General features: G+C 33.2%; 8 protein-coding genes across 12 annotated transcripts; 4 read left to right on the top strand and 4 right to left on the bottom strand.

Annotated features, from left to right (window-relative positions):
- Positions 1–64,438: 64,438 nt before the first annotated feature.
- On the bottom strand, positions 64,439–88,907 carry LOC147078215 (uncharacterized). Its single transcript, XM_085960573.1, has 11 exons — positions 88,722–88,907; positions 84,840–84,882; positions 76,265–76,462; positions 74,870–75,112; positions 73,873–74,094; positions 73,150–73,455; positions 72,339–72,806; positions 70,648–71,031; positions 68,399–70,373; positions 66,952–68,192; positions 64,439–65,374 (listed from the first exon to the last, which is right to left on the bottom strand). Exons 1-11 carry the CDS (start codon positions 88,739–88,741, stop codon positions 65,117–65,119), a joined length of 5,358 nt encoding a protein of 1,785 aa, XP_085816699.1. The 5' UTR covers positions 88,742–88,907; the 3' UTR covers positions 64,439–65,116.
- A 281-nt stretch (positions 88,908–89,188) lies between these two features.
- Positions 89,189–205,207, top strand: LOC147078214 (uncharacterized). The gene is made up of 15 exons (XM_085960572.1): positions 89,189–89,305; positions 178,185–178,367; positions 179,709–179,753; positions 180,645–180,929; positions 181,721–181,969; positions 182,495–183,278; positions 188,292–188,552; positions 190,255–190,477; positions 191,406–191,524; positions 192,783–193,183; positions 196,364–198,437; positions 198,674–198,851; positions 200,464–200,578; positions 201,483–201,706; positions 204,120–205,207. The coding sequence occupies exons 1-15, from the start codon at positions 89,204–89,206 to the stop codon at positions 204,328–204,330; spliced, it is 5,454 nt and encodes a 1,817-aa protein (XP_085816698.1). The 5' UTR covers positions 89,189–89,203; the 3' UTR covers positions 204,331–205,207.
- A 4,084-nt stretch (positions 205,208–209,291) lies between these two features.
- On the bottom strand, positions 209,292–213,010 carry LOC147078213 (PITH domain-containing protein GA19395-like). The gene is made up of 4 exons (XM_085960569.1): positions 212,656–213,010; positions 212,164–212,285; positions 210,865–210,969; positions 209,292–209,712 (listed from the first exon to the last, which is right to left on the bottom strand). The coding sequence occupies exons 1-4, from the start codon at positions 212,839–212,841 to the stop codon at positions 209,502–209,504; spliced, it is 624 nt and encodes a 207-aa protein (XP_085816695.1). The 5' UTR covers positions 212,842–213,010; the 3' UTR covers positions 209,292–209,501.
- A 269-nt stretch (positions 213,011–213,279) lies between these two features.
- LOC147078212 (thioredoxin reductase-like selenoprotein T homolog CG3887) lies at positions 213,280–219,918 on the top strand. The gene is made up of 3 exons (XM_085960571.1): positions 213,280–213,510; positions 216,983–217,112; positions 218,151–219,918. The coding sequence occupies exons 1-3, from the start codon at positions 213,371–213,373 to the stop codon at positions 218,469–218,471; spliced, it is 591 nt and encodes a 196-aa protein (XP_085816697.1). The 5' UTR covers positions 213,280–213,370; the 3' UTR covers positions 218,472–219,918.
- Positions 219,919–219,952: 34 nt separating this feature from the next.
- Positions 219,953–241,016, bottom strand: LOC147078211 (WD repeat-containing protein 35-like). Its single transcript, XM_085960570.1, has 21 exons — positions 240,926–241,016; positions 240,213–240,324; positions 239,405–239,544; positions 238,267–238,369; positions 238,028–238,188; positions 237,728–237,875; positions 237,272–237,402; positions 236,397–236,600; positions 235,701–235,815; positions 235,504–235,617; positions 231,969–232,188; positions 231,619–231,841; positions 230,045–230,214; positions 229,644–229,847; positions 228,923–229,066; positions 228,683–228,818; positions 225,598–225,720; positions 225,411–225,501; positions 224,536–224,807; positions 223,973–224,085; positions 219,953–222,073 (listed from the first exon to the last, which is right to left on the bottom strand). Exons 1-21 carry the CDS (start codon positions 240,947–240,949, stop codon positions 221,893–221,895), a joined length of 3,129 nt encoding a protein of 1,042 aa, XP_085816696.1. The 5' UTR covers positions 240,950–241,016; the 3' UTR covers positions 219,953–221,892.
- A 3,074-nt stretch (positions 241,017–244,090) lies between these two features.
- LOC147078210 (uncharacterized) lies at positions 244,091–245,564 on the bottom strand. 5 transcript variants are annotated; one of them, XM_085960568.1, is made up of 4 exons: positions 245,403–245,564; positions 244,832–244,943; positions 244,594–244,737; positions 244,091–244,358 (listed from the first exon to the last, which is right to left on the bottom strand). In XM_085960568.1, the coding sequence occupies exons 1-4, from the start codon at positions 245,411–245,413 to the stop codon at positions 244,311–244,313; spliced, it is 315 nt and encodes a 104-aa protein (XP_085816694.1). In that variant the 5' UTR covers positions 245,414–245,564; the 3' UTR covers positions 244,091–244,310. The 5 variants fall into 5 exon arrangements, 1 of the variants encoding a protein (XP_085816694.1); XR_015072214.1 differs by lacking the exon at positions 244,832–244,943 and having other exon boundaries at positions 244,092–244,358; positions 245,403–245,550; XR_015072215.1 differs by lacking the exon at positions 244,832–244,943 and having other exon boundaries at positions 244,098–244,358; positions 244,483–244,737; positions 245,403–245,550.
- Positions 245,565–245,922: 358 nt separating this feature from the next.
- Positions 245,923–250,009, top strand: LOC147078209 (putative tRNA (uracil-O(2)-)-methyltransferase). The gene is made up of 4 exons (XM_085960567.1): positions 245,923–246,519; positions 248,001–248,185; positions 248,334–248,582; positions 249,078–250,009. The coding sequence occupies exons 1-4, from the start codon at positions 246,018–246,020 to the stop codon at positions 249,987–249,989; spliced, it is 1,848 nt and encodes a 615-aa protein (XP_085816693.1). The 5' UTR covers positions 245,923–246,017; the 3' UTR covers positions 249,990–250,009.
- A 1,286-nt stretch (positions 250,010–251,295) lies between these two features.
- Positions 251,296–257,421, top strand: LOC147078208 (eukaryotic translation initiation factor 3 subunit H). Its single transcript, XM_085960566.1, has 5 exons — positions 251,296–251,440; positions 251,659–251,879; positions 253,624–253,783; positions 255,171–255,375; positions 256,788–257,421. Exons 1-5 carry the CDS (start codon positions 251,360–251,362, stop codon positions 257,138–257,140), a joined length of 1,020 nt encoding a protein of 339 aa, XP_085816692.1. The 5' UTR covers positions 251,296–251,359; the 3' UTR covers positions 257,141–257,421.
- The last annotated feature ends 30,937 nt before the right edge of the window (positions 257,422–288,358 follow it).

Below are 288,358 nucleotides of genomic sequence, written 5' to 3'. Positions count from 1 at the left end.
ATCACTTTTAATGTCTAATATTATTATAAATTAATAGTAGCACATGTCAAACTATAACTTTGTTTCCAGCATAATTGTTAAATAAAATTTCATTCACACAAAAAATATAAAGAATAGTTCAATATTCAGTTATAAACCAAAACTCCTGTCAAAGTCTTGGTCTGACTGGCTTTCTCATTTCTATCTTGTAAATCTGTTTTTTGCTTCATAATATCTCCGAAATTGTTTGTGATTGGTGTGAATGATTATATTATGTAAATAGCATTATGGGCATAAACCTAACAGTAATAATCCTAAATTTATGGTTTACTTATGGCAACTGATGTGGAAGTATTTACTTTGGAAGGGGAAGTGAACGCTGACCAGGATGAGTGCGTGCATTGTTTTACGAGAGACACGTGACTGACACACTGCCGTTTATTGTTTATTATTTCGTACTTCGTTTGGCAATAATAATAACATTAATATACTGACCCGCATTGGGACCAAAATATTAACTTAGAATTATTTATTATTAAATTAGTAACTATAATACAAATATTAATAATAAATAAAACATCCGGAGCAGTGGAGCACTACAAATTTTCGGTTCTCCAGCTCCGCTCCTGTTCCAGGTAAAACCCCGTTGCTCCACTGCTCCGCGCTCTTGATCCGAGCTCCGCTCCAACGCTCTGGTATAATTACACATTGACGTCTCCATGATTGGTTTTAAAGAAACCTATTTCTAATAACAGCTATTAATTCCAGTGGCCATAAAAGTGGTTTAAACTTGCCTTGATCGTTAATTGAATTATCTGCTCAAATCAAAAATCAAGAGTTACGCACTTTATCAATAATAATGAAATAAAAAAAACTAAAATATATTATTCCTGTGATAGAATCAGGTCCAATTTTTTAAGGGCATTGATATTACCGAAATACACATAATTGATCATTAATTCAAAATACATAAAATGTCGACATTAATATAAGTACTATATTTTGTTTTATTTTTAAAGTATTTCTTCACGCGGTAAAAAGTAACTACAGTATAACCCCTATTTTACGTTTTTTAAGGGACTGAAAAAAAACCTAATTGGAGGGAAATTGTAAAAGGGGGGTATTTAAAAAAAGAACATTTAAATTTTATGTTTCTAAAAAAATAACGTTTTATTAAAAAACAACATTCAATTAAATTTTTTATTGAAAAATCGTTCGAATGTCACGACCCAATCATTGTCAAGCGCGCGTAACTAACATAGTTTGAATATTATCTGTAATGCATGAAAGATGTGTTAAAAGGGGTAAGGTAAAAGAAAAGCTACACATAGACGCAAATTTTAATCGTTTATTTTAATTGGGTCCTGAAAGACAACAAATAATTGGAAACGTTTATAATTGTTTGACAGAGGAGTTAAAAGTCTAAATGTGATTGTAAAAATGTAAATATTTAAGTTGTAGAACCAAGCCATGCTCAATAATGTTGATAGAAGGCGTTGTCACTAGAATTTTTTTAGTAGGTTTATAATATGAAGGAAATTTTATATTATATTATTTGAGTTTCAACATCATTATTTTTTTTGATAATTTATACGAGGAGACGAATTCATGGAAAGAAATAATAATTGTAGAAACTAATTAATAGAGAGTTTTACATTGATTACTAATATATGAAATAGATAATAATATTTTCATCTAGTAGTTTCACTATTTACATAAAATGATCAAGAAAAATAAATTTTGCAACGAATATCTGCACAGGTAATTTTAAATTTCAGATGTTGTAAAAAGCCGTAAAAATCACAATATTAAATTTAAACTGAGAACGTATTAATTGGTTGACGCTTGTCAACTGTTGACTTTATCGGCTTGATCAAAAACTTGGGTCTATGCCAACATTCCAAAATTTTAATTTACCAGCCGCGGAATTCGAGCCTGCGTCTGGCTTAAACGGACATTTTCCATTTGTCCAACGCTTAGATATATTATAAAATTGGGGTTTTTGAAAAAAAAATAATTAAAATTCAATTCTGCTTCAATTTTTCTTTCTGAAAATTATAATATCCGTAGAAGTTCCATTATGTATCTATTGTTTTCTATTTAAATACTAAATTACCAAAGGACAACTTCTTCAACTATCTCAGATCCTGCGCTGCTGTCATTGATGTGACAACCCTGCAAAACTGCCTAATGTCGTGCACCCATCTTGTAACCGACGCGACGGCATTTACTATGGAACATTTTATTTACTCATTGCCTTCAAATACAGCACAAGTTTGGTGCATCTATCACCTGGCGTCTTAGCAATATTTCTTGCCTATTTACATTTTAAGTTACAATTAAAATTCGAGTTTTCAACTTTTCCGATTAAGCTACCGACGTAAATACAATGCTTACATAGAGTTTCTAACTGATACGCGTTTCAGGTTTTAGTTAAAATTCCGTCAATATTGACAACTAGACGGTGTCCGAATCTTTCAAAACGTAGTCTAGAAGTTACATTTTTTAGGATTTTTCGTATGGGTATATTTTTGAGGATTTTTCAAATTATCTGATAAAAATTAAAGTTATTAGAAATATATAAATAGACGTCTTATATATAGGTATATTATATGTATTACTTTACAATATACCATTAAACCCAATGATAATACTATTGTAGTTGTATAAGTGAAAAACTCAGATAAACACCAAAGCTTTCAGAAACATAAATTACCCAAAGTTACATTCTTGTACATTATATTGATTATATGTAATAAATATTAATATACATGTTAAAATTAATATATGCCCATCTTCAATAATTATTACTGAACCAAGACAGATACTACATGCTCTAAACCAAAACATTGACTTATGAGTTTTATATTCATGACGCGTGGCAATTTTCTGCATCCCTCGCCAACCCCCCAATTGCACCGCCGAAGTGCACCCCAATTACACAGCCACAGTTACAATTACACAGTACCCCAATTGCACAGCCAAACCACTGCATGGATAACTTTCTGCATCGGCAACCGCCTCGTGCGCCAGTTTTCCCGGTTCGATTCCCACCATAACGGTTTTAACATATTGCCTTCTCCGGCATATTTCGCTTATTATCATATATTTTTTTCTTTTTCTATTGTGTGGATACAATGTATTTTCAATATTCTGGGTTGCAAAGCGTCACGAATCAATGGATTACAGAATGAGTTTCCGAGCCGTTCGAAAACTGTGAAATTATAATGGGAGCCTTTGTGTGGCTGTCAAAATACTAAGGGTAATTTTCGCATTGAATTTTTGCACAGGCTTTCGGTTTCATTTGTGTGTGTATTCGATGATCTGAGAGTTTTGGAACACGACCTATCGTGATGTGATTTTTCTGAATATAATCGGCTCTTTTCACAGAAGAATTCCCGAGTTTTAAATTTCTATTTAACATAATAATATCATGCAGGCATAAATTGTAACTGAATTGTTTAATAACATAATTACATACAATACAAATATATTCAGATTCACGCATTTTATTGAATCTTTTGTATGTTAATCACGCTGTTTAACAATACCTTATACAATCACGTTCAATCATGTTAATAAAATGATTTAATATTCAGTGAAAAAAGAATATTAACATTACTTTTTAGACATTCCATTGATTTGTTTAAAGTCGTGATCATTGTACAATCGTACCATTATAACCAAGACTTAACAATTTGTGTATATTGTGATCAAAGGTGTAATGCTAAATTAAATAGTGCTGGATTGCTAATTTTTTTTTAAATCACAACCGACCCCCACCCCAAACATACTTTTTTGAAAGAACATTCTTTAAAATTTAGATTATTAGATAATTTATTTATGATTTTTAAGACAACGGGAGGGGCGGGGTTAACAAAATCTAGTAGGTGCTACTAACTTCCGTATTTACTTTGCCTACTATGCACTGTACATTTCCCATACCCAGACACCCCGCACTTTGACTCTAGCTATGAAAACCTGGCTAGCAGATATAGCTACGGGTGCTCATCTACGAATTATTACGACCTATCACACCCACAAATGATTATCGTATGCGTGTGGCTTAACGGTCATAAGTATTAGGATTGTTAGTATCCGTTTGTGTTCTTCACTCTGTCTTGTCTTGCACGTGCTACGTCAGTATATTAAAGCAAATATTGAATGAAATGATAGTTGCACCAATTCATGAGTTCCGTTGATTAATCATCGGTATTCTATTTACTTAAATAATTAATATTTTTTTCCGTTTATGTTGGTTTATTCTATACACAAGGCGGCTATCAGCAGCTATCAACGGTAATCTATAATATGTATGTATTTAGGTGGATATTATAATTGTTATAAAAAGTTAGCTGTCTAAACTGTCTATCTTGCTCTAAAAGTTAACACAGTCAAGAAGAGAGGGGCTGCTAAAATATAGCACTTTTTGACAGTTTAGACGGTTAACTTATTGTAACAATTAACAGTCTCAATATATAAATATGATAAACTAGTACCGTCGATAGCCGCTGATAACCGCATTGTGTATAGAATAGACATACTGGGAGGAGGGGGTCGGAACCGAAACCAGAGTCAGCCCCTCCCCCCCTTTTTGTGTGGGCGCCTGATGTCGGTAAAGTTATTTTAAACGCATTTGCTGTTCATCTAATAAAACAGTTACAATTAGCAAAATGCAACTATTTGAATTCCAATATGTATGATATTATATTATAAAAAAACGTTTCTTTATTTAAGGCTATACTTCAGTTCAGGCATGGTCTAAAAAGATCGTGGCTAGGCAATGCGCGCATTGTGCAAATGACGCGTGCCGAACGAAATATAATTTGTCATAAAAATCCAACATGCGTCCATTTAATGTTCTTTTTATTGTTATATTACTAATAATAATAGTATATTCATTGACATTTTTTCTTTTTTAAGTACATACATAAAGTTTTGTTGTCATCTTTACACGATTTAAGAATATTCTCATCCGACGCCATGACAAAAGAAATCGACGTGCGGACACCTCGACTGTCGGTCTCCGATTGGCGATTAGTGAGAAATTTCGTCGCACCTACTGTTTTAAATTTTCCGTTTCACGGAAGTACGCTCTTAATCTTGTTTTTTATTAAAATTTTCAGTTTTTGGTGTTCTTATTCACCCAGTTTCGCTGGTTAATAGGAACAGACCATAATTTTGGGAAAATATCGATAACGAGTGAATAATGAGTGTTTCCATTTACCAAACCATCATCTGAATTTCAATAGCTTTTCAGTCATAAAGTATAAGCTATAAATCATGTTTAAATTTAATTTGAAATCTGAAAACCTTCCTGTTCACCTCGTTTTACTGTTTTTTTTTCTTCAAACACAAGTAAATGACAGTTAAATGACTATATCTAATGAATATACATTATATAACCTATGAATATATCTATTATGTATATATCTCTATCTATGGTTGTATAATCTACTTATTTTCTAGTTTATATAATATTAATTAATATTATTTTTTATATTTTTGTATAATACTATTAGATAATATTTATAAATTAAACAATGATATGTAATTAGTTTGTTTGGTTTGTTAGAATCCCTCTTCGGGTGAAGACCTCCTCCAAAGTGTTAATCTCCGGTGTGTTAATCTAATAAATTGTATATATTATTATTAAATTGATGCAGTATTTGTAAATTTGATTTTATCGCGGCAAATAAAAACGGTTATAATAATTCGCTAGTATCCCATCCCGATGTTTTGCGGTTAAAAAAATGGGCACCCCATATTCTGTCGCCCGCACGACGACATCCCAGTCCCATCTGTTGTAACGTATGCGCCTACTAAACTGTGACGCGTGCCCTGCGAAAGATTCTACACTGATAAATAAAATAATTATTATTGAGAATATCCGTGATATTTTTGGATTTAGTAACATTGCTGAAATGCATCGGACGATGACAAGAATGACAATCATTTTAATTCAAGATTAACATTTTCGTCAGCAGAGCATATGGGCCTTTACCATTGACATATACCAGAACATCCTCTCATATACCTACATCTCAATATTAAAATAGACAAGTCATCAAAGTAAGACGAATACATAAATGAAAATTTACAATATTCGCCCAGATTGAATTGTGGCTAAAGTTTTCAGTTATAGTACAGCATTTTTAGTAATATTTATTAATAATTTATTAATTAATTGAAAACACTTCTGAGAGATATAATATAATCACTAGAAAAAATCAGACATCTAGCAGGATTCGAATCTACGCCCCTCGGAATTCTCACCCACGTGCACTGACTACTATGCCATGCGTGTCTTATTTAATTGCGACAGATTTAACTAATGCTTTTTTACAATACTCTCTGAAGCGCTTTCTAAATTGCGTTACTTATTAATTGTATGTAGTGTTTTCAAATTGTAAATCTTCATTAAAAGAATGTTACATTCTTAAATCCTGTGAGCTATTCGTTGTATATAAAATAGTTTATTAAATATGTTTAATTAATTACTTACTGAATATATGCAAGATTTAAGAATGTAACATTTTTTTGTACTTGTTGTTTATATTTGTCAAATTTTTAAATGTTGTGTAAATACGTAAAATATATATTTCTTTGGAACCCAGCAATAAAAAATAATCACGGTATTACCATAATTTAAAATAATATTACCTATAATATTTTGTGCCGTTATAATGTTTTATCCTATATTATCATTTAGTAATGATCAGAATCGTTTGCGCCTATTTCTATATGACATTTTTAACTGTTGTAATCCTATTGAACCGGACCAGTTTTGATCGTTGTTAAATTATATAGAATAAGTAGGTGTTGGATAGTATTTTGCATTATTTTAATTAACTCCAATGTCTTTCTACGAAAAATTGTCAGTTAACACCATTAAAGTTATAAAATTACATCCCTAGCTAATAAGTACTTTTTTTTACTTAAGTTTTTGAAAATATTCAAAATCGTGTAGTTATCTGTATTTATCTGTTTACGAAAGAATGAAATTTGAATGAAAGGTATGCCTAGCGTCTATAAGCAGACTCATCACATGATGTACCTATCTATTTATAAGTCTTAACATATTTTTAATAGTAACATTTGTTAGCCATTTTCCAAACCATTGGGTCCATTCTCTTAATCAAGAACACACCGAAATAACACTATATGAATTTTCCAGACGAACAATGCAAACCCGCGGTATTCTAAGTGGGCTCTCTACTACGACTCCATCGTTTGTAAAAGACATTGTAATTCATCTCAAATGAAATAATATCCAACAATTAATCTAACGGTAATTATTCTAAAATTGATAGGGTATCAGAGTTGATCAATATTTCATTCAAAACAGTTAATTGATAATGCCCTTCATCATAGCAAAAGCATACCAAAATAGCAGATGATGAATCGACTCGGAAGGCCTTCAGTTATTTTTTCGTTTTTGCAAATAACACATTGAGGTTCTTACCATATTTAGAAGTCGTAAATTGTTTGTCATATATCCAAAAAAATATTCTCTTGTGAATAACCAAACATAGTATTGTTATTATCTATCATAATTTAATTAATTGCAATAAATTTATTTTAACATATCGAGGGCATTGCAAATAAGCATACATTCATGAGGTTCACAGCATTGGTTATAAATTATAGAATATCAAAGCTAAATTTATTGCATTCCGGGTGGTGAACTTTACTGATGAAGGTTTTGTTTCTAGTTTAATTCGAAACAAAATATGTAGGTAGGTATATTAAGAGATGTATATTATGTAGAGATATGTGTAGAGATAAAGTCGTAGTTATTTGGATGACAGGTTATTTGTCGAGATGAGTAGTGATCGAGTGATGGACTCGAGTGGAGTGACGAGTAATGGATCGTCCTTGCTATTTATGCAAATGCAGTCCTTACATTAAATAAGTCATTGTTTCTAAATGTCATGTTGTGAACGTCTTAAACTTATAATTTGTAATGTCCACAATATATAAAATAAATAAATTGAAATTGTCGCAATTTTTCTCTTCTTCTTTTCTTCCACCACCTTGACACCACGCGGCGCCTCTAAGAATCCTTGTCGCTCGCCAGTCTTCTTGCTTCGTTCCAGGTCAAACCAGAATCCCGTACCTCCACCGTATACTTTCTATATATTGTATTTAGCGGTCTTCTAGGATACTGCAATCCGGTTGACTTGAAGAACAGGCAAACCAGGTTGAGGTTCTCTTCTGGCATCCGCTATCCGGTAAATTACTAAATTTACCTACATATACCTCACAAAATACAAAATAACACAAGAACATTACACAAAATATTCAACTCTGGCCATTAAAATAATAAGAAATAAATGCAGCAATAATGGTATGGTAGGTACTCAATATAGAATTTATCTAATTAAGATGGTTCAGTTCCATAGTAGGTACGATAACTCAAAAATTTTAAGTTTTGAGTTATGTTAGCCATTATATTCGTATATCGCTCCCACTCAGTTCTACAAAAATACTACTCGAAAAAGTTACTAGTTGTCCTCGTAGGGCTGATGTTTTTGTCACTTTTCTACAAGCCAGTATAGATGAGTCAAAACTTTGATCAACCCTTACTCAAAACTACTAATTTATAGTTGTAGCACTATGTAACTGAGCCATCGAATCTATATATACTTATATATATTTCATTAATTACATTACGAATTATTTGAATATATATTTTACGAATTTTCTATATGTAGAAAGTCTATAGTTATATAAATAAGTATAATATATCATTGATTGCTTAATGTTGACGTTTCTCAGTGTGTTTTTATAACTTATCAAAGAAGAGGAGGCCTGTCATCGCCCCATTTTCCCCATCAAAGCGTGCAAACAAACAAAACAAAAAAAAAAACAATGGCTACACTTTGACCACCGATTTTCAATTTTGTTTTCAACTAATGAAATGGAAACGTTACGCCTCTCTAACAATAATCCGATACCATATGGTTGATACATTATACTTCACACAAACAGTATTCGTATCTATCAGCTAATAAATGGTTTCGTGTTATAGTGTGACTTCGGTAAAATTATAAAATTTTAGGGTAAACAATTGTTTTATGAATATGTTATAGAAATTACTAATAGGCTGAAATCTCGGAATTGTGTCAACGATCAATTGAAAAAAAATATTTCATTCTCAATTTTGGGAAAATGAAATTTAAATTTTACTTGATCAACAAAAATCTAGGCTATAGTTATTATTTAAAATAAAAATGGAAAATTGTACTTGTCTAATTGGGAACAATTATCTAATGTTCAATTGTATGAAAAAATATTGTATATTATGTAGTATTTTATTTATGTAATGCATTTGTAGTTAAGTTATCTAATATTTTCAAACAGAAAATTAATACAGTTCTCGTTAACTTTTGACTTACCTAATTTTATCATTTTATAGAAAATGAAATAGAATCATATTCAAAAACTATTTCAACAACAGTGAAAATCGAGTTATCTAGGTGTAGTATTGAGGTGTCGTTATAATATCCGAAAAAGTGTTGTAGATATTTAAAAAAAAATATATATAAATCACATGAATAGTGTCAGCTGAGAATGTAATAAAGATAATTTTTCAACCAAGCACGTGATTTAAAAAATAAGTGTTTGTCAGTTTATTTATAAAAGTAGAGTAACAAGTAGTATAAAACTAAAAAAACTACAAAAGTAGTATAAAACAATCATTATTCGTAGGATGTTTATCACATTTGAATGATCAAAGACATAGTTTATAATCAGTATCTTTAGAATTATCTTCAAATGTGTTAATCTTGCCCATTTTTTGAATAATAAAATGCCTAATTCTTGTCAAATTTGGGATCACAGAGATTATCAATATATTTTTTATCGTAAATATTTCGCTATAATAATGTCGACATAAATTATACTGATGGTTTTATAAATGCGTTTAAAAATTAATAAATGTAAAAAATCTTAACACCACTGCACATTTATGTACTGAAATATGATTATATTATAAAACATTAGAGCGAGAGGTTTAAAAGAATACTATTTTATGTAATAAAACTACTTTATGCAGTCATTAAATGCTTAAAATAAATATAAAGGATAATAAAGCTTCAAAATTATATAAATAGATTATCTACAACGTTTAAGGAATGTCCAGGATCATGCTTTGAAAATAGAATAAAAGCTCCATTTTTACCCACACTGAGCACGTCCGCCCTTAAACAAAAGATTTTTAGCACATCGAATTTATATCAAACAATTATTATATATTTATATAATAATACATAAATATTTTATATTGGAATGAACTTAAAGATAATTTTCCAAAACTGAAAACTCTAAAACTGTAATTGAAACTTTACTGAATATATTTTACTGGAATAAAAAAGAAATGAATTAACCAATGAATATCACTCATCACAATCACTCATCACTTTTATTTTGCGGTATTAATATGTTATAATATATAATATGTTGTATTGTGCTGTTCACAAGAATAGAACAATACAACACATGTGAGGCGTCTAATTCCAAAAAGCGATAAGTCCACATTTGGTCGAAATCGAGAAAAAGTACGCACGTATTCTGTGTATAATTTTACACAATATGTATTGATCTATAAATTCCAAAACGCGACATAACCCTACGAAAAAAAAAAATTTTAATTCCCGATTTATTACAAAAAGCGCCAAGTCCGTGTTTCATATTATTTAAAGCTTGGTTGATTTCGCGCGCGTTTAAGTCAACCAATAAGGGAACGTTCAATATTGAAAAGGGCATCTCCCATGCTGTAGCATCCGGTAAACCCATGACAGTGCCACTGAAATATGTGCCTTATGCGGAGTAAATTAAAAAGTGAGGTACAAATAGCGCTACGTCCAATTTTATTTTGCCTATTTTAATTAAATTTAAGAGTTTATCGGCTGAAAAAAATTGCCGTTTGGTTTTAATTTCGAAATAGAATATAACGGAAAAAATAATCTCACGTTAAAAAAAATAATTGAAGCTTGAAACATAAAAACGTTGTTTCCCGAAAATATTGAATTATGGACTTGTCGATTTTTGTAATTAGACGCTTCATGTATAAGTACATGGATTTACCGGCACCAGTGGGTCTATTCTATACTTATCGAACACTAAAGTAATAAATAGTATCAAACTTAGGGTAGGTTTGTATCAAAATATTAGCACTTATTGTAACAATTACACGAAGCTGGTTTTTATTGTTGCAATAAGTGCGATATTTTAACAGCAGCAAGATAGGTGCTGTTAAAATATAGCACTTATTGCAACAATAAAAACCAGCTTCGTGTAATTGTTACAATAAGTGCTAATATTTTGATACAAACCTACCCTAAGTTTGATAATATTTATCACTTTATCACTTTAGCGGTCGATAAGTATAGAATAGACCCACAGGAGTGTTTAAATTAAACTAACGCGATAGTAACTGCTTTCAAGTAAGCGTAGTAAGTAGTGGTGAATATCTTGCCGATCTCATTTATCAAGCGTAACCGAGACGCGTTGTTGTCATTGTATGTATTGTCCTAGTTATTAGCTATTGTAAAAATTGGTAAACCTTAAAAATCCTGTGCGCGGTGTATTTCGTATTTTTCTGGCAAGTTCGCCACTATCGTTTTACTGCGCATGGGCATACGACATGCAAGTGCCAACTACTGCGTGAAAATTCAGAATTTTTTGAACTATACAAACAATCTTATTATAACCGCGATAATACGTACTGTCAGCAGTAAATCCATGCACGTGTACACGAGGTATAATACCATATAATACGCTATCAGCGCAATGGACAGCATCATGCAATAAAACATCCGCCGTGCGATGGGGTATCAAAAATTATTAGACATATAAATTTTCATTACCCACATTACAAATAATATATGCAAAGTTTTAATGTTTATGTCTACTTTATATAATTCAAATTCAGTTGATTCAGTAAATTTAGTCAATCGCAGGGCATTGATCTTGAATTCACTCAGTCTATAACGTCATCAGAATTAGCATAAAAAATCGGTTAAATTCGGTTGACGAATTTTGCTAATCTTAATTGTTTTATTGATTTTTCTACTGGTTGACTGTTCACTGACAATGACAGTGATCCATAACCTTCTTTATTTATACTGCCATATAATCGTGATGAAATATAAAGGCACATTCACATATTCTATCAATATTTTAGCACCAATCCAATTTAATTACAGCGCCGAAATTTATTAAGAATATGCATCTGAGCTGAGAGGTATTAACTATTCAAATTCTGTTAATATTGTAAATGTCTTTTGTAATTTTTAACCAGGTTATCATGCCAACTTTACGTTTTAACTTGAATTAATATAATTAACATTTTTTTTAAATTACAGTTTCATTTTTATTCAATTAAAATTACCCTTAATTTAACAATGTAAATATTATATTTAAATTTGGAACTTTGGAAAAATTTGAATAAAACGACAATGCTAAACATAAAGGCGTTAATGAGAACTTGCGGCAAGTATTATTATTATATATAACACATTTTTGTCTAACTCGCTTGCTAAAAAAATAGTTGTACCTTTATCACAGAATAACTTTTGCTGACAAACTTTTGAGATATTGAGAATTTATAAAAAAGAGACATGATAGTATCATTTCTTAGTATACCATCATCGCAATTTCGTCACTGGGTCAATCTAAATGGTTACATGTAAATTGTACGTAAAACATTTTACCGTGACACATTTCGCCGTGAGCTTTCTTGACGGAAAGAAATGACCGTATACTATGCAGTCTCCAATTTTATTAGATTCAATATGAACATTAATTCAATTTTCATAGCTGATTTTGGCAAAATTCATGAATTCAAGAATGAAAACCTAACCTAACCTTACCAAACCTAACCTAATTTAACAAATAATCCAGTATATCAGCTATTTTAAAAATTTGTTTGCTGTTGGCTTCCTGTAAAGTGTAAACCGACAAAAACCGTGTTTTATTTAGACATGAATTTTATGTCAGTATTATACGACCCAAAGAGGTTGGACGGTCTTTAATATACGGCCATATATTTCCGATACAAAATTTCACGGTGAAGTGTGATACGGCGAACTGCATACGTACAAGTTTCCGGACACGAATCTAAACACCTCTGTTTTCACTATGATTTCTTCTTTTTCTTCTTTCGACCATGTCCGATCCTAATAGGATCATATGGGCCTCCACAGAGTAGAGGTTTGTATTGACATAATTTGTTTTTTACGAGAAATGGATGTCAGCCACTTGCTCAACCTATTAGGTCCATACCCTGACACACACAAATTGAAAAACAATATGTATACTTGCCAGACCCAGGATTCAAACCTGGGACCCACGGCGTTATAGTTCAACGCTTAAGCCGCGTCTCCTCTTAAGGTCTCATATATACGACATTTTGGACAATCGATCACTATAGATATGTAATTCAACTCTCTCTAAAATAGGTGTATTCAATAAAAATCTTTAAAATTCTAAAAGTGTACATATGATAATTAATTCAATAAAATATAGAGATTAATTAGATACCCAACTGTACGGAAATATGAGATATTTCAATTTTTAAGTTTTATTTATACTGGAACCATTCTACAGTGGCACCATGGTCGATTCACATATAAGTATTTCTGTTATTTGTTACAATAATAATAAGTATTACAATACTAACAAACACAATCAATACAACTTACTGTGAATGATTTTTGACATATTATACATTATGCCACTGTAGAATGATTTCAGTATACTTGTACTTAAAAAGCAATCCAATATTTTTTACTTTTTAGTTTTATAGATTTATTTTTTGTGTTGATAAATTTACGGAGATATTAATAAATTGCTTTTAAGCCTTCCCTGGTTAACAAACCTACATTATTCTAAAAATAATTGAACTTGTGCGACCGTGGCCTAACCACCCGCATTGCAGTCCCATATGCAAATGTCTACCCGCGCTTTTTTTCTCTCCAATTTGATTTGAAATCAGCTGGCGCTAGTGCGGTCGGTCGTCAGACTCGCGAATCACAATGGCGTAATGAAAATAATATTTAAAAAAGGAACGAATGGAGAGCGTAAAAAACCGCGAACGCCTGCTGCAGATTTCAAATGACACCGCTCTATGACTTACAACTACTACAGGGCTAAACTATGACACTTATTACCTACTATTTAAATATTCTTTATTAATTACTAGCTTAAAAAATCCACCCTAGAAAGTTCAAAAATAACAACTGAATGCCTGTTATTAATTATAATATATTTATTGTTTTACTTTTTTGATCCATAGAAAGGACTAAATGGGTTAGGAAAATGGTTACCCATTCACTATTCATCATTTAAAAAAATATGTTAATATTATTTCCTTATACTTGGAGTAGCACAACGTGGTATGGAGAGGTGCATGCTGGGCATAACGCGAAAGGACAAAAAGAGGAATGAGTGGATAAGGAAGCAGACAAGGGTTTGCGATGTAATAGAGTTTATTAAAAGCGTTAAATGGAAATGGGCTGGACACATAGCTCGAAGAAGAGACAATCGTTGGACAAATCTAGTCATCCAGTGGTATCCAGAAGTACAAAATGTCACTGGATCGATGAAATGATAAAGTTCTGCGGAAGTACGTGGCAACGCAATGCACAGGACCGAGAGAAGTGGAAGCAGCTTGAAGAGGCCTTCATCCAGCAGTGGATAGATTCAGGCTGATGATTATGATGATACTTATATGGAAGTCTCCTTACACTAATTTAAATGTAAAATTTCATTGTATACAACATTTTTAGTTAAAATCAAATCAGATTATTTCAATAGGTAATAATATTTCCCCTGACTTGGCACAGAATAAATTTTAACTTAAAAATAACGGGATAACTTACAATTGGTCATCTGCATTGTAAATTTAATCAATACTTTAAAAAATACCTTATAAAGCATTTAAAATTACGTATTTACTTAGTTAATTTTATCATCTGTCAATAATAAAAGATAGTGTATCACCAAATTTATCCTGTTTTAAAAAATCATTGCAGATATTTATTTAGGGATTTTTTCAAAAAGCTTACCCATGGACCTTGATTATTTATTTTCTCATCATATCAAGCCTTTACGAAGGTTCGATGTTACCCTATACTCAACTTAAAAAATAGCTGGTGCTTATGGTTGACAGTGTTAACACTGGGTATCCGATGGTATGACTTTAAAAGTAATGAGGAAATAAAAAGGCAGACAATGCAGCATTTTGTGACATTGAAATTCAATAAATGATGTCAAACCTGGTACGGTCGAGATACAAATGTTTCAACACTCACCCTAGTCTGCATTTCCTTCAAGCCAACCGGATTCCGATGTCCTGAAAGGTCTCTAGATACAGTTCTCATTTTATATACGGCGAATCTACAGGATGCTGACATAGCTTGGGAAGGTACCAGGCGAGTTACACGGATCCTTGGGAGCGTCGCACTATGTTGGAACTAGGAACTAGGATTTATGTTTTGTGAAACTGGTAATCCATCAATAAAAAGGAATACTTCATGCAAAGTTATGTGAAAGTTTTTACAAGTATCATTAAAAGTATCATCTAAAAGTGGTCAGAATCTCCATAAAAAATATTTGACGTATAGTCATTCTTCCATATAGATCAATATTAAAAACCAACTGGAATCCAAAAACTTTGGTAAACCAGACACGACAAAACATACTTTTATAAATCTGTGGCACCCAATTATTTTTTTTAGTAATTTAGATAAATTGAATATATTAATATTTCTATTCAATATTCTGCACTATTTCTGATCCAGCCCTGTGCAATATTCGCATGGCAACGTAATGTAATCCGTTTCATAACACGCGTTCATCAGAAACGACTTCACTGCCATGCTTGCCATCTGGTGACAAAGAGGCTCATAAAAGCTACTAGCTTTTGCTTTCTACGTCGAATACGGGCGAAGAGTCATCGTGCCATGATCAAGCACACCTTGCCACGGTTTATATTACTTATGTATATACGATGTAATGCTATCAGGTATATATTATATTATATATGCTTTAAGACAATTATTACCATTACCATTCTATTCTATTAGTTATGCTTATTTAGGCGCGTTTGGAAAATCAGATCAGATTGTATTTTTGACGTATGACATGTAACACATAATTTATTATTTCACACAAAAAAACGCACTTAATTGGATTCGAACCACCGATTGTTCGGTTATCAGCCGAATGCACTGCCTTTTCGCCACAGTATGATACTCCAATCATGACGATTATACAGTATAATAATATTATAGTTTAGAATTGTTCCGTTGCCTAGGCAGCGAATTTATTATTGTCGGCCATTTGCAATTCCTGACGTAAACAAACTAGTAAACGTCATTGTGGCAGTTGTTACTTTAAAAATAAAAACAACGATAAATAATTATATAATTTAGTAATATAAGTTAAAGTGTATAGAAATAAACCAGCGGCATTCCAATAAGCGGTCCTTTTTCTTGAGTGTATAATTTAAGAAGATAATTACAATAATAATAATGATAATCACACGTTTTGTTACGTCAAAGAAGTATAACTTCTAACGCGCGTACATAAGTACACACACCGATTATTTTTTTCATATATTTTTCACTAACGATGCTACAAAAATATATGGTTGTCATCAGTGATGTAATGGGGGTGGAAAATCTCAGGTCGGCGACAGTTTTCATGAATATTATTATGTTACACACAATAATATAAAATCACCTAAATTAATAAAATTTAATTGTGTGGTTGTTATTTTTATATTGGTTAAAAGTAAGAATTTTACCCAATAAACTGATGGTAAGAAAACGAAAGAAACGATTAGCCAGTCCAATACCGAAGTGATTATGATAAAATATAAATATTGCGTTTTTACTGAGATTTTCTCTAGGTACATTAACATTGAAATATTGAAGAAAGTGCTTCTGGGTTGGGGGAAGGGGGCTGGTAATTGGGATTTTAAATAGCCTGCGATCTGGCACTATTTTATTTAGCACTACACCTCTGGTCATGACGGAATAACCTTTTGTCGCATTTTTGGGATATTAACGATGATATTCTTAATAGTCTATCCCCATAATTATTTTTTTGTCAGAATGTTCCTTACATTCGATATATATATAATATATACCATGTCCGATCCTAATAAGATCATATGGGCCTCCACAGTATGGAGGTTTGTATTAAGAGTGTACATAAGTGAAACGGCAAATAATTTTCAACAGTATGTGGAACAAAATTTCGGCCGCGTTGCCATTCGGAGAGCGATAGTCGAACTGTTTGCACGTCAATTTGTTTTGTGATGGCGTCGGAGGAATATGTTCTTAAAAGTGTAAAGATGACTAAAAAACGTTCCGCATGTACTTGAAAAAGAAAGCATGTCAATGAATATACTATTATTATTACGAATATAATAATAAACATAACATAAAAAGGACGCATGTTGAATTTTTATGATAAATTATATTTCGTTCGGCTCGCGTCATTTGCACAATCCACGCATCGCCTAGTCACGATCTTTATAGATATAGAACATGCCGTAGCTGAATACCTATAGCCTTAACATATTTTTTGTATATTTGCCAGACCCAGGATTCGATCCCACAACGTTATAGGCCGACCGGCCATCATGGGCGACAAATAAATAACAGGTATTATGTTACAAAAGCTTCTTTTAAAATATATTTATCTGAAACCTCGAGATTATTAACCTCGTCAGGTTATCAACTAAAGCTATCGAATTCGTAACTAAACTTGTAATGTCAATATTTTTTATTTATTTTCACCATCAATCAATGTAAATAGTTTCTACCTCGATTTTAAAATAAAAAGACTGTAATAATTTATCAATGAATTAAAAATTAGTCCGTTGAGGTTATATAAGGTGTTTATATACCTGTACAAATTGGTAGGTATCTACTTATATATTATCAAGTAGAGTGTTGTGGTTATTTCAAGGAATAAAAAAACACCTGTCGATGGATGTTTTCCGTTGGAGCTTTAAGTCACTTCATCACAAGTTAATTTTAAACCGTAATTCATAGTGGATGAGTTATAACATTACATGACGGCAGCCCTTGTGGTCCACTGCATAATGCAGTCGGGTTCGACTCCCGGTGTGGTCACAATATATTATTTAACTGGTTTTCTCAAAGCTTTGGCAAATAATGTGATCGTTTCGCTTTTTCGACTGCACTACTATCATTTGGCTTCATGTCATGTTGTAGTGGTAAAAAAAATACAGGTATTATGTATATTATAACATATATATTGTTCAGAATAATAATTTAAAAAAAAACTGTTATTCCCTATTCTATTCACATCAATAACTTAACAGAGATTGAGGTTATATAGGAAACTGTAATTCAGAATTAATAGATAATAACATTAAAAATTAGTAAATATTTAATAGACTTTTTTAAGAAATCAAAGTTTCCAACGTTACATTAAATTTATTTATTTTTAAATTCGCATAATGCACTTGATCAAACATACATTGGAAAACGACATAAATTATATCTTTGTCAGATACTTAATAATTGAAAATTACCACGCCTGCTAGCTACTATCTACGCCATCGTATATGCAGATTGTCATGTTATTATTATGATGAATTTGAAGTATTCTATTATTAAAAAATAATTTTAAAATACAACTACATATCTTAAGATACTCGTAGTTAAGGAGGGACATGCTCAGCGTACGTCAAAATGGAGCTTTTATGCTATTTTCAAAGCATGATCCTGGACATTCCTTAAACGTTGTAGATAATCTCTATATATATAAAAATCTCGTGTCACGATGTTTGTGGTCGAACTCCTCCGAAATGGCTCCAACGATTTTAATGATTTTTTTTATGTATATTTTTTAGGTATGAGAATAGGTCAACAAGTATATTTCATACCGCTAGGTGATTAGGGTATCTCTATCCAGAAAAATTTTCTTTTATTTTTTTGACAATTTTTTTTTTGTATTTTTTTTATTATTTGGCATTAGAAAATACTTATAAACCCAAATTTTCATCCTCCTATCCCCCCCTCCCATTTTTTAATCGCGATTTTATTATTTTTGTATGAACAAATTTAACCGTCGTTCGTATTTCAAACAGAACGAAATTATTTATGTTGTTGAATGACAGATGGCGCTACGTCCGAGAAGAATTCAAGAAAAGCGTCGCGTCATTTTGACATTTCATTCGGCATATCACAACGCAGTGCGTGCAAAATTGTGTACGATTTATTTTAATTTATATATTTTTATGTGCGTGTATTACAGTGCACAATGCCAGTAAGACGCAAGGGGGGGCATTTGGGCCGTCGAACGAATAAAGCAACAAACATGCGAAATAGTAGAGCAGAAAGAACAGACGAACAAATCCAACAAGATAACAAAAACGTGCGTGTAAGCATGTCGCAATTGCGTGCATTTCAATCACAAGAGGCACGAGCTGAACGAAATCAACAACGACAATTGGAACGGAGCCAAGCGCGCCGCTTCGTAGTTAACACACGCAGAGCAAATGACCGACAACGCCAACATGTACATCGAACATTTACATCCGCTTCGTTCCTTCGTCTCGCATTCAAGTACGAGCCAGATATTGAATATTCCGCTCATCCGAAAGTGCTGATTGGTGCTATGGACAAAGAATGTCCCCATTGTCATGCGCTCAAATTCAAACATGAGTCAGCCGGGATTTGTTGCGCATCAGGAAAAGTGCAACTACCAGAAATTGAGATACCACCTGAACCATTGAACGGCTTGCTCATCGGCACGGTTCCAGATTCAAACCTGTTCCTGAAGTCCATTCGCACATTCAATTCATGCTTCCAAATGACTTCATCCGGAGCAACAGAAATAGTTCACAATACTGCGGCAAATGGTCAACAATTCCATTCTACGTTCAAAATCAAAGGCCAAGTATACCACAAAGTAGGCTCATTGCTGCCAATGCCAAACGAACCACATACATTTTTACAAATCTACTTCATGGGCCGGTGAGGACATCAATCATGTGGATGCACGTTGCGGCTACAATAGCCTCAATTCGCCTAATGCCAGGCGCATCGCCGGCGAACTGGACGCCCTGTTGAATGAGCACAATGAATTATTACGAATTGCAAAGCGACAATCACGCTATTGTCATCAATCCTGATAAAACACCAGCTGGAGAGCACATACGTCGATCCAATGCGACTGTTGTTGACGACATTGCTGGAATCATGGTTGGCGACCGCACATCGACGCAAGAAATCGTGATTCGAAGAAGAAACAATAATCTGGAGTTCATCGCTGACACACACCGTTCATAGCACGCTCTCCAATATCCGCTAATTTTCTGGAAGGGACAAGACGGATATTGCATAAACAGTAAAAAACGAGATCCTGTCACAGGTAATTCATTCATTATGAACATCATTACTCATTTTGAATTGAGAAAATGAATGGTTGATGTTTTTTTGTTTTTATCGGCGGTCATCGTCTACAGCGCTCTATTCCTCTTTCTGTCATAGATCCCATCCCCACAAACTTACGATACATTCGTTATTTTTTATTTAACAACCAAAATATTCACTAGAAATAATTTATATGGCAGAACAACGTTTGCCGGGTCAGCTAGTCTATTTATATAATTTTGAAGCCTTATTATCCTTTATATTTATTTTAAACATTTGATGACTGCATAAAGTATTTTTATTACATAAAATAGTATTCTTTTAAACCTCTCGCTCTAATGTTTTAGAATATAGTCATATTTCAGTACGTCCATGTGAAGTGGTGTTAAGATTTTTTATATTTCTTAATTTTTAAAAGCATTTATAAAACCATGCTTTATGCCATGCTTATAAAATCATGCTTTGAAAATAGCATAAAAGCTCCATTTTGACGTACGCTGAGCATGTGGGCCGATAGTGAAGTATCTTTTCATAATGATTATTTTAAGCACACCGGGTTTTGTCTTTCCCATCATCATTAAAACTGATTTTTATGAAACTTTGAAAACACATCGAATTAGAGACACTACATAAAAGAGAACTTATTAATTTTCATTCATTTTTAATCAGGTACGCTTAGATAATATTAAACTTGTTTTTACGTGTGATATTAACATAAATTATATAGATTACCTTTTATGGATTATACTTTATCCATTCATAATAGTATGTTTTTTCCTTAGTTAAATAGTGGGTGTCTTACAAACTTTAGATATGAGTGTTTCACAAGCATAGTGAACCAAGTCCATTCCGGTTATTTTAGAGTAAGCTAGGTTCAAACATAATTTTTGAGTAATTCTTATTCTATAACGGAATGATTTCCCTTACATAATAACTTAAATGTACTCAAAGTAACACTTCAGAATTGCAATCATTCTTCTTCTTTTCTTTTGCCATATCCGCTCCTTAACTGGAGCATATGGACACCACGCGGCGCCGCCAAGAATCCCTGTCGCTCGCCAGTCTTCTTGCTTCGTTCCAGGTCATACCAGCATCCCGTAGCTCCGCCGTATACACTCTGTAGATTGTATTTAGCGGCCTTCCAGGACGCCGGAATCCGGTCGGCTTGAAGAACAGGCAATGCAATCATACCCTTAGAAAATTAGAAATACTCAAATATTATGTTTGAACCTAGCTTACTCAAAAATAACCAGAATGGACTTATATTGTACTAGAACTGTTTCTTTAAGAAATATATTTTTAATGTTTTTTTTCTATTATCTTACATATTATGAATGTCGTGATTATTTTTCTACATTCACAATTAATTTTTCGGAATTCAGAAAATTTAGTCTCGTAATTGAAAAGTATTAATTCACATTTTTTTTCGTTTAGAAAATAATTGTTTATTGAGCTAAATAAATCTTAAGACAATAAATACCTCAGTACAATCTGGATACTATATAATTTTAAAATACCAGAAGATTTTTACTTGGAGGGATACATGGAAAATATAAACAATACATCAGCGTTGAAATACTTAACGTCGCTAAATACAAAACGACGATAACTGTATGAGCATAACTGAACTTCTACAAGTCCTATACTCACGCTAGAGGAAAGATGAGGAGATGATGGAAAGTTATATTAAAACGGCCAGGATCAACACCGGAGTATAGCGTTATTATTAAAAATTGCAACACATAAATAAATAATTACAAGATAAAAAGAACTTTGTATAATATACAACATTTTTAAATTTTCTGTTGAATTATTATGCTCAATATGCTCAAACTTGTACTTGATATGAAGTAAATAAAAAACAAACAAACAAACAAATATAGAAATACTAAATACTGAAATGTAATTTTGATTCTCATATTAACGCACGTATATATTAATAATTTAGTTGCTAGGACCAACCACTTAGCAACCAATAATAGTGGATTGGATTACTGATTTCTTCCGAAATAACTTTTCATACAAAATAGAATTAACTGTAAAATGTAAATGAATTCAATTCTTCTTAAAGATGGCTAAAAGTATTAAAAAAATGTATTGGCATCATGTTCTGATATATTCTAAAAGTTTCAAATGTCTAGCTAGTCGGGAAGTTAATTAAAAATCGATTGCAAGTTTTGTACCGGATAAACAACCACCAGAAAAATAAGAATATGAGCTAATAAAAACGTTGTAAAATATATTCATATATATAGGTAGGTACATATACCTAATCGTTATAATATTTAATACTAACCCCTTTTCATTTTCATAGAACAGCATTTTGTCACGCGGTTAAAACCGTTATCAAAAATCGTTCAAAAAATAAATTCTCAACGCTAAAACCTTGAGTTCGATAATATTTTTTGTACCGATACTTTTCCGACCTGACACAACTCAAATTATCTTACCCATCAATATAATATCACTATAGGGTTATGCGTAGTAGAATTTTTACCAAAGTGGGAGCGCAGTGCGGATTTTATACTCAATAATTGTAATTAATTTATCTTGTAAAATGTTATGGAAGTTACAAATTATTGATTAATGAAGACATTTTAAGACGTTTATAATAGGGTATTTATTATATAGGAGACCATTTATAAAAAAAATATTTAAATAATTCCCATTAACCAAACTATCGCCGTACTATATATATTTTTTCCTTTTCTTTCGACCATGTCCGATCCTAATAGGATCATATGGGCCTCCACAGAGTAGAGGTTTGTATTGACAGATTTTGTTTTTTTACGAGAACTGGATGTCAGCCACTTACTCAACCTATTAGGTCCATATCCTGACACACACAAATTGAAAAACAATATGTGTGCTTGCCAAACCCAGGATTCGAACCTGGGACCCACGGCGTTATAGTCCAACGCTTAAGCCGCGTGGCCACCGTAAGTGTATTATATATACCTTGTCTTAATCGAGAGAATCCTGAGGAAAGTGGGATGCGACGCTGTTCCTTTGTACTAGCTTTATCTTCTTTCCAGAAAAGCTTTCTTATTTTTAACCATTATGTGGTTGGAGGCAGTGGCAAAGGGTGGAGGTAGGCTGTGGTAATTCGACACGAATAGTGCACACTAAACTTTATCAGTTATACTAATTTGTTTTTATTGAACTAAGAATACACATTGAAAAGTATCACTTACAAAGTTTAATGTCTATTATTTATATCTGATTTTTACGAATTCCGCCAAATCGATTTCGTCTTTTACGCCAGAAAAAATCGTCGCTATAAATACAATGTGCTGTATCAATTTAATAACATATATTTATTTTTACGGAATGTAATCTGTAAATTATCATCATTATAAGTAGTACAATAACCCAGAGTAGGTCCTAGCATCCTCCAAGTACTTTCTCCGTCTCCCTTTATCCTACGCCAGCCGCTCCCGCACCTCTGATAATACTATCCAACCGCCGGAGTCTGGGTCTATCAGGCGACTTTTGATCATACGGTCTGGTATCCAGAATTCTTCTCGGTGGTTAAGCACTGTTTATTCTTGCTATATGGCTCACCAATCGAAGTTTACCAATTTTAACAAAATCGGAGATTCATTGTTCTTGGAAGAGGTTGTGGAACTTGTAGAGTTCCAGGTTATTCCGAATGCGCCAGTCTTCTCTCTCTAGTATACGCATAATCGTTCGCAGCAATTTACGTTCACATATATCATATGCATGATCATCGGCTTTGGTAAGAGTCCAACACTCCAACCCGTAGATTAGTATTGGTCGAATCAGTGTCTGGTATAATCTGAGTTTTTGTACGATGGGAGAGGGTGCGGGGCTTAAGCTTATTTTTTATATCAAAATAGCAACCCTTCACTGTTATGACTCTCCGTTTTATTTCCTCACTTATGACACTATCGACATACTTGAAGAGAAAGCCGTTGATTCGGAGATCTGAATTTGTTGTTGGTTTATCAGGATGGGAATATATTTCGTTTTTGTCTCATTGATCTTCAAGACCATGTTTTTTTGTGGATGCTTCCAGATCATATAAATCTTCCACTAGCGTATATTAGTATCTCGCAATAATGTCTATAGTTGTTTCCAAACCTTATTTCTGCCAGTTCAACGCTTCATAAATCAAAAATTTTATAGTTACCTAACTAATTCTAAATAAACTAATTGCTTCAAATAAAAAATGCACATAGGCAATACTATTTTTAATTTAATTTTCGTAAGTAAATATGTATGTATATTACATTGTACACGTACAATTCGGAAAAAAAAATAGTGCGATCCTTGTGTTATGCTTCGTCTTCAAATGATTTTCAAGATGATCTTTTTGCCCCCCAACACATTCAAATTGCCCTCCGGTGGAGCGTACGCCCCACGTTGGGAATCACTGGTCTATATCATCCGTATAGTCAAGAATTTACACTGATTTCCAAAAAAACTGTAAATACTTTAAATAATATTACGTTGAGATAACGGGGTTTTGCTTTATATGAGATCCATGTAGATAAGTATATACTTATATATACATATCACTAACTATCTCTCACATAATGAATAATGGCTACAAAAACCATAAATACCATGTCTACCTCAAATTGCAGCTTTATCTGGTGATAAAGCTCGGAAGCTATTTCTTTAATGTCGAACGTGTTCAACATGCACAATTTTGCAAACAAGTGAAAATAAATAATTGTTTTTTACACACGGTAGACCTTGTTGGGTTATTAATTTTAAGGCTTCATTCTGAAAACGTGTTCGCAACATGACGAGGCTCAATGGAGCCGGTGGCTATTACACCTTTGGACTCGAACCACTTTCTGGGTGACGGTAAATAACTGTATCATATTTTCAGTTGATTTCACTCATAATTTTCACATAATTTGTAAATTATTTAAACTAAATTAATTTCTGAATACCAAAAATGTTGAAGAAAACGTTCTTTTATGCAGATGGAGCCTAAACACAATAATAAAGTGAAGCAAACAATCTATGTACCTATATTAATGTTGTACAGTGTACATAATCTGAGAAATCTAGTGTGTTTATAATTCTTTACAATAAATTTTGTCAGTCATACCTATTTGTTTTCATTGAACTAAATCTACAATTTACAGATGGTGTTGGTTATTTTTTTTAATATTCAATGAAACACTGTGAAAACCAAGACATAATAGAAAATAGTCGAAAAATACTCGTCTATCTATAAAATATCGAACACTATGCCATTAAACCCTACTATAGAATAATATTTTTTATCTACTATGATTTGTTTTAGGCAGGGCTTAATGAATTTAAAAAAACTAAACAACACCATTGGTAATATGCATTCGTAATACAACAAAAACAAATAAGTATGAATAATAAAGTGTGTACTTACTATTTTGTCGAATCGCCCATAACATACCTAAACTGTTATGGTTTGGTTTAGGCAAGGCTTAATTGATGTTTACAAAAATAACCATCACCATCTGTAAATTGTAGTCTTAAATAAAAACAAATACAAATGACTGACAAAGTTTAATTCTCACTATTTATGTCGCATCATAACAGCCTACCTCCACCCTTCGCCACTGGTGTTTATGCATGTGATGTTTTCAATTTATGTATATTCAATATTATGTTACACATATGTTATATTATGTTACATTTGCAAACATTGTGTCTTATTCGTTGAATAAAAAAATAGTTTGTCACGTCTATCCATTAACCACAATATATACCTAATAGTGAAATTTCGTATATTAATTTGTCAAACAACAACATCCGTAATCATAATAGTATGATTTGAATGGTAATAAACTGCTTGTCACGTTTAAAATGTATGAAAAATGGGTGATATGTAAAAAAGGTCATAAATCCCCAACGCATATTAAAGGAATTTCAATTGACAGAGCAAGTGTTTGCAAAGCAAGAGAGAAAGATAGAGGAAGAGAGGGTGGGTTATTTTAAACTTATATAATCTACGATCTTTTAAAACAATATTTATCTCGTATGTCATATTTTTTTGGATAAAATGGTGTTGTAGGACGCAAATAATTAACGATTGCGACCTGTTTTATGCTGTCAGGAGAATAAGGACCTCATTATATGCCTTAGTTGAGCCTTTGGTCCTTTGTGGCCATTATTAATTATGATGATATAAAAAAAATCATTTCAATCTTCAAAGTCAATTCTAGGATACTTATTTTGGATTCAATTGTTATGATATTTTCACATTAACGTGGCGAGCCTTCACATACATCAGCTAACCCTATTTTTCTAAGATTCAATAATATATCAATCTATATCAGATATATTTAATAATTTATCATATCCACGTATAATTTTGTTTCTATGTGCGCCTCTCTCTCGTGTGCACTTTTAATTTAAAGCCATGTAAATAAAGACAAAACACACTTGAGTGCGTGGCGACCTTAGTCTTGGGTAACTACTCCTGAGACATTCCCATTATCCCATTCATAAAAAATACAGATGCTGTACAGCCAAACGTAGGATCCCGTAATACGCTTTAATTATTGAGAGCGATTATGAACGGCTGTGGTGCGGGGCAGGTGTGGTTTGGTGGGTAAATTAACTTCAATACCCATATATTACAATATTAAAAAGTTATATCATATATACCTGTCACTAAATCTGTTTTGGTAGAGCTTTTTTGGGAAGAAATAAATATCGATAGCCCCAAGCTCATTTTACAGTTACATATTTTTATTTATTTGCAAATACTTCTACTTTAAAATAAAAAAAATAGTCTCATAGCATTTTTGAATGAAAGATTCTGTTGCACTTTCTCGATTCATTAAAGATAATTATTGTTTTGTTAACTCAATGCCAAAACCTTTAAAGTCAAATGTCCACAGATTTCTTTAAAATATCATTTTCAGAATACCATCTCCATGTTTGTGTCAGATGAGAGAGCCTCTCTGCCACGTGTCATGACGTAGCGTTTCGTTTCGAGGGGTGGGGGTATATCCGGCACGCGCCTGCGCAGCGGGTGCCACCTTGCGGCGGCGCGTTCAACAAAAAAACCGGATGTGAGGTGATTTAGTTAGCCGTACAAAGCGGTGTTCGGAAAATTACACTAATTTGCGATTATATTATTATTTCGTGATTTTACGGACAATCAACTTGAATATAAGGAAGTTGATGTTATGGAACATCCCATAACTGTTGATTTTTGCAACGGAATATACATTTAATTAATATTTTACGGAATTCAATATACTGATGTTATATTAATTATGATAACTTGGTTTGTGACTAAAAATTAATGGAAAGTATTAATCACTTGTGACTACTTTAAACGTGTCTGCATTACGCGTACAGATCCAGAAGTATTTTTAAAAAGTATTGCATATTTGCGATAAATTATTTCAGGGACAATGCTTAGATAATAAGAATTAAAAGTCCCTCCTTTGTTTTCCGGAAGAATGCAGAAACCAAAAAGTAATTAAATGAATGCAAAACACGTGGACTTCATTGTTCTTCATCTGTAGCCAATTTTATTATCATCTGGGTAGTCTATTTTCCGAATATACATTTTTATTCAAATAATAAATTTATGTATATTTTTTGTTATTTAAAAAAAACTAATTTTGTCAATGATACATGATTTTAAGAATTTAAGCCTTTGCACAAAATTTTTGGTTTTTTACATTTCCGTTTAATAATAAGTAGAGGTTATATTATAAAGCATACAATTAGGTATATTTATATATATATATATTAAGTTACTTCATTTTCTCTGGTAACCACTTTAAGGCAGACATAAGATATAATAGAATGGAACTGATCCAGACTCCTGCAATTGAGAGTAGTCACAAGAAAAAACTGAAAAGTCATCAAGCATTATTAAATTTATTACAATTGAATAGCATCAATTAAAATTCAATTTTGTATAATCCATAGTTATGTACATACTGCTTTCCTTACATATTGTTTCAACTAATTCGAGTAAAGTTATAATATTTTAATCGTCAATAAATGCATATTCATAATTTAAAATTTAAATAGAAAAAGTAATTACTGGGTATTCACAATTAACTCAACCACGCTATACTTTTATAGACCAAGTGACATCTTCACAAAACTGAGGTAATCGGCTTCAACGTTTTACGCTCGAATATAAATAATAAATACATCAAATTGCTTATAATATAATATTATTATCACTTATTATTCTACATTTATTTTTGAAAACCCATGACCAGTTCCATCAGCCTAAATAATATAATTAATAATTATTATAACAATTATGAAAATAATAATAATTATGTTATATATTATAATATTTTTTTTTGTTTCGACGTTTCTAAATTCACAGGAGCCATGATAATGATATTAGAGATGATGGCTACCGTTTAAAAACGCCTCCAGCACTCTTTATGAACCATGATTGAAGTATATCCTCGGTCATCGCAACTGATACAGTACACTATCACCCTTTTTTACTATGAGCAACGTTTGCTCTCAGCCAAACAAACCACTTTCCATATTATACTAAACAGCATATTTCAATAAAAATTTCCTCTGCAACGAAACCGAAATCTTTTTCAACAACAAATAAGAGTGAAAGTATAAATATTATATTATAATATATTGAATGGCGGATAATTATAAACTCCTCGAAGGAAAATTGGTATATATTATTGATTGTTTACTTTATTTTACAAATCTCTAGACATGTTCAGTGATATGTTCCTTGATTTGTATGTATGTTACGCCAAATGTGTGAAATTGCGTATTACATGAAATTGGCAAAAGTTTGCATATTCCATGAAAAATGCAATCCCGTTGCCTTATTAATGAATTGGGCAAAATATCTGCCGAATGCGTGAATTCGGCAGTATTTTTTTTGCCTAGTTCATGCATTGGGCATATTAGATAGTAGCGCTCCGGTGGTGTTTTTTACAACTAAACCAAATGTGTCAAATACTCATGCTTTGTCAAAATAGATAGTGGCGCTCCGATGGTATTTTTTGCAACTAATCAAACTAACCAAATGTGTGAAATGTCATTGATTATATAAAAATATACATTTTTCATTAATTATGCAAAATTTTGCCGATTTCATGTAATACGCAATTTCACACATTCGGTGTAAGATGTACATGCGTAATGCGACCCAACTATGAAATAAAATAGATGAAGTCGGTTTACGTGTAGTTAGGCGGGAACCGCGCTAATTTTCATAGCCGATTTTGACAAAATTCATGAATATAAGAATGAAAACCTAACCTTAACTAACCTAACCTAGCTTGACAAATAATCCAGTGTACTGGCTATTTTAAAAAAAATGTTTGCCGCTGGCTTCCTGTAAACCGACAAGAACCAAAAATTATAATACATTTTTAATTCAACAACTAATTACATCATGAAATTTTAATCGTTATTTTTAATAACCTGGCCGCTTTGTTCCTAATAATAACAAGATATTTCTATCCTGGAGTAGCGTAGGTATATAAAAAATAATAATAAACTCCAAACAGTTTATAAAAAAACTATGCATTCGCTTTCAGGTAGTCAGTTGCTTTAAATGTCTGTTCCCGAAAATCGAAAGGGCGATTGGTTTTTTTTTTGTTGACCCGCGATGCAAAAAATCTCACCCCACCTTGAGAGTCTCGGTCGCCGTCCCTGGCGGTTTATTAACACGAAAAAAGAGGGGTTAACGTACCCTCAATCTTCAGTAATCTCAAACTGTTGTAAATTTATTTTCCCACCTAAGTTTCTTTCCTAGATGGCTTTATGGATACCTCGCATTTTCTATTAAAGTTTATTTAAGACACACAAACTACTTTATCTTAATATGCTAAATCAAAAGAAAATAATGCCCGCTTAGAAAAATGTATTATTGATAACAATCCGTCTAACTGTAATAGTATTACTGATTTGGATTCGGCAAAAACCTATCTAAACGTTTTGTAAAAACCGTGGAAAATTCTTTGTACCGCAAGGTGGCGGTAATTTTGAAAATTAGAACTGTTTTCTCTGTATATACTCGTACATCGGCATTTTTTTATAGTTTTCCCGTGAAAAAATTTGCATAGGATTACGTTTCAGTTTGTGAAATCTAAAAATTAATCTTCATTTTTACACCTTGAACATATTAATTATGATTATGTAGCTACCGTTAAAGTACTTATATTGGATGCTCGCTTATCAATATCAAAGCGATGTGGTATGCTACAGTAGTTCTACTGGAGGTATCTGGCGACATAATAATATAAAATTTGTTAAATATATTTTTTAAATAATTTATATTTAATGGCATGGATAGGTGTATGTTGGGCATCACGCGAAAGGACCGTAAGATAAACGAATGGGTTAGGAAGCAGACAGGAGTACGCGATGTAATAGACGTTGCCAATCAGCAGAAATAAAGATGGGTGGGGCACATTGCTCGCCGAAAAGACGGCCGCTGGACAAATGCCGTCATCCAATGGTACCCAAGGGGCACGAAACGGCCACAGGGTCGCCCTAAAAGCCGCTGGATTGACGAACTGATAAAGTTCGGTGGAAATACGTGGCAGTGAACGACACAGGACCGAGAAGGTTGGAAGAAGCTTGGGGAGGCCTTCATCCAGCAGTGGGTTGACCCTGGCTGACGATAATGATGATTAATTAATCAATACATAGGTTTTTAAAACAACGAAAAGAAAAATAATCATTTTTCAATACAATAAATTCGTTGAACATCATCTTCTTATCAGTGTTATTTTTTTTGTATACCTATTATTTAAAAGTTTTTTCGAAGATTATTCAGAGATTTTTGAATAATTCATAGTTTTAATGTACATATTAATTTTATATTTGATTTCTCGAAAAAAAAAAAAAGGTTTTAACTTTGAAATCTGTTTTAGTTATATCGAATCAGCGTTCTTTATTAAGACCATACCGAAATATCGATAACGTTAACATGTTTAACGGACATTTATAATGGAATTATTCTATAATGGGTACGGCAAAAGCGATTCGCAGTTATATTCGTAATGTTTGCTAGCATTGAAACAGGTAGGTACATATACCAAAACACCTGAGAATCGCATATGGTGGGCACTGTATGATTTTTTTTTACTTAGAATGATCGGCAATATTGTATTAGTTTTTGTTATTTATTACATCTATAAATAACATTTTTCTTCTATTTTTTCGTCTTTCCCATGGGCACTCTTAACTTAAAGTCAGGCCATAAACCAAAGATTGAGGACTAATAGGAGTGAAGACAGCAAAGAAAGATCTTCATCTGGGAAAATATCGAAATATACTTAAGACGGTACTTCAGTGAAACGGCAAATAATTTTCAACTATAGGTGCGACGAAATTTTGGACTCACTGGCAATCTGAGAGTGAACGTCGAGCTGTGAACACGTCAATTTATTTTGTGATGGCGACGGGGGTATTAATTATTAAATCGTGTAAACCTGACTAAAAAACGTTACCCATTTACTTGAAAAAGAAAACATGTCAATGAATATTTTATTATTGTTACTAATAGAACAATAAACAGAACATTAAATGGACGCATGTTGGATGTGTATGACAAATTATATTTCGTTCGGAACGCGCATTTGCACAATCCGCGCATCGCCTAGCCACGATCTTTTTAGACCATATCTCAACTGAGGTATAGCCTTAAGTAAAGGTGATAAAATATATAAAATATAATATAACAGAGGTTGATACCCATACGATTAATAATTTTAATTATCTATTAAAGTATATATGTAACATTTGAGAAACTTTCTAATATCTGGCATTGCAGTCTTCCCCTGATATATATCAGAACTGTAAAGGACCTGGAGAGGGGTTGAATGCATGGACGGGGGTTAATCTTAACTGAAGGTTTGACGGTAAAAAAAAACAACAACCTTTATCAAACGACAGCAGGTGAGCCAGGGACGGCGCAAATTACAAGCGATACTTTATCGCCAACTTATAGATGAAATACGTAATAAATTCTAGTTAAATGCGATATTATTTTATAGAAAACCGAATACTTCTAAACCAATACATAATAAACTAATACGTATTACATAATAAACAATAATCCACACACTCACTGATAAGGCATGAATCTTAGTTTACTTTATACCTATCCGTCATTTATGATGTTTTTTATTCACCCACATGATATGTCAACATTTTAGTTAAAATATTTTATTTTTATTTTCACATTTCATGTCCATCTACTTATCTTAAAGCTCCACTTTAATAATCAGATAAGTCATTTTTATATTAAATTATACTAAAATCAATAAAGTTAGATAAATAAAAGTTTTAATTCAAAAATATATTATAGAGTACCTTCTGAATTCTACTTTCTGTATAACTTATGTGAATTAATGATAATGTTATTTTTTTTTAAATTATTTTATTATATATTTAATATAAATACTTAATCCAATTTTTCAAACAACGACAGACAATATTTAAATGAATAAGTATGATAAAAAGATACTAAAAACGTAATATAAGCATATTATACTCATAATAATAATGGATTCAACCATATACCTTACAAGAATTGCCTACATAAAATTTTTGAATTCATGATTTCTTGACGAAATTGGCAATGAAAATTGCCGCTGTTCCCCCTGGTTTCCAGTAAACAGACTTATACCCAATTTTCATATAAAATAGCATTATAAGAAAGACTAAAATTATCTGAATGCGAAATTGTGGGAATACTGGGGTTTCACAGTTTATTAACAATTAAAAGGATTTGGGTACGAGACGCCAATGGAGTTCTTTGAAATGTCGGCTCGCGGCTGGCACGCGCCCTCTCTTCCTTCCTGATTGTGCCGGCAGATGTGACTCCCTCTCCGCAGAAGCCTCGCGCACCCTCCTACCCGCACCACATGCCTCTTATTAATACGCATTTTTTCTCATACTTCATTCGCTTCTTTTTAGTTTTTACCTGTTGCCGTAACACTGGTGAGGTGACCATAATATTTTTTGAAGTTATACCTACTTCTTTTGGCGCGTTTGGGAAATCAGATCAGAGTGTATTCTTGGCGTGTGATATGTAACACATAATTTATTTTTTCACACGAAAAAAAACGCACTCGATTGGATTCGAACTACCGATTGTTCGGTTATAAGCCGAACGCACTACCTTTTCGCCACAGTATGATACTGCAATCGTGACGATTATACAGTATAATATTATAGTGTAGAATTGCTCCGTTGCCTAGGCAGCGAATTTAGTATCGTCGGCCATTTGTAATTCCTTACATAAACAAACTATTAAACGTCAAAGTGACAGGTACACGAGACAGAGCGGTAATGTTGAAGATTTTACAAACCATGGATTTTATAAAAAAAATTGTATTCTGGTGCGCCCCGGTCATTTCGAGCGCTGCATCTCAGTTTAGGCCGCCAGAGCCTTTTTATTTCTAGTGTTTCGACGAAGAGGTTCTTGAATGGTTGGGTGTTTTCCATTATTGAGATATATTCTGCTCCATAGCGTCGCCAAATGGCGAAGAAGATTATTTACTATTTACCTTGATTTTGAATTTTAAATCCTGATGGGGTAAATAAATAAATAATTAATTAATATTATACATGTATCAACTGTCAAGGTATTCTTGATTCGGGGGCCTACTATAATATAAGTATCATATGAGAATTCGTGGGTTAAGATGAGGTGTGGATAATTAGGTAGATATAATGTTATTTTGTCACGCATGTATCAAGATACAAAACACACTTAAAAACTCAAACATATAAAACTTATCTATTAAAAATAGCTGGTTGGGCCATTTATGTTCCCATTCCACTCCTTATCTCCTCACCCACCTCCTTATCCCCAGTCTTATTGTCACCAGACAATCAATAAGCAATAGCGGGTGATGAGAGACGGTGTTACAAAGAACATTCAGTTGCATCTCGATAGCGGACGCGTGCGGACTTCTAATAGCTTTCTGTCGCTTAAGTGATTGACTTAATAGATACAGACTTATTCATAATCTATCATCATCATTCATACACCCTCACAAAGTGCGTAAGTGTACGAACCGGGTGACCCAAAACAACTGTACCGCGCGAGCGATAGTTGAAACCAGACCACGGAGCCATCATACATCATCACAAAGATCAGTGTCTGCTACTCTGTTCCATCGCCCCCACCCCTAGATCCAACTTCCTCATCTGCCCTTAAAATAATGACAGTCCACTTAAAAAGCTCCTCCTTGAAATCCACAGGAAAAACTTTGAAATGAATGAAATTCGAACACACGTTTTTTGCTACCTAGGGGAAAGTGCCGACTACTAAGCTACCGATCAAGATATCTTTCTTGCACAAGGGATAAAGGAAGATATTTAAAATTCCGTCTGTATATTAAAGTAAGATAACAATCCTTATCTACTATTTTGGATTTATAGAGGAGTCCTGATTACACCAAATTTTGTTGTGTTGTTATATATTTTTTATATAATACTAGTTTATATTAAAATTATTGAATGGTAACCCCACAAATAACACATGTGGCGTGGATGCACTGAATGCATTTCGATTTGATCAGATTGTTGGTGCAACGCTGCACTGGTGCAATTCTACGGTGCACTTTTTTACGTGTGTGTTTTAAAGTTATCGTAAAGCAGCCTGTGGCTTGATGGATAACAATTATTATTTTATCAAGTCAATGGTTCCGGAATCAAAAGGGCAGACTATAATAACTAACTTATAAGTTCATCAACGGTCGAATGCAATTTAAGTTGGATATATTAATTTGTATTTTATGAGAAGCTACTAGGTTTACATTAAAGTAGAAAATATTATTGTTTTTGCTATGAATTGGTTTTAAAATGAGAAACAGTTATTTTTTATTGAATTAAGTAATACTTTTAATTATCATCAAGGCAAAAACTGGTGTAAAAAATAATAAGAAACATTCTAATAATCTAATGCAAGAAAAATTAATATAGTACCTAAGTATGTCGGTATATTCGTCATACTAAATAGTACTAAATATAAAGAATTTACAACTAATAGATTTTGCATTGCCTTAAAAAATATTTCCGATAAACTAAATACCTAGGTATTAATACATTATTGTGGTCATTAGAAAAACAGAGTAATTTTTAATGCAAAAATGAAACCCTGGCAAGGACCGTGCGTACAATGACACGAGAACAAATAAAAACTTATTAAAAAAAATTACGTACTTACATGATCTTAAAGAAAATAAATAATCGCTATATTCACAATTACAAAACAATAATGGTTTAAGGGCGGACGTGCTCAGCGTGGGTCAAAATGGAGCCTTTTCTATTTTCAAAGCATGATCCTGGCCATATCTTTAACGTTGTAGATAATCTATTTATATTATTTGAAGCCTTGTTATCCTTTATATTTATTTTAAACATTGGATGACTGCATAAAGTATTTTTATTACATAAAATAGTATTTTTTTATACCTCTCGCTCTAATGTTTTAGAATATAGTCATATTTCAGTACATAAATGTGCAGTGGTGTTAAGATTTTTTACATTTATTAATTTTTAAACGCATTTATAAAACCATCAGTATAATTTATATCGACATTATTATAGTGAAATATTTACGATAAAAAAATATATTGATAATCTCTGTGATCCCAAATTTGACAAGAATTAGGCATTTTATTATTCAAAAAATGGGCAAGATTAACACATTTAAATATAATTCTAAAGATACTTATTATAAGCTATGTCTTTGACTATTTAAGTGTGATAAACATCCTACGAATAATGATTGCTTTATAATAATTATTGACCTAAGAATAAGGTAGTGTTTTTTTTAAATACGCCATTTCTTTTGGCATTACCCAGTGGTTAAGCTACAACATACGGCCGTAGACATAAATTGACAAACTATAATTGAAGTAGGGAGTAAAATGATGTTAACGCGTGTGTTTGAACATGTACCTAACCGATTTTTTTTAAACGGTACATATTCAAAAAATAAAGTGTAAGTTAGCATTGTACCAATCGAAACACGTTTAAAATATATGTAAGTATTTACTATTTTATTCCGATTTACCTACTAGTGTAGAATGTGAGTCTGGAATCCATATTATGTAAAAGAATATTAGATCTCTAGGTATATAATATTGAAAAAGTTAAACAATATTACTGTTTCACATATTATATTAATAAAGATCAGGGTTTGCGAACATTTTTACGCACGCGTGCCAAAATTTCCCTAATATTATTTTTCAACTCTGATGTGCCGAGCAGTTTATGGGAAAAAATAGTTTATAAAAATTCTATTTAAAAAATGATGACGTTCTAGATACCACTCACAGAATATAGCACACATATAGCTTTATCACTTTTTATAATAAAATTACCTCATACATTTCGGTCCACCAATTTTGAAACTGTCTGCCAGAATTACTACTCCTAGCTTCACCAAGTTTTTGTTTCTTATTTGATGCAGTTATTTTTTGTGGGTAGCAATGATATTGTTTGTTAATGTGTTAATTAGTTTGGACATTTACGCACAAATTGACATCAAAATGGCTCCGATCAGACGAGGCATTCTATCGCTACAGTGGTCTCAAGTCTCAAGCATTGTAAATCGATCAAAATTAAAGGTTCGCGGTGCGGCATCCCCCGCCGCCTAATGAGGTTAGTGCGATAATATTATATGTGACGCATAAATTCTAAGGATCGACCTATGCTATTACATATTTAAATTAAGCTTAATGCTTATTGTTGAAGCGTACATATGCCTGTTATTTTTTATACAATGTGATCTGTCTTTTATTATTATTATAGGTATTTTTTCTTTTCAAACGCGTACCATAGGTTCGCCACCACTGATATAGATAAATCACGTACTTATATTAATGTATAAATTCATTTCAGTAGGTACTTATTTGTAAAGTTTTTCTTGGTAAGGATATTAATTGGAGAATGGCGAATGGCGACATCTTCCCTCGAAATACCGAAACGTCAATTAGCGGAATAAAGTCGAATTACCTTCTTGTTGGACCCATTACGTGCTCGATATTTTTTTTTCAAATAATAATTTCGCGAATTGCCCATGTAAATCAAAAATGTCAGTGTGTATACCTTACCATACACCAGCTGGAACACTGGTTTGCTCATCAGTTATAGATCTACCATCATAAATTGGCATTTCAGCGAGGGCGCTAGTATGACATTGAGAATATTACCATAACTAACAAAAAAATGGTAATTTATAATTTTTTATTGGTAGTAGATTTCTGTACAAATATTATGCAATCCATAATTCGAGAAACATGTTGTAAAACTCGATAGACAATTTTAGTTTCAAATTCGACCGGCTGCCAACTTACAATGGTAGATCTTTACATATATAACTCATTACCATTTTGTGAAACAATGGATATGTATTTCGTATCACAGGTAATAAACAACCTGCGAATTATTGATGGAAAGTTATGTATCACCATCGGCACTAAAAACCATTGCATTCAAATCGTCATCATCCCTCTCCGTTCGGCCCAAGCTCTTTCCAATGTCAGAGTTTCAAGTATACATAGGTACCTACAGCCCTGAAAGTTTTAATGAAAATAAAAATGTCAATATCTCTCTTTACATTGCTAGGTTTTGTTTTTAATTTGTACGAAAACACTTGTGTAGAAAATTTGACCAAAATCGTTAAGCCGATTCATAAATGGTAGATATTGGTCCAATTAATATTAAAGCCCAATATATATATTTTTTAATCAACTTGCCGATGTCATCATCATCATCATCATCAGCCGGGGTCAATCCACTGCTGGATGAAGGCCTCCCCAAGCTTTCTCCAACTCTCTCGGTCCTGTGTCGTTCGCTGCCACGTATTTCCGCCGAACTTTACCAGTCCGTCAATCCAGCGGCTTTTAGGGCGACCCTGTGGCCGTTTCGTACCCCTTGGGTACCACTGGATGACGGCATTTGTCCAGCGGCCGTCCTTTCGTCGAGCAATGTGCCCCGCCCATCTCCATTTCAGCTGTTTGGCAACGTCTATTACATCGCGTACTCTTGTCTGCTTCCTAACCCATTCGTTCCTCTTACGGTCCTTTCGCGTGATGCCCAACATGCACCTCTCCATGCCTCGCTGTGTGACTCTTAGCCTTTGGACATCTCTCGTGTTGAGGGTCCACGTCTCGCAGCCATACGTGAGCACGGGTAGCACACATTGGTTGAACACCCTACGCTTAAGACATAATGGTAGGTCACTCTTGAAGATAATATTCAGACGTCCGAAAGCACTCCATCCCAGCTCTGTTATTCGAGCAATTTCATCGTGCATGCTTTTGTCTATGGACATCTGCTGTCCGAGATAGACGTAGCTGCTGACTTGCTCGAGTTGGGCGCCAGAAATACAGATAATCGCAGGGTCCGAAAAACAGTTCCTCATCACTTTTGTCTTTGAGACATTTATCTTTAGACCGACCGTTTGACTGACATCCGCGAGTTCTTGCATTCTACCTTGGAGGTCTTTCGGGTATTGTGAGAGTATAAAAATATCATCTGCAAAGCGCAGGTGACTGAGGTGCTTCCCATTAATTGGAACACCTTTTTCCTCCCAATCAAGTTTCCTAAATAAGTCCTCTAGAGTAGCGGTAAATAGTTTAGGTGAAATGGTATCACCTTGCCGGACACTTTTGTTAATGGGGAATTTACACGACCGTTTGTGGAGTTTCACGCATGCTGTGGCATCACTGTATATACTGTTCAATATGTTTATATAGCGTCTGGAAATTCCTTGGTTGCTAAGGGCGTCTATAATTGAGAATTTTTTGATGGAATCAAACGCCTTTTCATAGTCTATAAAACCAAGATATAATGGCAGTTTGTATTCCTGGTAGCGCTCTATGATTTCCCTGACGACCTGTATATGATCCATAGTACTGTAGCCTCTTCTGAATCCGGCTTGCTCTCTTGGTTGGTTCTCGTCTAGAACTGTTTCGAGACGGTTTGAGAGTATTTTCGTGAAAACCTTATACAGAATTTGCAGTAGACTAATTTGTCGATAGTTTTTCAGATCTTCAGTGTCTCCTTTCTTATGGAGAATAATAATGGAGGCATTTTTCCATGACTCTGGGATGTTCTCTTCGTATGCCGATGTAGTAATTCAAAAATAAGTAGCATTCATTTTCAAATAATGGTTTCGACTTATTTTAATTAGAGAAATATAATTAAATGTAATATTCATAATTCAATAATTAAAATTACTTTTATAAAAAGAATACTTATATATTTTTAAAATCCAAGTAGATACCGAAAGGATTCAGAATGAATATAAAGAAAATATAATGTATGTTTCAAATAAATTATCGTATCTCACATAAATCTAACTTCTTTTTTAAATTTTGAATGAATTATCACCGCTTCAGCATAGTACTGACTAATATGGCTCCAATGATTTTCTGCTATGTGTTAATCGACCTGATAATTTTAGCCAAATTTCCTTCGTAAAATAGTTTCGTTCAAATTACTTTCTAGAAACTTTTAAAATTGAAAAATATTTTGTTTTTTTTAAATATCATAAATATTAGCTTGGACGGATACATTACTGAATGAAGGTTCTGTGCGTTGCGTTAACACGTATTTCTATAGGCAATTTTACAAGCCACTAATTACTTCTGAAACGGTAAACCCAGTTACAATCCGAGCCTGATTTATGTATTTACTGCCAAACAATAAACTTTAATATATTAGATACTGTCACATTATCAAAGTACATGGATTCATTGTTGGTGTGGGCATGATAGTTTACCTTCATTTATCATTTGAAGTGATGACATTTAATACCGTATAAGATTTTGAGAGGGAAGGAATACAAGAGTACTGGTCACGTTTCATACAGTTTCCGTGAAAGGTGTTCAGTGCAGGTGCTCTTTTCCTCCTTGTCAAATATTATTATCCCCGCCACTGGTTTCTTGAGGACAACTGTACTGAAAAAATGTTTTAATGCACACATTTTCAATTCAGTGACGTGGGGTTGAACTTCAATTGAATAATTTAATTTATCGTCTTTCAAAATATATATCGAGATATAAAGGAGGACACGTCATCATTAGGTATTACCATTTTGGTAATCTTTTATTTAAACATCTCCTACTAGATTTTTAAAAAAATACGACGCCTGTGAGTTAAACCTTTAACCGCTGGATTTGCGCTAATGTGCTTTACTAATTAAGTTACAGACGTCCTATCTAATTACGACAAACTTACTTTTTTATATGAAATTCTGATTAAATTGCGTTAATTTCGACTACTTTTCAGTTTTTCAGTTTTAAATAAACGCCCGGTTACTCTAAATTTAGTTATAATATACTTTCACTTGTTAATATTTTAATAAACTATTATATTATGCAACGAATAATTCACAAGATTTGGTAACTGAAGATTGTGATCCTGCTCGCATAGGTGCTTTGGACTTCTTGACCAGCTTTCTCCATCTTCCATTATCCTCTGCAAGATTTGTTGCGGATGGCTTTTACCTGAAACGCCACCCAGAATAAGATGGATATGCAAAATCTAGTGGCCAATAAGCCAATACTTTGAAGGAAATTTTGGTTTATAACTGAATGGAGCGAAAGTCATTAGTACCAAAAAATACAATGCCCCCTGAATGCCCTCAAATATCGTTGGATGTGCATTTTAAGGTGATATACGGTTATGTATCGGGCTTCTAATGACGTGGGTCTCGGGTTCGACTCCCATGTATGGAAAAAATTCGCATGTTGTTTTTCAATATGTCTTTAAAACTAGAATATGGATCTTATAGGTTTAGCAAGTGGCTAATTAGGTACAACCTCTACTCTATAGAGGTGCATAATATTATGATCTTCTTAAATCATAATATTATGCATCTGATTGTCATCTGATTTATAGAACATGGACACAAAGCACAAATATATTAGCATTATGCCTGGCTTTAGAGGACATGTCAAACTTCAAATTGCAATTACTACGTAACATGATTTTGAGACTTACCAACTTTTGTCAGTTACACCATGAATATAAAATATAAAGAATAGGTTATTTTTGAACGTGGAAAGTAAATAACTTTACAATGTTATTCATTCACCATGAGACGGCCTTTGCATGCAGCCGGTGAATGCATAATCATTAAATCAAGTCTAATTACCAATGCGCACGTGCAACTACGAGTTTTGATTCATCTGCGCATTGATAAGGTTTTCCGTTAACAATGTTGATTTTATACTCATAATTATTATGGTCATGTCTCTTTTATCACATCGAATAATATGTAAATTTGCTAAAGAACTATCCGTAATAGTAGGTACGTACTAAATTAAAATAATAATGAAAATGTGACAGAGAAAAGTTGAAATATTAAACTATTTTATTGTCATCAAAATGTATACCTAGTTAAAATTATCACATAATATATTATATATTTTATACTTATTATATTATATTCCGTCAACATAAATGTTAACTTTTGATGTTCGGTTGGGTTCGGCTGTTTTAGGCCAGTACGGGAGCGACTACACAAAAGGAACAGCCCGTATTACACGTAGCAAATCGTCAAAGTTACTTTTAATATGAATAATTATTAAACTACTGTCCACAGCAAGATCTCGACGATAACATGAAGTCGATGTAGTCGCATGTAGAATATTTTTGTGTTGTCATTTTATGAGAAAACCAATCCGGCGAAATTAGTTTTGTAATTTGTATCAATTCTATTCTCAGTAATTCACTTAGAAGTCCAATTATTATTCGGTAATTAAAATAAGAAAAATAATTTCATTTAATCAATTAATTATTATTATTATGATAGTTAGGTTAATTATAGATTATATATACTGGGTAATTATTTAAATATTCGGTCACATTAAAAATAATTTCTCGCGCTTTCCCTTGTAAAAGTTTGTTGTAATACCCCGATCGAGATGGGGTATTCATTGTATAACTATAAAGATACAATTGAATCGTGTAAAACAGACTTTTCGTGAACACGTACCAACGTTAACATACCAAATGTCAGGGATGTACTAATGACCATCCCTACTCTATGTGCACGAAAGGAAGTGTGCTTCTGCGCAGGTCCGTGCTTAAGTTATTTAGTATCAGTTAAGTTGTTAGTTTAGTATTCAGTATAATTGTAGAGTGTCTTAAATCAATGGGAGATGGGAGCACAATTTATAAAAGAATAATTAATGACATGGAAGAAAATTTCATTACAAAGTTTATTTTATATACTTAATTGAAAAATATTTTATTTTTTAATAAAATCTTGTGTTTTTTTCAGAATTTTGCCGCCCCCTGAATCTTGCCGCTCGGGTGTTTCGCACCGCTGACACCCCCGATTGGGGCGCCTCTAATCTTAATTGTACATAATTATAAATTTAACCCGTAGTACGATACATTTGCCATATTCTTCGTATCTATTCTTCTATTAAATCCTTGATCGATTTAAAATTTAAAAAAATTACCGAAATCACATAAGTATTACTCGGAACGACGATACATTGTAGGATATAGGTAAGTACGGTAGAGTAATATTAAATTATTGATTGTATACATCATAATAATCGATAATATAACAGTTCCAGTTTCTCGGTCGAGTTACTGGGCCGTGTGATTTTTGGCCTAAGGGCGTAAGGTGCATTCTATTATTATACATACCCTTTTCGAGGCGGAACGCGCACTTAATGTACTTACGGTCTTACTGCAGCATGCTTGTTGAATCGAATGATTAAATGATGTTTTATTTTTCTGCGCTGAATTGGTTTTATTACTAATTAAATAAGTATTTTTTATTCAACACTGAATACCTATACTTACTGGGATTTAAGAATGTTAGATCATTATTATTATTGTAAATACATGATGTTTAAAAACTTCTAACAAACAAAAAAAACTTGGAAATGCGTCATGTTTTTTTTTTTTTTTAGAATTATTAATAACCATGTCCTTGCTTTTTCGTACAAGGTGGTTGTTAGTAATTTTGAACAATCACAAACACCCAGGCTTTGAGAAAAATACATAAATGTTTTTTTGTCATCACCGGGAATCGAACCCAGGAACTCTCGGGTGGAAGGCGAGCGCCTTACCAAGTGCACCACGAGAGCCATGTATGTCATGTCATGGGTACATCGATATTTAAAATAATAACAGCGTTTATTTGGACAGTAAAATATATGCTCGAATCCCACTCAGATCAACTTTTTTTCTGGGACTATGTTGATATTAATTGTTATTACGACCATGTCCGATCCTAATAAGAATGGGCCTCTGGGGTTTATATTAATGGAATTTTATTTTTTCGAGAAATAATTTATATAGGTAAGCCACTAAACTAAATTTGCTCAATCTATTAGGTCCATACTCTGGTTCCAAGCAAAAATTGAAAATAATTACAAGATAAAATGAACTTTTTATATACCACGTTTTAAATTTTCTATTGAATCATATAAACTTGACAATTCTATGTTTTAATAATTTAGGACAAATAAGGCAATTGTCAACAAATCATTTTTTTGCTATTTTGCAACAAACAAAAAATATAGAATACTGAAATGTCATTTTGATTTCCATAGTAACGCACGTATATATTAATAATTTAGTTGCTAGGACCCCAGACTCCTAGCAACCAATAATAGTGGATTGGATTACGGAGTTTTTCCGAAATAACTTTTCATACAAAACAGAATTAACTGAAAATGAATTCAATTCTAAAGATGGCTAAAAGTATTAAATGAATGCATTGGCATCATGTTCTGATATATTCTAAAAGTTTCAAATGTCTAGCTAGTCGGGAAGCTAGTTAAAAATCTTCAATCGTCCAATACAAATCTTGGACAAACAAGAAAAAATTTGTACTGGACAAACAAGAATACTAATTAATAAAAACGTGGTAAAAAATATGTGTATTTTTCAGACCCAGGTTTCTAAACTTGAGATTATTAGCCGACGCGTAAGCCGCTTAGCCATCGTGAACTATGAGGGTTGATAATATGTGGCATTATTGTCATATTGTAAAATTATTTTCAAACATGTATTTTTTTCTAAATTCAACTAAGCGTCTGTCATCAGGTTTTTCATAATTCGCGTTACCTACCTACTCATAGACAGGTTTGTAGTTGAAAGGATAAAATCACGTAGGTCTGGTCGTGGAAACTATGCATTGAATAAATCCAATTTGATCCGGCCTTTTTTAATAAGTAAGCTAGTTCTGCAGGCTTATTCTAACATATCACTTACCATAAAAAAAGATCTAATTGTCATAAATGTATCACATTTTATCACTTACGTATTCTGGTGGTTAATTATGTAAAAAAGTTAACCGTCTGAACTGTCAAAAGGTGATATCTTTTAACAGCCCCACGCTTAGCCGTGCCAACTTTGAGAACGAGACAGAGTATGTCAACACATATTGGGAATTTAGATGCAAGATTCGACTATTTTGCTGTAATTAATCGCAATGGCATGACTAAGAAAATTGTAGGTTATATTAATATGTCCGACGTGTAAATACAAAATTCTTGTGTCCAACGGCGCTCGTTCGGCTTTATGTACTTGGGTTCGGCATTACGAACATATCCGAATTTGACCGACATGTCTACCAACCTGAATTTTTGCTGTATTATGAATTAGAGATAGCGACCGATAGCTGTTTTGTTTATAGAATGCCTTCCTTTTGACCAATGAAAATAACGGAAACGTGCTAAAGTGATAACCATTAAAAATAGAACTGCTGCGGCGTTTAAGAGGAAATTATATAGGTATTTTCATTAATTAGAATCTAAAATTCTTAAACGTTGTTTATATTCAGTATCGAACAAAACTAATAAGGTTCTCCGGTTTAAATCTCACTTGTGTTTTATACCGTTGCTACGCGACGGAATAATTTTCATCAAGTTTTTTTTAAATGCATCGGGAAGCGTAACTGGGTGGTATGTCATTATGTCCTTTACATAATTTGGTCGTCCGGGTTTTTATCCAATAAAATATTAATTAACTCGTGGCTGGATTGCCTGCGTTCTGTGTGCGTGATGAAAGAATTTTACATCGTCTTATGGTGAGGAGAGTTTTTATCGAAAATTTTATTAATTTTCGCTTTCACTTTTCGAACGTAAATAGGCGCAAAGGTGTACTACAGCTTTTGGACCCATTTCCGTATTATTTATGGTCACCTAGTACCAGTGATGAACAGTGGCGGTTCTAGGTAACTGGATTATAATATAAATTTAATCAATATAAAAACGTTTAAGGTACGATTGAACCGCAAAATTTACACAAAACCTCACGCCTACAAGTTGAATTTTGACAACCTTTTTTGCATGTGATACAATGTTTTATCCGCTATATATATATAATAAAATTTATATCTTTTTCATCTTCTGTAAACTATAAGGGGGGTAGTTGTTATTTATTTGACAACTACCCCCGTTATTATTTTATGTTCAGACGGTTACTTTTGTATGTGAGGTTTGATATTGTATGGGCAGTATTCAAGAAAAACACACGTTGGTACGTTGGTATTTATATCGTTTTGTCTTTTATTACGATATGCCACAAATATTGATACTAGTAGTATTTCACGACAAATAGCATGAAGGTATATTAAATCATAAAATTAAAGGTTTATCATGATCCTTTAAAGGCTGAGTGCCCTTATACTCTCTACATAACATATTGAAGGTTTCTAGACAACTGTCATTTCCGACTCGCTATTGTCTATGCTCTAAATATGAGTATAGATAATAACGTGTCAGTTGTAGAGTTGGGTAAACTACTAAACTCTCTACAAATCCCTCCTCTGCTCTGTTCTTCCATTTTTGGTATTATTTGTTTTTTTACTTTTGTGTGTCAGTAAGTCTCGGCATTGTAATCCTGTAATATACAATTTGCTGCCAAATTCTTAGGCATAGTTACAGTATTATAAAAAGTATTCGTTTGTGAATGGTTTACATGTCCGTTTTTTACCGTGTATGCATTGCACAGGGCTCTGGAAACAAAAACGACAGTCTCAATTTTCGCAATATGTTCTTCTTTGGCCATATCTGCCTCTTAACTTGAGCATATGGGCACCACGCGGCGCCTCCAAGAATCCCTGTCGCTCACCAGTCTTCTTGCTTCGTTCCAGGTCAAACCAGAATCCCGTAGGTCTGCCGTATACACTCTGTAGATTGTATTTAGCGGCCTTCCAGGACGCCGGAATCCGGTCGGCTTGAAGAACAGGGAAGCCAGGTTGAAGTTCTCTTCTGGCATCCGCAGCACGTGGCCGAGCCAGGTCCAACGTCGCCTCTTCACTTTCAGCGTGATGAGTTCTCTTATCTCCTCGTTGCTCCTAAATTCATACCACCCGCACACCCAATATTCGTCGCAAACATCAGTTTTCGAAGCTCAGTATACGGTTGCTCTGAGCCTTCGTAAGATGCCACGATTCGCTACCGAAAAGCAGTATGTTGGCGTGTCATTAAAAATGTCTTAAGTATATCTTTCTTATAGATATATTTCTGAAAAAAAGTATTTTGAAATGTTATTGTAAATGCGGAAGACTGACGATAAACTTGGATAAACCGTTGTTTGTACTGAAAAATGTAAGTAAATAGTTTTACACTAAAAAAATTTACGCAGATAGATAGGTGTCTACCTATACTGTATTACGCTAGTAATTTTCATGCATAACTATATTAGTTATGGCTATGGACCCTCAATACGAGAGATGTCCAAAGGCTTAGAGTCGCACAGCGAGGCATGGAGAGGTGTATGTTGGGCATCACGCGAAAGGACCGTAAGAGAAACGAATGGGTTAGGAAGCAGACAGGAGTACGCGATGTAATAGACGTTGCCAAACAACTGAAATGGAGATGGGCGGGGCACATTGCTCGCTGAAAGAACGGCCGCTGGACAAATGCCGTCATCCAATGGTACCCAAGGGGCACGAAACGGCCACAGGGTCGCCCTAAAAGCCGCTGGATTGACGAACTGATAAAGTTCGGCGGAAATACGTGGCAGCGAACGACACAGGACCGAGAGAGTTGGAAGAAGCTTGGGGAGGCTTTCATCCAGCAGTGGATTGACCCCGGCTGGTGATGATAGACCAATAATTTCTTTACAGTTGCATCGTAATTTAGCAAATTCTCATAACATACTAATTATTTTCAATTTAAACGCTAAATATAATAATTTAATTTCAAGACTCTGCCACTACATAGTACAGTGGTGGTGCATATATGCCACATTTGGCATGCCAAAACATTGAAAACGTGAATCACTGGCATGCACAAGGTCCGAAAAAAATGGTTAGAAAACTGAGGAATATTTTTTTATTATGCCATTTTTTCAACAACATAAAAATACACCTAACCTTTAAAAGGTTCGTAAAACCTGGCCACACATGTAAAATGGTAATTAATAAACATATCGCAGAATCCATCGGTGTAATTATTAGCAAAAATTATAAATATATTGTACCTATGCTGCTTATTATAATCGATTGAGGTGGGGTAGGTACTTGGTAGTATTGAATTACGGTTATTATTTAATTCCAATGACAATAATTCACAATACGTACCTACCCTAAATAAGCTTCACTGAATTTTGATAAACTTCCGAGAACGCAAATATTATAATATTTAAGTCATCCGTCGACCGGTAACTAAGGATACAAGAACACTCACCCGAACAGTACAAGATGTGGGGTTTGAGTCCAACATGATCCAACATTATTTCTGATTTTTTTCTATTAGCTATATTTTCTAAAGTATTGTAAGTATGATGTACATATTTTCAATAAGAATAATTTAATATTCTGAAATCTTATACATATTGAGTATTGAATAAAAAAAATAGTAAATATATTGATATCTACAAGGCGATCGTCAGGTTTCGTGTGTACTCTACCGCTCATGTCTTTATAGTGTGATACCTAACGTACAATAATATATATTATTTTAACACACAGGTTTTTAATAAACCTAGGCATGGCCCCCACAAGGGAGGGGCTGACAGGGTTCTAGCCTGGGGGCCCAGACTCAGGAGGGGCCCGACGTGGTGACTCGACCACATAAGTGAGATAAACATACATCACAAATTTGCTCTCATAGTAAAAAAAGTCATTCAATAATGTTATTATTTAAAATTGTGTGCTTTTACAATACAATTTTTAATTGTGTATCGATACTCGACAACCCACAATTCAAATGAATGTATTAAAAGATACAAAAAAAAAACACTAAATATACACATTAATTTTACCGCGTACCATTTGGAAAACGCTACTGTAGATCATCACAGTGCCTTTATCATTAGCGATAGGTAGGGGGGCCGCCTAAGATTCTAGCCTGGGGGCCCGATTCAGAATGTGGGGGCCATGTACCTATGTAACTATTTTTTAAGCTTTCTGTGATGTCGAAAACCGCTAGATTTAACGCCATACGCCAGATGTATTTTTTTTTGCAAACTAGATGTTTATTCAAAAAGTTGGACACGCTTATCCAGATATCCACATAACTAGAACCTCCATTGCTGACATAAGTAATATTGTTAAATATGTAAGTATGTACTGAATTTATTACAGAACATTTCTCTTAAACTTTTTATTGAAATCATGGTGGCCTTTTGTTTAAATTCGATGAAGTAATTAAGCACGGCTTGCTTTTAAACGCCACCTGAATAACTAATTAATATTTTGTATTCTTTCTACCGTAACTCAGTGGAAATATAAACTATCACCAGAATCTAGGTCAAAAGCTTAAATGACTACCTTATCTTCGTAATTATATGACAATAACAAACCTTTTTCTTATATAAATAATACAAATTCGAGCTAGATTTAGATTTACTATAGAAATCGATGTTTTTAAATTTCAGCTACCACTAAAATACGCGTAGTGACTTCTATATACTTATAACTGTTTCAACATTCAGTAAATGGAGCCTCATTCTCAAATGATACTATATTATACGAAAACAGTGACGTCCCGTGGGGGTAAGCAGATTGAGCGTCGCTTGGGGGCGGCAGATACTCGAAGGGCGGCAAATCGAGGAGAATGATTTGGTATTATATATAAATAGCTACCTAAACTTAGTTATATTATAACCAGAGCGTTGGAGATGTTTTGTTCCGGATGTTTTTTTTTATTATTACCCAGTAGGTACTCGCAGCGATTTTAGTATGATGTCACCACGCTCCGCTAGTGATTTTTTTATTTAATTTTTATTGCTTGGTTTCGTATACAAATGCCAATAAACTTGGCGTCTAGACACATTATGAATATTTTTATAAATGTAAAACACCACAAACGAATAATAAATCAGTCATAATAATATAATGTCATTTACTCAGATTAAAGAGTTCCTTTCATAACAGTGGTACCTAGGTATACTGCGCAAAAGCCAATTATGTCGCGCCATAGTTATTAAAAGAAAATTATATTATGTAATATATATCAACGTTGGTAACGAAACAAGGAGAATTATGGTAGAGATTTATAGGTAGGTACATACCGTATTTTTTAATTTATCCAAATATTTTTGCCAGTCACTCGCGAGATTTAAAAGTTGCCGGATGTACCTATTGCAAATAGATACCTATTCATAATGATTATTAATCCTTATTGACATTTGACATAATCAATTAGTATTCGTGCATATAATAGGTATTTACGTTAAGTACCAGCTAATTGTAATAAAAATGTACACTAGTAGATACCTACTTAGATTATAAATCATATTTTCGTGCTGTGAAAAACAATACCTTCTTTCAAGTCGTTTTTTGTACACATATTTTTTGCTGATAATAGTGTGGATTTGTAGTTTATTTCAATCATTAACGGTTGAGCGTTGAGACTATTAAATAATAGTGTATTGTGTATTTATAATGAAAAGTAGGTTTATATTAAATATATAATGAGGAAAATTATTTTGTTTACTTACATGTTTTAGGGTACAAAATAGGATAGAAAAAATTGTGTGAAAATAATACATCTGCGTAGGTATTACTAAATGCTTAGATTACCAGTACCAGAGTACAAACCAAATGTGTCAGACATAATATCAACCAAATAGCATCTCAGACTCTGGTGATTTGGGTAAGTGTCTAACTAATATTATATTTATTCGCTTATTTATTTATTAATATCTAAATTTAATTTTGTATGTTTCAGCTTAGTGGTAGTTATGTATTTTGTTAGTAATGTATCCATACCATGGCCCCCACAAGGGGGGGCTGATAGGGCTCTAGCCTGAGGCCCGGGCTCAATAAGTGAGATAAACACATATCACAAATTTACTCTAATAGCAAAAAAATTCGCCTGCGGCGCTATTTTCCTTCAATAATATTCTTATTTAAAATTATGTGGTTATACAATACGGTTTATAATTGTGTAGCGATACTCAAAAAACTCCATAATTTAAATTAATGTGTTGAAATATAGGAAAAAACACTACTTAAATATACACAAATTAATTAATTTTAATGCGTACACCATTTGGATAACATTACTGTAGAGCGTCACACTGCCTTTATTCTAAGTGATAGGTAGGGGGGGCAAAGATTCTAGCCTGGGAGCCCGCTCCAGGGTGCGGGAGCCATGCTTCATACAACACATTTCTTAGATATTGGAGTAATGAAAGGATGATAAAAAAAAATGGGTCGGCATTTTGACGCTGCCTAGGGGCGGCATTTTGTCTAGGGACGTCACTGTACGAAAATATATTGATATGTTAATAAACTATTTTTTTATTCAAAATTCACAAGACTTGAGAATGTAACATTATTTTATCGAATATACATTACATAATTAAAAATACTTCAATAAAGATTGTTACATTCTCAATTAATTATTCTTCTGCATTCATTATTTGTCGAATAAAAAAAAATATTTGCAAGTGGAAGTAGGTAGTACTCGTACTTTAGTTAAACTATATTGGGTAAATTATGAGTTCTGTTTTTGTTAATTTTGTATCATAATACTTGACATGAATGTAAAGTACAAATAACTCAGGGACGTAAAATATTTTAAATATGTTTTTATTAACGCATTAATTGGCACCTTAGAGTACTGATTAAAATAAAAGCTGCCCTTTGTATGCCCAAGAATTGCCTTCCGTTACAACGGTCCATGTTTTTTTCAGGGCGAAAAGGTTTAAGTTCAGCCAACTTGTGGATTATAAATAATAACACTTTCAGGCCACGTTGACAAAGAATATAGCTATTATGAAAAAAAAAATATCTTATTCGAAGTAGTACTACATAGATATTTTTGTTTTCTTCGTTAATCAGAATCATAAGTTTTTTCAAATATCCTAGTTTTGTCTCCCCAGTGATCCCTACATTCCGCTTTATGTATAGCTGAAATTATTGAGACTCGTAATGCCATCTACGTGGTCGGACTAACTTTATCCAAATTATTATTTTCGCTTCTGGCCATAACTGCAGAGCTTTTTGGAAACAAATCTTGATTCTTTACGGTCCGTACCAAATATAGTATATTCATCAATCCAGTTGTTTTTAAGCTACCTCTGTAGTTGTTTAGTGTCCTCTAGTACCACTGTTTGACTGCATTTATCCGACGGCTGTCCACTTACAAAGCAATATATCCAGCCGATTGCTAATTCATCAATTTAGCGACTTTTATCACATTGTGTACTCTTGTCTGTCTCTTTCTATATATTTATTCTGTGGTCTTTCCGAGTAAAGTCTATCAGGCACCTTTCAGTGGCACATTCTTTATACTATATTATGGCAGTAGCGAAGGGTGAAGGTAGGCTGTTAAGATCCACCATAAATAGTGCACATTAAACCTTGTTAGTCACACGTATGTGTTTTTATTTAACTAAGACTACAACAATTTACATATGGTATTCGTTAGTTTTTAAAAATCAATTTAGCCCTGCCTAAACCAAACCACATTAGTTTTGGTGTACGTTGGGTGATATTTTTTCATTCATAGTTATTTATTTTCGTTGGATTATGAATACATATTACACTGTTGGTTAATTTTTAAAAAAATCATTAAACCATGCCTAAACCAAGCTTATAATAGATAAAAAATATTATTCTATCTATAAAATATCCAAAGTAATGTATGATTTAATTGAGTATTTTTTCACAATTATCCACTTTTGTTCGGTTTTCACAGGATTTGATTAACTTTTAAAAACTAACCAACACCATCTGTAAAGTGTAGTCTTATTTCAATGAAACAAACATGTACTGACAAAGTTTAGTGTGCACTATTTATGGCGGATCTTAACAGCCTACCCCCACCCTTCGCCACTGCTATATGGTAAATCAATGTCTTAGGCACTGCGTTTTATAAATAGGTATGTTATATTACTTTCACGTTAAAATCACGAACTGAAAGGGTTGAAGCAAGTCATTGGTGACAGGTGGTGCACCCACCTGCCGACGCCACTGTACCTCCTTGTCCCCGCCGCCCCTCGCTAAACTCACACTGCCGTTCGACAAGGCGAATCCACCGGCACGCGTCTCAGGTGAGTCCTGGAGGAAATACTATCATCAACTACTCGCTTGCGGAAATAACTGTACTAAACGAAATTCGCGGATGTTCTCACTTACCTTATCACTAAATAACGGATTTCGGACTTACGATAAATAATAAACAGCGACCCTATTGACTTCTCCGACGGCCTTTGAAGGTTCGCTGTTACTGGTTGCGGCGGGGCTGTAGGTGTCATCATATCCTCTCAGCATTGTCTTGAAAATGTTGAATTTGCAGTTGCGTGGAACGTCGGGTTCACCACTGTGGGGGTCACTCTAGTGTGGTGTTCGATGTATAGGTAGAGGATGATGATAATGACGAAGTCTACGATGTAGCAGGGTGAGATTTATTAGCAGCGTATCGGTACAATAGTATATTATACATGCTAGTTACTAGCTAAGTACTCTGATTCGAGTGACATTGAGATAAATTGTTCTTCGTTATTTATACAATAAAAGTTAGTACATTAACATTAAATTCTGTTACATAATCATATTAAACTGAATATAGAATCAGCGTTTTAAATTGAGTAGCGAAAAGAAATATTATTTGTTAATACAGTTGTAAGAAAATACTATGAGAAATGTTTATTCAGCTCATACACCGTAATGATGTAATAATACACCGTCTCTTATTTCGCCTAATCGACTTGCTGGTCTAGCTGAGTTGTTTACTGGAAATAGATTGGGAATATTTTACTGCAAAGTAATTTTATATTTTTATAAACAATAGATATCTGATCGCTTATTATTCTGCAGCTACAGTAGTAATATATAGTGACAAAAATACCAATGTATCATTTAGGGGTGTGAACTATTAGGTATGATTGTTAATTTACTTGACTAAGTACCTATAACCTATTTTAATTTTACTGTTTCATATTAAAGGCGGAATAAAAAAAGTTTCACATAATTTTCATAGATGTCTATCTTCTTCTTTGGCCATATCCGCCCCTTAGTTGGAGCATATGGACACCACGAGGCGCCTCCAAGAATCCTTGTCGTTCGCCAGTCTTCTTGCATCGTTCCAGGTCAAACCAGCATCTCGTAGCTCCGCCCTATACACTCGGAATCCGCTTGGCTTGAAGAACAGGCAAGCCAAGTTCTCTTCTGGCATCCGCATCACGTGCGCTAGCCAGGTTCAACGTCGCCTCTTCACTCTCAACCTGATGAAAGGCTGCTCGGTGCGTTCTCTTATCTCCTCGTTACTCCTAAAGATGTAGGTATATACGTACATTTTATTACAATTATAGGAAGTATGTTTTGAAAAATCAAAAACCCCCTAGAATTTTTGATCAAAATTGATAACATGACGTGTCAGAAATATAATGAAAATACATCTTTGTATGTTTTCAGGGGTGATCCTTAATGATGATTAATCATGCCCCTTAATACTTTGGACGCGGAAGACGCACACGGTGCGTAATGACCAGGCGGCCGATCGATGTAATTAACGTGCATTTTAAAGGGGGCAATTAAAATCTCATTATCGATTCAGCAGCGAAAGCGTTAATTAAGATGTATTTTTATGTTATATATTTTTCTGTCTAAAAACGTTTTTGTTTTAATGGTAAAATCTCTTTACAAAAAAATTCTTTGCCAAGTCAGCCGACTACGTGTAAATTATTGTTTTAATTAAATAAAACTATCCTCTACATTGAAATCTTGCTTCGTGGTTCTCTGCCGCGTGGCTGGTAATGGTGTAGTGGTTGCGAAACAGAATAGTCTTTTTAAACCTTCCCAGTAGTAAGGCAATCACCGATATGGTCCAGGATTCGCCTCAATATGATATTACTGTGCGAATGGTTATTGTTTATATCATTCACTTAAAATTCCAGTGGATCTATTCTATACACAAGGCGGTTATCGGCGATTATCCACGGTAGTTTATCATATTGAGTAACGTATTATTGCGTATAGAATAGACCCACTGAACCTTAGATTAAATACTCACTTACTACATTAATTATTATTGATTCTCTATTTTAGTACCTAGGTTATAAAAATAATAAGATAAATAAGATCAGTTGGACCAATTATTTATTATTATAGAAGTTGTGCTATCACTCTATTGTACAGAGAAATTATTATTTTTACTGTAACCCGCCACTGCTTTTAAGCGTTGTACTGATCGTAGTCTTTCCCTTTATACATTGCTGCCCCTAAGCAACGCATGAGCTGCATACCCCTACGGGACGTCACTGGCCGTTATGTATACCTAATCCTCCTTTTGTACGAAAATGATGTATGGACACTAGTCTTTACGATGTGGTAACATTATTTTGATTCTTCTTCTTATTGTGCCATCCCATAGCGGAGGTCGGCCACCATCAAGGCGATCTTATCTTTTTCGTCTGCTACCCGGAACAGTTCAGTGGAGCTGCACTCGTACCAATCATGGAGATTCTTAAGCTACGAATTGCGGCACCGTCCTCTGCTACGCTTCCCATTGATCTTTCCTTGAATGACAAGTTGGGGAATGCTGTATTTTTGTCCTCTCATAATGTGGTCAAGGTGCTGTGGTTTCCTGGTTTTGATACTACGTAAAACTTGTCAGTCCTTCCCCAATCGATTGAAAACTTCACCATTTGTCACCCGGTCAGTCCAAGGAATTTTGAGGATGCGTCTATACAGCTACATCTCGAAAGCTTCAAATCTCCGTGACATCTCTTGGTTTAGCGTCCATACTTCCATAACATAGAAAAGAATTGAGAGAACATAACAACGTACCATACGCAGTCTCAGACCTAGGTTAAGATCTCGGTGGCTAAGGATTTGACGGTGTAAAAAAAAAAAAAATGACATTCTCAGATTAGAAACATGGTCTGGAAAGGACCGAGAATTATGCGCAGTATTAAAACCATAAAACTATAGTATCTTGGCCTCATTATAAGAGGACAAAAGTACAGCATTAGCCAACTGATTATCTAAGGAAATATCAACGGAAATGAACCTCTGTGATTGGTAGGAGTTGAGTTCCTCAAAAATATTCCGAGTAGCAGACGATACCCACAGTTAGCTCTGATAGTAGCCGATCTTCAATAGGGAATGGCACAAAAAGTTAAAGACGATTAATAATTATTGCGCACATTTCAGTTAAAAAATAGAATAGATACATAAAAATGGCGGTTGGATTATTTTAACTCAAGTGATTAAGTATTATTATTATGTGTTTTGAAAATCAACAGCGCTTTGAGAGCTTTTTCTTGTAAAGTTTATAAAATGATCCCCCTTTACTAATCAATAAAAAATACCCCTATGTGAAGAAAATAGACTTCCTCAATTTTAAATTAAAAAAATAATACAGGACGCATCCTGTAGGTATCTAAAACCATGGGAAATTTGTAACTTTTTAAGACGCTGAATAATTTATTTATATCAAGTAGCACACAAGCAAGCTCGATGTAGTAGGTACTGGTCGAATCCAGTTAAATTGATTACCACTATAAATTTATTGTATTTCACATTACTACATTATTATATGCAACACTGGGTGTTTTAAAAAGTGATGTTAAAAAGGATTTATTATAACTTCTTCAAGTAATACCTACTATCGACTGTGGAATTACTTGATGGCATTTGATTTTTAATTTTAATTAATGCAGGTTTTTTACCATTTAATATACCTATATAGATTATAGCTACCCGAATGTCTCCTTTTATTATATTCAGACACTGTAAATCTTTCATTATTATAAAAACCTGGATTGCTAAAACCGAATTATATGAGTAATGAAAACTGAAAATCTTTTAGGATAATATATAAATACAAAATACTTTATTATTTATTTTTGTATACTGGTGACTTAGAGACTCGTCAAACTGACTTAAAGATTTTGATATAATTTAATAATTGTATGACTGGTTTCGAAACCTATTTTTAAATCTTCTGACGAATCGATTGCATCATCTGCGTCAAACAAAATCGCCACTGTTTATTATTGTAGAAAAAATCAAAAAAAAAAATAATGCTCTTAAATTGACTAGCGGCAAAATCTGTGTTCAGTCTCCAGAGAGTTGTGTAGTTTTTTTAGGCATATTATAGCCAGAAGAGAAAAAATAAATAAAAAGCTCATTGACAACGGACACGTGTGAGGGTCGAAAGAAAGGAGGGAAGTCGCGTCTACGATGGTCCGACCAAATGAAGGGCACTGCTGGTCTTCGTGGTAAATGCAAAGATCGCTGGATAAACATAACTTAACATCCCTTAGCAATAAACTATTTTATTATTCAGCGAATAATTCACAAGATTTAAGAATGTAACATTCTTTATTGTATTATTTATATTATATTATGTATAACTGAGAAATTTAAAATAAGTCACGATCTTCAATAGCGAAGTATGTAAAAACGAGGATATGTAATATTTTTTGCCTTTGCTCATATTTTCAGAGAACTAACGAAAAATAAAATGAATTTATTTTTTCAGGCCCAGAATACGGGAAGATAGAGGATTCTCTGGATTAGGCTAGGAGGTCATCCATAGACTGAAACCGTATGTGGTTTTGTACCGTATGCCATACTTAACTCATTATGCATATAAGCATCTGACCGTATCCGTTTATATACCGTATTCAAACACGTTCAATTCATGAGGTTACTGTCAAAAAATGGTACCTTAGTCTCGAAATCATGATATGTAGTAATTGTAATTGTAATTTAAAGTTTGACATGCCCTCTAAAATCAGGCATAATGCTAATTTCTTTGTGCTTTGTGTGCATATTCTCAGGGCTCGAAATGGATCGGAACGCACCGGAGCGCCGTTCCGGTTCGTAACATCCCCATAATTATCGCTCCGTCTCGTGGAAATATTAATTTGACCGTCTAAGCGACATATGCCATATAATAAAAAATCTAACACACTTATTTTTTAAATTCATATACAATTAGATAATAATGTTAGGTAATATTTTCGTAAAATTATCGAGCGCTGCATATTCTATATTATATCGGATGACCTTGATTGTTTCCTGACACACATACATATTTATATATTATATACACATAATACGTTGTTAACTCTAAATACTTAAATGATCAACTTACCAACTTTTGGCAGCAACCCCATGAATATTCAGTTAAAATATATTTCCATTAACAAAAATCATGGTATGGTACACGGTACAAAACCACATACGGTTTCTTAGTCTTAGACTTACCCTGGGTTTTAAGCCACCAATGATGAGTTATTTATAGACTTCTTCTTCTTTCACCCTGTCACGGCAAGCACAAGTTCACGCCACTTCCCTCCATCCATCGCAACTCTTGCGCCTCCTGCCATACCAGACCTGCAGCGCGTACATCGGCTTTGTAGCACCGCTGCAGAGCGAGGGAGGGCCGGCCACGACGACGGAACCCTTGAGGCTGTGCAACAAGGGTACGAAGTGTCGCAATCTTTGGCGGCATCCGGAACACATGTCACATTATAGACTATTCTGATTATATACTTTATTAGACTTTATTATAGACATCTAGTCTGTTTAAAATAGCTATTATGTTTCCAAACTACCCTGTATTTTATTAAATGATACAACTTCTCAAAGAAAATTTCACACCCCATACGTATGGAGAGGTACTTATACATTTTCTAAGACCAAGAAAATCGTTAAAAGACACGTGGATTAATTCGTTATTTAAATACCTAGCGGAAGCCCCTATACAGGTGTATGCAATAATTCAACTGTGTTAGAAAACTTATGAAAAAAGTATAATGTTGTTTTTTTTCTATAAAGGTATACGACTATATGTATATCTGGGTACATACATCAATTTAACACCTAGTTGGAAAAATAACACTTCTTATCAATTTGAATGAGACTTTCATGGCTATTTTGTTATCGTAATAGATTTTTTGGGTTGTCACCGCGTGTTGTTCCTTCTTCTTTGCTTGATCTTTAGAACTCGTTGCATAGGCCATTCTCAAGAAATGATTACACTAAGTGTTTTAATTAATGCATACGTAGGTACCTACATAAAAAAATTAAAAGGGATAATAAATATTTTTTAAATTTTAGATTACCTCACAATTAAAAAAAACGTTATAAAATATGAATTCGTTATAAATTGTTATTAGGTACATATTATTAACTTATGGTCTATCATTATGCAAGCATTTAGATCAGTAAACATCGCATCGATATAGTTTTCACTCGTACATACAGTAAGATATTATTTTGAATCATTTTTCGTCTTTTGAGATAAACGAGCCACAAGCATTTAACAATTAATATATATGTAAATTGTATATGTATATCAGTGACGAAGAGTGGAGGTAGGCTGTTAAGATCCGCCATAAATTAATAGTGCACACTAAACTTTGTCAGGCATGTGTTTTCATTATGAGCGTACTTCAGTGAAACGGCAAACAATTTTCAACAGTAGGTGCGACGAAATTTCTCAATAGTCGCCAATCGGAGACGAAAGGTCGAGGTGTCCGTACGTCGATTTGTTTTGTTATGGCGTCGGATGAAAATATTCTTAAATCGTTATAAGATGACTAAAAAACTTTACGTATGTACTTAAAAAATAAAACAATTCAATGAATATACTATTATTATTAGTAATATAAAAATACACATAACATTAAATGGGCGCATGTTGGATTTTTATGACAAATTATATTTCGTTCGGCACGCGTCATTTGCACAATCCGCGCATCGCCTAGCTACGATCTTTTTAGATCATGCCTCAACTGATTAGACTACAATAATTTACAGATGGTAGTTTTTAAAATTCAATTAAACCCTGCGAAACCAAGCCATAATAAATAATATTCAAAAAATACTCGTCTATCTATAAAACATCTAAAAACTTTGGATATTTTATGGATAGAATAATATTTCTTATGTAGGTATTATAGTTTAGTTTAGGCAGGGCCTAATGAATTTAAAAAAAATAACAAACAATATGTCGTCACTGTTCTGGCAGAAGACACTAATTCGAAAAAATGAAATATTGAGTTAGTACCAAAAAGTTCCTTATTTCAAACATTACCGTCTGGAAACCTTCTTAATAAATAAACAGTCTTTATTTTAAAGTCATCCTTTTTACGATTACTTAATAAACTCACACGATAGACCATTATTTCAAACATTTTAACAACTTCAAAGTCAAATTACTCAAAATTAGTATTCTCCAGTTAGTGTGTTCTGCCAGAACAGAGACGATGTGTAATATATATTTTTAATCCAACGAAAACAAATACGTATTGTGCACAATTTTGTCGTATCGCACAAAATGTACCAAAACTATTATGGGTCGGTTTAGGCTGGGTTTAATTGATTTTTAAAAACTAACCAATACCATCTTTAAATTATTGTAGTCTTAGTTCAATAAAAACAAAAACTTATGACTGACACAGTTTAATGTGCACTATTTATGGCGGTTCTTAACAGCCTACCTCCACCCTTCGCTACTGATGTATATGTATAGGTACTTGTTTCATATGATCAAGCTTCAAAATTGAGAGCATAACTAAAATAAAATTTGATATAAATAAAAAGGATTTCAAGTTATACACATTTATATTTTTATAATAATCGATGTTTTTGAAAATAAATATAAAAAATATTAAACGATGAATTAGTCAAAAATGTACACGGTGAAAAATTGAAAACTTAATTTTAATAATAAATAATATGACCATAAATATAATGTAATAACGTTATTCGTGACATAAATATGTAACAAAATCACATTTTATCTTTGATTAAAAAAAAAACTTTTTAATGTTTTCAGATATTTACATATTTATTAATTAATACAGTTGAAATTATAAATTTTCAAAAAAAAAAATTCAAATTGCAAGCTTTGTATTTTTCCACTAGGTTCTCTGTTGGCATAAGGATGCCCCTAAATTGTTGGATATTGTTAGACATTAATTAAATAATATAATAATTTAATATAGCTTTCCATTTTTGCAAAGAAGCATGTAGCCGATGTAGATTAATCTTGTTTAGAATAATTTTTTTTATCAGTTTGTTCTATTGGCTATTTTATGACATCTGTTATTTAATAGTATAACCTAATATTTTACATGACTTATAAACTTTTTCTATCAGTCAACAGATGACTCAGTTTACTTAAAAATTAATATTTTTTTATTGTCTTTTACTAATAATAATAGCATACAAAATAAATATAAAACTCTACCCGTAGACATCATGGCTTCTTTCTTGACCATTTCCGATCCTAATAGGATCATATGCGTCCACAGTGTGAAGGTTTGTAATAAATCAGATTTTTGTTTTTACATGAAATGGATGTTAGCCACTTGCTCAACCTATTACGTTCATACTCTGACTCCATACACAAATTGAAAAACAATATGCGTATTTTCCAGACCCAGGATTTGAACCTGGGACCCGCAATATTATAAGCCGATGCAAAAGCCGCTGGCCATCATTCATACTTTTGTCAAAGATGAATTTGGTTGAAATAATAAAGGGTATTATTGCAATTTTGTATTTATGCCTTTACGGCATTGTCATCCCATCCTGTTAATATGTCTAATGCTGTCAGAGAATTGCAGGTTGCTGTCACATCTTCGACCTATTATGCTGACATATAGATGGCAAGGTGCTAACTGAGTTGATGCAAATCCGCGAACTCGAGGTGATTATTGATTCCACTTTAACGTTCCACTACCACTTTGATTCGACTATTTACGAAGCAAATTCAATGCTGGGTTTTCTTTTGAGGGTATTGAAGGATTTCAAAAAACCATCTATCACAATTCTTTTTTATAACTCTCTAGTACGATCGCAACTCGAATACTGTAGTACAGTATGGAACCCTCACTACACTATTCATGTCAACAGATTGGAACATAAAATAATTGTCTAACTGTCTAACATAAAATTAAATGTACCCAGAGTCAATAATCAACCTCATATTTTCTCACTTTTATAGATCCATACATATAAAACCAATCTAATTGTCCAGTGCCTCGGCTCTGCAGAGCCTTGAACGTTCACAGTGATTGAATGGATCTGTTTTGTTCTCTTACCTCTTTCAAAGTAAACTGCTTCCAAAATCTACGACTAATAATCATATCTGGACGACTGCTTTTTTTATTGTAATTTTCTTTTCATATGTTACCTGTCTTATCTGTAACCAGACAAAACATAACAGTGACAAAACAGAACATGACAAAACAGAACATGACAAAACAGAAAATGACAAAACAGAACAGTGACTAAACAGAACAGCCAGGTGAAAAATGAAACATTAATTTTTGTGAATACTCTTTAGGTTAGGTTAGGTTAGTTCATTATTTCGTTGTACCTTGTTTCCCAATCATTTTGAACATATTATATTGATAAAGATGAGATATCCTAAGCTTGCCGGCAAAGTCCCGTTTATTTGAGGATTTCTAGCGATAAGGAATGCAGAAATTAGGTATATAATTTGATTTATTATGGTGTATTGAAAATCTGTGGTATTAAAAATCTATCAACATAATAGAGATAGGACAATTTCAATATTCAATTTATATTTTTCCTGAAAGGTCATAGTTATATTTATCGTTATTCTGTTTTGTCACTGTTCTGTTTCTTGATCTAATTTAATTTGATTTTTGATGTTTTTTGTGTTGCCATCACATATTATTTTATTCTATTTCATAATTATTATTTTACTTATTCTCTTATCCTGTTGGTTGACCTGAATAAAAAAAAACATGCCAAGCTATTGCAGTATGATCCTGGTATCAAAATATACAGAAATTTAAATACCTTACCGCTACTGAAATCCATAATACGTCGTTTAGCCATATTTGAATGCCTGCCTACCTACCATAATATTATCATAATATGATAAAAATTGCATGTAGCTTTAGTAATATTATTGTTTTTATTTAAGTTAGCATGAGTATACGAATTGGTGAAAACAAAGAGATATCTAGTATCAATATGTTCCTAAACAAGAAGATGAAGAAGTACAAAGAAGATAAAAAATGGCTTATTGACATAGGTACGTTTGTCTATAGATGTAGAATGTGAATGCCACAGGCTGCAGGCCTATTCTAACAGATTACTGAACATCAAAAAAGAGCTAATTGTGATAAATATATAAAAAAATTATTAATTATGTAAAAAAGTTAATCGTCTGAACTGTCAAAAGGTGATATCTTTTAACAGCCCCTCTCTTGGCCGTGCTAACTTTGATAACGAGACAGAGTACGTATTGTACGTACATATTGAGAATTAAGATGCAAGAATCGACTATTGTACTGCAATCGCAATGACATGACTAAGAAAATTGTAGGTTATGTTGATATGTCTGGCGTATCAATACAATATTCTTGTGTTCGGCTCATTACCGACTAGATGGCACTGGTTCGGCTTTATCCACTTGTGTTTGGTCTTATCCGCTTGGGTTCAGCAGCACGAACATATCCGACTTTGACTGACATGTCTACCAACCTATTACGAATTGGAGATAGCCGCCGATAACTTTTTTGTTTATAGAATGTCTTCCGTGTTAATTTGGACCAATGAAAATAACAGGAACGTGATAAAGTGATAACCGTTAAGAATAAACCTACTCGAGTCAATAAGTAAGATGGTCCATAAATGATTTTATTAGGCAATAATACAGTGACATCTGGTTGTGACGCCTCGAAGGTAATTTGTGAATAGTGGTATGTCTCTTAATTATTTAGTCAATAGAGGACAGTATGATATAGCATGAGTAAGAGGTTTTTTTAAACAAACAAATGAGAACTTTTAAAAAATATATTTAATATCCTATAATTTATAAAAATTATATTACATGGCAGTGTTTACAATAGTTATTATCATTATAGAGAGATGAGGGGGAGGGGGTTAATTTCGATGTTTTAAAATAATTTATGACCATCCTTAGTGCAATGCCAGCTGTTAAAATAGCTTAAGAGGAATGCCTAATTTTTTTGGTGACGACAGCTAATTGAGATTCTTGACATGGTAAGTATGACTAGAGCAGATTAGAGAAGTTTTAAAAAATATTTCAGACGTATGAAATCTGCATAATATAATATTGCGTAAAAGTTTTATTTATCTGCTATTGCATTTCTTTATGGAATCAAAAAAGCATTGCTGTGATTCGCCTCTGGTTTAAATGAATAACAATATTATATCGAAGGGTCTTAATGAATATGCTTATAACTTAGAGAATCACGGTATTTGATACCTTGAAACAAAATAGCATCTTTTTTTTATCTTTTTATTTTGATTGTGGATAATCTGAACAGTATAACGAGCCACCACTGTACAAAACTTTTCAAGAACCTAATTAATCTATAGTATAAAATATGTATAACGTTAAAAAATAATGATATTTCTACGCCTACGTGTAATAACTAATTTTTTTATCAATCTTGTATATATATTAAACTTTGTTTTATAATCATGGCACTTTGAAATATACTTACAAACATGGGAGACTTTTTTCCAGGCATGTAAGTATTATAATCATATACTATTAACTCGGTATAAAACTATATATATATATATATATATTATAATAAGTAACTTGTTATTTGGCAATAATGAAAATGGTGAAAATGTTTTAAAAAATAAGCCATCTGCGGTATTGCATACATCTATTTTAAATATTATACTTTTCATCCGTGTACATATTGCAAAATGAATTACACAATCAATGAACATTCAAAACATATGATTCATAATATTCCTTTGAAATGAGGTAATGATTTATAAATGCATGTTAACCGAAATTGATTTATTAAAGTGAGAAAAACTAAATAATATTTATATATTTTGTAATAATAGACAAAGATATAATCTGGTTGATTTGAAAACACTATCATCAATTAGAGTATTATTTTTTTTTTAATAAAACCTCTTTCGTACGTTGGATTTTTTAGAGAATGTGGTATTCAGTTAATGGCAACCAATACTTATTATACACTTGCAGCCTAAATGAGAACTTATTATCAGTAGACTATTTAGCATAATTTATAATAAAGAATCAATATTTTTTTATTGGTCTGTTACAAATAAAATTATTTAAGTACAGAAAATGATATGATGATTTAATATATTATCTATGATGTTATATTTATCTTGAAAGTATAAATTTTTTAAAATTTTTAATGTAAATATTGTTAAGTAGTAATAATTTTAACTGATAGATGCCAGTGCTTGAGTGTTCCCCGATAATTTAATGTACTAAAGCGGTTCGCCTTAACTGAATGCAAAATTCCCTTAGAATTAAAAAGTTCTTTATCTACTCTGCCGTTTGGCTCACTTATGTGTTTTTGATGCAAACATTGCACCGCGAGATTCTGGTTCGTAAATTGCCTGACTTGAGAGTTTGCCGCTCAGGCAATTTGAACTGGTCTTGGTCCTCAATGGTGGCCATCCAGAAACTCAATTTGTTGGCGAAGTAATGACATGTGCCCCGGGCACCGTTGCATTCGATGAATGGCGTCGCTCTGAAGTCCTCCAGGCAGGAGCCGGGACTTGCGAGTGCTTGGCCGCCGCCCTGATCGCCACCACCCGTGTGCTGTTCAAATAATACACATAATCAATATTCTTTATATTTACAATACGATTTATAGATATAATTGTTAAGTTAAACTAAGTACGCTTGACTTATCAACACAAACACTTAAGTCCATGCAATTGTTGCTATGTCAAAGAAATTCTTCCGTTGCAACTAAATTGACTGCCATTATATACACGATATATTACATAATATATGATTTCTAAAATGCTAATTTCATATCGATATTGTTTTTCATTATTTAAATATTCATTGTAATGATTCTTTTTTCGAACGCCAGCATAGACTTTGGCAGTCATGTTTTGGTAATCATATTACTTCTGATTTTCTATACCCAATTTAAAACCATGTCCGGAAACTTGTACGTATGCAGTTCGCCGTATCACACTTCACCGTGAAATGTTGTATCGGAAATATATGGTCGTATATTAAAGACCGTCCAACCTGTTTCTGTCGTATAGTACTGACATAAAATTCATGTCTAAAACACGGTTCTTGTCGGTTTACACTTCACAGGAAGCCAGCAGCAAGCAAATTTTGAAAATAGCCTGTATACTGGATTATTTGTTAGGTTAGGTTAGGTTTTCATTCAGAAATTCATGAATTTTGCCAAAATCAGCAGAAAATTGAATTAATGTTCATATTGAATCTAATAAAATTGGAGAGCGTATAGTATACGGTCATCTCTTTTCGATAATAAAGCTCACGGCGAACTATGCCATGGTGAAATGTTTTATGTACAACTTACATGTTACCATATAAAATAGTCCCAGAATAATGCAATAATAATTGATGTAAGTATGTATTTATTTCTTCGATATTTCTATGCAAACATTTGGTATTTTGTTTGCGATGGGTTATTAATAAATAACGTCTAAAGATTGGATAAATAAACAAATATTGTATATAAATAAATACTATAACTTTCCAAATAGTCTAATCGTATATTATTTAATTCATAAGCTGTTTTTTATGAAAGTAAGTGTCTCGAAAGGTTGCGAATTTATGTGTTTCACTCATGTATCCACTTAAGACAACAACGAAAGTGCTAGCATTTATAAAATTCTTATTTACTATAACTGTATGAAATATTTTTTGGTTGACATACAATGGCGAAACTATGAAAATTATAAACTATTGCACTATCAGTGGTTTAATTGAATAAATGCACATATCGCAGATATAGTGACCATTACAATTTGTACGTTTCAATGACGCATATCAAACACCCACACGCTAGTCATTCAATATTCACATTAACAAAAATATTATTCATCAACTGAGATTTAGAAATGGAAAGAATATATTATATATTTTTTTACAGCTGTCATTTGAGTTTCTCTATTCTGACATTAAGTGTTGTGGCGCTCTCACTAAATCGCCGATTTCGACTGCCCGAGACTTAAGCATTTATGTATAACTTTGCATCTGGTCCTTAGCCATTTTCATAGTAAACCAAAGTAAATGTGGCAAATAATCGGACAAAATGTATTGAAACCTTCCAGTCTTGTCAATATAAATAAATTAGTGTCATGCAAATTAAAAATGCCATTGAAATATCTAAATTGAATACAAACCATGACAAAGCTGTATCCGATCCAGAGACTGTTCCAGTTATTGGGACAGTCTGGAATGGTCAGCGACTGACTATGTACAGCGATCACATTAGCGGGAGCTTCACAGACGGTGCACCTTGAGATGTAGTCTCTAATTCCGTTCTCCTCCACTGGCATCATCGGAATCGGCGCCGAGGTGGAAAGCCAATAAGATTTGTCGTTTCTGCTGGCGTAATTGCACACATTGTTCAAATCGCAGAAAATGAATGGCATAGTGCTGAATTTTCTGACGCAAGAACCGGCGAAACCGAGATCTTGATTATGCGCCTTCTCGTCACCTTCAATGTAGAGTAGCGAGTATCCGTCCCACAATTTAACATGTCCCGGTTGACATTGTGGTACGGTCGTGGTCTGACTATGTCTAACTAACAGGATACCTGTCAAATAATCAGGCGTGTGATCACATGGTGCTCCAGGGAATCCCCGTTCACCAATTTCTCCTGCGATACCTTCGTAGCCTTGCAGTCCTTGAAGTCCAATCAAACCTCTTTCGCCTTGAGGTCCTTCAGGACCAGGTAAGCCATCTTTACCTGGTAATCCCCTTTCGCCAGCATAACCATCTATTCCAGACAATCCGGGAGGTCCCATTGGTCCAGGTTTTCCGTCCGCTCCAGGAAAACCATCCAGACCTCGTTCCCCTTTAGGTCCTGGTGGAGGAGGTAGAGCGTCCATTCCCCTATCTCCTTTCTGTCCAGTGCTACCGGTGAGTCCGGTTCGTCCGTCGAATCCACGATCTCCTTTTTCTCCCACCCTTCCTTCTAGTCCAATCAATCCTGGAGACCCTGGCAAACCAATCTCGCCTTTGACTCCATCGTACCCGGCTCGGCCTGTTATTCCGGTGAGACCTCGTTCACCCTTTTGCCCTGGAGCTCCGAATAATCCTGGAACACCCCTCTCTCCTTTGACGCCCTCAATTCCGCGTTCCCCTGGTGCACCCGGTCTTCCCGTGAGCCCGTCAATGCCAGGTGCACCTGGGAATCCCTCAGCGCCCTGGTCTCCTTTCTGGCCTTCAAATCCTGGAGATCCTGGAGATCCCACTTGTCCTTGAAGTCCTGGTAAGCCCACCAACCCTATCTCACCCTTCTGTCCCATTGCACCAGGAAGACCGTCACGGCCATTCTTGCAAGGAAGGCCTGGAAGACCCTTTTCTCCTTTTACAGTAAAGCCTGATCTGCCTTCTGGTCCAGCGGGTCCAGTTGATCCTGAAAATTTTATTAAGGTATAATTTATTATCTCATTTCTAAATAGATAGACCAGGCCATGACACGAAACTATAAACTTTGATGGTAGTGCAAGTTATTGCTCATACTTCGAATGCAATATAGTAAACTGTTTGTAGAAAATGATGATTGTTGCATATTGAAACAAATGGTAAAAAATTTAAAGAAACATATTTTTTAAATGTTACCTTTTTGTCCTTCAAATCCGGCCAATCCTTGCATTCCTCTAGCACCCTGGAATCCTCGATCTCCCTTTTCGCCCTCCAAGCCCATAACACCAGCATAACCAGCCAATCCTTTGTCACCTTTAAAGCCATCTGCTCCAGGACGACCTGGTTCACCCTTTTCTCCTTTGGTATCGACAGTAGGACCCGGATAACCTCGCTCTCCCTGTGGTCCAGCTGGACCGGTCTCACCATCTTTTCCAATAATTCCAACTAGACCGCGATCTCCTTTAAAACCGTTCATGCCAGCAAATCCTGGATTACCCTTTTGACCTATTTCACCCTTGTACCCTGGAGCACCTTGTGGACCAGTGTCTCCTTTTTGGCCGGGTAATCCATCAATACCAGGAGCTCCAGGTATTCCAGGCGCTCCAGTGAATCCTTGGTCACCCTTTGGTCCTGCATTTCCAGGATAACCAGAACCTCCTCTATCACCCTTCTCTCCGAATAATCCATCCAATCCGCTTCTTCCGGTATCACCCTTTTGACCCTGAAGTCCTGTTCTGCCAATTCCGTCTAATCCTCGCTCCCCTTTGGCACCTTTAGCACCTTCAAGCCCCTGAAGGCCGTTAGCACCTCTTAGCCCAGAGCTTCCCGACTCTCCTTTCTGTCCTTTCATTGAGGTTGGGCCAGGTTCACCTTTCCGACCTGTGAATCCAGGTGCACCTCGGTCTCCTTTTTCTCCATTAAATCCAGCTGGCCCAGTCGGACCTGGGATGCCGGGTGGTCCATAGTTTCCTTTTTCTCCAGTTAAGCCTGCTTCTCCTGGTAACCCATCCAATCCTCTTGCACCATATGCACCTGCCAGTCCAACTTCTCCTTTATCACCTTTCAAGCCAGCAATTCCATCAGATCCAGGCATTCCCTGAGCACCAGTTCTTCCTCTGGTTCCTGGAAAACCTTTGGTTCCTTCTCGTCCAACATTACCACGTTCTCCCTTTATTCCAGGGAACCCAGTATTTCCTTGTTTACCAGATTCTCCGGGGAAGCCTTGTTCACCTTTCGTACCATCTATTCCGGGTCTTCCAGGGGCACCAGATATTCCTACTGGTCCAATAAGTCCTTGATCACCCTTTTCTCCCTGTGCACCAGTCATGCCCACCATACCAGAAATTCCTCTATCTCCCTTTTCTCCCGTGAAACCGATAGCTCCTGGGGATCCATCATTACCAAATTTACCGGCAAGTCCTCTAGCTCCTTTGTCTCCTTTTTCGCCTGATGGTCCCATGGGCCCTTGTGGTCCCACTACTTGTAAACCGGGCTCTCCTTTGATGCCTTTGGGAGCAGGTGCTCCAGGGAATCCTCTAGGTCCTTCTCGCCCAGGTTCTCCCACGAAGCCCAAAGGACCGGTTTCTCCTTTTTGGCCTCTTGGTCCAGGTAATCCACGAGGACCAACCGGCCCCGGGTTTCCAGTTTCACCATCTGCTCCAGTTTTCCCTTGAAGTCCAGGAAGTCCCTTTTCTCCAGGGTATCCAGTAGGTCCTTGAGGTCCATCATTTCCCCTTTCTCCTTGATTTCCTTTACTACCTTTATGATCGATTAAATATTCAGAATCACAAACTCCTGGTTCTCCCTTGGCTCCCCATCTACCGGATGTACCTTTATCTCCTTTCCCTCCTTTCGCTCCATCATAACCTCTCTCTCCTTTGATGCTCAATCCTTTTTCTCCTGGAGTACCCGGTATACCATTATTACCCGGAGTTCCATCAATTCCAGCATCTCCCTTAATACCCCTGTCTCCTCTGGGACCAGGCATTCCTAATGCACCTGCGGGACCTTGTGGCCCGATGAACCCTCTCTCTCCCTTAACTCCAGATAATCCTTGGAATCCTTGTGCGCCCTTCAAACCTTTTTCTCCTTTAACTAAATTAAGGGAGACAATTGCGGGTCTTCCAGCCAAACCTTCAGGACCAGGAAGTCCAGTATCACCACGTTCACCCTAAATAGAATAATATGAAATTACGGTTTGAAATAATTCTATATTAAAAAGCATTGCAATCTATTGCAATGAGGTTTACATAAAATATTACCAATATCACGTAATTAGTAATAGTAAGTTTCACATTTAGAAAACATTTTTGATTGCACAGAAATTTATATAAAGTCTCTCAAATTTGAAGTGAAAATGTTTGAATGCTGAATAACTAAATGATTTAGTAAATCACACATATAATAATGCATTTAAAAGAACTAAGAAAAAAGAAAAATCTTACGGGAGGTCCTTGGACTCCAGGTGCACCATCACTGCCATCAATTCCTCTATCACCTTGAGGCCCTCTTGCACCGGAAACACCAATTTTTCCATCTTGCCCATCGATCCCATCCAAACCTCGGTCTCCTTTTTGGCCTGTACCTCCGGGTCTGCAATCAGAGCATCGCCCACCGATGTCTCCCTTCGCGCCGTGATTTCCTGGAATACCCGGGAATCCATTTTTGCCGGGTATACCACGCTCTCCTCTTGGTCCTTGGAGACCATTTGGTCCAGGTATACCTAACAGAGAATTACCAGGCATACCGCGAACACCAGTGTACCCACGTGTTCCTTTCTGTCCTTTGTCTCCATCACGGCCTTGTGCTCCGTCCATTCCTTTGGCGCCCTGTGAAATTATTTATTTATCTATGTATAAAATATGAAGAATCCTTTTTAAATTCGGGTATGTATAAACTGGGTACCTATATATTTTTTGTGATTTCTTTTTTTAATATAACTCTATCCTAGCGATAACTTTACTCAACAAAAAAAAAAATGTTTCAATGTTATCAGCTGTTTGTTCAAATAGTCACTAAACAGCTACTATGGGGTTAGTATATTCTTTGGAGTAAAGAATTCCCACTTTCCAAAAAAACAATTATTGCTGAAGACTTTTCTTTCAAGATCTGTTATTTTCTTATATTAATTACATTTATATGAATAATAAGAAAAGGAGGGATCTAGGAAGTATGTGAACTATTCAAAGGAAAATTAAATCAATCTCTTGAAGAAACCACATAGAAAACTATAACTTTCCATATAAATAATACTTTACGCCAGTATTAATATATTCATATATTGTGACTACAATTATACTTTATGGAGTAAAGTAAACCTACCCTGTTCAATGGACTATTTTACCACAATATACACAAGTATTTTTTTAAAATTTAATGAAGGTTTTATACTTTAAAACCAATAGTTTTTATATGCTTCAATGCAGTATTTCCTAACTATGGTGTAAATACCCATTATTGTATTTTTAGCATTTGGGGGGGGGGGGGGGGCTGCTGAAACCAGGTGGAAGATTGCATCATTGCATATTGCGATGCTTGTGAGAAGAGTGCATTAATTTCGTAGCATTAGTGTATCCGAATTATTCTACATTAAAATAAGTTTAGCCCTTAATTCAAGATCAGGAAAACAGAAGAGGCACCATCAATATACTAGAGAATATTTGCAATTTGGTTTTGTTCCTTCTTCTATATCAACAATATTGCCAATGTGTTTACTCTGTCAATACGAATTTTCTGTCGAGATAAATGACCATTTTTTGAAGAAACAACCTGACAAGATTAATAAAGATATATCGTACACTCGAAAAAAATTATTGATGAAAAGGAAAATATGTCGTAATTAAACTTTCACAAGAGGTTCAGGAATCTTATTAAATATTTTTGTTTTCCTACCTATTCTAAAATTAAAAGTTTACTTCGTATCACGTAAGACAGATAAATAAATGTGCTGAAATCAATAATTTCAACGTCTTCAAGGGAAGGTAGTCAATACTGTATAAGTTTTCCTAAAACTTCATGTCAAATGTCGATAGGTGACTGTTTAAAGTTTTAAACCCTTTAACTAATATGATAATAATCAATGTTAACGGTAAAGAAATAATTGTCTATTACAACATAAATTATATAACTGACTAACCGCTATTGATAGTCCATTATCTCCAGTCATTCCTCGAGCTCCAGCGGCTCCTGGCGTTCCAGTATATCCCCTAGCTCCTGTCGCTCCTGGCAGTCCATGTTCACCTTGTTCTCCTTTGCTGCCTTTATCTGCGGGAGCTCCTTCAGGTCCGGGGGTACCAGGCGTACCTTGCCCTCCAACTTCACCAATAGGTCCTCTTGGGCCAGTAGTTCCGGGTCTGCCGTCTAATCCTTTAGGTCCCATCGGTCCAGGTGAACCGCGCGGTCCCTCACGTCCAGGTGGACCAGCGAATCCCTTTCCTCCTCCGGGCATTCCACGAGGTCCACGCAAACCAACAGCACCGGCAGTTCCATCACGGCCCGGCTCTCCCTTAGGTCCGTCGAGACCTGGAAGACCCGGTAACCCTTCAGTACCTAAATCACCCTTCTGACCGATAAAACCCATTGGACCTGCGTAGCCGTCTCTTCCCTAAAATTAAAATAAACAAACCATAGTTATGTTATGTTTAGGATAATAATTTTTGTGTTAATTTTGAAGTTTAACGTGTATGGATAGCAAGATATTTCGTTGTTTATAGAAATCAATCAGGATCTATCTGCCAACTACTATTAGCGAATACTTTGTAAAATGACAAATAAGCTAAAAATCCTATTGACGATAGTCGATAATCGGAATAGTCAATCAACATCAACAATTAATAGTCTGAAACCAATTTTTATATTAATATAATTATATTAAAAATTTGACCACAAAATGAAGCCAACAAAATTACCTTGTGTAATTTAACACATAAAACATTTTTTGCACTTACTCTAGGCCCTGGCGCTCCTGGAAGACCCTTCTCTCCCTTTCCTCCTGCCGTGCCAGTACTGCCGGTTTCGCCCATAATTCCTGGCTCACCCTTTTGTCCATAAACACCAGTTTCACCTCGATCACCCTTCATACCTCTTTCTCCAGGGATACCTATGGCGATACCTTTAGAGCCTTCAAGACTAGGCGTTGAGCTAGGCCCTCTTGGACCCCTTTCTCCTTTGTCACCTCTGTCACCTTTAGGGCCTGGATATGAGTTACCGGCATAACCCTTGAAACCTTTGTCGCCTTTTTGTCCATCTGGACCCTGGAATAACAATTTATTTTGGTTAGCTATAATATTATGAGTAATTTTGAGTTGTCAAATAAAAATATATTGATAAATAATCTATTTTGTTTTCAGTTTTAATAAGTACAGTATCTAATAATTATATTCACAGTGGAATAAAATTAAGATTAGAACATTGAGTCAGTTTTGTCCCAGTTTTGAATACTGCTACTAGGTCAATTTGACATGATGATTTTACAATAAATTTGGTTTGGAACCATCCCATGTACGAAATGTATATGTATAACAAATGAATGACTACTAATCCTCGTAAAAAAACGTTTACATGACTTCCTCATTGTGTAACATAATATTCTGCTTGAATTGGAATCAAAACCATGTCTTTACAGTGGCAGGAAAGTACAAAATAGAATGTTTGCCGTCGTTCAAACTTACTATAGGACCAATATTTCCTTTAGACCCTTGGGCTCCTAAGAGACCTTCTGGACCTGGAGATCCTGGCTGTCCTTGGGAACCATCAAGACCTGGCTCTCCCTTTTGACCTTTGTCATGCAGACCGGTATACGCTGACTCTCCCTTATTACCCTTATCTCCAAGGCCTCCCGGATAACCACGTGGTCCTTGCATTCCTGGCAGTCCATCGATACCAGATGCACCCTGAAATAATTAAAACTTCATTAACATGTATATAAGACATAGAATATAACAATAGGAGAGGTAGAAATTTCAGAATGCATGTTTCTGAAGCCGTAGGTGCGAATAAAGTCGAATCTCGCTCTTTGGTAAATAGAACTTACAATATTTATTTTTTCAATACATCATCCAATTGATTCTGTCCAATGTTTGTCTTATCTTCATCCCTTTTTTCCAACCCGTTGATCATACCTACTATTAATATGCATGATAACAATACCCTCACATTATCAAATATGCTCAATGTCCAAAGTGTAGGTAGTCAACCTTTTTATGCCTACCGCCCACTTTTGTATCTCTGTTAGTAGTACAATTTTCTAACCGCCCACCGGTTCCACAGTAAATGTAATTTATAAATTAAGGAAGTCATTTTACTTTATAAAATTAAATACTGGATATCTGGCTCAATTTTTGTGAGGAACAAACGAAGGTCTCGTCTTTCGGAAATATTCAGACAGTTTCTTTCTTTGGTCGTAATATGATTAACAGCACTAAAGCCTGATTCCACAAGATATACGGTAAGGAAAGGTATCAATAAACTGAATACTGTTTTCCACATAGTTAGTTACATTTACGTAACGTGAACTAAACTCATGCGAGGGCGATACAAATAGTATATTTTCTGAAATTTAAATTGTCACGGGTAATTTTATGAAAATATAATGAAAATGTTTTTAAAACCCCTACCCGAGGCCGAACAATAAAAAAAAGAAAATAAGTCAAAGTTGGTCTTACTCACATCTGTTCCATTGCAACCGTCAACACCGGGTATTCCTGGAGCGCCGGGTGGTCCTTCTATTCCATGAACTCCATTCATACCTGGGAAACCTGGCATACCGAGTTTACCTCTGTCACCTTTAGGTCCGCGTGGTCCTTGAAGTCCAGAGTCACCTTTCACACCCTTAGGCCCCGTGAGACCTTCGGGTCCCGGTCGCCCGGTTTCTCCCTTTACTCCAGTTTGTCCAGTAGGACCGGGATAACCCTGAAACCATAAAACGACGATTTCAACTGACAATAATGTATCTCTTTGTTTCCAGAATTCCAAGTGTTCAAGAAAACATATACCTACGATAACCATACGTCCAGCGCTCGAAATGGAAAAGTTTACGAACCGGAGCGCTCGACAAATTTTCTGAAGATATTTACATAGTCATCAAATCGTATGTGTATTTTATAAAAATGAGTGTGTCAGATTTTCTATTCTATGGCCTATCTAGCTCAGACGGTCAACATATTTTTTCCACGAGACGGAGCGATAGTTTTACAAATTTCACGTGCCGGAACGGCGCTCCGGTGCTTTCCGTTCCATTTCGAGCCCTGCATACGTCCTATATTATAGAAGAGTTTTTAATTTCTTTATTAAAGTATTGCTTAGAAATTGTGTATAAACAACTTCACGCTGGAGAAAAAACCATAAATGCGATATATTTGATTACAAATATTTACAAAAAAAATGCACATATATTTCACCTAAGTATATGTCTATTATATCTTCCATGTTATTTGTTTTTTAGTATTGATATATTTTGCTTGTGCCAGAAGGAAAATGACATTTAAATCGATTTTTCGATTTTCAAGTTGTCATTTTATATTTTTAGATGTTCAATTTTATTGTCTACTTGTGAATGAATAAACGTCACAATTAAATGGCTTTAAAAGAGTTATTATTATTAACTGTTTATTCATGAATCTTTCTTAGATTTTTTTCCCAAGCCAATTCATAAAAACACTTTTTAAAAAATAGCTTTCTCGAAATAGAAAAGTTTACGAACCGGAGCGCTCGAAAATTTTCTGAGGATATTAACATGGTTATCAAATTTTATGTGTATTTTATAAACCTAAGTATGCTAGATTTTTTGTTACATGGCATATCTAGCTCAGACGGTCAAATTATTTTATCCACGAGACGGAGCGATAACTTTACAGATTTCACGAACCAGAACGGCGCTCCGGTGCGATCCAGTCCATTTCGAGCCCTGCTTTAGATGTTATTAATTTATTGTACAAATACGTTTTCATTTTGAAAAAATCAATTACAATAAATTGTATTCGGAAATATGTACGTATGCAGTCCAGAAATCCAACATATTAAATCCACGGGATTTCTAATTAGGTAGGTACTCTAAGTACTCACCCTTTGGCCCTTTTCCGCGAAGCATTTCGGTATACAGCATCCTGGACCCGTGCAGTTTCTGGTAGGCTGGCCATATGTGGGGTTAGCATCTACAATGTCATAACTCTCTAATTTCGCGGGAATATCGGGACGTCCGTAGCGTCCTGACCGTGTGACGTTTCTTCCTCCTGCAGAAGTCGACCATGTGTCCCAAGATTGCTGCAAATAAACAATTAAAAATATATATCAATAATCAAAATTTTATTTACAATACTCAAAAGATTCTTTTATTTTTTCGGTAGTAGGTATTAATTAATATACATAATTTTGAAAACACTTCTGAGAAAATATATTATAATACAATAGAAAAAAAATCTGCATCTCTCGGGTATCGCGCCCACGCACATAGACCACTATACTAAAGGAGTCATACTTTTTTTATGATTTTACCGAGGCTTTCACTGCTACTCGCTGTCATATCGCCTCTTCTCTTCTAGAAGGTCTCCGCCGATCAGGTCCTCACTCCAATTCTGTTAAAGAACTTTACAATTTTGCCAAGTTCTTCCGTCTTACCCACCGCCAGAGCACCTTTCAACTCGTCGACATTCTCAAAGATATCCGCAATTCGTAGCTGTACTCTGTGTCGTTCATATTTAGGGCATTTTACTGCTGTATGTACAATGTCCTCCAAAACATCAAATTCATCGCAGAGCTGCGAATCGCTTCTTCCCATGAGGACATCAAATCTTTCACCCATTGTGTGCCCTGTTCTTAGCCTGAGTATCAGCGTAAGCTCATTCCTCTCCAAATGAGACTCTACAAACCAGGGCTTACTCCATTTCCCCCTATATGTTAATCGTGTCCATTTTTTGAATAATATAATGCCTAATTCTTGTCAAATTTGGGATCATAAAGATTATAAAATATATTTTTCTATCGTAAATATGTAACTATATAATGTTAACATTAATTTTACTAATGGTTTTGTAAATGCGTTTAAAAATTAATAAATCTCAACACCACTGCACATGGATGTACTGAAATATGACTTTATTCTAAAACATTAGAGCGAGAGGTTTAAAAGAATACTATTTTATGTAATAAAAATACTTTATGCAGTCATAAATTGTTTAAAATAAATATAAAGGATAATAAGGCTTCAAAATTATAGAAATAGATTATCTACAACGTTTAAGGGATGCCCAGGGTTGTGGTCTGAAAATAGCATAAAAGCTCCATTTTGACCTACGCTGAGCATGTGGGCCCTTAAGGGTGGCATTTTACCTCGGGACATCATTGACGAACAGCGCAGAACATTATCGATAATTTCTTTTATTATGTTAATTGTCTGTGTTAAGTTTTTTCCCATCAACCCCATCTGCTTTTGATGATAATGGTTAATGCATTCGAATATTGCAGTTGAATATAAGCGGAAACCAATAATTGCTATACGATCTCTTTATACAAGACCTTTTTTTAATAATGTTATATCAACGAGTATTTACAGCTTGGCAATGGAAGGGATGGGTAAAATCTCAACAGTATTTTTTATCGAAGATTTTAATATGTCCATAATAATTAAGTATTGTTGTCAGCAATCTTTAGTCTAAAATGAATAGGATTCAAAAACACGTATTTTGCTACCTGGGGGAAGGTGTTGACTATTAAGGAGAAGCCTTTACTGAGCCGTTTTTAAAGAGACACCTAGCGGAAAAATACGAAGCTTACAACTTGAGATTTTTTTTTGATAATTTGCAAATTCAACTGTATTAATTAATAAATATGTATCTGAAAACATTAAAAAGAAAAATATTTTTTATTTTAAGTCAAATATAAACTGACAATTGTAAAAAATGTGAATTTGTTGAATCGGACCGGATCTTATTATTACATATATTTTATAGTCATATTTATTATTAAAATTTAGTTTATTAAGTTTTCTAAGCATCGCCTAAGAGATTTTTGACTAATTTATATTTTTAATATTTTTTATATCTATTATAAAAAACATCGATTTTTATATAAAATATAAATGTGTTTAACTTGAAATCCTTTTTATTTATATCATATGTATGTTATTCATATATGTTTTCGGATACATATATATTAATTAATACAGTTGAAATTGTAAATTATCAAAAAAAATCTCAAATTGCAAGCTTCGTATTTTTCCGCTAGGTGCCTCTTTAAAAAAGGCTCAGTAAAGGCTTCACCTTAAGTAATTAATCCAAATATCTTTTTTATTTCTCTTACATACAACACTGGAGGATATTTAAAATTCCGTCTGTATATTGAAGTAATATGACAATCTTTATCTACTATATTTGATTCATAGAGGTGTCTGCATAACACCAAATTTTGTTGTTTATACATTTAATATATTCGTTTATATTATAATCATTGAATGGTAACCTCACAAATAACACATGTGGCTAGGATGCACTGAATGCATTTCGATTTGAGTATGTTGTTGGTGCAACACTGCACTGGTGCAATTCTACGGTGCACTTTTTTTACGTGTGTGTTTTAAAGTTCTCGTAAAGCAGCCTGTGGCTTGATGGATAACATTATTTTATCAAGTCAATGATTCCGGAATCAAAAGGGCAGACTTATAGTAACTAACTTATAAGTTCATCAATGGCCGTATGCCATTTTAAGTTGGAAATATTAATTCGTATTTTATGAGTAGCTACTAGGTTAACATTCAAATAGTATTTATTGAATAAATAAATTTAATTTACATCAAAGCAGAAATTTTTGTAACAAAATAATAAGAAACATTCTAATAATCTAATACTCAGTGATTCCCAACCGGGTTCCGCAAGAATTTGAAAAATCTTACAAACAAAAGAAATAATTCTTAAAGTCTAAGAAACAGTCTTAACACCATTTTGGTAATACCTAAAGAAAATGTTCAGTATGAATTAGATTTGATGATTTGAAATGAAATATTTGAAATTCGGAAGTAAACATTTTGGGCCGGATGAGTTAAATAAATAAAGATAATTCTCAAAATCTCGAAAAATCAATAAACCCGTTTCGAATTCTCGGGAAAAAAGATATTTCAATTTGGGAATTATTCTCGAATCTCGAAAAATGAAAAAAGTTTAGATTTCAAAAGCTATTTTGTTTAGCTATCTAGACATTAGAGAAAACATGTGTTCTTTAAAATCTCTAATTACCTTTTATTTATTGTTAAGTATTGAAAGTATCATGGGTCATCACATGGAATGTTGAGATAATGAGAAAATACTGCCATACAATTAAAAAAATATGAGCAATAGAATGCAAGAAACGATTAGCACATTTTTTTAAAAAAAAAGTAGTAATTATGATAATAACACAAATTAAGCGCTGGTTGGTCTCGTACAAGATGGAGAGATAGTTGTGATTTGAATTTAAATATCATGGGCATCCGAAACTGAGTGGAAGTAGGTGTTGGAGAAGGCTAAGAGGAGGGTTGTAATATATTATTTACGCATATTAGATTCAAATGCTACAGTATCGAGTAGATGATTTGTTGAGTTAAGCTGAGCTAAGTTGATTTGCCACCCCGCTATACTATATTTATAAAAAAAGAAGAAATTTCGGAACAGATATAACTTATAAGTAAGTATTCATGGAGCTGATGCCTAAATCAGGAAAGCTAAAGAAATTATGGATATTTTTAGGCATACATATCATACAAGACGTGACTATCGATTTGAGAAGCACTGGCTCACTGAAGCATCATCTTCTGCGGTAGCTTTTTAGCGCCTGTTCGTTAACTCTTTCACTGCATTTAGACGCCGGGGGTAAACAAACTTTAACGCGATATGCTATTGTAAACGAATAGTGATCGAGTTTACACGGTCAGTATTTCCAATATGCGGTCAATAATATCATTGAATGATCAATAATTTTATTAAATCGTCGATAATTTTATCTAATGGTCAATAATTTCAATAAATGATAGGCTCTTTTAAAAATCTATAAAAAATACGAAAGATTTTATGTACTACTTACAATAATATACTTTACCACAATAGGTAGGTATATAGAATATTGAATTTTTTACTGATTGATAAAGGAAATTATACTGAATATGAAATAAATAAGTACCTACACCAGTTTTATATATATTTTGTTAATCTCACCACTTAAATGAATTTTATACTAATAATATCAAATTAAGGTTGTAATCAACATTACATTGTGCTTTTTTACCCTGTTTGACATATTCCTCGTTCTTCTTAGATTCTCGATTAGAGGGATGGAAGGATCAATGAGTCTATTCTATATTTATCGACCGCTAAAGTGATAAATATTATCAAACTTAGGGTAGGTTTGTATCAAAGTATTTGCACTTATTGCACCTCTCTTGCTGCTGTTAAAATATAGCACTTATTGCAACAATTTACAACCAACGTATTGTAATTCGACGGTGATCTGACAATAGTATCTATCTGACATATAGTCAATTTTTCAGGGGGTACAAAAAACTGTTTTTGTCTGTATCAGTATTAATTTTATGTTCCAAGTGAAATGATTTAATATTAGTAAGTACTAAAACAGTGATTTAAAGAAGATGTATGGAAATTGTAATATCATATAATAAAAGAAATCAAGCAGGTAGATAATATTTCTATTTAGTTTATTGTCAGATAGACACTATTTTCCGCGTTAAATTTGAGTATTTTAGGATTTTTTTCGTAAAACAATAATATTTCCATTCGATCCATCACCAAATTTTGTACAAATACCTAGAATTCGCCAAAACTGCAAATAGATACTATTGTCAGATCAACGACGATATTGTTACAATAAGTTACTTTGACACAAACCTACCCTAAGTTCGATAATATTTATCACTTTATCACTTTAGCAGTAGATAAGTACAGAATAGACCCACAAGAATGGCTAACTGATGAAAATTTTTCTACCCTACACTATGCCTCAAGCGGCATAATATGAAAACTTTAAATTATTACATTTCATCGATTATTAATAATCAATTCGTAACTAAAATTATTAAAAAGATTATTCTTACACTATAAAATAAACTTTGATTAAAATAAAATAATTGTTCATCTTGTGTATTATACTTAATATATTATTTTATGGTCATTTTTATTATTAACATGTAGTTCAATAACAACTTACGAATGCTGTCGGAGCAATTTTTATAAATTTTAAATTTTTATGTATTTTTGTTAAATTTAAAAAAAATATATCGATTTTTCTAGAGACCAATAAAATATAATTTAAAATGATTTTTGTTTAATTATGTGTACTACTTTTGGAGAGTGCACATAGTGCCCGAAGATGCCGAAAGGCGAAACCCGGGTCACAAAAAATGACTCAAATAGTTACTCAAATAAAAACTAAAATCCATTAGAATTTAAATTCAAAATCCATCAAGTACCTTCGGTGGATAGTATTAATATTATTAAATAACAGTTTTCTTCTAAAGGCATTACTTTCACCCTTAAGAGCATCATTAAGATAGATCTATGTACGATCATTAAGATAGATCTATCTATGTCCACACGTGTATGAATGGTTGAAAATTAAAACCATTACTATAATATAACTTGTTGTCTATCCCTTAACGTATAGGTCTTATGAGCTTGTCATCGTGACGTGATGTATGCTGCGTTTAAAAATGCATTTTTGTATTAACGGAACGTAAAGTGTTAAGCGTTTGGTGGCAATTAGGGTACAACCAATAAGAAACAGAACCCAGTGACATAGAAGAAACACTATTTGTGGAGATAGTCTAATTTTTATTTCTTATTATAGACATATCTATATCCTAGATTCTAGAAGACACTGGTTGGGAATGGCGTGCGCCGGAGTGGCACATAATCTTATTATTACTCCAGTCAAAAAGATCTCCTAAAATTTTATTACTAAATGAGAAGAAGCTAATCAGTCATTTTGAAAGTTAATATTACACATTAAAATGTTCATAAATCATTTTTACATGTTTTATATGTCAGTTTAAAATGTCTTAACAGACAAAAACGGTATCAATATATTAAATAATATATAGGTACAATGTCATATTCCATTTGAGTTTATTTTTGTGACCCGGGTTTCGCCTTTCGGCATTTTCTGGCATTATGTGCACTCACCAATGGTAAATGCAAACCTGGTATAGAATACAGCTATTTTTTGTTTATATTATAATATACTTACATAATTTTAAAAACAGTTCTGAGAAAATATATTATAAACAAATAGAAAAGATCTCTTTTTTGAAAAAAGTAAGATAGGATTCGATCTTGCATATCTCGGGTATCGCGCCCATGCACATAGACTACTATGCTACAGGCATCATATTTAATTGCGACAAATTTTAACTAATGACTTTTTAATATTCTCTGAAGTGTTTTTCAAATTGAGCTATTATTGGCGATCGGCTTTTGTATTTTAAATCAAATGTTACATTCTTAAATATTATGAATTATTCGTTGAATAAAAAAAATAGTTTATAATTATAATAAATTAATACAATAAAGAAACGTGAAAATCTCATAACTTGGTTTGGACCCTCCCAGGAAATAAAGGAAAAAAACCTCATAACAGTTACTTTGTATTAACAGATTTTTTTGGGAAAAATGAATGTCAGCTTTTCATTCAATCAATTTAGTCCTTGATTTCTAACTCGATCAACCTCACATTAGAAAACATATATATATATATATATATATATAAGTATACCTATATATTTTTTTCCATCCGCGTGATCTTAGGCCGTGATCCACAGCTTAACAAACGGGTGCTCTAATAACTACGTCACCGTGGGTGCGTATATTAAGTATATAATTGCCCATTTACTGCTGACCTTGTTATAAGAGATGTCAGCCATGTTTATTATTTTTTTTCGTCTGTGGTCAAAAACAAACAATGCATTGGTGCACCACAAAAGTCAAAAACGTGACGCGGGAAGTGACCAATGACCATCAACGAAAACCAGTTTTGTGCTTTCGCCGCACGAGCTTTTTGCCACTAGGCCGCGAAAGCTCCGCACCTGATTTTATCTCGTCGATCAGAGATGCTGCTTCTGTTAGGAAAACGATATAAGTATAAGCGGATTTTAATATCAAAGATGTCATTTTTACTCTGACAACAAATACTGAATAAAGCAACTGAGTAAGAACGTAATTAAATATTTTTTATGAGTAGGTATATTGTTTTTAAAGCTGTTAGTTTCAAAGTCGGTAACCTCAATTTTCCACACATTTTGAGGTAATCGCAAAAAAATAATAAGCACGTTTAAGAATGCAAACAAATATAGTGCAGAAGAAGAGGCAGGCTGGATATAGAATGCTAATGGTTTCCGTATACATAGGATAGGTTGTTGTTTTATTAAACTAAAACAATAATACAATGCAGTTCCACCATGAATTAACAGTTAACAATATAAAAGAAAAAAAATAGGATAGGTTAACAACGATTGAAATGGAAAATTTCATGAATCGGAACGCTCGATAATTTTCCGTGAATATTAACATACGTATTGTTGTTTTTATTTAATAAAACGCAATTTTTATGTAATACTTATTCCACTTTTAATCAAGAGATTAGGACCGGTTTCGTCCGCCTCAGAAGGACATTTTCAACAAAGTTGAGAAACAAGTTGAAAATGTCCCTCTGAGGCGGACGAAACCGGTCCTAATCTCTTGATTAAAAGTGGAATAAGTACTACATTAAAATTGCGTTTTATTAAATAAAAACAACAATACAATGCAGTTCCACCATGAATTGACAGAATAACAAAATAAAAGAAATTAACATACGTATCTAATATTATGTATAACTATATAAAAATAAGTGTTTTATATAAAAATAATTAAATAAATTAAATAAATAACTATATAAAAATAATTATTTTGTAATACCTACCTAGTTCAGATAGAAAACAATGTCAGCGCCGCAGGCGAAAAATGAGATTTACAAAACTTCATCGATATATTTTTAACCATGAGTCCGACAAGTTTCGTATTAAACATTAAAAAAATTAACTCGAACCCGAATGTGCTCTACGTTTTTATAGATTTGTTCTAGTATGTATGTAGTTATATATCTGTCTGAGATGTTTTAAACTTATGTATGTTCAATAAAGAATATTAGATTCTCAAATCGTGTGATTTATTCGTTGAATAAAAAAAAAGTTTATTATACATTTAATGCAAAATAAAATGCATTTAACATCATTAAAATAAATAAAAATAGTAATGTTTGAAGTTAAATATAAAAATGATGGCTGATGAATATAAACTATTTGCAACCAACCTCCGGTTTATATTGCTGTTTGTATCAGACGGAGCTGGATTTGATATTTTATGAATATACATACAATAAAAAAGTAGCTACTTATAGAATTAGAATGAAGAAAAATATAAAATAATTAAAATTTGAGGTTACTGACTTTGAAACTAATAATCTCATTTTAACTGAGGGTGGCAATTTTTCGCTCAATGGCTGCCGTATGCGCCGCGGCGGCCTTGAATAAGATGTCACAATGATAATTTAAAATATTAGATTTTTAACAGATATGTAGGAAAGTACATAATATAGCTATATAAAAAAAATATAAGAAAATACTTACGGCTTGTGCTCCCACTATGAATATCAAAAATATTAACGCGAATCTGGAAAAAAGAAGAAAAAACATTGTTTAGTAGTTAGTCGTATAAGAATATTTTCATTAAAACCGGAGTATCAGAGTATGTAGGTACTTAAATACTTTTAACAAATGAAGTGAATACTTTTTAATAATACAGTAGGTACCTTCTGCATAGATTTGGATTTACCATATGGATAAAGCGGTTTCAACCCAAGGCCTCCGAATTGGTTTCAAATTTTTTTTTTTTTTTTTTTACATACTGTAAACATAACAAATTATAAATTTAAGACGTTCACGACATGAAATTTAAAAACAAAGAAATAGTATTAAACAGTGTAAAGAAAAAATAAATAGGTATATGCAGGCAGTATCACAAAAACAAAATGAAAAGTAAAGTAAAAGGTACAGAAATTATAAAAAATATAATAACATTATAAAGTATCAAATCACACCGAATGAGCTAATTGGACCCTACTTTAAGCATTTATAAAACAACGCCTACCTATACTCATCCTCACGCAGGTGGAATATATCAACACCCGAATTGATTTGGTTAATATCAGGTTAGTTCTTCTCCTTGGGAGAACAAACAACTGATGCTCCTGATTTCTAAGATGGTTGGGGCCCCGGAGGCCGAATTTTTTTTTTAATAATGCTATTAACAGTGAAACACATTTGTGGGTGACTCAAATAATATAGGTACCTACTCCTGTTAAAGATATATCGTATTGCATTTCAGTAAAGTTGATCTTTTTTGCAACTTGTGTAATAAAAATTAAGATGAAGCAAATATATTAAAATAGTTTGCAATTATCAGACCGAGAAGTAAATATATATTGAAGAATAATATACAATTTTTTAATATTATATTAGCCCTGGGCCACATAAAATGTAAATTCGGCCCTGCTTCTGTATTATCTTTATTTAAAATGTAAGGATTTATTTCAAACTGGAATTGTTGATTATTATCAAATAAAACAAAATTTGTTAATGGATTTATAAATGAAAAATAATAATTATGTCTGCCGTAAGCTCCTTCCGCTCTCACGATGGCCGCGCGGCTAAAGCGTCGGCTTATAGCGTCGTGGGTCCCAGGTTCGAATCCTGGATCTGACAAGTACACAAATTATTTTTCAATTTGTGTATGAGTCAGAGTATAGACCTAATAGGTTGAGCAAGTGGCTGACATCCATTTATTGTAAAAACAAAATCTATTAATACAAACCTCCACTCTGTGGAGGCCCATATGATCTTATTAGGATCGGACATGGTCGAAAAAAGAAAAAAAAACATAGTGTAACCATCGTCGTCTAGGTTTCCCGATCTTATTTTTGTCTTCCGGTTTATTAAGAGCAGCTACTTCGGCGATAGGGTGTCTTCCTTTCTTGAGACATCACTGTACATACATCGTGGGTAGTTCGTGTTTGTAGCTTTTTCATCACGTGCCATCTCCTAAGAAGCTTAGCAATATCTTCATTTCAAACATATTATACTCTCTCACATATTTTTTAACATGGTACAGCTTGACTATCCATAGGAAAATATGGGAGTGATGAATAATTATAATACCTACCTAACAACAATTTTACTTCCCATATATTGATTAGTTTAATCGATTTTCCATATATCGTAGATATAGTTCTCACACGTTAACATAATTAAAATAACAGTGGTTTTTATGCATTCGGCAAGATAATTAAAGAAATGACCTTGCCTTATAAAGTATAATAAGCTGTTCAATATATTGTAATAATAATATTTTGAGAAATTGGAAATCATTGATGAAAATTCCATCCCTACCATGTTAGTCTTGATGGGGAAACCGGTTAAGCCGCAGACCACGTGTAAATATTATGTATATTACAGATTTCGTAAATGTATAATTTAGCACGTTATCCCGGTGTGACATTTTGACCTGACTTCCCCTCAATGACAACAGAAAATCGTTAAAAATGTTGAATTAGGGCAAAACACGCCAATGTTTTGAAAATTTTATCGTTTTACACTCGATAAGAGTAAAAATATAAATTAAGATCATGGGTCACGGTATCTCATCTAATTAAATTTTAATGTAATCATACGCAGTCTTACAACATTAATTTTATATTATTTCATATTTAAGCAATAACCCTGATAATTTTTTTATATCATAATTATTCCAAAATTCGTACTTCTTTTATTAATAATTATTAATAACAACAACATTAATCTCTTTAAGTTATCTTGAATGAAAATAACGGATTCGTTTCGTATTTTTATTAAATAATTAATTATATAATAACATGCATACCTACTTGATAAATAAGTTAAGATTATTTTCTGAATTAAACTGTATTATATTATTTTAATTATTCGTAACAAATACTAACGAGACAATGAAAAAAGTCGAAGATAATATGATTATAATACAGAAATGCATTATTTACAAAAAATAAGAAAATTTCAATTTTCCATTAATTGTGTAATAACTAAAAACTAACCACGTAATGGAAATGTTTATAATTATAAGGTAAAATACTGTAAATCTGATTTTTTAAAAAATTATAAATCACTACTCTCACTTTATAAATTATTTATGTATACCTAAGTATCTTATTAATTAAAATGGGATAGAAAATCACAATTACGTCAACTTTCACAGAGATTAACAACATTTGGGTTTGGAATTACTTCGTGTATTCAAATATGGCAGTTTTTTTTAAATACTGGTTCAACGAAAAGAAAAAAAATGAAAATAAATACGGAAAACTTCAAAGAGTAAACAGCTGATAATTTATCAAAGCCAGACTGTCAAAAATTGAACAGGTGCCATAACACAAGGATAGATAATTTTAAGTACCTAACTGTTGAAAGCATGTGTTTTACAAGGAACCACTAAGTTAGGATTAATAATATAATATACGAAATAATTATAAATAAATATAGAATCCGCATTTATAAAAGTCATATTACTTAGCTTTTTACAGCTAAAAATAATAAATATTATTCACATTTATTATAGGTAGGTACAAATAAAGATTTTATTATAACGTTACAACTTTATTTGTTACAACGATGTTTAAAAAATAGAAAATAAAAAAGACTACGTAGCCATAACGTTAAAAAATAATAATAAATAGTTTTCTAAAACTATTACAGGTACCTACACAAAAATTCGCCACGAGGAAAAATTCTATGAATGGGGCCCAGTTGTCTACCTTCATAATCGAATGATTTTTGTATTTTAATTTAATTACAAATCTATCTATTTTGGATTTAGACAAAGATAAAGATATTTTCCTATGGGGCCCAAAATATTGGGCCCCTATTTTTGTATACAATCTTTGTCTGCAAAAATATGCCTATGCTAGTATCTAAGGTAAATTTATAAATGCAATGAAATAAGGAATGATTCGGTAAATCTTATAATTGCAATTGAATTTTTCAAAATGTGGTTTTTCGTGTTTGCAACTAAAAAAATAAATAAAGGTAATATATAGTTATTAATTGTTTTATTAATCATTTTAAAATGAGAAAATGTAATTTTAATACTTAAATAATATTTAAGATAATATTCAAAGTTTAGGGTGATACTTATTCCATGACGGATGACCATATTTTCAGCAATCAGAGGAAATCTTGCGAAAATAATACAACAGTTTTTTTGCACACACTTTTCTGCAGCACTATAATGTCATTTTAAATATAATAAAGGAAAACACTTTTTACAATTAAATATAGGTACTATTTGATACCTTGCATAAAATAGGAGAAAAATTAATTTTGCGACAAAGGGGGTTAGTTAAAATGAAAAATTGGGGTAGATGCGTGGGAGGAAAACTGAAAGCACTAATTTGGGGGTGTATTTAATATTATTTTACGTACCGCGATGCGTTAGCCGCCATGGCGGCGGTCTGTAAAGTTTTTTCTTCTCGCTAGTAACACACACTGCGGCCTGGCGCATCCAAACACGACGTGCCCGGCCTCAAATCCTCGCAATCGCGCCGTCAAAAATGTCGGCCGCAACCGACGTCAACAATCACCGAACGAAACGCGAGCCTGCGCGCCACTGAAACCTAACCAGATCCCGCAGGCGACGGCAGCTACTATCCCCCCACCCCACGCCTCTGACGCCGCCACGGAAAATAGTCCACAGAAAACTCGCAATAATCGAACAGGATCGATTCCAATTTCAAAATATAAATGATGTAAATCTAATTAGAAAATTTTCTTGAAGGGATATGTGAAAGATTTGTGAAATTTCAGAGGTTTTTCGCGGGAGGTAGGGATGAGAGAGGCGCGCGGAGAGGGATTGGATAGGCAGGCGAGGGTACACGCGCGCCGCGAGCGACAGTACGGGCTTTGGCATGGCGCGGCCACATTGGCCCGGAGGGATAATGACGCCCGTAGCCAAATACATCGTGTTTTTCATATTTGTTTTCGCGACGCACGTGCAAATCACAGAATCGGTAAGTCTTTTTATTTAATTAAAAAATAACAAACGCATCACAAAATATACCCTTCCCATTACATATATGTACATTGTCTTACATTAAAAGAAAATTCTGGAAAATCTGTCAAACCCGATGACAGATTGTAGGCGGTGCAATGTGAAAGTGACGTTTGAAGTCGTCTTTAACAGATGATCTGGGCTTATTTATTATTTCTTTCTTCAAATGCAATGGAATTTAAAAGACGTCAGCCTTGTCATAAATGGTCGAACTTTTTTCTATTACGAGCGTGTGTTAAAGATTTTTTTTATTTGAACAAAAACTTTCTCGTTAGTTAGATACTATTTTCACAATCAATTATTGTAAACAGCTTTTGAAAACAATAATAAATACCTATAGCAGCCATCATTCGCAGATTTTTTTTCATCATCAATTATATAAAATTTGTAAAAACTAAACCGCAAAAAAATATATGAAGTATGTAAGCAAATGGGCCCCTAAGTATCGACAAAAAACTTGGCCCCTATATTTTGGGCCCCTATCTTTACATCAATCAATTGACCTACTGTCATATATTATTAATAAGCATTGTTTTTTTATAATATGTTTAACAGTTTTCCTATTTTTTATATAAAATAAAATAATTGTGAATCTTTTACAAAACTAATTTTTCTTTTTAAAGCTACGTTTGTTTTGTTTCGACTTTTCTGGTTTTTTGAAAGCAGACGAGGATCGTCGAAGTATGCAATAATTTGAAATTCTAATTCAAAGTCTGCGAGCGGGTTTGCAAAAAAAGTTATCCCGTGTTACCGATCGTTGAAATACCTAGCGGTAATACCTACCCACATCGTATAGGTAAATCGCCAAAAGCTTTGGTGGATTATAATTTAGACGTATTCGATTGGGCCGGCTCGCCTTTTTTCAGCGCGTGCGCGGTATAAATAAGCTTTTGACAAAAGCTCCGAACTTCAAAATGAGATTCTTATTACAATACTTTTATCGTGTCGGTTATATTTAGATTAAGTGAAAATATTTCAGCTGATTTCAATTAATTTGGCTATATTTATTATTTATTACAAATGCCATTTAATAATTGTGCAATATATAAGTATTTTAGTGATTAAAGGGTATCTTTAGTATTTTTAATTATTTATGTATTCATATATGTGTGGTTAATTGAAATCTTAAAGAAACATAGCTATCCAATAGGTATCTAACTGAGAGTACCTAGTTCAATTCCTCGATTGATTAAAAACTTTGCTAATATTATGTATTTGCAATACAAATTTGTCGCCTTTTTCCTTCACGTCTTTTTTTCTTCATGGATTTATTACGTCGTTTTTTTAAATGTAGTAATGATAATTTAAGTTCCGTTAACCTAGTGTATTACTTCATCAAACATAGGTAGTGTGCTAATATTAGCTATTGAACATTATAGCAGAGATTCCCAACCGGTTTTTCATTCTGGGAGAACATTTATGATCAAGAAGGGAGTAATGAGCACATATTTCTGCAAAGTTGAAAAACAGTGGAAACAATATACTTCCCCACAAATATACGAATAACTCTGAACTTGTTTATTTTTTAATCGAGCAAACATATTTTTATGATGGTTAGTAAAAATTAAACAAAATTGCACCACAGGCCAATTTTTTCATAGTATGAAACATAAATGTGGAAAAAATATGTTTTTTTTATATTTATAAAATTTTGGAGATGGCATTCTGGTGAAGTTATTTTTTTGATAACGTGACCATTTGACGATAAAATTTTGTTTATTCCACTTTTACACCGACCTCCACAAATTCTGATACTTACCCAGACACCAATGATAAAGCTTAGGTACTGACCTAATATATTGTTAAATATATTTAATACACAATTATTAATATACTTGATATTTTTAATGTATTTGTAAAATATTTAATGAGAAATTAAGATTTTTATATTAAAAAAAAAATCATTCAGTTGAATCAGCGATGGCGAAAGGTGGAGGCAGGCTGTTAAGATTCGCCATAAATAGCGCACACTTAACTTTGTTAGTCATACCTACTTATTTCTTTTCATTGAACGACTACAATGTGCAGATAGTGTTTATTAGTTTTTTGAAATTCATTTAAACCCTGGCCTGGCGATCCGACGAAATAGTGCATACTTATTTGTTTTCGTTGAATTAAGAATACATCATTACGGGTGGTGTTGGTTAGTTTTAATTTAAATTCATTAAGCCCTGCCTAAGCCAAACGATAATCGATAAAAATATTCTTCTATCTATAAAATATATAAAATTATTTATGGTTTAATGACATAATTTTAGATATTTTATATACAAATGAATATTTTTTTACTATTATCTACTATGGCTTGGTTTAATTGAATTTTAAAAACGAACAAACATTATCTACACATTGTAATTTTAGTTCAATGAAAACAAATACGTTTGACTGACACAGTGACGTCCCGTGGGGGTAGGCAGATTGAGCGTCGCTTGGGGGCGGCAGTTACCCAAAAGGCGGCAAATCGAGGAGAATCACTAGGTATATATATAAATAGATACCTAAACTTAGTAATAACGGAAATATCTTTCCATTAAAAAAATCAGCTCACCGGTTGGAAACAAAATGTATTAATTAGGTACGAATAGGGATTTTTTTGTCGGGTTCGCGATGTCTAGTTTACTTCCGTTGTCCTTGGACGTCACGTTCTTGGTGAACACCAATGACACGTGCATACCTAATTCAAAATTTATTCAAATATGTTTGCCAGTCACTCGCGAGTTTTGGAAGTTGTCAAGTGTATTTTTAAATGTAGGTACCTATCTGAAACTGTAGACTCGCAATATTGTCTATTGCAGCAGAGATGGCATTTAAATTAGATTTATATTGTTAGTAATGTATCCATGCAACACATATTTCTTAGATATCGGAGACATGAAAGGATGATATTATAAAGTACTGTATAAAAAAATGTGGCGGCATTTTGGCTCTGCCTAGGGGCGGCATTTTGTCTAGGGACGTCACTGGACTGACAAAGTTTACTACGCACTATTTTTGTCAGATCTAAAATTATGTATAGTTTAATGGCATAATTTTAGATATTTTATAGGTAAACAAATATTTTTTGACTATTATCTACTAATAGCTTAGATTTCACAGTGTTTAGTTGAATTTTAAAAACTAACATACTATATCTATACCTACATTTTAGTCTTAGTTCAACGAAAACATTATAGGATAGGACGTAGCTAGTATGATATAATATGTTTTCCTTCCACTGTATTAAACTACTCACTATAACAATTATTTGTTAAAATATAAATTGCTCGCGAATCGGTTATTAAGATAGGTGTGGTACAAACAAAATATATCCTACATAATAAGCGAACCAGCAGTTATAATAAAATTATATGAATACTAACTACCGCATATCTCATATTACTGTTGTTATAAAAAAATCCGTAAATGAATTGAAAAGATATTATGCCAGGATCATCTTTCTTTCTTACTATTTATTCTTTTTGTTTTGTTTTAAATTACGTATTTCATTAATTTTTTTATCGACTGTTATGCGACTGCGGAGTTTATATATTTGAGCAAAATAATGTTACAATAATATACCTACAAGTTTTTATCGAATTACTAGTAAATTGCACATACAGTAGTCATAACAATGCATTGATTTCATAATGGGTATTTCCAAGAGGATGAGTATTTATTACTTAGCAATTCATTATATCTATCACTTCGTAATTCACTACATCCAAACATTATTGCGATACGTGTTTCGTTCATACAGTAAATCTTATCAAGTAAGAAAGTGTATCAATATTTTATTTACCTAATAAAATAATATTTTTGTCGCCCATACTATAAAAAGGGAGGGGGTGAATCTTGGTACATTAACTTGATAAAGTTTATGATGTGGACGAAACACGTAGTGTATAATTTTTTTTTAAATGTGACGAACACTAAGTGACAGATACATTTTGTGAATTGAATAATTTATTCAATTTAAAAAATGTATCTGTCACTTAATGTGTTTTGTATTCACATTTTTATATGTAAGTAATAAATAAAGTCGATAAAAGTATGAAAATATACTTTCGTAATTATTGATTTATATTTGATGAATTTAGAAACAAAAACGTCAGTTTCCATTATAATGGAAAGTCATTTCATTAAAAATGTCATATCTTTTTATATGAATAACTTCTTTAAAAAGTTATTTGTATGATAATAATATTATATAATATTGAATTATAATTGTTTTACAAGTTATATATATATTAGAGATATGAGACATTTGTATTGACTTTCCAACATTTTTCAAAATGAAAACTGCCGTCTTTGTTTCTAGTTCTCTCATATTATATTATAATACAGAGCTTTCATTTTCTATTTTCGTAGATTGTATTTACAAGCTCATATCTTCTATAACAGGTATGTAATATGTATATATGTGTCGCTACATTTCAAAGTCAGCCAAGTCCACCTTTAGGTATTTTTTAGTTTTTTGTGAATTGCTGAAGAACTACTTTACTGCTTTCTAACATTTCGGCACTATAAAATTTTGGATTTCATTAATTTTAAATATTCTTTACTCGAAATAATATAAACTTTCACCCTTGTGACTGTGTATTTGAGAACACAAAAAGCTGTTTTTCTCCAATTCATCTGTTATGGACTTGGCTGACTTTGAAATCTAACGACACAATATATATTAATTTTAAGGTCTGACCCAAGAAACAAAGCTGCCCTCTTGCAAAATATCAAAAGACCACCCCATATAATATATTTAAAAAAACGTAGATAGCGCATAGTAACCATAAGTAACCAGTGGAAGTATATTTTAAATATGTAAGGAATATAATATATTTATATATATTCAGTACTTACTTATTAATTACTTAACGTACCTATATGTTGCAACGATTGATGCATTTTATAATATTATAGTTTTATAACAGTATTTTTTTTTAAATATTCTGTAGGTAGCGATTGTCTGAAGATATTTTTTATTAACCTGCGAAACATAGTTCTTTTGGCCGCTTTCGTATAATGCACATCTTGCACATATTAATTAGGTGGACATGGTAACATTAATACGCTATTTACATTATAATTGGCCCAGTTATATGAAATATGAAAGAATGCGTACATTAATTTGTTAAATAAACTGGTCTGCCATTCGTACTGTAAATAGTATAGGGGTACTTGATATTTTTACAAATGTATTATTGTAAACTGTTAAAATTTTATTAATGAATTTCATTAACGACATCCGGAATAAATTAACAGTATCTGACAATACACTAAAGACAGTTAATATTATATAGCATTTTATCAAATAAAATAAAAATACTTATTTCACGTCATATTTTTAATTGGAACAGCGATTTGGATGTTTTCGTTAAAACCAAGTTACGACCTTATCTGCGGTGTCAAAGGCCAGGTTGACAAGTTATCTGTGTTCATCACAAAGCCCGATTGTGAAAAAGCATTCAGATATTTTATTTGGCAAAAAAATCTCTAAATTCACTTTAATATACACTTCCCATTCATTCATTATCATCAACTGGGCTCGATCCACTGCTAGATGAGGGCATCATTTTCCCCCTTCCATTTCTCTTTCCCCAGCCTATTTTGATTCGTTTGTAAATTCAGCGGCCCCAGACTCCTTTCGCTTGCAATAATTATAATCCAACGACTTTTCACTTGCAGGGCGACATGTCTTGTCTATTGCAATTTCATGAGCTTGTGTGACCTCTATTACGTCTTGTACTCTTATCTCTCACTTATACATCATCGTATTTTGTGGTATCTCTGCATTTGGAGCTCAAGGCAAGTGCATACGCGCCTTTCTCTGTAAAACGCACATATTAGAATGATAATATTAAATTTAAATGCGAACGTCAATCGCTATAAATAACCATGACATTGACAACAGTTTTGGTTTATAACTTACTGAGGGACAACCTTTTCACGCGGAACGTACACTAGTTGTACACTAATTAATAATTGGCCATTCGATATAATTAGCATGTTATTTAAATGCGGGAATTAAAAAGTAATTAAATGCTCCGCGTGCAACAAGATACAAAAAATACAGAACCACACATTTACAATATTGAAAGCGCGTTTCGTTTATGTGACAAACTTTAATGCATTATGTTTGGTACAGACGTAACTATATAAGGTGAAGAGTAACGTTTTTTGCAAAGATAAATTTGACAGGCTACAAACTCACATTAAAAACAATCTAGCATTTATTATTATAATGATAATTTTATAGTTCGAAAGAGCTGTAACAACAACTCAGATAATATTTAAGTAGGTCTTAATAAAAATAAAATTTAAACCATTGTAATGGAATTATACTTAATAAATTCTAAATTATATGAATATAAGAATATTTTTCTTCAACAAATGTACGTTAAATATGTAAATTACGTAAGTAAATTATGTTTTCCAATTGAATTTCTTATCTACTTTAAATGCAGCATTAAAAAAATGATAATACTTATTAACGGTAATTTTTACTCTACGATATTACCTAATTATAATTAATAATAATACATTATTATTATTATAAACAGTACCTATCTGTTACAACTTACTTCCAGATACATTAAGAATGACAGTTTGTGCCAATTATCTTAAAATTAAATTCACATATATTTTTATAATATCATTTTATTATCCGTTAAATTTAATGATAAAATGCATAAGTTAATTGGTAAACATTATAAATCGCAATTTAAAATATGACTGATATAATAATTTAAAAAATATAATAAATATATATTTACATTCAAATTTGGCCGTAATCACCTTGCAGTTGTTTTGAACCAAATATTAGTTTTATTTTTAAATTATTACATGTGAGTATGTTATGAATAAATAGAACACCGAAAATATCTTGTCTGAAACCATCATCAAATTTAAAAAAATGTGGATTAATTATTATTACTGATAAATAAATTGCGAAGGTCTGACACGGTTATGGTTTATCAGCACCAAAGGTTATCTTTATGCAGTGATGGAGAACCATTTATATATACGCGTGTTAAACAAACTTTAAACAACATAATTATTAACCCCCTACACATTTTAATCAACTCTATAATGTATTAACAAAATGGTAGGTAAAATCTGGATCCAAGGCCGAAGGTTATGTAAATAAAACTCGACTAAAAAATAAGCTAAGTATATTATATTCTTCATTCATTTATTTACAATGCATAATAGCAAATAAATTGTCTCAGATATTTGCATACAATAATATATACTAGAAAAAATCCTTTTCAAAAAAATAAAGAAAACAATTATATTATATAACAATTTGCAATAAAGAAAACAGGATTCGAATTTGCGCCCCTCGGGATTCACGCCCATGTGCACTGACCATTAGTTCATTATGCTATGTTTGTCGTATCTAATTGCGACGAAGTTTAACTAATGGTTTTACAATCTTCTCTGAAGCGCGTTCTTAAGCTTCAATTACATTGAGCTTCTTTACGAGCTGTTTGTTGGCGAATTTATAATCTGCCTGTAAAGTCGCCCAGTGTAATCATCGAACATGTTAGCTTGTTCGATGATTACACTGGGCGACTTTACAGGCAGATTATAAATTCGCCAACAAACAGCTCGTAAAGAAGCTCAATGTAATTGACGCTTTATTGGCAATCAGCTTTTCTATTTTAATTCAAAGTATTAAATTCCCTTATTTACTAACCGGTATCAGGAATACTCAAAATATTTATTATAACGTACTCGCACTTGCTAATAATTTAATAAACATTTTTTTAATTTAACGAATAATTAATAATATATAATAAAAAATAATAAAAAAATATAATAATAAAAGAATATTACATTCTTAAATCTTGTGAATTATAAATATTAAAAAATAGTATACTATACATATATTATTTTGCTACGCATATGAGATTACTTTCACTTAGGTACGTTAATATATTATCTATAGTCTAGAAAATATTCATTCAATTTGGGAAAAATTGGGTTAGGTTAAACTATCTTTATTTTCTTTGTCTGATAGATTAGTAGGTACTAGTAGTTTAGACGGATTATCAAAATATTTTTGTCTACCGGCCGAATCGACAATTAAAATATCCAATATTATTAAAAACTACAAAAAAATGTCAACGTATGCTATTCCTTACTTAAATGTGTTTGCAAAAACCGTCTAAGTATATTAGATTTCTATTACATATATTATATTCTATTATATATACATATTATTGCGTACTATATTTTATTATTTCTTCTCAGCGTTCAAATGCAATACAATCTTTAAAGCAAGCAAATATTACCACTAAAACTACCCTTAAATGCTATATTCATATCGACCGTATTTAGGAAAAAGGGCGTAACCCACACAGAAGAAATTTTACAGAAGAGGCAAAAAACGTTTTTTGAATGATTTTGGTTCAATATTAATTTAAACAGGTACAGACTGGGTGTATGATGATTGATGATGTGGTGTAATATCTTTTCGATATATTAATAATTAAAGAAGTTATTACAGAAAAATCATTTGAATTGAGGGTAATTAAAGTATTAAAACTTAATTAAAGCTCAATTAAAACCTGAATTTAGATAATAAATCGGCATTTGCGGCTTACTTCCTTTTTACAGAACGTGTATTTAGTTGTATGCATTGTTAATATCCAATTAAAGCACTTTTCGAAAAATCGAGGATTACGCCCTCTTTCATAAATACAGTCGATATATTTTTCCGTTTATTTGTCTCTCTTTTAAACGCCTATACAATTAGACGTTATTGAAAGTAGTTAATGATAATGACATTCAAATCCGCTCAACGAAATTATGAAATGTACCGAGCGCTTATTCGGAGCGTTATAAAAAAATGTTTACAGCCACTGTTGTAAAACATATTAAGTGACTTAATAATTTTGCAATAACCGGACAATTCGTCACGGTCCACGAACATTGTGAAGGTTTATGCTTATGGAATAATATTGAAAAATAAAATCATTTTTCTTATTAGATAAACAATTCGGCATCGTGTGGAAACAGCCATGAACGTTTTCGGGGGTTATCTCGATCAAACTTTGACTCTGATCATTCTGAATAATATCGAATATATTGCCTAGAGACAGATATTTTTGGCATTTTTAAACGTGATTGGCAATTCGTTGAGCAGTTAAAAAAATCCAAACGAATCTGAATTATTTAATGTTGTATTCATCCTCCGCGAGGATACAATCTAACAAGGAAATTGTATGTTTAGTATCGTACTTTTATCTGACAGAATGTCAACTGGAAGCTTTTATCTGTGGTATTATGAATCCTAGAGAGAATAAATTCACAAAGACAATAATTGAAAAACAGACACATTTAAATAGATTTCGCGGGTCTATACGTGAGCTTCTCTGACAATTTATATTAATTTAAGGTAAACTCAAGACTGGAATAGTAAGGTAGTGTCACTAGCGGTATCAAACGACGGAATACCATGAAAAATATATAACACAAATACAATTAAATTATTGTATTAGATATTAAATTTCAGTTGCAGAGTACTACTAAAATTCTTTTACTAGCACTGGTTACTGTGGGTTAAATTAATATTAAATGCTGTTATATGCTGTTAATTCCAATAAGGTTGGAAATAATCGGCAAGGAAAAGGGAATCAACCCTCAATTTTAATGGTTTTTCGTTAATAACTTTTAAAATTATTGTCAGATCGAAAAAATAAAACACTAATTTATTAATCACCGTACACTCAATATCTGTGTATATTTTATATTTTATTATTGAAACAAAATCATTAAAAAACGTTTTTTGTGCCTCCTGTATTTTTTTTCTGTGAGAGATATCTCCCTTTGCCTAAACACAGTCGATATTCAAATTGCACTTCATTCGTCTTAAACACAATTCTGACATTCGTGAATTGGGCCCTTATGGTTCCTGCCAATTTTCGTTCGTAGAAATTACCGGACCCAAAAGAATATTCTTTCTATTTATCTGACTGTTATTATCATTTACGCACCACAAACGTACGCAGTACATATTGAAATAGCTCTTAAATATATATCTATATGATTCCAGAAACATGCTTATCAATTATAAATAATTATGGCGCAATCCTTTATTGCATTATTGCCATAATTAATGCGTTATTCTTTGTAATTTGCGCCAATTTAATAATGTTATAATTAATTAATATGACAACAGAGGAACGGAAATAATTTATCGAAGCAGGAAGCTTGCCGGATCTCTGTGAAGCTTTAACGATTGTCCATACTAGAATATTCCTCGTTGTTGTAAATACAAAAACATACTAAATGAATCACTGCATCCAGAATTGACATGAATCCTCATGTGAGATTTATCACTCATAATTATTAGTCATACTGTATCGATATTAGCTGTTATACAATGAGTTTATTACTTGGTTATTAACCATGTATTATAAATATCATGGCCTTTGGCGCACCCAGGATTTAATATTGGGGGGGCCCAAGGAGGAGAATGTAAATTAGTCCTATAGGCTCTTTTTCTTCTTCACAGCCTAATTTCTCGTTTATCGGTCTTTTGTCTATTGCACTCGGTGTACCTACACCATGGTCCCCACATCCTCAGGCTAGGATATTTGGGGGCCCCGTACCTACCGCTAAGATTAAAGGCAGTGTGAAACACTACATTAACGTTTTTCAAATTGTGTTTTAGTTCAAATTAAGGGTACTTATACAGTGAATTATTGGTGATTTTTAATACATCTACTTTAATAATAGAGCTGTCGAGTATTGATACATAATAATCAAAAAATATATTGCACAATTATATAAGTAATTGAAAATGTTCATGGCCATGAAGTATAATAGCGCCGCAGGTGACTTTTTTTTACTATTAAATCTAATTTATGGTGTGTCTTTATCTCACTTATCTGGTCAACCTGACAAGCCGGGCCCCCCACAGCCTGGGCCCTCAGACTAGAACCCTGTCAGCCCTCCCCAGCCATGACCTACACCACTCCGGAATTCGGGTAGACACCGAGAATTTTTTGACAGTTCCATTAGGGATTGGGTTTCTAAAAAAACCCGACATTAGTGTTTCGAAATTTTTGTGTCAGAAATTTTTCTAAAAAGGTTGCTGGAAAATTATTACAAATCATTTTTTATGCCGTGTTTTTATTTGTCTAAGCCCAAAGTTATAGTTTATTGGCTTTCAATTTCAATGTTTAAAATCATTCTGATAATTTTCATTTTTGGGGGGTGCCAGGGCCCCTTGGCCTCCCCCCTGGGTGCGCCACTGATCATGGCCACCACATCCTGAAGCGTACCCCTACCTATCGCTAAGGTTAAGGACAGTGTGATTTTCTACAGCAGTGTTCCCCAAGCGATTAAGGATACTCCGTTTAGTTTAAGCGATTTTTTTTAAATAAATCCAGTTGTCAATAATTGTCGACACTTGGCATATTATGAACCACTGATCGTGACTTCCTTTTGTGGTGCGAAGTAACATGCAACCCATCGCCACATTGGATAAAAAAAAACATTTTGTAAATTAGGACACACAGTAAAATAATTATAAATAAAATTGTACACGTGAACAATCATTTAATTGTGTGAATTATCATATTATATCAAATTACAATGGACAACTACATATTACAACGTTTTTCTTAGTTCGTATTCTTATTTGTCCGGTGGTTGTTTGTCAGGTACAAATCTTGCAATCGATTTTAACTTCCCGACTAGCTAGACATTTGAAACTTTTAGAATATATCAGAACACGATGCCAATGCATTTTTTAATACGTTTAGCCATCTTTAAGTAGAATTGATTTCATTTTCAGTTAATAAATTCTGTTTTGTATGAAAAGTTATTTCGGAAGAAATCCGTAAAAAGTAAAACTATTATTGGTTGCTAAGTGGGTCCTAGCAACTAAATTATTAATATTAATATATACGTGCGTTACTATGGAAATCAATATGACATTTCAGTATTTCTATCAAGTACAATTTTTTGATCGTTTAAGCTAGTCAAGTCAAGTTTATATGATTCAACAGAAAATTTAAAAACGTTGTGTATAAAAAGTTCTTTTTATCTTGTAATTATTTTTATTTTAAATTATTATACCTAGATGTATTTCCTTAGAGTGAAACCGCACATGTTTTTGAATCTTGTGCCGTTTCTGTTCATGGAACTATAATTGAACTAATGTGGAAATAGATTATCTGTTTAAATACCGTATAATAAGTATATAAACATATAATATGAACAGAAATCAAGGTACACGGTTCAAAATCACATATATTTTCAGTATATTGCCTTATAACCTGTATCGTAGAATATGTACCTACATAACAGGAAAATTATTTTTTAAAATATTCAAGAATAAACATATTTGATAGGTACTTAATACATCAATAGAAAAATTGCTTGTAGAATTTACTTTCACTTCTCTTTGTAAATACCAATCCTTTCGGAGAAAATTAACGGATGTGGTCAGTGTTGTTTATTTAATACACGAGACATTAAATGAGATAATAAATGCTCCACTGCGGATTGTATGGAAATGTATAAATAGGATTTACTGCGATGTATTTTTTGTATAGCTAATAAGTAAGAAGACATAATATTTCAAACTTGATAATAATATTTGAACACACGGTAAGAGTAGAAAGATATATTACATTACACCGCCATGTTTGATCCTAAGAGGATCATTATTTACCTCCAAAGAGTGGAGCTAATGTGGAGGCAATAACCACATCTACTAAGGCATCGCCGACATAAAAAAACTGATAAAAAAAAAGTAAATTACCATATTCTATCCTTAACGTAGGTTATAGGTCTCTACAGAGTGGAGCAGTGACAATCTTCTTTGACTTAGATGACTCAATTTATTCGTCAGAAAATTTAAAAGGGGTCCTAAAAACAATTTAAGCCTGTCATACAATTATTATTAAAGTAAGCAAAAATCTTATAAGTTCTGTAGTTGCAGGGTTGCAGGGTTGCAAAGTTCTTAAGTCGCGTTTTTACGAAATTAGGATTTTAATACCAATGTGTGTAAAGAATTGCGCTCTTTTTTGTGTATCATAGATTTTGTCACGCGTAAGCAAAATAAATCGATATTTTAATTTGTAGACATCGCTTAAATTGAGAAAATCATATTTTATTTGCGTGAAACAATTAAACTTTTTACAAGAGTCACGAGAGACTGCATCAAGCTCGAAAAGCGTAATATTATGGGAGCTTTTATTGTTGAATTTGGTTTATGCCTGGCAAGGTCAAAAAGGTCAAACCAGTTTTTTCGTCAGTCTATCAGTTTGCGGCGACTATACTTTATGATGCTGAATAGTGTCCTATTTCCCAAATAATATAATATATTAAATCATCAACCTTAATTTAATGTCAGTTAATTAAATATATATGATAACATATAACTGCATAGCCTCTAAATATAATAGGTACCTAAACTGTGAGAGAAGAAATCTTTTCGGCAGATTTTTACTGGTATTTGTGTTTAATATTTTTACATATTTTCTTATGTAATAAAATAAATAAATCTGTGTAGTGGTTCACAAAACACTTACTACTAACACCGTATTCCTATCTATTAAATAATGTTGAATTGTTAATTTTATCCATTTACGATAGCTCAAAATAATGAATGAATCTAGATACAATTTGAAACTAAAAATTCAAAAGTCGTTGAGGTATTAATAATTCTGTTTTAAAGTGTCACTTTTCTTATGGATATTGTTACTGAGCCAAGGATAAAAATATTATGAAATTAGTATGGCATGGTTGCAATAATTATTTTTGATTAAGTAGTACCTACTTACATCTGGCGACGTCCGACGTGCACATGTGCAACGAATTCTTCCTTTTCTTTTTTTTATCATTCTCTCAATCTCTCACGAATGCACTGGTTACAAGGATGACGTCATATATGTTGTTTTTTTTATTATTATTTATGAATCAATGTCTAAAGCCAAAGGCATTTATACAAGGCTTTTTTAAATTCAGAGAACAGAAACAGTAGCTAGTCTTGTTTAGCGGGCGGCCTAATTCAAGAGCTTTTAAAAAGCTCGATTATTTTTATCTCACGAAGGGAGCGAATGAGGAAAAAAGGTTTCAGTTAAATTTAAAATATGATTCATTAGAATATGACAGGTTTGTCGAATGCAAGACACGAACAATTAATACAAATACTCTTAAAAAGTAGTAGTTTCCAACTTTTTGTAAACTTTCAAATTATTGAAATTTTACAAAAGGCCTCTCGTATGAAATAACAAAAAAAAATGTGTATTGGGATAGCGGTAGGGCAATATAATATATAGACTTAACTGCCGGTGGTTAACTTACGGCGACCGAAATCAGCCTTTTAGTGATTAACAATACCGCAAAATTGTTGTAAAATTAAGAAATTCAAATGAAAGCTGTCAAAATAAACAAGTAGGTATATCAGTGGTTTCGACTCTAGACCCTCTTCCAGAATCGAAAAAATACAAATAATTTAGGTGAATGGAAGATTTTTTCTTCTTCTTCTTCAGGACCTCATGATTGGATGATTTAGCTGTCAAACATCCGTCTCAAACGGTTAGCTCCACTCATCTTCGGTATTCTACGATACACAGGGAATATTATATCAGTGTAAGACCCGTGGAACTCATGAATTGGTACAATCAGCAAGAGCATCCAATATTTTCTTTAATATTCTCACGCGGTAAGTCCAAAAAAGACGGCGCGGATGATACAAACGGACAATTACGATCCTAATATTATTACCCATGACCGTTAGGCCATGCACATTCGTTAATCACCTGTGGATGCGACATGTCGCAATAACTCGTAAGTGAGCATCCGTAGTTAGAGTTGTAGGCTATATGACAAGTGTTCATCGCTAGACTCAAAATGCGGAATGTCTGGATATGTGGCATGTATTTGGAAAAGTGTAGGGGTCTGCGGGTATATTGCAATACAAGTCATTATCACCAGCTAGATTGGTGTGCGCGACGTTAATGATCGGTAAATTACGCTTGTTATGTATTACAGGAAATACGTTTTGTGTTTAGAGTCATGAGAAATGTCGCTGATATTATTTAATGAGTAAGATTTTTGTATTAGTCAATTTATATGTCTTATGCCGGGTCCACACTGGCAACATGTCGCGCGACAACCTCGTTAAATTTTACGATAATTATCATACTTATCGTAAAATTTAACGAGGTTGTCGCGCGACATGTTGCCAGTGTGGACCCGGCATTAGGGTGACATTTCTTTACGTATACAGGCGGCTGTATCCCTCGCAACAGCCCTGTCTGGGTCTTTCATGTAATTACATTGTAACTTAATCTGCCACTAGTGACTAAGCTATAATGCCCAATACCCACCTACAATCGGAAACAGCGCATCTATTCTATACACAAGACTGCTATCGGCAACTATCGAGGGAAGTTTTACATACTGTTGTATAGAAGTATTAGCAATTATTGTAAAAATTACAATAAATTAGTCATAATTGTTGCAATAAGTGCTATGTTTTAACAGCACCTCTCTTGACTGTGCTAAATTTTAGAGCGAGATAGACAGTTTTTACTGTTTAGACGGCTAAGTTATTGCAACAATTATAATACTTCGATACAAACATATAAAAAAACTACTCTCGATAGCTGCCGATAGCAGTCTTTTATATAATATATAGGTGGGCAGGATTAATTTAGCAGATTTTGTACAATTATGTTCCGACATGACGTACCACTCAGTGCCATCGCATCTGTTTACAATGTTTACATAATATTACGAACACAGGAATTAAACGATTTAATAACATGAGATGATAATATTATAAATGAGTTTGCTCTTATTATTTAGTATGTAAATGATAATATTTCAAAGTGGAGCAGACGAACGAGTCATGAATGATGAGATCGCCATTAAACTACATTTTCGTGACCTTAAGGATAGGTCAAGTGACCTAATAATAATTATATTTCAATATGGCCGGTTAAGCAATACGATTAATGCCACATATTTTTCATATAACATTGGTCATATTTTAATAATATAGTAGGTATATTGTTTTATTTACAACTTGTTGCTAACTACTCAAATTGTCGAATAAATTATAAGAATAGATAACAACTCTAACGTCTCATTTGTTTTTTTTTTCAAAATACTTAACAATCTTGGTTATACCTACCTGATTTCCATAGATATTGTCGTAGGCCTGGAACGGATATTTTTTCCGGGAATACCAACTCATTTATTTTTGTGTAGGTATAAAATTTCAATATTAAAAATATTAAAAACCACAGCCAAACTCTGGGGTTACGTTTTTTTTTCATATGTAACAGTTCAATTTAAAAATAATTAAAGGTTCTGACAGCTTCGATTCAGAATGAATGCAACAAATCTAATATCGTGTTCGGAAACTTGTACGTATGCAGTTTGCCGTATCACACTTCACCGTGAAATTGTGTATCGGAAATATATGGCCGCATATTAAAGACCGTCCAACCTCTTTGGGTCATATAGTAGTGACATAAAATTTATGTCTAAATAAAACACGGTCCTTGTCGGTTTACACTTTACAGGAAGCTAGCAGCAAACAAATTTTGAAAATAGCCGATATACTGGATTAATTGTTAGGTTACGTTAGGTTAGGTTAGGTTTTCATTCTTGAATTCATTTTACCAAAATCAGCTTTGAAAATTGAATTTATGTTCATATTGAATCTAATAAAATTTGAGACCGTATGATTAACGGTCATCTCTTTCCGATAAAAAAGCTCACGGCGAACTGTGCCACTCTAATATATTATGTATAATATAGTGCCATCTAATATATGTATAATATAGTGCCATCTAATATATGTGTAATATAGTGCCATCTAATATATGTATAATATAGTGCCATCTAATATATGTATAATATAGTGCCATCTAATATATGTATAATGTAGTGCCATCTAATATAATATGTATAATATAGTGCCATCTAATATAGTCCTATATCATATTACGTAATATTAGTAATATGCCCTGAGCTATTAATTATTTCCTATATTTAAATAATAAATATACTTACCAAATTAATAAGCTAATAAATACGTAAAAAAAAGAATGTTTACAAATGTAATAGGAGAAGATTGCTGCAATTAAATTTCCAATTCCGAATCGCGACCAATTTAATCGTAAACCTTAGTGTTTTTTTTCTTTTTAATTTTTATATATCCCCATCGATGAAAGTTATCTTTGAATATCTATCTATATAAATTAATATAGAATGGATTTACAATAAAATTAATCTATTATTAGTAATATGTCTTCATATTCTAAATATATTATTATTTAATGACAATTACGTTATTTTATTTTAAGACGATATGACCTTTGGGTATTTAATTGACGTAATTATTTGGATTATTAATAACATAAACTGCTCTTAATGTGAAACGATTTTTTAGCATTGACAGCTAATTTTGCGGTTTTGATAACAGTGCGATATAAATTATTTACTGATGCATTTTTAAACATTTTAATTATTAACCGCAAATCAAATACAGACGTTTCAAAGTTTTTTTGTTAAGCATGAATATAAAATTTGTGCAATCACTCTAAATCATTTTTTCCGTGGTTCCAAAAAACGCCGATATATTTATAAAACAAGTACATAATATATCACTTGGTGTTTACTACTTTTATAAACATTGTTCTACGATATGTCTTTCAATCACATCACACGCTTAATCAAAAATATGAACCTACCAAAGTTTATGTAATGTTGTCAAAACTGTGTACATACTGTAGAAAATGGGTTATATAATGTGGAAAAGCTCACATTTTATGAAATATCATGAAATACCGCCAAAGCTCTCCAAGAAAAAGTAAACATTTTTATTACTAGAAGTAAAATATGTTTACTTATTAACTAAGTTACAATAATTATTATGGGTCTCAAGTTTTAATGCAAATAATGTGGACTCTTTTCCAACATTTAACTTGATGAAGAAATTGGGTGCGATATTGAAATAGTCGAGTCATCGATTCGCAAACCCCGATCTGGAAATGTTGCAAAATCCGCTTTGGATATCTTAAAAACCACCCTTTTTATTAAAATTTGCATGACATTTCCTTGTCAATTGGATACTTGTCACCATCGTGTTATGTCAGTTAGCATGATTGACGTAGTAGGTATGAAATAAAAATCGTTTTTGTGATTATTTTTATTTTATTTTAAAAAAAGTCACCATATTGTTGTTTGGCGATTAAATTTATCTTTGTGATTTAAACGCGTCTATTATTAATTGATCAGTACAGCTGTATATCTTTGAATGAAAATAAAATGACTAGGTTCATTTTTCCGCACACAGATAGGTACGTATTAGATGAGGCTGTTTTTGAGACTTAAACTAGAATAAAACACAACTTTTATTTTAAAAGTTCCATTTTTTGTGCTACACTAAAAATATTTATTGGGATACGTTATGTTTGATGAATTATAAAACGATTTCCCGCCTAAATTTAACAGAATTTTTGGAGTAGGTAGGTACTTCACAAACAAAATTTAATAACTACTTAAGGCCATGCATTAGTTGAGGCACGGTCTAAAAAGATCGTTGCTAGGCGATGTGCGGATTGCGGGTCGCGGGTGCAAAAGACGCCTGTCAAACGAAATATTATTTCTCATATAAATCCAACATACGTCCATTTTATGTTCTGTTTATTATTCTATTAGTAACAATAATAATATATTCATTGACATGTTTTCTTTTTAAAGTAAATGGGTAACGTTTTTAGTCATCTTTACACGATTTTAGAATTAATTGGCCCGTCGCCATCACGCAGCAAAGTGACGTATGTCTGACTCGCCGTTCTCTCAATGAATGCGAAGCGAGTACAAAATTTCGTCGCGCGTACAGTTGAAAATTATTTGGCGTTTCACTGATGCGTCACCTTAATAAAAATGAATTGTTGAGCAATTGTTACTAACGTCATTATGATAATTCAATATACGGTAACAAATAAAAGGCATAATTTATATTAGGCTAAATACTTGCAAAAATAATTAATAACCTGACATGTTTGCAATATAGGAATCAGATTATTTTATATGGTTTCATAATAAATTATCTTGATGCCAAAGTCGAATGAGTATTCATTACCTAATTAAACCAATTTTGAATAATAATTCCAATTTTTTGTCTGCAATAATGAAATTATTAAATAATTAAGTATTAGGTAACACTCGCTATCAGTGGCGAGGGGTGGAGGTAACCTGTTAAGATTCAACATAAATAGTGTACACTAAACTTTGTCAGTCATGCTATTTGTTTTCATTGAACTAAGAAACAATTTGCAGATGGAGCTGGTTAGTTTTATAACTCAATTAAACCTTGCCTAAAAAGTAAACCATGAATATTGTACATACCTTTCAGTCACAATTATTTTGTTTTCATTAAATTAACAATACATAATATTATTACAGATGGTGTTGGTTAGTTGTTTTTAAATTCATTCTGCCTCTACCAAATCATAATCGATAAAAAATATTCTTTTATCTATAAAATATCTAAAATAATATATGGTCAAATGGCATAATTTTAGATATTTTTTAGATAAATGAATATTTGTAGACTACTATCTACTATGGCTTAGATTAGGCACTGTTTAATTGAATTTTAAAAACTAACAAATACTATCTAGTATCTACACATTGTAGCATTAGTTCAATAAAAACAAATAAGTGTGCACTATTTATGTCGGATCTTAAAAGCCTACCTCAACCCTTCGCCACTCCCCACTATACTATTCTAAAATGTATGCTAATAGATATAATAACATTGGATATTGTTACACTCCCGAATGGTCCCCATTTGGAGATGTCTCTGTGTATCTGGAGAGGCCCGAGTCGGTATCAAACCAACAAATAGTAAGGGTTGATCACGAAAATAAATAATAATAAAGCCGGCAATGCTGTAAATCCCGGCCATTTAAAAATATCTGCAACGTCCGGGCCACAATTCTGGTGTGTTATTTGTCCATCTCCAAGTCCTGAATCCAGACGAAAATCCATACAAAGAAACAAAGTGACAGCGTGCTTTCCACTTTCGAAAATGGAGGGAAATGACAATATGTATGTATATTTATGCTGGTTTGTTTTCAAAAAAATACCTATGCGGGTAGTGTACCTATCTCAGTGTATCAAAAATGGTACTTTACTACGAACCTAAGTTGTTTATAAATAAATAATTACAAAAAAACGCAACGACTAGGTATTCCTTTACTGTAATTACACACAGTGTAGCGGAGCTATAACAATCACAATCATTAATAATTTATTTATTAAATATGTATGTAGGTACCGTTTATTCTTATTGAAAACGTGGGCGCCGCATTACTTTTTTGTTTATTAATTAATAAACATATTATTGTTCTAATATCGATTGCAGACCACCCATTAATAATCCATGAAACAAAACACTGCCAATTCCTCGGAACTTCACGTCATATCTCAAAATATTATTATTATAGGACTGCAATAAAATTATTCACAATAAATCCTTATCTCAACAAACTGATATCACATAAAAATGCAACAGGGATGCATCTAATAAAATTTATAAATGCAACATGACTATACATACCTAATATTGTATTCTTATCGCTCCATGTGCAGAGGCGCATTTTAAGGTCCCCTACGATAAAAAAATAACAATCTGATATTAATTCTTGAAATAAATACATGCTTTCAAACAATTTATCATTTTAATTTCGTATAAATTGTTCAAACATGTTTTAACTGAAACAGTCCCTTTTCTTACAAATCACATTACATAATTAGATATAGCAGCATAACTACCAATGTAATATTTAGAAAATAGCTTTCATGAATTTATATCAAAACATGAATATAACGAATTTTAATAATATTGAGGTAATTTACTCAAAACGTTTTAAAATATTTATAAATATACTTCAATTAATGTACAATATAATGTAATCTTGAAATATCAATATTATTACTTTTTTAAATGCCGTCAGGTTTGATTAGGGGTTGCAATACCGGTATTCCAATATTTTTCGATACCGAAATACCGGTTTTAAAAATCAGACAATATCGATATATTCGGTATTGAAAGTGGAACAAAATGTACTTTATAACATGAAAAGTTTAAGAGGACTGTATTTTTTATCTGGTTATGTCGTTCGTTTGTATAATCATTAGTAATCTCGGCCCTAGTAGCGAATATTTCATGATGAAATAATTGAGTCGCTTAGAATCATAACTCACATATTCCAAAAATCAAGTTTTCAGATAATCGCTAAAAACCAACAGAGCACTATTTTTTGTAATTAAAAGAACAGTATTGAACTCCCTAGAATATTAATGAGTGAGAGAGTCGAATAACTTTTTTTTTTTTTTTTTAATATATATACCTAATACTCCTAACGTTGCAGACATACAGCATACTATGAGAAATAGAGCTCCCCGATTGGTTAGGAAGGCGTTGGTGACAAAACTCTATTCTTTGAAATATACGACATATTACACCAACAATGAACTTTGTCAACGATTTTCACATGGTTTGAATTGACATTTAATACTCAACTATTTTTCGGTATATAGATTAATTCATTTAGAATCACTTGGCATATTTAACTAAAAAACGACAAAATTGCAATATGTGAGTTATGATTCTAAGGGACTCAATTATTATACACTATAATAGTCTTGCCTCTGCCTAATTTTTTGATGTTTATCAACTAAATAGTAGTAAGTATACAATAATGAAGAAATGTCATTTTGTTGAAACAGTGAGCAACTTGTTTTACTTATTACAGGGTAAAAGTAAAGAAATAATTGCTGTGTAACAAAGTACAATAAACTATTTAGGCAGGATTACCAGTGAGGCACATACACATCTAAGAACACTTCATAATATAATTGTATTGAAAGACCTTTCGAAGAGAAAAGTACCAATAGTTCAACTATGTATTTGAAGACATCAGTACATCTACCGTTGTTAACCGTTACATATTTTAAAGGTTTACATATATCTAAATTGTACATAATTATTTAGATATTGTTGTTATAAAAATATAATATATTCTAGAGATTTTATATTTATTGGGAGATACTTCTTTTTCCATATATTTCACGAATACCGGTATTCAATCAGCTTCACTGAACTGCAGTGGCGAAGGGTGGAGGTAGGCTGTTAAGATTCGCTATAAATAATGCACACTAAACTTTGTTAGTCATATGTATTTGTTTTTGTTGAACTAAGACTACAATTTACAGATCGTGTTAGTTAGTTTTTAAAAATCAATTAAACCCTGCCTAAACGAAACCATAATAGTTTTGGTCTAATTTGGGCGATACGACAAAATTGTGCACACTTTTTCATTCATAGTTATTTGTTTTCGTTGGATTAAAAATACATATTACACATATTGTTGGTTCATTTTTTTATTTCATTAAGCCCTGCCTAAACCAAACTATAATAAATAAAAAATATTATTCTATCTATAAAATATTCAAAGTTATGTATGATTTAATTGCATAATTTTAAATATTTTATAGAGAGACATGTATTTTTTGACTATTATCTAATATGGCTTAGTTTCTCAGGGTTTAATTGAATTTTAAAAACTAACCAACATTTTCTGTAAATTGTAGTCTTATTTCAATGAAAATAAATATATATGTCTGAAAAAGTTTAATGTGCACTATTTATGGCGGATCTTAACAGCCTACCTCCACCCTTCGCCACTGCTGAACTGTTCCTGGTAGCAGCTAATGACAAAGCTATGATCGCCCTGATTGTGGCCGACCAGCGCCTAGGTAATGGTACAATAAGAAGAAAACTGGTTTTACCTCTTTGAAGACCCCCCTTTTCAATTTTCTGACGAATCTGTTGCGTTATTAGCATCAAGGAAAGGCGCCGTTTTCTATGTGTAACGTTGGGATCAACTAAATCGGTCTATACCATTTATTGAAACAACATTTCTTTTTCTTGTGTCATTTGTGGTAAATAGTACCTATACATCACACATGGGTGATATTTACAACATTCTTTCATTCTACGTAAGTCGCCCACCACATTCGTTACTTAAATTTGACAAACGTCTACGAACCTAACCTTTGTACAAAACAGTGATATTTCCGTGCTATTGCGGTCTATATGAATCTATTTATTTTTGTTATGTACATCGTTAAACCAGAATATTTTTACGTACTATTTATAGCTCAGTTAATAAGCGCCCGATTACTCATAGTACGATTAAGCGTGCCCCCCGACATAACCATAACCCACCGGCTGATTCCTAGACTTTCTACGGCCGAAGGGTAGAGAGTTGTGTGGTGGAATTGAACGCAGCGTCTGGTGGTTTATGTCGTCGGGTAGCTTAAATAAATAACACGAACTTAAACGATTCGTATAATATGCGATATAATGCAGTGGCGAAGACTAAGTCCAACGAGAGCCAAAACGATAAAGAACACGATTAGGAAACTTTATTTAATCTATGGTATGCAATAACTCCCGTGTTTTCCAAATCCATTCCGTTCAATTCGTCCAAGATTCGTGTAGTCATGTCATGGTAATGGTTGCCATTCACAATCAGCGCAATTCCAATCGCATTTTAAAAGGGTACACTTCGATGACACCCTCTGCACAGAAACCACACTAACCCAATACATTTCAGGGTGTGTTTTTTCCATAAACTAGGTACTTACTTGAAGATTTTCAAATCCTCATATCCGGTAGTTTTGCTTATTATTGTAACCATTTTGCACTGGCGGCTCGACGACTTTATAGGTGGTGGGGTTTAGGCATAAATTATTAAATATACATACCTACCTACATCCTGACATTATACATTATATACAAAGCTACTTATACTAATATGATTTATTACATAATGAGGAAATGAGTATTTTTTTTTCAGAATAAATAATATGATTATCTGAGTCGTTAAGCGCGTAGAGCGTAAAAGCGTAGTTAAAAATATTAACTTAATTATAATAATAATTATTATAGACTTAACATTATCAGTTTTGAACAACGACGTACGGCGAGCTTTTTTTACTCACCTAGGGTTTATTTGATTCGCTCCCCAGTATGCATATACTAATGCTAATGCATGCACATCCTTTGTAGAACGAGATTTGTACCGCGGTGACGAGATGGGACTAAGTGACCCCGGTCATCGAAAAATAAACTCCATAGCTTTTAGTATTTAATTTAATTAATTATTTTGGTACCACATAATCATCATTATGTAATTACATAATTTAAAATCATTGCTTTATTAAATTTATTTGTAGTATAATACATTTCTCTATAAAATTGCGGCGGGTTTAGATGGATAAAATAAGTTAAACGTGTATTTTTAACATAATAACGATGTGGGGGTGGTCCATACGAACCCTTAAGACAGAGCCGTCCCTGCTATTTTGTTTGATTGATGTCACTTTTGAATTCATCCGAAATAAATTGTAGTTCAACCATTTTTATATCTTATATTTTTTACGATGTGTACCCAATGTTGTACTGTATACATATTCTATGACTAATTTCTCCATGACTGACAACATTTAAAAATGACGGAAAATATAAACCTGACAGCTCTTGTTAATACACCCTATTTATAGGTAGCACAATATGATTCTTGGATTTAGCTTAAATTCTCCATCAAACTATTTAGTGAATAAACTTGTATTAAATAATACATTTTTAATCAACCAATTTTTTTATTTAACGAATAATTCACAAGATTTAAAATCATTCAAATCTTGTGAATTATTTTGTTGAATAAAAAAAATAGTTGATTAAAAATTATTAGCAAGTTCTAATAAGTTACAACAAAAAATCTTGGAGTGATCCATGAGGTCGATTAGTAATTAAAGTAATACCTACTTTGGTTTAAAATAGTAGCTCAATTTGTAAAGCGCTTCAGTGAGTATTAAAAGTTATCAGTTAAAATTTGTCTCAATAAAGTATGACTCTTTTAGCCTAGTGGTCTATGTGCGTGAGCGCGACACCCGAGAGATGCAGGTTCGATTCCTGCGGGGTTGGTTATAACATATTTTCTCAGAAGTGTTTTCAAAATTATGTAAGTATGTTCAATACTTCATTTGTTTATTTTACATGGTCTGGAGGTTTACATACCTCTTAAGGAAGGAATTTAGTCTTTTAAACTGTCAAAATGTCATCTCGTCATATATATATGATTATTGCAATGCGTTAAATAATGTGTCAAGCTGTATTAGTGCCATTAATGCAACATTTGAATTGAGGATTGCTCCATTTCCACGCGAAGCTAATGGATTAGTAACAAGCCTTGAAATTACTATACAACCAGACACAAACAGTGTTGCACTTTTGTAATTTTATTATCAATACTGTCCATGCACCAGTGACAAAGAGTGCCTGTTGCAGGAATGTAAGCGATGGATAATTGAAAGAAGTCCACACTTGGACAGCCACAGGTGACTAAATATTTAAAAAAAAAAACACATAATTCACAAGATTTGAAAATGGAATATACATACCTACATAATTTTAAAACACCTCAAATATATATCTACTAGAAAATATCTTTGAAATAAATACGACGCTTTTGAGCGTTTTAATATGTAAATAGTAAATACTACTGGTTAATTTCGTCGTAATTAGATAAGACGGACATTCTTCAATTGCTAAAGCACATTGGCGTCGTAGTTTTTTTTAAATTTAAGTAGGTTCTTACTGATAATATTTTTAATATTCAAAAAAAATATTGATCGTATAAAAGTGTAAATAATATTCGTAAATAGCAATATCATTATAATAAACAGTTTAGTACGAGTATTAATAGGTATACTAAATTTACCAAGCGTGTACCTATTGTTCTTTTCAATAGGTATGTTTCCCATCCTCCAACAATCTTCAACATGAGAGTGGGTCTATTGTTTGGGCACCGCATCAGTTGAAGTATGGCCTTATGGTGGAGAGGGTACAGAATAAATTCTTGAGACTCCTTTACTTGAGGTTGTATGGATACTATCCGTGGCTTTATCCAACTGACTTTCAACCAACTGGCTTACATACTGCAGTCTGCAATTTAGAAGAAATCTTTATTTAGCTACGTATTTTTTTCGACTTATACGAGGTATAAATGAGAACTCTGCCATTCTGGGCAGTGCTGACCTTTGTGTCCCTGATAATTATCTTAGAAATAGAGACCATCAGTTGTTCATTCTCCCAAGGTGCAGAACCAACCTGCCACTGGTAATACCAATTGGGAGGGCGATAACTATGTTCAACGAAATTGCTTCGGGTGTTGATATATTCCACCTACGTGAGAATGAGTTTAGGTGGACGCTGTTTTATAAATTCTTAAAATAGGGTCTGCTTAACTCATCCGGTGTACTTCCTTGTACCTATCTAATTTATCTACTGATCTATCTCTTTTCTTATGTAATACTGTTATATTTATATATCTTTGTTTCTAAATGTCGTGTTGTGAACGTCTTAAACTTATAATTTTTAATGTCCACAATATGTTAAAAAAATAAATGAATTGAATTGAATTGAACATGCAACTGTATGAACATAGTGTGTACAGTCATAATTATTTTCGGTAACACATTGTCCACCTTCATTTAACGGGACTCATTACCTACAAATATTATTATTGTCAATACAATCTTATTAATTAACCTCCTGTCCATGTAAGTAGGTACCAATATGATTTATTTAATTTATTTTATTAATCATCGTAAGTAATAATTACTGATTATTATTAAATTTAAGCTTTTTAAAGCTTTTATGTGTATTTAGATTCCTCGCATACTTATTGTGGCATTGTCTCCCAGTTTTATTTCTCACCCCGGTCCACCCTTCATTATTATAATTTTATTTAAATAATGACCAACAAGCAGCAATTTTAAATAAATCCACTAAGAACTTTCAGTAAATATATTTGATGCGTCACTAATATACTTCTTCTTCTTCGATGGCGCTACAGCTCAAGTCGAGCCCTGGCTTCCTCCACCGCCATCCACCAGCCGGAACAGTCATCCGCACGTCTTTTCCAGTTCATGATTTTTAGCAGCTGGTTGGCATCTTCAATATAAGTCTCGAATATACTCATAGGAATAAACCAGTGGCGATAGGTGGAGGTAGGCTGTTAAGATTTGATCTAAATGGCGCATTCTAAACTTTGTCATAATTTTGTTTTCATTTAAATAAGAATATGTTTAATAATATGCTGGGGTGCTGGTTAGTTTTTAAAAATCAATTAAACACTGCCTAAACTAAACCATAATAGTTTACGTATGCAATGGGCGATACAACGATATTTTTTTCCCGTCCATGTCCGATCCTAATATGATCATATGGGCCTCCACAGAGTGGAAGTTTGTATTAACAGATTTTTGTTTTTATGATAAATGGATGTCAGCCACTTGATAAACCTATTAGGTTCATACTCTGACTCATACACAATTTGTAAAACAATAATATGCACCCCTAGCTACTGGTAAATATTATAGCAAAAATTAGTAATAACTCAAACAGTCTCACTTAGGTACTCGTACCTTAGAAGCTTATGCTAATGCTTAATGTCCTGTTTACACACGGCGGTATTATTACCAGTAGTAAGTACCTACTAATGATCCACACTAAACCTGTGTCAACAAGCCTTAATAGTTGGTTAGATTATGCTAAAAATAAATCGTAAAGATTAACTAACAATAAGACACAATACGATGTAAACGTCGTCTGCTCTACATTTTTAATTGATATGCAGTTGTTTTATTGTGGAACATCGTTCGCAAGTCTGTCTCGAATTCCTAATAAAATAATCAGTAATAAAATGATTTTTCGGGTCATTGACGCCTTTTAATAGTGCACACTGGTATTTAACGCATGCGCTAGTATGCTGCCGCGCTTCTAGAAGAACTTCGAAGAGTTGTTTAATCTCAATCTGTTTTAATATTGTTTATATTATTTTTCATTGATAGACTGACGCATCTCCCGCACAGAGATGCACTTTCATCTAATTGGCTAGCTATGCATTTATCGTGAATCTAGAATGACGTGAACTGAGGGTATTTTGTAGTTGCAAATTCAGTTATCTCCACTCGTATATTATATAAGTACCTTTTACAATGTTTTTTTTTTTTTACATTTATGCCTTATATTAGAATTAGATCATTAACGGTTTTTCTTAACGTCGGTAACGTAAAATCGGTAACTCTTTTTGCAACGTTTTTATTAGGTCGTATTCATATTTGTCCGGTGGTTGTTTATCCGGTACAAATCTTGCAATCGATTTAAACTAACTTTCCGAATAACTAGCCATTTGAAACTTTTAGAATATATCAGAACACGATGCCAATGCATTTTTTTAATACGTTTAGCCATCTTTAAGTAGAATTGAATTCATTGTCAGTAAATTCTGTTTTGTATGAAAAGTTATTTCGGAAGAAATCCGTAATCCAATCCACTATTATTGGTTGCTAGGGGTCTGGGGTCCTAGCAACTAAATTATTAATATATAAGTGCGTTACTATGGTAATCAATATTATGAAATGTTAAAATGACATTTCAGTATTATTTCTAGTACAAATTTTTTTGATCGTTTAAGCTTGTTAAGCCAAGTTAATATGATTCAACAGAAAATTTAAAAACGTTGTACATAAAAAGTTCTTTTTATCTTGTAATTATTATTAGTCAAAATGGATTGAAATTGAAAATTTATCAGTATTGGAAAAATTGACACAATATTCAGCCAATAATTTCTAATAATAATTAGAATATGTGTAAATCTCGTGGATCCCAGGTTCGAATCCTGGATCTGGCAAGTAACTACATATATTATTTTTCAATTTGTGTATGAGTCAGAGTATGGACCTAATAGGTTGAGCAAGTGGCTGACATCCATTTCTTGTCAAAACAAAATCTGTTGATACAAACCTCCACTCTGTGGAGGCCCATATGATCTTATTAGGATCGAACATGGTTGAATAGGTATATAATATATTAAATCTTCAAAACAACATTTTTTCAAATTGAATTTTTAATAAATTGTATCATAGATTTATTAAAACTCATTTAGTGCTGACAACGCGACTGGTGCGTTTATATTAGTTGGCCATTAGATATAATTAACATTATATTGAAATGTGGTAATTAAATATTAATTGACAGGTCAGCAGTGAATGTGTTAAGGCGGGACATGCTCAGCATAGGTTTTTATTTTCAAAGCATGATCCTGGACATTCCTTAAACGTTGTAGATAATCTATTTATATATTTTTGAAGCCTTATTATCCTTTATATTTATTTTAAACATTTTATGACTGCATAAAGTATTTTTATTACATAAAATAGTATTCTTTTATACCTATCGCTCTAATGTTTTAGAATATAGTCATATTTCAGTACATACATGTGCAGTGGTGTTAAGATTTTTTACATTTATTAATTTTTAAACGCATTTATAAAACTATTAGTATATTTTATGTCGACATTATTATAGTGAAATATTTACGATAAAAATTATATTGATAATCTCTGTGATCCCAAATTTGACAAGAATTAGGCATTTTATTATTCAGAAAATGGGCAAGATTAACACATTTGAAGCTAATTCTAAAGATACTAATTATAAGCTATATTTTTGACCATTCAAGTGTGATAAAAGTCCTACGAATAATGATTGCTTTATAATATCTATTGACCTAAGAATAACGTAGTGTTTTTTTGAAATACGCCATTTCTTTTGGCATTCCCCAGTGGTTAAGCTACAACATACGGCCGTAGCCATAAATTGACAAACTAAAACTGAAGTAGGGAGTAAGATCATGTTAACGCGCGTGTTTGAACATGTACCTAACCGTTTTTTTTTGTAAACGCTTAGGTACCAAAAAAGAATGACAATTACATTAGTGCAATATTTGGCATTGGATTTCTTCAATAAATTTTTCATGGTTAGGAAGTTACGCAACCCGTATTTTTTGACAAAAGGTTGGAAATCCCTGGCGTCAAAGCATAATTCCAAAATTATTTCGTTTTCAATCGATCTGTACTTCGGGCTTGATTTCAATATATTTTCAGCCACATACCAATACATGTAAGTACCGTATTGATCTGTGCTTTCTATAAAATAATAACATTTGTATTAGCAAGTTTAAGTTTCAAGCCAGATCTGTAAAAACAAAGAATAGTTGACGAAGCCGAAGGCTCCTTTTTAGTCTTCAGGTGCAATGTTCACGTATTATAAACCATTTTTTTCGCATCGTCCTACAAGCATCGCGAGTACGCCATGTTACACGTAATAAATAAATGAATTGTGTAAATTTACATACGTGCAAAAGGAGTCAATTTACATAAGTTCGTGTTATAGGACAAAATGTATCAAATTTATTTCGAAATATCTTGAAGAATCATTCGAGTTATATTTTTAAATCAATGACTAATAGATGTTTAATTAGGTACCTACTTAAAGTAATATATCACTATTATAAAAATCTCAAATTAAGATATCATAAAACGTATTTAGGCAGTGACGTCCTTAGATAAAATGCCGCCCCTAGGCAGCGCCAAAATGCCGCCCCATTTTTTATACAGTATTTTTATCATCCTTTCATGAGTGCAGTATCTAAGAAATGTGTTGTATGGATCCATTACTTACAAAATATCAGACTAATTATTCGCAAATATTCCCGTGTCGTTCTTGGTCATCATCAAGGACGTCGAAGGGCAACGGCAGTAAACTAGATATCGCGAACCCGAAAAAACCAGTGAGCTGAATTTGTTAATTAAAAGATATTTTCGTCATTACTAAGTTAACACATTTACTGCTGACCAGATAATTACTAATTAATTACCACATTTAAATATCATGTTAATTATATCTAATGGCCAACTAATGCAAACACGCCAGTCGCGTTGTCAGCACTAAATGAGTTAAGGTAGTTATTTCTATGTATTCCAAATAATTCTCCTCGATTTGCCGCCCTTCGAATAACTGCCGCCCCTAAGCGACGATCAATCTGCCTACCCCCACGGGACGTCACTGTATTTAGGCTTATAAAAGAAGTCTGTGATAGTATTTATATATATTATATTATTACATTTGATAATAATACAGATAATTGTACAAAAATGAATTTTTCTCTAATCCATAGAGTGTATATTAGATTATCTGAAAAGAAACCTAAAAAAATAGCAAAAAAGTCTTCCTATTTACAATATACGTTTATTCTGTGAGAAACAACTATTTTATTGTTTATCTATATTCATTTATTTCCTTGTAACCCAAATCCCAAACTAATAATATTGTCTCGGGCTTTATTTATTTTCTGCTTGTTTACATTCTTACACCCGAATCTCCAACTCTCGGATTTATTTTATCCTCACACATAATATTAATATCTATCTATGTTGCATCTCCAGAAAACTATATAGTAGATAATGTTCTAAATAAAAAATCTGTGATTCTATATAATATTGTAAGGTTGTGGTTATTTTTTTTTTTTTTATAATATTTATTTATTTATTTATTTATTTGAAAAAGACACGTTGAGTACATAACAAATTATTAATTCAGGACGTTCACAACATGACATTTAGAATAAAAATTACAAGTAATCAGTTAGGAATATTAGAAAAAACAAAGTGGAGGAAAAAAAGAAAGCAAAAATAGTTTTATACAAAAGAAATAAAATTTAAGAAAACAACAATGATTCAAAAAGTACAAATTAAGCAATAACATAGAATTTAAAAAACAGAATATATAATGGATCGCCAAAAATATCTACATCTCTAGGGAGTGCATTGACCAACCGCACAGCCCTCGCTATTGGTGCCTGGTGAGCCTGACATGAGGAAACAGCTTTCACCCAAAATAGGTCATGGCTGCGACCACGCATGTAATTGACGGGTGTGTAAAAATTTAAATTTTCTAGAATATCGGGATTGAAAATGATACCACGTGAGAGCAGGGAAAATGCTTTAAGAGCAGAAGTGACCTACGAGCTTCAAGAGAATGAAAGGCGAGCATGCCTTGAAGAAAGTTAGTCGGAAAATACTCGTTTGAGAAGGTGTCAAAAGGAAAATAATTATAAACTTTAAAATAGAGATGACGAAGAAATTTTTTCTGAACACATATAATTATACACAATCTAAAAAATCGTTAATGTTTCTAAAACTAATACCAGGTGTTCTTATCTCGCAATACGGCAATAAAAAATCGGTGTGTATACTTATGTACGAGCGTTAGAAGTTATACTTCTTTGGCGTAACAAAACAAAAACAAAACTTGTGATAACCTAGATTCTTCGAGTAGCTCTTAATTACCTTGTTAAATTACACACTCAAGAAAAAGGCTCACTTATTGGAACGCCGTTGGTTTATTTCTATACACTTTAACTTATATTACTATATTATATATTATAATGGTTTATCGTTGTTTTTATTTTTAAAGTACCAACTGTGTGACGTTTAATCGTTTGTTTATGTAAGGAATTGCAAATGGTCGATAATAATAAATTCGCTGCCTAGGCAACGGAACAATTCTAAACTATAATATCGTACTGTATAATCGTCACGATTGCAGAATCATTCTGTGGCGTAAAGGTAGTGCGTTCGGCTGATAACCGAACAATCGGCGGTTCGAATTTAATCGAGTGCGTTTTTTTTCGTGTGAAAAAATAAATTGTCTGTTATATGTCACACGCCAAAAATATACTCTGATCCGATTTTCCAATCACACCAAAAGAAGTATTACAGTAGAATATTACAGTACAATGTGATCATGGCTACAAATTAATCGGTAATGCGAAATCACTTGCAGTGTATGTTATCATTAGCCTTTGAAACCTTTTGCCACGAATTCACTCCGACTCCATCATAATTAAAGAAGATATCCTTCAGTGTGATGATAGCCTTAATTATTTATCTGACAGAATATGATCAAAATTCTAATTATAAATCTAAAACTAATCTTTTAAGTATGGTGGTTACTTCATTATCTTTAAACCTATATTTATTATACTCGTATTACATACATTATCAACATGACAATACAAATTTTAAAACCACTGATACATGACATTTTGCTCCATGCTATGCAACTTATTACATGATGACGATTCATGGAAGCTGAGTGAAGAATACGAAATTGCTATTTTTGGATCCCGTATAATTATAAATATAGAAATAATTTTAAAGCATCCTTATCAGTTCATAAAAAGACACTTCATAGATTATACCGCTAATCCACTAATCACATATACGAAATGACTTCCATTGTCGATTTAAACTTTTTAATTAAAAAAATAGTTTTTCTTTATATTAATAACATCTATTATTAAGTGATGAACGTGTATGTAGGACCCTCCTTAAGCATAAACAGTGCTATAATTGCCATACCAATGATCCCAGCATAGTTTCAGTATTTTTTCTCTGGGCAATTTAAACAGATGATGTTAAAAAAAAAACATTTCAGCTTGTTGGTGACATTTTTTTGTTAATAAACAAAAATTAATTGCAAATTTTATAACTTTTTCCATGACATCTTACCATTTTACCAAGTCTTAAGACGGTTTATCCTTTTAGAAGAAATGAAACTATTAATTTGACTGCACAATGTTGATTATTTTAATTGGCTTCAATTTTATTTCGAACTATTTAGTAGTATATCTATATAGAAACAATTTACCAGTTTAATTAATAAAATCATCTTTTTAAGGAATTCCACACTTACTTCCTATCAATGTTTTTTTCATTGACTCTACAATCCGATTTGGCCATTTTACGAAAAAGTTTCTTAACTTTTTTTAACGAGAAATGGATGTTAGCCACTACTCGACCTATCGAGTGATATTCACCAAATATACATTACGTATATTTTTATGACACGTATTTTGTTTACAGTAAACATTATTAAGTGATGAATATCAAGACAAGTGATACATTTACTTATAAAAAGTATAATATTGTTTTAACTAAAATTAATCAAAATTACAATCAGCGAACTTATTCCTGCTACGCTATCAACCCCTCAATCAATAGTACGCAATAACACACGTATGGCGTTAACTGGATACACATTTATGTGTATCAAATTTTAGATTTCCACTGCATTCTTTGCTTAATATAGCCGTGAAAACAATGTAGTATTTCCTAATATTTTTTTGTATTATTTAATACTAACATTATAATATTATGATGGAGACAACAATTGCAGTCTACATTGGGGAGGTATTTAGCCTAGGGACGTCACTGATACTATATTATGTAATATTATTAAAACCTTTCTAACAATATTAAACCTAAACATATTATCTGTTATACTAATAATCGAATATTTTTAACAGCGAGCTTACGTGATTTGTCTCTGCAAGTGATGCGATTTTTTGTTACGGGTCTGACCCCGACACATGTTTTCCTCGAACTTCCAACATGCCGGCTGAGCTTTTTGAAGCTTTCAGGCGGAACGTCTAACTCAACGAAATTATTATCTTCTACATTTTTTCATAATGCAAAAAAATATTATTTCAATAGGGTGTGCAAATTCGAGCAATAATAAACCCAAAGTAAACCATAAAATTCCTGCTAAATTTAAACATATAAAAATATTTAAGGACTAATTTACGCCCAAGCATACAAATATCAAAGAGTAATCATTACATTACTGAATCCCTCCCAAATATTATCGTCATAGATGTTCGTTTATTCGGCAATAATTATATTGTATCAATATTGACGTATTATAATATAAGATTGTGGCAATTTTATTCAATAATTCTGATTTTATCAAAATTATAGAAAATATACAAGGTGTATGTGTATTATATAGGTGTACCTTCCTAATTTAATTGAAGATTGTATGAGTAATTATAAAAGCTATTATATCATAATATGTCAAATAAAATAGCATCGTTAAATCCTTGTTAGACTTTTGTGCTGATCTGCCATAAAATGACCATGATTCCTGTACTCGAACTGCATCCTTTGTAGATATCTAGCGTATCGATATTCTAACATTGATACCTCGTAACTGACTTTTAATATTTTTGACAGGGGAGAGTTAAAATGTTGTAAAAACACAGAAAGTGAAGTTAAATTACATCAAAAATACGCCCAATGCAAAAATAGTTCTTTGTTTTTTAAGGTAAAGTGTGATTACCAGATTTTTATTGTGAATGTCCATGTGAATAAGTCCGAATTTACGCGGTGTCAATGTTACAATATTGATAATCTATTGATACATGGTGATTTTTATGGGTTATAGAACCCTGCTAGAACTGCTTACATGACTAGCTCAACAATTCGACGTAAATCTTGGCTGAATTCCCAAGAAGAAGTGTCTTAACAGATTTTTCAACCATAAATTGATGGTAACCGCTCGTTCAACCTATTAGATCCATAGAGTCCAACGCCAAACTCGCAATTAAAAAATAACATCTGAATTTTTCCAATATGTAATTTGAATACGAAGTGGACAGACAATCTACCACCTGTCAATTGCAGGCCGTTTATAATATTATTCTACTTATTTAACCCCAAAACTAAAATTATATATGCAGGCACACTTCTAATTGTTAGTTTTAAATTTAAAACCAATTTCTCTCAAGCATTATCTCTGTATAGCATTACTACTTTAAAATATGTAAAAATATTGGATATATAATAATATATGAGTAGATACATAATCTAGCAGGATGCACATATGGAAATTAACATCTATGAGGAGACTAGCAATGTATGTATTATTTTAACTACGATAACCATTTTATTATTATCTTAATCGGATAAATTCACAACACTTTACATATTATATTAGCTTACACATCTTTATAAAAAGCAGCAGATTAAAGAATTTTCAACCCTACCCATTTACTCTCCCAATAGTTTAAATTTAAAATTCGTATTGTAAAATTGGCAAAATGCAGCGCATTACCTGCATATGCCAATAACGCAATATAAATTTCTCTTTAATATGATAATGGATAATATTATAATATATTTAAAATATGGAGCTTGTAATGATTTTTTCTTTATATTTATAATTCACAACCGATAGGCGAGACCTACATGCATTTCCCAATAATAGTATGGGCGTCAGTTTTTTTAACATGACGTCATTGCGCTCGTCTAAATTCAGCTGCATTTCACAGTAATTTAAATTAAACCTATCTTCCCTATTAAACGTGGTTGGCAGTAATGTCTGCTTATAGGAAAGCTTTTAAAGTTTTTTATGGATTATTTAGGTCAATTTAATTTACTATGATAACTACAATCTATTTAAAAACTTCTGAAAATAACATGAGTTACGTACTCACACGTATTTTAATTTTAATAATTTGTTTATTGTTTGCTGAAAATACATAACTTTTAAAGTACAAAGATTGTTGGTAGCCTTTATATTCGACAGCTTTTTTCCAGAGCTTTTTCGCAAATAAGGCCTGAGTGGCTCTGGATATATTTATTTTCAAACCACATCCTACAATACACGATAGTCTGAGAATCCATCATTATTTTATAGCTGCAAAGTGTTTTGTAATAATATGTAATTATTTCAAAGCATCTCGAAGTAATTCGGTATTATTGTAGCGTGTAATACTTTTGCTTTCATCTCTAAAATAACTGCGGAAGACGAAGTGTTTATGAATGAACGCTCGGTTGCTATTATTTTATATAACTAAGTATAATACTATTATATATAACTATTAAACACTGCTACGTCGCTATGTTGAAATATTGAAAACTAATTTTAATATATATTTTCTCAGTGTAAGTAGGTATATATTTAAACTAAATACTAAACTTTGTCAGTCATAATTTCTAACGGATTCAAGCTCTGTACTATTCCATTTAAGTCGTTTTTTGCGACCCGGGTTTTGCCTTTCGGCATCTTCAGGCGTTGTGTACACTCACCAAAGGCAAACACACAAGGACAAAAAAAGTTTGTCTTTGGTGAGTGTACACGACGCCTGAAGATGCCGAATGGCGAAATCCGGGTCGCAAAAACGAATTAAATGGAATAGTACAGAGCTTGAATCCATTAGAATTTAAATTCAAATTCCATCAAGTACCTTCGGTCGATAGTATTAATATCAGTCATAATTATTTGTTTTCATTGAAATAAGACTACAATTTGTAGATGATGTTGGTAAGTTTTTAAAATTCAATTAAACTTTGCGAGTACCAAGCCATACTTTATAGAACATAGTCAAATAAAACTATATTGGTTTCGGCAGGGCTTAATGAATTAAAAAAATTAACCAAAAATATATGTGTTCTTAATCCAACGAAAACAAATACGTATGAATGAAAAGGTGTGCACAATTTTGTCGTAAAGCCCAAAACATACCAAAACGATTATGGTTTGGTTTAGGCAGGGTTTAATTGATTTTTAAATACTGACCAATACCATCTGTAAATTGTTGTCTTGGTTCAATAAAAACAAATACCTACGTATGACTGACAAAGTTTAATGTGCACTATTTATGGCGGATCTTAAAAGCCTACTGCTATACTAGCTATACTAGCGATGACCCGCGACTTCGTCTACATAAAATGTAGATACGTATAAAAATTAAACATAATATATGGAAAATGATTTTTTTTTATTAAATCAATTTGATATAGGTACAATCCCAGAACAGATAAATAGAATTCAGACAGTCTATACCCCAATAGACTACATTTTGAAACAGGCTTTTGAATGTGTGTGTCCTACTAAAAAGATGTTCCGACCATGTCCGATCCTGATAGGATCATATGGGCCTCCACAGAGAGAGCAGTTGTCAGTATGAAGGAATGACGTAATCTTGACACGTGTTTAAGTTTATCCCACATCCTTCCACACTCGAGATCGGTGACATGTTACTCCTCAATCGTTAGGTATTTTAGTTTCCATTAATTATCTGTTCCCTGATCTCAACTCATCTGCTATCTGGGTACAGAAACTCAATTATCAGGATATCTTTTTGATCACCGTTTCGTAATCGACTATAGAAAGGAAAAAGAATTAACTCTCAGTATTTTCAAAATAGCTAAAATTATTGGACGGCTGTATCCAAAGGATGTAAGCTCAAATGTCGAATTGTTATCTAAATTTGACTTATAATTAAAAAAAAAAAGAAGGATGTGAAGTGGGAAAAAAGACTTAACCATCATTTTTAACGGTTTTTCTTCAACTACCTCAATAATTAATATCTAATTGGGGAATCAAAATTATTATTATCATGCACATAAGATTTATGTATATTGTATCATAACAAAACCGTTTTTCTCCCTCATCTGATTTGTGTTGGTTAAGTCCCTTTTCCTTTAAACAGTCGGTTTGATTATAAGAAAAAGGTACAATTTTAAATATATATTTACTAATTATAATATTATAGTACTTTTGTAAATTGTGGAATATACTAATGCAATATTTTATAAACAACAATTAAACTAACCGAAATATAACGCATATATAATTCTAATTATATTTTTAGTTTGAACAAACTTTAAGGTGACATACCTAATATTATAAAGTTTGTCGCAATATGGCGTCTGAACTTGCAATCATTTAGATAACCGATTTATAATATAGATACCTAATTGGCGCGAGAGATCTCTATGTTATTTTGGATTAAGAACATCGTGTTAACTAGTTGGAATAGCCCTGCTGTTATAGCAATGCTATCGATTCATTGACACTTTCGAATTCAGGTGCTTGCGACAAAATGCCCCTTTTGTGAAATCGAAAGCAATCTTGGCATTCGGCCAAATGATATCCGTAAGGTGATTCACTCTCGGATGTTTATTGTGCACAATACGCTGTTCCCGATAATAATTTTATGTTAGTATGGGATATTATGGATGCATTAACCTCAATATCGCCCGCAAGAATATTCGAATTTCCTCACTGGATTGTAAATCAATTTGTCCTGCTGTGTTTTCACGTGTCCGGTAATTTGTGTGAAACCATTTATACGAAAGAAATTTGGGCTTAACCAATAGGTTGAATCAAAAATAGCAGCAAAGTATTCCAGCAAAATATAATAACAATAACATTACTAATATAATTTTAGTATTTAATGATGTATCTTTCACAATATACATATTATCAGATATGTTACTATATAATCTGATATATGTACCAAAAAATATTACAATTATTTACAAATGAGTTTAAAATAACAGCCATACACATTCACATATTTATTGTCTGGTTTTTATAAGATTGTTTCTACATTTATTTATTAAAAAAATATAAATACAGATGGCAGTGCGACCTCTCAATATTCCTGGATGCGCTCTATAATACTATTTAGCTAACAATAAAATCGTAAGTAAAACAAAATAGGCTAACAATATTGAAAGCTAAATAACGCGTCGATTTGAATACAAATGTAGATTGATATCTATTTCGATAAAATCGGTGTATTTCACGTGAGTTTCAGGATTATGAAGCGTATAAGCGAAATGCATGTACGTGATCGAGCGATAAAGTGCAGAGCACAAATAAAAGAAGGATGCAATGTGGATGTATGCGATCGCGCAACAATCTCCTTCGAATGTTAATATATGTACGTCAGAGAGAGACAGCTTATGCATTACAGACAGATAGATAAATCAAGATAATGCAATGATGGACAATTTATTATAATTATATACAATTTCATTTCATACGCATATTCAAGTTTATAAAAAAATTAAATATGTAGTTAATTTAACGCCATAATATTATGTTTATTTAACGTTATAATAATATTAAATTGATGATTTCGTGGTTTCTACTTAAACTTAAAGCAATTATTATTACTCATGTCTATATAAAATTTTGCAACCTTTTAGTTTTAATCGGGTATTTCCCCGAAGTTATAGATAACATCACTATCTATGTGCAATTTATTTGGATACGGTAGTAAAATTATAATGATAATATTTATTTATCACAAGCTAATCCATAATAGCAATTTATTAATCATTTATCAGATGTCGATATATAAGATGTTTTACTAATATACGATTTTATTTCCGGTACGTTTTTGTCGATTTTGAATAACATGCATTTATTATCAGTATTATCACAATGGCAAGCGATACAGCCCCAACATGACGTATAAGTACTAGAGGTAGTCAACTTATTTGTTGCGATCAAATTTCTATATAGATTGTTAGTTGCTATCTATCTACCGACTAAAACAATATTAATTACTTCAAATTTAATATCAATTATGTAAGCGTATTAAAAAACATAAACATAATAATTTCATTATTTCCAAAATCAAACTCTTCAAAATCTCTGTCTTTTAATTGTATAAGAAAGTTTTTTTCCTTCTATACCATTTTTCTGTGTGTGCTCCTCTGTACTTACAAGCATCTGTATAGCCATATCACTAATTCTCTCATTTCTCCCATGCAGACTTTATAAGTGCATAAGCACAATGTTAACAGCTGATGTTGAATATAACCAAGATCGACCTAATATTTCATCTCGATCGATTTGTTGTGCTCTTAGATATATATAAGTTATACGATAAAAATAAACAATGTTACACACGGGCCTTATTCGCATCGGAAACATTATAGTAATTTAAGTTAAGTGCATTAACACTGCGCTTTTATAGCAACAGTTTACATGACGTAAACTTGATAGATTACATAAATTAAACACCTGCATGATGTTTCATTCTCATTCATGTTCGTGCAGATTGAAAACTAGGAAAAGACTAGAATATAATAATATTAAATTATAAATACTGAAACTAAAGACACTTCAATATAATATATTAGTTAGGTATAAGTTATACCGTATAACACACCTAATCAGTAGCGGGTTTAAGGACTGTGATTCTGATTTTAAGGATCCCAACGATACACAATAAAATAAATAACAATAAATTCCAACTACCAATGTACCTAGTAAAATGACAATATATCTCTTCTCTATGCAATTATTACTGAAGATGATACCTATCTAATAATTAGTAGTGGTTATTTTTTTGTGTAGACACTAACACGTATTTAAATTCTAATGGATTCAAGCTCTGTAAGTACTATTCCATTTAAGTCGTTTTTTGCGACCCGGGTTTCGCCTTTCGGCATCTTCAGGCGTCGTGACACTCACCAAAGGTAAACCCGGGTCGCAAAAAACGACTTAAATGGAATAGTACAGAGAAGGTACAGAGCTTGAATCCATTAGAATTTAAATTCAAGTTCCATCAAGTACCTTCGGTCGATAGTATTAATATAACACGTATTTGTTTGGGTAGCTATGTTATAATTTAATATGATGATGACCTTTTGATGTTGGTTGAAGGGAGTTTGTTATACTTTGGCTCATCCAAGGGCTTCGGGTTCGATTCTCAGTGAGGTCCCAATATATTAATGTATTTGTCTCAAAATAAGGGTGTATGTGTAATGGATAACGAGATATAGAGATAATGGAACATAAACATTGCATTAATGTGTTAGCCCCACTAGTACTAGGTATATAAAATATTATAAATTTGAAGATATATATAACGACTAAAACCCCTTCACCCTCCCTTATAAATACAATCACGAGGTGAACTATATTTTGTTCCAGTGGCGTCCACATGCATGTCTCATCCGGAATTCTACAAATAATAATATCGATGTAGTGTTTACGTGTATTTTTTACGACTTGCCGCCAGTTCCTGTGCACTCATCGACAGAAATAGAAACGGGAAAGAATGAATGCAGTTAGTAACTGCAGTTGATAAAGCAAGCTTTATAAAATCTTAGGAGCTTTAAGTCTAACAAAATCCGCAGAATACGGGCTTTGAACCCGCTAAATTTTGTGCCTCTCACTATAATGGATACTATCGGGGATCAGAACGAACCACATGCATCTGTAATGTCCAGAATAATACTATGAAAATGCACCATCCGTTTATAGAACGAATAATAAAAGGTATGCGATGACCTATTATAATCAAGTACTTATTTTAACGATTAAGAATTGTATTAGGTTTGTCCTTAATTCAACTGCCATTGAATGAGACCTAAACACAATGTTTTCATAGTGGTACCTCACTCTCTCGGGTACTCCTCGAAGACAGACACGTGAGAGACAGGACGAGTAAATATATTACTGTTTAATTGAAAACACAGATGGATAATATAAAATGACTGTGCGGTACACGTTTATTGAGAAATTAATTATTATACAATAACCAAGACAGCGACAAATTTTTATATTTAATTTATTTAAAAAAATATATATTTAAAAAAAATAAAAAAGCGTCATTTATACAGCGGCAAATAAAATATTTTTTTATGATTGTCAGATAACCTAATTATATTTGGACCGAGATAAAAATTACGTCCAAGTGACTCTTGGACAACAAAAAACCATGTAAGTGCAAGCACTATAAACTGAAAATTACACAAAATACCTCGACTGACGAGGACAGACTATGTTGGCAAAAGTGATAGCTTGACCAGGTTTCGTGGTTTCAGGTTCCACCCACTAAAATCTGTTGACAGATTAATCTATTTTTAGATAACTCGAATACAATTCAAAATATTCAGTGGTGATAAATTTTATTGTTATATTAATCTGGTGAAAATAGATAATAATTTATTATAGTTTTGTTTATAAATATTATTTTATTCAACATGAACAGATACCTATATTCGATATAAAAAAAACCATTAATAAACACTTTATTGTTGACGTGTTACATCTTAAGTTCATTCTTAATCTCCCTCAGTAACGTCCTACAGCCAGTCTTCTGCGTTGCTTCTCCAGCATTATCTGATAAAATTAATAAACACGGTGATTTAAATTCCACATAACAAACATCAAAATAAATTATTTACATGATTTAATTTATTATGTACATAGAAAAGTATCGTAATACATATAAACAAACAATCCTCAACCAATTCTGACTGCGACGTACGTACTTTATCCTAATCTGAAACTGGGACATTACAACATATCTGTATTTACTGACCTCCTTGTCAACGTGATAACTTTATTATTATAATTAAAAATAACTATTATTCTTATGTAATTCAAAGTATTTTTTTCATAATGAACAGGTATTTTTTCTTCATAATACGTAACTTTGATTTAGTTATATTCATAATATAATATTAATCGTACTTTAGAAAGTATAAGTAGCTGCATTAATATTTTATATTAATGTGATGCCTTCACTAAGCCTTTTTGGAAGAAGCACCTAGCGGAAAAATACGAAGATTGCAATTTGAGACATTTTTTTGATAATTTACAATTTCAACTGTAATAATTATTAAATATGTAACTGAAAACATTAAACCCTGCACCAAATTCACATTTTATAACATTGTACTTAAATTGTAGGTTTATCTTTGACTTAAAATAAAAAATATTTTTCTTTTTAATGTTTTCAGTTACATATTTATTAATTAATACAGTTGAAATTGCAAATTATCAAAAAAATGTCTCAAATTGCAAGCTTCTTATTTTTCCGCTAGGTGCCTCTTTAAAAAGGCTCAGTAAAGGCTTCACCTTAAAAAGGCTTACATTTCAACCATAATAATTTATAGGTATTCCGGGTGCATAATAGTGTTTTTAGCCATGCTTTTCATAATATTATTATTGTTATATATATCATTTTATCGATAGGTCATGTTTTATGAGTTTTACTACACGCATGTTACAATGCTATAACGATTCGATGCAATGCTAAAATTATGCGTTTTCCAGGAAATTCTCTCAATTTAGTTTGTTCCACATAATTTGTTGGTAGATATTTGAGGGGAATAAAATATTTTATTATCTTATCCTTGCACTTCCGTCATTGTGTGGGTACTATTGCGATTTCAGTTGGCAGAAATATGTTATATAAAAGGACAGGGACCGATTTTTTATATTTTAAATATCAATCAATCAAATATCAACAAAGTGGAGCTTTGACTAAAAATAAGAAATCTGATACCTATACAAGACCCGTTTATAGTATGGTTACTTCTGTATCTGTAATTCTGTATACCAGAGGTAAACTATTGTAACTCCAAAAATCGTGAAATGGAGATATTGTTATATTGTTACTTCATTACTTATCCTGCATACGTGGTAAACAGTTGTAACTCATATTACTCTTATTATAAAAGTTAAAAATTAAAAATGTCATTGTAACTCCATAACTATTAGAGGTAAACAACAGTAAGAAAACATACAATTCTTTTGATGAAGCTTATAATCGAACTATAGCGGTAAACAAACAAAAAGGTTTTGATAAATAGATACATTTTATATTTTTCCATTCACGAATGCCACCAGTTGAAATTTCCAAAAATCACAAATTCGTCTCTCCTGTGAAGTTGCCATTTTGGATTTACAATAGTTTACCTCTGGTATACAGAATTATTGACAGGGAACTCAGAAATAATGGGAACTGAAATATCTAACGGGTGTGAAGTAACAGGCAACCTCCTTCGTTCTGACAACTGCTCTCGGTTTATGCACTGATGCTCATTCGATGTTGGTGTATTTGATGGTTGCAACACACACTATTGCACGTCTATAACGTGTGGTTCATTTTCGTAGGACACTTACACATTCAAAACCCTGCGTTGAAATGTAGTGTATTGTGGTAGGTATAGCTTATCGGAATTCTATTTATTAATTTGTTCTGTGGTAATTGACGATTTCTTACGACTTCATAATTCAAAAGCATTTTTTTTATCTCGGTGTCCTTGCAAATGAATTTCCAAAGGACATTCTACAAAGCGTTCTATAAATAAACCTAGGATTCGGTATGACTTGCAAGTCATTTAATCATTTATTTAGTGATTTAAATCAGCTAACTGCTCATAATATAAAGGATTCATAGCTAATAGAAGAATGTGTTTTCTTCAATATTTTTAGTACAATCCCTACGTTCGACTATTACTTACTACTTGTTTTTATCAAATTACAATCATTTTGCTTTTTTAGTTTTTATGTTCAATTTTTCAGTTTTTCGGTGGTTTTTTCATATACTTACCTTTAATGTTAACGTGTTATTCAAAAATTACCTTCTGTAGTAGGTAATATTGTATTACCTACAACAGAAGTCTATAAATACATTAAGTACTTTGACTATTAAATTTAAAAAAAATCTTTGGTTTGGTGTCCGTTGACAATCGTGACTCCTTTTAATTTTCCTAGCAATGGCAATATTTTATTATAATTCGTTTATCTCCAGAGCAAGGATTCTCCTTTCAACCTTTACGCATTTAAGTTCGGTCTTTCAATGTTCAGATTTTGCAATGAGTAATAATTGAGTTGCAATTAGAGTTGCAATTAGTTGCAAATTAGAGTTGCAATTTATACTTATGAGTGTATTATAATAGTACCTGTTAGCACTTCGATCTTTCGTTTAATATTTTTTCATATCGTGTTCAATTTATGGTTGTTTTATGGTTTATATTATTAGAAACTGTTTAATTAGTAAATAATATTAAATTTCTTATTTATATTATACACCTGTCCTACTGTGATACAAAGAAACCTAGCTCTAATTATTATTATACAATGGTGTGAACCACTAGTAGTGTAGTGATGTGGCAGTGTACCACGACTACCAGGGTGGCTGGCACTCCAGCATTTCTCTTGAAAGATTTCATCAATATTATGTTACACTTAATAGTTTTGAGTGACGTGAATAAGGAAAATTATAGCACTGTTAATTTTAACTTTAAAATAATCGACAACTAGAAGTGAGGGAAGCGATTGCCATGGCCCCCACATCCTGAAGCGGGCCCCCCTACCTATCGCTAAGGGTAAAGGCAGTGTGACGCGCTACAGTAGCGTTTTCCATGGTATATGCGGTAAAATTAAGGTGTATTTTTAGAGATTTTTTGTATTTTTAATATGTGCATCCATTTGAATTATGGATTTGTCGAGTATCGGCACACAGTTAAAAATTACATCGTACAATCAAATATTTTAATTATTAATAATTATTAAAATAAAATAGCGTCGCAGGCGACTTGTTTTTACTATTAGAGCAAATTTGTGGTCTGTGTTTATCTCACTTATCGGTCGACTCGTCACTCCGGGCCCCTAGGCTAAAGCACTGTCAGCCCCCTCCTTGTGGGGACTATAGCGATTGGTCAGTTTGATTCCCAGGTGAGTATGAGAAAATATACCTATTGTTATTCAGTATTCTATAGCTTATTTTTTTTGTCTACCGATAAAGTTGGCATTGCTATTACAAAATTTTCGGTCCGTATCCAACGAAATATAAAAAGTATATAGAAAAGTGTAGGATGGGAGGGGGGAGGCTATTAAGATGTTTAAAAACTTTGACCTGGCACTACAAAAAAATTACAGTTCCTACATAGTAAACGTGGTTAAACAGAAATAGCAATGCCGTTCGTATTCAAGTCGAATTAGATTATTATTAGTATAAATGCATTGTATCTATCTAGAATGTGTGCGTGATGTCTTTTATTATTACCTTTAGCCTTGTCAATTTATTGTCAACAGAGTACAAAGCGAAATAATTTAGCCAGACATTGAAATTGGTGAGTGACCTTGACGCCTGTTGCGTTTGATCCAATTTAGTTACCTAATAGTTAAATTAAAACGTGTTAATTCAGAATTACTGCACACATTTCGTGACAGGATAACACGAATATCACATAATCCAATTGGTAATATTACATCTAAAGACCCGACTCGATTATTCCCGACCCAAAGACGATAGACCTCATAAAAATTATCCCGCTTACGCATTCGTTAATACAAATATAATATATTATAATACATACAAAATTATATAAGGAAAGTTGTAAAAAATGTGACTACATAAAATCAACAAAATATAAACTCCCTATTTTCTTGTTATAAAATAATCCGTGGAAACATTGTACATACATCAATCATTTTTGACGTAATTTAGATAATATGACGTTAAATGATTTTATTACGAAATGAGACTAAGGTTTCAAAACTATCCAAATTCGTTTGACGTCATTTAAGGCTGTTAGTTTCAAAGTATCCAAACCTCTATATTCTGCCATTTTGATATAATCGCAATAAATCGTCAACCACATTCATGGCTGCAAATAAGCGAATTATTGAATAGCGAAATAAATGTCCTTAACGCCTTTAAAATTAATATAATAATCATGTTTTAATTTAGTTGAAAAATATACACATTCATATTTTTATAAAAATCTATGTTATTTGAAATAAATATAAAAAATATTGAAACTATGAATTAGTGAAAAACATTATAGAAAACTTAATAAAATAAATTTAAATAATAAGTAAATTATCAAAAAAAAATGTCTCAAATTGCAAGCTTCGTAATTTTCCGCTGGGTGCATATGGTAGGTAGAGGATTCGCCTTAAAGGATTTGTGATCGTTTGAATAAGATAAAATAGATATACCGTAACTCTTCTATGTAATGAATTCTAAGCAATCATTCTAACTTACTTTGCTTACATGCTTGCTTTTCACTCTCTTGAATCTCGTCGGTCTCTTCTTCTCTTGTAAAACTTTTGCTTGTTAGCGCGAGGGATGGTTTCCAATCATGGTGTCCTAATAAATTTGAATTTACATGCGCCTGCCAATTACCTACGTGGTCGCAGCCATGATTTATTCTGAATTGGAACCGTTTCCTCGTGTCAAGCGTATCAGGCACCATTAGCGAACGGTGCAAGATTAGTGAATGCGCTCCCTAAAGATATAGACATTTTCAGTGGTGTACTTTGCATTTTGTTTTTGAAACTTTATTTTTCTGTGTAAAATTTACTTAAGTATGTTTTGATTTAATTTGTTTTTCTGTTATTATGATTATTATATTCTATATTGTAATATGTGTTATAATGTCAATCTCATGTTGTGTACGTCTTGAATTTAGATTTGTTATGTCCACATTTTTTTGTATTCTTAAATAAATAAATAAACTATGCTTCTTTATAATCGTCCAGAAACAGGTCTTAGGGTGCACGGTGTAATATGGTCACAGTGAACTAACTCTTCAAAAGCGTGTATCATTTTGTAGGCGTCTCAAACTTGTCTACGACCACGCTGTTATCCTAGTGAACGTGTCTTATTTTAGATTATTTCTGTACTTATAAGCGTAACAAACTCACAAAATAGCGCCGTATTAACACTTCTACAAAATACTTCTTTTAATAGATTTTAACTGTCTGATTACAGACAGCTTTATACCTACAGATATTTTACCTAGTACGTTTTTTTCATCTTCAACTTTACTATACACGATGTAGATACAGTTAGAGCTTGTGATTTCTCGAGTTGATTCATTTCTCGAGATTCGAGAATTCCCGAAATCATTAATAATTGTTTTCTCAAGAATAGTTTTTCATTTCTCGAGATTCTCGAGAAATCGTATTTTTTTTTTAACTTTTTTAAATCTTCTATTGTGCCAACAATTTTTTTATGAAATTCCATCCAGACAGAAAGTCCTGATTTTTTATAGCTATTCCGTTCAGAACGAACTCGGTAGTTTTTTTTTTACTGAGAAATTTTATTCAGTTTCTTTTAAATTCAGGTTGCGGTCGGCAGCTTAGTTAGCCTAGTGACAATTTATCGATTTCTCGTGAATCTCATATCATATTTCTCGAAAAAAGAATATTCCTAAAATTTCAAAAAAATATATTTATCGAGATTGGACTTTTCTGATTATTTGTCGAGAATTTTCGAGGCAAGGTTTGTTGATCACTGCCTCGTGGTACAATATTCTCGTGAATACGTTCATGAGAATTCATAATAGAATTATTGAGGATTAGCAATAATTTATAATTAATAATATTAAGTATGTAGGTAATAAAAATAATTTACATAATAACTTAGTATGTATGTAACAATACACAATATATAATAAATAACTTTATTCCTGACGTGCCTCTCGAGTGACTATTACCAGTGTCCATTTTTGGCACCCTTGTCGTAGGCTCGAATCACAAGCCAAACAAAAATCATAATATGCTATATTTGTATACTTATGTATTTAATCAAGAGCAAGACCCAATGGGTTGGACGAATGGTAGATTACACAGTCGGCTACTACTCCATCGTGGGTGTCATATACAACTGAACGCGTGCTTTATTTATGAAATTAATAACATGATTATATAAAACTAATGTGTGTCTTTCTTCTTATTTTTCAGGTAAGTCACACCTTGATTAATCTTCATTTATACGATTAATGGTATCTACTAAAGCAATTTCCAAAGAGAAAATTCGGTAAGCAAGTTTTTTTTTTCATTCTGTAGGTTAAATAAAAGTAGGTACTATAGCGGCGTGACTTCGAAAAGAGACACATAGATGATGCCGCCCATTGACTAGACGCCGCAAGCGCTATGTATACAGATTAGGACTTAACTCTACTTTTAACGGCGTGACTTCTAAAAAAGACCCATATATGGCTCTGTCCATTGACTGGATGCCGCAAGCACTATGTAGACGGATGAGGATTTAACTCTATGTTGACTCAGTAATAAAATTAATATCTCCCACAGATCTCTCATGGTTTTACAGAGAGTCAGTTTAGTCTGATTAGCTCTGACCCTTTTGATCATACAGATCCTCTTTTTTGAGACTAATCACCTTACACTATCGAGATTCGTTTCTTGTGTTATCTAATTTTCAAATGCGATACCTACCTGAACTGAACTAATCCTTTGGCAAGTTCATCTGGTTATTTGGTCGAGCGAGTCATCTTGTCATGTTAATCTGTTTTCGTGTACCATTTTTTGAAGTATTCTTTGTTATTGTTAATAAATCTCTGTGAACTCGGAATAAATATTACAACCGGAAGTGTTTCTATTTTATAACTAAAACATACTATAACTAGCGATCAACGTGTGCCAAAAGTGTTATAAATAAATAAAAACCATCCTATAGAACAAAATTAATAATCATAATAAAAACAATAGAAAGGGATTTAACTTTGCAGTAGGCTACAAGTTAAAATACTTGATTATGTTACTGAGAAAATAAATAAGAGTGATAGAAAGTAAAATGGGAATAATTTATCTGAAACGAAAGCAGACACATGAAATTAAAAACAAATGTCCAAAATGAAAGAACGAATTAATAAACATTGGACGCTGAGTTGTAAGCTATCAGACCAATGCACTTTGATTTCAATCACTCAGCTGAGCGAGGGATAAAATTCCGTTAAATGGTCGTTAGTGTCAAATTAGTTGCTTCCACTTTCTTCGCGTATTAAATAAAGCACGTGTTTTATATTTAGTGGTCAATAAAACGATATATTTTACGCCCTTAGAGGCAGTATATTTGATTTTATAAACTTCTCACCCTAAAACCAAAATAAAACATAAAATACCTACATAGGTACTATTAGAATTGGAGATTACTTATTTTTTACACCAGCATACTTCATAACGGCTGTTACACAAAACTTAAGGGAAAGTATTGGTGTATCATTTTTACTCATGTACTTGGTTTATATTAATTTAATTTGATCTTTAGATAACGCGGTATTTTTTTATAAAAAATATAGGTTATATAATATAATAAGTATATAATTAAATTTAACTTATGTTTTACGAAAAGGATTTCATTATAAAAAAATCACTTCGTAAAAGTTTTAAATTAAAACCAAAATAATAATTGCGGCGAACTACTGTATACCGGGTTGCATTCGAAGTTGGCAACAAAAATTTCCGCGAATTGGACGGCACTACTATCGGAATGCGTTATTCGGTACCCCGACCTGTAAATAGTATAACTGTGTATATAACCAAGTGACTCGAAATTCGGTACAAAAGTGCTAAAAAGTAGTGACAGTGCTTTCTAGTGATAATTTGAAGCAACCCTCATACAAAGTTCTTTGCCAAAAACAAACTATTTTGTTATTGATTAGAAATCATTTTAGAATTTGATAAACTCAGAATCGTATATCATGCATACATACCTTAAGTTCATATCATATTAGCTAATCAAGTGATGTAATGATCATCTACAACGATGTCGTATTTCATATTATCAAATTCACAAACGTATGTGACAAAATGAACTTTCCTTAAAATCTCAATATTAATACTGCGATTCAAAAATACGTAGTTCCTACATAAATAAATATGATCTACCCATGTATTATTATTGATTTTCTCATAATAGGCTAAGTAAACAATAACATCGATATGCATGTAAAATATTATAATATGCATCTTTCGATCAATTCATAATATGAATACGTGTATTAAATAAGGCTCTAAGTACCAAAAAGTAGTATTGCCTGTAGTTACAAAATACCGAGGCATTGCAGTAAAATTTCATGAAGCAGACCTTTTGAAAAATGTAGTTTTACAGTGTGAAGCAATCAAGGCAGCTTCTATAATTTTAGGTATTAAGAACTCGCAAGTGTCAACACACCATCGTCAGCTATTTTATATTGAATGCCGTTGACCACTGCAGTGCTACTTACACCATTATAAATAAAACACGCCAACGGACTTACAACGTCGACAGGTTTAATTATTTTGCTGTATTTTTTTGACTAGCTTGAGGCTCTTAGGCTATATTTGAAGTTATTGGCGTTGGTATGTAGAACATTTTTCTATAAAAATGTCAGTTTTTATTTTTTTGGTACTTAGCGCCTTAATTAATACACGTATACATTATGTGTAAACATTATTGTTAAAACTACCAATAGTAAGTTTTTAATATAAATATGTAGTCACCAGATAATAATACTTATAAAAATTGTAAATCGTAAATGAAAATTTAAGCCCCCCTCTGCTACCCACGCTGCTGATATTATAGTGAGTAGAGCAGCCGTATTTGTACGAAGTACGAAGCCAGAAGTCGTAAGTTCAAACCTGTGAATAGATAGTCAAAAAATGCATGTTGTTTTTTAAATGTATATTCGATCCAGTGTAAGGACACAATGAGTTGTGTGAATGGCTAACAACAATTCCTCATACAAACTGTTAATACAAACTCCATTTTATAGAAACCCATATAGTCTGATAAGGATCTACCGAGTAATTTATTTAACTATTATTTAATTTACACATTATTAATTATTATAAATAAGATTATAATATTTAAAACAAACTTACCTATATTACATCATGAAGTTCGGCTAGCAAAAATTGTTGTTAAATTTCCATAAAACTACCACCTCTAGACCTTCCTGGAATTTGGCAGCTTTCGATTGATCCCTTCATCTTATAATTCCACCTAGTTATAGTCATCGACGATTTGTCAATACAAGTACAACTCATTGATGGGTTCACTCTGAATTTCTCAATCTCAATATAACCACACCTTTTCTTCTTCATGGCATCTATGACGGGTCTAGGACGATTTGGCACCGGACAACTGGATGCCACGGAATTCGAAAATAAATAGACGTTAGGTACTTATAGGTACTTTAAAAAAAATATTCAATATTATTATTTATATTTAAATGATTATATTATGATTTAATGGAGTTGTTGAGAATGTAAATATGCAGACGTAAACAATGATTTAATCGTGCATATGTTTTAGTTCTAACGAAGAAAGAGTTTTTTATTATATATAGAGCCTTAGACATGGTAATTCTCAATCCGTAATAAAGAATACATTGTGTTAAGAGTAAAATGAATTCAAACTACTAAGAAGTAGATAGAAACTGATTAAAATACCTCGTCTACGTTCTGTATACGTGTCTACATCAGTGCGGCGTCCAATTGTCCGGAGGCCAGTCGTCCCATTCCCTCTGTGACTAGGTGTTGGTGTGTCTTCATTATTACATAATTCTTGTACTTAAATATTATTGGTAATTTTTTTATACTTTCTCCCTTTGAGAAGGAATAAAAATATATGTCTGTCATATTAGTTAAGGACCATATTGTACTAAATGTGTTGATGCTGTAAATCGCATTGGTGCTAAAGTCGGCAGATAACTTTGTGTGAAAACTAGTCCAAGTATTTGTAAATGTTGTAATTATGTCAACTATGATAATGATATGACATTTCAACACAGCTTAGTTATGATATATTTATATATATAAAATCTGCCACAGAATGTTCGTTTTTTTGATAACCCAATACTCAGATCTGGAGCATGGAGATATATTAATTAATAAATTAACAGATTTACAGCAATGATGGAAAACAGGCAATACTTAATTTTATTTCGTATTTGTGTTGTGACTTTAATGTGAAAAATTACCGATTGCTTTAACAAAGTAATCAATATTTGGTTAAATTTATTTTAGGTAATTTTTGGAACTTTGAAAAGCTTACTAGAGAAGATTTATAAATAAGGTAAATGGAAAAAATACCATGTTCTTCAATTCTTCAAACGAGAAATCGACTGAAGGTACCTACTTGATGGAATTTGAATTTAAATTATAATGGATTTAAGTTTTGTACTATTCCATTTGAGTCGTTTTTTGCGACTCGGGTTATTGATTATAGTTACTAATGATCTATTATTAGTATTTTGACGATTTATACGCTTATCGAGTTTATTATATTAGTGATAAGGTTTTATAAACACTTCAACTATTCATAATTTGTTATGTTTTATATTTTTATTGTGATCCTTGATTTAATAGGTAGGTGATAAAGTTTTTACCTACTTTATTGTATTAATTTATTATATAAGTTAGAATTAACAGTATTCGTTGTCAGTGTATATTTACCTTTTGGTGAGTGCACGTAGTGCCAGAAGATACCGAAAAGCGAAACCCGGGTCGCAAAAACGACTCAAATAGAATAGTGCAAAACTTAAATCCATTAGATAAAATATTAAGTTATAGTCCGGTATGCTATTTAATTTAAAATATGATAAGAAAACTTATATCTAGTATCAAATGGAAAAAAGCTTCATTATTCAACCACATTTTTCGCACCAAGGTGTGGGATTTATTCTAGTACAAAATAAAGAAAAATGTAGAGAGCAGCAGTTGTACATATATATTATTATATATTATTTGGCAGCACGTTAGATAAAGTGATCATAGATTTTTTTTATAAATATAGTAAAAAGCTCTGATCAAAGTTAAGTTAGATATAGTTTTATGTTATTTACTATTATTTAAACCCATGAATACATTTCTGAATTTAAATATTGTTGGACGAGCTGTAAATGTGAACAATGCAGTGGATGCCCAAAAAAAAAATCATTGAAAAAATTACAAATTATTTTGAACGACCTCAGATTGAAAACTAGGTTGTATAGCAAAGATAGTAAGCATATCAATAAAACCTGTGTACAACATTTAACACGAAATATCAGGTGTAAAGTAGCTTTGCACTAAATGGGTGCCTCATTTGCTCACTTTGGACCATAGACCTGTTCAAATTGATGTTTCAACGGAGAATTTGAATCGTTTAATGCAGTTTGGTGATAAAGTTTCCCGCTAATTTATAATTGCATTACTTCATACTATTTGCTTTTTAAAAAAATGTATAATTGTTCAGTCATTCGCTTTTCACGTGATTGATAAAATCTCTCACCATTTAGGTAAATACTTATTAAGATAATTAGCAAAGGGATGTGTCCTTTAAATAGCCAAATATCTGAAGAAAAATAAAATATACCCGCTCTTTCTCTTTACAATTGTTATTGTTGTGACATGTCAACCGAAATATAAAAATACACTTAGTTAACATTTGTACAGCTACATTAACCTTAATAATTATTATATTTCACTTTTGTCTGTCAGAGTGTGTGAACTCTGACACTTTTACAAAAAAAATAATGACTTTCTTACACCCTTCGATGACAACCACAAATCCATACCACAATTCCAGATAATTAAAATTAGATTAATTGTTTGGCTTATGCATTTATAATCACTTCTAATTCATTTAGACAACTATAAGGATAACTCCTTCAAAAATATGGAACAGGATTTATAATATTGTGTTATTTAGATTGGATCATTTCCAGAACGCCATCCTGTCTCGAACACTAATATTATCTCTATTCAAATCAGATTAGAATTGGATATCTACATATCTACTTTTGCAAATTTTATTGTTTATGTATTTTCCAATGATATCATAGTTACTTTTAGATTATTAATATCACAATAATACTGGCAACACAGATGTATTATAATCAAATAATTAATATTTTCTGAGATATTATTTTAATAATTATTAACCATCATTGAAATGGTATTATTAATTCTATTTCATGTTATTTCTTAATGGAATAACAACATAGTTAAAAAACAACAATTATAATAATTACAATTCCTATATTTTTTAATACTTTTTAACATGTTTTTACAATAAACACATGCTTACTGGTTTCATCGTATAAAAAAGTTCTGAAGGTCTCAAAATTTAATTTCCGGTTAGGACATCATCGGTTAATATATGCCTTATTGTCAAATTAGACAGATATTAGACATATAATTCACCTCACCTTAGAAAAATACCTAGGTATTTATTACAGAAAAATGCCATTTTCTGTCTTTTCAAGTGATTCAGATTGATAATTCATAACAATTTACAAAATCTGTCACTCGGTATTCACACATATAAAAATTACGGTACGACATGTGTTTCGCTTACATAATAAGTTTTATCATGTGTGTGTGCCAAAATTATACGCTTGATTTTATATAATATGTATTATATTTATATTATAATAAATATACTTAATATACATTTTATAAAACAAATTTTCTTCATCAACAGCAATATAATATAAGTGAAAATTAATGCGACCGGTTCTTAACGCCTTGGTTAGGTTAGGTTTTGTTATTTACATTTTTACGTGATTGTTTCTGTAAGTAAGAATTTTTCATCATATAAAAATATATCTTAGTCTTGTAAACACTCATCAAGGTGTTTTATCTCATTACACCTAAACTTCAGAGCACAAGTATGAATAACTTTACAAATGGATAAGAAATGCGAAAAAAACTTGCAGAAAATTTAATCAATATGCATAGATGCATTCAGCTTCACTTTTATTGTACTATTTAGTTATATAAACATATAATAATGTTTTCCATCGACATATTCGGGTTATATGGCGTTTCCGAAATCTATAAACCTGATTTTAAAATATAGTAAGTCAGTCGGCCATTATTATTTGCCATTAAATCACACAAATCAATAGATTATTAGTATGGCTTTGTTTGAAAATAGTAGCGTTTGTGTTCCAAATTCATTTTATTTGATATTTTACGCCTGTCAATGTTTATGATGGCCGTCAGTCAATTCAGAGAATTTCCAGAAAATTTAACTCACATTCGACCCAATTCAAATTTACAACAAGTCGTATATATTAAACGGGGCGCTTTGTTAGGTATTTCAAGAGATTTTCCTTTATAATCAATAGGACAATTATATGAGGTCACTGGCAATACTGTACATGACCCTCGTCGCCATCTCTATTAATTATGAATCACACTTCTCCATCATTTTTTATACTTTTAATCATTGTGGTTGATGCTCCTGATTTTTGAATGAATTCCTTCTGTTGGTCATTACATCCCACCTGCGTTCTATATAAGGGTGTTTGGAGTTCTCATCCTACCCCCATTAATATATTATATTCAGACGGTTGCGTTTGGATATTATGTGATGTGATATTATATGGGTCTCTATTAAGGAAACACGCGTGGGTAGGTATTTCTATCGTTTTGTATTTTGTATATAGCACAATTGCACGGCAGGATAACACGAATGTATAATTATCTATGATTTAGTTAAACGTAAAGGTTTATAACTTGATATTGTAGGAAAGGTTGAATGCCTTGTAACCTCTAAGTACCTATTGAAGGTCTCTAGACAACTGACATTTCCGTCTCATTATTGTCTATGCTCTAAAAATGAGTATGGACAATAACATGTCATTTGTAGAGCTGGTTAAAACCTCTACAGTTCGCCCTGTCCAAATAAATCATCCATCGAATGAAAAATTTGCCTGTGCGATAAACTGCCATAATAATATGTATTACAATACAACAAATGTCAGGATTTTTAGGTTTTGATTATTTTTTAAGCCACATAATCCGTTAATTGAAAACAGCCATTGTTATAAAAAAGAGTAATATCTGTATGTATGCATTCCTTCATTCGCCGCATATTATAATGTGCCACCCTTGTGCAACCCTTAACCCATCTTCGTCAATGCAATTATGCAACAGATACAAACTCTCAAATTGTCAACACAAATTCAATAAATCTGTGGTGCCAAGGAAAAGGGTGATGTGTTCAAACGATATTTTTAATACTTTAAATTTAATTGAAAATATCAATTAACTGATAGATCAGTGACGTTCCGTCGGGGTAGGCAGGTAATTCGTCTGTTAAGGGTGGCAAATGAACGAGGAAAAAACGATCATTACAACGTTTTAATGCACTAGCGATTTCCACGGGAATGTGGTTTATTCACTATAAATTCTTAAATCTTAGTTTAAAAATACCTCTAGACTACGCACGTAAGACTATTACTGAAAGTAGATTTCATATAAATGCTTTAATCATGTATTTTTTTAAGATTTTAGTTACACTTGCCTGTTTAATAGTTTAAATTAATAAAATAGGTAGGTATGATGTATCTATAGTCTTAGGTAGGTATGCAGTTAACAATTTTGCATATTGAGTATAAAAATTAAAGGGGATGGCATTCTTAATTTGCCTAAGGGTAGCACTTTGCCTATATACGTCACTTAGAGGGATGTTGCAGAAGTATTTCTCTCCTACCACCAAGAAAAGCAACACTCTGCGAATTAATTATATTCTTATTAAAATGCCATAAAGATACATTTAGTATCATGTTTTAGACTTATCTCACATTTCTTTTAGACCACAGAATTATTTGACAACGCTGGGTTCGCTGTCTAAGTCCGCATCCGGATATATGTACGTATGCAATTTGCCGTATCACACTTCACCGTGAAATGTTGTATCAAAAATATATGGTCATATATTAAAGACCATCCAACCCCTTTGGGTCGTATAGTACTGAGATAGAATTCATGTCTAAATAAAACACGGTTCTTGTCGGTTTACAGAAAGACAGAGGCAAACCAATTTTGAATATGGCCGGATATACTGGATTATTTGTTAGGTATGGTTAAGTTAGGTTAGGTTTTCATTCTTGAATTCATGAATTTTGCCAAAATCAGCTATGAAAATTTGGCGCGGTTCCCGCCTGGCTTTCTGTAAACAGACTTGTACCTAAAACACTTACAAAATACGTAATAGAAACTATTGAAATACAAGGGAAAGACAGTAGAAAATAGGTATATAATTAAATTATAAATACAGAACAACGTGTATTTTTTACTGGTACGGTGAAATGTTATACGTACAATTTACATGTAACCGTCTAAACTCTAAATCAATTGATTTTTCATGATCTGATGATCATGACGGATTGATTTTCTTCAACTTTATAATATACAGCCGTGCAGAATTAGTTCAATCTTTGGCCAACCCTAAAAACACTAGAAGTTGTAATTTTATTGTTTAACTGCCGTCGGTATTCCAGTTTCCTGTTTGAAAATTTTATTGTAATTTATAAAGAGGAGTGACCTGAATAAGTGGCGTTTGAATTCGCTCAACGTTCGTTATTCTGTGGGCGATAAATACCTGACATATTTCGTATTGACACAGCTATGACATTTCTAAATATATCGTCAGCTCTGGATGATAACCTAAGTCTTCTAATTCTCATCACTTCCAATTCATTCTGATGGCCACTGAATACCGAAAAAAGTAATACATTGAAGAGTATAGATAGAGCGTCTCTAGAAAAAGTGAAAACGTTTCCTTCTCTACAAAATGATAAAATCAGGTAAGTTAGGAGTTAATATGAACTGTATTAATTTTGTGTTTGAAAATATTAGATAACTTTAAAACCATAGATTCATTAAATAAATATTATAATATATCTTCAATATGTTTTCATACAATTGAACATTATTAAATTGTTCCCAATTAGAAAAGCACAATTTTTATTTTAAATAATAATTATAGCCTAGATTTATGTTAATCGAGTAAAGTTTAAATTTCATTTTCCCAGCGATGACCAAATCAGAGTTATCTAGTTGTAGTATTGAGGTGACGATTTATTATCATTAGTTTGTGAACTTTACGAACATTAATAAGACTATTATAAGTCAAAATCCTTGAAACTGACTATTAGATTTTTTATTCGATATAGAATAGTCGTAATATTATTGTTAAATTATCCTTATTAAAAACAACGTTTGAAATGGGAAAGTTTACGAACCGGAGCGCTCGAAATTTTCTGAAGATATTAACATAGATATTAACATAAATGTGTTGGATTTTTTGTTATATAGCCAATCTAGCTTAGACAGGCAAATTATTTTTTCCATGAGACGGAGCGATAATTTTACCGATTTCACGAACCGGCGCACCGGTCCATTTCGAGCCCTAATTAAAAAAATTAATAATTTTGAAATACCTACCCCAGAAAACATAGGTAAGTACTAAAATTATTTACCTAATCACCATCTATCAATTATTACGTTAGTAAATAATTAATTCAATTTATTTACGAAGACGGCCGCTCTAAATTGACGAAGATAATAATTGGTACCTCAAAGTGCGTTTATATGAAATTTAATTCGCATTGTAATTAAGTTAGTAGCTCAGGAAATAAAGCAATCACCCGGGTAGTGAAAATATCTGAAGCTGGATTCCCACTGGGTGTAACTGTTTTCTAGGATTTTTTTAACATGAATGTTTTCAAAGTTATTTCAAAATTATGTACTTTCAGTACTGAGTAGATATATTATGCAATGTGAGTGCCCGAAATGGAGTAGTGTCAAATTCTCCGATAGGTACCAAAGTCGTGGATTGTGGGTTTGAATTATGACTCAAATCCACGTTTTTTTTAGATGCAGAGTTTTTTCGTATCCCCGGAAACTTGTATGTATGTAGTTAGGTATGAACTTAACAATTTTGCATATTGAGTATAAAAATAAAAGGGGATGGCATTCTTAATTTGCCTAAGGGTAGCACTTTGCCTATATACGTCACTAAGAGGGATGTTGCAGTAGTATTTCTCTCCTACCACAAAGAAAAGTAACACTCTGCGAATTAATTATATTCTTATTAAAATGCCATAAAGATACATTTAGTATCATGTTTTAGACTTATCTCACATTTCGTTTAGACCACAGAATTATTTGACAACGCTGGGTTTGCTGTCTAAATCCGCATCCGGATATCTGTACGTATGCAATTTGCCGTATCACACTTCGCCGTGAAATGTTGTATCGGAAATATATGGCCGTATATTACAGACCGTCGAACCTCTTGGAGTCCTATAAATAGTACTGATATAAAATTTATGTCTGAATAAAACACGGTTCCGATACCGGACACGATGTGAGATAAGCTGGTTGTAAAATTAAAATGACAATACTGACTGGGTTATCAAGCAGTTTTATCCATCATCAAAAGCTCGACAGGACGAAGAAGAGATATTCTTCCTTCACAATGCGATGTTGAGCATGGTATGATGTACGGAGATCTTGTACTCAAACAACCAGCGAAGTTTCAGTCTCATAAGTAACTCTGGACGGACGTTTTGTAACTCATCTTCACCAACCTCATTACTTGTCCTGCCCTCACGAGTCTTTATATGTTTTACGACATCCGGCTCTTAAAACTCAATTATATTATCGATGTCTAAATGCACATTGATGAGCTTTGAAGTGGACCATAGATTCACCAAAGTAATTTTAGTTCAAAATTAGCCTGACATTTTTTTCTCGTCCATAGCAGGTATATCCAACGTGTTGATCGCACCATGTGGTCATAAAAAATTAGTTCGGAAAATGTAAAAAGCGCCTACAATCAGCTGTAACAATATATAATATTATAATTTCAGCGAGGTTTTGAAGGGGAAACATTAACCAGTCCTATTTTTATTTTCTTTTAAAAAAACTTATGAGAAAATCATTTTCAAATTCACCATGAGGAAACCCACGTGACCTCTTCGTATCACATGATTCGTATTGCATCATTCACGGTTTGCCGCAGGATTGAGATGAAGAGAAGATATGAATCCGTACGATTTAAACTGATACTGAAAAAATAGTTAATTAAAAATTATTAGCAAGTTCAAGTATGTTACAACAAAAAATCTTGAAGTGATCCGTGACGTTGGTTAATATTTAAAGTATTACCTATATTGAATTAAAATACAAAAGTCGATCGCCAATGTAGCTCAATTTAGAAAGCGCTTCAGTGAGTATTAAAAGCCATTAGTTAAAATTTGGGTACAGTTCGGTTATGAGGAATACAGCGGCAAACACATTTTGAAAATAGCCGATATACTGGATTATTTGTTAGGTTAACCTAACCAAACCTAACCTAACCTGAACTAACCCAAACTAACAAATAATCCAGTATATCGGGTATTTTTAAAATGTGTTTTCCGCTGTATTCCTCATAACCGAACTGTACCAAAATTTGTCGTAATTAAGTATGACTCCTTTAGCATTGTGGTCAATGTGTGTGGGCGCGATACGCGAGAGATGCAGGTTCGATTCCTGCAGGGTATCTTACTTTTTTAAAAAGATTTTTTCTATTGGTTATAATATATTTTCTCAGAAGTGCTTTCAAAATTGATGCGTTGTTTACCATTGCAGTCTCGCAGTAGGCTCTTTTCGAAGTGGGAGAATAGTTTGACGATGAGTGCCTAAAAGAAGACTAAAACATTGAGTATTTCTTAGTGATGGTGTGACAGTGAAAGATTTTTTAATTTGTAGCGCTTCGGTGTGCTCAACCAAATTTGTTCAATTTAAAGAATGGCATTGAGAAAGTTACGTAGATCACTGTTGTACTATATAATTATATACAGTAGAATACATCCTAATTGAAGTTGGACATGCCTGGTATATAGTAATCACTTAAGTAATATCAAAAGCATACGTGAAGGCAGAGCAAGTACTCTTAAGTTCGATATTAATATGGACATTGTTATGTTGACATTTGCGAAAGCTCACCATATGTGGATCCTTGTGTGTAATAATATTTCAAAATCGGTTTCTTATGACATCAGCACAAATTTCCAGTAAAATAAGTAACAAGTTATAATATCGTATAACATAACATCTGGTTAATTCAAATAAGCCTACATGAAATATTTTATTTGTAGAAATATTGTAACAAAATAAATAATCGTAAAACCTTTTTTTGTCATTCGAACGAATTCTGAATGCAAGCTAATAGAATTTCATATTCTATAGGTTTATTGGTTCGTGAACGCAAACCGATTTGCGAGTTTGAAAATTTAATTATTTTATAGATGGCACACGTAATATTTAGCAGATCACTAGGATTGTGTCTGTAATTATTACAGAAGGTCTGGGATTCGAATACTACTCCAGTCATGTCAATTCAAAATAACCCTTTGCCTGTAAATACTTCCCCTAAAGCGGACCGGTTGCAATAGCACATAGTTATAGCTAGAGGTCGGCTTTTCATCGCTATTATATCAAAATTCGGAATGTCTGGGTATGGGAAAATTTCAGGATAAAAAATCAATAATAAATAATTAGTTGGATATTGTTTTTGAAATGGGCCCCACATACTATTTTTCTGTGTGCGCGACAGTGTAGCACGGTTAATTTAATAAAAAAACGTAACTTTTATTATTTAGCCGACATTGGTGCAATGAGCAAAGTATCAATTCTTACTTATGACTGTGACGGATTCGCGATAATTAAGTTTTCGTTGTTTCAATGTGTATTTTTCAATCTCATGGTTGGGCATAATTTATGTAAAGAATGTATTTGTATATTAATTAATCTTCATGGCCTTCTTGACAAAATTAATTATATTTGTTGTATCTGGATTTTTAAATAATTCAAAATGAACCGATTTAGATTCGTAATTACATTAACATTATTGATTGCATTATCTTACTATCAAACATTTTAATTGTGTCGTTGCAATTATATAATTATTATATCAATGCATTATGCAAATCTATTATTAGATACAGTCTCTGCACACTTACTTACATTAATTTAATAATTCATATTAAATAATTGTAAAAAAATATAATTAATTCCTGGCATATCGAAATGCCAGACAAAATTCCGTCATATGTGAAACATTTTGCAAAATAGATCGCCTTAAAAATACTTGGAATGAACTTCAGCTGGATGACAATAATAATATACAATTTTATTGCTGAATTTATTTCGCGTAAATGTCATTGATAGTTACCTCATCACGGTTATGTAATTATTTTATTGCATTGCAACCTTCGCAGACATGTGGGATAAACATCAACACATCTAAATGATAATTATGACGGTCCGATGGTAAAACAGATCGCATTAATCACGATGCAATTAAAACAATTTCGGCTTTCTACAATTGGCATGAATAGTGCAATGTTAATGTGATTATGCTATTATTTGTATTTGAAAATAGAATATTATCACAATAATATGATTTCCGAATTCACTTTGTTCATGATGTTTTCCCTTTTGATTTTGTTACAATGTTATCTATCATTTATATTATGTACCAGTTAAAAATATTGCAACACATGTTCGTTTGTCTCTATTCTTTAATAAATATTATTATTTAATAATTATTTGATGTAAGTACCTAAAATTATGAGACTGTTATTGATAATAAATAGATAGGGTTATCGTTCCGGTTGGAGAAAAAAATTATAGAAAAATTTACTTGCTAGAGCTAAATTATGATATACTAGGAAAGGTTACATTAGGTCAGTTATCTCCAGCCAAAAATATATTGTTATTAAATATCTCTGCACAGGTATGCGTTAGCCCATACTAACTGTGTTTTGTATTATATTTCTCGCCATTTTGGTTTCTAGCCGTAGTATATTGTGTCCACGGCGGCGATTTTCTCCGATTCGTCAGAAAATGTAAAAGGGGCCTCGAAACAGTTCAACCCAGTCATATAATTATTAAATTTATATATCAAAATCTTAAATATTAAACATTATTTTAATGTAATCATATAATGGAACCTCTTTGCCTTAAATTTGCGTAAATTGCGATCTATCGTAGGTAGTGCGCACAGATTACATAGGGTAAATTTAATTATTGTTACCATAATATTTATTTCCAACTGCTCTAACATGGAGCCTATTGCATCGTTTTCCCTCACTCGGCGTCGCTCTACTACGTCATATTTTCTGTCAAAACTATCGTGCTTCACGCGTATGCGGTATGTTTATAGATATTCAATTTTATAGTACCATCTATCGCTTTCTTTTTATTATGTACCTATATATCTTTTATCAATCCTTTGTCATCAAGGTCGTTTAGTAATAGTCAAATTGTTTTTAATTGAAAAATTCCGGGATTATCATAAAAATTTTCCAACTACAGATTTTAATACGGTAACCTCAATATACGACATTATTGACAAATTTAAACTTAAAAATGAACTAATAGTCTTATACAGTAGAGAATATTTCTACGTTACTAATGGTGCATTATCAGTACTTCTACTTTTCACATTTTCGTATTTAGCGAAAGTGTTACCCTATTAAAAATAATTTGTACAATTCCGATGACTTCAGTGGAAAGTGAGCGTTGTTTCTCAACTTTAAAGAGGGTTAAGTCATTTTTGAGAAATACCATTACTCAAGACAGGCTAAAATGCTCTTACGATGTTAAGGGGGAGAGGCATGCCAGCAGAGAACCTAGCGAAAAAATACGAAGTTTGCAATTTGAGATTTTTTGATAATTTACAATTTCAACTGTATTAATTAATAAATATGTATCTGAAAACATTAAAAAGATTTTTTTTTTAATTCAAAGATAAACTTACAATAGTAAAAAAAATGTAATAAAATGTGAATTCGTTGCAGGGTCATATCTTATTATAACATTATATATTATGGTCATATTTATTATTAAAATTTAGTTTATCAAGTTTTCAATTTTGACCATTTAGCTTTTTGACTAATTCATCGTTTTAATATTTAACGTTGTTATTAGCTCGTATTCTTGTTTGTCCGGTGGTTGTTTGTCCAGTAGAAATCCTGCAATCGATTTTTAACTAACTTTCCGACTAGCTAGACATTTGAAACTTTTAGAATATATCAGAACACGAAGCCAACCATTCTTCTAAGTAGAATTGAATTCATTTTCATTTAACTCTGTTTTGTATGAAAAGTTATTTCGAAAGAAATCCGTAATCCAATTGTTATTGGTTGCTAAGGGGGTGGTCCTAGCAACTAAATTATGAGTATATACGTGCGTTACTATGGAAATCAAAATGACATTTCAGTACTTATTATATATTTGTTTGTTTGTTTGTTTGTTTGTTTTTTATTTACTTCATATCAAGTACAAGTTTGAGCATATTGAGCATAATAATTCAACAGAAAATTTAAAAACGTTGTATATAAAAAGCTATCTTTATCTTGTAATTGTTTATATTTATTTTAAAAAACATCGATTTTTTATAAAAATATAAATGTGTATAGGTACATTGAAATCATTTTTATTTACAAGTTTTTTTGGGTTGTTCCATTTTTGAACTACAGTACCGATCCATTGAATAATAATATTATAACATTGTATTCCTGCAGAAATTTAACCATAATATTATAATGTTGATTATTATTATATATCGGTACGGAAATGGTCGTGGTTTCGCTTGGATGGGGCGCCATCTTATTTTTTTATCTCATCGGCGGTGTTTAAAGACAAAATAATATGATAAACTCCGCAAAACCTTGACACTTGCTCATATTTCGAAAAGATAACTTCATGTCATATTTGATATATGTGTTGATAGTAATTTGAGATAGCCTTGAGAGAGAAACTTGGAAGTTTTGTGTCGAAATTCATTCATCGCTATTAATAATAAGCAAAACCTTTACAGATATAATATTATATCTTTGGCAAAGACTCTAAACTGGCGGCTCTCGTGGTGCAGTGGGTAAGGCGCTCGCCTTCCACCCGAGAGTTCCTGGGTTCGATTCCCGGTCATGACAAAAACATTTATGTGTTTTACTCAAAGCCTGGGTGTTTGTGATTGTTCAAAATTACTAACAACCACCTTGTACGAAAAAGCAAGGACATGATTATCAATAATGCTAAAAAAAAAAAAAGACTCCAAACTTAACGTATAATCGTATATTATAAACATGGCCCCCACATCTCGAAGCGGGCCCCCAAGCTAGAATCTTCGGCGCCCCCCCTACCTATCGCTAAGGTAAAGTCAGTGTGACGATCTACAGTTGTGTAATACAAATAGTGTTCAAAGTAAAATTTAGAGTATTTTATTGCGATTTTTTTTATTTTTTAATACACCCACATGAATTGTGGAGTTGTCGAATATCAGCAAACAATAATCGAAAATTGCATCGCACAAGTACATATTTTGAAATTTTAGTATGCTTGAAGTGGAATAGCGCCGCAGATGACATTTTTTACAATTACTGCAATTTTGTGATGTGTGTTTATCTCACTTGGCTGGACGATCCGCCATACCGGGCCCCCAGGCTAGAGATAAACAATCAGTGCCACATAAATGCAAATGACGGAGAACTACAAGATGCAAATCATATCCTCTGGGAATGTCCGAGAATGTGCTCCGAGAGGGAAGAGACGCTCAAGTCAGTCAAACCAGCTGTTGGGCCCATCGGGCCGTCCAACCCGGTCGCCACAAAGGCCAATTATATTGCATTTAAAAAAAATGCGGCGTCTTCTTATGTCCGTATTATTTAGCGTGGTGTTGTATTATATGTATTTATGATTAAATTAATTTTCTTTTATGTTAGTTCTCCATGCCTTTCTCTCCTATCGCATTTTTTATTAACTTAAGTTAACTCAGTAAACTCAGTCAAAGCTCACTTGTCGAGAGCGTGGTGACTTCAGTCTTGGATATCTGCTCCTGAGACATTACCATACGTAAAAAAACTCCTGATGCTTCACACCTCGTTCTATAGGATTATTCGACGTTAATCCATGTTATTAACATCTATGAAAAAGAGTGATGAAGGCTAATGTTAAAATAAAAGAAATATCCACAATTTTTACTGTTTTCTAATGCGTTTGTGAAGCGAGACAGACAAATATGGCATCACCTGCTCGCAAAATTATAATATTATTATTGTATACTTTAGTCCAGGGGTCATGAACCTGCGGCCTTTTAGGATCTGAAGTGCGGTCTTTTTACTGAAAGCAAATTTTACAAAATAAATCCTTTTCATGTTATATAACATTTTATTTATTAGGAAAATATGAAGGATTTATTGCACAGATAAAAAAGAATTAACAGATCCAAATGCCCTCATTTCTTTTCATTATAAATCTTACATCAATAAAATCTCCGTGCTAAAGCTACTATTTTAAATGACATCTTGCAACAAGTTATGAGTATTGTTAACTTACTATATTCGTGCAAATACAAAACACCATCGGCATTTTTGTAACATGCTGAAGTTTAACGATGATATTTTCAGTGTTGATTTTCCGCGTTAACCAAAATTTTGTCTCTGCGAGAACAGATAGTTGAATTTTATGAAGAACAGAATTTGCGATGTGAGTTATTGAAAGTAAATTTCTATTTAAGAATGTATTTTTCTTAAAAAAATCCTTTGGAACCTATCTACCGCGTAAATTGAGGGATGACTGTACATGTATTTTACCACGCTTTTCTTAGCTCGTAATTTTGTTTTTACGGTGGTTGTTTATCCAGTACAAATCTTGCAATCGATTTTCAACTAACTTTTCGACTAGCTTGACATTTGAAACTTTTAGAATATTTATCAGAACACGATGCCAATGCATTCTTTTAATACTTTTAGCCATCTTTACGTAAAATTGAATTCATTTTCAGTTAATACTTTGGACGCTGAAGACGCACACGCGCGTAATGACCAGGCGGCCGATCGATGTAATTAACGTGCATTTTAAAGGTGCTAATTAAAAAAATCATTATATAGTCAGCAGCGAATGAGTTAATTCTGCTTTGTATGAAAAGTTATTTCGGAAGAAATCCGTAATCCAATCCACTATTATCGGTTACTAAGGGGGTGGTCCTAGCAACTAAATTATTTATATATATATATATACATGCGTTACCATGGAAATCAAAATGACATTTCAGTATTATATATTTGTTTGTTGCAAAATAGGAAAAAAATGATTTGTTTACAATTGCCTTATTTGTCCTAAATTATTTATACGTAGAATTGTCAAGTTTATATGATTCAACAGAAAATTTAAAAACGTGGTACATAAAAAGTTCTTTTTATCTTGTAATTATTTGTATGTCACTTAAATGCCGCCTTATTTGATTTAAGATAAATGACATGAAAAGGTTTGTCACCCCTGCTTTAGTCAAAAACACCGAATATTGATTTCGTTTAGCATTTATTAATTTATAACATTTATTTTTATCTGTGAGCTTTTAAATGATAAATCACAGAGTGTAGGTAAATAAATAAGACAATTATTTTTTTATTTATGCGTTGAATTACTATTTAACCAGACCATTGAAATCGGTTCTTGATTTCTGCTTAAATTCAGCGCTCGGAATGGACAGGAACGCACCGGAGCGCCGTTGTGGTTCGTGGAATTCCAAAATATACCGTTCCGGCTCGTGAATTCATTTAAAATTGCGTTGCGGTTCGTTAGATTGAGATAATTATATATGAATGTATCTTTTAAAGTTTTTCTCAAAATTAATAATTAACGAAGTTATGTTATGCCGGGCGTGCAAGGGTTAAAAATAAAAATTATGACATCCCTAAATTTCTGTCAACCTTCTTATTTTGTGACGATATGTCCATGCCTAAATGCATTGTTTAAATAACAAGAAACAACTAGCTGCAAGCGTAAATTCCTTTATTACCCAAAAAAATGTGCCTTGCTGACACTATTTGAAAACTCTTAAAAAATAAAGTATACATTGTTTAATAATTTCTAAAGGATGAAACATTTCAAATCTCAATACAATCTTGCCTTTGACTCTAACGCATTGTTAATTTACTTACCTACTAATTTATTATATTATTTTATTCGGAGTGACAAAAATTATTACTTCGCCATTTATTTTCGGGTGAATGAATTGTTTTTTCGGTGGTTAAATAAATTAATACAAAAAAGTTTGATAATTTGACTCGTGCAATTCCGCTATAATATTTCTATTAGTTGCCTTTTAAAATATTTTGTTTTATTTAAGATATAAATACGTTTCTAAACAAATATGTTTATATTATTAGTTTTGTGTTTTTTTTTGCTACATTCTAGTAAGTTTTGTGTTTTAATTTTAACTGTGTGTTTAACTTGATTTTTTAATAAAAAATTGTAATCGTAAAAAGTTGGTCAAAAATGTCATCAGGCGAAACGTGTCAACCGAAACTATTGACAAATATTTTGTCGCAGGTAACGTAACGCTGGCCACATACCTACACAATTTGATCATTTAAAAAATGATATTGAGTGGTTATTTATAAAAATAATGAAAGTATAATAAAGTAGTAGGTAATTCGTGTAAATCTGCTAAAACCACATTACATTAGGAATTCACTCCAATAACCATTGAAGGGGCAACAGATGGTATTCATCTCAACAATTAACTTTTGTTAAAAAAAGTTTATGACGTGTCGTAAACCCCTATTTTTACGATGTTTACATTTGTCTTGTAATTTACATTATTGTTGAATTGCGACTATAGTACAATAAATCTTGTGATATAACTACTACATTCATTCATTTATTTGCCATAGGTTTTTTTTTTTTTTAGAATTATTAATAACCATGTCCTTGCTTTTTCGTACAAGGTGGTTTTGTTAGTAGTTTTGGACAATCACAAACACCCAGGCTTTGAGAAAAACACATAAATATTGTGTCCTCACCGGGAATCGAGCCCAGAACGCTCGGGCGGAAGGCTAGTGCCTTACCCACTGCACCACGAGCGCCGCTATTTGCCATAGGTTATGATGAGTATACTTTTTTTGTGTATTTATAAGTGAATTTTGTTGGTACTGGTAAGTTTTGTGTTTTAATTTTAACTTTGTGTTGAACATATTTTTTAATAACAATTTGTTCTCTTAATATTTGGCTAAAATTCTCAGCACCTTTATAATTATCGTCGGTGTATTGTAAAAAGGGCGAATTAACCAAAATACTATTTTACAGGAGGAGGATTTTTAACCTTTGACATTTATTTATTAATTACCTGTGGATGAATACTGTCCTTATAATAGGCTTTATAATATGATATTTTAAAAAGTCTATTATGTTAAATTCGCTTTTTATTCGTAACACTAGGTGGATAATCACCCTTACAATTATCGTTTTTAATAAGTACTTTCCTGTGGGATACAAATTCGCCATTTTTACATAATTATATTATTACATAATATATACCTATATACTATTGTCGCTGGTATCCAAACTGATTTAAGATAATTCTGGCCACACGCACAATTTGATAATTTTGTGGATATTTATAAAAATAATGAAGGCTTAATTACGTAGTAGGTACTTCGTGTAAATCTGCGAAAACATTAGGAATTCATTCCAGTGGACAATACAGTGGCAACATCTGTTCTGTGATTCAATAATTATTATCATCTCAACAACTTGACTCGTGTTAAAAAAATATTTATGATAAGTCGTAAACCCCAATTTTTAATAATGAATGAAGTTTTCTACAAAAATGTGTTTGGGCCATTGATGGTTTGGGCAGAAAAAAAATATTGAATAGCCTTCTGCAGAGTTTATTTATTTGGGACGTTCCTATTGTATTACAATTATTATTACATGCATTGTAGCTTGTGACTTTAAAAATAATAGAAATAATACATGGGTAGTGTGTAGAGAACTTTTACATAATTTGTGTTTGTAAATTTGTTTAAAAAAATATAGGAATATCTTTCAATAAAAATGTACGACTATCATAATATCTATATTGTATGTAGGTACCTATTATCATTTCCATGGCAGTAATATAGTGAGTAGGGAAGGACAAACCACATAGATTGAATCGTTTAGAATAAGTAGGTACTAACAAATTAGGTACCTATGTGTGCAGTGCGGACATCTAATTATTTTAGGTGGTGTTAGTCATAGATTATTAAATAAATACGGTGGTAGATGTATATTACAATAATGGTAACCAAAGCATCACCATTGTAACATAACATGCATACAATACAATATTAGTCCTTATAATGTTGAATATAGTAGGTACTAATTAATGACAATTTTATATTATTTTATAAGAATCGCGCTTAGCAACCTGAGTTTCACCTTCCGTGATGTTTTATCTTATATAAATGAAAATGACACACCATTGGTAATTTAATTACAAATAATGCTATGTTGACGTTGTTTGGATGACTTGAAACTTTTATTAGATGTAGGTACGGCCTTATGCCCCCTTATAGTGGAGAAGGTTCAAAATAAATCTTTGAGAATCCTTTAAAGCTGTGTGGATAGTGGATACTATCCATGGTTTTATCCGATTGATTTCTCAAGACGTATGCTTACATACTGCATTCTGAAAGTTAAAAGAGAACTAGGTATTTAGGCTACGTACTTTTTTCCAACTTATATCTACCCAGTACAAATGAGAAGTCTGCCATTATTGGTACTTAGTATTGATTTTATTATATATTATTTTATAACTTTCTTGATAATCTAAGTTGTTTGTTCTGCCAAGGTGCAATAATTGCTAATGATAATTGGGCAGGAAATAACTATGTTCAACCAAATCGCTTCGGATAATCGTATATTCCACCTGCGTGAGAACGAGTTTATGTGAACGTTGTTTTATAAATTCTTGGTATAGGTAGGCACTTACTGTTTTTCTAATACTATTTCTTTATTTTTTAAACACTATTTTAATACTATTTCTTGATGTTTGATATTCTGTGCTCGTATTTAAATGGAATTCGTAAAATTTTCTATAAGTACGTAAATACATTTTTAATTTGAATCTATAAGGTACTTATGTGGATATGTTGTTTGTTATGACTAATTAATTACAAACTTATCTATCCCAAATGAGACAATAATATAAGTTATAATCATTGACGAGTGGTGGTAGAGATATCATGCACTGGTTATAGTAGTAGATAAAGTAAGAATAAAGAATAATACAATTTTTGACGGTATACTTTGTTAAAACAAGATTATTTCGCCTGCGGCGCTGACAATCCTTACCAACCTGCCCAATATAGATCCACGTAATAAGTTTAAAGTTTATTGTTGCATTTTTATATCAAAAGTACGTACGTACGTAAAGAAAGTATTAGCATAAGTACTTAGTTTCGGAAAATTATACAGCGTTCCTGTTCGTGAAATTAGCCATTTCGAGCACTGCTTAAATTGTAATAATATTATTAAAATGGTGATCGATTGACCAGCGCAATTCAATCACGCATGTCATATTATAATATAATATGAGTAATATGACTTTGTGTATTGAGCATCTTGTCCAATAACTATTTATCAATTACTTATATATCTAATCACAGCAGATAGTAAAATAATTTCCGTATTGTCGTGACGTCATGTCCGTTTTGTTGGCAGTGGGACGCGCAGACTTATTATTGCCGTTCATATTCGCAGTCTAGAACCGGAAGTTGATCGTTCCTGGTCCACCTACTCGCCCTGCCCTTCTCCTACAGTGCAATGCAGATAAGCCTCTCAGCATCCCACATCACTTTCAGTTTTTACTCTCGTACAATAATTAAATGCAATTCGATGCAGTAATCTTAATGTATTGCGAAAATTTCCAATCATAATGTACATTTAAATATTCAAGTTCTACTTTTTTAAAAAACATCATAGTTGAAACAGATTTCTGTACCTCAGAGCCAGGAAACTCAGAAATAATAGGAACTGAAATACTTAACGGGTAAGGAGAAGCAGGCAACCGATCTCGAGTAAGGAAGAATTCGAGATAAATTTAAACACGTATCAAGAATACGTCGAATACTAGCAACTGCTCTCGGTTTATGCATTGACGCTTCTTTAATATTGGTGTATTACGCACACTATTGCACGTCTATAATGCGTGGTTCATTTTCGTAGGACACTCACACATTCAAAACCCTGCGTCAAACTTTACTGTATTGGTATATAGCCTATCGGAATTCTATTTATTATCTGTTCTGTGCTCAGATATCATTGATAGATGATAGATCAGTCATTGTACGAGTAGTTCATGATAATTTAGGTAAAAAAATTTCAACAATATCGACGGATTCACCTTTTGAGTATGTACGAGTATATTCATAACAGAAACCCGAAATTATTAAAACGATACAGCCGTATATACATTAGCATGTAGGGTACCATTTTTGAAACATCTTAAATCGGGGCTTCCCGAAAGTATTTTTTTGGATTTAAAATACACAGGCTCTCATATACAGATTTGCACAATAATTGTTTTGAAGTTTATCGAAAATTATGCAAATTCAGAATGACAGTGCTGTAAAATATTACATTAGTTTGTATATTCTTGTTGGCCTGTTTTGGCTATGCAAGCTACACTTTACGGGGTTACATCTAAACTGCCGATATGACGGCACTGGGACAATTGGACGCCAGGACAAATAGGCGAAAATAACGTTCATTAATGAAATAAATAGACTTTGTTACGATTTGGTACATAAAGTAGATGAGAAAGTTTCTATCTACTTACCTAGAAATTTTAATTGATTTTTCTCTTAACATAATATTTTTTCTTACGGGTTGAGAATTATTATGCCTGACGCTTCATATAAAAATAAAACCTAACCTAACCTAACAAATAATCCAGTATATCGGCTATTTTCAAAATTTGTTAGCCGCTGGCTTCCTGTATACCGACAAGAACCAACAATACATCATTACAACTAGTCACGTAATGAATGTAGCACTCTCTTCTTATGGTTAAGCATCAAATTACAAATCTCAAATTCAGCGAAAGCACATATACTAAAAGCTTATATTAGAAAAGCTCTCAATAACAATTATTATTTATGATTCGTGACCAATCACCTCGTTGAACGGTAGCGCAAAGCTGCAAGTGAACGATAACTTTAGGATATTTTTAGGCGAAAGCATTTCCCTTTTCATCGGTTTGTTATGTTAGGTGTTCTCTTCACTTACTTCCGTATAGAGTGTTGACATGGTGATAAAAAACAGATGCTTATAGAGTTTGGAACTCGTGTAATATAATTTGATTACAACGATCCAATTGTGTATCAGGGCAGAATATTACCACTCGGACCGCTATTCCATTCAAGACTAATTATTAATAATCACTATTTCCATCACAATTTTTCCACCATTTCAAGAATCTTTGGGGCTGTTCAACAAAGTAGTATTTGATGGGCATAGTACAATAAGGAGTTGTATACACTTTATAGGGGCGAAAAGGTCACGTGACATATTATGAAAATGAGATTGCGCTGGATCTGCCACAGTATTGCCAACCGTACTATAATTATAATATGTGTACTATAATTTTGGTTCGCGTACTATGTACGATATAAAACAGGTATAGTACGCCCAAAATACTATAATTTTGAATATCGGAAAAAGAATATGTAAAAAGTACTAAAATTTCGATATTTCCGTTTGATAAATTGGTGCAAAGTATTATAATTTCGCAATATAATAAAATTTGGAGAACTTGGAAAAAAATTGCTCGAAAAACGTAAAAAAAATCCCTGACTTTGGTAAAAAATGAAAATTCTTGAACTCTTCGATAAGCATTTTTAGTCGGAAGATGTACCTAAATAAAAAGGGGTCTCGGAGTTTCTCAAATTCTCCATTATTTTTTTCTGAGAAACAAAAAACCTATACATTTTCAACAGATGAAAACGCGTACTATATTTTCCCCCCAAATACTATAATTTTGGAGACTCTGTTCTATAATTCCACTTTGAAAAGATGGCAACACTGATCTGCCGGCATAAACCGGCAAGGCGGGCAATGTACGCAACCCCAAGGGCAATAAAAGACCTGGATGTCCGAAATTAAGATGGCTGGACTGCGGCACAGGATATTGAACAATGCTCGGTCAAAGCAATTGAAGAGTGCCAGCGCTGGGTCGTCCAAGATGGAGGAAGTTTTTGAAGGAGGCCAAGGCCCACCAAGAGTTGTAGTTCCATTTAATGATGATTGCCACCACTATTACAATATAATGTGTAGGTGGGACTTACATTATTATGAATGGATTAACATGACCTAATCGAGGCTTGGTTAATAATTGTTGTTCAAATATTCCGCTAGTTTGGACGGTTACATGTAAATTCAGTAAATTTTATATAGCTCGCCGTATCAAAGTTCACTGCAAGCTGTTCTACCGGAAATAGATGGTCACATAGCATTGAGATTAGTACCCGTTGTTCGTGAAGCATTTCGCTGTGACGTAAATTGTACCGTTATGCTGCGACATTTGTTTGCAAATAGTAAGTACCTATTGCTCCAATAATATTAGATTCAATAATAACATGAATTCGATTTTGATAGGTATGACGTGATACTGATGAGCACGTGTCAGAATTTTATATAAATTATTAGATATTACTGTCTATAATTTACTTACGTAGGGTACCTATTTTTTCTATATTTCCCTTGTATTCTGGTTGTTTTTATTACGTATTTGTAAATGTTTTATTTGCACACAAATGTAATCTCATTGATATACGGTATATATATTCTGTTTCCTGTACAACTGCTCACGGTGAACTGTGATACGGCCTAGGCAAATTTTTTGGTCACGGGTTTTAGTTGAAAGTGTGTAAGATTAGGGTTCGAATCCTGGGTCTGACAAGTACACATATTGTTTTTCAATTTGTCAGAGTATGGACCCAATAGGTTGAGCAAGTGGCTGACATCCATTTCTCGTAAAAACAAAATCTGTTAATTCAAAACCTCTACTCTGTGGAGGCCCATATTATCTTATAAGGATCGGACATGGTCAAAGATACAAGGAGGGCCAGTCAACCCTACGACACGCCGCTGGTTAGGTGTCTAGATTCCCGATCGAACTCGTCAGTCTCTCTACCGCGTTAAAATATAATTATCATAAATTAATAATGTAATAACCCACGCATTATTTTCGTATTGTAAAGCTCAAATTACACCGGTAAACTCTCAAGCCGATCGTGAAATATTATCGTGATCGTTTTGTGGAGTAGAATTATTATTAATAGTTTTCCAGACAACTGAGAACATACAAGAAATCTTGTCTCAAAAAATACATGACGATCTTCAAATATCCTGACCAAGTATGACCTATTGGCAGACTAATAAGAAGGTTGTTTTACTCTGTGATGTAGGATTGGAACAAATGGGTGACATGAGTCACCGAAAGACATTTACGAATAAGTTCAAAACTCACCGGTTGTTTAAAAATAACTGGGTTTTCTCATTGCTATAGTAATATTGACCACGTGTCTACTTTTACACATTATCTTTACGGTCTGATTATTGTTGATTGATTTACGACGAACAATCAAATATTGTACCAATATAATTAATACTCATAAATGTTTATTATATGACATTATAACTATAATGCATCCCAGAATTAATCATGAGCCATATTTTTATTTTTACTAACAATATTTTAGGCACATCAATAATCGTTTCGCTTCAATTAAAATCAATTATGCATTATCATTGCATTGCATTGTGGTGGTGTGACCATGCAACAGTGGTTCTCAAATAGTACGGGACAATATAAATAAAATTAGTCATATTATTTTGAAAATATCGTCGGTGTTTTGTAAAAAGGGCGAATTAACCAAAATGCTATTTTACAGCAGGAGGATTTTTAACTATTGACATTTATTTGTTTAAGACCTGTGGATGAATATAAATATCTAAAGTTTATAATAAAGCTTAGAAAGAATACTGACAGTATAATAGGCATTATTATATAATATTTTAAAAGGCCTAGTATGTCACATTCGCTTTTTATTCTTAATTTTAATTAATTAAATTTTTAGTCGATTACTTTCGAAGTACTTTCCTGTGGAGATACAAATTCGCCGTTTTAGACAACAAAGCTAGTGGGATACATATTGTATTTTCATTAAAATCTCGATTTCACCAAAATGGTTGATTCGCCCTTTTTACAAAACACCGACGATATATTATTATTATAGAGAGGACAAATGCGTACGTAGGGCAAAATTCGCTTTAAAATTCAATTAAATAAACACCTTTCCACAGTTAAATCTCGAATTGAATGCTTTTTGTAAGCTTTTCTTGCAAAAGAAAATCATCGGAGAATTTAATAAATTATAATTCCGATCCATTTCAAAGTTGAGAGCTTTTTTTTTAGTTACCACCAAATTAGCTTTTCTTGCCTGATCAAGTCGGTTCAATCAGCTTTTGGTCCAGTCAGACCGACTGACATTGTCGCCACAAAGGTCATTTTTTGCATTTAGAAGATGTGTGACGTCATACTGTCAACGCGAAGATCTCTTTACTTAGATTGTTCGGCAGTTTTGTAATTGCTTTTGTTCTTTACCATTTGTCTCATTGACACTTGTAATTTAAAGTCATACAAATTCAGTCAAAACACATTTGAGTGCAAGGCGACCTTGGTCTTGGGTAACTCCTCCTGAGACATTCCCAGCCAGAAAAAATACTGTTGCTTTACATCAAATGTGGTCCCGTGATACGACCAGGTGTGGTGCAGGGCGATGTGGTTTGGTGCCGCCCACAGAAAAGAAAATAAATAGAACTCCGATCTCCTATTCTACAAACTTTTGAAAGTGAAGCAGGATTTTAGTAGTGTGAGTAAATGTGTGGACGCAAAAAAAATGACCTTCGTAGCACGCACAGAGCCGCATTATTGATGACTACTTTCAGTAGAAAGACTTAATACGAAACATATTTTAAATACTTACATATTACTAATATTAGTGTTTTAACGCGTTTTTAAATTAACATACATACTTATTAATTTCACACACAATTAGGAATATACTTTCTAGAAATTAAAAAAAGGATATTAATTTGGTTTTTTAGAAAGTACATTTATATGAAATGAATGAACATAAATAACACATTGTACAGAATAATTATGAAAAATATTAAATATAATTATAAAAATCCCATTCAACTTATACGTCACATAATATATAAGATTAAGTAATAACAAGATAAGTACAGCAATATTTACATACAACAGGTAATTCTATATAGGTATAACATTAATCGCATTTATAATAATATATTAACAGAAAGCATACATTTTGTCTTATACCTAACTTACTGTCATCCATCAAACACACATTTTATTAATGGTGTGGGTTGAAAAAATCAATCTAATAAACAAAAATGATGGGACCCATGTAGGGCTTCCAATTATTATTAACCAGAGGAAAATTACTTACTATCCAGTTAGCGGTTAGTTTGCTTATTTACATTATTTACAATATATTTGTATACAAACAAAATTATTTACGGGCAAGACAAGACGTGTACCTACTCAATTTAGGGGATTAAGCAGAAAACCCAATGCAGTTGTCGATATCCCACAGCTCTATAGATTTGCCGTGGATATCTAAGCCACGCGTAATCCTTAAAGACCGCCGCGCTATTATTTATTCTATGGAATTTGTCTCACACTATATCAATAACAATAAAAGTAAGCCATTTAAAGGGTAAGTAAGTAATAAAGTAATTTAGGCAGGCGATTTTATTACTTGAGTGAAGACTGAGTTGTTGATTATTTGTTACGACGCGACGTTTTTGAAAAAGCTTTCACATGTTATTTTCGCGGTTTGTCTCTTTAGTTCATATACCTACTAATAATTATAAAATAATAACCCGGTTTTCGGTTAGTTTACATATCCGCGGTTACCCAGTTAGCAGGTTTCAGTAAAAACAGGGTTGGAAGCTCTAGATCTATTAACACGCTATTCATTTTTCGTATACAAATATGAAAAACGACGGTACGGACGTAAATAAGAAAATATTATACACGATTTATTCAATCGAGACAGGGAGAAAAACCAAATATCAACTTTTTTGACTTTTCTGTCGCATGTATAATGGAAGATCTCTCTAAACATGGCATTATCACTTCCCTTCCGACTAAATATAGGTAGGTACACAATACATCTACGGTGAGCAATAATACATAACTGAAACATTTAATGACTTCAAAATAAAGTGATAGTCAGCAATTACAAGGTTTTGTGTCTGCTTATGGTAGTCGAGATGGATATCCAAAACAAGGTACCTATTTGGAATGATACAAAGATCATGGCTATGTCAAAATGCCGACGGAGATTAGGTATGTCGACGTAGTTTTAAAATTTTAAATAATATAGCTAGCCATGTGTTTTTTTTTTAATTACAGATGATGAGTTCTGGGTTCGATCCCGGTGAAGTCAAAATATATTTACATAATCTAATATGTAAATTCCTTAAGCCTGGGAGTTTTACCACTATTATTGGGCTTCACGGCCTGTTATGGTGTTTAATAAAGAAACAAATAATAATTATAAAAAATAATACAGCCCCTTTATAAACATTATATATGTATACAATACTTATGTGTTTACGTTATTTCTTGATAATAGAAAGTAACATTCAGACCATCGACATCTAATTCAAATATAATTTTCTACAGTAAATATTTTACTATATAACTATAACAATACTAACCTAACATGATCTTGATCTTGATCCCGTGGAAATCTGTTATGCCAAAAGTCAATTCTTAGTACGAGTATAATATCATTAATTATTCATAAAATATTTGAAATCGTTAAACTTTGTAATTTGTGTGTTTATCTCTTCATTTTGTGATTAAAATGAATATTGACAGTAAATAAATGCACATTTACCTATGCATATTGCATATGCAACTGTATAAACCATTATGATAAACGAAAACAGTTATAATTGATTATAATAAATATTATCTAATATTCCGTCTGAAATGCGGCCCTGTTATTCGAACAAAACACACGTATTATATGCATACAATAGTGTGCGTCGCACTTTCCAAATGCATATAACATTTTTTGTGCGTAACTTCAAATAGCACGCATAAAATAAATTTTAATGCATGTTACGATATTGACATATATATTCAAAATAATAAAAAAATATGCTTACTTGTGAAATGTAGTTGCACTATTTCTTTTATTTTTCATATTTGTATCACTACTACAACCTTTTACTGAACAGATTGCCATTTTATATTTTAAATGAACATAAAACCGAGAGCACTGGGAGTAGTTGTCAGGCCGACGCACAAGTTTAGAGTGACGTTTTCTGAACACGCGGTTTAAGTTTACCTTACTCGAGATCGGTTGCTTGCATAGCCTTACCGGTTGGGTATTTCAGTTCCCTATATTTCTGAGTTCCCTGGTGCCGCCTTATCTTTAATTATGATCGTTCGAGAACTGAGAATTCTCGAAATTTCGAAATATTAATATCACAATATTCGAGATTCGCCTTTTCTAACATGTTTCGAGAATTTTAAAGCCGAGATTTCTCGATCGTAACCTCTACCCACAGGTAAACAAGAGAAGAAAAGTTTAAATACAATATATTAATACAACTCGTATCTTTTCTCCGATACGAATAAGTAGGTAGGTACATCATGCATATTCAACTTAGTTTACTTTTCAGACATATTATATTCTTTTCACATACATATATACAAGTGTTCTGCTCGAAATAGTTCTGGAAGCCCAATTGTCGAGAGTAAATTATTAATTACGAACGTTGACACTCAGCCTAGTTGACTTGGCGCCCTGGCCCTTTTGAAATACGAACTCAGCTGGTGCAACATGCATTTGATAATAATGTTACAAGTGCAATGGCATTCATTGTCAACTATGCATATTAGTAGATTTTAAAAAAAGAGGAGGGTTCAAACCACAAGTTGAATAAACCTATTGTTTTATATTTTCGACTGAGAATACTGTAATATAGTCTTAATGTTTTTTTGCAAATCCAATATCCAGGTCTTAATTTTAATGAATCGAGGTAGTGAGTTGCTTTATGCCAGTGCTCGAAATGGAAAATTTGACGAACCGAAGCGCTTGATAATTTTACGAAAATATCATGATAGTTATCTAATTTTATAAAAATAAATGTGTTAGATTTTATGTTAGGTATATGGCTCATCTAGCTCAGACAGTCAAAATAGTTTTCCTACGTGACGGAGCGATAGTTTTAAGGATTTTATGGACCAGAACGGCGCTCCGGTCCATTTCGACCCCTGCGTAATGCACTTGTAACAAATATAATTTAGTAGTTTCACGTCAATCCACCTTAAATTATTTCAAAATTGGATTGACCTCTTTATTTTATTTGATTTCCTTCGTAAATATATTGTAAACTTACCATTTTTTTCCAAATCGGGTCAAAATAAAGTAAAAAATATATACATTGAATAAAAAAAACACATTATGAAGAGTTTGAAATCATACGACATTAATTATTTAATTTTGACCATTCATAGAATTGAAAAATCTATATTATTTTAAAAATATAATCAGAGGTTTTGAAGGTTTTATTATGTAAATAAATGACAAAACAAACATTTTCGACATTTGCACTGTCTGACGATGACTGAAATAACCGTGAAAAATGCACACAATTCATCAAACACGATGTGATGCAATTTATAAAAATTAATAACTAACTAACCGGGACAAAACGACAAACCAGACAGGGCAATTCCGGTCAAATTGGGATTATCACTTGACTCCAAAATCAATAAAAATGTGATAAATGTGATATGTCGTATTCAGGCAGTTAATTATTGCGGGATCTTCGCTGTCAGGCGTGATATTTTTTAACATGACTAGTTAGTTATAAATTTAAAAAATCTATTAAAACAACGCAATAATATAACATCATCATCATCAGCCTGAATCTATCCACTGCTGGATGAAGGCCTCTTCAAGTTGCTTCCACTTCTCTCGGTCCTGTGCATTGCGTTGCCACGTACTTCCGCAGAACTTTATCATTTCATCGATCCAGCGGCCTCTAGGTCTACCTTGTGGACGTTTTGTACTTCTTGGATACCACTGGATGACTAGATTTGTCCAACGATTGTCTCTTCTTCGAGCTATGTGTCCAGCCCATCTCCATTTAAGGCTTTTAATAAACTCTATTACATCGCAAACCCTTGTCTGCTTCCTTATCCACTCATTCCTCTTTTTGTCCTTTCGCGTTATGCCCAGCATGCACCTCTCCATACCACGTTGTGCTACTCTAAGTTTCTGGATCTCTCTTTTAGTTAGGGTCCATGTTTCACACGCATATGTCATCACGGGAAGCACACACTGGTTGAACACTTTGCGCTTTAGGCACAGTGGAAGGTCACTTTTGAAGACATTATTCAGGCGGCCAAAAGCACTCCAGCCTAGCTTTACTCTGCGAACAATTTCATCAAATATACATCCATCTATAGATACTTGTTGTCCCAGATAGATGTAGCTTTTCACCTGTTCGAGCTGAGTGCCATTGATGAGGATCTCTTTTTGGCCTGCAAAGCAGTTGAACATGACTTTCGTCTTTGTTACATTTATTTTCAAACCTACTTTGTTGCTTACTTCAGCGAGTTCCTGCATTCTGCTTTGGAGGTCTTCTGAGTCTTGCGAGAAAATTACTATGTCATCGGCAAAGCGCAGATGACTCAGGTATTCTCCATTTATGGGGATCCCTTTGTCATTCCAGTCAAGTTGCCTGAATAAGTCTTCAAGGGTAGCTGTAAATAGTTTAGGTGAGATTGTATCACCTTGTCGGACTCCTTTGCTGATAGGAAATCTGCGCGATGGTTTATGGAGATTTACAGATGCTGTTGCGCTACTGTATATATTATTGAAAATATTTATATAGCCTCCAGGGATTCCTTGTTTTCTGAGTGCGTCGAGTATTGAACATTTCTTTATCGAATCAAACGCCTTCTCATAGTCTATAAAACCCATGCATAGTGGCAATATAACATAACCTAACCTAATGTTACGAAACCACTCTATGAATACATACACATATTATTTTAATTTTATCATTTTATGAAAATACAAAAAGATGCTGTAACGCAAATTTTCCTAATGGTTTTCCATCGCTTTTTTATCTTATACAATGCGTCTTTACTGTCAAAACATATCATGCCCATATTGGTTTGTCTCGCGGTGTATTCGTCATCTCGCTCACACCCAATACAGCCGCAGTATTATAAAATATGAGACAGTATTACCACAAAGTGACCTAATATGATTACAAATACCCTTCATACGCTAATTTTAATAATATAACAATTACAGTCGAACTTGGTTATTACGAGGAAGATGGGACCGACTGAATTTGCTCGTTATAAGCGGTACTCGTCATATCAGAGAATAGGTATATTTAGATGAGCGGTCACATAAAAAAAATCGGAAATAAAAAATCTGAAAACCATCGTAAAATTCCCCGAAACAAGCATGGCCTTCATAAACTACAAAAGACGTTGTTTACTGTAATGAACGCTGGTAGGTACCTATGGACTTCACAAACCTTCGATTTTTCAACTATGTGCGTGGATATTTTTGTAACAATTAGACACTTAACTAGTGTCATAAACGTAATCCGTCCCCGGCGGCATCCTGTCTGATCGGATTTTATTGCTTAGGGTCGAATTGTTTTTAAACGATCGACACATTAACAGTATTTTAGCTCGGTATATCCGATAAGTTGCTCGTTATAACAGTGAATAAGTGTATGGAGAAAATCATAAATCAAATTTTAACTAATGTTTCCTCATTACATCCGAGATCTCGCTATGTCTGAGATCGTAATAACCGAGTTCGACTGAATATAATATTATGTAAGTTGTATTATTGTAATTGAGAATCTGGCTAATGGGAATCGTAATGTATGGAGATTTTAAACTGAATAAGAGAATTTTGCTAGCCATCGCGAGAGAATGACTTGCTTATTACCTTACCGCGCCTGGTCACTCTCCCGGGTATTTTACCCATACCCAGATTCAACCGTTGTCTATCTCATTGGTTTTAAAAAATCTAATATAAACAGTCATTCTGTATAACGTTTGTCTACTTTTTATTAACACATTTCACGCAGACGAGGTCCGGGGATATACATATCGACTTTGGAAAGGAAAAAGGGCGTAATCCACACAAATCAAATTTTACAGGAGGCACATGTTTTTGTTATGGTTTTCGGTCAAAGTTAAAATATAAAATTAACATAAACTTGAAATGCATGATAATTATTAATTTGGTTTTTATATGCCTAATATGATATTAATTATTGAGTTATTTAAAAAGTCACTTTTCCTACGTCACTTCCTTCTTTTTTTAAAAAAAATACTATCTAAATTTAGATAATAAATTTGCAGCTTACATCTTTTGGACATAACGTGTATTTAGCCATGTAAAACATTATTATTCAATAAAACCTATTTTGAAAACACTGAGGGTTACACCCTTTTTTTTTTCTATAGTCAATACAGCGCTCGAAATGGAAAATTTTACGAACCGGAGCGCTCGATAATTTTATGAAATTAATAACGTTGTTATCTAATGTATATGTATTTTATAAAAATAAGTCTGTTAGATTTTTTATTATATGACATATCTAGCTCAGACGATCAAATTAATATTTCCACAAGACGGAGCGATAATTATGTAGATTTTATGAACTGGAACAGTGCTCCGGTGCGTTCCGGTCCATTTCGAGCCCTGAGTCGATATTTAAATTATAATCGATATACTACTTAACATAGCTTTTCGTAAATAAAATTTTGTAAAAACTGATCATTATTTTTTATCAACCCGTCTTACGATGACAAAGTTTGTGTGGAGTATCAGAGAAACATGGATTTGTCTACCACTTTATAAATAATTATGAATATTAATTATTAAAACAAGACCACCCGCTAACTTTAATGATAGTTAATATTATGTAAATCAATTTGACACTTGCATAATATATTTGGGACTGTTTTAAGTATATTCCAATCTGTATTTTATAGTATGCACCCTACATATTCCTTTTTTGAAATTAATTTGAGAAAATTCAGCCATTAAAATAAATTAATTTTAGTATAATTTGTGCAATTATTGAAAAATTATCATCAATACGATAAAATGATTTGTAAAAGTATTATAATAACTTTGGTACAAAAAAACTGCAATGAAGATGTAGGTAGGTACTAGACCACAAAACAAATTAATAAATAGAATTCAGATAGGCTTTATACTCCGATACACTATATTTTGAAGCTGGGTTTTGAATGTGTGAGTGTCCTACGAAAATGAAACACGCATTATAGACGTGCAATAGTGTGTGCTGCAACCTTTAAATACACCAATATTGAATGATCTTCCGTGCAGAAACCGTGAGCAGTAAGTCAGACAAAGGACAAGCTTAGAATGACGTATTCTTGACACGTGTTTAAGTTTATCCCATATTCTTTCACATTCGTGATCGGTTGCCTGTTACTTTTCAACCGTAGGTATTTTAGTTCCCATTAATTCTGTGTTTCCTGTACTAGACTCACTAGCGGATCCAGAAATGGTCACAATGGCTACATATTCAATTTGAAAACATCTATTAACACAATTAATACATGATTTTGAATTTTCAAACGTACGGTACAGTATTAAGCAGTGTTGTTTAACCATTTTGGCGCTTAAAGCTTCATTGATTATATAAAACCCACATATCACAATATAATTATGAATTAAATTGTTGTAAGTAATATATAATTGTTGTAAGTAGTAAATAGTAAATCTAAGAAATTAATCATATTATTGTTATTATATTATATAATATTATACAAAAATCACCAAATTTTGCCATATTTGATACATAACGTAAGTATGTAAATATAATAAAACATAAAATATTGTAAATCTACTATTAAAAAAATCGGTACAGTTTGGTTATAAGGAATACAGCGGCAAACACATTTTGAAAATAGCCGATATATTGGATTATTTGTTAGGTTAACCTAACCTAACCAAACCTAACCCAACCTAACCTAAACTAATCCAAACTAACAAATAATCCAGTATATCGGGTATTTTCAAAATGTGTTTTCCGCTGTATTCCTCATAACTGAACTGTACCAAAAAATCTATGGTCTGCCAATACCAATTCTTCTTCTGTCATGTTCATACGAGAGATGCGCCTAGACTCTTCCCAACCATGTCTTGGCCACCGTAATAGCCACGTCATTGGCCTCAAGCATAATATCATCAATGATGCAGCTGGTTGGAACGAACGGATCATCACGTGGTTCGCAGTTTCTACATAAAGCGTACGTTGTCAAACAACGTGATTTATATCTTCATTGTCACATCCGATATTTAGGATCATTTATTATACTTAAGTGAGCTGGGGATCAGCGTTGCCAATTTAGCGTTTTTCTTGTCAGGTCTAGCATTTTTCGATGAGCATCCAGCTTGCAAAAAACGCATCTGGCTTGTGGCGTTTTTACTAGCGTTTTTGATGCTTTAAATGTTTAAAATTGTTAGTTTACTTATTTTCATTCGCATCAAATTTCCGACTATCAGATACATATTGCAGGTAGGTCGGTACCTATTTTAGTGAGCAATAAAATGCGATGAAACAATTTCATGTATTTTTTTAATGTTTATTCCGAGTCTCCGCGTATATAAAATAATAATTTTAACAACAATTAATTATTAATCTAAAAGGTATGTTTTTTAATAATTATCTATGTCTGCCTTACAAAAAAGAAAGCTCTTGTCTTCAAACATGAAACGAAACTTGAACGCCGTTGACACAATATGGGTATTTCTTGTTTATTATTAAATACTTATATTTTTGTGGTTTTTACACGTATCGACATTTTTTCGATTTTTACACTTTTTCGATAAGCGAAAGCGTTCTTAGTCGAATAAGTAAATTTACTTGCAATTTTATCTTCACAAAATCTAGCGTATTTTCCTGTCAAATATCTTATTTTCATACCCCGTCTGGCATGTTTTTGTCAACGACAGTTGCCAAATACTGCTGGGGATGCTGCAAGATTGTAGTCATCAGATTTGCAGCGATTAATAGTTACATTAATGATTATATATTAATACTTACAATAAACTCGCCCAAGGGGTAGTCATGGGGCCCATAACATGGCCAGAATACCCGTTCCTGATTATATTGATGGTTATTTGATCCTTGCATCTGGCATAAACCACTTACTCTACATTTAACGATGTGTACGTTATATCAGACGCAGTGTAATGAAAAGCATCACGTAAATTTAATAATCTATGGTAGCAGACTTAATAAAAGTGGGTAACTGATTCAAACGATGCCCACTGACGTTGTTGTCATTGCTTTAAATAACTACAAGTCTTTTCAGTGTCACTTTATTTTCCCAGAAATTTCATATCACACGATATGACTTGCATGACACATTACATGATGGCATTTATTATCCCTCTCTAGAACGGTTGCGCTGGATAAATGTTTAAGAAATGCAAATAATAAAGTTTAAACTCAACATAAGTGCTTTCGTGTCATTTATTGGTAAAAAAATAAGGGACTAAGCCTGAATAATCTGTATACTTTTGATAGGAAAGGTTTATGTATCAGCCACTATGTCTATTCTTATCCTGGAAATCATCATATTGTCATCTTATAATAATTATTATAAACCTGAAATTTGCACGGGTCTACGCACGTGTCCGGAAACTTGTACGTATGCATTTCGCCGTACCACACATCACGGTGAAATCTTGGACGGTATATAATAATATACCGTCCAACCTCTTTGGGTCGTATAGTACTGACATAAAATTATTCACGTCTATATAAAACACTATTATTGTCGGTTTACACTTTACAGGAAGCCAGCAGCGAACAAATATTGTTATGTTAGGTTAGGTTTGTATTTTTGATTTCATGAATTTTGCCAAAATCAGCTATGAAAATTGAATTAATGTCCATATTGAATCTAATAAAATTGGAGACCGTATAGTATACGGTAATCCCTTTCCGATAAGAAAGCTCATGGCGAACTGTGCCACGGTGAATTGTTTTACGTACAATTTACATGTAACCCTTATGCATAGTTTTATCTTTAAAAACATTAGTTTGAAGTCGATTAAATAGAATAAAACGAATGCAATTTGTATATACGTACATATTATTAATTTTGGAATGTGATGGCTCTTTAAAATAATAAGGAACATTTTGCAAATCATGAAAATGATTTATTTAAGGTTTTAGAAGACATTCTCGTCATTTGGATGACTTTATTTTTTCGCAAAATGATACCTTTACACATTTTTCTTGCAAGTGGTAAAATAATGATGATGGGATGCTGTACCAACTTTATAGAGGGATTTTTATATTATTTTACATGAGGTGCGTTCCTAAATAATCATAATAAAATAATAATAATTAACAATAAATGAGATATTTTTTTGGTACATTACCTTATTAGAACGGTTTTCCACCTAGTAACCAGGGCTCGAAATGGACCGGGCGCACCGGAGCGCCGTTCCAGTTCGTGAAATTGGTAAAATTATCGCTCCGTCTCGTAGAAAAAAATATTTCACCGTCTGAGTTTTCCGAGCTCTGATAGGCTATATAACAAAAAATCTAACACTTATTTTCATAACATACACATAAATTTTGATAACTATGTTAATATCTTCAGAAAATTGTCGAGCGTTCCGCTCATATATTATATTAATAATATATTATTAATACACAATATCAACGTTATCGTTCAAAAATTAAACAATACAACGTTTTTGGTAGAAAACGTATACTAATTTAATTTAAAAATAGGTAGTGTGTTATCCATACTTATTTGTAATTCAATTATTTGGTGAAATTCGTTATTAGGTTTTAATTGGTTTTAATAAAAAAGATATACTTACAAATGAAAATTATAAACGTGTGGTAGAAATATGTATATGACACTAATTTTCTTTTGTTTTTGTTTCAGTCTTGTAATACTACAATATGCAATTGCAGTGGACAAAAAGGGTCAGCGGGAGTGATGGGGAACTCGGGGATGCCGGGATTGCAGGGGCCCTATGGCGACACCGGACCCGATGGTCCTGAGGGGCCCTACGGAGACGCCGGAGAGAGTGGAGAGTATGGAGGAGTGGGAGAGAAGGGGTACAGAGTAAGTTATATGCAATAATTATCATTTATTTATAGCATTTTGCAAAATTAACCTTTTTATAAAGGCTTGCCCATAATGAAGTGAACTGCGTTAAGCCCTAACTACACGTGCACATTTACTGACTTAAGGGGGGACATGCTCAGCGTACGAAATGTCAAAATTAACATTATTCGTAGAATGTTTATCACATTTGAATGTTCAAAGACATAGCTTATAATCAGTATCTTCAAAAGTATCTTTAAATGTGTAAATCTTGCCCATTTTTTGAATAATAAAATGCCTAATTCTTGACAAATTTGGGATCACAGAGATTATGAATATAATTTTTTATTGAAAATATTTCAATATAATAATGTCGACATAAATTTTACTAATGGTTTTATAAATAATTTTCAAAATTAATAAATATAAAAAATATTAACACCACTTCACATGGACGTACTGAAATATGACTATATTCTCAAACATTAAAGCGAGAGGCTTAAAAGAATACTATTTTATGTAATAAAAATACTTTATGCAGTCATCAAATGTTTAAAATAAATATAAAGGATAATAAGGCTTCAAAATTATGTAAATAGATTATCTACAACGTTTAAGGAATGTCCAGGATCATGCTTTGAAAATAGCATAAAAGCTCCATTTTGACGTACGCTGAACATGTGGGCCGTTAAAGATTTTCGATTTCCGTCTGGTCCGATCGAGCATAATGAGAAAATTTCAATTTTAGTTCGATCTAACTCGACGATCGGGGTAACAATTGACTCAATGGCGGTAAGACCTTTCAATGCGGTCAGGTTGACGTTCACTTTTTAGGTACTTATTTATTTTTAACAGACAATATTACAGACAAAATAAATCAGTAAAGTAGTATCGTATCCAAATACAATCTTTATATAATGTTTGAGACTTTGACAGTTCTGTTGTTATCGTAATAGATTTTTGACGTCAAGGAAAGAAGGGGGAAGAACACGCAATGGATACCCAAAAATCTGTTACGATTTATTTTTGTGTTAATATTTTTAGATACGTATTCATTAAAAATATGAATTAACTTAAAGACAGGCTTGAATTTCAATAATAAGTTTCAAATATTGATGCTTCCCTGTAAGTGGGAGCTTTCTACTCAGGGTAAATTACACAGCGAACCGTTGTTCTTACAGTCGAAAAATCGTTAAGTCGTTGCAAAGACCGATCGCAAATGGAGAAAGGATTAAGCAAAGATATAGTATGCACAATATTATGACGTGTCACTGATGAATTTCAACTATGTATAAAGAAAAAATGTGTACTACCTGACTTTTTTTTTAAATCGCCTATTTAGTATTTTTATTTCCATAGGGAGACGATGGATTACCAGGTTTCCAGGGTATGAACGGAATTCCGGTAAGTCGCTGCTGTATAATATATATTTATTATTCATTATTAAAATCTCTCTCTGACAGTTATTATTTATATCTAGTATAGTATAATATATTTAAATAAAAATATTGTCAATTGATATATTATGTCATAGAGTCTAGATATATGATTCCATTTGTCACTGGGCTAAAGTGGCTATAGCCCAGGACTTCTAAATTGACCGGGCCCCCTCGGCTAAACAATCAATGAATACATTATTAATCAGTTTTTCTTCATGCTAATATTGATGACGTTGTCTTTAATATCAATACATTCTAAAATATAAAATCTTGATTAAATAATATGTTTTTTTTTAAAGAGAACATGAAGTGTTGTTATTTTTGGACTATTAGAAACACATTCTTTTCTAATACTTACCTACTCTTGTCCATTTTAATATCACTATAATATATATCTACTTATATATATTTGAGCTCGTGATATATTAGCCCAGGGTTCATTCAGATATAAATCCAGCGTTTCGTGCACTCACAGACACGAACTTTTACTGAAAATTGGTAAATTTAGAATTATGTAAATGTAAATACCACAGTTTTATAATATTTACACTGTATGCTTATGTAATGAGCGAAAGAAGGTCCTCATTTATGACGATGACGTATTAACTATGATTTTGTCATTGTTTTACATTTTGAGTGTTATTAATCTTCATATTATAATAAAAGAGTCACACAAGCAAGTCTTTGAATGAAAGTATTGTATAGCATAGAAAGTTTTAATCGCCTTAGTCCATGTCTAAGGTAAGTTTTCTTTTATCAACATCTATCATTTTTTTTTTTAAATCTTTTCTTCTTTAAAACTGCGATGTTTTTTAACTAAATAATATTTCCATAACAAAAACGATAATTTACACAGGGCATGCCGGGTTCTGATGGAGTCCGAGGTTCCCTAGGTATTGATGGCTGCAGTGGAAGTAATGGAACATCTGGATCTCCAGGTTATCCTGGTAGACCAGGATCCAGAGGAAGTCCGGGAGACCAGGGCCCGAAGGGCCCGAGAGGAACTTCAGGAGATGGAGGTGTGAACAGTGAGACCACCAAAGGAGATATGGGTGTGCCTGGAAGAGCAGGTTATCAAGGACCACTTGGTAAACGAGGACGCCAAGGTAGCTACGGAGAGCATGGCAATTCTGGAGATGAGGTAAATAAATATGTAATCATTAAATTTGTAAGCATACGAAGTGCTCAATTTAAACGTGACCAATGCCTACATTGGTTTATAATAAAAACAAGTACATATTATGATGTCCAAGGTTCGAATCCTGGATTTGGCAAATACCTATACATATTGTTTTTCAATTTGTGTATGAGTCAGCGTAGGTATGGATCTAATAGGTTGAGCACAGAGTCTGAATGCAGAACTATATTAACACACATTTGAAATATTTTGCACGAGAGTTTTTTGAAACGGCCTACTTCAGTTATTTATTATTTATATGGACAAGTGTATGCATCAATAATCCTACTAAAATATGATGTGTACATATTCATCAATAAAGATAATAAATAATTTCAGTAAGTTGTTTCAAAAAACTCTCCTCAAAAATTTCAAATGTAAGTCGGAATAGTTCTGCATTCAGCTGACGACTGACACATGCTGCCCATTCCATTTCTCGTAAAAACAAAAATCTGTTAATACAAACCTCCACTCCGTGGAGGCCCATATGATCTTATTAGGATCGGACTTGGTCGAAAAAAAATGTGATATAAATTATGAAAGAAGTATTTTTTTTTTCAATTCATTTTAAGTTTTACGTACGAGTATAATGTATCGCCTACTTAACTCTAGGTTAACGATTTGTTAAATTTTCATATTTATATAATACTTTTATTATCTTTTATGTGCATTATCTATGGTCGTGCCACTTGTGACCTGCGACGATTACGTAAATCAATTAATTCAATTGTTATTTTTATTTCTACCGCAATCAGGGCATTGCAGGTAGACATGGAGAGACAGGTCTTCGAGGTGCCCCTGGTGATGACATCACTGGAAACGCGGGTGAGAAGGGTGAAAGGGGTCCACTTGGTGACGAAGGCTACCCAGGACCTATCATTAAGCCGGATAACTTCACGGAGATCACAATATCACTTGCCAAAGGAATCAAAGGAGAGCAGGGTTACCAAGGGGATGGAGGGGCCAAGGGTATCAAAGGCGAAAGGGGCTCACTTGGTTTAATGGTCAGCATTTTTAAATATAATTATTGCTGTATTTAACATTTAAAGCCTTTACACAGTGGTGCATTGAAGGACGTGAAAGCCCCACGATACAAAATAAATACCATAAATTCCATCTTGGTCCCTAATAAATATATTATTATCAATGTACCTACCTCTTTTCTAAAATCGCAATATCTTGTAACTAAAAATAATTATTAAATACTAATGATGTACAATAGTAGTACCTAGTGTTTTTGTACGTATCTGTTTGAGCGGTTTTGTCATGTCTCTTTGATGTTAGTTGCAGGGATTTTGTTATCCTTTGTGTAATGTTTTATACTCAATTTGTGAGATATATACATTTTTCAAATAATATTTGTACAATTGGTTTGAACTGTTTCGAGGCCCCCTTTTAAATCTTCTGATGAATCAATTGCGTCATCTGCGTCAAAGAAAATTACCGTTGCCTCTATATTATTATTTGAATAGTACATCTATTTATGTCACCTTTGAAAGATGAATATTCACTCAGCACGAAAATTTTAGGGTCAAGCTGGAAGGCGTGGTGTTAAAGGATTTAATGGAGACCAAGGAGGTGATGGTCCACAAGGCAAACAAGGAAAAATTGGACCTGTAGGTCAAACCGGTGAAAAGGGAATGAAGGGAGCGCCAGGTTATGCCGGGATTGATGGATTTAATGGTAATATGGGAGCCATTGGAGAACCTGGTCAACCCGGAACACAGGGAAGACAAGGGTCCATTGGTGAACCAGGAGGTTATGATGCAACTCTAAACGAAGAAGGACAACTCGGAAATCCTGGTATACAAGGTCCTATCGGTTATCCTGGACCTCGAGGTACAGCCGGCTACGACGGACCTCCAGGATCTGTCGGTATGATTGGACCCCCTGGTCCCCCTGGACCAGGTGGAGTTCCAGGATATATGGGAAATAAAGGAATATCATTCAAAGGGGAAAGAGGTACTGACGGTTTACCTGGTTCGATTGGGAAACAAGGACCTGACGGCTTCCCAGGACCTAACGGAATAAATGGCGAAAAGGGTTTCCCAGGCCGTGATGTAATCGGACCGGATGGCTCCGATGGTCTGCCTGGTTTAGATGGGCAGCCGGGTCAGATGGGTAGCCGAGGAGACAGTGGTGATACTGGGCCTAAAGGAGTTCCTGGAAAAGGTTACAATGTAATGGGACCAGCAGGTAACGATGGGCCACCTGGTTTGCCCGGTGAGGAAGGACCTGGTGGAACGCCTGGAACACCCGGTTATAACGGCGCCAAGGGTGAGCGAGGAGATGACTGCCCGATATGCAGATCAGGTAAATATCATATCTTCACTTTCAATTATAATATTATATCACCTGCGTTTCATGTGCATTTTATCATTTCGGCTCATCCATTAGAGTCAAATACTTACCTTTTTAGCAATGAATGGTCTCAAGTTTACTTTCACTAATAACAACTCGTATCTCGTCTCCCGGAATATCTCTGTTGTAAGGAAGATTTTTTTTGTGAAAATATGTTGTGAAATTATACGTAAAATTCTACTCTGAAATTTCTTCCACTTTTGAACTCACTTCATCCAGCATCCGTGCTACTAAAATCAATGTGGGATTAATACATTTCAGCTAAAGTAGTGGTGCTTAAGGGGGGACATGCTCGTCGAAGGTCAAAATTGAGTTTTTATTGTATATTCAAACCATGATCCTGGACACTCCTTAAACGTTGTAGATGATCTATTTATATAATTTTGAAGCCTTATTATCCTTTATAGTTATTTTAAACATTTGATGACTGCATGAAGTATTTTTGTTACATAAAATAGTATTCTTTTAAACCTCTCGCTCTAATGTTTTAGAATATAGTCATATTTCGGTACATAACTGTGCAGTGGTGTTAAGATTTTTTACATTTATTAATTTTTAAACGCATTTATAAAACCATTAGCATAATTTATTATGAGATAATTTTTGTAAAATATTCACGATAAAAAATTATATTGATAATCTCTGTGATCCCAAATTTGACAAGAATTAGGCATTTTATTATTCAAAAAATCGGCAAGATTAACACATTTCAAGATGATTCTAAAGATATTTATTATAAGCTATGTCTTTGACCATTCAAGTGTGATAAACATCTTATGAATAATGATTGCTTTATAATAATAATTGACCTAAGAATAAGGTAGTGTTTTTTTGAAATACGCCATTTCTTTTGTCATTCCCTAGTGGTTAAGCTACAACATACGGCCGTAGCCATAAATTGACAAACTATAATTGAAGTAGGTAGTAAAATGATATTGACGCGCGTGTTTGAACATGTACCGTTTAAAAAAAAATTAAAAAAAATTCGGTTAGGTACATGTTCAAACACGCGCGTTAACATAATTTTACTCCCTACTTTAATTATAGTTTGTCATTTTATGGCTACGGCCGTATGTTGTAGCTTAACCACTAGGGAATGACAAAAGAAATGGCGTATTTCAAAAAAACACTACCTTATTCTTAGGTCAATAATTCTTATAAAGCAATCATTATTCATAAGATTTTTATCACACTTGAATGGTCAAAGACATAGCTTATAATAAATATCTTTAGAATCATCTTCAAATGTGTTAATCTTGCCGATTTTTTGAATAATAAAATGCCTAATTCTTGTCAAATTTGGGATCACAGAGATTATCAAAATAATTTTTTATCGTGAATATTTTACAAAAATTAACTCGTAATAAATTATACTAATGGTTTTATAAATGCGTTTAAAAATTAATAAATGTAAAAAATCTTAACACCACTGCACAGTTCTGTACCGAAATATGACTATATTCTAAAACATTAGAGCGAGAGGTTTAAAAGAATACTATTTTATGTAACAAAAATACTTCATGCAGTCATCAAATGTTTAAAATAAATATAAAGGATAATAAGGCTTCAAAATTATATAAATAGATTATCTACAACGTTTAAGGAGTGTCCAGGATCATGGTTTGAAAATACAATAAAAACTCAATTTTGACCTTCGACGAGCATGTCCCCCCTTAAGCATCGACTCACGACTAAATTAAATATACGAAAATAGTCTTCACATATACCAATAATTGAATATAATTTCAGTAAAACCTCATAAATTATTTTTATCTGTTGATTATAACTTTTAGTTTATTGTGATTCTACTATATTATATATTACTATATATTACTACACTACTGGCTTCATTGCCTGTTGCGGTGCTGTAATGAATAGGTACTACTACTTCACCCTGTCACGCCCCAGTATTGGGTGCATATGGCAAGCACGAAGTCGCGGCACCTTTGCACGATATGTGAAAAATGATTTGCGTTATGCAGCCACGGTTTGTGCACGGCTGTCTTCCATGACGCTATAAACGTGTCAGAATGAAAAGACTTTAGTTCCACACTTCCTTGTCCCGAAGCGATGCTGCACGGGACTGATGTAGCAACCATGCACCTTAGTGCTTAAAGAGAGAGTTTTAGAAAATAAAAATAATCTTGACTTGCTCTGCCGTCATGACATGAAGTGTTCTCTGTACTCGTGTACTGAAACTCTGCCGAAACAGAGGAGTCAGGAGTTGAAAGTGATGAATCTAAGGTGGGATCGGAATTATTTCGTCCTCCATATGACGCAGCAAATTTTTCAAATGCCTCAAAGTTGGCCTTCTTATAAAGTAGAGAATTTGGCCTATCATCGGAAATTATCTATCGGTTGTACGGAACATATAACAGAATGGATCCAAAATTCGTCACGCAGAGAAAAAATAAAATGGCTTCCTTTATAATTTTCATCTCGTATCCTTATAAATCCATTGTGTGCACAAAGTAGATTCCAGATGACGTTCCCCATACTCTTCCTTAGCCATGTAGATGATGTGTCTCCTTCGACACAATATGATCAGCTCAATTTACATGTACACAATTTAGGTGTGCACTGTCCAATATTTGCGCACAATATTGCGCGCCCCGCTTGCCCCGCGCAGCTGATGCGCCTCTGTCGGGTTGCATTCTAGATTAGTGTCAAAGGCGATATAAGTCAGCTCTCTGCCGCAATCGGGATGTGTTTCCTTCGTCCGTTCTGGCCGGATGTCCGGCAGAGAGTGCGCTGTGTGGGCGCGATAAAAAGGAGTGACGACACATACCTAGATATGAGCACAATACTCCGGTGTCTTGTGACTTATGACCAGCTGTAATTCACTAGCCAACATCATCGATTATTCCCATATGAACCTCTCGAGGTCTACAACTGTTTATTTGTAAAATAAATTCTTTTTTGACTTGTGATTTGCTCGGCTCCATCCGCCGGCATGCATACCAGCCAGGGCCTGTCAGTAGAAACCCCATATTTATCATCAGGGGTGTACAGAGAATTTTTTTATTAGGTCCATTTCAAAAAAATATCTGTAATGATTTATTATCGATACGGCGGGAGAGGGCAGGGTTATCCAAATCCTCCAGCAGGTTCCACTGACTTTACTGAATTACCCTGTCTACTTCTTATAGCTTCTTCCTCTCCACAGTTTTGAGTCTAACGATGAACACCTGGCCAGCAGCCATAACTACATGACGTATTCACTAATGGGTTATCACCTTTTCACCTGCGACGTGTCGCTTCCATGAGTGGTTATGGAACGCGCATGCCGTAACAGTCATAATCATTAGGGTCGTTAGTGTCCGTTTGTGTCGTCCGCGCTGTGTTATCTTTTAGACATGCCATGTCAGAATATCAAACCAAACATTAGAAGCTTCAGGGTGGTTGCACCAATCCATGAGTTCTAAACAACAAAAAAAAACAACTAAAAATCTAAATTTCTATAGATATTCAACCCTGCACGTTTTCTCGCCAGGTTGACATTCAATTTTCTTTTTCGAGTTTTTCGTCGAGTAGGTAAACGTGACAAAACTGAGGAGAAAAAAAATACCTCAACCATCACTTTTCACATTAAATGAAGACTAGTGTTATTTTTTATTATTTATGGTTTAATATGCGATAGTACCTACTGTCACTTATTCAATAGCAAAACTAAAATTATTTATTTCTTTAAAATCTGCATTCAAACTAGCATTTTATTTTAAAATTCAAATTTATTTATTTTACATAAAATGTTATGTTCATTATATTGTAATGAACATAACAAATTATAAATTTAAAGCATTTACATGACATAAAACAAGTGTTAACAATTTTTCAAATAAAAATACAGAGCAATGTAAGTTATTAATATAATAAGTAATATAATAAGAAATAAAATAAAATAAAAAAAACGTAAAAATAAATGGAAGCACACAGAGTGAACTATTGATAGACCCTATTTTAAAAACCTATAAAACAGCGTCCACCTAAATTCACTCTCACGTAAGTGGAACATATCATTATCCGAAGCGATCCGCGAAAGCGATGACCAGTTAACCTCACTCTACCCTACTGGTTTTCGGACAATATTCTCATTCTCAGATTTTGGCAGCATTTACATTGGCGTTTTGTACTATTCCATTTGAGTCGTTTTTTGCGACCCGTGTTTCGCCTTTCGGCATCTTCAGGCACTGTGTAAACTCACCAAAAGTCAAATAAATACTGATCGAGTATATTATTATTATTAATTTGTAGGGGGGGTTTTTTTGTTGTTGATTTTTTACAAACACTTCAACTATTCATAATTTGTTTGTTATATTTTTTTATTGGATCCTTGACTTAATAGGTAGGTGATAAAGTTTTTACCTACTTTATTGTATTAATTTGTTATATAAGTTAGAGTTAGTATGTTCGTTGTCAGTGTGTGTTTGCCTTTTGGTGAGTATACACAGTGCCTGAAGATGCCGAAAGGCGAAACCCGGTTCGCAAAAAACGATTCAAATGGAATAGTACAAAACTTAAATCCATTAGAATTTAATTAACATTATTTTTTAATATAGCTTTGTTTACTTATAATTTCATAAAGAACTAATGACAATGCCACTACGTTCATTTGCTTGGTTAATCTGTCATTGAGTGTTCAGTAGATTTTTTTTTAAATTGAGTATTATAGGAATATGCTTTTTGAAAACATGCCTGATCTCAAAATTTACCGCACGCCATTGCTTCGAAGGTCTTACAACGATCATAGAAATATGGCTCTATATTTTTTACTGTTATTTTAATTAATTTTATAGTTTTACAATCAATATTAGCCATAACTTTGTTTTTATATTATGTAGCTTAATATTATAGTAGCTTTCAAATGAAGTTCATTTATTGACTATGGGTGTCGTGACGGTAGGAGATTAAAATAATTGTAATATTTTCGTATTTTATTAATTAAAACTCGTATGTTCGTTTAAGGCGCACCCGGTCCCAAGGGCCTTACCGGTGACGGTGGACGTGACGGCTTCCCCGGAGCCCCAGGATTCCAAGGTTCGACAGGGACAGCTGGTCTTAAAGGCCTCCCTGGTACACCGGGACGACGCGGAACGTCTGGACCGAAGGGAGTGAAGGGTCCCTTGGGAGAGACTGGTATGATTGGTAAATCTGGAGCTCCAGGACGACTCGACATGCCTCCTGAAGCACAGACTAGACCTGAAGTTGGAGATATTGGAGATAGAGGTAAAGTTATAACATAATATATATATACACCGCCATCAATGCTGCGTACGTTCATCAGACCTACATTCTGGCATCCACTTGAAGGAGCGATCTTTTCAATATTTTATTGATGAATACCGGAATAATCATTTTTTCATATTACAAAATGGCACATAGAAAACCTTCTTCGATAAAAAAATAAAATATCTGTCTAGACGCCCTTCTAGGCCTAGCCGTCTAGCCGTCTAGGCCCCCTATAATATAAAATTAACATTATAATCAGTTTTTGAAAAACGCATCTTTTTTTAAATTCCATTAGGTTGGTACCTATAATTTAATAACTTTGCAACCAGGGAACTCATGGGAACTGGGAACTGAAATACCCAACGGGTAAGGCGATAGCAGATAACCGTCTCGAGTAAGGAAGAATCCGGGTTAAACTTACACACATGTCAAGAATACGTTGTACGTCTAATACTGAAAACTGCTCTCGGTTTATGCATTTACGCTCATTTAATGTTGGTGTATTACACACACTATTGCATGCTTCAACGTGCGGCGTATTGAATATGGCCAATCGGTATTCTATTTATTATCTGTTCTGTGTTTGCAACTGATTCTATTTATTCGGACTTTCGGAGGCCCTTTTAAATTTTCATTTCAAGTGTCATTTGCGTCAAAGAAACGCGACGCTGTTAATAAGGTACAAAACTTTTGAAAATAGCATTGGTCTAATTCTAATACCACCCCGTTCCAAGGTACAAATCTCAGAGAAATAATATAAAGAGAGTGTGTATTGTTCAGCTATATGAAGCTGTGTTTCTTGCGTATAACACAATAAAGAACCTCAATCTTATTATTCTTAACTTAACTATGAAACGTTATACCTACCATCATGTTGCTTCTCAGTACGGCTACACAACATAGTTAACCATAGTTTCTACTAAATGAACTGAAAATTATTACCACTAACTTTATTATATAATACAAAAACAATAAATTTCAGCAATATTGTATGACAACATCTTCTTGGCTACGTGTTAAAACTGTGAACTAACAAGCTCCTCCCATTTTTAGCCGCACTTTGATTATAGCGACGAGTTGTCCACGTGTTAAAACTGTGAACTAACATACTCCTCCTAATTAGTTGACGACAGCGACTTCAGGCTATTGCCTAAATCTTCTTTTTGGACAGTACGTGCTCGCAGTTTTTGAATGACTGGAGTCATCCAAATCAATATTTACCAGCGACGTGTACAAAAAATATTTAATTCAGCTGTAAAAATTCTATTTTACTCTAACGCATTTTGCAGAACATATAAGCGTGCCAATTGCTTTCTCACTCGCACTAATTATGGTTCGTTTTTGTTCAGGCCTTGGTACAAAAACATGATTTTTAAAAGTAATTCAAAACACCTGTCAAATTAACTACAAAATATTGTATTATTTATTGATTGATATACTATTACTTATGATATGCATTATTTAGTGGCCTAAATGTAAATGTCAAAATAAACTAAAAGATATCGGTTGATTTAATATTGACAAAAAATTATTGATACATACCTATCAGAAGAAAAACATTGACGTATTAACACTTTTTTGACGGTTCTATAATGTAGATTATATTATCTACTAAAAGTATGTTGTCTGAGAAAGATAGCTTGCTTCCTATCATATATCTTTTTAGATCTTTTGCCAGTAATATGAATCAATTTTATAGGATTCACCGGATCCCCCGGCAGGCGAGGAGACGTAGGTCCCCAAGGTCCCAGTGGTGTTGTAGGGCGGTACGGATTCAAAGGCTATCAGGGCGAGCAGGGCTTCACAGGACAGCAGGGTCGTAATGGATCGACTGGTCGCGATGGAGCACCGGGAGCCCCTGGTCAAGATGCCTATGTTACCAAAGACTTCCTCAGAGGCGATCGAGGATACAACGGATTCAAGTAAGACCATTCTAACATATTCAACAATGATGTAGTGTGTAATATCTATCACCACTAATATCAAATGGGCTGGACACATACCTCGAAGAAGGGACAATCGCTGGACAAATCTAGTCATCCAGTGGTACCCAAGAGGTACAAAACGTCCGCAAGGTAGATCTAGAGGCCACTGGATCGATGAAATGGTTAAGTTCTGTGGAAATACGTGGCAACGCAACGCACAGGACTGAGAGAAGTGGAATCAGCTTGGAGAGGCCTACATCCAGCAGTGAATAGATTCAGACTGATGATGATGATGATGATCACCACTAAAATTTAATATTTTCTTCAATAATAGGCCATGAGGCCCAATTACAGTATTGTTGGTAGTGAAACAATCACAGAAATAACCGGATTTGAGAAAATAACAAAAATACAGTGAAACCCCGTTTTTACGTAGTTGAAGGGACCAGCGCATCTATTCTATAAACAAGACTTCTATCGGCGGCTATCGAGGGTAGTTTATCATATTTATGTATTGAGGTATTATAATTGTTACAATAAGTTAGCTGTCAAAACTATATATCTCGCTCTAGAAATTAACACAGCCAAGCGAGGTGCTGTTAAAACATAGCACTTATTATAACAATTACATCACTAACCTATTGTAACAATTATAATACCTCAATGCGTAAATATGACAAACTACCCTCGATAGCCGCCGATAGAGGCTGATAGCAGTCTTGTGTATAGAATAGATGTGCAGATCTGGTGAGATAGGGCAGGTCCGATTGGAGGTCTCTAAATAAATATGTCATCTTTTTTCGATGACACTACAGTTCAAATCGAACTATGGTTTCCTCTAGTTGGTGCAATTCTCTGCAGCCGTTGTTTTAAATATTTAAATATTATAACTGACATTCCATAACATGAATGGTTTCTTTTCTAGGGGAGATGTTGGTGATGCTGGGGATGACGGAGCTCAGGGAGAACGAGGAGACTCAAATGCATTTATTCTTGATGAATTCAGAGGCGAAAGGGGTACTAAAGGATTAGATGGTGCTCCCGGTAAGAAACCCATTTCTCATTTTATTTACGTTTTGCAAATAAATAATATTTATCGATGACATTTTTTTTCACTAACGAGAGATAAAATGTCGAATGTTAGAGATCATTTTTTGCGTATAGTTAAAATGTTTTATTCTCAAGAGTGAGTGAAAGACAAAAGGAAGAGAGAGTGAAAATCGTGGGTGATTTTGACATCAGCCGCTTTGGCAGTTTTCGATTTTTATTTTTTTGATATGTAGGCATGTTCTTTGCTTTTCAAACGATGTATCGTTACTTCTCTAGTCGAAGTAGCACTTTAATGTAGGTAACGAGAAAGTTTGACACCGATATATAGCGAAATGAAACTATTAATTATTAGTAATATTACATAAAATAAAGGTAAAAAATAACATTCATTTTGTTCAGCGTTGCAAAAAAGAATCTACATAGGTTTCCCCGCTTGGACTGTCTCACTAATTATTATGTAAAATTTGTCGATAACTTGCTGTCAAAAAATCTAATCGTATGCGAGTAATTCTTCTAATTATGACAATTCCTGGCAAGTGGCACATGTCAAAATAAGTGCGATATAAAAAAATATTTTTAAAAATCAATCGCGTTATAACGAATTCGCACCCGACTGGGTCATGATGAACAAGGTTATTTGTGCATCGTATCGCACTGTGGAATGTCTGATTCAAATTTATTTATTTTTACATAGCGTGAACATTCACAACATGACATTTAAAAACAAAGAAACATTGTAAAGAAGAAATAAATATATGCAGTATCACAAAAAGAGTATTTTTAAAGGTACAAAAATTATTAAAAAAAAATTAAGTATAAAAAATATAAATTATAAAGCATGGAAGCACACCGAATGAGCTAAGTGGACCCTATTTTAAGAATTGTATAAAACAATGTCCACCTATAAATACTCATCCTTGCGTAGTTGGAATATATCAACATCCGAAGCGTTTGGTTAATGCCCTCCCAATTGGCGTCTTCAATGGCAGGTTAGTTCTGCTCCTCGGGAAAACAAACAACCGATGCTCCCGATTTCTAAGATAGTTATTAGGGATTCACAAGTCAATACCAAGAATGGTTCTCATTTACCTGTTTTACTTATGTTAGTGGAGCTTAATTAGTAAAGTGACTTTGCAGTCTTGCGTCATAATACTGAAGTCCTACTGGTTGAATGAAGATACAATAATTATGGAAGGTTATTCCCACATTGATTTTATTTAATGATAACATATTTCATTTCTATATATCACAGGTATTCGCGGAGCTCCAGGTGCTTCAGGTGTTGTTGGAGAGCAAGGTTTGTCTGGGCACAAAGGATGGAAAGGTCGACAGGGTACATCTATAATGGGTTCCACTGGACTAAAAGGAACTATTGGAATGATTGGCGACCAAGGAATGAGCGGAAAATCCGGATTACCAGGCAGACAGGGAGCGAGGGGTGAAGATGCCTTCCCTGCACAGAAGGGAGACCGAGGTAACCCCAGTGAGTCTGTAGTGTATGGACTTGACGGGCGAGCCGGAGCTAAAGGCATGGCTGGTGATTATGGAGATGAGGGTTACCCTGGAGCGGCGGGAAGGACAGGACTCTACGGGCAGAAAGGAAGGAAGGGAGAAATGGGAGCCGAAGGGTTTGAAGGACCCCATGGACAACAGGTAGATAGATATTTTAGATTCTAATAATTCCGGTCAATCTGAAATCAATGCTCTGATACATGATCACAATCATAGATTCGTATGCTTCGATGTGATAACAAAATTTCATACAGTATGTATCAGTGGCGAAGACTCCATACTAGGCGATTATTTAAAGCCTGCCTTCTTAAGAAAAATATTTTTTAATTTTATATTGACATATTAAATAATACAATCACATAATAATATATTCAATATGTCCAAGAACATCTATCGTATAATTGTCATAATAATTTTACGATCTTTTCCCCTATTTCAATAAGCACCATTTATTTATGGCATGTCTCAAAGTTTTAAAAAATAAGCAACGTCTTGTTTTGCTTTAAATATTGTGTGGATTAAGTTTTTTTTTATATGAAGTTGGTTTCTCATAATTTCAAGACGTCTGGGACTGCCCATACAAATCGCTAAGCTATTTAAGGAGCGCTTACATATTATATAAATGCACATTTAATCAAAATAATTAATAAGATAATTTAAAAAAACAATTTCTATGGGATTCAATCACATATAAATATTGATTGTTGTTAAAAATATAAAATAATTTATCTCGTGATTTTTATTTATCAGTTAGTTCATTTATAGACTAAGACAATTCATTCAGTCAGTTTTGTCAGTTGAATGTAGAAGTATTTTAAAATCTCTAGTTTTACGGGTTAAATTATAAATTGTTATAGAACAGATACACAACAACGGATTTTTTCAAAGATGACAATATATTTTGAGCGTATCTTGCGTTTATAAATGTTTAGGAAAATACATAATTCAAATTAATTACTTAATTTTATGCCATCAGCGAGCTTTTGAAATTTCATCGATTTTTGTGTACCTATTCATCAGTAGTAATGTCGGATTATCTTCTTATTTCCCGTAAATATATCTAACAAGTGTGCTTCTCCACAGCCTATCTCTTTCTAAAAGTCACCCTTCGCCACTGGTATGTATATAGTTCTTTCCTTATTGGAGACACGTTTTCAGCGGTAAATGTGCCTGGAATTTACATTTTCCTACTATTTTCAAGTGGTTTCTACAGTTCCCTTTTATTTTAGTACATTTTATTTCCCAGTTTAATATTCTTATTTACATGTGAAATATTGAAAATTCAACTAAAATTACGTATTAAAATTAAAAATCCAATTTCAGTATTTGAACATTATTCAAGTCAATGAATACATGACATTATTGAAATGAATTCTAGACGCTCATTTTATTTGTCATGAATGCAGTGTCCGAAACCAAGGTTACGTCATCCACAATATGATTATTAATTCAAATAAAACGTAATTTATAGTATAAATTCCACTTTTATTAAATATTAAACTGGACCAGTTTTGTCCGCCTCAGAGGAACATTTTCCAGTAGTGATTGACAATAATATTGTCATCATATTATTATGATTGTTTAATTTTGTTGTTTTATGTATATTTTTTACAACGATTTTCTTAGCACGTATTCTTATTTGTCCGGTGGTTCTTTGTCCAGTACAAATCTTGCAATCGATTTTTAACTATTTTCCCGACTAGGTAGACATTTGAAACTTTTAGAATATATCAGAACACAATGCCAATGCATTTTATTAATACTTTTAGCCATCTTTAAGTAGAATTGAATTAATTTTCAGTTAATTCTGTTTTGTATGAAAAGTTATTTCGACACCATTATTGGTTGCTAGGGGTCTGGGGTCCTAGCAACTAAATTATTAACATATACGTGCGTTACTATGGAAATCAATATGACATTTCAGTATTATTTCTATCAAGTAAAAATTTTTTTGATCATTTAAGCTACTCTCCAACAAGAAGATTTAGGCAAAAGCCGGACGGCGCTGTTGTCGACTAAATGGGAGGAGCTTATTAGTTTATAATGGAATTGCCGTTAAAAATGGGAGGAGCTTGTAGTTCACAGTTTTAACACGTAGCCAAGAAGATGTTGTTTGAGTATAGTCAAGTCAAGTTTATATGATTCAACAGAAAATTTAAAAACGTTGTATATAAAAAGTTCTTTTTATCTTGTAATCTATGTAAATTTATTTTTCCAAAAGAAAGAAACATTCTTAAAAAAGAGGTGAAAGAACACATTTATATAATAGTGCTCCAAACCAATTTGTGTGGTTTAAAAAAAAAAAAATTTGGGTTATATTTTGCAAACTTTTTTTTGTCAGTCCCTCCAAAAATGTAAAATCAAGGTTTCACTGTATCACTCAAAAATCAACATGGAACATGAAATCTTGCGCACCAAAGGCGTAAGGCAAGACTCTGTATTAGTGGATTTATGAATCATATAAGAGAAGAAATCAGATTTAATTTCGAACAGGGTATTTTTCATTCTTCGGCAATACTAATTCAGCTTTAGTATTACCTATGTTACGAGTAAACAGGTTGGCCACAAGAGATACTGCCGCACGTTTGTGAAAATTATACCTCCTTTAGTTAGAAACAGTCAACTAATAAATAGCAATCACAGCAAGCAAAACAAGACATGTGGGTTTAATGCCGGGTTTACACTCTCGGACATTTAACTCCAGCACGTCTTTGTAGATTGAGGTTATACTTGAGCCAATACAATAAGCAATTGTCATAAATTACCAATCATTAATGTCGTGTACTTCAATAATTCATAATATGTGCTTACATTTCACATTACAATTCATAGTACTTACCTGTCTCCCGTTGTCATTCTTCAACTTGAACAAACGCAGAATATTTGGCTGAGGACAGTGAAGCGTGATAAATTAAACAACACCATCACAAATCCCTATTCGTCGAGAAAATGATTTGTTTTGGTCTTCTTCTGTCGACTCAATACAGTCATTATCATATTATAATGCAAATTGTGTAAAGAGGCTACTGGGTAAAGGTAAAGGGAAACTACGCCTTAGTTTAAAACGCGGTGATTCACATCTTCTCTTACTTTCACTTTTGCGGTAGGCCGTGAGTTATGCGATACAATTCAAGTGATATGACAAGGTCACACCACATGGTTAATTTGGAAACAACTTTCACGTAAGCTGATTAAGAAAATAAAAATAGGAATGGTTAATGCTCAACGACTAATTTAGATAGATTTAGATTGTAGATACCCACTTATAAATAGGTATAAATCACAGAATTGTTAACAACAGGATGGGATTTTTCCTTATAGGGTCGCAAGGGTATTCGTGGAGACATATTCCCTGGTGCTCCTGGTGCCGCAGGATTAGCGGGACGACCTGGGGCCCGCGGAGCTTTTGGAGAGAGAGGTCTACCCGGGCCAGCTGGCGAAGACGGTAACACTGGAACACCAGGCCTCAAAGGTGAAATAGGACCACAAGGACCTCGTGGTATGGAAGGAAACCCGGGACCTTCCGGTTACATGGGTTACCACGGAATCAACGGTATCCCTGGAATCATCGGAGAGCAAGGTGACCGTGGAGATATGGGCGAATTCGGAGAAGAAGGAATGCCCGGTAATACGGGAAGACGTGGACCACCAGGATTCAAGGGATTGATCGGAGATGTTGGAGCTATGGGAGCTGTAGGATACGCTGGGCCTACAGGACTGAAGGGAATTCGCGGAGACACGGGATACGAAGGACTTGCAGGACAAAGAGGAGATTCGTCCTTTAGCGGGATGAAAGGAGATATGGGCGAAAGGGGTATAGATGGAGCCTTTGGTCTTGACGGTCTACCTGGATTGGTCGGTGAAGTAGGAGATGTTGGCGACAATGGATTAAGTATTGATGGATTAACAGGACAGAAAGGTATGATGGGAAACAATGGATTTGATGGTCGAGCGGGTCTAAAGGGTGAAAGAGGTGCCGTTGGTGCTTTGGGTTTCCCAGGTTTGCAAGGTTTCCGAGGTGATAATGGATCGCGTGGGGCTGCAGGAGCCGACGGACGTAATGGATATAATGGCTTGAAAGGGGAAAGAGGACCAATTGGACCCGCAGGTTTTGATGGTGAAAAAGGATCAGTAGGCATGGAAGGTGAACCAGGCTTAGAAGGAATGCCTGGAATGCCAGGTGACATCGGTTTACAAGGTAGCCCCGGCCGCCTAGGTAGACCAGGGTCTAAAGGTCAAAGAGGTCTACGCGGAATGAGCATAGGTGCTAGAGCCACCAAAGGAGACTTAGGAGAATCTGGTATGACAGGATTCCGTGGAATCACAGGTGAGCGAGGTGACGATGGTATTGAAGGCTATGTCGGAATGAAAGGTAAACGTGGTGACGCTGGCGAGATTGGATTGCAAGGAGAGATCGGTATTGTCGGGAAAATGGGAGCAACCGGTGAAATGGGTCCTCCGGGTCCTGAAGGATTATCTGGCATCAATGCGGAGTCAGGTGAAATGGGAAGACCAGGAGTCAACGGCATTCCTGGAAGACCTGGGGTTATGGGACAAAAGGGGGCGCCCGGTAGCTACGGATTGACAGGAGAACAAGGAACTAGAGGTCCTCCTGGTCTCTCTTTCACAGGAAGAAAGGGTGAAAAGGGTAACACCGGAAGACCAGGGCAGAGAGGAAAACCCGGAAAATACGGACTCCAAGGCTTCCATGGTGAAGTTGGCCTTCAAGGTTTCAAAGGTATGGAAGGAGATATGGGAATTGCAGCCGGAAGCCAAAAAGGAATGATGGGTGATGAAGGTTTCGCAGGCCTCGCAGGTGCAGATGGCAGGCAAGGTCTTATTGGTGCCACCGGCCGGCCAGGTAGACCAGGGCTCGTTGGCGTAATAGGAATGAAAGGCATGCGAGGCGACATCGGGTTTGACGGAAGAGAGGGAATGTTGGGACTTAAAGGTGAACGAGGTGATGCTGGTAGATCTATTCACCCGAATGATGTCCTTCCTGGCCCACGAGGAGATCCAGGTTATGCTGGAATTCCTGGATTTGAAGGCAAACCAGGACCTCCAGGACCCAAGGGACGAGTAGGAATTCATGGAATGAGAGGAATTGAAGGAATCCCTGGACTGAGAGGACTTCCAGGTATTGCAGGAAGAAGAGGTGAAATGGGTCTCCAAGGTGCTAGAGGCTTGACAGGTCGTGCTGGCAGACGAGGAGCTCCAGGTCCGCAAGGTTATCCAGCTCCAATTCCCGGAGCGCCTTCCAGCCGAGGATTCTTCTTTGCAAGACATTCTCAAACTGAGAGTATTCCCGATTGTCCAAGAGATACTATTAAGATGTGGGATGGATTTTCTCTACTTCACATCACCGGAAATACCAGATCTGCCGGACAAGACTTGGGTAAGAATTCATACAATTTACTTAAATACCTACATAAATCTTTCCTGTCATGAATCTCAGTTTTTTTCAATGACTAACTAGTCAATGCTAGCAAACAGACCCTGACCATTACGCAAATAATGCATCTCTTTGCAGATTGACCATTATCCAAGTGAAAGAAGAAACATGGTCTCAATTTAAATTCACGCACAATAAATTTTACTTGTTTCCATAATACTATTCTCTCAATCGATTAGGCTCTCCCGGCAGCTGTCTGAGAAAGTTTTCAACTATGCCCTTCCTCTTCTGCAACTTGAACAATGTGTGCGACTACTCGGACAGAAGCGACTACAGCTTCTGGCTCTCCACAATGGAGATCATGCCCATGGCCATGACACCCATTCAAGCCAGAGACGTTGGCAGATACATCTCAAGGTAATTATTTGTATATTCTGGATTTTCAGGATGCGTAGTGTATACTGTATAGTAGTGGTTTCCAAACTGTATGTTACTATATCTCCCTTTTTTAAAAAATCTAATCTTGGCGCCCCCCCCCCCTTTATTTCATTAAACAATACACACCTTTTTAAATAGTAAAAAATGTATCTACTAATACAAAAGCACCAGCCCACGGTGGCCGCGCGGCTTAAGCGTCGGACTATCACGCCGTGGGTCGCAGGTTCGAATCCTGGGTCTGGCAAATACACATATTGTTTTTCAATTTGTGTGAGTCAGGGTATGGACCTAATAGGTTGAGCAAGAGGCTGACATCCATTTCTCGTAAAAAAAACAAAATCTGTTAATACAAACCTCTACTCTGTGGAGGCCCATATGATCCTATTAGGATCGGACATGGTCGGAAAAAAATAATACAAAAAATGAAAAAAAACTTAAGTATAAATAATTGCAAGAAAAAAAGAACTTTTTATATACAACATTTTTAAATTTTCTGTTGAATCATATAAACTTGACTTGACTAACTTAAACGATCAAAAAAAATTGTATTTGATAGAAATAATACTGAAATGTCAGTTTGACATGTCATATTGATTTCCATAGTAGAGCACGTATATATTAATAATTTAGTTGTTAGTACCTAGCAACCAATAATAGTGGATTGGATTGCGGAGTTCTTCCGAAATAACTTTTCATACAAAACAGAATTAACTGAAAATGAATTTATTTCTACTTAAAAATGGCTAGAAGTATTAAAAAAATACATTGGCATCGTTTTGCTATATTCTAAAAGTTTCAAATGTCTAGCTAGTCAGGAAGTTAGTTAAAAATCGATTGCAAGATTTGTACTGGACAAACAACCACCGGACAAATAAGAATACGATCTAATAAAAACCTTGTAAAAACGTGAAATAAACAAGGTTTTACTATATTTTATTCCTTTTTAAACTAATTGGTTTTTCATGCGATGGATGTGCTAGATTATTAGCACAAAGTGCTCTTTTTCTGCTAAAGGGGCTCGATTTGGATTTCATTGGAGCTAATGCAGAAAATTCCGTTTCGTATAAATATGATATTACGAAAGGTAGCAGTACTTTACTTACAACTTGCATTGCTTTTCTTGACAAAGTATTATATTCTTCTTCACTTCGATTCAACCAAAATTTTATGGTTTGACCTTTTTATATCATCTTTTCAGGAGATAGCCAGCATGCTTCACAATAGTATAGAAGTGAGGTATAATGAAATTAGTCTCCATATCTTCGAACAGGTTTTATAGGATTTTATAAGAGTTTTAACCTTTTATAGGATTGTTTTTTTATGTAGTTTATAACTAGTGGCCGTTTTATAAACTATGCACTTGCAAATTGCAAACCCTGGACACGTATGTGTTAAACTTTTCGCGCCTCCCTTTGCAACACTCCGCGCCCCCCAGTTTGGATATCGGTGATGTATACCATCACTTTACTCCCAAACTTGCCACAAATCTTCAGCTCCTGAATCATTTATGAATAAATTGATTGAATTAAAATTATATTTTATTACTTGAGTTGATACTGTTATAATTATTTTAACGTTAATATTATTTCAGATGCTCCGTTTGCGAGGCTCCAACCAGAGTGATGGCCGTCCATAGTCAGTCCATGTCGATACCTGATTGTCCTGGAGGATGGGACATGATGTGGGCAGGATACAGCTTTGTCATGGTAACAATTTTGCTAAGATTCTAATAAGATATCATTTTGTCATCATTTTAAAAATTCACCCACCAAAGATAAATAAATAGTAGCACACATAGAAATTATTAGGTCGTTTTTTGCGACCCGGGTTTTGCCTTCGGCATCACTAAAGAGGTGTAAATCGTCAATTCTAAGAATAATAATTAATCGAGTTAACTAATGAGATTTAGTCTTTAATAATACTCTTACATGGTACCTACCTTTTTATAACATTATTTAAAAAAAAAAAAAACATATAAACACACCTAATATACACCTATACATACCTAAATCCTCATCCATCATTCTCATACATACGTATATAAATTTTGTATCAATAACATTGACCATAATATAGTCTCATATGTAAAACATCATAATATAGGATATAACAAAGGGCTACTAGGAAAGTTAAGTTGATCATTCAAGATAGGTAAGCTCTGTAATATTTGTATTGTTTATAAATAATAATGATCTATTATTAGGTTTTGACGAGTTAATATGCTATCGAGTGTATCGTGTTATTAATAAGATAGGGTTTTTACTAATTTGGTTTTTTACTGACACTTCAACTATTCATAATTTGTTTATTGTATTTTTGTGACCTTTGACTTGATGGGTAGGTAATGGAGTTCTTACCTACTTTATTGTATTGATTTATTATATAAGCTAGAGTAAAGAGTGTTCGTTGTCAGTGTGTGTTTACCTTTGGTGAGTGTACACGGTGCCTGAAGATGCCGAAAGGCGAAACCCGGGTCGCAAATAATGACTTAAATGGAATAGTACAAAGCTTGAATCCATTAGAATTTAAATTCAAATTCCATCAAGTACCTTCAGTCGATAGTATTAATATTATAAATAGCATTGTCTCATATTTATTATATCCTAATAGCACTCAGCCGCAGGAGGAGGAGCTGCAGGTCAGTCGCTGGTATCGCCAGGATCATGTCTTGAGGAGTTCAGATCGAGACCATACATAGAATGCAATGGCATGGGAAGGTGTAACTATTTCGTTAACACCCTGTCCTACTGGATGGCTACGATCGAGGATCAAAACATGTTCAGAAAACCAGTTCAGCAGACTCTTAAGGCCGATCTCACATCTAGAGTCAGCAGGTAACTTTTATATTTTATTTATTGCAACAAAACTAGAGAATATGGGATAAAGATGATGTCAAATCTTCAACTCAATTCTACAACTAAAATTCATTTTTGGAATGTCAAAAACAAAGTTGTTAAATGAACAAACGAAAGCTGGCTAATACAAGCAGTGCTGTCCCGTGGGGGTAGGCAGATTGAGCGTCGCTTGGGGGCGGCAGTTACCCAAAAGGCGGCAAATCGAGGAGAATCATTAGGTATATATATAAATAGCCATCTAAACTAAGTAATAACGGAAATATCTTTCCATTAAAAAGTTCATCTCACTGGTTGGAAACAAAATGTATTAATTACTATAAAGTTGTAATAGGACTATAATTTTTTGTTGGGTTCGCGATGTCTAGTTTACTTTCGTTTTCCTTGGACATCACGTCTTTGGTGAACATCAATACCACCTGCAGATTTGTGAATTATAAGTATCTAGGACATAGGTACATAATTACTCAATTTTGTGTAAAATGTTTGCTCGTCACTCGCGAGTTTTGGAAGTTGTCAGGCGTATTTTTAAATGTATCTGAAACCGTGGACTCGCAATACCTATTAATTGTCTATTGAAGCAGGGATGGCATTTAGTGGTATACATTTTGTTAGTAATGTATTCATACAACACATTTCTTAGATATTGGAGTCATGAAAGGATGATAAAAATATTGTATAAAAAAATGTGGCGACATTTTGGCGCTGCCTAGGGGCGGCAATTTGTCTAGGGACGTCACTGAATACAAGTGGATTGTAACCAAACATGTTGAAAAGAAACCTTGGAGCCTAAATTAATGTATGAAGCAAAAAAGGACCTCTGGTCTACTGATTAAGTTAGTTTCAAGTGACTTAGCATTGCAAGTTCATTTGAAGAGAACTTCACACTTCTACTATGATATTCCACTATAGATTCAGAATCACTCAATTTGTTAAGTAATTACATACCTACGTGATTTTATATATAAATATTGCCAAAACAAGCCTTGAATACTTAGATTCATAAGATAGTGTATAATGAAATTCGACATTAATTTGACATTTCACATTACGTGATTAATTCGTTCTGAAGATTTTCGTGTAGGTCGAAAAATCGCATAAGTTGAATAAAACTTAAAATCATGCAATTTTTGTGAAAAATATATTGTGTTAGTTTTAAAGGATAAGTAAAAACAAAATAGACCTACCTACATACATACATTTAAGAAAACATTATTGATTGATAAAGTGGTTTGATCTTGCAATCCCCAGCAGCATTTCCACCAAGTAAAAGGGTTAGCCTATCTTCAGACACCTTAATACCTGGGATAAATTTTTCTAGTTGGGATATATAATATGACTGATCTGGGATTTTTTTCCAATAAGCCCAGATTTGTCCACATTAAAGATTTGTTGTGGCAGGTAATCCTCATTTTTATGATTTCTACTAGACTTTCTGTGTATCTGCATAACTCAGCAGCCTCACCTGTTACTTTGATGTTGTGTAGTTTATTACGGCTTTTAAATTTTTGAAACCGTCCGTGGCTTGCATTGAATGAATTAGTATCAACACTATCATCATTTTTACACTCTATGTCTTCAAAACTACTCAATTATCCTGTATGAGTATAAGGCTTATTGGAATTTGTTGTTGCTGCATATCTTCCATCCATATTACCAATATTTCCATTAATTCTTCTATTAATATTCCTCTTTTCTTGATAATTATCGTAGATTGCATTACTACAAATTGTTTTACATGATCCATAATAACATAATATTATTATATTATGTAGACGCAGGCGCAGAGAAATAAACTGCAGCAAAAAAGCATATTTTCAAAAATCAGTTAAGTACGAATTCACGTAAGTCGAGGACTGTATTGCCATATCAGAGCAGACATTTAAAAATAAAATTTAGTTCCTGTGGAAAGATACTCCCTTATCAATTTTATGTAAGCAGCCAAAAGCAATACATTGCCATTATTTATAATACGAATTATCATGTAAAACACTGAGAAATGCGTATGTATGTTATGTAAACAAAGCAACAGACTTCAAGCCATAACGCAAGCCGCCATTTACTTTTCCACTACCAATAACAAAAGAAAAATAATGAATTTACTACCAATACAAACAAGCACCCCTACAATCATTCGCTTTGAAAATCGAACTGCTGATTCCAAAATTGTTAATGATGAATAGAAATTAATGCAGATTAGCAAATTTAGTGATCTGGACTACACGACAGCGGTATAATCATAACTTCAGCATTAAATTTACTGACATCATCTTCTTCTAACGCGGTATATTCAGGAAGGGTATTGGCATCGTTTACAAGTATTTATCCATTTGATAACACTAATGACGTTTAGTATGAAACTTGTAAATAATTATAAGTAATTTTTAATTTGCAGGTGTTCGGTTTGCATTCGTAGCAGGCCTGCCATCGCAGTGGCGTCCATCCCGCCGCGAGGAGTTCTGACTCTGCCGGAAGCCGGTGAAATCAGAAGACCGGCGCGACTGCCCGTACGACAGGCCAGACCACGCCAGTACGGCGGAAGACGAGTCAGGCCATCGCCCCGACCCGTCGCCCCTTCATCACCAACACGAAGATACCGCAACTAGACAGACTTTCCACCATTCAATCAAATGATACACTCAATACTCAGAACTTCGATTTTGTAGGGGATCTTATTGAAATATCGCAAAATATGGATGAGACTTTATTTATAGCATGATGACAAATTGCAATTTTAATTAACAGATGTTTTAATGACAATACTCTTTAAGAGTTTACACTTTTATAATGTTAGCGTACACATTATTAAGATCGAGTCAACTTATTTACAAAAAATCTTGTCTCTCTTAACTGTAAATCAATATTAAATTTGTCATTAATAAAAATAATATTACGATTTTAAGGTCATATTGTTTTACATGCTTCTTTTACAATTGAGTCGCTTAATCGTCAAACCCGCCTGTATTAAAATTAGTTTTGAATGTACTTATGTGCTATATCGATATGTCTACCAGCCTATCGAGGTGAGAGTTTTAAATTCCGCTCTGTTTCGTCAAAAAATTAAAATGAATATTGATTTGAGCCGCCAAATCCATTCTAGGATAAATAACAGATTACTAAAACCGCTCTACATAGCCGACCAATCAGACGTCGCGATTCAAGCCATGTTTTTTAGCATACAAACATTACCACTACCTACAAGCATCAACATCATCGTAAATGCACAGTTTTTCGTGATTTACTTAAAACTCAAAAAAACTTCCACAGTGGGTTTAGCGACTAAGCGACTCAATTATTATTCCATGGTCGTCCCCTTTAAAGTCACAAAAATTTCCGTATTAAATTAATTTGCCTTTATTTTACGGTTCCATCTGTCTGCAACCATCGTCGTATAAAAAATAATTTTAGAATTACTTTTAATTATAATTTAAATATATGTTATTGTTAGCAATCTGAACATTAAAGTTTAATAAGAAAATTTAACACTCGTTGCAATCATTGATTCATAAATGATATCCATTACTTATAAAAGAAAAATTTGTGATAAATCATAAACAAAAAAATTAATCACTGCATCCTTGATACAAAATAAAAAAAAAACAATTTTCTGCTAAACTATGCGTAAGTCATTAGGTAATTTTAATAGTTCTCCCACAGATGGGATTAATATATTTTCTAATTTGTACATAATAGTACTTATATTATTAGTTACCCTACAGTTTACGAAACCATAGTCACTTACATTTTATATTTTTATAATAATTGCATGTCTCTGCGGCATTTTACTTTGAAAAAATATAATTATTATTTAGCCTTCACATCGGTGCTTGTTGCCTTCTTTTAGATTAGCGTAACATAGAAATCTCAGCTATTTTATGAAATTACTCATGACTAATAATTCATACCAGTAAAATACCGTTTTTAACAATTTTTCCGTTTCTAAGGTGTGTATATACCCTTCATTTAAATATTATTATGATCATCTTTAGAATAATAAAATTCTACACTGCCATATTAGAAAATATAATCTTATATTTTTATTGAAAGAACCATATTTATGTACAAAGTATGTGCGTATTGTTGATAAAATAAATAATGTTTGATACCAGTATGTATTTATGGATAAATAAAGTTTTTAAAACATACAAAATGTCTTTATAATAATAAAATTGCAAAGCTTATGTGTGTTCAGTCTACAAAAACAAATGTCTCAATATTAAAATATAAATCATATTAAGCCATGGTTGGCAAACCTTTTTACGTACGCGTGACAAAATTTACCAAAATTTATTTTTCAACTGTCTGACGTGCCGAACAATTTTTTATAGAAAAAAAATGAAAAGTAGTTTTTAAGAATTCTATAAAAAAAAGTTTAAAAATTGCAATTGAGTACTTGAGATTCTATCACTCAACGTGTTTCTAGCCGAAGACATATCCTTTATTCTTTGAATAGTTTTTTCTTGTTTTAAAATAGATCGTGGGAGCATTTTAACCATGCTTCTTTGATATATTCCCCATAACTGAACGGTTATCCATTTTCACTGTCTGCCAGAATTACTACTAGTTAGCTCCACCAAGTTTTTATTTTTTATTTGGTACAGCCATTTTTGTGGGTCGCAAAGAAATTGTTTGTTACTGTATTACTTAGCTTGGCTTTTTACGCACAGATTGATACCAGAATTGCTCCGATCAAATGAGGTATTCTTTTGCTACAGTGGTCTCAAGCATTGTAAATCAACCAAAATGAGAGGTTCGCGCACGCGGCTTCCTCTGCCTCCTGGTGAGGTCAGTGCGATAATATTATGTTTGATGCATAAAGCCTAAGGACCGACCTATGCAATTATATAATTACATTATATTATAGTATTTGCTGCTATTTTTCATACAATGCAGTCTATCATTTATGCATGAGTTTCGTCGTTTCTATTTGCGCATCGATTGGTAAATATTACTGGTTCTCTTTTTCATACTGATGTGCAAATGGTGTCTCGTTATCTGTTTATGGTGTATTGGTCATGATAAAGAAAAAAACACAGCACATCTGTTTAACCTATATAAAGGTATTGTTTATTGTAATCAAACATTTAAATATGTATTTTAAATACAGTACAATTTATACAGGCTCCATATTGCAGGCATTCAGACAATATTATGTCATGTCTGACATTTTTGTCAAAATTAATAATTTACAATCAATGCCATAATGTACATCTAATAGTCGTGTGCCCTACAAGAGAAAACAAATTCGTCTTAATGTTTAATTACACCAGCAGTCACGCAAACTCAACCGGATTGAATGATCGCCGTGAACAATAAAATTGTAGACTTTAAATACCAGCGATCAACTCGATCGTGTTTACGCTTGATTAGATTGGTCCAGTTGGTCAATTGGTGCAGACACAACAGCCTTCGGTGATTGAAGTTGTCACGAAGAGACGATTTACGTGGCTGGGACGCGTATTTCGGATGCCGCCAAAGAGTGCGGCACTTCGTACCCTTGTGGCACAGCCTCAAGGGTTCCGTCGCCGTGGCCGGCCTTCCCTCACCCTGCAGCGGTGCTATAAAAGCGACCTACGTGCTGCAGGTCTGACATGGCGGGAGGCGCAGGAATTGGCGATGGACTGAGGGAAGTGGTGCCAACTTGTGCTTGCCCTATGCCCCAATGTTAGGACGTGACAGGGTGGAAGAAGAAGAAGAATGGTTCATAATATATACTCAGTTGCTATATAGGTACCATCATAAATTGTTGGGTGTTCAAATTTAGAACTAAGCTCATCATAGTATAAAAAGTATTGAATGATATGTCAACTGTTAGCATGTGGCGCCGTCACTCACTGGACAACTTTATTACTAGTAGATCTATAGTTATAACAATTATTACCTAATAAGTCAAGCAAAAAATATCTGTTGGTGGCAACACTAAACAGTCTTAACTCATTATATTGTTAAATGCCAATTAATAGGAGATGACATTTAGACAAGTAATGAGTAGTTGTTAATTGCATTTACTTTGTTTGTATTATTCTCAGTTAAAATAATGAATAAAGTCAGCCATCCTTCATTACGTTATGTAAACATTAAATTTGTGTTGTTATGTCAAACGTCATGACAAGCCACATGCGTCTACTTGGAAGCTTAAGGTTAATTCAGATATTTTCATACATTCTCGGTAATCTTCGATATGGTCACGCCCAAAAATAGGATTTATTCTAATTCGGTCACGACTCCAGGTAATGACTCGAAAGTGACTTTTCAAGATTCAAGAACGGAGTCTGCCAATGAATTTGGAGTTGGAGTTTAGAGGACACTCACAACTATTAACGAAAAAAATCCATATTATGTGTATTTAATATTCTAGAAATAATAAAAAACCTTCAGCTTATTTAGAAAATAAATATTTACTTCAGTTTTTTTGGCTTTCCTGTAAAATTGATATTAATTCTGTAGAAAGGCTGCATTGCCAGAATGCCCGTTATATGTTAGTTCTTATTCCAATTTTTTTTTCGAGTTCATAAAAAAATATTGTATCTCTTATGATTAAGCCTCACTAATAATTGAGATGCTGAGGATTGAACTTATACAAGTACTAATACTGGTGACCAAGTAGAATAAACCGACTAAGTTAAATATAATATAATAATTATTGTAAATTCTACATAACTTTTCAACATTCTGTAAATGTGGCCTTGTTCTCTAATAATCCTTTATTACTATTCTATTACTATCAAAATTTGGTGACATCAATTGGCCGTGTCATTAACACAAATAAGCTGATAACAATTCAACAACTGAAACATGATATTCGCGAAGCAATCAATTAAATTATGCATTATGCTAAAATGTAGTCGAAAGACCACGAATTTATGCTGTAAACTAGAGGCATCTATTTGTGCCAATGACATTAATATGGACGAAGCATCTAGAAAATAAAATGACACTCACTTTGTGTCGGGGTCTGCCGGATGGCGAAATTCATATTTTAATATCGGTATCCTACGCTCAAATGAACATTCTGCTTGCAAGCGGTCTGGCGATACCGCTGGGTCTGCCCATACAAAATTTCTGACTGTCAGGTTTCGACTCCACCGTTATTATTGTGTTACAAAATGCCAATGTGCCTAGTTAAAAATTGTAAAAAAATCTACTAAACACTCCAAGAAAGATGGGATATCACTTTTCATGTGTTAGTATTATTTATTATTTATAAAATGCCATTTTAAGATATTGATGAATGTTTATTCAATGCAATTGAATGACAGGAACCATTGGACAGTCAGTCGCCTGTGATTCGCTGGGCTCACTTGCGTCTAATCTCCGAGAAGTCGTAAGTAACCAAGAATCTGTTTCTAACGCAATCAGTCATGACACTAATACGCCATTACAATAAAGGTTATATTACTATAAATTCTCGAAGCTTGTATCGCATAATGGAAACGGATACGTCATATGGTCACGTGACATCTACCTATACATCTGTGAATGACTTTCATGTTGTCCATTTAATATGTCATTGATTTGTGCTGATATCATATTTCATAAGTAATGCCAGGAATAAAATAAATAGGTAATCCATAAAAAAAATAATAAAAGATGTGATTTATTTACAAAATATTCAGTAATAAAATCAGAACGGTAAAGACGATATTAATTTCCTAAAATCACTCATCGTCAAATAAATCAAAAGTCCAGCATTTTTATCGTTCACTGTAGAGTTTCTTGCTTTTTTATTTTAGTTTCATCAGTTCTGTATTTTATCATACAAATTTTCACACGGGTGTCATTGAATTTCTTTTGATACTTTATCGAAGGCATCCGTTTTATGATCGGACACGTTTGGTTTAGTTTCGTAAGTACAGATCGTCACGCCATGTCTGTGGGCCGGGCTGAATTCTCCTCTGAGACCAATGTAATAGATCCTTGTTGTTTCAGAGCCAAAATTCTTCGGGAAGTGAAGTGTCAAATGCGTCACGGATGAAAAAGTAACTATTCTGAAAATCAAAACACAACATAATATTATGTAATACAGTCGAACTCGTTTATTACGATCACGGATATAGTGAGACCTCAGATTTAACGAGGAAACATTCGTTGATATTTTAGTTTATAATTTTCTCCATACATTTATTCACTTTTATAACGAGCTACTTATCGGTTATACCGAGCTAAAATATCATCCAAAATTTTCTTAAAACTGTTAATGTGTTGATCGTTTAAAAACATTTCGACCCTAAGCAATATGATCCTCCCTGATCGGATTACGTTTATGACACTAGTTAAGTTAGTATTTTTGTTTGAATTGCGACTTTTTGTGTTATGTGACTGCTCATTTAAAAATACCTTTTCTCTGATATAACGAGTAACGCTTATAACGAGCAAATTCAGTCGGTCCCATCTTCCTCGTAATAAGCAAGTTCGACTGTATATTATTGTATTCGATACAAATAGATTAATATTTCACGGCATTAATGTGAAATGTTCATAATTAAGTGTTCTACCATAAATCAAAATACAAAACGTATCTTTTTATACCTTTAAAATATAGTGGCTTTCAAAACTAATAAGAGGTCACACCTCAATCAATTATAGTTAAAGCTTGCGCCAAAAGTAAAATCTGATAAAGAGGAAATACGTACCTACTGGAAAATTATGATTAGAGACCAATAACTATAACTCAACGTATGGTGGTTTGGAGAACTAATATCTCACAATACACCGGCAACACTAGCACCAACATTGCTCGAGTTATAGTTGTTACTTTATAAAAATACAATAATCAATTTTTTTAGTGAAGTTCAATAATATGGTGTAATTTGAGATCTATTGTGGGAATGGGGGAAGGGATCAAATATCCAAAATTGTGCACAGCTATAAATTATGTCTTGCAATATAAACTACGAATATATTTTTATGGAAGATTATTTGGTACAGTTCGGTTATGAGGAATACAGCGGAAAACAAATTTTGAAAATACCTGATTTACTGAATTATTTGTTAGTTTGGGTTAGTTTAGGTTAGGTTAGGCTTGGTTGGGTTAACCTAACAAATAATCCAGTAAATCGGGTATTTTCAAAATGTGTTTGCCGCTGTATTCCTCATAACCGAACTGTACCGATTTTTTTAGTCAGCTTTGTTGTTCTTACTTTGTGGAGTATTCTAGGGTTCCTGTGGTGTCTCTTTGCATTTCAAATTGTTGATCAGGAGTTATTGCTGCATCGTCAAATGTCATGTTGGGTCTATTTTTAAATCTGAAACAAAAGTATGCATGAAAAATGCTTTTTCATGAATATTATCATCACTAGAGGCTGTTTCACTGGCTGAAGGACCTACCCTTGATCCCCTTACCATTGATCCTAGTCAGTTTTTCGCTACAATGTATTTTTATATACATAATTTGAAAACAGCTCAGCGAAATATACAACCATTGGAAAAAATCTTTTTGAGAAAAATGTCACACCCAGCGGGATTCGAACTTGCGTCCCCTAGGATTTGTGCCCATGCGCTTTTTTTTTTCCAAATCCAACAGCGTGAACAGAAGTCACATGACTAATGAATGCTTACAGGACGACAGCATTTGTTATGAGATTATACACTACCCCGGTCAATATAATTTCAGCCTTCAGGTGAGAGTATGGCAATATGCTACAGCAGTGATGTACTGCGCTCGGTAGCCCGAGAAAATATTTAAAGACCCCTCTTGAACAAAATTGATTAAATCAGAATAATTGAAAAATCTCATAATAGTTCTCTTCAGTGTATAATGTCGCTTTGTCCGCATGTCGTCAAGAAAATCAAGAAAAAAAGCACATAAGTCACATTTTTTATGTTGAAATCACAATGGTTATATTCCATACCAATAATTTATGTAATGTAATTCGCTGTCAAAAATATGAACCAGACAGTAGGCATTGAACCTTTTCAGAAAGTTACTGTACCACATGCACGGATACTTCATCATGATTAGGCAGCTATATAAACCACGAGCGTCAAATCCAAAGTGAGAGGCAGCAACAAAATGGATCTAAAACCAAACCAAAATCTAACATAACCTGAAAGCTGTTTGCAGTGGGCTTTGCAATATAGGTTTTTATTTGCTTTTGCGTTGCAATAGGGTTTGTTCATTTTTGTTTTATAAACTAATGGTTTCGGACAACTCTTTTTTTCCTCAAAAATACCGTTTCTACAATCCAATAATTATTCTCCTCCAAGTTGGCTCCACTGGGGCACAATTGCCTATGGTGAATCCACCTACCGCTGTCAGCCATTATTGCGTTTGAGGCTATCATTGACAAATCGTATTTAATTTTCATAAATTGGTATAACATAATATATTAATTGTTATTTCTACATATAAAAATGTGACTTGCAGGCTTTTTTCATGTTTTATTACCAAATTACCAAATTACCAAATATAATACTATGGAGCATATAAAATTTCTTACATTCTTAAAGAAGCAGGATGAGAATCAGAATCTTCGCCAATTACGATGATGCCTTTCAGTTTAATATTGGCTGTGAATGGAATATTAAACAGTAATTCTTCATCAGCATCACTTTCCACAACCTAAAATGAATAATATAAAAATGATAAAACAGCTAACTGCAAGCAAACTAACTACCAGTGATGCCAACCGTACTATAATTATAGTACAATACTATAATTTTAATTCTGCGAAAAATGTAAAATACTATAATTTTACGCCAAATATACCAAAATAGGTACTATAATTTTAAAGGATTCAAGACGAAAAATGTTCCTGTACTATATATTTTTCAGAAATACCATAATTTTTACGCATTTGTACTATAATCAGCATAGAAAAAGATGGAAACACTGCTAACTACCTAATATATTTTTAATCCGAATATTAATTAGGTACCTAATGTACATTGGCATTTCTATTAGGTATTTATTTATTTTTAATATAGCAAACCTTGTCAAAATTTAGTCTCTCTTCCCACGGCTTAAAGATTTGTCTGCCAGCATTCTCCTCGGATTCATTCAGGCATTCCAAATTTTCAAAATTTATTTTTTCATATAAACTGTATTGTATGCCAGTTTCTGGGGTCTCATCATGATTAAGATCGCCTTCGCAACTGTGGCCGTGGTGATGAGGCATCGCAACTTTATATCGTATGTGGGAAAATTGAAATTATAAATACGAACACAACGTGCTTAATTATTTTCAGCAGTTTTTGAATATTTTATAAAGCGAATAAAAATAACTTTGAATTACTTGACAGATTTCGATGAAAACAGATTCACTTTTTAATTTTACTGCTGACACTGACAGTTTGAAAATATCACTACTTTTTGGCCATTCATATTAATATTTTTATTATTTAGGAATACTTGCTAATATGCATACTTGAGCAATTATTTTATGAACTTATTTACTTACACAAAAATAAAACAATACACATTTAAAATAAATAACGTTTCAAATAATAATTTTAATTAAATATATATTAAGTATCCCTATATAATAAATAGGTAGGTAGGTAATTGACATACTGATTACACGACGCACGATCGTGACATGGCAATAAATTTATCCAATTATCGAGAGTCAACTCAAGTCAGCCAATGTCCAATTTCAACAAACGACAATCATTTTTCTAAGCAACTAGCTGTCAGGCGTCGTTACCATGTCGGGGCTCAATAGACCTTTAGTTATTGCGAGTATTTGTTTTTTAGTTGTAATAAGCTCTCTTTATGTTGCGGCGGAATCGTACTCCGAAGTTAACAATGTGGTTGGAGGCATAGGCACCATGAATATCTTGTATTGGTGAGTTCCCATAATAATTGTGCAACCTCCTGAAATTTCAGTGGTTTCTAGAAATGTTTGCTTACGTATTAAGTCTAATTTATTGCTTGCGTCGTATACACTGCGACTTGTGGTTTTATTTCCTCGTATGATTTATTACAGCATCGTACAGTATTCCAAAACGAAACCTGCACACTAAACATTACATCTTCATTTTTCGTATAATTCAAACATTGCAAAAGAAACTATTGTGACGTGGAACTCCTACATATATGTTGAATTATCCAAAAATTTCAGAGTTCAAAGGTTGCACATCTACTAAGTACCGTGGTTGAATTATTTTTTCTGCCATAATCATCATGGTTGATAATATTAATTTGTAGAGAAAAAAATATGGAAACTTGAAAGCCCCAAATATTTTGCATGTTTTCACGATACAGAACCAATCAGTGATGGTTTTCTATAAAGCAGATGAGGCAGTCGCTTCATTATAAAGTATTAAAACCTTAATAAGATTTATTTTGCACAATATTCATAATATGAATATATAGTGTTCAAAAAATAGATTCTTTTAATATTATTAAAAGAATCTATTTTTTGAACACTATAACGGTTTATCGCATGGGCAAAATTTTCACTAGGGGGCCTCCAGACTTCTCAGAGCCTCAGGCCTCCGAGTATCTAAAACAGCTACTGTTAACAATACTTACTTTATTTTTTTAATAGTTAAGTACCTACTTACTGAGATATCAAAACAAAAGAAAATCATCATTTTCATACCTATGACATAGTTAGGTATCTTTACATAATTTTTGCAATGTTTGGTTGTTGACCATTATCAATAACCCATTCCCAAAACCGAAATACACATTAATTGAAAACAATGTGAATAATGGCGCCTGTACACGTGCATGGATTTACTTGCACCAATTGTGTGTATTTTAAACTATCACGATAGTAACCGTTTACACGTAAAAGTGCTGACTGTCTCGCTAATATCATTCTTCAAGCGTAAGTGAGACGCGGTGTAGTTGGTTTTTTTCCGGCAAGTTCGCTACTATCGTTCTACTGCCAAATCCCAACTATCACATGAAAAGTCAGAAGCTTCTGAACTTTTTTGATCTATGCATGCAATCTTGCAACTTGCACGATAATACATACGTGTATACTCATGCATTTTCTTGTTTGGCTGCGATAAGACATACTGTCAGCAGTAAATTCATCCACATGTAAACGTGGTATAATAATCATTGTACCAGGTGGGGTATTCGAACCCGTGACCCGCAAATCAGATAACCTCTTCCATAACAGTGGGCTAATCTATTTTGTAGTTTGCATGCAATGAGTTTTTTCATCAACATTTAATTCCCTAAATCTATTAGAGACAACAACCAAGAAATTTTTCTGACCTGCCAATAAACCTTTCTTCTCAATCTTTCTCTGCTATTTTTTTTTTGAATATGAAAGCTATCAGGTTTACATTTTTAAAGTTCTTTACTGCTGTTACCAGAAATAACAACCACTTTAAATGCTGGGAGGTATTAGAATGATGGTACCCGGCGGGCCACGAATTTCTATCAAAAAATAAAACCTTAGAAACATCATTATTTACACATATATTAAAAGTATACCATATTTATAGACTTTCGGTTAAGAATGTCACCATGATTACAAGAAATGGCAGTATAATGTGTACAATGTATTAATTTAAAGACAATTCCGATGCCTTTGAGTCGCAGTTCATACAATAAGCTCGGCGAATTCATCTGGAATGAATCGATATTTCAATATTCTTCGCTAGAGGCGCTGTTTTGTCACTTATTATCTATTTATTCTACATTATTCTGACGATAGATGGCTCTCATTTACATTTTTTTTTTAAATATTAATTATTATACTGACAATATATTCATTTGGTTCCCGCACATATTTTTATTTAAGTATTTAAATTTAAATACTTTCTATCTATTTTTCTTAGAAAGTAGGCTTCAAATAATCGCTCACTATGGAGCCTTCGCCACTGTAGCATACCAATACTACTATGGTTTGGTTTAGGCAGGGTTTAATTGATTTCTAAAAACTAGCCGACACTATCTATAAATTGTATTCTTAGTTCAATGAAAACAAATAAGTATGAGTGACAAAGTGTAGTGTGCACTATTTATGTCGGGTCTTAACAGCCTACCTCCACCCCTCACCACTGATATTAGTTTATGTATGTTAGTCTTTAAAGTTCTATTACCAATTGATAATGTGCATCAGTACGAAACCAGTCTTGGGAAACAAGTCGCGATAAAACTAAAAGTGTTTGTTACTTCTAATGGTACGTTTACATCTGACACTTATACCGTTATACTTATTTTATGTGTCTGACATAAAAATTCACTTACTGTTTACACCTGCATGGATCTGACATAAAATGCTCGTATACTTCTCGTTGAAATAAAGTCTCGACACTTTATTTAATGGCAACATTTGGAATAAATATATGCGGTGTTTACATATGGTATTGTAACTTATTCGGACACTTATTTCGTATACTTCTCAAAAACGTTATGTCAGTTGTTAATATGGGAATGTTAAAAAAGAAAGCAGCGAGTGTTATTATTTTCTATCTTTCTATAAGTCTTTTGGCAACAAAAAGGAGGAAAAAATGGTCTGAATGGATTCAGCGACGAGAAGAACTAGGTGCCTTCCGTTTAATGTCAGAGTTTAAAATCGAAGATCCAACTCAATTTGTGAACTTTAGTTTGCAAGATTGGACCTTTTGCCAAAAAACAAGACACACAATTCAGAAATGCGTAGAAGAACGATTAACAGTAACATTGCGATATCTAGCACTTGATCGTCATTGCATATTCAATATAATATTATCGTACCTAATACGAGTGCAGGTGTGGGCCAAAATGAATTAGGTAATACCATTTGAAGCGCATTTTTTCTTCACAGCGTGCATCAGAATTAATCGTATGTGCCGAGAACAAGCGATATTTTATTTTCGAACAAAATCCATAGAACACGGCACATCCGATTTATTTCTCATTGTCTATGATTTTTGACAGATCGCTACAGTACATTTATTAACGTAAACGTTGGGCATACATTCATGGTGTACCTATGATAATTGATTGTCCGTTGTTTTAGAAATATACATATGCAATTCACTAGGTACCTGTCAAACTACGAATAATGTGTCAGGTACTTGACATAAAAGTAGACGGTGGTCCAACTTCGGTGATATATCGCTCCAAGTTCGAACTTGTCGAATACGCTGTGTTTACATTTGCGTATATAAGTAGATTGAATAAGTGGCAGGTGAGAGTCGACACACGCAAAATAAGTGGCAGATACAAATATACTTACTGTTTACACTTAAGTGAATATGGTGTCATACATAAATATGACGATATTAGTGTCAAATGTAAACGTACCATAATAACATGTCATTCCAACAAAAATTAACATTGAAAATAATTAATAATATTCTTCACAGTTATTCATGCGGTTACCGAAAAGTGTTTGATGACTATGCCGGTATCATCCAACAGAAGTATCCTGAAATTTCAGTATACGGCGCCAACTACGATCCTCCAGGATTGAACATGTATTTATCAAGATTTATTGTAAGTAACCTTTAATCGAATACACATACAAATATGATATTTATTGTTTTTATTAATTCTCATGTATTTTCATTATCGATTGTGATTAAACATAAAATAGAGGTTTGTTATCTGTTAATACAAACCTCCACTCTGTGGAAGCTGCCCATAAGATCTTCTTTGGATCGAACATGTTATATCATATTTGTAGTAAATGACATTTTTGTGTTTCAAGAATAAATAGTTGATTTTAAAGTTGGTTTCTCTTCTCCATCATATTGTATTTTTAAATTAGAACAATATATCAATTTTTATTAGCTGATCAACACTCAATTCCAATAAATGGTAATCAAAATAAAATTTGATAAATCGGCATAATTTGTTTACATATTATATCATTTTAATTTATCTGTTTCTATAAATCATTTAGGGCCATATGCATATATGAATACGTTGGATTATGCATACATGGAATGGGAATTATTATAGAATGTTATTGTTTCCATTCCATTTAAGGTATAAGCCAACTTTTTGACTAAAATTATGTTTATGCATAAGGCCCTAAGTTTTTAAGCATTATTTTGGTATGCTTATTGTGAGGCGGGGATATAAACAGGATTTTTGGTATACATACAGTAAATACTTAACTATTATCCGTGTCAATTGTACATTTACCATTGGAGGATGTACATAGTACCTGAAGATGGCGAAAAAAAATGATTCAAATAGAAATAGTACAAAAGTCACATCAATTAAGTAGAATTTATATTCAAATTCCATCAAACACCCTCGGTAAATTGATGGTATTAATCCTTACAGCGCTGACGGCACACCTGTTGTGTCTTCGTTAGGTGGCCATTATATATAATTAGCATGTTATTTAAATGTGGTAATTAAATGTTCCGCGGTGAAGTGGTTAATATGCAACATCGCTTAAAATGATCAAATAGCAAAGAAACATTACAGTGACTTTATTTTACCCTTTACTAGAATTATGTTTATCTTACATTTGGTAGAGATTGTCTGAATCAATCGTATTCTTGTTAATTTATTTCTCAGGGCATCGCGAAAATGTTACTGATCGCGTGCGTGCTGGGCGGTTTGAACGTGTTTGCGATATTTTACCGGCCGCAGCCTTCCTGGTGGAGCTGGTGCATAGAGAACAAGCTGTATGCCTGCACCATGCTCTTCTTCCTGTGCAATACCATCGAGGGCCAGCTGGTGTCGTCGGGCGCCTTCGAGATCTCCCTCAACGACATGCCGGTGTGGTCGAAACTGGAGACAGGCAGGATACCTCAGCCGCCAGAGCTCTTCCAGATCATTGACAGCACCATTCAATTCTCGTCCGACGGAACGATCCAATCCGGATTCGTCAAATAGAACTTTTCTCTCCACCATCATTGCGAGAAAAAACACAAGTCAAATAGTCATTTTGAAGATTACTTTCTGAATTTTGCTCATTTTGAGTTATCTTATTTTCGCGATGCTTAATTTGAAAATCAAATGAAACTTAATATTTTCCGCTTCGGTCCATGTGAAACTTTTAACTTACGCTACTGACTGAAAAATTGGGCCTACGTTTGAACTTGTTAATACCCTCGATTGTTTCCCACCCGTCGATTACTTTAATTACATTTATTATACTGATTGGGTCAATTTTTCTGCAGGCTTCAGTTGATCCGAAATCAACTAAGTTTATCGACCATTACTAATAGGTCTTCAATAATTTATTTCAAATGTCAGAGTGAGAAATTTTCTAACACAACATATTTTAGAAATGTCCGAGCATTTATTTAGCATGTTTTTACTTAATGCCATTCCAAACAAATCATTATTAGTTTATTCATAGACCGACACAAATATGTCAGTGTCGTTAATATGTGTATTGTATATATGTATACCCGTAAACTTCTAAGAGAATTTTTCAAAAATTATGATCAATTCTATATTCCACTCCATTACTTGTATAAACAGTTTTTGTTTCTCTTGAAAAAATTTTTGTTCTGTAAAAAAATACCAAATTAATGACAAAAGCCACGTTTTGCCTCGGTTATTTATTAATAATATAAGAATACCTATGTATGTATATAATATAACGTTATTATATTTTATATCGATGTAGTGCACGATTTTGAGAAAAAGTGGTGAAACATTTGTATCTATTCAGATTTATTAACGTGGCAAGGCTTGTAGAGACAAGACAGTGCCACAGTTTGCGCCGTGACTTGTCCTATACATGCGATCCACGCAATGCAACAAAGGGTTGGCTGCTTGTCAATTAGGCCTGGTGCAAATGCCGTCTTGAATGTGAAAATTTAAACTGTGTTGGACTCGCGTGTCGTAAACACTGCTTAATATCACGAATCTGGGAATATTTCCTCACGTTCGGTGACCCACTTGGCCGCTCAAAAAATGATTCACTTCAAAAGAGAGAACTAAATAATATGTGTGTAATAATTTTTCAAATGGTGTATTTTCAAGAATGAGACTCGAGCAAAATGAAATTAGTAAATAAAATTCTAGCTTTTGTGTAAGTGATTGTCATAGTTTAATTTCAGCTGTTTGTAAATACTATCGGGTCAGTCGGCAGGGGTATTTTTTTTATACTCTCACCATATTGATATAATTTTGTTATTTATTGGAAAATGCACCAAAACAAAATAACTTTACATCCATTATAGGTAGCGCTACCTGAATATGTAGCAATAATTTGTATTCGTTCTAATTTCAATGTATTCGAATTTCAACTATGATTTTTTTAAACAAGTTGTGTTTCCATTTAATGTGTAAAAAGTTAATAAATAAGTTTATTTTGAATATCCGTGAAGGAGTGTTTTTTGTATAAATAAAACAAAACATCCACTTATCAAATCCTTGATTGGTACATTATTTTATTAAATGTCATTCATGTATTTAAAAGACCATGTCCGATCCTAATAGGATCATATGGGCTAACAAACTTCTATAAAATCACAATAAATAAATTTTGATATGTGTATATTGCTGAACATGCAACATATTATATATGTAGGTACTTAATTATTGACAAATGTATATATTATGAGTAATGTGCATAGTTACATAATAAATCTTAACATCGATAGAGATTATCACAAATTTTTTTCAGAGGACTGGACGGAATTGTTCAATACAGTAAACATTAATAATAACAAATACAGATTAATTGCAGCAGCATTTTTATCAGTATGGCCAATTTATCCATTTTCAGTGGCCCGCACAGGGGACGAGTGTTTCAGGTAATAATATTACATTCTCAGTTTAGATATTTCAATAGGTAAATACAGATACTATGCCTGTCTCCACCCTGCATTACATACACATTTACAACACGAGACTCAGTGTCAGCACTAGTGAGATTGCTAACACTGCATCATATCATTGATAAACTTTCCTTTGCCATCAAGGAACATTTTGATTTCCTCTAAAAGTAAAAAAGTAAGATATGCAATGATATGTAATAAGTCTGCTGTCGTGGCCAAGTGGAACAATGAAGAAAGATACCATCCCATTGTTTTCAGCACTGAAAACCTTGTCTAGGTAATTGTTAGGATATTGTTGCATATTTCATTAGCCGATGGGCCACAATAAATGGCATGTAGGCCGGGGATTTCTTAAATTGCATTTTTGAGAACATTTTGACATATGGAATTGTATTTATATAATATATTTTATATGCTTACGGGCCCTTTTAATTAATTTTGTAATTAATGCGTTAATTTGCATTTGAAAAGCAATTAGCAAAAACACAATTTTGTGCGGCCCGTAAGCATTGGGTTAATAATTATAACATGTAGCGAATTAAGTCTTTCCTGGATTTATTCTGTTTTTAAAAAACGGTCTTATTCTTTTTTTTAGTAGAAAAAACAACTCACTTTTATAGCCATCTTAATTGTATATACATTGTACCTTTAGGAATTTAGTACACTGTATGAATAATGATCACAATTATAATAAAACTGCACTTTGTAAAATAACAATAACATTATTAGCTTATCACTAGCATTTAATTAAATATTCCCTATTACAATATAAATAACGGACAGTTCGCGTTTAGTAAACACACAAGATAATGAAATATTAATTTTCCATAGTAGTAGTAGCAAAATTACTCTTACTGGTATACTGTCTTCCGTTCAACTTGAAGGAGTTATACTGATTTGAATTGGACTGCACATGACTCAAACATTTTGTTTTATTTCTTACCTATGTATTTCAAAATAACAAAATAATCGATTGTTTTAGTTTTTACATCAAGGTTCCTATATCTGATAGTAAACATGATTTTAATGCTTGAAATATATTCTTATCTGTAATGGCTCTGTATTCCGATCAATGACATGCCTTTTGATTGGCACACGATATTCAACATTTAGCTTACTCATGGCGAAAACGCTTAGCACAGATTCCATTGTTTTATATTGGTTTTAGGTTAATTTTACGTAAACTAAATGTATATTACCAGGGCCCAATTGATTTAGACGAAGATGACGTATACTTCGCATACTCTTGGCAATTTTAGTTAGTGGTTGCTTAACTGAGTGATCATATTGAAAACCTATGAAGAAAAATGATCGAAAATATTGAACGATGTTTCAAATAAAATGCAAGCAGTGCAGTGCGTTTATATGATGTTACACCAGTCGCCACTGGTATTATAGTTAATTTGTAATACGTTGTATTAATCTACAAGAGGATGAATAGGTCATCTTGCAATGTGTCAAATTGGTTTTATCTATGAATCAACGGGTGGCAGTTTCATAATTACTTGGCTAAATTCAAATTAACTATTCAGGTTAACGTGAGCGTGGCACACTGGACACGTCTGTCTGAGAACAATTTCCGGTTGAGCAACGGTGTGTTGACATTGCTGGCAGGTCCACACGGAATGGGGATCGTGGATGGAATTCCCACTCACTGCGCAGCCGGAAAACTTTGCATCGCATCCTGTACAAGACGTTGCCCTGAAACAGACATTAAATTAACTTACAACTTAAAAGTTAAATAAAGAGTCATGGTACCATAGAATTAACGCTTGACTTATGAACTTTAGTAAAAAATTTAATAAGAGTACATGTATACTCCAACAAGAAGATTTAGGCAAAAGCCGGAAGGCACTGTTGTCGACTAAACGGGAGGAGCTTGTTAGTTTATAATGGAATTGCGGTTAAAAATGGGGAGGAGCTTGTTAGTTCACAGTTATAACACGTAGCCAAGAAGATGTTCGAGTATATGTAGATTGCTAACGTAATATAGTTTTTTCCATCTATGTAAAATGAAATTTATTGCTTGTCAAAATACATATTATCTATATGCCAGAGGTAAGTCCATATTGACAACTTTACAGGAGAGCCGAAATAGTGATTTTTCACACATTAAACATCTGGAGTCTTTCAGTCATGAATTAAATTATGTACATACTCACACTTTTTTGTAATACATATATTTTTTGTTTTGGTTTATTTCTATTTTACAACGTTTTTCTTAGCTTGTATTCTTATTTTTCCGGTGGTTCTTTGTCCGGTACAAATCTTGCAATCGATTTTTAACTAACTTCCCGTAGCTAGACATTTGAAACTTTTAGAATGTATCAGATAACGATGCCAATGCATTTTTTTAATACTTTTAGCCATCTTTAAGTAGAATTGAATTCATTTTCAGTTAATTCTGTCTTGTATGAAAAGTTATTTCGACACCATTATTGGTTGCTAGGGGGTCTGGGATCCTAGCAACTAAATTATTAATATATATGTGCGTTACTATGGAAATCAATATGACATGTCAAGTACAAATTTTTTTGATCGTTTAAGCTAGTCAAGTCAAGTTTATATGGTTCAACAGAAAATTTAAAAACGTATATAAAAAGTTCTTTTTATCTTGTAATTATTTAAAATATTTTTTTAGCTTTTAGTTTTTTTAAAACCCAAAACGGTTTTTAAAGTTTACCTTTAGACATGTTAATTTTTGTTTTATTATTAATCGTGAGGTTACTGCCAAAAGTTGGTAAGTTTTGAAATAATGTTATGGAGATTGCAATTTGAAAGTTTTCCAAGCCTATAAAAAAATCAAGCATAATGCTAAATTCTTTATGCTTTTCTATATTTTGGATGGCCTTGATTTTTTTTTCTAGCCTACATATTTATATATCGTCAGCTTACTATGCAAACCTTCTATTTTTTGTAAATGTTCAGGAGAGAGTTAAAACATATTAATATATTTTCTTTTATAAATAAAAAAGTTTTTTCTACGATATTATTTAAAGTTCACTCTTTTTTTATGTCATAAATTTAATCGTTTGGAGTAGGTCATGCAACGTTTCAAGGCGGTCATAATCCTCAGTCATAAAGGAACAACCGAGAAGAGACTGTTTTCCGTAGAAAATAAATTATTTATAATAATAGCTAAAAATTCAATTGTAAATAATATTAAAATAAAACTTTCTTTTGTGTAATGTGCTCACTGACTAGAATAAATCAAGAGATGTCCCTATATGAATAATAGCATAAAAGCAAATAACTCACCACACACACACATAGTAAAAAAAATCAATAAGTAGGTGATTAGTTATGAAACCGAAATAGAATAATCAGACATTTTAAAACGTCTTATAGGTAGGTACCTATAAGACATTTTAAAACGTCTTATAGGTAGGTACCTATCATACATAATACGATAATCTTATTACAGTAAAAAGTTACGTAATAATATTATTTATTTGATTCTGAAGCCAAAAGAAGTATGAAAGTTGAAACCTCCCCACAAAGCAAAACGAGTCTAAAATAATTGCTGACTACAGGCAACTAATTTTTCTACTAATCTTGCACTTTAGACTCCTATTCTACGGGTAAATGCTATTCACTTACCAATCAGAAACCATTGTGTTGCACGTGGCGCATTCGGCTCTATTTACTTGGGGGTCTTTGGGTGGATGCTTGCTGAATATTTCCACAGCTAAATCCGCATACAACTCACCATCCTTTGAATGAAAAAATACATGTATAATAGTAACACAAAAATATACAAGCAGGCATGTAAATACATCAAAATTATCTTAACCCACAAAGCTTGAAGAATGAAACGACAATATCAAAGAGAACGCAATGTGTATTATTTTATTTGTCATTCGTTTTCTTATAAACAATTAATTTGCATATCTCAGTATTACCGCAAAAAATCTATGTGCTAGTCACCCGATTTCGGCTACCCAAAGTTAGAGCACTTTTGAAACCGTCCGTGTTGTACTGAATAAATACTGTTAAAACTGAATGTAGTTAAAAACCCATTTACAAGATAGATCCCCTAAGTTAAACTTTTAAATTTAATTTGATGTCTGCATCTGACCTGCAGTCATTTAAAGTTTCTACAAAAAGACCATTTTGTCACTATCTTGTATAGATTTTAGTGTAAAAAATAAGGAAGAACTCACAGGTAAAGCTTCTAGTTGAACAAACGCCTGCGAGCAAGTGGCGAAGGCTCTGGCATTAGCTGCGGCAAGGGCGAGGGCGGCCGCAGCAGCCGGGCCTGGAGGAGGGGAGGGGCAGCGCTGTGTGAGACGGGACGCCGCTCGCAACCCGCCACTCCAACTGCTCGCGTTTGCACCTTTCCCACCTTCACCGCCTCCTGACCCCAGGCGTTGGGCCAGTGACAACCAATGCCACGATCCGGCTTTTCGCCAACATAATGCTGCACCATTTGTGTCTGAAATAATCGAACACACACTAGTAACAATTATCACCACCAAATAAATTGTCCGGTGTTTAAAATTGGAACTAAGCTTCTTCATTATAGTATAAAAATACTGATGATACGCCAAATGTTAGTGTGTAGCGCATCACTCAGCGGACAACCTATACTGGTAGATCTATAACAGCATAGTATAATTTTAATAAAGTGTTTCAATCTGTTCTAGACCCGACAACTAAAGAAGGCCAATTAAAAAAGCTATTTTTTCAATCAAGGCAAAAAATTAAATCATCTCATTTAAAATGCATGTCACCCGGTCAATTCTTGGGTCTTACTCTGGTTCAAAGACACATTGAAAAATTACATGTGAATTTTGCCACGCAGGATTTGAATCTTTGCATGTTCGAACCTTCAAAATCATCTCTCCACCATCATATCATGGGTGTCAAAGTTATATACTAATATTCAATACTAGAATGAATGACCGATACAAAAATAACAACATATAAGTACAACATAAATTTCGTTAATTTCTTTTATATCAATCTATGTATGTATGTAACCCAGGTCATTACATGTTTAAAGATTACAAATAATTATGCATATTATAAACATTACCTCCCGCATTTTGGTACAATAGCCCAGCAAGAACGTATAGTTTTTTCATTTTGAGAGGAGAGCACCTATTCGCCGTATCGGACTCTGCCAACTGTAATTTATAAAGAAAATTCGTATTGTGTTACATCAACGTTAATTTTTTCTAAAGTATTAAAATAATATAATAATTATATATTGTTATATCAACCTTTAAGACTGTGGCTGCAGATTGCGAAAATCTCCCGGCGTCTTTCAATTGTAAGGCACCTACTAAAGTTGGCTTTTGACTAACAACAGTGTCAGATTCATTCGATAAGACAAGTTTTGTTTCCTGAAATGAGAATTGTTGATGTACAACTTTAATTATTGTGAGATAAATATTGTAAACTTGTTAAAACTGTAAACTAACAATCCCCTCCAGTGCAGCTAATCGCACTTCCGTTTTCAAATGAGGAACGCCCCCAAATATATCATTTCATTTTACGCTCCTGTAGTGTATGGATCTATCAATTTACGTAATTTGAAGCTTTTTATAATAAAAAATATGTCTAAAATTGTCAGAAGTGATGTTAGAATTATTATTAGTAAACTTTTGGTTTATTACAAAAAAGAAAAGGAGTCGCGTCTAAAAAGAGAGCCAAGATATTATTTAAACACGCCTGCCATGCGTGCACTGCCGCCATGACAGGTACGTCACTGAGAAGTCTTCTATATGCGAATACAGCGACTTCCTGTTATTGCCGATTTCTTGTTATCGGACTATAATTGAAAACATGATATATCGTCGGTCTATCTTGTAAACCTCGTAAATCCCGTTTTGGTCAAAAATGAGATTTTGAGCGAATACGTTAGAATGGTTGAATATCTACGAATGTGTTAAACTCTTATATCCATATCTCGTTTCATAATTTCAAAAATCAATCCACAAAAACCTCGTAAATCGCGTCCATACAACAATAAAATTTGCAAACCTCGTAAATACCGTAATCCCGCCATTTCGTATGGAGAACTGTCACAGTGTCTTGAGTATTACATTACCTTCGTCTTGTTTCGTTATACAACTATACTTTGGGTATCATATTACGAGAGGAATTAATTTATATTGATACAATATAGATTAAATATTAAGGTAAGCGTTTTATTTATAATGATTTCCCATAATATGCACACAATGTTACATTTACAATAGAACGTTTTTTTCAGGTTAGAATTTCATGACATGCATATTTAATGATGTTTGGTTGTTTTCAATGGTTTTTAGTTTATTAGCACATACAATTAGAAAAGAAAACAAATCAAATTACATTCAAGTACCCACTTACTACGTGAATGCAAAATTTACAAAGTTTAATCTGTTTTCAGATGTCATGGGCTCAAAAAATTATGGGCATGCTACAAATAAAAAATAACACAATTGAAACAACTGCTGCTAAGGAAGGAAATAATATAGAAATAATCCCAAGGGAATATTATGAGACCATACATATTATTCCATTATCATCGCCATATGAGGTCATTTCTAGCGATGACAATGTTTTAATGAATGATTCACAACACGAAGCTTCTTACAATATAAGTGTGAGACCCCAACTAGCAAAATTATCAGGAAATAATATAATCGAGACTATTGACAGATCTTCAAACTATGAAAATCTCGTGAAAAAGCCAATATTTAGTTCCTTATTCCAATACTGATGATTCGTTACAGGAAATCAGTACGGACACTTAAAGGAAAAGGAGGAAAAAAAATTAATGCAAGGCAGATAAGTCCGAGTGGAAAAGTGAAAAAAAGAAGGCAAATATAGAAAGAGGTGAGCAATATTTCGGAAGGAAAAAAACAGAACATGCATGGGAGCATGTTCTGTTAAGCATCAAAAAAGTTTTTGCCATCTCTATCGGAAACAGATAGAAGAGAACTAATCCTATATAGCGATGGTTGTACATATCAAAATTGAAATTCGACGATGGAAAATTCACTATTGAATATTGCAATGATGAATGATATTAGGATATTAGAAAAAGGACACACCCAAATGCCAGTTGATTCGATGCATTCTACCATTGAAAGGTATCTGAAAAAAACAGGATATACTTAAATGTTCCTGCGGAATAAATGCCGTAATGCTCGAAAAAAACCAGAGCCATATTATAGTGAATATCTGTATCACAACGATTTCAACAAATTTGACTTTAAATTTATCAAAAGTGTTCGTCCTGGAAAAAAAGTTGGTAATCCGGTTGTCACTGATATAAGGGCATCATTATATGAACCAAATGGCACTATACAGTATAAATTAAGATTTTCAGATGTTTGGAGTGTATTGCCTCCAATGACATTAATATGGACGAAGCATCTGGGAATAAAAATGACACTCACTTTTTTGTCGGGTCTGCCGAATGGCATAATCTGTTCTAACGCCATTACAATAAAGGTGATATTTCTATAAATTCCTGATGCTTTTTGTCGGGTCTGCCGAACGGTTTGGTTCAAACGGGTTCGCTCAAATGAACATTGACACTAGAAACACTGTTCTAACGCCATTACAATAAAGGTGATATTGCTATCAATTCCCGATGCGTGATATCGCATAATGGAAATTGCGTGACGTCTACCTATACATGTGCGAATGTCGCTGTGCGTGAATTTACTTGCTAGCTACTGTATTGAGTGCGTTGTCCATTAATAATGTCATTGATTGCCTCACAGAAAGGACAAGGACGTCACACCTAAAAAGTTTGCTGACCTTCCACCTCTACATGCCAGTCGTCTTAAAATCAAACCAAGGAAACATCATGATCTGCAAGAACTGAAGACTGTTTTGTCGAAAAATTTTCACGATTACTACGATAATCTACCACATTAAAAAAAAATAACATGTTCATTTATTATTTTTTTTAAATATACCTATATAAGTAAAATTGTTAATAAGTTTAAACATTACATTTGATATTTTTGTAAACTATACAATGTGTCTTAATTTGCAATTGTCTTAAACAGTACTCGTTTTTATGACTGAAAACCTTCTAAATCCATCAAAAGGCAAAATACACTAAGTATGAAAACCTCATAAATCCAAAAAAGGCTATTTTTAATAAGTATAATGAAAATTTATTAAAAATAATTACTGAATACAGTTGCTGATTTAAAAAGTAACCAAATAGATTTTTGAAATTTCGAAATTCCATTTAAAACCAAAATTAGACAGTTTTTATTGTCTCCTGAACAATTAGTTGATTTGGATTTACGAGGTTTACAAGATAGACCGACGATATGGAATAAATGATTATCAAACCTTTTGAATAAGATGTTGTTTTCTAGGACTGGATATTGATAATTTTGCTAATGCTTCAGTGTCTTCCAGAGCTATATGACATTTTATCAGACCATCCTGGTTATTTGATAAAGTGTAATATTCTCTAGCGTTGGCCCTGAAATATTATATAAAAAAATATACATCTTTAGATCCGTAATAGAATACCTAGTAGAAATGTATCAATCACAAGAAGATATATGAATAAATATACAAACTGACCAATTCTGTCTGTCATGATAATAATGCCCAATATTATTGTACGCCTCTTTGAGCTGAGCTTCTGTCGTATTAGTGGACATTTTCAAGAGTTCTACGACTCTAAACCAATGACCTAACTTTTGACGAAGTAATATCGCCAAATCCCTGGAAAAAAACATACTTTCAATGAATTCACTCACTTAGCAATAGTTTATCAATGATAAAAAAAAACAAAAACACACCAGTAAACTCGATGTAATAAGTCTTTTTTTCGTATTGTCACATTATTTTTTATTACTGATAAATACTGGCGTATATTTGAGTTCTCTGGATGATCATGTATGTTGTCGAATTCTAAAGTTCATCGGGGTATTTGGAACAATACTCTTGCAGAGTTAGGTGAAAAGAGCGTGACAGGGAGATTAGTAAGTATTAAGATTAGTAGTAAGTAGGTTTAGTGAACAGTGCGCCCACGCACAAAATATAATGCAAACTAACAGCACAGAACCCATTCGGTGTGGCCTCTAACAACGATATCGCGACTAAACAGGAGTGGATCGTCTAATCCTGTGTGCTTTGAGTATGCCACATAAAGCCCCCCATCAGAGTTAAGAAAATTCCACACCCTTATGATACTGTCTTAACATTAGGGAGGATGTCGGCTCACATGTTGAGTTATGAACTCGATTTAAACTGTTTACAGTTCAATATGAATTTATGAGTCGAATAAACCAATGTTAACCTTCTGTCTTCTTTTAAATATATCTTTTCCGCTTCGTCGAACTGTTTGAAACAAGCTAGGACTTCAGCGGATCGGAGAGCTGTCCCTCGCAGCGCAGACAATCGTTTGACTAGCTGGATTCCCGAATAATCTTGGCAACGGACATACGCTGTCTCGGCTGCCTGCAGATCTAATTTTTTTAAAGCCTCCTCAGCGAGTAATCTCCTGCAATAAACATGATCAAAATGTTAAGGTTATCTTAGGGTTACATCTCGAAAGGTTGGAGGGAGTTTGCAGACATAGGGAAGTGGAGATGACCATGAGCCGCATTGGTTTGTAATGGCGGGCAATAAAAATTTTCATGATTGACAATAGGACCCATTGATATCATATTTCATTATAAGTTATATAATTATAATTACCATAGTTTGGGATGAGGATTATCATTGATGAAAGCTTCGGCCTCCTTTAGTCCGACTTTGTCCAATAGTTGCCGAGTATCTCGAAGCGATTTCACTTCCATTCGAATCAAATGCTCTGCTTCACCGCGTTCTCCTAACTCTGATAGCTTAGCGCAGATTATTTCCAATTCCTATCAATCCAAAATATTATTTCAGTTCAATACAGTGACATACGATGTTCTAATCAGTAAGGCAAATTTATTAATTTCCTAATTTTCAGGGGCCGCACAGGGTACAAGGGTTGTGGATAATGATAAATTCTCTTGCGACTCTTGGATATATAATTTTAAATTACATATTGTGTTTAGTCACTAGCTTAGGCCGCGTTGACACGGTCCAAGTACTATCCAAGTTGACTTGGACCGAGCGCACTCGTATGAGACATCTTCATACTAATTATTCCTATTCAAGCTAGCTTGGATGAGTAGGACGCGGTCCAAGTAGCTTGGATATGAGTAATTTGTATGAAGATCTCCCGTGCGAGTGCGCTTGGATGGCGCTCGGTTCAAGTCGAGTGCTTAAAGTCAGACAACGTTGTCTACAAAACAGTGTTTGTTTTTTTTTTTGAGATAACGTTATTTTACATTTACGGCTACATGATAGTCAAACAACGTTATGTCAATCTTTTCTAATTTCTTAATAAATCGTCAGTAAAGTTTAACGCTAACTACATAAGTTACCCTTGTTTTCATATTTTTTTAAAACTATCCCTATAAATGTTAACATCATCATAAGCAAGATAAATGTACAATACACAATAAATTATAAAATATTAACATTAGGTTCTAAATAAACATTTCCCTTGTTGAGTTACAAGAATCTAAAATAACGATTTTTGGCTCTCCTGTAAAGTTGCACTTTTGTAGATAGTGTTGTTTGACACTAAACCCTCGAAGTGTACTTTGACCATGTCAACGCGGCTTTAGTGCACAGACATAGAAAACATGCATCTTGTTTCTAATGGTATTGGCCAATTGAAATTTGTGTACGAGTCAGAGTATGGACCTAATGGGTTGAGCAAGTGGCTGACATCTATTACTCGTAAAAACAAATCTGTTAATACAAACCTCCACTCTGTGGAGGCCCATAATGATCTTATTAGGATCGGACATGGTCGAATCGAAGCACATCAGTTTTGTTTTTTTACGTGCTAATACTAATCATACTTTCAGTGTCTTCAAATGAACGCCATCAGTGGAATGGAAGTGAAAATTACTGTTTATTATTTATAAATTGATGCAAATTCATTGTAATAAACAGAATGTACGTTGACATTGGTGTAACTATTCATCCATAGTAATATCATAATTATTATTATACTAGTATGTATGACTCACCTATAAACTATGACCCCATAATCTACCTACTCCCAAAAGTCACTCTTCGCCACTGTTACAAGGTACATAATAATTATTGTAATCATCCACAAAAAACCTTAATATTATTATCCACTGATCATTCATCCATAGAGGCTTGTGAGGTAAAGGTATTAAAGTGGACAAACAATGCTACAGTTTTTAATTGTCTATACTTACTTGAAATTGGCAAAGATATCCTTCCGCAGTTAAAGGTTCCTCCGGTTCTGTTCCTTTCAAGATATACAGTCTCGCCTTCTCCATGACCGCGATTAACTGTGGATTGTCTGTAGCCCACAGCGCCCCCCAAACGTCTTTACGGAGGGCTGCTCTGGGTGGGGTAACATCTTCACTCATGTCAATCAAGAATAAACCACCGGCCGTATCTATTACGCTGAATTTACTGAAAAAGATAATAATATTATAACACATTGGAATGGAATAAAATATTTCGCAGTAAAAATTTCAATCAGCGGCTGCTATGTGGACATCTTCAAAATTAAAAATAAATACTAAACATCAGCTACTACCTTGAATTGGAGTTGATCGCCAGCTTGTGTGGTTTATTAGGGACTTTATAAGTCGATTTACTGCTTAAATCCGGCATAGAGTAGGTCAAAATGTCTCCAGATTCTCGGCCAATGAGTAGGATGCTATCAGAGCAAGCGATGCAAGATATGGAATCCTGCGATGTCTGAAATTCACCCAAACATGGTGTCCCGTCCGAATAGAAGATTTGTTCTTTCGATGCTAGAGGAAAAAACATAAAAAGATTAGGAATGGTACTTTTAATTTAGAATTAAGTAGGTACATGATTGCCAGTACACACAATGTGTCTTAGGTATGTATTACATATTTTTATATTTATTTGTTCACGGTTTAATGGTCCACGACAGTCATAAATATAATCTTTGCCATACGCCCGAAAAACAAAATAAGATTAAAATGTTAATAAAAAATAATTAATTATTGTTATGGAGGGGTGTATGTCTGGGGATTTGTTTTAACTTTAATTTTATTAAAACCACAGATTCGGTCAATTGAAAATTAGGTATATTTTCCTTTTCACACAATCTGTAGGACATAGAAGTAACAAAAACATAGGTGAAAGTTTATCTAATACATACTATGTTACATAAACTTTAGGATGACATTTATTTACTCACTGATTAAGGGTTACATGTAAATTGTAAGAATTACATTTTGCTGTATCACAGTTTACTGTGAGCTGTCATACTGGAAGGAGATGGCTCTAAAGCAGTATGATAAAGAATTAAGCGTTGTTTGTGAAGCATTGCAAACAGCAATCATCCAATTTTGTTAGATTCAATAAGAACAAACATTGATTTGATATTGAGTACTATCAAAACGCTGTCATTATTATCTGATAATGAATCACTCAGAATTCTATATAAATATAATATACAATATGATTGTATGTATTTCTTATTTACTAAAATAACTATTTTCTTCTGTCTTCCCTTATATTCTGGTGGTTTTAATTATGTATTTTTAAGTGTAGATATTATTTAGGCATAATTTGATCTCTATACTATACGGCCATCTATTTCTGATACAATATCTAACGGTGAACTGTGATGCGGCCAACAGTATAATATGTACAAATTTCCGAAGATCAATAATAATTAAGGATTTTGAACCCTTGGCATGAAATGTGTTTCAGTTTGAGACTCATCTCTGCAACGATTTCTGGGGCTTGTCGACGATTAACTCTCTGAATATTTCTCTTTAAACAACGCGAGTGGTAACATAACGGTATTTTTTTTTCCTGTCATATCGAAATTCGTAGAATTATTAAGATTGGTATCTTGCATACTGGTCTAGCGTCCTTCGATTGTGTAGTTTCACAGTTACAAATCGTCAGTAATTTTCTACAAACACGTATCTCAAAAAACACAACTTTTCAGAAGAGGCTAATATGTAACAACTTTATTCTCTCAGTTTTTAATTTAGAAATAAATTTTCTTCTATGAAATATCCATTTAGTATAGTTACACATATTTTCATGAAAAAATTGTTATGTTTCTTCAATTTATCGCACTATACTTTCGACCGATCAGTCATATTGTCAGAGATACGAGAATGCGTTACAACTTTACTGTGAATATTAGTGCAGTAAACACGTATCTTGACTTACGAGAAAGAGCTTCAGTATAATCATCTGTCGGAGTTCAGTATTCTGTATACGAGGGTGGGTCAATAAGTCCTTAGAAAAGCCGACAGGTGGCGCGACTAGTACTGCAAGCGGTTTGTTTTCATGCAGCGGCACTACCGATTCAGTATGCTGCGAAGTTTCAATCAGATTGGTCGGGTTGTTGTGTGTTTCTCGTACATTTAAAAAAAAAATTTGCTTGTGGAAAATGGAAAAATGGAAAATGGAGAAAATTGAGTTTAGAGTTGTTATTAAACATTTTAATATAAAAGGGTTAACAGCAAAGGAAATAAAAAATGAGTTGGATTTAGTTCACGGCATATCTGCTCCTTCACTTGCAACTATTTATAACTGGTTAAATGAATTTAAACGTGGTCGTACATCAACAAAGGATGAACCACGCTCAGGACGTCCTGTAGAGGTGACTACACCAGAAATGATCAATAAAATCCACGATATGGTGTTAGGTGACCGAAGATTAAAGTTGAGTGAGATAATTGAGGTTACAGGGATCTCAAAAGGTAGCATCATTTCTATTTTACATGACAAATTGGGCATGAAAAATATTTCTGCAAGATGGGTGCCGCGTTTGCTCACAGTCGACAATAAACGCAGTAGGGTGGTGGCCTCTAAAGCCCTGTTGTCGCTCATGCAACGCAATCCGGATGAATTTTTTCGTCGCTTTGTGACTGTAGATGAAACATGGATACACCACTATACTCCCGAGACGAAAGAACAGTCAAAGCAGTAGATTGCGAAGGCAAACCATGTCCAAAGAAGGCGAAAACCGTAAAATCAGCTGGTAAGGTTATGGCTACTGTATTTTGGGATGCACGTGAAATTATTTTCGTTGACTATTTGGAAAAAGGAAAAACAATAACAGGGGATTATTATGCATCTTTATTGGACCAGCTAAAAAACAAAATTGAAGAAAAACGGCCTCATTTAAACAGGAAAAAAATCCTCTTTCATCAGGACAATGCCCGTGTTCACACATGTTTACGATCAATGGCTACAATTGAAGAATTGAAGTTCGAATTGGTCGACCACCCACCGTATTCGCCAGATTTAGCCTCCAGTGACTTTTTCCTTTTCCCAAACTTAAAAAAATGGCTAAGTGGACAACGTTTTTTTTCAAATGAAGAAGTCATCGATCGGACAAATGCTTATTTTGAGGACCTTCCGAAAACTTATTTTTCTGACGGTTTAAAAAAAATTGAGAAACGTCTAACCAAGTGTATTGAGCTCCAAGGAAATTATGTTGAGAAATAAAAAAAAAATACAAAAATAAAACCTGTTTTAATGCTTTTTTCTAAGGAATTATTGACCCACCCTCGTACTTACAAACACGTAACTCAAGATACGAGTTTATAATATTTAGGAAAGTCTTTTATTGTGATACGAGTTTTTGTAATTGCTTAAATCTATTATGTTATAAAGTATGTTTTGAGATACGTGTTATTGGAATATGTGCGTATTCAAATTCTGAATTCATTACATCAAACAACTCAAAACTGACAAAAATTGAAATACGTGTTTGTAGAAAATTAACGACGAATTAAATATTTTTCTACCTAATTCTTTCGATTACAGGATTATTGAATAAGGAATTTAGGCATTTATAACGTTAATTGGTATCAGTATTTTAATGACTTATTGACAGAAATGCAATTTTAAATTTGTTGATAACACGGCGAGCTATTTTCAAGCATTTTACAAATCCTGTAAGTAAATAACCAAATCGGGACATCAGTGGAGTAGATCACTATTTTCTTATTTACAGAAAATGCATCGAAATAATTATCAATTCAACCATAACATTCTGGAATCGATATCAAATATAATACTAACTTATAGTAGTTAAATATCTTTAGTATAGTTCTTGGTCTTACATCCGTTTGAGGGTGTGCAAAATCTCCATAGCATAAAGCAATCCTTGGAAGCAGCCACGACAAACCCGTCGCTATTCATACAGGCATACATGATCTCCATGGGTGTCACCTTGGCTGTAAGGAAATCGATTTATCGTTGATATATTGTTATTATACATTAATTTAAATATTTTAATGTAGTAGATTTTTTTACACACCATCGCATTGGACGCCTTGCTGGTTGCAGACAAACAGTGAATGAGGCGTGGCAACGACGCAGAAGTCATCAATCCCGCACATGTCCACCACATTCGGTATGTGATTCAACCATGACTAAATTAATAAAAAATACAGTTCAAACGTACAATTTTAAATACATCAACCTAGCGGGTGAAGGGTTTTATATATTCTATAATCTTTAATGCGCATAATGTAAAATAAGAAATATTTTTTAATTATCAAATGGCGGGTAGAAAAAGGAAGACCAATTTCATTTTCACATTAATCACGAACATTAAATTATGACCATCATCTTTGTGTCTACAACCCAGGACTGTACCTAGCGTCTTCAAGTAATAGATTTCATGCTTGACAGTACTCCAGTGCCAAGCCATCTTGGATACAAATACACCCGATATTGGTAATAATACAATCAGTCCATTGAAGCCGCAGTTACCTTACTTCTTTTCGCTTTTTAATAATTTGCTTTTGCGCAGCTCGCAGTTTTCCACACGCTGCACATGTCCTGCTCACCAAAGTCATCTAATCAAGATATTATGTAACATGCTCTCATTCTTGCAAAAAATCTGATAGTAATAATCTGAAAATACTGGTAAATACAGGAGAAGGACTATACCGAGATTAGTCGTAGAACTTAAAAATTAGATACTGGTAGATGTAAATATTAAACAAACCTGATTTGTGGACGTATCCCAAAAAGTCACAGTGTGCTGCGACGATGCAAAGGCTAGAGTGTTGCCGTAGTAGGCTTTCTTATAATCCGGCTTAACATTAGCAAAATAAATGAACGAATCAACTGCTATAGCGACTCGAAGTGATCTTCCTTCCCAGACGCATGCTTTCATTCCCCCTGTGGGGACACGCAACGTCCGCAAATGCTGAAAATCAAATACATTTGTATAAATTCAATACCATCTACAATAATTTTGCCATCGAAAAAATCTTGGACTGGGATTTGATCCGACGTATATTTGTACTTAATCAATTAAGTTATTGACTCAAGTACATTGTACTTACTATCAATGCCCAAATTTCCTAAAAACTATACTTTATTTTATGTTAGTTTGGATAGGTGTTGGATTCAAATGACATCAGTTTTCTTCACATTGATTTTCAGGTCAATGTGAGCCAAATTAGTAGTGTCTATCAACCGTCACTCGAAAGCTCCCGATAGAGTTGACATACAGTTGGCAATAAATTTGTCAAATGACAGCTTAAAGGGAATAAAACTAGATGGTACATATTCATAATGTATTATCCCAAGGAATTAACTGTTGTGCTACAGCACTAGCTTGTTAAGATTTCTCCATGATTAATGTTGCCATATTGTGATTTAGTGCAGTATAAATAGTATTCTCTTACAAACACCAATTATATATCGCCATATTGGAGGTTTCAATCACCTAGTTTAGAGTTAACAAAATAATAAAACAGGTAAACCACTACATAAGTGGATAATAATAAGATGTCTATGGACTATTGTATATCCCTAAATCAGAACCTCCAGAGACAATATTTGATTCTATTTAAAATATGAACATTTCAGTACTTCTCCGAAAGGTGTGAAAAATTGGACGGCATTTGTATCATCAAGTCCTGTGCCGGCCACGGCTACGACAGTGCCGTTATGGTTCCAGTGACAGCTTACGGCTTGTAGTCCACTGTCGATTAGCACAGCACCTGTTTCAAAATAATACCAGTGAGAGGAGCAACATTTAATCTTGGCACTCGTATGATTTCGGTAACAGGCGATAAGATACATTAAAATGTTGGTGTAGTATGCAAATGGTAAGTAGAACTGACTAAGACAAACTGATTTGAGTCATACTCATGCTCCGCTCACTTGCCAAAGCCGAAAATTGTTGAATACTCGCCTGTTTCCGAATATATACCTGGATTCCAAGACGAAATGTTGCTCATCTACCACAATATGATTATTATTACAACTTACTAACAAAAGATTAAACAGTAGGTACAAATTAAGAAAGATAATCTTAGAAGATACCATCATCATTGTGTCCTTTCATGAGTTGTATGTGACCGCTTTGATAGCAAATGGCAAGAGCTGGTGTCTCGGGAGATGCTTGATTGGCATACCAATGCATGCCGACCACTTTTGCCGGGATATCAGTGCATTGAACTGGTAGAGCCATCTGCAATAAAAAGACACAAATTACATAGTATGTACTTATATATTTTAGAATCTGTGTTGCAAGATGAAAAAAGTCTTTCCTTCAACACTTTTATTATACACTACAATCGCTGAAAATTCTGATATTTAATATAAAATATTTAAGATACTTACAGCAAAATTTCCTTGATTATCGTAGAGATGTAGCTCACCCGAAGACATGGCGAACAACAGTAAGCTATTATCAGGAGACCACTGGACACCGCTTAGACCAGAGCCTTTGATGTCTTTACCCCAAACCCTGGAGCCGTCCACTGAACCAACAATAACAGCCCCTATAAAAGACCACAATCTCGTAATAACATACAAATTCAGATATTATTGTTTTGTGAAACTAATCGAATGTCTCTTACCGTCTTCATATGCTATGCATATTTTTTGGCCGTCAGAACTCCACGCCATTCCACTGACAGTTGATTTGTTTCTGTTGTTGATCATTTCTTCATACCACGAACCCTGCATTCAGAAAGATGAAACACTAAATCAGTTATGCATTACGTGACAATCTGACGAAAATCCAAGATTATTTCCAAGCTATTTGATATAAATATTGATATTTAATGACATATTATGAGTGTGTTTAAATCATAGATTTTTTAACACTTTTCAAAATTATGTACACACAGGGCCGTCCAAAAACAGTTGCCACCCAGATGGCAACCCAAATCCCCACTCCAACAATTTTTTTTTTTTTTCGACCATGTCCGATCCTGATAGGATCATATGGGCCTCCACAGAGTGGAGGTTTGTATTGACAGATTTTGTTTTTTACGAGAAATGGATGTCAACCACTTGCTCAACCTATTAGGTCCATACCCTGACACACACAAATTGAAAAACAATATGTGTACTTGCCAGACCCAGGATTCGAACCTGGGACCCATGGCTTTATAGTCCAACGCTTATGCCGCGCGGCCACCGTGGGCGTTAACTCCAACAATATAAATACATATTTTTAATGGCATTTTAATGAAATCAAAAAAAGTTCAATTAGATAATAATTTTATTGAAATATATTGTGTAGGTACATTAAGTAATACAATTTTTTTTTTGTATGATAACATAAACGAAAATTACTATCTGTAATTTTTTTTACGTAGGTAAAATTTTTTATATTTTTGCAGTAACGTTTTATTCCTATTATGTTAGTATACTGACCCGTTCCATTGAAGCTTAAAGAGAATGCTTTTCGGTATATTTGTACCTATACAACTGTATTACATTAGTCATAGATGGGAGATTATATGTATTTTAATTATATTTTGTATTATTTCTTTGATTTGCCACCCTTGATTCATACAATTGAATGTGATATATATTTTTTAATATTATTATTTATAAAAAAAATCTGGGTAAAAACCCCAACACCCCCATATGGCTTGGCCCTGTACATATTTCAAATAAGCCAAAATAGAATAACTCATTCAATACACGATAATGTGAATGGGCATGTCAAAATCTACAATAAATAATTTTCAAATAGGTATTCACCTTGTAGAGCATCCATACAATAATGACTCCATGCTCATCGCTGGTGGTGAGTTTCTGATGAATTTCATTCCAAGTCGCCACCTGCAGTTGACCAGTGTGACCCTCCAGACTCAGGTTCATGGATAAATTTCCACCACCACCTACAGAAAAAAAAATTACACAGACGACGTATAGATAAATACAAAAAAAATATGTTATCACTAGTCATCATAAACAATATAACATTGTTCACTATTGAATATTGGTCTCCACTATTGCAATTTATGTTTCATTGTCAAAGGTGGTGAAAATATTGAAAGGTCAAATAAGGTCATAAAAAAATAGTGACTTAATATACAGTAATATTAAAATCACGTTATTCAAGAAAGCACGATGGCCGCGCGGCTTAAGAGTCGGCCTATGGTGCCGTGGGTCTCAGGTTCGAATCCTGGTCTGTCAAGTACACACATTGTTTTTCAATTTGTGTATGAGTCAGAGTATGGACCTAATAGGTTGAGCAAGTGGCTGACATCCATTTCTCGTGAAAAAAAATCTGTTAATGCAAACCTTCACTCTGTGGGGGGCCATATGATCCTATTGGGATCGAACATGGTCAGAATGAATTCAAGAGAGCATTCTGGTCTCGAAATCAAACATGTTATAAAACCAGTATCCATGGAGTATTCGGCAATTCATATTGTTTAGACCTGTTATAACCCCGATCTTGTGATCAATTCATTTTAACAAGATCAGCAACAAAAATCATTATGTTCACATTCAGAAACTGATTGGTGTTAATGAAATTTACTATGTTGATGGAATTTCTTACCAGATTCTAACTTGAGTACTTTGAGCATTCCATCGTCTCCTCCGAGAGCAATATAACCCGCTTGCTGATTCCATGATAGGCAACTGATACCGGCGTGCTTGGGAATCGCAATCTGAAAATTAGAATATCATTTGAAAACTATTAAAATGTAAGTATTTCATCCATATTTCAAATGGGTAAAGGTAAGTACCTACTTGATACTAAAATTGATGGGTAATTAAAATAAACTACATGATTCATACCATTGATTTTTAAATATCCTACACTTTTTAAGGTGCAATATTAAAAAAAAATTCTAAACATAAATATATAGTTATAGCTTCCAACTATAATTAATAACAAATTGTTGGTATGATATCACTAAATCTAATTAATTAAATTTGAATAAAAATTGTAAAACACATTAGCATAGCACAAAAAAGTATCACTATCAAAAATCTTTTGTATATTAAATATCACCTAATTTGGAGGATATTATTATGGCGATGGAAAAGATTGATTCTTAAAAAGTGGAATAGTTTACTATGTTTATGACAGTCTCGTAAGTTTCTTTTTTTTATAAAAATACAAAAACAGAAATAAAAAAAAAACTCGCGCGCTGTAGCCATAGTAACGGTAAATACAACAACACCACGAAACAGTAAAAAATACACTTTAAACTAATAAATAAAAGTTCAATGTAGTAGGTTGATATAAATCCTCACATATAATACCTTTTTACTCATATAAATAAACATATTTTATTAAAAACATGAAATTTTTCGCAGCCCCACATAAACAACACCCCCACCTTCAACAAGAAACTTTTTGGTATTGCAATATTATTAAATATTATTTATTTCAAAAACCTTTTTATTAATAAGTATGCATGATAAACTACATTTTTTCAATAAAATTTAGAATATCGTTTAGTGTTTATTTAAGAAAAATTATGAGAAAAAACTGATAAGTGGTATCTATAGAATATATTTACAAAGAAAGTTATTATTTTACAAAAAATATTTTTTAAACTCTGTTTTACATATTCCTGACAAGTTAAGCCTCCCCCACACCAAAGCGAATATTCGCGGCGAATATTCGCAGCGAATTATTCGCCAATCAAGCTCGTATTGGCTTACGGGACAGAGCACGCTTGCGCGACCGCCTTGCGTCTTGAGTGCGAATTTGCAGCGAATATTCGCTGCGATTTTCGGGAACTCTGTCGACAGCGAATTTATTCGCGGCGGACAATTTCGCCAAGGGAATTAGTAAAATCAAAATGGCGAAGACATTGAGCAGCTGATCGAGTTGGTCCGGAAATATCCAATCCTTTATGATTTCTCTGACAGTGACTACAAAACATAAGAAAGAAAGATAAGATATGGGATGAAATTGGCAGGGAAATTGTTGAAAATGGTATGAAGGTCGTCATAATAATATTATGTAGGTATCTTTGTCTAACCAAAGTATGTAAAGTTTTTTGACAGGATGAATACGCTATTATAAATAAATAACTTTAATCTAAGGTCCCGATATTTAAAAAATACATATTAATTTGCGTCATGCACAGCTTTGAATAACAGAAACTTTATAACTTTGATTGTTAGTGCACTGACAGTTCTAACTTATTGCGATCGTTTGACGTTTTGGTTTCGACTTTCGAGCAGTCATATCAATAATGTTATAATTAGGTATCATTTACAATACCTACTTCAATCATATTCGGTATCGGTCACGTAAATACCCATGTTATATTCGTTGATAATATTTTTTTAGGTTAGATAGGTACCTAGTCTTTAAGATTATTTTTTTGCATCTAACATTATGCAGCATAGCATTTCTATTGTAGCTAAAGATATAATATACATATAGGTAGATAAGTAGGTACTCCATGTCGTCATTGTGGTATTTTGTAAGGTTTTAGACCAAAAACCTTACATACTACTTACTATCGGGTTATTTACAGTAGGACATACCTAGGTTGTGTTTGTTTTTTGATCTCAAGAGACCTCAATCACAAAAACGATATTATGTACCTATATACCTACTAGGTATATATTTCCTTCACTATGTATAGGTATATTGAGCTAATAAACTGGTTTTGCCCAGTGCCGACCGCGAACCAAGATAATATCTACATGTTCCATGTACCTATCTAACATAACCAATGTTTTCTGTTTCACATTAATTTGTATACCTACAAACATTTTAAACTTAATTGAGATGTTCTTAAACTTCTGTTCATGTAATATTATGTAGGTAGGTATATCTTGGTCTGCATTAGGCAATAAGATTAATAATTTTATGTGCATGTAAATATAAAGGTCAGATACCTCCTCTAAGTACATAATATTATATTATCATCATGGATACCTACCTGAATGATGTTGGAGATATACTAATGCTTTGTGATGAATTTAATTTTCGCAAAGATCTTCAACCTTTCAACGTAGGTACAAAGCACCAGAAGAAATTAAAAATGAAACCCCCGGCATTAACAGGAATAAAATAATATTTCATCATAAACATCAGTCGGGGTCATTCCACTGCTAGATGAAAGCCTCTTCTAGCTCCTTCTACTATTTTCGGTCTCTAGTTCTTCGCTGCTACATACTTTTATTGTACTTCACGTGAACAAAGAGATCAACTAAGTGATGTGTCAATCAACAAAAGTGGCATTTGTGCACAATGTTAATGAATTTTCCAAAACATTAAGTGTGATAATATAATATACAAGGATGAATAAGGCGTGGGCGAGGGCCAAGGTCCATTTTATGATTCCTCTATTGATGTACCTATTTTTATTAAGAAAAATGTTTGCCGTAGAATGGGGTGAATACTGAATAGACCCTTTTTAAAATTTCTATTTTTCTGCTACACATTATTCGGACAAATATGAATGACTTAAAACCTGTTTCTATGGACATAATCATACTCTAAAATATTTTTAAACTACCATTTATTATCAAACAGCCAATTTTGTGTGATGTCTCTTTCTATCCAGCGTTGGGGTGATTATAGACATGGCGGGTGGATAGAATCGAATAATGGTAATTTCCTAATGTTAAAAATGTAATTAAGTACCTACTGTACATTACAAATTTATGTAGGTACATTTAAGTATGTAAATCAAAATCAAAAATATAAATTTAAATGTTATACAACACAGTATCATGTAAGTATTTAAAAAAACATATACTTACATAAACATCTATTTATCCAAGAATTATTTGATACTTGAATCTGTATTTTATATACCATATTCGATGGATGTATGTGGTGTATTTTGTAATATATTTGGTACGTATTTATTATTTAACTAAGCGTATTTAATTTGCTACGTGACCTGTAGCTCTTTTATAATCACAAATTATTGTTGAATGTTCCGAAAATGAGTTTATGTGCCGAAACAGCTGTCAAGGTAAATGACTCAGTTAAAGTAGAATTAACAAAAATAACTATATTTCAAAACCATTATAATCCATCTACCATATAAACACCATTTCAAGTAATAAAGAAATAAAAAGTCACCTAATTAAATAATATTGTACTAGAAAAAATATACTATCTATATACCCACTTAATTTTCATTTAAAGTTGTAAAACGCCCGGTTACTAAATAGAGGAAGGACAGAGTCTTCTGGCACGACCGAATCACATTGGAACGGTGTTATTGTCATTTGAAAGTAACAATACTGACACCTAAATGAGTCGCCTGCACTGCCAGAATCATCTGAACCCTGTCTACCTATCTATATACAATTTATTGTTATTTTTTTTCATATTTGTCCATTTTATTACAATATCGTGTTACTTTTAAAGCTCATTGTAATTCCAATAATTATATAAATATTTTTCTTGTATTCTGTGCAAAAATGATTATTAAAACTTTCTTAACCTAAACCAAGTATTTTTTATTGAATGATCCTGCAAAAATATTCAAGTACAGTTAAGTGACATATTTTGTTTCGGTGTATAAGCCATAAATAAATATACATAAATTATATTTAATATATACATGTATACTGTATGTATAGCCACGGTTGGTCTTGCACTTGTTGCTGTAGCTATGCGATCTGGTGTGGTCCATTATCCAAAAACACTCAATCACATCCCTGGTCAAACAGCGGGCAGCCGTGTAGTGAGTCTGGCTGGCCTATGGTGGCACTAGAATGATTTCAATATACACAGTCTGTTAATTTGAATATGTTTTCGACTGAAAGTTGTAAAAATATTAGAAATCAGGATTTAAATAATTAAAAAACTGTTTCATTAAATATCATATTCATACCTATGCAAAATTTTGATTCCTTTGAAGTACCTATACAAAATACGGATGAATATAAACCAAACAAAAATATTTGTTACTGGTACTGCCATAGTAAAGTAAAGTTTAACATACTTCCCTAATAAAACAAAATTCCCAATTCTTGTCGTTCTGTAGATGTTTCATTTCAGTTTTTACCAACGATCCACTAAATATGAATTGGTCATAAACACTCAAAGGAAATCTGGCACTCACTGCCAGAATGTCCATGTCAGATACCTGCATAAAAATAAATGTCATGTTATGATATTATACGTAATGAATATGAATGTATCAGAAACAACATAGATTTTATTACGAATTTCACAGTTACAGAAAATTTTCTGCGCTCATTTTTGAAAGTCTCCAAGTATGACGGGTATATTCGCACATGGGTGCAGTTAATGCACCCAATGATTTTCGGGAAACCTGCCCTTTCTTGAAGTCTGAAATTAAAAAATATTTTTACCGACACAAAATAATATTCCCGTTAAATTCTTATTGAGTAGGTAATTTACTTGTTGTGTCTATGCGCAGTTACTCTAGTTACATGACATGTACATTGTAATATTGTATAAATTGATCAGAGGGTATCAACACAACACTAAAGACTGTCAGCGCTGTATGGCGACTGTATGTAAGTATTACTAAGCACTGCTATTATAGCATCGGACACGTTTCCTATGCATCTGCTTACTGATGCCTGGCTCATTGCGCAGAAGACTTGGCCTACCCGTTTTTGGTACGCTCCCTCTGCGTAGAAACGCAAAATAGTCAAAACCTACAATTCAAATAACGGAGACATGTTATTTCAATAGCATATTACCTTCAAATCCTGTTAACCCTTCATGGTAAATGCTTATTTATAATATGTGCAGTTATGAAACTGAGTAAATCTATCTTACCTATGAGCCATGGCAATCTTGCCCTGTCATAAAGTAAGGTTATATTAAATGTCGATGTAATTTGTCGCACGCCATCTCATTATATCTTCAGCGTGTAATAAGCATTCAGAAGACGTGTACATTTTGTCAACACACAACTGTCACTTTGACATTCGTATATGTATTTAGTCTATGGCTGCATCCAATGCTGCCACCTTGTTTCAGATAATTAAAATACACTTTACGCAAAGTGGGTAAAAGTTGTAGCAATTCTGAAAGCGCTATAGTGTACGTGTATTTTTTATATTTAATTCATAAAAATTATAGAATAATTGGCGTAAAATATTAATAATATTTACAATTTTAAATCTGGCGCGTAAATAAAATTATTTAGTCTATGGCTGCGTCGCTGACGCTTTGGTGTGGGGCCAAACGCGAAATTCGCATCAAATCCAAGCGGTAGCGACAGCGATAGCGAGGGCGTTGCGAATTCGCTGCGAATATTCGCTTTGGTTTGGGGGAGGCTTTTAGACGTCAAATCACTGTCAAGTGTCAAAAATTGCGTAAAAACACTGCGTGGCTTTATTAAATTCTAACAGAGACGAAAATTAAGGATCTCAAAAAAATATAATAAAAATGTCTAATATAAATCGGGAACAGTTCTGGAAAGCCATAAAAATCTGGATAAAAAACTCGCACGTTGTTAATCGACGTTTAAGTGGGGTTATACAGATCTCCAACTTCAAAATCCCTTACTATGCAAACGCTTGCGAAGATCTTATTGAGAAATGTCATAATATGAGCTTTAGTTGTCTTACAAACTCTTCTGAATCTTTTATAATCGATGCCATGACTACCAAATCGCCTTTATTGCCTTTGACCGACGATGAGTTTGATGATGGGCTAAGTTTTCCAGACAGTCACAGCGAGCATACACATATTTATATTTCTCTCCAAAAGTTACTACCAAGAAGTCCTAGCTATAAAGAAACATGTAGAATAGCAATTTTAGATTTCCACAACGACAAAGCAATATTTGTAAATGTATCCGATAATGTTGGCGCAATAAATTTGGCTCCAGACTTCCCATACTATTTTAAGCTAGATGCTGAACAAATTGTTCTGGAAGTCCCCTCAGGTGAGTTTGTAATGAAATCATTGACCGATCCTCACAACAGTTGAATAATGTTTAATTCCACCAATGACGCCTGAAACAGACTTTTCTTGCTCTCGTCACTGGCAAAAAGTGTGCAGTCATTTTATTTGGTATTTAAATGTATGAGAATCACACTGAAATATGACCCTCGTATAACCTTGTTTTTATTGATTGGGTTCTGTCTATATTTGAAAATGGACTTGAATTGAAAAAGAAATGAAGAGACGTGAAGTTATAATATACAATCATGGATTGTATAAATGATAAAAAGAACTTTTTATATATGTTTTCAAATTTTCTGTTGAATTATTATGCTCAATATGCTCAAACTTGTACTTGATATGAAGTAAATAAAAAACAAACAAACAAATATAGAATACTGAAATGTCATTTTGATATCCATAGTAACGCATGTATATAATAATAATTTAGTTGCTAGGACCACCCACTTAGCAACCAATAATAGTGGATTGGATTACGAATTTCTTATGAAATAACTTTTCATACAAAACAGAATTAACTGAAAATGAATTCAATTCTACTTATAGATGGCTAAAAGTATTAAAAGAATGCATTGGCATCGTGTTCTGATATATTCCAAAAGTTTCAAATGTCTAGCTAGTCGGGAAGTTAGTTAAAAATCGATTGCAAGATTTGTACTGGACAAACAACCACCGGACAAACAAGAATACGAGCTAATAAAAACATTGTAAAAAATAATCTACTATCTATAAAAATATCTCAAATTATGTATGATTTAATGCCATATTGTCGTTGAAACTAGAAAAATGTGTAACTCCGTTTTAATCGAAAAGTGACTTTGAATGCCATCTTTTTTTTTTATTATTAAGCTACGAAGTCTTAATAACAAAAAAGGTGGCATTCAATGTCACTTTTTCATTAAAACGGAGTTACACATTTTAGTGGCTGTTGTTAATTTCTTACCCGTCTTGAAAATTATGTAATTTCAAAAAAATTGTAACATTGTTATAATATCATGAATGATTTAACTTTAAAACCATATATTTGTATACGAAACCATAATGTTTTTTGTCTGTAAAGTACCTAGTTTTTTTGGAGATACACAATTTTCTAGTTTCAACGACGATGTTATTTTAAATATTTTCTTCTGTATTAATATGCATTAAAGTTTGTCACGTAATCGAAATGCGAATTCAATATTGGTAGGTAGTATTTGTGGGCATTGAGCGGTCTTTGTATTTCTTGCATTTTATGATTTGACTGTCATTAAGTCACAAAGCAAACCTGGCTTCGAATTATTAGTCTATGGCTAGGCATGTTTGCATTTCTATTTTAGTAATCTGCTCTGCGGCTGTCACTAATGTTCATAATTTACTTGGGGTGACAATTACTCTGTTACTCCAGATTGGGGTTCAATAATAAAATTGCAGTTTGTGTTTTCTTTGAAATGTTAAAAGTACAGCCTTTGTATTTTATTGCAGTTGATGAAACGGAATCGTCTTTACAATGGTTGAAAGAGAAGTTACTTCCTCGTATTAAAAAATGGGCTCTTTCAGAATCGTCAAATAATGGTTTTGTAGAAGGTTCATTGAATTTGGTATGCCTTGATAAATACAACAATAAATATCAGGAGTTAAAAATAAAATATGGCCAGGAAATGGTGAAAGTGAGTTTTCATGATATCTATTATTTTATTAATTCTTAATCCATTTGTTTGTTGAATTTCAAAAAATTGATTTAATTGGAATATAAATTTCGCTAATTTATTTCTGTAATGCAAAATATTTTCATGTACCTATGCATTTCCTTTCCAGATATGGCCGGAGAATACAGACCCTTCTAAATTTGTATTTGAAGATGTAGCCATTGCTTCATATCTTCTTCTTCTCTGGGAAGAAGAGAGAATGTCAACTGACAATAAGAACATGCAATCTTTTATCGATTTGGGATGTGGGAATGGGTTATTGGTATATATTTTAGCAAGTGAAGGTCATCCTGGAAGAGGAGTCGATGTCCGGAAGAGAGGGATATGGGATCTATATCCAGATTTCGTAAAGCTAGAGGTTATATTTTATTATTATTTCATCTCATTTAGTGCTAACACCGCGACTGGTGCGTTTGGAGTACTTGGTCATTAGATATTATTAATGTGTTATTTAAATGTGATAATTAAAAGGTCAGCAGTGATTGTGTTAATGCTCACTTTTCATTATTCTTTAGTTTGTTGATTTTGCTAATGTAACAACTTTAACGTGAAAAACACAAGGTCCGACTAAGAAAATTTCTGTTCCTACGCACGACCAGAAATTCAGACCCCTCAAAAAATAAGAAAATCTGTTTACGGTGACCATATTATTTGTTTAGATAAATAATGGACATATCGTTTTTTTATATTCCTATTCTGATTTACAAACTTATGACTACCTACAAAATTCATATTTTAAGAAACGTTTTTGATCATTTTTATTATTTGCCCTCTATCTCCTAGGACCTTGGTCAAAATACGGTCATGGCAAGACATATTATTACAAACTATTCTATGTAAATCTTAATTTCAGGTGGAGCCTGTAACACCATCTGAAAAATGTTTGTATCAAGAAACAGATTGGTTAATTGGAAACCATTCCGATGAATTGACACCCTGGGTTCCAGTTCTAGCTGCAAGAAGTTCCTACAACTCTAGATTCTTTCTTCTTCCGTGTTGTGCATTCGATTTTAATGGCAAGAAATATCAGAGAAAGGATTCGTCTAAAAGTCAATACAATGAATATTTAGAATATGTCAAACTTATTTGTGATACTTGCGGAATAAAGACCCAAACCGATAGATTGAAAATTCCGAGCACTAAAAGAATTTGCTTGGTGGGAACCGATAGACTTTATTCTAAAGATAGTCATGATTTGCACTGCAATGAAATACAAAAATTCATTGATAATAGATGTATGAATAATAATTCTAGCAATATTATAAATAAATTTACTGATTCTACGATTGATAAAGATAATAAATGGGTGGCCAATTTTATTCCTAGAGAAGGTATAGAAAAAGTACGCAATTGCACTAAAATTGAAAAAACTGTTGTCAACGAAATAGTGTCTATTGTAACTGCAAACCTTCTCAAAGAAAAAAACTATTCAACCGATAAATGGAATTCAGGGGGTTGCATCCCTCTCGGTGATATTGTTAAATTTGTATCGTCGGAGAAATTGAAATTGTTAAAAAATGAATGTGGAGGCTTACAAACTCTACTCCGGAATAATCATCACATTTTCGAAGTAGTTTCCGGTAAAGTGAAACTTCGGTATCCAAGGACAAAAGCGGAAGTGCTCAAACACTTTTCAAAAATGAAAAATGAGAAGAAAAAGAAGATAAATAATTTATCATTTAATCACCGGCCATGTTGGTTTCATTTAAATCATCCAGATGGCTGCCCTTTAACATCTGAAAATTGTAGTTTTCTTCATGCATAATAAAAGTATTTAAAAAGTGTTTAAACTGTTTTTCTAATCCCAATTACAATCTCTTCAAATGAAAAAAAAAAACAAAAAAATTTGAATTGAATAGCTACTTTAGAAGTGCCACCATTGGTATTATTTTTCACAACACTGCAAATAGGTACTACTAGTTTTAGATATAACTGTGCTGGCAATTAAATTTTGTTTTACAATTAAAATGAAAATGGATTATGTGTGTACCTAATCTTGTTAGTGATTCACCAATGCTCTAAAAAATATGTCATTGACAGACAAAAACGCATTTGAACTTTTTAACAGAATATTAACATATTATGGCTATGTGATGAAGACTATTTTATTGAACATTATGAGCCATGGACGGTAATATTTCAATTTTCAAAAAATCAAATAGCCACCTCAGTTCCTCGAATCTTGGAATAGAACTGTATACATCCTCATTTCATATTGAATTTGTACATGTCCATCTTATTTATATAATTGAACTGCCTTTCTGAATATCCAATAAAATAGCCACCACACAGTTCCTCAAATTTTGGGATAAAACTTACTATATCCATCCTCATTTCATATTGAGACATTGAGTTTGTGCTGTCCATCGTATTTCTAGAATTGAACTGCCTTTCTGACTATCTTGCAGTGCCCTAAGATGCCAAAGCACATAAGTACTATGAAAACTTTTGATATACCTACCTATTAAAAATGAAAAAAATATCCTTACTAGAAGGAAAAAAACTTAAATTTAAAAATTGTGAACACAAAACGTCGCTGTAGGTTTGGTTTGTCGAGTAGACCAAATGTTCAGGAGACGAAAAACAAATTTCATAACTATATTTAAATACATGGAGATATTTAAATTGTTGTTTTTACAGCATATGATTGATGTATTCATTACCATTACAAAATAATTTAAAGAAAAGGATGGTTCTGGTCCATTTAGATACAAAAATTCTGCATTAAAAGGTCGATTTCGACAAAAACGAATATCGACAAACCAATCCTATAGCGACGAAAAGTTGAACAATAAATCCAATTGGTGTTGATTCTAATCGGATGCAATTAGAATCAAACAAGACCCTGCGTCGACGCACGTCCACTGCAATGCGGTGTGTCTGCAGCCATATATTAGTTGTTCATGACCGTTGACAAGAAAATATAAAAATAAATAATTGCTCAAAAAGCTTTTACAGTAATTTTATTGAGATAGAGTAAAGTTTAGGTAGGTAATTTTTAATTTTTCAGTTTCTCAAGTAGACGACCGTAAAATGTTACGCTATTTAGCCCATGTTTTTCGTCTGGCAACATTTCAAATCTTGGTGTGCCGAAGTGTGGTTAGTTGTCAAATTCTGTCTTTCTTTCCCTCAAAAATGGCGAATCGTGGTGCAACTGCGGCTCGTAGAGCTCCAGAAGCTGACTCCACGGTCTCATACGTTCAAGCCGATGGACTGGTAAGTGTTTCAAGTATTTACACGTTTTAACATCTTTGAAAAATTCACGTAAAACAGCCATAGCGACGTAGAAAGTTCAGCCACTGAATTGTCCGATGACGTTTGAGTTTTGCCGAAGCGTCTAACTTTAAATTGACACTAGTCATTGTAATAATGTATCTTGATTGTGTTGGTTAAATATTAGAGTGTTTAAATTATGTATATTATTATCTTTTCAGGCTGTTATGAAAATTGTGAAGCACTGTCATGAAGAATCATGCAGCAATATGGAGGTCGCGCAGGGAGCTCTTTTGGGGCTTGTCGTAAAAGACCGTTTGGAAATTACCAACTGTTTTCCATTCCCCAAGCATAGTGATGAGAATTTGGACGAAGAGGAATATCAGTTGGACATGATGAGGCGACTGAGACGCGTTAATGTGGACCATTTCCATGTTGGATGGTATGTTACACTTTTCTAAGAAAATCGGCTGCTTTATGTACCTTCTAAAGGTTGCACAATAGCTATCTTATCTTACAAGTTCAGTGATGGGATTTAGTTGGGATGTACATACTGATGATCCTGAATGCAGCGTTCTTTCTAAAAAAACTGTATATCCACTGTAAAAAGTTCTTGCGTGGTAATACAAATAGACATTTAAAAAGTCAGCATTGAGATGGTATAGAGTTGATGAAAACTTTATGTTTATAAAATAAAGGTAATTTTAAAAAAGTGTACCAATCGAACACGTTGAAAATACCTTCATTTATTTGCCAATAATTTGCAAGATGTATAAAAAGACAAATCTGTCACTACACGGTATTATTATTTAGTTGTAAAGTTTGTGTAAAATTGTTTATAACTGCATTCAAGCAAGTAATCACAATAAACATAAAAAAATGGCACCCAATTTGCGTGTAAGAAAAGGAGAATGGCAATTGAGGGATGTTAATATTTACAGAGTTTACCAAATTACTTATGGGAAATAATTTCAAATGGCAACAGAAATAATAACATATAAGACTCCTTGTATTTATAGTCCAAATTCTTTGGTACCAATTTAGTTCAATTCAATTGTTTTGTTTAGGTTTTTACTTAACTTGATTGAGCTATTGTGGTAATCAATTTTTCATGTGAGTTTCATGTCTTTAGGAACTCCAATCTGGATTTTAGAGGCTGTGTTATTATAGGTTCGTTTCTTTCAACCTGAACGAAACAAATCAAATTAAACCATAGACAATATACATAGAAATTGTATGATTAGAAAGTTGACCGGAAATGGTTTGAGATTTGACGTTTGGTTCAGTGTATTATTGAAAATTAAACCGTTCTCGGACCATCAGAAATGGTTTGACATGAAACGTCAAACCAATTCGGACGATCCATAGACTAATGGCAATCTGTCGAAGTGTTGATAAGCATTATTCGGCATTTATATATCGTGAGGTGTTCATAATAATATTTTAGACATTTACACCATAGGAATTCACTTGAATTATGTATATTATAGATTAATAATCAATACATATTATTCATAAGTAACCATACGCGAACATGACGCCGCTTTTGGTCTTATTATCTCAAAAACCAGCACATATTTTCTATGCAAAGAGTTCGATTTAATATCATTACTATAATAATTATTATGTCAGACCAAGAATTTATTTTCATTTTGCAAACTGTGTTAAATCAACCCGGAATGATCTTTATATTACCTAACGAATTTTATCAATTTAATATGTTCGATTGTCCTCTAAGTCACAATATCATACTGTCGACATGAACAAGTGGTCAATTATTATGAAAAGCTTTAATCAAAAGTAATTTTTAAAAACTCTTAATACCTATAAATCTTTTAAATTAACTAAATGGCTACCTATTGATGAGGCATTCTTTATATTTTGTACATTTAAAATGAATGAATACGACAGTTTGTTAAATTTGTATTATTGTAGACCACGATAGGAGGTTAGAATTTCATAACAAGTTGACGTTTCAATAAATATGTTTCTGTTTTAGAGACTGATATGTTATGAATTAATTTTAAGTACTGGCAACACTAATTAGTTGTCAGAAAAGCGTTTCCGTGGACATTCTACCAAACGGTTCCAAATCAAATAAATCAAACGGTGCCATTTGATTCGTTCAATGCAGGTTCAATGATACGAACTTTATAATACTTACTATTCAAATTATCATTTTTCAGGTATCAGAGTGCTGATGTTGGTAACTTCTTAGGATTACCCTTGTTGGAATCTCAGTACCATTACCAAACGTCAATTGATGAGAGTGTGGTGGTCATCTACGACACCAAGAAATCAGCGAGAGGCTTTTTAACATTAAAAGCTTATCGTCTCACGCCACAGGTAAATAGATCTATCGTTTACTCTTATTTAATGTAACATTCTCCTTAGGTTAGCTTATAACAAACGACAGTTAACTATTCGTCATGATTTCGTTTCGAAGGTGTGTTGTGGTAATTGATAACAGGCATTTAATTTACACTCGAATCCCTCAAGAGGCATTTATTTTTTTATTATATTGCACCATCGCAACTAAACTGCCACAATCCAAAAAACGTCAAACAGAGAAAATCAGCTTTGAAGTTTTACCTTTCGCATTTTTGTACTGTGTTTTTGAAATATGTTTAGATATTGAATGAAGTTTTGACTTGAATTTGATGACTTAGAGATATGAAATTTTCGTTACATATACTATGAACAATAGACAATGAAACTTAGTAATTAACTCAAAACACGTAAATTTGGACTTGTGGCGGTTTAGTTGCGAGGGTGCGATATGATAATTATAATACATGATCATGAAAGGGCTCGAGGTTACAACATGTCTCTAGTTTCAAAAATACAACTGGCATAGTTTCATTTTAAATCATCTGTCTGTTAACACGGTAAGGTTGCGTTTTCTGTTAGTTGATCACTTTCGCTTCGTCCTTTTCACTCAGGTGTAAGGCACCATAAAAAGTTATGAATATTCTAACAAAAACCTAAGTTTTGTGTCAATTAATCACAATCACAATATTATATCGGTTCTCACATCTTACCAATGTATTATTACAAATGTAACAATACCCACATACAATGCGGTGGCGAAGGCTGTTAGGATATGACATAAATAGTGCACACTAAACTTTGTCAGTATTTATTTTCATTAAACTAAGACTAGAACTTGCTGTTGGAACTAGGAAGTTTGAACTAAGTGTTGGTTAGTTTTTAAAACTCAATTAAACCCTGCTTAACCAAGCCATGATAGATAATAAATAGTCAAAAATATTTGTCTATCTAAAAAATATCCAAAAGTATGCCATTAAATCATACATAATTTTAGATGTTTTATAGAAGTTTTAAAAAACTAACCATCTGCAATTTGTACTCTTAATTCAATGAAAACAATTAAGTATGACACTATTTTTGTCAGATCTTAACAGCCTACCTCCACCATTTGCCACTGATATAATGAGACTACAGATATTAAAGTGAGTTATTATGTTGATTAAATGAACTTTATATACTGTTTCAGTGTAAGGAGATATCATAAAATATAAATCTGGGCAGTGCGGGAGTGTGTGATTTTTGTTTGCTTTGAGTAATGGCTCGTAAACTCCTTGCGTATTCCACACTTTGCCGCACCGCCTTATACAAGCTCTTTCACAAACCACAGTATGGTTTCTGTGTAGAGTAATTATTTTAACTACATTGTCTGGTTTCCATGTTCAAAATATTTTTGTACCTGCAGGCAATCACAATGTACAAAGAAGGAGAGTTCACTCCGGAGGCGTTGAGAAACTTGAAGATTGGCTTTGAGACATTATTTGTTGAAGTCCCAATTGTCATAAAGAACTCTCCGCTGACCAACATAATGATGTCGGAATTGGCTGAGATGGTCCCTGAAGAGGATGGATGCAGATTTTTAGATTTGGGCACTGCCTCCGTTTTAGAAGGTAATGTAAATTTAATTTTTAACTACAATAATTTAGAATGGATTTATGTAATACTGCGGACCAGTTAATTACTGTTTAATTACCACATTTAATTCTCATGCTAATAGTATCTAATGCCGACACGGCAGCCGTGTTGTCAACACTGTGTGAGTTAATAGATCAAGCATTGTATTCAAGAACTGCGTACTGCTGGTGATACTGTAAAATTATCTTGGTCTTTATAATGGTGAAATAGCTATCAACTATAAAACAATGTTAAATTTGTAGATTTTAATAATATTATTTATATTATACTTAGTATCGATAAAGTGAAATTAAATCAACTATGTAAATGGTTTTTCAAATAAACAAATATTTCAAATCATTTAATAGATTTGAATGTTATCAAAAATGTTGGTCTTCATAGAGATGGAGCCTAATTGAAGCAAAAAAGGATTTTTGGTCTACTGATTAAGTTAGCTACAAATAACTACGCATTCCAAGTTCGTTTGAAGAACCTTCACACTACTATTATGGCATTCCACTATAGATTCAGATTCAATCAATTAGTTAAATTATATACATGATTTTATGTATAAATATTGCTAAAACAAACCTTGAATTCTTGAATTTTTAAGATTGTATAGTGTATAATGAAATTTGAATTCAATTTGACATTTCATACGCCCATATGAAAGCAGACATTTTAAAATAATATTTAGCTACATATAACACCCGTGGAAAGATACTCCCTTATCAATTTTATGTAGACAGCGAAAAGCAATACATTGACCACTATTTTTACGATGGTAAATCAAGTAAAACACCGATATAAATGCGTGCATAGGTTATGTAAACAAAGAATGCGAACCACCATTTTGTTTTTGGAGCTTCCAATAGAAGGAAATAATGCGCTTGTTAGCTATTCAACCACACATGTAAGATCGTTCGATTCGAAAATCAGACTGCCATCAAAATTCCTACTATGGAATGCGTATAAAGCCGCATTCAGACCAAGCTTTCGATTGTTTGTTCTACCCCCACTCCAGCGAAATTCTTATGCTCGCTCAACAAAAAGCGTTTACGTCAAGAGAATTTTGCTGGAGTGGGTGAAGAACAAACATTCACTTGCTTGGTCTAAATGCGGCTTAAGACTCCTAACTAGAATTCAAATTCTTTGCATATTAGACATAATATTATATTTATTACATTTTTGTATAATATATGAACACCCATTTTTTTCTCCTATTAATGTTAAAATGAGCTTGTGGAGATAACATGTTGTATACAAAATCCTATACAGTGTGTGGCTGCATTTATGCTATCGCTCGTGCGAGGCGCTATCCTCAGATTTGCTTTCACAACTTGTCATTTTTATTTTACTTGTCTACATAGGTACTTAGATTTTGAATTTGATTGTGAATTTTTTCCAGGTCAACTCCGCAGCTTGATGGACCGTGTGGACGAGCTGAACCAGGAAGCCATAAAATTCAACCGTTACCAACAGATGGTGATCAGGCAGCAGCAGGACAAGCACCGTGCCATGCAGAAGCGGGCGCAGGAGAACGCGGCGCGTGCCGCCAAAGACGAGCCGCCACTGCCTGATGAAGATCTCAATAAGCTCTTCCGTCCCCTCCCGGTGCCTGCCCGCCTCAACCCCATGATTGTCGCCGGCCAGATCAACACGTACAGCCAGCATATCTCGCAGTTCTGCTCCCAGAGCCTCGCCAAGCTGTACATTACTCAGGCGCTGCAATCGGCCAAGGAATCCAAGCAGGGCACGTAGAGTGGAAATCTCACATTTGCCGGTCGGATACGAGTCATGTCTTCGAAGTTATTTAACATTGATTTGTATAAAATATCTGACGCTACAGATTCAAGATCAAGTATTATTTTGTGATGTGTAAGCAGTAAGCAGTGGCCGAAAACTGTTCAATGTTTATGAGACGTTTGAATTTTTCCATTGTTAAAACAACTTCGAAGATATCATTTAAATTAATTACTACTCTGAACTTCAAGTGAATGTGTCTATTTTGTAAATACATTATAGATTCTCATTTTTAAAAATGGTGTTTTATTTCCATATACTTCTTCCTGTGCCATCATCACCATGGAGGTATAAAAGAGTAAGAGTGACAAGCAATTGACTTTCTCATACCAACGCAAGAAACAAGCTTGTGAATTGCCGACAATATCTAACAATCCCGGGCCATCAATGCATAATGATATAACAATGTTTAAATTTACTATGAAATCAAAGTGTGTGTTTAATATACAGTTATTATAATTACTTCACTTCATTGCGGCCCTGATTTGATCCAGTATGGTCAACAGAATGATAAACAGATCAACTTTAAATAAGCTGTATGCAGCCAAAATCATTTTAAATGTTATTTGAAAATGTATATAATATAATTAAACTATAATTTCCTTTACTCTTTTCATAATATCATTTTGACACTAATACAAGTGACCATTTGTGGGCTCTTAAAACAAAAGCGGAAATTTCCATTTTGTAAAATGTTGGCAAGTCAATAACAATGTTCTCTTTGTCTCTGTCTCTATAGGTATGATTTAAAAAAAATATTATATAATGTTATATATTATAAGTATACATACTTTTATCAGAAATTATTTTGCTCAAATTACATTGGCAGATTCCGTCTGGCCCGATCGTCTGCCACGATTGCGAAAATCTATTATTTATGGTTAAAAATCACTTTACTGGAATTATGAACGATCGTGAGCAAATTGGAACAATTTCTATTTCACGGGCACGATTCACCTACCAAAGATTGCCGAGCACGTGCGATAGTATCCAAAGTAATCGCCAGCTTTGCGAGTCGTGTCACCATGGATGGCTATTGGCGCAATTCTGGATTCGGTAGTCAAATGTCACACATCTCTTTACACTTTCAAATACCATCAAATAGCTATCTTAGAGATGGCTAAAAATTGAACAGTGTGGACTAGCACCGAAGACTCACGCCTCGTTGAATTAATACACTTAATTAGGCTTAGTTCTTTAATAAGGTTATTTGTAACACCATGCCGATTGCGCTGTTCTTCACAAAGCCAACTATTGACCCAGTATTTTCATTTACGGCGAGTCCTTATCCGCCTGAGCTAGTTGAAATATAGCCATCTATCAATCTTAACTGATTCGCTTGGAGATTCTTGCTCGCCAAAATTAATAATAATAAGTTTTGTTTCTAAGTCCCTCATTTTAACTTAATATATACTTTTTATGTCATGATCATTCCACAACTGAGCATCAAAATTTACGCTTGGTCAACTGCTATAATATTTTTGGAAAAGGGTTCTTAGCAGTTTCGTATACTTAAGATATTGCCCCTGAGATATCTATAAGAGGTTGGCCACCATTCGTTCGATCAGCCATCATGATTACTAGAGACATAATAGTTAGTCAAGGTAATTTCCCATTGCTTGAAGTCATTGTGACAATGCTATTACATAGTTATCTAAATATAAACTGCTAAAGTCTAATTTATATGTGACAGTTATATTGAACACACTACATAATATAATCATTGTTCCAATAGTAAAACTCACTAAAAGCTTTACATTATCGTTATCTCTGTTAATTTTTCAAATTCTACACCCAGCTTAATAATATTCTATTAGGTGTTCACTTGCGCTCGTGAAATATCATAGTATTAAATAATGGGCATACACCTTATAAGTGCATCTGCGGATGCTTAACAACATGTTAACAGTAAACAGGATAAAATAGGGCTGCAGGAAAGTAGAAGTTACTATTTACATACAGCATTAGGCCCTGTCTTAGGGTGATTGGATCGATTGTGCTCAATCGGGCCTCGCCTGACTTCGGGTGTTGTAAGAAAAATAAACAAAGAAATAATAAAACAGTACATTAACGTTGAATTTAAAGGTAAATGTGCCGCAGAGGTGGCCATGAGATTTTACAACTTTCTTTTTAGACTAAACCAAACCTAACCTAATATTACCTCATAAATAATCTTAGTTTGTGATAATGGTGTATCAAAATGTATGAAAATTTCAAATTTTCAATTAACGATTATTGGATAGAAAAACCGATGCGCCGACAGAAAAAAATATTTATTATAATTGTCTACATGGAATAAACTGTTTTCGCAAAAAAAAATATAAATGCTCATGGTCACATCTGCGACACAATTACCAATTTAAATTGTTATCAGATATCTGAATAAGCATTTAAAACGTGAGGCCCTTATGCAGTAGAATCATAGAATAATCTAGTGTGACATGCTTCTAATGAAGTTATTATTTAAAAACTAAATTAAGTTGCAAAAAAGTTTATATTAAGGAAGATGCAGTACAAAACAATACTTTTGGACTAATAAAATCTGCCAGTATTTTGCTGTTTATCAATTTTTCTGTTACTGTAAAAGTTAGGAGTTTAAATTTTGAATAATTATGACTGATTTGCTGATAAATAGGCAAGAAAAATGCCATCTTGATTGGGTACAGAATTTCATGTACCTACTTAAATTGTTATGTAATCAGTAATTTAAAAAAAAATTGGGGTGATAAGATGTTTGTAATTGCTGCAATAAGTGCTAAATTTTAACAGCAGCAAGAGAGGTGCTGTTAAAATATAGCATTTATTGCAACAATTACAAATGTCTTATTATAATTGTTACAATAAGTGCTAATACTTTGATACAAACCTACCCTAAGTTTGATAATATTTATCACGTTAGTGGTCGATAAGTATAGAATAGACCCAATGTGTGATATAACAGGATACTGATCTACTCAAGTCTGGAGAACATGACCCTCACATCCTGAAGCGGACCTCCAGGTCAAGTTTTTTCGCAGGCTCCCATACCTATCTCTAAGGTTAAGGGCAGTGTGATGCTCCATAGCAGCATTTCACAACAGGAGTTTCGCATGGAAAAATTAAGGGAATTCCGTCTAGTTTTAGCGTTTTTTTTTTTAAATTATTTTACTAGAACTATTGAGTTGTCACCACTCATCATAAAAAGCATTAATTGCTGCCCCTTTTTATAGTAGACAAGTAATCTACAACCTCTCGGCCACATTAGCATAAATAGGTATTTTTATTAGAGTGCGAAAACTATAAACCTGCGAATAAGATAAGATAAAACAGAAAAGCAAAGGTGGAAAAGATACTTGTATAGTTCGTATGGTTAGATACAGGAGAAAGAAAAATGAACAAGGAAGCACACAAGAAAGATTTCGCGTTATACCTAGTTGCGTATTTCCCGAGGAAATCTCAATCTCGAGATTCGGGATTTCCCGAAATGTTGAAATTCTGAATTCTCGAGATTCGGGATTTCCAGAAAAGAATTCTCGGGAAATTTAAAAAAAAATCCTAAAATCAGTGTAATAACAGAAATTCCAAAAATATGATTTTTTTTATTTATGTAATAAGAAAAACAAAATAGAAGTAGGAAAACAAAAATAATTCAAAACATTACTTATTAAAATAGAATTTCAAAAAACACAGACTCAATCGCGGCGTCTGACAATCGCGTACACTTTTGAGACACAAAATTCACTGATGTTGCAAAAATTGCGCTCATTTTGAGTCGACGTTGGCTTAATTATTGTGTTAAATGCTCCGATCAGTCCTTGAACGTTTTGTGTTTTCTGTCCACTTATTTCATATAGATAGTCGTTTTTTCAATTAATATTTGATAATAAAGAAATCCCGAGAAAATATTCTCGAGATCCGGGATTTCCCGAAATGTTAAAAATTTCAATTCTCGAGATTCGGGATGGAAAATTCCGAAAATTTCTCGAGAATTCCCGTCGGGAAATTCCCTAAACCCAACTCTATTATACCTCACTAAAAGATGTCGTCAAAAAGGTTTTCTCAGATAAGATTTATTGATTTATAGAATTTCCCGATTACACCAAAAATTACAGAAGTTCATAATGTGTGTTTATCCATCATAAACGTTGAATTGGATTACAAGTGGTTAATTATCGACACGCGATAGTAAAAAACACGGATTGTGCGGACGACTATTTTTAACTATTCGCAGTAAGTACATACATATTAATTATTGTGTATAATTGTATAATAATTTAAGAATAGTTCGTGACCCCTTATAAATTATCCGAGCCATGGGCTGGAAACCGATGATACAAAGCCATTCTTAATATTATTGTCTTTCGTTTTGTGGTGTGGTAGGTATCTACATAAAAATAATTTTGAAAGTATAAGTCTGTTCGGAAATCGATGTCCGTAAAATTTTTGTGAAGTTTTTTTTAAATAAATAATATTGTTATTTGCGATATCCATTAATCATAATAATGAAACCATAATTATGTTTCAAACCAATGTCAAATAATGGTACTTAGTGTGTTATTTTTTTAGAAAACTACGTTATAAAGTCGCTTTTTTTCTATTCATTTCACTTAGCTGGACGGCCCGCCATGGTGGAAAAAATATATGGAATACACCTAGAGTGCGATGCAGAACCGTTGATGTTAAGCAGCCGTTCCAACAAGAAAAACACGTCACATGTTCTTTCTCTCTTCCACTTAAGCGTTCTAATAAGAATTATTATATTACGTTTTTCTCACTGAACTCGTCTTCGAAATCGGCACCTATCTTAGGGACTTACGCGTACATCTAAGTATGATTCTGCATCGCGCTCTTAAACATGTGTTAAAAAATAATATGCTATTTTCAATGGTTATGTCTGCATTATAATAGGATGCATTAAAAGTTTGTCACGTAAACGAGATGCGTATTCAATATTTGAGGAGAGTCGGCATGCTTTGTGTTCCTTGCATTGTATAGCCTAACCTTAACCGATACAAAGTAACTAAGTAAGAAAGATAACCCGGCTTCAAAACCTTTGTCCATGGCGACTGGCTGTCACATATCTATCTTATTACTTAAGCACTTAAGGTATACGTCATCATCATAATCAGCCTGAATATATCCACTGCTGGATAAAGGCCTCTCCAAGCTGATTCCACTTCTCGGTCCTGTGCGTTGCGTTGCCACGTACTTCCGCAGAACTTAATCGATCCAGCGGTATCTAGGTCCACCGTGCGGACGTTTTGTACATCTAGGATACCACTGAATGACTAAACTTGTCCAACGATTGTCTCTTCTTCGGCTATGTGTCCAGCCCATCTCCATTTGAGGCTTATAACGAACTCTATCACATCGCAAATCCTTGTCTGCTTCCTTATCCATTCATTCATATTGTTGTCCTTTCGCGTTATGCCCATCATGCACCTCTCCATACCTCGTTATACTGATAGGTATATGAACAAAAAACGTTTCGAATTTCTATAAATAATTTTCATGCAGTGAATAGTTAGAAGCTAGGAAGTTGTTTATATTTTTTTCATTGAATCTTTTTGATCGGAATATATTTTACTTTAGGTGACAATCTAGTTTGATCGTGCCTTTTTTAAACAAAAAAATGCAGATACCCAGTTGGGATTTTAATTGTGAAAGAAACAAGGAATCCTGTCCACTTTAGTAGCGTTAAATTTCTAAGAATTCTTATTCAATTCTCATTCTGTACGGTCCCTTTTAGAGGTCTACTCCATCCTGAAAGGGCTATTTTCCAAGAATTATAGCAAATTATATCATTCAACCCCTCGGATGAAAAAAAAGCCTGAAATCAAATTGTCTACGCCGATTCTAGTTGCTCCATAGTGTGCGACCGTGAAATTGAGGCAGCCGTCACAAAGCTGCATTATGTTTTCAATATGTCGATATTGGTTTAATCATCCCCACAATACCAAAACTTGACGAAAGTGTACAACCTTTTGTTGCGCAAGAGTTAATAATAGTCATAAATTATTAAATTACGTAACTTTATAATATAACACTGAACGTTTTGTTTTATGCTAATAACGTTTGTGGTTTTGCCGCTAACGAATTTAAAAAGGGAATTTTGTAAGGGCTTCCGTTAAAAAATAGTTTATGGTTCATTAGTTCAAGAGTCCCCCAGTGGTGGAGGTTGGAGGTAGGCTGTTAATATCCGACATAAATAGTGCACACTAAACTTTGTCAGTCATACTTATTTGTTTTCATTGAACTAAGAAAACAATTTGCAGATGGTGTTAGTTAGTTTTTAAAAATCAATTAAACCCTGCCTTTGCCAAGCCATAATAGTTTAGGCATGATATGGGCGATCTGATAAAAATAGTGCACACTTTTTCAGTCATACTTATTTGTTTTCATTGAATTAAGAATACAGACTACGGATGGCGACTGCCTAACCAAACCATAATAGATAAAAATATTGTTCTATCTATAAAATATCTAAAACCATGTTTGATTTAATGGCATAATTTTAGATATTTTGTAGATATACCTACCTACAACTATTTTTGACTGTTATTTAACTACGGATTAGTTTACATAGGGTTTAATTAATTTAAAAACTAACCAATGCTAGGTATCTGCAAATTGTAGTATTAGTTCAATGAAAACAAATAATATGTATTACTGACAAAGTTTAATATGCACTATTTATGCAGGATCTTAACATCCTACCTCCACCCTTCGCCACTGGTGTCCCCAATACTAAATAAATATTACTTACCTATGAATCTCGCTCGCAATTTTACAAAATCTTTAATCGCAAACTACATTTTTACAAAATTCACCGAAAAGACAATAAAATAATATAATGCGCGTGGTTAATATTATGTATGACTGGTAATTATTTATTTTTCATGCTTGCACATAATGAATTAATTAAATATTTAGATAGAGAGACATTGCCATTATTTTATTCCACACTTTTACCTTTTATTTATCGTATTGTTTATCAAACATCAATCAAGCCCCGTTACTGATTGTATCTACCTGTCTACAGTAGCACTCGAAAATAACTTGAGGGTTTTTGTACAATACATATTAATATTAGAATCTGCAGGAGTACACACATAAAAATGGTTCATATCGAAGAATTATCCACAATAATCTATTATTGATTTTTTTACGGCGGCCACATCTGATTTTCACATTTATCTCACGAACTCCCCTTGCGTGTCCTAGAATGCCGAGAGGAGTAAGACCAACCATTTAGAAGGCGGTTCAACAATCAAATCACATGGGTCACGATCCTCAGTCACGAGATCCAGATAAAGAATAAAAGTAAGTAATATTCCATTCATCTAAATAATTTGTTTTTTTTTGTCCTGGGTGGGATGGGTCCGGATCCGAACATTTAAAATGAAAATTATCAATAAATTTTATCGAATTGGTTTTTTATGTTTATTTACTTTTTTAAAAAAATTATTTACGTATATTATTATGTTTGAGTGGCTACGTATGGACCCGTTTGATGTTGGTTGAAGGGATTTTCTTATGTATGCTTTGGGCAATATCTTATACTCAATTTATGTTGGTTTAAGAGCGTACTTCAGTGAAACGGCAAATAATTTTCAACAGTAGGTGCGACGAAATATCTCACTAGTCGCCAATCGGAGACGGACAGTCGAGATGTCCGCACGTCGATTTGTTTTGTCATGGCGTCGGATGAAAATATTCTTAAATCGTGTAAAGATGACTAAAAGCTTTACGTATGTACTTAAAAAATAAAACATGTCAATGAATATACCATTATCATTAGTAATATATCAATAAACATAACATTAAATGGACGCATGTTGGATTTTTATGACACATTATATTTCGTTCGGCACGCGTCATTTGCACAATCCGCGAATCGCCTAACCACGATCTTTTTAGACCATACCTCAACTGATACGAAATTTCTCACTAGTTGCCAATCGGAGACCGACAGTCGAGGTGTCCGCACGTCGATTTGTTTTGTCATGGCGTCGGATGAAAATATTCTTAAATCGTGTAAAGATGACTAAAAGCTTTACGTATGTACTTAAAAAAGAAAACATGTCAATGAATATACCATTATCATTAGTAATATATCAATAAACATAACATTAGATGGACGCATGTTGGATTTTTATGACACATTATATTTCGTTCGGCACGCGTCATTTGTACAATCCGCGCATCGCCTAACCACGATCTTTTTAGACCATACCTCAACTGATACGAAATTTCTCACTAGTTGCCAATCGGAGACCGACAGTCGAGGTGTCCGCACATCGATTTGTTTTGTCATGGCGTCGGATGAAAATATTCTTAAATCGTGTAAAGATGACTAAAAGCTTTACGTATGTACTTAAAAAAGAAAACATGTCAATGAATATACCATTATCATTAGTAATATATCAATAAACATAACATTAAATGGACCCATGTTGGATTTTTATGACACATTATATTTCGTTCGGCACGCGTCATTTGCACAATCCGCGCATCGCCTAACCACGATCTTTTTAGACCATACCTCAACTGATACGAAATTTCTCACTAGTTGCCAATCGGAGACCGACAGTCGAGGTGTCCGCACGTCGATTTGTTTTGTTATGGCGTCGGATGAAAATATTCTTAAATCGTGTAAAGATGACTAAAAAACTTTACGTATGTACTTAAAAAAGAAAACTTGACAATGAATATACTATTATTATTAGTAATATAACAATAAACATAACATTAAATGGACGCATGTTGGATTTTTATGACAAATTATATTACGTTCGACACGAAATTTGCACAATCCGCGCATCGCCTAGTCACGATCTTTTTAGACCATACCTCAACTAAAGTATAGCTTTAATTTAGTAAATTGATGACTGGTTTTAACAGTATCGACGCACCTTTTAATTTTTTTGATAAATCGATTCCGTTATCTGCGTTAAAGAAAATCGCCTCCGATTATTTTTCTTTCAAAGACTCCTTTTTTCTGGTTGGTATATTTATATTGAAATATTTATTTATATATCGTTAGGGGATTCAATGTCATATCATGATACGACCACCCTGTTTCCGATGAAATTAGCAAAAAAACTCTTTGTTTCGCGACCCAGCACGACTGGGGTAAATTCTTGGATGTTTTTCGGTCAAGCTGCATTAATTTAATTCAAAATTCGACAACCCACTGATTTGATTTCTTTGTAGTTCGCGGTCACCGACAATGTCTATATTCGGGTGCTGGCTATATTTTTAATGGTCATGTAAATGCACCCTTTTGCCGACTTTTTACGACTGCCGTTGAGATAAACAATAGATAGGGGAAAGTGCAAATATAACATGCCACACGTTAGTTTTTAGTGTTTAGACTGTGTATACTCCACAGAACATATAATAAATAGAATACCGATAGGCTGTATTCAATACGCCGCATGTTGATGCCGGGTTTTGAATGTGTGAGTGTCCTACGAAAATGAAGCACGCATTATGCACGTGCAAAATAGTGTGTGTACTACACCAACACAATGACATATTAAATGGACGACTCACTTCATACCCGGCGAGCACGAGAAATTGTGCATGAAAGTCATTCACAGATGTATAGGTAGATGTCACGTGACCATTGACGTATCCGTTTCCATTATGCGATACAAGCTTCGAGAATTTATAGTAATATAACCTTTATTGTAATGGCGTATTAGTGTCATGACTCATTGCGTTAGAAACAGATTCTCGGTTACTTACGACTTCTCGGATATTAGACGCAAGTTAGCTCAGCGAATCACAGGCGACTGACTGTCCAATGGTTCCTGTCATTCAATTGCATTGAATAAACATTCATCAATATCTTAAAATGGCATTTTATAAATAATAAATAATACTAGTACATGCAAAGTGATATCCCATCTTTCTTGGAGTGTTTAGTAGATTTTTTTTTTAATTTTTAACTAGGCACATTGGCATTTTGTAACACAATAATAACGGTGGAGTCGAAACCTGACAGTCAGAAATTTTGTATGGGCAGACCCAGCGGTGTCGCCAGACCGCTTGCAAGCAGAATGTTCATTTGAGCGTAGGATACCGATATTAAAATATGAATTTCGCCATCCGGCAGACCCGACACAAAGTGAGTGTCATTTTATTTTCTAGATGCTTCGTCCATATTAATGTCATTGCACCAACATTAAATGAGCGTAAATGCATAAACCGAGAGCAGTTTTCAGTATTCGACGTAAAACGTATTCTTGACACGTGTGGATGTTTAACCCGGATTCTTTCTTACTCGAGTCGGTTACCTGCTTACCGTTAACTTACCCGTTATGTATTTCAGTTCCCATTATTTCTGAGTTCTCCTTTAGCTAATACTTACATTTTTATAGAGTGGCTTACTGTAAATTTACAAAAAAAAGATTGGGTAAATACACTGAAAATACATAAATATTTTTTTACAATTTAGTCTGATGTAAGCAATGACAATAATATGGACGAAGCATCTGGAAAAAAATGACACTTACTTTTTAGTCGGGTCTGCCGAATGGCATAATCTGTTCTAACGCCTTCACAATAAAGGTGATATTGCTATAAATTCCCGATGCTTTTTGTCGGGTCTGCCAAATGAGTTCGCTCAAATGAACATTGACACTAGAAACACTGTTATAACGCCATTACAATAAATGTGATATTGCTATAAATTCCCGATGCGTGATATCGCATAATGGAAATTGCGTGACGTCTACCTATACATGTGCGAATGTCGCTATGCGCGAATTTACTTGCTACCTACTGTACTGAGTGCGTTGTCCATTAATAATGTCATTGGATGTAAGTAAATTTATTTATTTATTCGCAGTTTATAATTGAAGACTTTTCCAAGATAATGGTAATATTGTAGACGCAGTTTTTAACCCAGTCGTACATTGAAAATTGTCTCGACTGGGATAATAGTCATAAATCAAAACTGAGCGAAACATGCGACTTTCTTATGTGCGTATAGACAACGCAGTGCGAGGACAGTGACGTCACACGGCAAGCCAACATGAATGACAAAGTGCGACATTTTGGGATTATATCTGCGCTGCATGTCGGGTGAAAATAGTTGTGACTCGAGCTGTTTTTTTTCAAACTAAAAGGTTGCAACTATGCGGTATGCGGCGGTAGATTTAGTTACATGTGTTTTGTGAATTCCGACAAAAACACGTCGATATATTCAACGTGTTGCAGTCGGATGAGTTTAGCTGTGAGAGCCGGCTTAGAGAAATATGTCACATGCTTCAGTTAAATCATTATCAATGCGCTGTTGTTTCCAGATGAAATAAATATGAAGAAGTCTGTACACTTTAGATGTATTAAGTAGGTACCTATTAAAACTACCAATCTCTTGCAAACAAAATTCGATCTTTACTAGCGTGTCACACAAATATGGTATACATATTGTCACTATTGTCACTTCAGTGAAGTCCCTCTAGGCAAAGTGCTGCCCTTAGGCAGACTTAGAATGCCACCCCCATAGATACATCTAGACGCCACCCGTTGCATTGCTAAATGAAGCCGCGTGCCGTGCGTTTGGTTTGTGGGCGAGCGAACGCATTCGTCTACAAATGTTCGAGACCATAGACCATTTCGCTAGTGCTCGCCCAAAGTGCTCGCACTAGACGCTCAGAATTAAAATATAATTTTCTATTTTTTTACGTTATATAGTATTTTTAAGCGGTCAAAATGCAACCATTAGGTAAAGATATCCACAATTTAAGTTATTTTAAAGAAACACTAGGTCACTGACATTAAAATAATAATATAATAATACCACCCCCTTTCATGTTTAGTCTCAAATTATATGAAATCTACGGAAGGTACTTGATGGAATTTGAATTTAAATTCTAATGGATTTAAGTTTTTTACTATTCCATTTGAGTCATTTTTTGGAAACCCGGGTCGCAAAAATACTACTCAAATCGAATAGTAGGTACAAAACTCAAATCCATCAGAATATGAAAATTTGTTGGGTACTTACCGACTTCTACTGAGTATTAGAGCATTTCCACAAAACGTATTCTCAAACAGTGATGTTTTTAGGAACGTGGAAGTCTGAAGCGCTGACATTTTTGGATTTGTTATTCCATACAATAAGCCGCCTTTGGGTGTTACAATACAAAATAGGAATAATAGGATGGTTTATCAGAATTTTTAATGTTTTTTTTTTAACTAAGATGTCAGGACTTTCTAAATAGTCTGCTTCATGCAAAATCGCCACTGCTCTCAAAAGCTGTAATATTCGTGTTCGTTCCTTCACTTGCCACCAATAAGAAACGCATGATCTGCCAACTTAGTGACACGCGTTTCACCATCCCGGGGTTTCACCATAGGGGTTGATTAGACGGCCCATCGGGATAAGGATACAATATGTCTTAGGCGAAACGAGATCAATTATTATTCTTTAGTCCAACTAGTCCAAATCACCTCGATATAAATATAAAATATGTTCATCGTCATCTGGAAATAAGTTTACGAGTTATTCAAAATATGGCACCTATCTTTCTAAACTAAACCATAAATATCCTCACTTGTTCTTACGAAGTGGTAATGTCATAATAATTTTGGGGGTGATAGGGTCTGGAGAAGGTTCGGAGATCAAAAGTTTGCGTGAGATGTTAATATAACCGAGAGACTGGACTCTAGATGAGTAGTGCGCCGAGTGACGAACTCGAGTGGATCGATGATTTATGGATTGTCCTTGCTATTTGCACAAATGCAGTTCATACACAAGAGACATTGTCGCAATTAAACAAATCATAATATACCCTACTGATCTAGTTATGATTGAGGAAATGCTGACAATCGTTTCCTATACGTTGTTTTGTTTTGACAAAAAAACATACACATTAAAGTGTGTCACCCTTGTAACGCTGAGTGGTATAATTTCTACAATAATATAACCAGTAATCAGTTCGGCACTATATCAGTTACAAAGTATTCAGTGAAATAACACACATTAAAAATCAAATTGAAAATAAAAGTGCCTAATGCCTACGGCTACCTTTTACTTAGGTACTTAGGTACCTACTATCGAATTTGGATCATTGCCCATTATCAGAGCAAAGCATGATTTCCAATTTCCATTTACACACATTGTGATGCTTTAAAATGTCTAATAGACCCATCACGCCACTCTCGGTCCTAGAGACCGCGTCGAAAGGAAAGTCATCTCCCTGTCTTTCCCTCTTCTCAGAATCAGGGTCTTATAATTTATACACAACACAGTGGGTATATGTTCAATCGATACCTGTGACTAATTATTGATGGTATTGTAATAATATACCTAATACAAAACACAGGTAAGTGACCGGCAATAAAATTGTAGGGCCATGTGGGTATTTGAAGAAAGTATCTAAATGTACAAATTAATTATAAACTGAAAAGTGTAGTTAGACAGGCTATGTCCTGTATACATATTTTTGAAGTTATACTTCTTTTGGCGCGTTTGAAAAATCAGATCAGAGTGTATTTTTGGCGTGTGACAAAGTTGCGCGCGCCGATGTAACGCATTTGGCGTGTGATGCCAATGTAACGCGTTTGGCGTGTGACGGAAGTTGCAACACAATCCATTCGTATAACTATCATAACATTCTACATTGTTAATTATATTCTTAAAACTGTATTTATATTGTAGTGTATATTTAGATTGTGTATCAAGATTTGAGGCTATAAATTTTTTTCTAATAATTAATGCCGAAAGTATAATTTTGTTACAATAATAAATTAACTCTTCAACATTTCCCTTAATTAAATGGTGTTGCATTGCTGCATCAAATTATACGTTTTTTATTATAGTTTATTTTTGTATCAATAAATTTATTCAAACAATTGCAGTTCTCTGCAGTACACATTGTACTAACAAACTAGTTACACATTTTCTTCATAGGTAATACACTGATAATTAATTAAAAAAAAAATATAACACATTAAATTACCATTATGATTCTGACAATTATATTATGTGGAAAACAGTGGTACCTATGAATAAAGACTATTACTATTTTAGAATTAGGTAATATATTGTCTACCACGGAGAACAAACTGTAAACTCTTGAATAAAGTTTTATTCACACAAAAAATAGACTGAATAATATCGTAGTTTATTACCGAAAAGCAACGCTATGTTTTTAATGGGGTTAAAAGATTAAAGTATATATTCGTTAGAAATGTCTTTGTTTTGAAAAAAAACCTTAACAATTCGTAATACTACATATTACATCCCTTTTAATTTATTCCTCTTTACATTTTTAGTAAAAACCAATATAGGTAGTGCATTTATTATGCACATTTTATTTGTAAGTAAGTAGGTAAGTAAGTATAAAAAACAGTTTTCTTATTTTACAAATTGTTTATGGTCAAAATCTTTGAACATAATTAACCCGAATTATTACAGTTCATGAAATTAATTGATTTTCGTTATAAGCCAACGATATTTTAATGGTGGCACCACTTACTAGGTGCCAGCATCATGGCCCCCATAAGGGGGGGGTCTGACAGGGCTCTAGCCTGGGGTCCCGGGCTTAGAAGGGGCCCGGCGTGGCGGATCACTTAAGCGAGATAAACACACACTACAAATTCGCGCTAATAGTTAAAAAAGTCGCCTACGGCGCTATTTCACAGGTGAATTTTTATTTAATAATTATTTTTTAGTGTGTTTCCTGTCTAATAAAACGAATATTTATCCAATACGGCGAAAGGCCGCATGTTACTTGGCTATCACAAAAGGGGGTCGCGGATCATTTCTTCACAATATGATACCGTGCCGACAATTCAAGTTGATTTATTTAAAAATGCCAGAACCCTGCAGTTCCACAGAATACCATTTGGGGATCACTATTGTAGCACATTACACGGCTCTTAACCTTAGCGATAGGTAGGGGGGCCCGCCAAACATCTTAGCCTGGGGGCCCGCTTCAGGATATGGGGGCCATGGCCAGCATCCTACATCTAGGTAGGAATGATATCTTCTGATAGTGCAGGCGACTCATTTAGATGTTGGTATAATTTCTTTCAAATGAGACTTACACCGTTCCAAAGTGATTTCGTCCTGGCTGCAATACCAGAAGCATCTGTCCTTTCTCTACCTACCTACCTCGTACATACAATTATAAAACCCTTTTACTTCTCTATCAATATTTAATTATCTGAATGTGATGAAAGTGAAATTATCTGATTCCCAATAGAAATAATTAATATTGCTTCCATAACTTATATTAGACAGATTTAGGTATGTTGATTTTCTTACTTTCGGCAAGCGTAGGAAAAAAATGCTAAATAATACAATACATACAATACATAAAAATACTTCAACGAGCGGTAAAGCACTAAACCTAGATGAAAATATTTTGAATTTAGAATATCTGTGTGTATTTCTATCATTCATCAAAATCAGGGCCCCCACACCCTGAAGCGGGCCCCCAGGCCAGGATCTTTGGTAGGCCCTATACCTATCACTAATACTAAAGGCAGTATTTATAGCGCTCTACACTCTACCTACAGAAACGTTTTCGAAATGGTGTTCGAGGTATAATTAATAATAGTACCAACCTATTTAGTATATTTTTAGCGATTTTTAGTATTTTTCAATAGGTACATCCACTTGAATTATTGATTTTTTGAGTATCGACACACATCAAAAAATGCATCGCATAACTAGATGTTTTAAAACCATAATCAACACTAACATTTTAACACTGCAGGTGACCTTTTTACTATTAGGGTAAATTTGTGATGTGTGTTTATTTCACTTATCTGGTTGACCCACCACGCCGGGCCCCTCCTGAGCCCGGGCCCCCAAGCTAGAGCCCAGTCAGCCCCCCTCTTGTGGGGGCCATGATCAACATTATAGATATTATTAGGTTTACCATAATTGGCGACACTCTAAACCGGAACAGGAACGGAAGACGGCAAAGAAACAAATTTAACCACCAAAAATTGTTTTATTTCCTATTAAAAGTATGTACAAAAACGAATGCAGAAGGTCTGCCGCAGCTTAAATTAAAATTATTTTATTTATTTATTGTCTCAGTCGTACTTCTTGCTGGAATGAACTTTTTTCGCTGTCTCATCACATATACGTTAATACGGCTGATCATTAAACATACATATTATTATATATTTATACCCCTACCTATCGCTAAAGATAAAGGCAGTGTGACGCTCTACAGTAGCGTTTTCCAAATGGTGTACGCCGTAAAATTAATGTGTACCTATATTTAGTGTTTTTTGTATATTTAAATTCATCTTTTTGAATTATGGAGTTGTCGAGTATCGATACACAATCAAAAATTGTATCGTACAACCATATAACTTTAAATGATACTAATATTGAAGATAAATAGTGCCGCAGGCGACTTTTTTTTACTATTCGAGAGAATTTGTGATGTGGTCGATTCGCCACGCCGGGCCCTTCCTGAGCCCGGGCCCCCAGGCTAGAGCCCTGTCAGCCCTCTCTTTGTGGGGGCCATGACCTACATCCAAAGTTATTGGTAACCGGACAAAACAAAATAGCCAGGGGAAAAATGAAACATTAATTTTTGTGGAATCTATTTAGGTTAGGTTAGGTTAGGATTAGGAATTAGGTTAGATTAGGAATGCAAAAATTAGGTATATAATTTGATTTATTATGGCGTATTGAAAATCTGTGCTATTAAAAATCTATCAACATAATAGAGATAGGACAATTTCAATATTAAATTTATATTTTTCCTTAAAGGTCATAGTTATATTGATCGTTGTTCTGTTTTGTCATTTTCTGTTTTGTCATGTTCTGTTGCGTCACTGTTCTGTTTTGTCATGGAAACACGTTATTATTTGTGTAGAACTGTAAATAAATGTTTATTTTGGCGCTGAATGATCGGCAGCCCTGAATTTACAGCGCCGCAAAGTACCTACACGTAAATGATTGAATATGTCGACGTTAACCAATTTGGACGATAAAACTAGTCACAAACGTTTTGAGCACTTTTTTCTTGTCATTGCGGGAATTAAGTCGTCATACTGAACCACGTGACGTTGGATTAAAGCATTCTCATTTCTCAGACATTGTCACACGTTCTGCGATTCAAAAGAATTTTCTTTAATGCAGAGGTGATCAACCATACGTCATATATGTATTCAACAACCATTATTCTGCACAAGTCAGCAAAGGCGCGTTTCCCTAACGCAACATGACGCAACCGATTCGTGAGAAAATTTAAAACGGGGCCTCCGAAGAGCTAAAAACCTGCCACTCAGTTATTAAATTATATTAAAATTTGAAAAAAATGCACATTTCTCACAAACTGAGCGGAATAATTACAAGATAAAAAGAACTTTTTATATACAACGTTTTAAAATTTTCTGTTGAATTATTATGCTCAATATGCTCAAACTTGTACTTGATATGAAGTAAATAAAAAACAAACAAATTAGCAACCAATTTCGTTCTTACTTTTTATGGATTTTTCTGAAATAACTTCCCATACAAAACAGAATTAACTGAAAATGAATTCAATTCTGCTTAAATAATAGAATAGATCGAGAAGTTTAAAAGAATACCTACTATTTTATGTAACAGAAACACTTTATGCAGTCATCAAATTTTTAAATAAATATAAATGATAGATAATAAGGCTTCAAAATTATATAAATAGATTATCTACAATGTTTAAGGAATGTTCAGGCTTATGCTCTAAAAATACCATAAAATCTCCATTTTGACCTATGTGGCACATGTGGGCCCTTAAGTAAAATTTTCCTTGTAAGCCAAAGTAAATGATTTGGCTCGCATTAAAAAGTTTACGCTTCACTGATTTTTAGATGTTTCATTATATCCATCCAATACATGGAGTGTTGACAGCTGATATATCCTAGGTTGTTCATAATAAGTTCAGGTTATACTTATTTGTTTTTCCTGTATATGCACTGAAGCAGTGGCGGGTTTAAGGACGTGGGTGCCCGACGCACTGAATGATTTTGAGGCCCCCACGATAAAAAAATAAATAACCACAAAACACCCAGTACAATTAATAATATCAATGTATCTTTTTTGAAGAATCGAAAATATTTATTATTGAAGATGACAATGGTGACACATAATAAATACTAATATTTATTTTTTGTGTACACGTACGTTACATTAATTTGTACAGGTACGTCATTATTTTACCACGTTTTTCGTAGCTCGTATTCTTGTTTGTCCGGTGGTTGTTTGTCCAGTACAAATCTTGCAATCGATTTTTAACTAACTTCCTGACTAGCTAGACATTTGAAACTTTTAGAATATACCAGAACACGATGCCAATGCATTCTTTTAATACTCTTAGCCATCTTTAAGAATTAAATTCATTTTCAGTTAATTCTGTTTTGTATGAAAAGTTATTTTGACACCATTATTGGTTGCTAAGCGGATGGTCCTAACAACTAAATTATTAATATATACGTGCGTTACTATGGAAATCAAAATGATATTTCAGTATTCTTCAGTTGCAAAATAGCAAAAAATGATTTGTTGACTAGTATATAATAAATGTATGCAGTATGTATTAAACTTTCGAAAATGTCTACGATAGTAATAAAAGTGTAATTTCAAGCATTTCAAGTTCTTCCTCGCCAACCTGCAGTCGCCCACCATTGGACAGCCGATAGAGCCTTATATTGCTTCCCATTTGTCTTCATGGTCCTCTTATACTTCGATGTCCCGTTTAAATATATTATATATTCGACCATGTCCGAACCTAATGTGGCCTCCACAGAGTGGAAGTTTGTATCAACAGATTTTTTTGTTTTTACGAGAAACGGATGTCATCCACTTGCTCAACCTATTAGGTCCATACTCTGACTCATACATCAATTCTTAAAATAAGGTCTCTTTAGCAATCTCGGTGTACTTATTTGAACTTCTATAGATGTATAATTGTATTTTCACTGCTTTTCTATGTTTATATTATGTTCTCTTTTTATATTTTCATATTTATCCTTTTTATTACTTTTCTTCTTTATAATAATGTTTTATGTCATGTTGTGAACGTCTTAAACTTATAATTTGTAATGTTCACAATATGTTATCAATTTAAATAAGCCGACGTTTAAGTCACGCGGCCATCGTGGCCAGATTCCGTCTTCAAGTCATTTTTGGATTAATTTGAACAATAATGTACCTGAACGAATTGCCATAACCATGAAATTTTATAAAATTGTGACCATTGTCCAAGTTTATGATATTAGTATTTTATACACAGCAGAAAATGTGTTTAATTCACAGGAATTCTTCACCACTTCAATAATACCAGTAATGCGCCCCTGGTCATTATAATGTACCTATGCGATTTGTTATAGGGAATGAAAAGCGAGTTTTTTGTGAACCAGGTTTTGTCGTATCATAAGCGAAGTCATTTCCTGCTGAGCGACGGGCATTGTGTTGGTTTTTGTGTAAACAAAAGGGCATTTTGAAAAATCAATCAGCAGGCGTAAATTACAAATGTAGGCTCGATTTTGAATGCTTAATGCCACGCGACCAGAATACTGATTACTTGAAGAAAGAGCGTAGTATAATTTAAAATGCGCCTCTTTTTGTATTAACGTAAACATAAATAATTATTGAATTTTCTTTTTTGGTGACGTCTTCTATCGGATACTGGCGACCAAACTGCAGTAGGTAGGTACCTACATCCACGGCCCCCACAAGGGGGACTGACAGGGCTCTAGTCTGGGAGCCGGGTTCAGGAGGGGCCCGGCGTGGTTTGACAACCAGATAAGTGAGATAAAAACACATCACAAATTGACCCTAATAGTAAAAAGTGCTAATTTACTTAAAATGTTAGTGTTGATTATGGTTTTAAAACATGTAGTTATGCGATGCGATGTAGATACTCGACAATTCAATAATTCAAGTATATATATTATGCAATTTATTATTATTATTCAAGTATATATATTCAAGTATATGCGTGTGAAACATGGACCCTAAGTAAAAGAAAGATCCATAAACTTAGAGTAGCACAACGTGGTATGGAGAAGTGTATGCTGAGCGTAACGCGAAAGGACAAAAAGAGGAATGAGTGGATAAGGAAGCAGACAAGGGTTTGCGATGTAACAGAGTTTATTAAAAGCCTTAAATGGAGATGGCCTGGACACATAGCTCGAAGAAGTGACAATCGTTGGACAAATCTAGTCATCCAGTGGTATCCAAGAAGTAAAAAACGTCCGCAAGGTAGACCTAGAGGCCGCTGGATCAATGAAATGATTAAATTCTGCGGAATTACGTGGCAACGCAATGCATATGACCGAGAGAAGTGGAAGCAGTTTGAAGAGGCCTTCATCCAGTAGTGGCTAGATTCAGGCTGATGATGATGATGATATTAAAAAATACTAAAAAATCTCAATAATTATTATAAAAGTAAAAGCAGCTTTTTGGGTTTCGCACAGGGCTAGGGACTGATAAATGATAATGATGCTATAACTTTGTAAAAACTAATAAGTATATTATTGTAAAATCAAATTCCACCAAGTAAATTAATGTTCAATATTTAATGTTCTTTCAATTATTAAATCATAATATTGTTATTAAGGTACAGTAGTTTTTCATGATTAAGAGTTGAAACCTTCACGTAAGGGTCTAGGACGATTTGGCACCGGACAACTGGACGCCACGGAATTTGAAAATAAATAGACGTTAGGTACTTATAGGTACTTTAAAAAAAATATTCAATATTATTATTTATACTTCAATGATTATATTATGATTTAATCGTTGGTAAGAATGTAAATATGCAGACGTAAACAATGATTTAATCGTGCATATGTTTAAGTTCCAACGAAAAAAGAGTTTTTATTTTATATAAAGCCTTAGGCATGGTAATTCTCAATCCGCGATAAAGAATACATTATGTTAAGAGTAAAATGAATTCAAACTACTAAGTAGTAGATAGAAACTGATTAAAATACCTCATCTACACGACGTGTATACGACAGTTTGGCGTCTAATTGTCCGGTGGCCAGTCGTCCCATTCCCTTCACGTAAGTTACCCAACTTCAAAGATTACTATCAGATTTTTGCAGCAATTATATTGACTGCAAGATTTTCGCTCAACATTAATTATGAGGCTTCGCCGGAGACTATTGAATCGCCTTCTCTGTTAAATTAATGCGGTGTTTTTTTCGCAATATTGGACTTGTTTGTGTTTTACATTGGACAAATTAACACTGCAACATCGTGGGAAAGTAGAAATCATTTTATAAAATTATTTCGCCTCTTCGCGTATCGTTCGCAAAACCGCTAAGGACATGAATGTTGTCTACACGGATTAGGCTCTCGTTAATGATGTTATGTGACTAATTATCCCCACATTCGTTTTAAAATAGATTAGTTCTGTAATATTCAACCGTTTTCACACCGCTATTTTCTTATATGGTTTAATAAAACTATATTAAAACCTGTTTGTTGAAAGATTATTTTATACTGCAACATTATCATCGAATCCAATCTGAATTTTCATCAAGGGTTGAGTATTTTAAAATTGGAACCGTATTGTAAAATGCGCATTTATTTAACCTACATTTCAAAGGTGAATTAAATCGTTAAAAGAAATAACATAGGTCATATTATTTTTTACAACGTTTTTATTAGCTCGTATCCTTGTTTGTCTGGTGGTTGTTTGTCTAGTATAAATCTTGCAATCGATTTTTAACTAACTTCCCGACTAGCTAGACATTTGAAACTTTTAGAATATATCAGAACACGACGACAATGCATTATTTTAATTCTTTTAGCCGTTTTTAACCAGAATTGAATTCATTTTCACTTAATTCTGTTTTGTATGGAAAGTTATTTCGGAAAATATCCGTAAAAAGTAAAACACTATTATTGCTTGCTAAGGGGGTCTTAGCAACTAAATTATTAATATATACGTGCATTACTATGGAAATCAATATGAAATGTCAAAATGACATTTCAGTATTCTATATTTATTCAGTATTTCTATCAAGTACAAAAAAAGTATTTATCAATACATAGAATTGTCAAGTTTATATGATTCAACAGAAAATTTAAAAACGTTGTATATAAAAGGTTCTTTTTATCTTGTAATTATTCAACCTATATTGCAAAGATAAATTAAATTGTTAAAAGAAATAAAATAAAATATTTTTTTAATTATAGTAATTTTACACATTTATATAATAGAATAATAATTATCGGAGGGTGTTCGAAGTTGGAATCGTACCCCCATTAGTATATTGTTCAGAAGATTGCGATAGTGTGTGGGATGTGATATAGTATGGGTCTGATTTACGGAAACACATGTGGTCGTTTATATTGTTTTATATTTAGTATGAAGCACAATTACGTATTACACGGCAAGATAAAATGACAGTATATTCATTAATTATGAATTGACAAGTGCTGGTGATAATAATACATTTCAATTTAGATAATTTAATGGAACGGACGAGCTGCTCGGAACGTCTACATTTTGGAAACTCTAATTGAAAACTATGTGCGTTTCCGTTGCGTTATTGTCTATGCGCTAGAAATGAGCAAAGACAATACCATGTCAGTTGTAGAGTTTTATAAAACCTCTATTATTTATTTTATAAATTTATAAACAATAAGTTTTACTCTTTACATACATAGTTTTACATATTAAAAAGCAAAGTAGGTTTTACATTTTCTTAAATAAATAAGTAGTGGGTTATTTGAGCATAATAATTAGTCAGTAAGATTTTTTGTTGTTTTGAAAAAGCGACGCCCATTGTTTGCACTTTAACAGTTGTGAGTAACATACCTATTTTATTGATTTATTTAAAAGTTCTCTCGAATTCACTCGAATGTGAAGTTAATACCTACTGTTGAATAATATAATTGGTTCTATAACCCTGTGTGAATCTTGGTCGCCCCATGAAGAAGTTTCTTATCAGTTTTTTTTTCAAAATGAGAGATGGATATTAGCCACTTAGAAGTCGAGTCCAAAATAAATACACATTGTAAAACCACACGTAAATTTTTCAGATCCGGGAGTCAAACCCGAGTCCCGCGAATTCAAAAACGGACACAAAACCACTTGTAGGTACATCGTGGGCGGGTGTTATTATTAATATATTTATTTGTATTTAATTAAAAAAAAACATCGATTTTTCAAGAACATGACGGTCTTTAAACATATAATTTTTTGATTTTCTTGAGAGAATATAAACATGTTAAAAAATAAATGGGTGTATAGTTAAAAAAAATCTTTTTAATCAATGTGGAATAACAATTTGATATTTTCATAAATTAATCCATATTATTTTTAGCATAGGTGTCAAATTTTAGTAATTGAGAATTGATCAATGTTTTAAAAATACCTAATTATATTGAACTGCTTCAGGGCTGCTATCATAATGAATTAATTTCCAAAATTACCCGGCATTTTTTATCCTCAGTTACAAGTGTTTCTTACGTGGTCCAATTACCGAGTGAAATAATATACTACAGTCTAGATATGACACTGAGTATATAATAATGTATTCATTTATTTGGACGTACCAAAGATCAACTTTTTTATATTAACGAATAAAGAGTAATACTTAGACGTTTAGAAATCTGATTACGAGTAGTTATAAAAATTGTTGTAGAAAGTTGGTGAAAAAATCCTACTATAGTTTACAGACCAAGACTCTTCTAAAAAAACACAAATAAAACTATACAAAGCTTTGCTCATAGATCGATTTGAGATGTTGGGCCTTTCAAACCAAAAAAAGGCAGGCAGTTGGATATTCTTCTACTTTCTTTACTTTCGACCATGTCCGATCCTAATAGGATCATATGGGCCTCCACAGAATGGAGGTTTGTATTGACAGATATATTTTTTTTTTACGAGAAGTGGATGTCAGCCACTTGCTCAACCTATTAGGTCTATACCCTGACACACACAAATTGAAAACAATATGTGTACTTGTCAGACCCAGGATCATAACGTGGGACCCACGGCTTTATAGTCCAACGCTTAAGCCGCGCGGCCACCGTGGAATATTCTTAAAGGCAGATATTTATTTAGAAGGGTTGTTGTAGTTATAACCCACGAGGCACAACCACGAATTGTACATACCTACGCATTATACGTTGATCTTGCTTTCGTATCATTCATGAAACTAAGGTGACTTCGTTAAGTAGACCACAAAAGACACGAGGATCTAAAGAATAGAAGACATTCAACCATCTAAGCCTAAGGGGATCCTCTTCAATCGTACGAAAAGAATAATAAAGATCGGAAGACATAGTACATACGAGTATATTGCGAGGCGGGCGGTTAGGTTGGATTATGTAGTTAACATACAGAATCCCTGAAGCTAAGGAAGTAGACGAAGGTTGAACCAAGGGAAGCCGGAACGGAGACATTTCCTTGAGACTATGGGGTTCATAGACTATAGATACATCTAGACGCCACCCGTTGCATTGCTAAATGAAGCTACGTGCCGTGCGTTTGGTTTTTGGGCGAGCGAACGCATTCGCCCACAAATGTTCGAGACCGTAGACCATTTCGCTAGTGCTCGCCCGAAGTGCTCGCACTAGACGCTCAGAATTAAAATATAATTTTCTATTTTTTTACGTTATATAGTATTTTTAAGCGGTCAAAATGCAACCATTAGGTAAAGATATCCATAATTTAAGTTATTTTAAAGAAACACTAGGTCACTGATTTTAAAATAAATAATAATATACAAATAAATTGTCACGAACATGTATCAACTTACCTATTAAACGTAATACCATCTTCTTGCTTATCAGTACGGCTACCATATTTTAATACAACACGCAGAACCACCTTCCCTACTTAATTAACTAAAAATATATACCACTGACTTTATGTTTAACACAAAAAATAGCAAATTTAGCAACACAAACTTGCAGATTATCGATGCTACGTGAAGCGATTCACCACGATTTGCCAGCGATACTTTTGGAAACTGACTCAAAAATAAGTCGACCTTTTATCTTACTCTAGCGCGTGTCGCAGAGATTATAAGGGTGCCGAATACTTTCTCACTCGCACTCATGCATCGTTTTTATTCAGGCCTTGATGGGGTTTAAGTAGGAATTAATGTAGAGCTCAGAAGAATATGTGCTACAATCAGAAGTTAAATAAAATGTGTTTTGGAGGTCGAGATATAATAAAACGCTATACAAAGCTACGCTAATTAAATAGCCCCAGTGGCGAAGGATGGATGCAGGCGACTATGAATTTTATAAATTCAATTAAACCCTGCCTAATCAAGCCATAGTAGATAGTAGTCAAAAATATTCGTCTATTAAAATCAACGTAACGTAACATAACATTAACCATACATAATTTTAGATATTTTATAGTTAGAAGAATATTTTTTATCGATTATGGTTTGGCTTAGGCAGGGCTAATTGAATTAAAATAAACTAACCAACACCATTTGTAATATTCACGTATCCCCTAATTCAACGAAAACACATCAAAATGATAGAAAAGGTGAGCACTATTTTTGTCGGAACGCTCATAGCATACCTCCATATAAGATGCTACATATCTAATGATCGCACCCAGATTACACAAGTAGAAATAAAAGACTGTAAACATACATTTGTTGTCCATTTTAAAAACTTAACTTTCATAAAATCCCTAAACTATCATGGATTGGTTTAAGCAGGGTTTAATTGAATTTTAAAAACCAACCAGCACCATCTGCAAATTGTATTCTTAGTTCAATGAAAACAAATAAGACGTATGACCGACAAAGTTTAGTGTGCACTATTTATGTCGAATCTTAACAACCTACCCCATGACCCCACATCCTGAAACGGGCCCCCAGGCTAGGATCTTTGGCAGGCCCCTCTATCCATGGAATATACTATATACTACCTTATCTATTGCTAAGAGTAAAGTCAGTGTGACGTTTTACATTAGTGTTTTCTAAAAGGTGTAGGTACAATTAAGGTGTATTTTTACCTCGTTACTGCCATAACTTCTTCACTACAAAGAAAAACTATTTTTGAACTTATCAATATTAATTACAAGATAAATAGAACTTTTTATATACAACGTTTTTAAATTTTCTGTTGAATCATATAAACTTGAGTTGACTAGCTTAAAAGATCAAAAAAAAATTGTACTTGATAGAAATAATACTGTAATGTCATTTTGACACTCATATTGATTTCCATAGTAACGCACGTATATATTAATAATTTAGTTACTAGGACCATCCGCTTAGCAACCAATAATGGTGTCGAAATAACTTTTCATACAAAACAAAATTAACTGAAAATGAATTCAATTCTACTTAAAGATGGCAAAATGGCTATTAAAAAAATGCATTGGCATCGTGTTCTGATATATTCTAAAAGTTTCAAATGTATAGCTAGTCGGGAAGTTAGTTAAAATCGATTGCAAGATTTGTACCGGACAAAGAACCACCGGACAAATAAGAATACGAGCTAAGAAAAACGTTATAATAAAATAATACTAGTCGTAAATTAATAAATTACTATCAATGGCTGTTGATGTCGTATCTATATAAAAGTAATATGAAATCATTGCCATAATACGCCCGTGAGTTTTCCCCTCCTCCGCCGATAATAATTCTTTGATCGATTATGTCTGGCAACACTTTAATACTGCATTTGCATAATAAAATTACTTTAGCTCGCATAAACGATTGGCCTGCCTATTAAATGGTAAACGATTCTGTCGCAACGCACCCGGGAAACCTGATTGACCGAAAGACGAGACTCTGACGGGAGACGATTATTTATATATTATATTAAAAAGTTAACTCTGCCGCGTACCTATTTTGGACACATTTTTCGCAATCAGACGTGCGATCTCATCACGTGGGCGGCACATGTATACAAATAAAATCATCATCATCACCAGGAGCGCGACAACCCGGTGTGGGTCTTGGCCTCCTCCGACAGCTTCCTCCACCTGTCCCTATCCAGTGTGGCCGCTTTTCAATTCGGTACCCCCAGAATACGGCAGTCACTGGCAGCTCCATCCAACCAGCGAATCTTTGGCCTGCCTCTTCTTCTACGCCCTATTGGATTGCTGGACATCACTCTCTTTGTCGGTTCATTGTCGTTCATACGGTGCACATGACCTAGCCATCGCAGTCTCCAAATCTTAATCGATTGAACTGCGCTGCAATCTTCGTACAGTCTGTAAAGCTCAGCATTATATCTTCTCCTCCAATTGGTGCCGTCCCTGATCGCTCCATTGCATAGGTGATCACTGGCTTTACAAGTGTCTTGTAAAGAGTGCTTTTAGTTCGGCGAGATAGTATGCGGGACTTAAAATGTCTTAACAGGCCAAAGTAGCATTTATTCACAGACATGATTATCTTGTTGATTTCTTCTGTAATATCAGTATGTCAAGTTACAAGAGAACCAAGGTATATGAAACCGTTGACCGTATCAAACTTGTATGCACAGATATCTAACTTTGGTGCTCCTTCTCGTGGTGTGACATAGACAGGCATGTATTTAGTTTTTTTACAAATAAAATAACACACAAACTCTTTAATCCACCAAAATTTAATACATTGGGGTAGGCATATCATGCATTGCTTATGGGCGTTACATTCCAAGGTGCGCCAAGTGAAATGTAAGAGAGTAAGCTTATTTGAAAAGAGCTTTTTTGTATGCGACGCTAGCAGCGTATGTTAATATGCAAATCAGGAGTTTAAAGACTTTTATTGCACAGTATACATAGTCGAGAAGAAATAGCATATACATAATATAGATAGGTATCTATTGAAATTACATATAATTTGTGACAAAAAATGGAAGAGGGTGGTATTTTAACTTTATGATTTGGAGCGACAGGTTGCCTAATAACGTCACCGTCTTAATAATAATCAGGATTGCTTTCGTTTATTTAACATAAAAAATTGTCACCTCATACTAAAAATAGCTTTAATGAGAGACCTAAAATTCGGTACATACTTATATGTTAAAACGGTGACAATACACTATATTCAACCTGGCGATGGTCCGGCACTCCTAATATCGGGTTTCCAAAACAACATTATTCTACACTACATTAACTAACTTTTTGTTATTATAGCAATAGATGGTATATTTGCGACTAAAAATGACGTAACAGTTGTGTGTATTCGATCAATTTAAAATCCAATCCAAACTCTACAATGTTATGCTACTGATGCAGGGAAGGGACGAGAAATTCTCATATAAATTAAGATATATTTATTGACATTTTATCGGGTACAAAATCTTATATACATATTGAATGAACTCTAATTAGATGCACAAAATTCGCTAAACTATGGCGGAAATGTTTACAAAAGAAACTATCGGAGAAGACATCACCAAATTGATGACATGGAATATGCTGGACACGTCGCACGGTCAATGAGTAACTGATGGATACATTTATAGTCATATAGCGGTATCTGATTTGTATCCCAAAACCCGCTGCTCGACGAACTTATTAAGTTCCACGGAAATTGAAAGATTTATGTAAAGCCTTTATTTAAATGTGGGCGGATGATGATGATGATGATGCTGAGTCGAGCTAGGTTCTAATATAAGCCGGACAGTCAAAAATCTTAAAAAAATCACTAATACAATCTCAGTAATACACATATTAGAAAAATAATTGAAATAATTACAAGATAAAAAGAAATTTTTACATACTTACAACGTTTTTAAATTTTCTGTTGAATCATATAGACTTGACTAGCTTAAACGCTCAAAAAAATTTGTATTTGATAGAAATAACACTGAAATGTCATTTTGACATTTATATTGATTTCCATAGTAACGCACGTAGGTATATATTAATAATTTAGTTGCTAGGACCCCAGACCCCTTATCTTATACCCATTTTAGTGGAATTCTGCCACGTAAACGAATTTTAACATCCGCAAAAAAATCCCCAACATTCAACTTGTCGGCATGACATTTTACGTAAAATTTGCGGTTCAGTCAAAGCTTGAAAGCCGGATTTTTTTATCCTCACTTTCATAATAATATATCTTCGGTGTTTTGTAAAAAGAGCGAATAATTAACCAAAATGCTTCTTTACAGGAGGATTTTTTTAACTTTTGACATTTATTTGTTAATTACTTGTGGATGATTATAAATGTCTAACAAATTTATAATAACGCTCAGAAAGAATACTGTCCTTATAATAGTCATTATAATATTTTAAAAGGCCTAATACGTCACATTCGCTTTTTATTAGTAATATTAAAAGTGGATATTCGCCCTTACGATTATCGTTATTAAGTATTTTTTTATGGAGATACATATTCGTCGTTTGTACACAACAAAGCTAGTGAAGTATGTACCTACCTACCTACATATTGTTTTTTCATTAAAATATATCGCTAAAATGGTTGATTCGCCCTTTTTACAAAACACTTAAGATACTATTTAGGCTCCATCTTCAGTGTAATAATTTTCTTTTTAAAATCTTTGCTTAAAAAATAAGAATTAAATGAATTATAAAAAAATCGGTGCGTGTACTTATGTACGCGCATTAGAAGTTACACTTCTTTGGCGTAAAAAAAAACAAAATAATCGCACACCGCGTTAGTTAATATTCTCATCAACCAAAAATATTCAAACATTTAGAAAATAGTTTTCATATAAACTAAATACCTACCAAACAAAAGTAACGTACGCATCACACTTAAAAATATAAGTAAGCTTAGTTTTGACAGCTAATCACATAGAAAAGGAGTACAATTCACAAAGCGAAACAATATTTTTCACCAAGCAAAATAATCCATGCTCCTTAGTCTATGGTCACTATGGTCAGCTATGATTACATCATTGCGCGAGACGTCATGTTTCAGATCTGTCAAATTTAATAAAGTATGCTATTAGATAGAATTGACATTTTAATAGCCCCATATCAATAAAAACTAGAACAAAAGGAGGGCTGCTTAGTGGAGTGCCGCTGGTTTATTCCTATACACTTTAACTTATACCACTAAATAAATGATATAATTATTTCTAGTTCTTTTTATTTTATTTTGGCCAACAATAATAAATTCTTCTAACTTAAAAAAAAATAAACTTGCGTTTGTATACAGCTGACTGATTCGCAGCTAACTTCATACTGTCAATTACTTTCGTAACGGCTCTCAATTTTACTCTCTACCAAACGCCCCAAAAGAAGTAGGTATAACTTCAAAAAGAAGAAGACATTATTATTATCTAAAATAATTATTATAGACATCTGGTTTTCTACCGGTATTGCTAGTGGCATAACAAGTTGAATATTAAATCATAGCCGTTTGCGTAATTTAAAAATATAAATTTAACACATTAAAAGCGAATTACATGACACATAAAATGGATAGTCTGACGAATGTGTTTGTGATCGGATCACTCCGTAAATTAAAGTGTAATAATCTAATAATTATGCGTCAGTAAAAATAAATTACAGTAGCATAAATTTATAATAAAACCGGACAAAAAATCAGGGCTATTTGAGAGCAAATAACATACTATTAATTTATAGTAATCATGTCCTTAATACAACGATACCCGCAATTTAAATTCAACCGATGCATATCACTTTAAAGAATAATCGCGGTGTGTTGAAATGAAATATCATTTTCGTATTAATTTATTTTTATCAGAGGCGAGTCTGTTCGACAATCAAGGCGATCTACATTATTCAAGTCATTCTTCCACGAAATGCTACTTGAAGAGATTTTAGATATGTGGTGTTAAGCTCTCTGTATAGTATTACATTCATCTGTGTGAAGATCTGTTACTATTATACTTATTTACGTTTATATTATTATTGACTTTTATAAAGTAACTAGAAATAATTACAAGATAAAAATAACTTTTTATATACCACGTTTTTAAATTTTCTGTTGAATCATATAAACTTGACAATTCTATGTATTAATAAATATAGAATACTGAAATGTCATTTTGACATTTCATATTTATTTCCATAGTAACGCACGTAATAATTTAGTTGCTAGGAGCCCCGTAGCAACGAATTTTTTTCCGAAATAACTTTCCATACAACACAGAATTAACTGAAAATGAATTCAATTCTGTTTAAAGATGGCTAAAAGTATTAAAAGAATGCATTGTTCATATATATTTGTACATATCGTCACTGTTCTGGCAGAAGACACTAATTCGAAAAAATTACATATTGAGTTAGTTATACCAAAATG

Source organism: Rhyacophila brunnea, unplaced genomic scaffold (assembly GCF_057557595.1).
Source record: "Rhyacophila brunnea isolate RB1 unplaced genomic scaffold, BYU_Rbru_1.0 scaffold_118, whole genome shotgun sequence".
In the NCBI taxonomy this organism is placed as follows: domain Eukaryota; kingdom Metazoa; phylum Arthropoda; class Insecta; order Trichoptera; family Rhyacophilidae; genus Rhyacophila; species Rhyacophila brunnea.
Note: the sequence above shows the minus strand (reverse complement) of the source record. Positions and strands in the feature narration are given on the sequence as shown.

What these genes read in the sequence shown, in the direction of transcription:
- LOC147078208 (XM_085960566.1), top strand. Translation starts at nt 251,360, where the DNA reads ATGGCGAATCGTGGTGCAACTGCGGCTCGTAGAGCTCCAGAAGCTGAC. An exon ending in ACGTTCAAGCCGATGGACTG is followed by an intron (nt 251,441 to 251,658) that starts GTAAGTGTTTCA and finishes TTATCTTTTCAG; the next exon opens with GCTGTTATGAAAATTGTGAA. An exon ending in CTTATCGTCTCACGCCACAG is followed by an intron (nt 253,784 to 255,170) that starts GTAAATAGATCT and finishes TTGTACCTGCAG; the next exon opens with GCAATCACAATGTACAAAGA.
- LOC147078213 (XM_085960569.1), bottom strand. Translation starts at nt 212,841, where the DNA reads ATGCCTCATCACCACGGCCACAGTTGCGAAGGCGATCTTAATCATGAT. An exon ending in AGAGACTAAATTTTGACAAG is followed by an intron (nt 212,286 to 212,655) that starts GTTTGCTATATT and finishes TATTCATTTTAG; the next exon opens with GTTGTGGAAAGTGATGCTGA. An exon ending in ACCCTAGAATACTCCACAAA is followed by an intron (nt 209,713 to 210,864) that starts GTAAGAACAACA and finishes TTTGATTTTCAG; the next exon opens with AATAGTTACTTTTTCATCCG.
- LOC147078211 (XM_085960570.1), bottom strand. Translation starts at nt 240,949, where the DNA reads ATGTTTATTTATATGAGTAAAAAG. An exon ending in ATAATCAAGGAAATTTTGCT is followed by an intron (nt 237,876 to 238,027) that starts GTAAGTATCTTA and finishes TTTTTATTGCAG; the next exon opens with ATGGCTCTACCAGTTCAATG. An exon ending in TTGCACACCCTCAAACGGAT is followed by an intron (nt 232,189 to 235,503) that starts GTAAGACCAAGA and finishes TTTTTCCTCTAG; the next exon opens with CATCGAAAGAACAAATCTTC.
- LOC147078214 (XM_085960572.1), top strand. Translation starts at nt 89,204, where the DNA reads ATGGCGCGGCCACATTGGCCCGGAGGGATAATGACGCCCGTAGCCAAA. An exon ending in TGGGAGAGAAGGGGTACAGA is followed by an intron (nt 178,368 to 179,708) that starts GTAAGTTATATG and finishes TTATTTCCATAG; the next exon opens with GGAGACGATGGATTACCAGG. An exon ending in CAGGATACAGCTTTGTCATG is followed by an intron (nt 200,579 to 201,482) that starts GTAACAATTTTG and finishes ATATCCTAATAG; the next exon opens with CACTCAGCCGCAGGAGGAGG.
- LOC147078209 (XM_085960567.1), top strand. Translation starts at nt 246,018, where the DNA reads ATGTCTAATATAAATCGGGAACAGTTCTGGAAAGCCATAAAAATCTGG. An exon ending in ATGGCCAGGAAATGGTGAAA is followed by an intron (nt 248,186 to 248,333) that starts GTGAGTTTTCAT and finishes TTTCCTTTCCAG; the next exon opens with ATATGGCCGGAGAATACAGA. An exon ending in CAGATTTCGTAAAGCTAGAG is followed by an intron (nt 248,583 to 249,077) that starts GTTATATTTTAT and finishes TCTTAATTTCAG; the next exon opens with GTGGAGCCTGTAACACCATC.
- LOC147078212 (XM_085960571.1), top strand. Translation starts at nt 213,371, where the DNA reads ATGTCGGGGCTCAATAGACCTTTAGTTATTGCGAGTATTTGTTTTTTA. An exon ending in ACCATGAATATCTTGTATTG is followed by an intron (nt 213,511 to 216,982) that starts GTGAGTTCCCAT and finishes TATTCTTCACAG; the next exon opens with TTATTCATGCGGTTACCGAA. An exon ending in TGTATTTATCAAGATTTATT is followed by an intron (nt 217,113 to 218,150) that starts GTAAGTAACCTT and finishes TTTATTTCTCAG; the next exon opens with GGCATCGCGAAAATGTTACT.
- LOC147078215 (XM_085960573.1), bottom strand. Translation starts at nt 88,741, where the DNA reads ATGGCGGCTAACGCATCGCG. An exon ending in ATAATGGACTATCAATAGCG is followed by an intron (nt 71,032 to 72,338) that starts GTTAGTCAGTTA and finishes ATAATTTCACAG; the next exon opens with GGCGCCAAAGGAATGGACGG. An exon ending in CGGATTTGAAGGACAAAAAG is followed by an intron (nt 68,193 to 68,398) that starts GTAACATTTAAA and finishes TAAAATTTTCAG; the next exon opens with GATCAACTGGACCCGCTGGA.
- LOC147078210 (XM_085960568.1), bottom strand. An exon ending in ATGAGCGCAGAAAATTTTCT is followed by an intron (nt 244,738 to 244,831) that starts GTAACTGTGAAA and finishes ATTTTTATGCAG; the next exon opens with GTATCTGACATGGACATTCT. An exon ending in AATTTTGTTTTATTAGGGAA is followed by an intron (nt 244,359 to 244,593) that starts GTATGTTAAACT and finishes AAATCATTCTAG; the next exon opens with TGCCACCATAGGCCAGCCAG.